Source organism: Haliotis cracherodii, unplaced genomic scaffold (genome assembly GCF_022045235.1).
Source record: "Haliotis cracherodii isolate W230 unplaced genomic scaffold, xgHalCrac1.p SCAF_9, whole genome shotgun sequence".
NCBI lineage: Eukaryota > Metazoa > Mollusca > Gastropoda > Lepetellida > Haliotidae > Haliotis > Haliotis cracherodii.
Window position 1 is genome coordinate 11,070,277 of NW_027266343.1, and position 222,974 is coordinate 11,293,250.

At 40.4% G+C, this 222,974-nt stretch overlaps 8 protein-coding genes and 1 pseudogene across 8 annotated transcripts; 4 read left to right on the plus strand and 5 right to left on the minus strand.

Moving 5' to 3' along the window:
- Window positions 1-15,402: 15,402 nt before the first annotated feature.
- On the minus strand, window positions 15,403-16,358 carry LOC139453242 (docking protein 1-like). The gene is made up of 2 exons (XM_071234867.1): window positions 15,875-16,358; window positions 15,403-15,719 (listed from the first exon to the last, which is right to left on the minus strand). Exons 1-2 carry the CDS (start codon window positions 16,221-16,223, stop codon window positions 15,418-15,420), a joined length of 651 nt encoding a protein of 216 aa, XP_071090968.1. The 5' UTR covers window positions 16,224-16,358; the 3' UTR covers window positions 15,403-15,417.
- A 17,438-nt stretch (window positions 16,359-33,796) lies between these two features.
- Window positions 33,797-35,664, minus strand: LOC139453186 (uncharacterized). The gene is made up of 2 exons (XM_071234819.1): window positions 35,034-35,664; window positions 33,797-34,473 (listed from the first exon to the last, which is right to left on the minus strand). Exons 1-2 carry the CDS (start codon window positions 35,380-35,382, stop codon window positions 34,124-34,126), a joined length of 699 nt encoding a protein of 232 aa, XP_071090920.1. The 5' UTR covers window positions 35,383-35,664; the 3' UTR covers window positions 33,797-34,123.
- A 2,131-nt stretch (window positions 35,665-37,795) lies between these two features.
- Window positions 37,796-47,658, minus strand: LOC139452452 (transmembrane protein 230-like). Its single transcript, XM_071233937.1, has 4 exons — window positions 47,589-47,658; window positions 44,849-45,018; window positions 43,567-43,689; window positions 37,796-42,834 (listed from the first exon to the last, which is right to left on the minus strand). Exons 2-4 carry the CDS (start codon window positions 44,939-44,941, stop codon window positions 42,697-42,699), a joined length of 354 nt encoding a protein of 117 aa, XP_071090038.1. The 5' UTR covers window positions 44,942-45,018; window positions 47,589-47,658; the 3' UTR covers window positions 37,796-42,696.
- A 302-nt stretch (window positions 47,659-47,960) lies between these two features.
- On the plus strand, window positions 47,961-65,091 carry LOC139452361 (N-acetyl-D-glucosamine kinase-like). The gene is made up of 10 exons (XM_071233816.1): window positions 47,961-48,084; window positions 53,706-53,790; window positions 55,458-55,556; window positions 56,326-56,467; window positions 57,155-57,265; window positions 58,449-58,561; window positions 59,542-59,629; window positions 60,164-60,264; window positions 61,913-61,991; window positions 63,479-65,091. The coding sequence occupies exons 1-10, from the start codon at window positions 48,044-48,046 to the stop codon at window positions 63,658-63,660; spliced, it is 1,041 nt and encodes a 346-aa protein (XP_071089917.1). The 5' UTR covers window positions 47,961-48,043; the 3' UTR covers window positions 63,661-65,091.
- Window positions 65,092-71,363: 6,272 nt separating this feature from the next.
- LOC139452081 (TNFAIP3-interacting protein 2-like) lies at window positions 71,364-94,590 on the minus strand. Its single transcript, XM_071233395.1, has 8 exons — window positions 94,500-94,590; window positions 91,509-92,008; window positions 89,259-89,600; window positions 88,750-88,821; window positions 86,091-86,297; window positions 84,792-85,016; window positions 77,295-77,387; window positions 71,364-75,943 (listed from the first exon to the last, which is right to left on the minus strand). Exons 2-8 carry the CDS (start codon window positions 91,974-91,976, stop codon window positions 75,596-75,598), a joined length of 1,755 nt encoding a protein of 584 aa, XP_071089496.1. The 5' UTR covers window positions 91,977-92,008; window positions 94,500-94,590; the 3' UTR covers window positions 71,364-75,595.
- Window positions 94,591-102,150: 7,560 nt separating this feature from the next.
- LOC139453323 (solute carrier family 23 member 2-like) lies at window positions 102,151-117,498 on the plus strand. Its single transcript, XM_071234990.1, has 11 exons — window positions 102,151-102,293; window positions 103,113-103,270; window positions 106,681-106,778; window positions 107,130-107,224; window positions 108,232-108,413; window positions 109,118-109,238; window positions 109,867-110,023; window positions 110,671-110,924; window positions 115,432-115,705; window positions 116,320-116,415; window positions 117,299-117,498. Exons 1-11 carry the CDS (start codon window positions 102,234-102,236, stop codon window positions 117,466-117,468), a joined length of 1,665 nt encoding a protein of 554 aa, XP_071091091.1. The 5' UTR covers window positions 102,151-102,233; the 3' UTR covers window positions 117,469-117,498.
- An 18,774-nt stretch (window positions 117,499-136,272) lies between these two features.
- LOC139453371 (solute carrier family 23 member 1-like) lies at window positions 136,273-153,594 on the plus strand. Its single transcript, XM_071235051.1, has 11 exons — window positions 136,273-136,476; window positions 138,387-138,544; window positions 139,403-139,500; window positions 140,723-140,817; window positions 141,628-141,809; window positions 142,215-142,335; window positions 143,239-143,395; window positions 149,290-149,543; window positions 150,329-150,602; window positions 152,778-152,873; window positions 153,410-153,594. The coding sequence occupies exons 1-11, from the start codon at window positions 136,273-136,275 to the stop codon at window positions 153,592-153,594; spliced, it is 1,824 nt and encodes a 607-aa protein (XP_071091152.1).
- Window positions 153,595-157,427: 3,833 nt separating this feature from the next.
- LOC139453386 (solute carrier family 23 member 1-like) lies at window positions 157,428-174,275 on the minus strand. Its single transcript, XM_071235067.1, has 11 exons — window positions 174,072-174,275; window positions 171,133-171,290; window positions 170,342-170,439; window positions 169,600-169,694; window positions 169,042-169,223; window positions 168,518-168,638; window positions 167,362-167,518; window positions 160,993-161,246; window positions 159,727-160,000; window positions 158,232-158,327; window positions 157,428-157,612 (listed from the first exon to the last, which is right to left on the minus strand). Exons 1-11 carry the CDS (start codon window positions 174,273-174,275, stop codon window positions 157,428-157,430), a joined length of 1,824 nt encoding a protein of 607 aa, XP_071091168.1.
- A 22,873-nt stretch (window positions 174,276-197,148) lies between these two features.
- Window positions 197,149-215,716, plus strand: LOC139453125 (solute carrier family 23 member 1-like; annotated as a pseudogene).
- The last annotated feature ends 7,258 nt before the right edge of the window (window positions 215,717-222,974 follow it).

The window sequence follows — 222,974 nt, forward strand, 5'->3', positions numbered from 1 at the left end:
CTACCGGAAAATTAAATTGTTTCATTATAAATGTAACACCTTGAAACGTAAATTCTCACCACCTAAGACACAGGGACGGGTCACCACCCATTGTATTTGTGACTTAAAATAGTTTCGTGTTTCCAAATGTTATAAAATATAAATAGTAACAAAAAATATTTAGGGTCTCGAAAATTCTGTTTCATACATATAGATACGATTGTATACAAAATCAACTTTAACAAAGGATATGCTTGAAAACGGCAAATCGGCGCCTCATTGGTCGTGATGATGAAATTAAATTGTGATATCTCAGTCAACGTAAACCTGGTGGAGCAGGTATGACAACTACTGTATGTACAGGCCCCTTACTGTATTTTTATAAGCACCATTTTGTTTTACATTATGCGTGTATAACACATGGCTTTCCCAATCACTGCATTTCTCCCATGTATGATTCATTCATGCTGCTTTCTCTACCAAAACAAAAGTATACAACATTTAACATTCAGTGAGTGAGTGAGTGAGTTGGGTTTAACGCCGCTTTTAACAGTATTACAGTTATATCGCGACGTGTCAGTTTAATGTGGGAGGAAAGCCCCAAGTGATGCAGATCTCAGACGTTTACCACTTCGGTGAAACCCACGAGCACTGGTATGGTGCTGACAAACCTAGAAAAATAATTGGGGCGAACCGGGATTTGAACCCCGAATCATAGGTTTCTGGCGTGCCCAAGAGACGCAACTCTGCACAGCAAATCGCGGCGCCTTAGACGACTGGGCCACCCGTGCCCCCACTTTGTTTTAAACACGCTAAACTAAGATAGCGGGGATGCTGTGGAAATGTCTTGAGATCCTTGCCCTTTTCATAGTTCGTGAACGTGTTCAGTTAAAACAAGCCAAGCCGTTGTTCCTTCAGGTCTTAATAATTCATAACCAGCAATAATAAGTGTAGAGCTAATTGTGCGCAGCTGTTGTTATATACCTGAACACATTTTGACAGAATATTATGTTGTAACATCTTGTGAACAAGATCCTCAATAATCAAGAAAACTGCAACACAAGGTGGAATAAGATAATGTGTGTTTTATAGTGTATACTAGATTTAGGGAAGCATTATAAGTTAATTTTATATTTGAAGACATGATGTACAAGCAATAGATTCCGTTCATGTATGTACATGCAAAATCAATGTAAGTGAAATAACTAATTACAATAATAAAATTAAATGGTTGGGTTTGCATATGCTGCATATTGTTTCTTACAACCGATAGGCCCATTGTCGCTTGATGTAGAGTGTGATACGTGGCTTCTTAAGCACACGTGTTGGGATTAATCAAGAATTTGATCAATCTGTTCCAAAATTGACTACGGGATGTATGTATCCTGATCGAAACAGGTGTTTCTGTAATAAGCGCATTCATGTCACACACAGAAAGAAAATATACACAGCACGTACGCAAATCGAAAAGTTTATAGGATTTTTAGTCAACAGTTAGTGAGAAGTTATACTTCACACTGCAAGTTTGAAGCTATTCACGTCTATTACAATATCAGCAAAGAATACAACTAACTTTCCTTTCTGGAAATATCATAGAATAGTGATATAAATACACTTTTTTCCAAAACGACACGGGGTGTGGTTAACCTGCACAAGTCTACTGAAATCTGCTTTGTAATTTTGATTTTAACCTCGCAGAAGCATTTTCCGATCTTTTGTCTTAAGTTTAGTTTCGATCATGAATACGAATATTAATATGACAAAGTCTCTGACACGTTGAAATAACATGTCAAACTTCACCTCTTTATGCTGTCAAAGTTAGCCCTACATACATTTAGACGCGCCAGAATCCTATAATCATTGGTTGAAACTCACCCTGGTTATGTATGCTTCTTGATTTGTCAGTTCCATACCCGTGCCTGTGGGTTCCTCCCCTATGGAGATGAGAGCTATGATAATGGCGTCTAGTCGTTAGACGTTTGCACTCTGTATCGCCATTACACGATGGTTGGTGTGATAAAAGCTTTATGATAGTATTGATCGGTGAACTGTTGGCATCTGCCAGTGAAATAGCGAATGGATTGTCAATGCCCAAGCTAACGCCTGTTACCATCTGACCACTGGCTGTCCTACATGAAATGTGTAGTTGTTCCCACTAAGGAACAAATAGGCCTCAAATAACATAACCATTATATTTAAGTGTATCTACATTAATTCTTTTCGCAAAGTCACATATCAAATAATGCGACAAATAAGGCCAGTATCTTAACTGGGGAAGACATCTGCCCAAACCATGAATTAGTACGGTCAACTTTTGGCTTGACTCTAAAACCTAAAACATGTCCATCCTCTTATGTACTGGATTCCAAAGCTCCGTAAAACCATAAAAGAGAGATATATTGCTTGGGCCAACAGATGTACCACCAAATCGCTCTCTAAAAATTAACCATAAGTTAAAGTTACCATACACGTAGACGAGACATTGGTCCAATTTCAGCACGGTTTGGCATTGCCTTTGATTGACGTGCGAAAGATCCAAGAGGTGTAGCGGGAAAGTTACATTATATTCACTTTGGTGACGTAGAGTACTGCAAGACGTCACAAATAAGCTCAGATATGATCGAGTAGATCGTCATTCGAGTCGGGGAACCTGAAAGAAATTTGAAGACTGAAAATCAACCGACATATTTCTTCAACTGTGTTTTCAATATGTAAGTTTCAATTCTGACATTGTGAAATTGTTTGTGTCCTGCAGAAAAGGACTTGAAAGTTAACGTTATATTGAGAACTGAAAAATAGTACCTTGACAATATGATTAGTTTTACAATGGGTGTGTACTGGACTTCCTTGTTCATTATTTGTTTTAACGTGTATGAAAATTTGTTCATTTACTCGACAAGAATAAACACTTTATTTCTCAATTCCTCTTGTCCTTTTAACAATGCTCAACTTGATACTCAAGTTCCATAACATCGTTGCAACTTTTGCAATACAATGTTGTATTTTTTTATACATTTCACTAGGCGGGGCTTGCAGCTGTAACGGCAGCCAACGGGGAGCAGGCATCGCTGAACATGGCACAGCTGTAACTAGTAGGAAAGCTCGGCGTAGATAAAAGGAACCACTCGCTCTCAGTGCTACAATCCAATACAATACAATCAAAGGACGGCTTTCTTTATATTCACAGAAAATATTTGAAACGAGTGGAATTAATACTATTTTTGCCACGTTTATCAACGATTGTTGATTTATTTGAAATCAAAAGACACGGGGGTGAGATTGTATTTATCATCCAACATCATTCTTCCAACTTTTTCAATTTGTAGACAGTAATTTGAAGGGTCTTCAGTGTAAAAAGTACTGGAAACAGCTTCAGTAGCAGAGCCATTAGTGATGTCATTTGATTGTGACGTCATGGTAGCCAGTGACGTCACAACGGTCTGCAAAGCATTGTGGTGTAATTTCATTGCAGCGATTTCTCCTGTGGGAGCCAGTTTTGGATGATAAAGATAGAGGTACATATCAATCTTCGGAGATTTAGTGTTATTTGCCAAAAATGAAAGCACATGTCATCTATAGGTAACTGGGAAAACAATATGATAACATCTATGTAAAATTTGGGGGTAAAACATTCAGCCAAAAAGTAGGTATCACCTTAATGGCTCCCTCTCTTGCGTTTCTTTACCCATATGAATTGGAACATCTGCTCCGATTGACAAAGTAAAAACAGGGTAATTGTGCCAAGAAGTTTAACTTAAGCTTCAGGTATATCGATGATCTGATATCGTTAAATAACAATAAAATATCCGATTCCATTCCTATGATTTACCCACCTGAATTAGAAATAAAAGAGACCAGTGAGACCGCATTATCTGCTTTCTTTACCTTTAAAATAATGTTGACATTCAGAGCAGTACGATTGTTCAGACAATTCTTTATATTCGTTTATGATTTTGGTTGATGTGTTTCTTGTTATTTATGAAGATGTAACTACTAATAGGTCGGCCAAATTACCATGGAATACTCTGATATCTGATAGCATGAGCAATGCCATGAAAGCTCGTGCATATCACCGTTTGAGTAGGAATTAGGCAAAATTTAGGTGTGAAATAAAGAAGTCATGGTCTAAGTCTATGTCATCGATTTATAAAAGTAAAATATGTTTTAGTAAATTGTTTTATTGATTTGTTTTGATAATTATATTGATAAACCAGCCATGCGTTTGAAATTTAAACGTAAATATGTATTCTGATCATATTTCATTTAGTTATATTTACTATGGTCGCAGCATTTCCTTTGAGTTAGAAATTTTAAAATAAATGCTGTATTTACGACATGTCAGCTATATATTTGTCATGACGCCAGATGTTATCAACCTTTATCATCCAAAACTGGCTCCCACAGGAGATATCGCTTGGATTAGATCAAGCGATATCTACACTGTAAATATCGCTGCAATGAAATGACATCACAATGCTTTGCAGACCATTGTGACGTCACTGTTACCATGACGTCACAATCAAATGACATCACTAATGGCTCTGCTACTGAAGCTGTTAGCAGTACTTTTTACACTGAAGACCCTTCTAATTACTGTCTACAAATTGAAAAAGTTGGAAGAATGATGTTGGATGATAAATAAAATCTGACCCTCGTGTCTTTTGATATCAAATATATCAACACTCGTTGATAAAAGTTGCAAAAATCCTCGGCAAGCCTCGGAATTTTTCCACTTTCATCAACTCGTGTTGATATATTTGATATCAAAAGACACTCGGGTGAGATTCTCTATATGTCGTAAACTGACATTGTAACCGTATGCTCTTGGGCCTTTTTTCACTGATGGCACAAATTTAAGTTGTCCTCCACATGTCTACCATGTGGCGTTTTGAAATGTTTACTAAGTGTTGAATGCTGTAATCTTGATCAAACAACAACTGAGCATGAGTTGTATGGCCCACTCTAAATTCTTGATAGAAAGACCACGCTAGATTGTACCTCACAAGATGTGAAATGTAGACACCAATGGCTGGAGCTGCTGGAATAAATGGAAAACCAAAAATTGGAAAGCTGAAGTCATCCCTGTTGTCATACAGTCTTGTGGGGAGCGTTGTTGTCACTTTGAATCTTATCGCATAGATCAATATATGAAACAGACAAAGGAATGGGGGTGAAGATTATCGATAGTGAGAAAAAAAAACATATAAGTAAAATACAAAACATCCTTTTTTGACCGTTGACCATCACATAAACAACATTATCTAGATTTACCGCAATTCGCTGAAACAGTTTCGGTCTCACAAATGCGCTGGCACGATTCCGGTCTGGTCGTATGGAATTTTGCACTTTTTGCCAATTACTCAGCCGCTTCAAAAGTTCAAATACAAACTATTCATTGTGTATGGACACTTTCTCTGGTTTGGTAACACATATTCTGGCCCTATTGCTCAGTTATAATCAGTTTAGGTTTTGTTGCAGGAAAAACTTATCAAGTGCTGGTCGTACTTACCACTTTGCTGAAACCCGACTGGTACAGGTAAGGAGGTGACAGACCAAGGAATTGGGGGAGGATCTGTAGGATTCGAACTCACGACCAGCGACTATTGAGGAGATCAAAACAGCCCTATTTCCCATATTATACGAATCCAGCTACCGTATCTTATAAACGTTTAACGTCTATATTTTATGGCACGGGTAAGAAATCTTTCTGGCTTTATGTCTTGTTGGTGTCAGAGCAACCATCAATATCGCATGCTGGAACACTCCCTCGTTTCGGTCAGCCCTGCCCTCGCCACACAGACCCTGCCATGTTTCCATGGCTTACTGGTCGACACCCCAGCATGTCGCATACCCAACCTGGATCTTTTCGATAGCTCTATTTCACAGTTTATTCGACGTCAAGGGAAGATTCCGTGTTCCGTGAAGTCGTCTATAACATACGAAAATGGCAAAGGTACAAATCATCGAGTCAACAGTGAAGGATTTCTTTGAAAGTGTTTTAACCAATGAAGATATCAACCAATCAGGCGAAACCAGTTCGATGTCAAGTTCTGGTACAGCAAGTTTGGAGATACCTTTACCGAAGATTTCAGATGAGTGTTTCAGAATCTATTGTATTATGTTACACAATAAAAGCCACGGGGAAACCACCATCCAACCACAAACTAGAACCATCAGGAGCAGTGTACCACATTCCATGCACTTACTTACTTACTTACTTTGGAGATTTAATGCGCGCTTTCCGACTGATGCGTATTTCGCACACGGGCCCGGCCAGGCCATTTAATGTGTTTCCGAAAGGGGCGAAAGTGGTGTGTGCAACCAAGGAGGGGGGTTTAGGGGTTGCTTATATAGAATTTGGGAATTTGAGATTTGGAATAGATGCCGATGGGGTTGGGGAAGAGAACTAAGGGAGCTGGGTATGGTGGATGTTTGTTTGTTTATGTGATTTTGATTTGGTAGGTTATTGTGTTTTTAGATGCGTTTTTTTAGTTCCGTTTTTATTAAGAATACGCCTAAGGCCTTGAAGTTTTCTAGTTTATTTTGTGGGTTCAGTATTGCTTCTAGAGTGAGAGCCTTGTTTAGATTGAAGGTGGTTTGTAATGCGGTTCGATGTGTTAGGTAGTGTGTGCAGTGGATGAGTGCGTGTTTTGGGGTTTCTGGTTGTTTGCAGTGTGGGCAGTTACCTGTAGTGTGTTTTTTGTATTTTTTTAGGTGGTTACTTAGGTTGGTGTGTCCTGTTTGGAGTTTAGTGATTACTCGGTCGATTTTTTTTTGATGGATGGAGAAATTTTGGTTTGGTTAGTGGTTTGCTGAGCACTTTTTTGATTTGGCTATTTGAGTTTAGATATAGGTTATGCCATTTTTGTGTTTTTTTGCTTGTTTACACTTTTAATTTCTGATTTTGAGATGGGTAAGTTTAAGCTTATTTCTGGGATTTTGAGGGATAGTTTAGCTGCTTTATCGGCGTTTTCATTACCGTATATTCCTACGTGGGCGAGTATCCACAAGAAGGTTATTTGTTTGCCTGCCTTATTTAGGTCGTTGGAGCTTTTAAGTATTTGATTTATTAATTTAGGTCGGTTTTTGGTATTTTTGTTTTGGAGGGCTTGCAGTCCACTTAGGGAGTCTGTAAGTATTAGGATTTTTTTTGTGGTTTTTGGATTCTTGATTATGGAGGGCTGAGGCCATGCCCATTAGTTCTGCCGTGAATATCGATTGGTTGTTTGGGAGTCGGGAAGGATTGTGTGGTTTTAGTTGGTTGTGTGGTATGGACTCCGAAACCTGTGTGTTTGGAGGTCGGATCTGAGGATCCGTCCGTGTAAATGTGACACCAATTTGGCCAATTTTCGTGTATATATGCTAGTGTGGTACTTTCCATGCAATTGTGGACAAGCTTACATAGGAGAAACATCTAGACCCCTCAAAACCCGAATTAAAGAACAACAAAGCTCAGTCTCCAAAGATGACTCTTAATCAGCTCTATCAGACCACATCCGTGACAACCAAAGCCACAGCATTCAGTGGGAGAAAGTCAAAGCCCTCACCACCAACCACAAATACTTCAAAATCAGAAAACTACAAGAAGCCATCAACATCAAAAGACTCCAACCGTCAGTCAACCATGACCAAGGCTATTACTTACCCCCGGCGCACCATCAACTCATCAAAGACCCCAATCAGCCATAATCCTATTGTTTATATTACTGGCTTCATCCTTTGTTTATGTCAATGACTTCACCGATGATTGTCATTACCACCTTTGTGTGTACATAACAGGCTTCTCCACTCTAGTATAACAATACTACACTACTGTATAAACATTGCCTCCTATTTGTATATATACTTGTCAACCACATTCTGTAGATCACTTGCTTGATAAAGGTGAAGGAACCCTCACCGAAACGTCGCTCTTAATTGTAATAAAGAAGTTGTTCACCCATAAATTATTATCCTTACTCTGAAGGACATAAAGTATTTCGATATTGAACAAGCTGGCATGACGGATCGAGGTTTTAGCCTGTTCAGTGAAGTACCACGTGACAGGTCATGTGACACTGCTGCCACCTTGCCTCTTTGGTGCACCTGTTTAGAAAGGGAATGTGCCCCTGTAACATCAGTTAATGTTACCAACGCTGCTACAAGTATCCTTAATCATATCAATGAAGAACTGTTTTGTAATGGTCATCTTTATGAAGTTTTTAAAGCAAGGAAATCAAAGAAGCATTTTTGATGGGCCCCGGCAAGAAGGTACTTCACTTTCAGTCAAAAGAGATAATTAAGGCTGTGTTGACATTTCAGTTGAGGTTCGTGATATCCCCAGTGGGATGGTTATTGACGGTCAACCTGGACGAAACAACTGGAAGATATTCCATAGAAGGTGACATCAGCCGAATCAATAGATATGGAGAGCAGCCAATATGTATAGACATTTTTTAGTTAAAAAATATTGTAACTTAAAGATTGCATCAAGATAATAAATAGTGTATTAATTACTTATACTGTCAGGGCTAAAGAGAGTGAATGTTGTTTTATACCACAGTCACGCATGTGTGAGGTGAGGTGAAATGGGGTTTAACGTCGCGTCCAAGATTATTGCACTTATATAGCGACGTGCATGCACGTGTGTGTGTTTGTGTGTCTGCTTGTACTAGTCCGGACTGATGCCGATTTATAGTGCTAGCTCACTGAGATACCATGCCGCAGTTTAACATGAATACCCCTCTCAGACACAGTATACTGACTCCGAGCCGACCAGTCCTTGTTTTAGCCCCTTAATGCCGGGCGCCAGACAGGGTAACAACAAGTACCATCTTTTAACGTCTTTTGGTATGACGCGGCCGGGGATCGAACTCCGGACCTTCCGCTCTCCGGGTGGACGCTCTACCACTAGACCACGACATGTTACAGCTCCATCACGATATCGTGTTATAATACAGCATGGATCCATTGGTATATGAACCATGTTCTACAATGTCAGGTAGGACCAGACAAACCAGTGGTAATTGAACATTGTTGTACCTTTCAGTCCCCGTTCCTTAGCCATGGCTTTGACTGTAATCCTCTCTGGTTTAGTATAGTTGAATAAAATACGTTATTGAAGTTTCTCTCACTCTGGAAAATCCTCTCAAACCATGGATATTTCCTTGACAGTAGGCATTATGTAATAATATGACTACTGTTTATCTAAATGGATATTTCCATTCATTCACATATAAAATTCACTTATTGCATGACACATGACGCTTATCAGTGTCTCACAACAGATATTACATATCACATGCAACATACCACAGATCATATATCACATGTGCATAAGACACAACACATATCACAAACCACATGTCACATACAACAAGACGTAAGGCATATAACGCATGACATGTGACATTTCTCACATCACACAACATATGATACAGATCACTTATCACCTATCACATCTCACATGACAATGACGCACGACACACATCACACATAACCACATGCATCACATCATAATCGCACATCACATACCACAGGGCACATATGACACAAACCTCAACATACATAACATCACAATCACAACACCACGCATTACATACCTTACGACACACATGTCATACAAAACATGACATACGACACATCACATATCTCATATCACACATCGCATATGCCATGTCACATATTGCATATGTCATATCATACACCACAAGACATATGTCACAAGTAAGATGACGTCATTTGACTGCAGTGTTTGGGTCCCCAAAGCGGAATGAACGTTTTTACGTTTTTCCGGAAGTTGCATGTTAAGTTCTGTTCTTTTATACTTTTTTTTATAAACGAGTTTATACGTGAAATGGAGATTCTTGGGTTAAGAGGCATGTTTGTGAAGGATAATTTTGATGGAATCATGTTATTATTATTTGCTGATGATGTCACTCTTATTGACGATTGTGTAATTGGACTGCAGATAAAACTGGATGCTTTAGACTCTTATTGTGACAAATGGGGCCTTAAAGTTAATTTATATAAGACAAAGGTTTTATTGAAGTTGTATCATATTTCAAATACCTTGGTCTACTATTCTCTTCAAGGCTTGTTTGGACATGTGATACACTAGCTATTCAAGCAAGGAAAGCGACTTTCCCTGCGTTAAATATGATAAAGAAATTCCCATCTCTCCCATTATCTACTGCTGCTAAAAATATTTGATTCAAAGATTGCTCCTGTCTTTATATATGGCTTAGAAATTTGGGGATTTGCCTATAGGAAAAGCATTGAAAAGGTTCAGAGTAATTTCTTTAAAAGTGTTAAGAACAAAACGGTAAAGGAACATCAACACATGTGGGAGAGCTGGGAACATCACTGTGTGTACACTATTACAAACGCTGTATTAAGTACTGGTGTCGACTACTTAGATTACATGAAACAAGATATCCGTATGCCTGTTACCATATGTTAAAAGCATATGACGAAAATGGTCAAACGAAATGGGTTTCTTATATAAGACAATTATTGTTTCAAACTGGGTTTTTATATGTGTGGTTGTCTCATGAAATGCCGGCGATATGAAATACTTCATTGTTATATTCAAACAACGATGTAAATATATAGAATTTCAAAACTCTTAGAGCTCATATGTAAATTCCCTTGTTTAAGCCATAATCTAAATGTACAGAAAACTCGATTTAATACAACCACAGAGTCATCGTTTAGTTTATGTATGAAATGTAACCGCTATGAAATAGAATATGAATACCATTTTTGTTAATTTGTCCTTTTTATAAAAGTAGTAGAGAAAAATTAATTAAAAAATGTTACCAGAAATCTATCTATCAGAAATGATTGTGTTATTAATAACCTGTCCATATATTTAAAAGACATTTACCTATGTCAATACAAATGTCAAAAAATGATGAACGTTTGTTGTAAGAAAATTTGTGCATGTGCATAGAAGATATTATTCCTGCAAATGAACTCTGGGCCATGTGACCTTCATAAGAAGAAAAACGTTCCACGCATGCGCAGTTCGTTATTTACGGTCGAAGCGAGAGGATTTCTAGGCCGCCATTTTTTCTACCGAACGCTGTCTGCAGTTCAGTATTTTCTTACACAGACAACACACGGGGGGTTCAAAGGGGATATGGCCCCCTTGTTGAAATATAAAAGTAAAAAACGGGGGATAAAGAGGGGTGTTACCCCCCTTTTTTCAAATAAATCGCACGACGGTAACTTCTTTCTGTTTCTAGAACAATATATTTTGTTGTTTGGACAACAAAGCGGGGTTAAAGGCAGGTACAACCCCACCTTTATGACAATTTTAAAGTAAAATACGGGGGTAAAAGGGGGGCGTGAACCCCCTCCTTTTAAATGAATCGCACTACGGTATCAGTTCATTCATGAACGCATGCGAATTTTCACAGGAAAATGATTATTGATAGATACCTACTCATTCAAACAAATAATTTGAGACGTAGAATTCGTCTTGACTGTCAAATAAGTCTGTGGATCCATCTAGACCTAGTTCATGTCCTTTTTCTACATCTTTTTCTAAACGATCATTTTGTTTCTAAGTTCTAATAAACGTAAACACGGCTGATGAACTAAGAAACTGAATAAAAATGATCAACTGAACAACTGAAATATGTCATACATTCCCGCATTCGTCCCCAGTCGACTCGTCCCAAGACGCTCCAAGTCGACTCTGTTATATTTGTACAAGTCCACAGTTTATCAATTTACAGTGATTGAGTGAGTTGGGTTTAACGCCGCTTTTAACAGTATTCCAGTTATATCACGGCGTGTCAGCTTAATGTGGGAGGAAAGATCGAAGTGATGGATGTCTCAGACGTTTACCACTTCGGTGAAACCCACGAGCACGGGTATGGTGCTGACAAACCTAGAAACGTAATAGGGGCGAACCGGGATTCGAACCCCGAATCATAGGTTTCTGGCGTGCCCAAGGGACGCAACTCTGCACAGCGAATCGCGGCGACTTAGACGACTGTGCCACCCGTGCCCCCTATCAATTTACAAGTTATGAGCGAAGTTATTTTCGCAGTAACGAGTCCATATAAGGAATTCACATGAGCAGACACGAGACGTCTTACGTCACATATGTCCCGCCCATAAACAACACGAAGAAAACACCATGATAAAATTGGCTTCACTTCCTATCTAGAACTCTCGGTCCCCATAGGGGCGGAGTTTAAGACGATACTTTTCACGTTCAGCTCATTTTTGGGGTCCTTTTTGCTCAAAAATGCCTCCTAACGGATTTCGGCACGAACGCTAGCGTCCGTACTGAAGCGGAAACCCCCGAAGTGAGCACCCAAATACTGCAGTTGACCCAAACGTTTCACATATCACACATCACAAGATACGCATAGCATATCACAAGACATATGACACACGTTACATGACACATTACACATGATACATATCTCCTGTCACATGTCATTTGTAAAATGTCACATATGTCATATCTCATATCACATATCACAGGACATAATCCATGACTTACATCACATATGCATAAGATATGACATATGACTCATATAACATGCCACGTGACATGAAGCACATAACATATCGCACATCTCACAAAACACATCACAACACATGAGACATATCACATATCACATATCTCATGACACATGACCAATGTCGCTTATCACATATCACTTATCAAACATAACATGACACATATATCTCAAAACGCATGTCATATATCGCTCATGACACATCACATACTACATATCGCATAACACTTACCACGTGACTCATGACTCAACACATGGCACATATCACTCGACACACATCACACACCTGATATCACGTGAGCATATCACACAACACACCACACATCCTACACCACACACCCCGCACGACACTCGACTCAGATCACAAATCACAGATTACATATCACATAACGCATGACACTTTGTCATGGAACTTGATATATATTACATACATATACAGTAAATATGGCACAAGCCATGACACATTTTACACGGGTGAGGTGAGGTGAAACTGGGTTCTAAGAGTATTGCGCTTATATAGCGACGTGCATGCACGTGTGTGTGTGTAGCCTATTGTACTCGTCACGACTGATGCCGATTGATAGTGCTAGCTCACTGAGATACCATGCCGCAGTTTAACATGAATACCCCACTCAGACACGGTATACTGACTCCGAGCGGACCAGTCCTTGTTTTAGCCCCTTAATGCCGAGCGCCAGACAGGGTAATAACAGTATATCATTTGGTATGACGCGGTCGGGGATCAAACTTGGACCTTCCGCTCTCCGGGCGGACGCTCTACCACTAGACCACGGAGGCGGTCACATATAACATGGTTTGTGACATACAACACTTTACACATGCGTGTTGATTCCCAGAGTGAAACGCTGAAGGTAACCCCGAAATCGGAACGTACAGAACTAAATTATGAAATCAGCAAAAAGCCACACAAGACCAATGGACAATCAACCACTTATATTCATATACACGCAATAAGGATTACATTCACAAAAAGCAATGGGTAAATATATGTGGCGGCAGCAATATACACGACAAATGATTTTTAGCACTTACCACCTACCACAGGGACATGAGACGTGGCACATAAAACATTTCACATTATATATGGCGTGCGACACGTAAGACACATCTCACATTAGATATCACATGACACATATCACATTACAGATGACACATGACATGTATCACATAGCACATGACATGACATGACACACATAATGTGTCATATTCATCACATATGGTCTCCACAGTAGGGGATATCCGAAAATAACACATAATATTACAGGTATCAAATGATGGTTATGTATGGATAAGGAAAACTAGGAACTAAAGTACTCACGGAATGGAAAAAAAAAAGTTTTTTTATCTCAGATTTTAAATAAATGCAGTTAATATGCAAAATATATAAATATTCAAACAGCTCAATTAGTACTAATTGGGCCTTGTCACAAATACAGAGTATCAAAGGTTTTTAATGTCTTTTTACACGTAAAATTGTGTAAAAATATGAACAAAACAGACTATTGTGAAACTGAGCATAACCAGGTATAAGTAGATCAAGGTGAATGTCCATGACCGATGACACCTTGACAGCAGGTGAAAACAGGTGAAAACAGGTGCTTGAAACCCACGTGCATGTGATTTGTCAGTGGTTAGTGATTTGTGAGTGGCATTGTGGGATAGTGAATCATCGTCAAAATATCAGAACGTAAAAGTAACATATTCCCTTCTCAAACAACAATGAGTGAGTATGGTTTTACGCTGCTTTTAGCAATATTCCAGCAATATCACGGCGGGGGACACTAGAAATGGGCTTCACACATTGTACCCATGTCGGGAATTGAACCCGGGTCTTCGGCGTGACGAGCGAACGCAATAACCACTAGGCTACCCGACGGCCCCTCTCAAACAACAACTTACATGTCATTATTATTATGTACAAAAACATAGTTGTTATTTTTATTGTTGTTTTGATCACTTTTTCCATGCTAATTTGCATAATGCCTTTAGCCTGTTTCTGCCATGTTATTTTTGAATGTTGAAAGTGCCTACAATTAAATTACCTCCTGTAAAGTACATTTTGTATTGAGCACTGAGATAAAACTAGCAAATCCAGACTAGTACTTTTCCAGTTGTTTTGTTATTTCCTATTTACATCTACGTAATGCTTTGTGCCGATTATCAAATCCAGCAAAACAGTTTATTTCATTCCCATGAGTACTTTAGGTGTGATGTGACAATCAACAGAACACGTTTACGGTGTAGCGTAAGAGTCGAATAACCAAGAAAGAAGACAGGGGACACGTAGTCAAAAATGAACGTTTGTGATGACTTAATCATCAATGGGTAATGCCACAATGGGTAATGAATCAATCTCAAACAACATGCACAATGTATTGAGTGTTTGGGGGCGTTAGGTCTCTTCTGACGACCGACCATAACATTTATATTTCATGAATCCCTACTTTTTGGAGAATATAGCATTAACTGAGTCTCGGCAATATTCCACCTGTATGATGGACCAGACAACCCAGTGATTGATATCACGAGCATCGATCCACGCAATTGGGATCGTTTACATGCATCAACCAAGTCAGCGAGCCTGACCACCTGATCCCGTCGCCTTTTACAGCAAGCATGGGTTGGTCTCAGACGTTAACCACTTTGGTGAACTCCACGAGCACTGGTATGGTGCTGACAAACCTAGAAAAATAATTGGGGCGAACCGGGATTTGAACCCCGAATCATAGGTTTCTGGCGTGCCCAAGAGACGCAACTCTGCACAGCGAATCGCGGCGCCTTAGACGACTGTGCCAACCGTGCCCCCTGTTTACTGACATAACTTCCCACAACGTTTGTCATATGGAAACATACCAGTGTTGTTTTATCAAGAGAACCATTCGCTATTTACCACAGTCTATGTGCTGTACGGTTCGCTGTAAATGTGGTCCATATCAGATAGGGATGAGATCACACCACGGGTGTCATCATTTGAAATTGCTCTTCGGTACTCCTGTTTCCCTGGAATTGCCGTTAAGTATGTCCCCGTGATGTCTGGTTCACTGTAAACACCGACAGCCTTATCCTCGTGAAGTCCCCCAAAGCCTCGTCCCTTTATCGCACTGCTGATGTTCACGTACGTGGGATCACTTTCGTCAGCTCCGACAGATTTCTGTTCCTTTATGCCCAGTTTCTCGTCAGTTGGAATGTGTGCACATCCTGTCAAAAACAAAAGTACATGGTTCACTGATTTAGATTACTTTGATGAAGCCCACTCTAAGTATTTTACTTCTTACAATGATTTAAATTATTTAAACAAATAGTGTCTTACGTATGCTTGTACTGTTTCAATACTTGGGGAAACAACAACTCACCGTCCAATTTGTCCCCTGACAATACAGCATGTTCTTTGGCTGAGTTCCATGTCGTTTTTTCTTTAGCGGCATGAAAAATTTGAATATATTGGTCTGTTTCCAAAGTGAAAACACCTTCACCAGATGTACATCTTCGTCCTGCTTCAAAATAGAATGCCTTCCTCTTTTTCCCAAATCTTCGGATGTAAACGTACGGCCATTCATAAAGAACGTGGTTGGATGTTATGTCACACAGGCACAAACTTGAGTCCTTCACCCCAAAGATGTACCTTCCCTTCAACTGGCATCTTCTTGATGCCTCCTCTTCTCCACTGATGTCAACTCTGAACATAAGACCCGGATCAGCCATAACATAAAATAATCGAGACTGTCACAAACAGAAGGATAAATTTAACCTTATGGTATTCTGAGTGTGAGCCTTCTCTCTGAACATTCACACACGTCTTTAGTACGCTGTTGTAAAGGAATCTGGCCCACGACAGTCAAGCTGGCAAGTGAACACTCAATAATATTAGCAGATAACCTTAAGTGTAACCCGTCTTATCTCAACGTCAATATTGACAAGGAAGTAAGTAAAACTGGATTAGGTCACCCTGTGGGTCATCGTAAATCAGTAGACGAAACCTAACCTGCTTCTCAACCTGCTTTGCCTACAGTATGATTGTTTTGTGAGCATGTTAGAAGAAAACAACCTCACAATCGGGGGTCGCTTGACTCAGAAATACTTTTAACGTGAATTTTCTAAATTCACGAGGAATATTATGATGTCGTTCACGTTCAATTTCTAAATTGTGAGAACTAAACCGAAAACGAGTCAATGTGGTTTTGTATTTATTAACAGGGCATACTACTCAAATAGTTCTCACATACAATGGATGTTTAACTGTGCATGATAAGCCAGTTTGGGGTTTTCAGATAAATCACTATGCCAAACCTGAAAAATGTTGTCTTTTGACCGTTGACGTAACATATTTAAAAATAAGGTTTTATCAACACATGTTTGAAAGAACCAGACATCACCAAATCCTAATCTAAAAATAACAGTTTTAAGTTTCGTTAACCTATTTACGTGGCCTTGTCCATCGTACAAGCGCAGCATATTGTATTGGGGGGGGGGGGGGGGGTAAACGGGATTCCCGCATATTTAAAAGAGACAGCCAATATTTGACCCATTCCAAAACAGCAAGCAACTGAATAGAGTTTCTTACATTCGACCACTCTCTAACACTCACAGCTTTCGGCTATGGGCGTCGTGCCAATTTACTGATATTTGCCTCAGTGACAAATAAAGGCGGTTACGATTGCACGTGCAATAACGTCATATTTCGTGCATGATCTATAACTTGTACTTTACTATGAAAGTGTAATTTCTTACATTCGATCACTTTCTAAAAGGCATCGTGGACTCACAGCTTTCGGCTATGGGCGTCGTGCCAATTATCACTTGTCAGAAGGATACACGAAGTACGTGTAATTGATCTAGACTACCGGTTGTCGGAATTCCACTTTTGTGGAAACCTCGGTGGCCCAGTGGGTTGGATCGCTGACTTTTTGTGGTGGCGATTAGGTGCCTGACTCTGAGAGTGTTGGTTCAAATCCTAGATAGAGCTGAAACCGAAAAGGTTCTGAAATGTGTACTTTACTAAGAAAGTGTAATACCAAATGAACCATGTGTTACATTTGATCACTGTCTAAAAGGAAGTATTCACTGTTTTGAATTGTTTCTAGGCTTAGGAAAGATTTCCAAGTTTGATGTTCATGAGTAGTGACAAGTTGGTGTCGGATCACAAGTTAGTTTTTGTGTGTGTGGCTGCAGAGGCCTTATAATACTTGGTGTCTGGTCACAAGTTAGTTTGTGTGTGGCTGTAGAGGCCTTATAATACTTGGTGTCTGGTCACAAGTTAGTTTGTGTGTGTCTGTAGAGGCCTTATAATACTTGGTGCCTGGTCACAAGTTAGTTTGTGTGTGGCTGTAGAGCTCTTATAATACTTGGTGTCTGGTCACAAGTTAGTTTGTGTGTGGCTGTAGAGGGCTTATAATACTTGGTGTCTGGTCAGAAGTTAGTTTGTGTGTGGCTGTAGAGGGCTTATAATACTTGGTGTCTGGTCACAAGTTAGTTTGTGTGTGACTGTAGAGGCCTTTTAATACTTGGTGCCTGGTCACAAGTTAGTTTGTGTGTGGCTGTAGAGCTCTTATAATAATTGGCGTCTGGTCACAAGTTAGTTTGTGTGTGGCTGTAGAGGCCTTATAATACTTGGTGTCTGGTCACAAGTTAGTTTGTGTGTGACTGTAGAGGCCTTTTAATACTTGGTGCCTGGTCACAAGTTAGTTTGTGTGTGGCTGTAGAGCTCTTATAATAATTGGCGTCTGGTCACAAGTTAGTTTGTGTGTGGCTGTAGAGGGCTTATAATACTTGGTGTCTGGTCACAAGTTAGTTTGTGTGTGGCTGTAGAGGCCTTATAATACTTGGTGTCTGGTCACAAGTTAGTTTGTGTGTAGCTGTCGAGCCCTTATAATACTTGGTGTCTGGTCACAAGTTAGTTTGTGTGTGGCTGTAGAGGGCTTATAATACTTGGTGTCTGGTCACAAGTTAGGTTGTGTGTGGCTGTAGAGGCCTTATAATACTTGGTGTCTGGTCACAAGTTAGTTTGTGTGTAGCTGTCGAGCCCTTATAATACTTGGTGTCTGGTCACAAGTTAGTTTGTGTGTGGCTGTAGAGGGCTTATAATACTTGGTCTCTGGTCACAAGTTAGGTTGTGTGTGGCTGTAGAGGCCTTATAATACTTGGTGTCTGGTCACAAGTTAGTTTGTGTGTAGCTGTCGAGCCCTTATAATACTTGGTGTCTGGTCACAAGTTAGTGTGTGTGTGGCTGTAGAGGGCTTATAATACTTGGTCTCTGGTCACAAGTTAGGTTGTGTGTGGCTGTAGAGGCCTTATAATACTTGGTCTCTGGTCACAAGTTAGTTTGTGTGTAGCTGTCGAGGCCTTATAATACTTGGTGTCTGGTCACAAGTTAGTTTGTGTGTAGCTGTCGAGCCCTTATAATACTTGGTGTCTGGTCACAAGTTAGTGTGTGTGTGGCTGTAGAGGGCTTATAATACTTGGTCTCTGGTCACAAGTTAGGTTGTGTGTGGCTGTAGAGGCCTTATAATACCTGGTGCCCATAGGGCTTCGACGAGACTTCATAAGTTTCTCGAAATGTGTAGACCCGTCAAAAATGAAACAGGTGAAAAACATATGCAATATCTTGAATGGACTGTTTAAGATGTGACGAATAGTCACATCACCCTGGCCTGTGGCAGAGGTACTAGGCTAACTCAAAGCTTGTGAATGTGATGGTGACACGTCGCCTGATATCACTGTAGACTGGTAGGGGTATAGTTTTTCTACCTTGCCGCTTCGTTTCCATTGACATACATTTTCACCGCTATTTTGCCTTTCACCTCCAATGGAAACAGTTTCTGGAGATATTCGAGACTAATTATTCTCTGGGTTGACGTTTTATGTTTTCATTTCACCATTTGTTGCTTCTATTTCACACAAGGGGTTGCAAAAGGTTTGTGGCCATGTGCATCATTTACTGACCATGTTCTGTCTAAGACGTAAAGACGTTGGTTTGAAATACGGCATGAAAAAACAGCTTATTCAACTTTCTTGTGTTCACATTCAACAAGAACCAGAAATATATAATTCTGTACAACTTGAAAATAATGTAAATTTAGATGTTTACCTCACAAATGGATTGATCAACAATAATGTCACAATGCATCTGACCCGTGAAGATCCGGGGTAGAATAGGTCTTCAGCAACCCATACTGGCCGTAACAGGCGACTATGCTTGTCATAAGAGGCAATAAACGGGATGGGGTGGTCAGGCTCACTGACTTGGTTGATGCATGTCATCGATCCTAATTGCGTAGATTGATGCTAATGATATCAATCACTGAATTGTCAGGACCCAACCCGATTATTTACAGACCGCCGTCACATAGCTGGAATATTGCTGAGCGCGGCGTTAAACAACAAACAAATAAACAAAATGCATGTTGTGGTAAATAATGGAACCTGTTGTAAATATCAGCTCTTGGACGATTAGTTACTGTATCGTTTGTGTGTCCTTTTTATATCGTTGTACTTAACGATTGTGTTCCATTATGAAGGAATTCGATTAATGTGTTTTTCCAGAGTGAAAAATATTTAAACGGTAGGAGTTAACTCCCCTTGGACAGGATTGTCCGGCTTTTAGTTTAGCGTACTTCTATATCCGGTGGCAGGCAAGTAAACAGTGGCAGCAAAATTTAATCATGGCAACCAGAGGTATGGGAAAATTTAATCATGGCAACGAATATACACATGTACATAAATCGCTGAGGGGAGCTGCGTGTGAGTGAGATCTACATACAGGCTGATACATGAATGTTAGGATGAGTGTACTCGACTTTGATAGTTCGGCTGCTGCCGCGAGAGAAGCCCAGACACCGCGTGCTTTCGATGTCAAACTGTTCATAGAAAGGCGACCGCCTACCGTGGTCTAGTGGTAGAGCGGAAGGTCCGGGGCTCCATCCCCAACCGCGTCATACAAAAAGACGTTAAAAGATGGTACTTGTTGTTACCCTGTCTGGCGCTCGGCATTAAGGGGCTAAAACGAGGACTGGTCGGCTCGGAGTCAGTATACTGTGTCTGCGTGGGGTATTCATGTTAAACTGCGGCATGGTATCACACACACACACACACACACACACACACACACACACACTCACACGCGCATGCACGTCGCTATGTAAGTGCAATAATCTTGGAAGCGACGTTAAACCCCATATCACCTCACCTCAAAGAAGAGGCAGGTTTACCAGCCGAAGTGGCTCATGTGTTAATTCAAGAAGGATTTGATACGAAGATCGCAGTCATGAACATGTAACAGGAAGATTTTGAACTATTAAAGCTAAAAAGGCGGCACATCAGGGAACTTCAAAGTTTACTGGCAGGGGCATCGTCTGCTCATGCTGCTTCCGGGGATAATAAAACGGCCAGCATCGTTTGGGCTTAGACTACCTGGAGATATTCTTGGCTTCCAATCAGATAGTAGCAGGAATTCGGTGCAACCAGCTAGAATAGATCTGGACCCGTCGACCTACCTGAAAAGAGGGAGATATGATGAGAAACCTCTATATATTGTTGATTTTTTACCTCCTGGCCCAAATAGTGTATATTCTGAAACAGAGGAGTTTGATATCGGGGGTGGAATTACACTCAAAATGAATGAAAAGAAGAAACAAAAACTTGAGACAGTTACACCATCCCAATGGATTGCTTCTAATGCTTTCATAATGGCAGAGTTGATTAGGGAGGATAAGTTGCAAGGGGACTAGATCATTGGCTATCTCGCATACACTGCTAAGGTTGGAGAATTAGCCTGCCGTTACACATGGGCTTCAGTACTATGGTATGACTTTGACTATAGAGATAAGCAGACCCAGGCGGGTTTCGTTGGGGATCAGATGGACAGCATTTAAGTACAATGTATCTGAAAGAAAGGATAATGGCTGCAGCTAGCTTATCAAAGAGAGACAATAGACCACTGAAACGTGATGGTCGATCCCCAGTGAAAGAAGTGTGTTGGCAGTCCAACAAGGGCAAGTGCAGCTATGGCTAGAGGTGCAAGTTTGACCATGTATGCAGTGTACGTGGAAGAGGACATCCGCAAGTTGAACATTGCGGGAAACCACCGGAAGGTTCGGAAAAAAGTCTATAGGATCCAAGTGTCACTCCTCTATCTATTGTTGGGACCCACTCCCCTTTCACTACTAAATATCTTATTATATCGTTGTACTTAGCGATTGTGTTCCATTACGAAGGAATTCGGTTAATATTGACTATATAACCTGTGTGTCTTTTCTGTGACGATTGAAATTCGAATGCTAGTACTGGGGACATGGGTGACCCAGTCATTTAAGGCGACGCAATTCTCTGTGCAGAGTTGTGTCCCTTTGTCACGCAAGGAACCTATAATCGTTGGTTCGTCGCAATTATGTTTCTTGGTTTGTCAGCACCATACCCATGCTCGTGGGTTTCACCAAAGTGGTGAACGTCTGAGACTGCACCAATTCGGTCTTTCCTCCCACAAAAAGCTGTGACGCCGTGATATAACTGGAATACTGTTCAAATCGGCGTTAAACCCAACTCACTCACTCATTCCTTATAGCTAATACTATATGTCGTGCGGCCTGATATTAAACGATTACACTTCTTTTGAGCTTAGATATATTTTATAATAACGTTTATAAATATATAATATGTGCGAACCCACTTCAGAGTGACGAACCATAGTCGAACCTGGCAATTGTGACCATTAGGGGTCATAACACAAATATCAGAAACCTCCGAAAACGACACACGACGTCACAGATGACGCCTAACTAGTTTTATTTATATTAAGGAAATTTTAGGATTGAGAACCTTAGTATCAGACAATTTGTAAACTGACGACAAAGCAAATTATCTTCCAGAACTTCAGATTAATGACACTGTTCCGTCTTGATTTCCAAGTTGAAACAATACGTTAATCCAGAAATCTGTACGTAAAAGAACTTAGTGTGAAACCAACAAACAACCAATAAATGACATACAACCAACAAATGTTTTACAAAATTCATAAGTTTATAAAACAGCACAAATCACTGCATATCAATTACACTTATATGTCGCTCAAACATGTATTCACCATACAGCTCAATGTAAACACGGCACAAAAAAACGCAAATTTAATGAAAATATGAATGCATTTAAATATACAAGAATCATGAATACAACGTAATTTAGTGATTTTGACATATTTCCATTCCATTTTTCAGTCGCCAAGACACCTGCAGATCATAAACTTGAAAATTCCCCCAAACGCACCCACGTCCAAATCAGGTGATCATGCCGGTGTGTTTCACTGTTGGTTTTTTCCTTTACCTGTCCTTCACAAGCCGCGACTAAATAAAGCAGAAAGAAAAAAGATCGATAGTGTTGGAAGCAGTAGGTAAATCAAGCAGAACTAGCATGGATATATCATTTTAAGATGGTGCACAACACAATTCAAAGCAGACACAGTGCTGTGAGCAGAACTGTATGCAGTGTTCAACTATTTGACTAAATCGCACTCTGCAAGATGTTGAAGCAGCTGCAAATTAATTACCTTTGCGGGCATCTGAAATGAAAGGTAGGATGGATACTGGTCTGAATATTTTTAAGAGTGGAGGATGCAATCATGGCTTTTTTTTATGAGTGATCTAACAGTGGCGATGTCATCATTCAAAACTTGTGGGAATGTTATAATTTGTGGGGAAAACACCTAAATAACGCGACAAAACCCGAGTCGATTACACGATTCCGACTATATCAAGAGCTTGTGTTTATGAATCACTATCAAATAGTAATGATACCTGGTGTTCGCAAAAAGGGGAGCGTATCCTGCCCCACCGGTGGCATCTGTCACAAACACATGCAAAGTCAAGTCAATTGTTCACTTGAAAAAAACACGGGGAACAGACTGCAATCTGGAGACTTGGAGCAGAACATCCACTGTAGAAAGTACGATCTTGGATGGAGTTTGAAGAGATGTCATCCTCTAACGTGAGATCCTCGCACACAAATCCCATACTATGAGACAGGGATAGTGATTTTATCTGTGAAATATCTGTGGAAGTCATTGGCTAGTTTGACCGTTCGGCGCTATGTAATCACCGTTCAGTTCCATGTATTCACCATTCAGTTCAATGTATTCACCGTTCTGTTCCATGTATTCACCGTTCTGTTCCGTGAATTCACCGTTCAGTTCCATGTATTCACCGTTCAGTTCCATGTATTCACCGTTCAGTTCCATGTATTCACAATAACCTTCCGTGAATTCACCGTTCAGTTGATGTATTCACCGTTCAGTTCCATGTATTCACCATCAGTTGATATATTCACCGTTCATTTTCATGTTTTCAACATAACCTTCCATATATTCACCGTTCAGTTCCATGTATTCACCATTCAGTTCCATGTATTCACCGTTCAGTTCCATGTACTCACCGTTCAGTTCCATGTATTCGAGGTTCAGTTCCATGTATTCGAGGTTCAGTTCCATGTACTCACCGTTCAGTTCCATGTATTCGAGGTTCAGTTCCGTGTATTCACCATCAGTTGATATACTCACCGTTCATTTTCATGTTTTCACCATAACCTTCCATATATACACCGTTCAGTTCCATGTATTCACCTTTCAGTTCCATGTATTCACCGTTCAGTACCATGTAGTCACCGTTCAGTTCCATGTATTCACCATTCAGTTCCATGTATTCACCGTTCAGTTCCATGTATTCACCGTCAGTTCCATGTATTCAACATAAGTTCCATGTATTCACCATACATTCCAATGTTTTCACTGTGCAGCCACAAGTTTTCATCGTTCAGTTAGTCAATGCATTTACCAGCTATATCTACAGATCATACAGATGTCTTTTCACATACTGATAAATATCTTCATATCCAGATACATACACCACTGCCCTACAGGTTCACGTATTCACCATCATCGTCTCGAGGATCTGTACTTGTATTCACACTGTAAGGGTTGGTGTAGTCAAGTGAGGCCTCTTCAGATCCATCTGGGAGAAGCGTTATTTTTGTAAAAAAAAAGTGAATATTGAAAGATTAGTACATTCAGCTGTGTGAAAACTGTCATCACATGAAGGGATTTCACCCCTTAGAATATAGCTGTGCGTGACATGTTAATTTACATACGATGTGTAGGTCAGAATACCTCGGGGAATGATTATTAAATATTCCCGGAAGGCGAGGTTGTTTGGGCATCATGACTTTGTGTTAGAGACGTGTTAAAAGTTAGTTCAGATATTATATATATATATACATTATGTCAGGTCAAACAAATAAACATGGTTATCAAATGTCAGTATTCACTAAGTTGTCTCGTACAGAGAAACAAGGCACAGAGTGATCTTAGAGCTACGATTGTGGTAAGTCTATGTTAAAGTATGGGAGTAACAATTGCACGTATCGCTAAGATCGCTTTAGTTATCAGTCATTAGCAGTACAAATAGCGCAGCAAGCCAACGTGAACCTGTTCCCACTCCCTCCCTCAATACAGACCACCCTCTACGGCAGGACAGGTAGTGTAGCAAACCAATGTCAACCTGTCCCCACTCCCTCCCTCAATACAGACCACCCTCTACGGCAGGACAGGTAGTGTAGCAAACCAATGTCAACCTGTCCCCACTCCCTCCCTCAATACAGATCACTCTCTACGGCAGGACAGGTAGTGTAGCAAACCAATGTCAACCTGTCCCCACTGCCTCCCTCAATACAGATCACCCTCTACGGCAGGACAGGTAGTGTAGCAAACCAATGTCAACCTGACCCCACTCCCTCCCTCAATACAGATCACTCTCTACGGCAGGACAAGTAGTGTAGCAAACCAATGTCAACCTGACCCCACTCCCTCCCTCAATACAGATCACCCTCTACGGCAGGACAGGTAGTGTAGCAAACCAATGTCAACCTGACCCCACTCCCTCCCTCAATACAGATCACTCTCTACGGCAGGACAGGTAGTGTAGCAAACCAATGTCAACCTGTCCCCAATCCCTCCCTCAATACAGACCACCCTCTACGGCAGGACAGGTAGTGTAGCAAACCAATGTCAACCTGTTCCCACTCCCTCCCTCAATACAGACCACCCTCTACGGCAGGACAGGTAGTGTAGCAAACCAATGTCAACCTGTCCCCACTCCCTCCCTCAATACAGATCACTCTCTACGGCAGGACAGGTAGTGTAGCAAACCAATGTCAACCTGTCCCCACTGCCTCCCTCAATACAGATCACCCTCTACGGCAGGACAGGTAGTGTAGCAAACCAATGTCAACCTGTCCCCACTCCCTCCCTCAATACAGATCACCCTCTACGGCAGGACAGGTAGTGTAGCAAACCAATGTCAACCTGTCCCCACTCCCTCCCTCAATACAGATCACTCTCTACAGCAGGACAGGTAGTGTAGCAAACCAATGTCAACCTGTCCCCACTGCCTCCCTCAATACAGACCACCCTCTACGGCAGGACAGGTAGTGTAGCAAACCAATGTCAACCTGTCCACATCCCCCCTCAATACAGACCACTCTCTACAGCAGGACAAGTAGTGCAGCAACCAACGTTAACCTGTTCCCGCTCCCTCCCTCAATACAGACCACCCTCTACGGCAGGACGGGTAGTGTAGCAAACCAATGTCAACCTGTCCCCACTCCCTCCCTCAATACAGACCACCCTCTACAGCAGGACAGGTAGTGTAGCAAACCAATGTCAACCTGTCCCCACTCCCTCCCTCAATACAGACCACCCTCTACGGCAGGACAGGTAGTGTAGCAAACCAATGTCAACCTGTCCCCACTCCCTCCCTCAATACAGATCACTCTCTACAGCAGGACGGGTAGTGTAGCAAACCAATGTCAACCTGTCCCCACTCCCTCCCTCAATACAGACAACTCTCTACAGCAGGACAGGTAATGTAGCAAACCAATGTCAACCTGTCCCACCTCCCTCCCTCAATACCGACCACCCTCTACGGCAGGACAGGTAATGTAGCAAACCAATGTCAACCTGTCCCCACTCCCTCCCTCAATACAGATCACTCTCTACAGCAGGACGGGTAGTGTAGCAAACCAATGTCAACCTGTCCCCACTCCCTCCCTCAATACAGATCACTCTCTACAGCAGGACAGGTAGTGTAGCAAACCAATGTCAACCTGTCCCCACTGCCTCCCTCAATACAGACCACCCTCTACGGCAGGACAGGTAGTGTAGCAAACCAATGTCAACCTGTCCACATCCCCCCTCAATACAGACCACTCTCTACAGCAGGACAAGTAGTGCAGCAACCAACGTTAACCTGTTCCCGCTCCCTCCCTCAATACAGACCACCCTCTACGGCAGGACAGGTAGTGTAGCAAACCAATGTCAACCTGTCCCCACTCCCTCCCTCAATACAGATCACTCTCTACAGAAGGACAAGTAATGTAGCAAACCAATGTCAACCTGTCCTCATTCCCTCCCTCAATACAGACCACTCTCTACAGCAGGACAAGTAATGTAGCAAACCAATGTCAACCTGTCCCCACTCCCTCCCTCAATACAGATCACTCTCTACAGCAGGACATCTAGTGTAGCAAACCAATGTCAACCTGTCCCCAATCCCTCCCTCAATACAGACCACTCTCTATAGCAGGACAAGTAGTGCAGCAACCGACGTGAACCTGTCCCCGCTCCCTCCCTCAATACAGACCACCCTCTATGGCAGGACAGGTAGTGCAGCAAACCAATGTCAACCTGTCCCCAATCCCTCCCTCAATACAGATCACTCTCTACAGCAGGACAGGTAGTGTAGCAAACCAATGTCAACCTGTCCCCACTGCCTCCCTCAATACAGACAACTCTCTACAGCAGGACAAGTAGTGTAGCAAACCAATGTCAACCTGTCCCACCTCCCTCCCTCAATACCGACCACCCTCTACGGCAGGACAGGTAATGTAGCAAACCAATGTCAACCTGTCCCCACTCCCTCCCTCAATACAGATCACTCTCTACAGCAGGACGGGTAGTGTAGCAAACCAATGTCAACCTGTCCCCACTCCCTCCCTCAATACAGACAACTCTCTACAGCAGGACAAGTAGTGTAGCAAACCAATGTCAACCTGTCCCACCTCCCTCCCTCAATACCGACCACCCTCTACGGCAGGACAGGTAATGTAGCAAACCAATGTCAACCTGTCCCCACTCCCTCCCTCAATACAGATCACTCTCTACAGCAGGACGGGTAGTGTAGCAAACCAATGTCAACCTGTCCCCACTCCCTCCCTCAATACAGACAACTCTCTACAGCAGGACAGGTAATGTAGCAAACCAATGTCAACCTGTCCCCACTCCCTCCCTCAATACAGATCACTCTCTACAGCAGGACGGGTAGTGTAGCAAACCAATGTCAACCTGTCCCCACTCCCTCCCTCAATACAGACCACCCTCTACAGCAGGACAGGTAGTGTAGCAAACCAATGTCAACCTGTCCCCACTCCCTCCCTCAATACAGACCACCCTCTACGGCAGGACAGGTAGTGTAGCAAACCAATGTCAACCTGTCCCCACTCCCTCCCTCAATACAGATCACTCTCTACAGCAGGACGGGTAGTGTAGCAAACCAATGTCAACCTGTCCCCACTCCCTCCCTCAATACAGACAACTCTCTACAGCAGGACAGGTAATGTAGCAAACCAATGTCAACCTGTCCCACCTCCCTCCCTCAATACCGACCACCCTCTACGGCAGGACAGGTAATGTAGCAAACCAATGTCAACCTGTCCCCACTCCCTCCCTCAATACAGATCACTCTCTACAGCAGGACGGGTAGTGTAGCAAACCAATGTCAACCTGTCCCCACTCCCTCCCTCAATACAGACCACCCTCTACAGCAGGACAGGTAGTGTAGCAAACCAATGTCAACCTGTCCCCACTCCCTCCCTCAATACAGACCACCCTCTACGGCAGGACAGGTAGTGTAGCAAACCAATGTCAACCTGTCCCCACATCCCCCCTCAATACAGACAACTCTCTACAGCAGGACAAGTAGTGCAGCAACCAACGTTAACCTGTTCCCGCTCCCTCCCTCAATACAGACCACCCTCTACGGCAGGACAGGTAGTGTAGCAAACCAATGTCAACCTGTCCCCACTCCCTCCCTCAATACAGACCGATTTCTACAGCAGTACACATAGTATAGCAAACGAACCTTAACCTATACCATTCTCGTCCTGCCATCCGTCACACACATTCACCACTTACCCTCTAAACGATGTGTACCTCCCTGTAATTCGGCATCCATGTTTTTCCTCATCTGTTGAACCTTCTCATCGACAACTTTGTGTATTTCAAACCCGTCTTTTGTCTTTATAGAAAATATGCCTTCTCCCGAACTTGAGGATCGACCAGCTTCAAAATTGAAAGCCTTGTCCGTATACCCGTAACATCTGACGTCTGAGTACAGCCATTCAAATATGACCTGACCCAACGTCACACTACACAGACACAAACTGGAGTCTTTGATGACAAGTAGGTAATCTCCCCTCAGGTGACATCTCTTGGCTGCCCCGTCCTTCCCCGTGATGTGAACTCGGAACATCCCCGCCTCAGTCACAACGTGTACAAATGATACGGGGTATTACAACAGGTCAACCCTATCTGGTATGAGTAATTCATAATATGAATTATGCTGTTGTGTGACAGACGCAAGGAGGTGTCAATTCAAGGCAACAAAGAATCCCATAGTGCATTGTGACATTACCTCACAGTGCATTGTGACATGTGAGCAATCGATCCCGTATGTCATTCGAGAGCCTTTCGGGGCAGTTACATTCCGTACATCGACCTAGGGCTAACTTGACTAAATTATCAAGGTCGTCGTGGTTCACAAAGGTGTGGTCCGTAAATAGATTACTATAAGTTGCAAAGGAGGTAACTGCTTGCTTGTAATGGATAGGGATCAGCGCAAACATGTTTACTTCAACACCACTCATAATAGATTGGGAACACTTGCAAGCCTATAGTGAGTGAGTGAGTTTGACTTAACGCCGCTTTAAGCAATATTCCAGCAATATCACGGGGGGTCTATAGTCTAAGGCGCCTGAATTCGATGTGCAGAGTTGTGCCCCTTATACGTGCCAGTAACCTATGACCGTGGGTTCGAATCCCGGATCGATTTGATGATGTTTCTAGGTTGTCAGTGCCAGATTCATGAATGGGGTTAATTTATTTTTTTTTTTTTTTGGGGGGGGGGTGCGTTCGCCCGGAAATATGTTCGCTGAACTATTTGATGAAAACAATTTAATGAAGTTTGAAATATATTTTAACTTTGATAAGGGTAATAAGAACGACAATGGTGTATTCTGACCCGAGAAGCAAAGCCGTTCTCTTACGCGCGGAATAAAGATACGAATAACGGGTGATCAGGCTCTCTGACTTGGTTGATGAATGTCATCGTATCCCGATTGCGTAGATCGATGCTCATGATGTCAATCACTGGATTGTATGGTCCAGACTCGATTAATTACAGACCGCCGTAACATAGCTTGAATACTGAGTGTGGTGTTAAACAACTTGCAGAATTTCATGACGGGGGACAAATTACAACAATACCGAATTTGGGCGTGTAATAATACTCACTGTAATATATCCGATAGACAGGCAGACAGACATTTTTATTCAGTATGAGGCCACTGAACCGAAATGCATTAGCATAGTCGAGATATAACCATCTGCACACTATAGTTATACATGGTACATACAGAAATAGATGTGTATTTATATCAAGAGTGGGTGAGTGAGTATGGTTTTACGCCGCTTTTAGAAATATTCCAGCAATATAACCGCGGGGGACACTAGAAATGGGCTTCACACATTGTACCCATGTCGGGAATCGAACCCGGGTCTTCGGCGTGACGAACGAACGCTTTAACCACTAGGCTACCCGACCGCCCCTATTTATATCAAGAATAATTTACGGAACAGTATGTCTTATTTGATTCACATGCCGTTGGGGCACGATGGCTAACAATCAAACAAGTCGCTGAACCTGACCAAGCTCGCTCCAAGATATATTATAGGGGTATGACCTACATATATATATATATTTATGTCATGTCTATTTATAAATGCTTTAGTTAAAATCATAAATAGCCATAAGCATATATCATCCTAAAGCACGTGTTTAAGACAGTCATTAATATTAAAGTTGTGTTAACTATAAAACATCAACACCAGAGAACAGGAAGTCTCGACCATCTGGCGAAACATATGCCATTGGGCTAAAGAGGTTGGCTGGTTGGTTTGTTGTTTAACGCCGCACTCTGCAATATTCCAGCTATATGACGGCGGTCTGTAAATAATCGAGTCTGGACCAGACAATCCAGTGATTGACATCATGAGCATCGATCTACGCAATTGAGATACGATGACATGCATCAGCCAAGTCAGCGAGCCTGACCACCCGATCCCGTTAGTCGCCTCTTACGACAAGCATAGTCGCCTTTTACAGCAAGAATGGGCTGCTGAAGACCTATTCTACATCGGATCTTCACGGGTCGGCTTAATAGGAAAAAATAGCGATGAAAGTTATATGAATGTTCGACATATTAATTTTGACCTCGTAATTAATGGTGTTTTGGTGTTTTTTAACTGTATACGACGTTAACTGTTGCCTCTCCCCAAACTTCTCGTGTTTTCTTTACGATTTAAACGATAATGTCTGTAATGACAGGCTTCATAAGTTTCTTAAAGTGTTTTGAAAAACATATTCAAGCTATTAATTTTAAAATCCACACGCTGCAGCATCGTGTTTTTAAGTTCAGCAGTTCGAAAGAGTGGGTGCGCGAGTATGGTTATACGCCGCTTTAAGCAGTATCAGTTAATATCACAGGGCACACCAGAAATTGGCTCCGCCAGTGTACCCTTGTCCGGATTCGAACCCGGGCCTTTGACTTGAAGAGCAAACGTTGTATCCACTAGGCTACCCAACCTTTCCCAGTTCGGAATGTTTTGTTGCAGATTTGATCAACTTCAACTCGATACCACAAACCGACCTTCAGAGTGTAGACAACGGACCAGACCATCTTTAACGTCAAAATGACGAAGCCATCAAAATTAATATCAACTTACTTAATTCAAATATGTAAATAAATTATTAATATACCATTGCTAAATTTAAACCCCTTCTGACAAGTATCACAAAAACAACATTCATTTTGCATTTCCACGGTTGATGCTTAATAAATACAAACGTAAAAAGTACATATTTGACAATATATACAAACAGCCACAACGAAACAATTAACGGCTCAAAGGAAAGTAAATAAAAAAAGAATTTATTCAAGCAGTAAACAGTCTTTATTAAACAATAAATAATATTTATGTTCATCATTATCCACCGGAGTAATCATTACATTGCTATTTAGATAGGTATAGTATAATAAAACAACATTAACAGTCAACACCTCTAGCAATAGAGTGTTCTATGATGTTTATTTGTAGAGGCATATATATTACTTATGAGACTGTCGCCATATATACCTCCCTGAATAAGCGCCTTATAATCTCCCCTGCAACTTTCCTTTACCCCGTTATAGCTTCCCTTACAACCTCCCTTTTAACCACTCTTTTAACCTCCCTAACAACCTCTTTGAAATCATTTGTAACTAGCAAGCAGCTTCCCTTGACACCCTTAAAAATAAAAGCGACAAAAGCCTTTTCATATTCATAACAAATCTCCGAAAAAGCAGCGACCATTGTAAGATTCCACCCATATCATGAGCATATGTTTATGAATCACTATCACATAGCAATGGTGTTCGCGAAAAGGTGAGCGTGCCCTGCCCCACCGGTGGCACCCGTCATAAACACATGCAAAGGCAAGTCAATTGTTCACCTGAAAAAATACACGGGAACATGTGGGTCAAATTAAAATCGGGAATGTCTTTACTAAAGGCCTTCATCGTGATCAAATAACTTTGAGCAAGAGTCGCATGACGCTTTTTGAAATCTTCGTTTAAATGCATTCTCGAATGTACCTCATAATTTGTGAAATGTACACAGAAAGACTGGAGGTGTTGGATTATTACCCGACATAACTTCTCTAACATCCCTCATAACCTCCCAAGGAACCTCTTTAAAATCTTTTGTAACTTAACAGCAACTTCCACTCCTTTATAACTTCTGTAACAACCTCCATTATAACTTTAGAAACAACCTCACTGTAGCCTTCTTTTCAATCTCCCCAGCATCCGCCGTGAAATTCTTTGTAACTTAACAGCAACTTCCATCAACTCCTTTATAACTTCTGTAACAACTTTAAAAACAACCTCACTTCTGTAAAGCCTACCTTTCAATCTCCCCAGCAACTGCCCTGAAATTCTTTGTAACTTGCCATCCCTTTCCTTTAACCCCTTTATTATTTCTATAACAACATCCCTTATAACCTCCCTTTTAACTTCCCTAGCAGTCGCCTTGAAAGCCTTTGTAACTTGCACACAACTTCCCTTTACCCCAGTATAACTTGATTTGATTTGAAATGATCATTTATGCACGGTAGGTACATGTCTGTGCTCATCGCCATTTACTATTTAAAGAAGGAAGTGGCTCTCACAATAGGTGGACAACTTTGTGTATTGCAAACCCGTCTTTTGTCTTTATAGAAAACATGCCTTCTCCAGGTGAACCGACCAACTGCATAATTGAAAGCCTTGTCCGTATACCCGTAACATCTTATCTTGGTGAACGGCCATTCAAATATGACCTAGTTCAACCTCACACCACACAGGCACAAACTGGAGTCTTTGATGACAAGTTGGTAATCTCTTCTCAGGTGACATCTCTTGGCTGCCCCGTCCTTCCCGGTGATATGGACTCGGAATAGTTCGTGTTGCATGGCGTCTCACAAGGTATTTACTCGAGGGATTACCAACTCTCCTCGGAACAATTCATGTTGCATGGCGTCTCTCAAGGTATTTACTCGAGGAATCTCTTGCTGCCCCTTCCATGATGTGCACTCGGTTAGCTGAGGTGAAAGGGGGTTTAACGTCGCGTCCAAGATTATTGCACTTATATAGCGACGTGCATGCACGTGTATGTGTGTGTGTGGCTGCTTGTACTAGTCCGGACTGATGCCGATTTATAGTGCTAGCACACTGAGATACCATGCCGCAGTTTAACATGAATACCCCTCTCAGACACAGTATACTGACTCCGAGCCAACAAGTCCTTGTTTTAGCCCCTTAATGCCGAGCGTCAGACAGGGCAACAACAAGTACCATCTTTTAACGTCTTTTGGTATGACGCGGCTGGGGATCGAAACCCGGACCTTCCACTCTCCGGGCGGACGCTCTACCATTAGACCACGGAGGCGGTCGATGTGCACTCGGAACATCACCCGCCTCAGTCACAACATGTACAACACAAATTACAATTGCTAAATATTTCTGGCTTCACAGTATGATAAACCTCACCACATTCAGACGCTTCTTTGGATTTCACAGATGGCACGTGAATATGAGTATATCTTTGAAAAAGCATCTCAGACGTCCTTTCTACCTTATAGCTCCCCTAATATTCTACGACGCACATAAGGACCTTTCCTTGACGCGGAAACTTTAAAAACAAACTGATACAGAAACTACAATAACTGTCCCTTAGCTGTACGTGTTAAACATTCACGAGTCGCCGGCTTCAAAGTTTCATAAACACCGCTGCTTTGCGGTTCTATGTATTCGCGGTTCAGTCTTGTGTATTCACTGCATCTTCCTGTAAGTTCATCGTACAGTTCCATATATTCATCATTGCCAGCAGCAGCACTTGATGGTGTCTCACACATCGATAAGTATTCATGGTACGCACTGATGCGTGTCCTGATACAAAAACTGTATGGTTCGCTGTACCCGAATTCACATTCGTGAGACCCAGTGTTTCTCTTCTTCGAACTCTTTCGCCGTCTTCGTACACGAACTGATGTCTGGGGCACCGACTCTGTGTGTGAGAAAAGTAAAACATGTTATAAGCATGTCAATACCGTGAAATATTCCTTCTTAAGAAAAGTTTACATAACACGCAATAGTTCGGTTCATGTACATTCATTTTTCACAGATTAGTACGTTTTAACTAAAATCCCTACCATTTGCGCTCCGGGACGCACAGAGGGATATCTATGCTACTAATAATACTAAAATCATACATCATGACTATGTATATGCATCCGTCCTAATATAGTTTGGGCAAATAAAAACCCCATCCAACCACAACTTTAATTACGAGAAAGAAGAAGCGTGCTTCCCAGACAATATAAATATTCTTAAAGCGGGGAACCGGAAATCTTCTGAACTTTTACACTGAGTATGAATATATTTGGAAAAAATGCTGGTATCCTAACATAGCTGTACTGTGTCCCCATCCCTACACCCTTCTGAAATATAGTGAAACATTTTGCCTGCAACAAAAATCAGATTGTCAGTCTGCCGTAATAGATAGTGTTGTAAATGTGTGTGGTGTCAATCGATTCATTTACTCTTTGATAGACATACACCACTAACCTGATCGATGTGTGGCCCTTCGACGACGTTTCAAATCTTTGTCTCTCTTCATCAGTTGAACTTTCTCATGGACAGCTTTGTGTATTGCACACCCATCTTTTGTCTTTATAGAAAACATGCCTTCTCCAGAACAGGTGAACCGACCAACTGCATAATTGAAAGCCTTGTCCGTATACCCGTAACATCTTATCTTGGTGAACGGCCATTCAAATATGACCTGGTTCGATCTCACACTACACAGACACAAACTGGAGTCTTTGACGACAAGTAGGTAATCTCCTTTCAGGTGACATCTCTTGGCTGCCCCGTCCTTCCCGGTGATGTGGACTTGGAACAGTTCGTGTTGCATGGCGTCTCACAGGGTATTGGCACGAGGGACAATATCACAATCCAGAACCTCGGAATAGTCGTTGTGTGCTTCGCGGTGGGATGAAATGTCTCAAAATTCAGACCAATGCTCTATTTCAGGAACTGAATAAAACCGTTCTGTCACAAGATGGAACTGGTACCAAGATGGTGTTCTTGATAACTAAACTACGAAAACACTACACGACATAGGACTCAAATTATATGATACAAAATAAAGGTCTTCTGTCTTCAGAATGGTAATGCGATGCTTCTCCAGATTCACAAAGTGATGAGATTAAGTGTCATAGACTACGTGGGACTCGGCTTCGTTGGATGCACACTGTATACAACTGTTTAACTGCGACGTGGGGTATTTATACTTCCCTATTCCGATGAATCACATACTTTCATGTTTCACCATATACGCTGAGTTCAGCTTTATGCATTCAAACTCATGAGACCATGCCGTGACTACTGCCAGGCCCCTCTGATATATTTTATGGTTAACAGAGATTTTTTGTAGCGATCGAAATAGACGTTTTATAATATATAATTATAAATAATAAATATACGTTTTTGTAGAACACTGTAATATATTTTGTTTGATATGTAAAAATATTTTGGTCTGTTCAGAAGGAACAAATGAGATAAATTACAAACCAAATAAACAAATATTTGTATGTATTTCTGTCAAAAGGGGGTGTTTCTTTCCTAATGTTTCATTGTGGGCCAGGGTTGTATCATCGTATTTGATCAGTAATTTTCTTAAAGTCAAAAGTTCTATATTATCATATTTTTGTACAAGCATCTTCATTTTTTTCTCTCCCATCGAAAAAAGGGTGGTTGGACAAACAGGGTTAGATTTAATTTCTTTTTGATCGATTTCGGAAACAGAAAATCTAACTGTTTCGCCTCGGTCAATGCCCGTATAGTCGATAATGACTATTCTATATCACCATGATGCATGTCATTATGAATAATCATATCCGCGATGATACAGGAAACAATATTAAAGGACACAAAGTCTATAACGTGACTGTTTTTGATAATTTGTATGTCTGATAAATCAAATATTATTAGGTCGTAACTTTATTTCGGTTTCACACCGGGATGGTCTATTCAGTTACTGCGGTGGATCCTTAGTGGTTCAATTAGTAACAACGTAATGTATGATTCATTAACATAATTTTCGCATTCCGCTATATTCATCACAAGCTGACAACTAATACAGACATTTTACGATTTGTCAATTCGAATTTTGATATTTTCCTAGAAAAGTTATGAGTCATATCAGTATCAAACAAGGCAACATCGATGAGTCCAGTTTGTTTTTACGGTGATTATATTTCTTTTGCATAAAATTGGGTAGATGTGTAATTCCTGCCTTTGTGAGTGAGTGAGTGAGTGAGTGAGTGAGTATGGTTTTACGCCGCTTTTAGCATTATTCCAGCAATATCACGGCGGGGGAGACCAGAAATGGGCTTCACACATTGTACCCACGTCGGGAATGGAACCCGGGTCTTCGGCGTGACGAGCGAACCCTGCCTTTGTGTCATAATCGCCCTGCAATAATATCAAGGGGGTTCGGTATGGGAGACAACCCGTGAGGGTCCGGGGTAGAATAGGTCTCAAGCAACCCATGCTTGCCGTAAAAGGTGACTATGCTTGTTATAAGAGTCGACTAACGGGATCGGGTGTTCAAACTCGCTGACTTGGTGGATGCATGTCATCGATCCCAATTGCGTGGATCGATGCTCACGATGTCAATAACTGGATTGTCTGGTCCAGACTTGATTATTTACTGACCGCCGTCAAACAAACAGACAGTAGTCAGTGTGTGTGTGTGGGGGGGGGGGGGGGGGGACTCGGTGAGGTCAGGTGAAATAGGGTTCAAGGTCGCATTCAAAGGTAATTTACCCTATTGCCGCCCGTCTGTAGATAGGGATGGGGTACTACTCCGGACTAATACCGTATTCATAGTGCCACCCCACTGAGATGCCTTGCTGCAGTTTAACATGTGTACCCAATTGAGACAGTTTATAGACCAGTCCTTGTTTTATCCCCTTAATGCCGAGCACCAGCTTTTCACGTCCTTTGGTATGACACGGACAGGGATGGAACCATCGACATTCGGCTCTCCGGGCAGACACTCTATCCACTACACCACGGAGGCTGTCGACTCGGAGCCTGGTCTGTCCCTGCACCCTGATGGTGTGGTGTGATGAGTGAGTTGGGTTTACTGAAACTTTGAACAATATATCAGTTAAACCACAATGTGACAGGAAAACCAAGAGACGCTGGTCGAAGACTTTATCACTTCAGGAATACACGCAAGAGCCAGTTCAAACTTGGATGTCAGCAAAACCATTCTGATAACAACAAAAAACTCAAAGCAAATTGATACATTTCCCACTTTTATTCATGATACAAACATTTACTGTCAAATTCGACAACCAATTACATAGTTGAGTTTATGTACAATCAATAAATACATCTATGGCTTCACATACCATGCTTATGGGAGGCACTAGTGGCCTAGTCGTCTATGGCTCTGGAATTCACCGTGCAGAGTTGCGTTCCTTAGGCACCCAGAAACCTCTGATCGTGGGTTCAAATCCCAGTCTGCCCCAAAGAATTATGTTTCTAGGTTTGTCAGCACCATACCCTGCTCGTGGGTTTCACCAAAGTGGTAAATGTCTGAGATCTGCATCACTTCAGGCTTTCCGCAGGTCTCAGAAGTTTACACTTTGATGAAACCCATGAGAGCGGGTATGGTTCTGACAAACCGAGAAACATAATCAAAGCAAAACAGGATTCAAACCCACAATCATAGGTTTCTGACCAAGGGATGCAACTCTTCACAGCAAACTGTGCACATTAGACAACTGGCCTACTGGTGACCCCTTGTTCAAGAGTGAAAGACGGAGAGGTCACTAACACTAACTGATATGAACCAATGATCAACCATCCTGGAAACATGAGTGGTAGGCAGACCGAGTTGTGGGAAAAAGCTGCGGCCAATAATGAACTACAATGTGTGTTAATACAATAAATGACCTCAGGTATGAGAGAAGCGAATAATGGAAGCATCAATATGTCGTCTGGGTAAGATGACACACCAGGACAGCCAGGACATAGATGAACTGATGGTCATCTAACAGTTATACCACCTTTACAGTAACATTCCTCTCAACTACTTCCCATAATTGCTTGACGTGTGTTCAAATCTCAGTCAGCAATATTTCAGCAATGGCTGGAATCGAAACAATAAAGTCTTGGCCACCCAACATGCCCAAACCAGTGGTGACGACATGAGCAACGATCCATTACACGAGGCCTGTTCCATTCAGTTGAGGCATGAACTCTGACAATCAGCCAGGTCCAACATCGTAGCCATCCATCCTCGGACCAGGATCCATTATAAAAGCGGTCTTAGCGCCACAATTGGTATAAGTCCATGTTAAAGTATGAAACTTATGGTCATCTTAGCGTTACGATTGGGGTAAGTCCATGTTAAAGTATGAAACTTACGGTCACCTTACGTTACAATTGGGGTAAGTCCATGTTAAAGTATGAAAGTTACAGTCATCTTAGCGTTATGATTGGGGTAAGTCCGTGTTAAAGTATGGAAGTTATGGTCATCTTAGCATTATGATTGGGGTAAGTCCATGCTAAAGTAAGGAAGTTATGGTCATCTCAGCGTTACGATTGGGTAAGTCCGTGTTAAATATGGAAGTTATGGTCATCTTAGGGCTATGCTTGGAGTAAGTCCGTGTTAAAGTATGGAAGTTATGGTCATCTTAGCGTTACGAATGGGTAAGTCCGTGTTAAAGTATGGAAGTTATGGTCATCTTAGCATTACGATTGGGGTAAGTCTGTGTTAAAGTATAGAAGTTATGGTCCTCTTAGTGTTACGAATGGGTAAGTCCGTGTTAAAGTATGGAAGTTACGGTCATCTTAGCATTACGATTGGGGTAAGTCTGTGTTAAAGTATAGAAGTTATGGTCCTCTTAGTGTTACGAATGGGTAAGTCCGTGTTAAAGTATGGAAGTTATGGTCATCTTAGTGTTACGAATGGGTAAGTCCGTGTTAAAGTATGGAAGTTACGGTCATCTTAGCATTACGATTGCGGTAAGTCTGTGTTAAAGTATGGAAGTTATGGTCCTCTTAGTGTTACGAATGGGTAAGTCCGTGTTAAAGTATGGAAGTTATGGTCATCTTAGTGTTACGAATGGTTAAGTCCGTGTTAAAGTATGGAAGTTATGGTCATCTTAGCATTACGATTGGGGTAAGTCTGTGTTAAAGTATGGAAGTTACAGTCTTCTGAGAGCGAAGATCACTTTATTGAACAGGGACCTGAGGCATTTTAAGGATTTAGAAAAGGGGGACATGTCAAAGTAACAAAATGAACGAAACTTTGTCTGACCAAACTGACCATGCTCCAGTGTCTGGTTCCTCATACAACAGGCAACCATTAAATGCTGGAGGCCGTTTTAACCATGGAACTGAAGGTTCCGCTTACCAATATGACAAATGATAATAACACTAGGAACTATACTGATCCAAAACATACATAACAAACAGCGATGGTAACAACTGAATACATTTCAAAGTGAATTCAACAATTCCCAGACAATTCAACATGGTACAGACTGAATACATTTAAAAGTGAATTCAACATTTCACAGAAAATTCAGCATGGTACAGATTGGATATATATTTAAAAGTGAATTCAACCTTTCACAGAAAATTCAGCATGGTACAGACTGGAAAAATATTTAAAAGTGAATTCAACATTTCAAAGATAGTTCAACATGGCAATCAATTAATGCTTTGTGATTGACCAATCTTTTTGCAGGAATTCATCCAAGAACTTGACAAACCACATGAACATTCACAACAAGAACAGATAAAACATGACACAAATTCTACCACATATTGCACAATTTATCTGGCATGGATTCCAGGATATGGAAGTGGTTGGTCAGATCTGGCCCCAGCTGAAGACTTGCACACATTTAAAAACAACTTAGTAGAGGATGTTAATTATGCAGTGTGTGTTGTTCCTGATATCAGTGTTCATTCCAGATAATGTAATATGACTAGAACCTATTATGCCAGTTCAAATGGTTATTTGGCACTGCAATAAATGTACATATTACTTAAGTACTTAAGACACTTACATCATATTATTTAATGAAATATAAATTTCAGTGTGAGTAATTAACACGAATGAGGAAAGGACAATGCTCAAGAGGTTGTTAGAACTTAGATATATACCCTGTTATTCAATCTCAGAGAACTAATCAGACAGTGACAAGAATGACTCAGTTTGATTTTCTTCCCTTATCGCATGCAGTTACTGGTATTTCCTTCCCTTATCCCATGCAGTTACTGGTATTTCCTTCCCTTATCCCATGCAGTTATTGGTATTTCCTTCCTTTATCCCATGCAGTTATTGGTATTTCCATCCTTTATCCCATGATGTTATTGGTATTTCCTTCCCTTATCCCATGCAGTTATTGGTATTTCCTTCCCTTATCCCATGCAGTTATTGGTATTTCCTTCCCTTATCCCATCCAGTTATTGGTATTTCCTTCCCATATCCCATGCAGTTATTGGTATTTACTTCCCTTATCCCATGCAGTTATTGGTATTTCCCCACACTGTAAGTACTTTTCATATCCAAGTTCAGAAGCTCACTTGACTACATGATCAGAAGACAAAGAAGATGAAGTTCATAGTGTTCTGAGTCAGTAAAGTCATCTAGCGTCGGGTTCACCTAGCTGCTGAGGCTGTCGTGTTAATTCCTAATACTGTTAATGTTGACATAAAATTGACGTGTTTGATTATCAATTAATGAAATAAAAACAAGTCTTTTGATCGTAACGCTAAAAAACATTTGCTTTGACCATGTTGATCACAAATCTTGTGTCACTTAAATTTTCAGCAGAAATTTAATTTTAAATTAAATATTAGTCCAGACTTGTGTGATCTGATTCAAAGACTGAATTTAATTGATTCTAACAAAGCATAACCTCCCATCATACTAATCCAAATACAGACTTAAGGAACTACTAATTTAATATTATTGGGGGGTGGGGATGGGGGTTGGGGGGCAGTGAGATCGGTCTTAGGGTTGTATATCTTGCCGATCGACCCAACGTGTCCCCCATTTTATGTAACATTTTTTCAAGGCCCCCAAATACAAAATAACAATTATTCATGACCCCTACTCCTCCAACCCTCCTTATAATAAATTTATCTGTTCCTAAATAATGCTTAAATATACTTTGGAAAAATGAAAATACCTGCAATAGATCTCCGATGACTTCATAATACATTCCGTTGTCATTTGACTATTGTTGCATTCTTGGAAACATACAGCAAGGCTGGCTTTAAGTCCTTACATGACACAGATATGTGATAACATTTGTTCCATAAGGCCTGGCCATGATGACAGTGAAAATATCTTCAGAATGATCATCTTCCCAAGGCAAGGGAGTTAACAGACTATTGCCTCGGTCCAGGTTCAGTTTCAACCCTTACCGAACTAGACGGGAATTATTTAGTTATATTTTGACTGTGCCTAGTCCAATAAAAATTTCAGGACAAAATCGACATTGGGTTCATAAACAATATGGCAATTGCCCTGCAAATTTTGCTTGATCGCAAGATTTTCAGAGTATGTGTATTCACAACTAGGCATCGACAGATGTTTTCAAAATGTTTTCAATCACGGTGCTCAAGTGATTTGATGTACTTTGTGAGGTAAGACCCATTTTATCAAACCAAAGATCTTGAATATCGATCAGATTGTCTGGACTGGGCTGCCAGTTTGTTTATAAAAACAAATGAAAGGAGAGGTTGAATCTGATTGGTGAATAGGAGGGACATAGAAGGGACATAACTTATAACTACCACTGGTAGCGTTACGATCCAGCCACAAATTCCAGCTTAGATAGGAAAGGGTGGAAACTGGACTTTTGTAGTCAGTTAACTCACTTGCCTCGGGAAGATGCATAATGGTTAACTCTGTATAGCTGTTCAATCAAAAATCATGTGGATGAAGTACTTCTAAGACGTCAGATTCTAGTTTCAAATGATCAATAAATTGTGACATAAAAAGGCCACAGAAAAGTTCAGGAAGAAATTCTCTCACATTCCAAGGATAAAAGCACATAAAACAAACACCTTACATGTTCATTTTGATCCTGTAGATGAATAATGTTTCGGTTTTCATTCAGATAGAAGAGGTGTTCAAAGGGAGGTAAGTGAAGAGTAGACCAGGCAACATTGAGGAGTTGTCCAAGTTTCACTCAAATTCTGGAATGTCTTCGTACGAGTATCCAGCATAGCCCTTGTATGCATAGTACGCAAGTCGGACGTGGTACGCACCAGGGATGAACATTAACGCCCCCAGAATCAGCACCGGCCATGTTCGATCAGAATACTGTAAAATCAATGTAACATAGGTGAAACATTTAGGAAGATTCAGTTACATTATTTAACTGTTGCAGTATTTAAACCATTCACACTACTATTGGTACAGTATTAAAACCATTCACAGTACTATTTTTAACAGTATTTGAACCATTCACACTACTATTGTTACTAAAAATGTCTGTCTGCCTGTCTATTGGATATATTACAGTGAGTATTATTACACATCCAAATTCGGTATTGCTGTAATTTGTCCCCCGTTGTGAAATTCCGCAAATTGTTTAACACCGCACTCAGTATTCCAGCTTTTTAACGGCAGATTGTAATTAATTGAGTCTGAACCAGACAATCCAGTGATTGACATCATGAGCATCCATCTGCGCAATCGGGATATGATGACATGCATCAACCAAGTGCGAGAGCCTGATCACCAGGACCTGTTAGTTGGGTTCCTGAACACCCCAGGCCTGCACGGGTCTGCACCCAATGTCCACAGTGGGTAAATTTCATGCCCCAATCATTAAATAATTGCGAGCATTCTGTTAGGCCAACCAGTCATTGTTACATACCCTTAATCCCAAATGCCAGACAGGGTAACAACAAGTACCATCTTTCAACCCTCCGATCTCTGGGAAGCGCTCTATCCCAGAGCACCACAAAAGCAGAACATACGTACATAACATGTAGTGCGAATAGTCTGGCTAACCGATGATGAGCGCCACCTGGTGACTGAGGAACCTACCTGCGGACTGATGTAGCCACTGAGAAGAAGAGCACCAACAACAATGAGAACACTCCCTGCTACAAACAAGCCTGTTGCCAGCAAGATAGCTTTGTAGGGAATCTTCGGAGGAGGGCGCTCGAACTGGAATGAGATCACACACACATGTATAAACATCAAAAGTGATGTGGGGGTCGTCTAAGACGCCACGATTCGCTGTACAGAGTTGCCAGAAACCTATGATTGTGGGTTCCAATACCGGTTCACCCCGACCACACCTGTGATCATCGGTTTCACGGAGGAGCTTCATCACTTCCAGCTTAAGTTGACACGCCGTGATATAAATGGAATACTGTTAAAAGTGGCGTTAAACCCAACTCATACACTTACTCACTCAAAAGTGATGAACACCATGAGCAGTAATCATGGTAATTCATCACGTTTATCATCATAAATAGCATAATACTACATGTTCTAACCTACTCCGCACTCGTCATTTATTCATGTTTTCAAACCAATGATAATACTTATAAAAATTATACTTTCTCTCTTTCCTGTCAGTGTGAGAAATAAATAGCATAATACACTGGTAAACTGAGAGTGCTGACTTTGGAAGTGTTTTAATCAAAATCTAAATATTTCCTTACTGGTATATTAAATAATTGCATTAAGATCATTTGCTCCAATACTATGGGTCTCTGCTTGAAAGTCTGAGGACGCCTTCATCAGGTGAACCCTTAGCAAACTTTGACCTACCCATCTAAATGAAGGATCCATGGATTCTTGAGCCAATCAGATTTCAGATTTCTATGATTCCGCTACATTTCTTTACCACGGTGGTTCACAGCAGGCAAAAGTAAACAGACTAAGAACACAAATATAACTTGACAGTACACTCTTTCACTGTAGATGCCGTATCAATCCCTAAAACAGGATGCATAAATATCCACAACAATATAATAGTGCTGCTTTATTAGTTTTCATTCAGAACTGCCTGGTTTAATTATATACTTCAGTACATAACACTTGATATTTCCCTGCAGGGAACATTAACACTTGGAAGGAACTATTACCGTCTGGTCATACAAAAGTTCCCTCCTCGCAAATTGTCTCCCTTAATCGTAAATGTCTAGCCCCTACTCAAACTGTTGACTTCCTTTTTACATTAGATCCACATTGACAAGGCAAAAAAATGACAGATGGTCATTTATGGAGTTAATGTCGCTTCTTGCCGTTTGTTATTCTCTTGAAAATGTTTGGTAATAAACATGTGTGTCTGTGTTATCAAGATTATGTTCCCTACCTGAAGGTCAATATATCCATCACCTCCCGTCCTCGTCAGCTTATGGTACTTGGCAGAGGAGGGCTGACCCACCACTGATCTTTTTGGCATCATGAATAAGTACAATCTACTTGAAATAGCAGCACACTACCCTGTGCCTCCAAACTGGCTTCTGGTCATATCCTGAATGCCTGTCAAACAACAAAGTCAAACATGGGGCTAATGCATTTCTATTCATACTATTAATGAAACAATGTCTCAGACTTTGACCATGTTTACTTTGTGAGTGAGAGGTTGTATGCTGCTTTTGGCAATATTCCTCAATATAAGAACCTCTTAACACTGAGTGGCTCACACTTCACTGATCTCATGTCTTCAGTCCACAGGGTTAGTTATGTTGGGACAAGGGCAAATTGTACCCATTTTGGATAAAACACAATCCAAAGTTCAAAAGGGCTTAAAAACATCACAATAGACTAATTATGATAGAATTATAGGCCAAAAAGTATGGAAATGTTCTTTGATTTTGTCTTCTTTTAATCCTATCATTATCGGTCACTTGGTGTGTTGTGTTAGGTTTGTTTACATAATGTGAGCACCAATGTGCACGCGCTACTACGTCATATGTCACATGCCCCAGCATCCTTAGTGATGTCATGACTATGTACCTGTGGTCAGTTACGAATAAATCATTGATCAGTTCAGACGTCTTGTTGTTTGATGTTCCTCCCAGTCTAGGTGCGGGTTGTACAAGTACCTGAGTATGATGTGCAGTCTTACAAATACACCACATGGTGATAAAATTAAACAGCAAAATGTTTGGAAATTGTTATCATAATAGAACAAATGGACAGATTGTTCAGTCAGTTTGTAAAATAACTGAATATACAGGTGTTTAATAAATTGCCTCAGTGAAAATGTTTGTCATTTTACACACTGACTGTAACATATACACATAATATGAAATAAGCAATGCTCAGCTGAAATCTTTAGTTTGTGCAGGGAGATTATACAAAGATGTTGCGCAGAAATTGTGCATGAGATCCAACGAAAATCACAGAGTGCCGACTCCCTCTGTAGACGCCTTGGTTTGTGTTACACATCCCAAAATAGTGTAATCGAAAATCGCACAATATCAGGTAAGTGACTGCCCCAAAAGATACTTACATTTCCTTATTAATTCCATATCAAGTACTAAGGAAGAGTTCCTTGCCTCCAGCCTAGTCAGCGTTAGAAACTAACAGTTTTCGTCCACTAGTCCTTATAATGATAACATATAGCAAAACCCTTATAAATGGCAACTTTCTGCTAGTCCTTATGATACCTTTATCATGGGGCAGTTTGGCAAGGACTATAGGACTAGTGCCAATTTCTAACCCTGCTAGTACTTCTGTCACATTGTCATATATCTTACACAGCCCATTCATGTGTTTTCATCTATTTCAGGTTTGACAAGTCTACACATTTAGACAACCATAATTTTCGTTGAGAAAATATCAAGAAAAAAACTATTTCTATTTGCGTTTTTATCCTGTAAGAGCTGTTTTTGAAACCCTAGGGAGATAGCGATCCATTTCATACGCAAAGTTCATGCATCTCACTGTCATAGATGTTGTAGTACGTCCAATAGTTACAATTATGCAAAACAATATATAAAGTGCACCGAAAGTCTTGCATTATAGGCCTGTCTGGGTTTGTTTTTTTCAGAATAAGTGCTACTGTTAACAAACAAGAGAAAGGTCTGATCACGTGATAAGCCTACGTGGTCATTGGAGCAGAACATTCTATAGAGGAATATGGCGAGCAGAGCTGAGGAAGCTCGGGATTATCGGTTATTGTTTCAAAACAAAACTTTAGAATGGTCGAAAGTCCTGTAGCTTTATGACTGCACGTGCACCCCTGGATCATTATAAATATCGTAAGATCATAGGTTTTCGGACATCATATGTTTTTGGACGGCAATGTTTGTTATGATAACTCACGCTAATCATGCTAATAGCATGTGGTGTGGTGTCACACAGACTTTGTAAATACTCAGATTATATTCAGTAAACAAATATTCAAAACTCTCCACAGCGCTTGGCGTATTCAATGACATTTCGTGTAGAGATGATACTTGATAGATCACTGGGAGGAGCTTATGCACACACGATAACCCCTCACGTCACAGGGCATTGTTGACTGGCAACAAAATACTACAAATTACGTCATTGGTTATTGTCACGCGTTTGAAAAGTTTGTGGTACTGGTAGGCCAGACTTTGTAATGTAAATACTCAGATTATCTCTTGTTTTCAAGATAAAGTCGTCTTTATTAAGTGAGTGAGATGTTTTACAATTGTTATTGTGATTATCGAGAAAACTACGAATGTTTCTTTAAGCGTCCGAAAACCCAGCACACGAGATTGATAAAAATTAAAATGCAAACGTGATAGCCTAAATATTTTTGCTGCGCTGAACATGGTGAAGTTACTTTGACAGATGTAGGCTTTTCAGCACCGAGAAACACTTAGGGTTCTTCAGTGTACATGTGTCATAATCGATATCCCTGTAACACAGAACGATCTCACTCTCATGTCCCTGTCCTGATTGACAGAAGACACTCAGTGCTCTCGTGATAAAACAGTTTGGAGGAAAAACAGCCAAGCACTCGCATTGTTGAAAGGTTAGCATCAATCTATATACCACGATCCGTGTGACACCGGTCACTAGATGGGCATCAGATGTTACGATATAGGCCTAGAAGCCAAACAGAAAAATACCTGGCACTGAGTGGTGGATCTGTTATTTGTTTGCGGAACTGTGTGGCGATTGAAACGGAAGTTTGCAGAATCAATCAGAGTTGCCTTTTCTTCATACTACTACTGTATTAACTATTGAGATCCCATTTTTAGATTTTAAAAACTTCTAAAATCATTTTATATCTAACATACGTTAAATTGCATAAATAAAACTAGTATTTATCTAGAATAAGATTTGCAAAAAATATCAAACAACTATTGACAATGTCCAGTTTAGTACGAGTAAATCACGTTAACAAAGATTTGTTGGTTTGAAAATACTATCCAACCAGGTACTCTTTGACAGCGCGTGCTACATCCCACAATATATATAATTAGAAGTAACGGCGTCGCTGTCTTGAGCTGGTCACCTGAACATCGTCTGCAAGTCTCCAACTCCAAGGCACACAGGACAGGTACAGGGGGGTGTTGCAAAAATGTCTGGAGACGAATTTGACTACTATGGAGGTATCGAAGGGTTTGTATCACCTTTTACAGTTGAACCCTTTTTAATTACGTTGTATTTCATAATTCATACCAATGCTTTCTATTAACTATTTATGACTGAGCTGACATGAAAATCAATAAACACATTTTACTAAAAATTTTATTTAGAGAGTGCATCAAACTTTTGAGGATCGTTATTAACATGACTAAAGACAGATTTATAGCTCCCTCACAAACACTAAATCTAGGTTAATAACAATGGGCGTATGCATGTCTGGATGTTTAGATAGTTATGGATAGTTCAGTGGATCTAGGTCAGTTATCAAAGAAAGTCCCTTTCAGCATGTTCAGAGAGACAAGTGGGATGTTGTTTGTTTAATGAATGAGTCTCTGTAAACTCCTAACGGTGGTGACCGTTTGCACGCAGACACATCCACATAATCAATGACGAAACTCCAGAAACTGTCTAGCTTTATGATCACTACAGAGCCTGTAACCGACTGTTTCACCACAAACAGGAATATGCAGTGTTTGAGATTATAGGGTGTACTATGGCATTTTAACTACTAAGGGACCCTCGTTATCTTTAGTTTTAAACATTTTTCTTTTAATGTTCATCAAAGAATGTTGACACTGAACTGCATCCTTAGTTTTAAACATTTCACTTTTGATGTTCATCAAAGAATGTTGACACTGAATTATTGCTTAGCTTCTGCTTTTGGAATGTCTTTGTAACCACATATGTTTAACAATATTCCAGCTATATGACTATTGTCTGTAATTAATTGAGCCTGGACCAGACAATCCATAAGTACAATAAGTGAACAATCCTGTGATTGACATAATGAGCATCGACCTACGCAATTGGGATATGATGATATCAATCAACCAAGTCAGCAAACCTGACCACCCGAACTCGTTAGTCATTGTAATTACAGTTACATGTTAATGTATTTCTGGCATAGAGACTGCTCAGTTTTATATTCCAATGTCAGTTGATTGACACTATCTGTGGTCTGTATGGAAACAATATGACAATAACTTATTAATGACACTGCAGTTAACTGCTGTTTTAAACAAAAGGGTATTAATTTCACAAGATTTTTGTCCTGGAAAAAGCAGTTTGACAGTTTGTTCTACTCTTCAGTCCAAAAAGGTTGTGTTTGATATTTTAAAATCTCTTTCAAAGTTGAAGCCTCTCCCACATGATGTATTTTTTTTATTTTGACTCTAAAGTAATTTCTATTCTCCTATGTAGAGGGCTGAAATATGGGTTTGGTTGGTTGGTTTGTTGTTTAACGCCGCACACAGCAATATTCCAGCTATATGACGGCGGTCTGTAAATAATCGAGTCTGGACCAGACAATCCAGTGATTAATATCATGAGCATCGATCCATGCAATTGGGATCGATGAAATGCATGAACCAAGTCAGCGAGTCTGACCACCCGTTCCCGATAGTCGCCTCTTACGACAAGCAGTCACCTTTTACGGCAAGCATGGGTTGCTGAAGACCTTTTCTATCCCAGAATCTTCACTGGTCTGAAATATGGGGATTAGATTGTAATTGTAATAGAAACTCTGAGATATAAAAAGTGCAGATGTTAGTGGGTAAATATTTCCTTGGTGCAATATTATACAACACCCAACCACATTGTCCTTGGTGAATGTGGAAGGTATCCCATATATGCATGGTTATAAACATTGTATTAGATACTGGTATAAGTTGTTGTGTATGCCAACTACGGCTGTTACAATTCACTCGCGTATTCGGTGAATCGAACTGTAACCATTCATGAATTGAATTCGTTATTCATGGCCACTAGAATCGAATATTTAAAAATATGCTCTCATGTATATTTACATACCCTGTACCTAAAAATATCCATAACAACATATTATATGCATAGATTTCTTTCAATGACAACACTCTAATAATATTTAATTTGATAGTATTGTTTTCACTGGTCATTGTCGCATTTGAGCAGATACTAGCACCTGGATAAGTGCAGTATATAAATGTATAATGTATTAATAATTAACAAACCATGTCAAATAAATTATGATGTTATTTTTTCACTGAATATAATAAAAAATACAGAAACTGCTGACTTGTTATTGTAATTGTGAATTAATATTTGTATTCGTTACCCTATATTCGTTATATGAATCGTAAACGCCTTATACTGTATTCATTGCAACCCTAATGCCAACCTCTCATTTTCCCAAAAATGTTATAATCTATTACTATTGTATGCTAGCCATGGAAAAATTAACTGGGTTTCAAAGTTGAAATTATCTATATATAAGTGGGATTTGGTTTTGTCTGGTAAAGTCAGTCTATTGGCAATATAAATTCTTTTGTTTCGGAGTTTATTGCAAGATCACAATATATATATAACAGGCTCTAAAACGCCCTCGTACTCCTTATTTATATCCATTATCCGTTGATATATATATTGGCTGTATCACTATAAATATGTTTCGTGTGGCTTTGGCAAGGTTAAAGTGTGGCTCACATCGTGTAAAAATAGAAACTGGTAGATAAGTGGGCATGCCAAGAAACCAAAAAATATGTGATATGTGTAGCTACGGATGTGTTGAAATTGAATATCATTTTATGTTGATATGCAGTGCTTATCAACACCTGCGGCAATAGACCAATCCAGTCTGTCAATCAAAACTAGCGCATGCAAGAGTTTGATCCAATCAGAAGGCTGGGCGCGATTTGTGTATTTGTCAGACTTACTTCCGGGGTCCAACAATGCCCGAGAAGCGACGTGCCTACTGTTTGTGCTATTTTCACATGCGATATCCATTACGCATCGCTGGGATTAGATGTATACCCTTACTCAAACCCACATGGTCGGGAGAAAAATGTTTGAGGCTGATCAAGGTGTGCGGTAGGCCTCACCATCATTTAAATGTCGTCACCATCTTCCACGGGACTTACATCTGCTCGAAGGTGAGAATTAGCACAAATTTCCGCACTTTTGCACATATGCATATTCAATACGAGTAAATGACAACACTTGCAAGTTAAGATTTTATGCATGTTATAAACAAGGATAATGCTTGTAACTACAAAATCATTTTTGAATTATGTATTTTGGCAACATCGGTCATTGAGTTAGCAGGTCATATTGTTGAAATGTGACACGTGAGATGGCAGTTACACACTGTATACAGTGATCTGATTTCAGTTAGTGCATATAGAAATCTACCATGTTCTACATTGAAGTACAATCTGGTAGAAATTGTTATCCTCTCCCTTAGATATTATGTATTGTGTTCTTGGATTCATGACAATTCTTTTGAATAAAAGATCATATATGAATTTTGATTTCTGTTATTTATTTTATCAATGCAAATAAATTTATTTTGCCACCACAGGTTATAGAACATGGTTCAGATTGTTTAGCCATAACCATGGCAATTACAGTCGCTCATCTTGGATCCTCTCAATGTTATTAACTGTTGTCACATACATGTACCTAAATACTGGCAGATCATTAAGTCCATTATTCTGGAAGTGTGACCAGAGATTTGTAGCTAAATTTAGAATTCCAAACGAAGTGACCTTGGCAAACAGATTGGGGAAAAAACTTATAACTTATAATTTCCTTAAATTCAGCGTTATTTTAGGATGGCATAGATATGTTAAAACTATTGACGAGGGAAATTTTACTGACGTCTGATGAAGATTTGGGGCTGAATATCAGCCTCTGAGCATGATCATGTTATGATTCATTTATTATATAGAAAAAAACAATGTAGCAGTGAGGGGGAATAATGTACTGCTTTGAATTTTATCAACTTTTCTTTTATTTTTATTCTTTAAAAAGACCCACTCACTCTATGCCTTTCAGGTTATATTGGTATTACTTAGAGCACCAGATATAAAACATGGGCAATGTAACTGGTGACAATCTATTTATAGATATCCACATGATTAGCAACTTGTGCTTGTGTTTCCACAGTTTCCAATACTTTCCATGATGGAAAGTATGAACAAAATTTAGTTACTCCCGCCTCGGATGAATGATATGTTATTGACATGCTATATATTGACAATATAATATACTCTACCTGACATGAGTGCTTCGAAGTAGTGCAAGCTTCTAACTTTCAGCCATGTGACTTCCTCATTGACTGATATACCATTACATCGGACATATGATTCATTTTCACTCCCCATATACAGTTTGACAACTAAAATATAACCCCAAACAGAATATTTATGACTGTCCTCTTTAGATATTTTTGACACACGACTGGTACCAAAATATTCTGAGCCAAATTCATCGCCTCCACAATCAAGTTTCGCCGGCTGTGACACCATAGCAAATAGCCAGTGGTTGCCCCCCCTGACGCCTAAAACAAGGATGGCAGCTTGTGGGCGGGGCTTAATGATCGGGACTGGATCGGTCTATTGTATGTCCCCAAAAAAAGTTTTATATATTTCCCAGTTCACACAAATTTAACATGTTTATGTCTGGGAACAATTCGAATATTTTACAAAATATAGGAATGTTTATTTTCTCTGCTAATAAGTTGAGAAAAGAAAGGTAAAAAATTGCATGTAGCACTGTTGCAGAATGTAATGGGCCAATGGGCTATACTTGATAGTATGATGAGATGAGACTTATTGTCAGAAGGGCTCAACTTAAACATTTTTGTAACATTGTCAGTAAAACAGAGTCTCAGTGAAACAGAGAATTTAGTGGCGCACGTCAATGAAAGAGGGTTTCTACTGGCAGTATTTGAAGTTAAGAATGAAGTAAGAGCTCCTGCTTTACCTTAATGTTGAATGTTTAGGATTTAGGTGTCTCCAGATTTAAATACTATTGCAGCACAGCACAAGGATCCTAGGGTCATTTTTGCATTTATGTATAACACAACTGGTATGTAGAATTCAAATATGGATGGATAATTGTTTGAAGATTTTGACCAAACATTTTCAGTACTATAGTTTGTACAGGGACCAAGTATCAATCAATCTTTATTCATGGTACTTATGAGGCCAAAGGCCTATAGTACATTGTCTGGGGCGTGTTACAAATTCATACATTTTCTTAGTTTCATAGCATGATAAATGAAAATTGATAAATTTCTAATAGTTTCTGTACAACCACAAGTCATTAATATACAAAATTTGTTACCGTTTGGGTTGCAGTAGAAATAGTTAATTAGATATTTTGCTCTTAAATCTTTATACACTGGACATACACATAAAAAGTGATACTCATCTTCAATGCAATCAGTTTTACAAATCCTACAAAGTCTATGTTGTCTTGCAATACCTTCATATCTGCCTGTTTTAATAAATAGATCATGTGAGCCACAAGCAAACGAGAAAGAGCTGTTCTAAACTTATGTAAATTTACACCTTATAGATAAGGTTCTAGTATGATAGTAGTCGTAAAAATTAAATGTAATGTAGTAATTTGCTTTTCTAGAGCTGGACAAAGAACCATGCAATGTTTGGATGTACATATCTTTTAAGGTCTGTGTCAAACCGGTGAAGAAATGCTGTGGCATATCTACATGTTGCTGTAACCAAATATAACCCCAATGGTTACATTTGGAACCAAGTAATTATTTGCTGTTGTGGTGTTTTGTAAATTTGAAATATTGCATTTCTTCGTTTCAGAGGTGCAACACATTCCAAAATGGTACTGATTCGGTCGGATGGAAAGGTTGCAGGCTGGAGTGAGGGTCCCTGTACAAATCAGTGGGTCAGAAAAAGCTTTCATCATCTTAACTCTAATGCTTTATTACCTTTAATACAAACTGTGTAACATGAAAGAAAACTGCAGTATTTACAGTTATTAATTTGTCTATTTGACCATTAATGTTTTCATCAGGTATGATTTTTCTTATATTGTTTTATATTGCTTATTCACAAAAAGTGTTAGGCCGTAGGCCTATTACACAGAACTATTTACAGAGAGAGGGAGAAAAAAGAATTACCACTATTTACATATATAGAGGTTATCACGCGAGTGTGTTTGGGGATGGTAAATATCCTGCATTAGGAATAAACATTGTATTTAGCGAGCCTTGGCGAGCTAAATACATAGTGTTTATTCCTAATACAGGATATTTACCATCCCCAAACACACAAGCGTGATAACCTCTTTATCATATAATGTCATTCTTTAATTCTGTGCTTCAAAATCACTTTCCCTCTTTCACAAACATTACCGAAACATTGCGAGTTTTCCTGGAATGCGCGCATTAATATTTATTACGTCACAGGGTAAGTGATGTGTCAGTCGGACAGTGACAGTAGCCAATATAGTTCCAACAGAAATCTGTTTCTTATGCAGTGGCGAAGCAACATATACGCAAAACAACTATTGTTTTTATTTGCCTTTCGCGGCAATCCATCGGTCTGTCCGCTAGAGTAACTGCCCTTTGTCAAAGGGAAGCTACTCTAACCCTAGTCTATGAGACGTCACGGCCACGGTCAGACGTTGTTGACCGTCGGTCTGTCATAACGTTGAGAAGTGTAGTCAGATGTACACACAGCGACAAAACAAAACAAGGTAACAATTCAAACATATTTGGTTCCAAATCAAACTATTTTAATTTGTGGAGAAGGTTTCAAGCCGCAGAGGTCTACAAGCACAGATATGGATACTGATCCCACTTGGCTAGGCCTCGTGCCCTCGCAAAATTGTTTCGAAATTTATATCACGAAAGTTGCCAAAACTTATGAAATGCCTTAGCTACGTCACACTTAGACACTGATTTTCAGTATATTAGACTGTTCTTTTGATAATGATAGCAATTATCCCTGTAGTTTATCCAGATTCCCAATGGTTATTTCTGACTCGATCGCCAAATGACGAGGGCGACGCCATGTTTGTTTATAAACAGTGAAAGTAGTCCCTACTTGACCTTTGATATTTGCATCTCTATCCGCATATGACCCCAACGGATATCGTTTTTATCCGTTGGCTTTATCCTGTCGAGAAACCTACCCATTATATGATAAATATCCATATCCATACACATTCATACACATGCATATATACAAATAAATATTTAGACTGTATGCAATGAACGAAGTCGAAAAGCTTTGTAAACGTAGACTGACAGATTTTGTATGATTTTAAAGTTAGTGGATGACATAAGAGCATTAAATTTATTTTTAATTGATTTTTCTCCTTGTATCTAACATGTATTAGTGAATTGGGCTTTTGTACCTTATTTTCTTTACAAAATAACTAACTGAGGAAGAATTAACTTAGCTGTCATAAATAGTGAAAACATAAGAAAGTTTACTAGACTCAGCCTTAGAATTAGTGGCAAAAGTTTAAGGCAATTTTGTGTAAGTAGACCCTATATTTTGGGAAGGTTACAGACTTGAACATGACATTATCTGTTTCTTTGACAGCTCATTGGCCTAGAAGAGTGCCTGAAGAGGATCAGTGCGATGACAGTTGATGTCAAACAGAAGGCAGGAGTGGAAGCATCTAAGCCACTGAAGGCTCTGGTCAGTGAGAGACGATGTCTTGAACGTACAATGTCCACTGTTTACAAACCCCATTAGAAAGAAAGCTAATCTACTTAGTCAAGCCTATATGTTTAGAAGTTACATACATCTAAAACATTATTTCATTTTTTTTAAATCTTGAAATGTTCACAGATTTTGGGAAAAACCCAATAGAGTGATGAATAGATGAGTGAAAAAATATTGGTTACCCAATGAAAAATGTAATAACCCAAATACAAAAGAAACCCTAGAGTTAAATCTCAATTGCTCAGAAAGTTATCTACAGCTCTGAAGATCAAAATGCATTTATGAATTATCATTTTTAATTTGCCATTTTCTTTTAATGTGTTTGATTTCTCTGTCAAGGATCTGATTTATATCATTACAAACTATTGGTATTCCTACAAAATGATTACATGGTAAAATGTACATGCAAAACTGTGATCTACTATTATCATGATTGTGGCCTTGTTAACATTTCATGTCATTAAGCTAAGGTAAGTATGATTTTTCGTCAAGGTCCTATTCCTTTGTCCAGATTAACAAATCAAGGGTACAGGGTAATGTTCTTTTGAATGTATAGAGATGTTCCCAACAAGATGGTCCGGAAGGTGGACTGGCAGGGTCCAGGCTAACAAGGTTGCACTATACAATAGATATCCAAATAATGTTAGGACGACATTTGTGATTCAGTAAGATGGCAATAAAAGTAACAACTGAGAGATTTAGTGGGTAATCAGAATTATCATGTTTATATTTTTCTCTCCAGGGAATGTCGTTGAGTGGGGGGGATGAGACCGAGAGCCAGCGTCAGCTAAAGGAGGGAATAAAGACTGGCTACGTTGATCTGACAAGCCACACATACGTTGCCGGTGACACCTTTGGAGCCCTTGCTACTGCGTTATCCAATGGTATGTTGTCCATTGCAGGAAGTGGGGTAGAGTGGTCTGACAAGCCACACATAGATTGCAGGTGACTCCTTTTGTGCTACTGTTTGTTTGTTTGTTTGTTTGTTTGTTTGTTTAGTCCTGCACTCAGCAATGTTCCAGCTATATGACGGCGGCCTGTAAATAATCAAGTCTGGACAATCCGGGGATTGACATCATGAACATTGATCCACGAGATTAGGATACAATGACATGCATCATTCAAGTCAGCAAGCCTGACCACCTGATCCAGTTAGTTGCCTCTTACGACAAGCATGGTTTGCTGAAGACTACCCCGGATATTCACGGGTGTACTGCGTTATCCAATGATATGTTGTCCACTGTAGGGAAGAGGGATAAAGTGGTCTGACAACACCATTAGAGTCTTTGCTGTGGTGTAATCTAATATACAAAACCCCTCATTCTGTACTTTTGACATGTGGGTTATGACAAGAACACCTTGACTCTCATACTTAATTCTGGACACTGTTATAGTATTGGGAAACTTGCAAGATACTATTTTGACTACATGTTTAACCAGTGATTAGATACAATAAGATCATAAAATTGTAGTTCAGAGTTATTTCCCTTGATATATTCACTGGCCTGTAGACTTTCCCTTGGCAGGATCCGTCATAGAAAATATAATTACAACATCTTCACCACTTCCAGGTGGAATTGTTCTCATTGCCGGCACTGGCTCCAACTGTCAGCTGATCAACCCAGACAACTCCGCATTTCGGTGCGGAGGATGGGGTCACCTCATCGGTGACGAGTCATCAGGTAATGTCACACGCTTTGGTCAAAGATATACTTAATGCAGCGGCAGATTGAGACATTTTAGCTGTATGTCTGCATTTGGTTTTGTCATGAGTTCAAAACATGCAAGTACTGAAAAGAGCAAAGTCCATTTGTCATTTATGTGAACACATCAAAATACTTCTACAACAATTTCAACACTGTTCAGAAATTTATCTTCAATTCTTAATTAAGCAGATGTTCCTTTGTGGAACATTGCATCATCTTTTAAGACCACTGGAATATTAATGAATATTTTTTCCATGATGCATAGCACTAAATCAACTTGTGCATGTGCCATTTTAATAGGAGACTATAATTCCTGTTGTTCATATCATAGTGTGAATGAATGTGGGTCGCCCACTGTCCTGAATGAAAGAAGCATGCACTGTCATAAAGGCAGTGTTCCCGCTGGCTTTTGAAACTGCCAGTCCTGGTGGACTGGCAACTCTAAACATTACCAGTCCCCACTAATTTTTGCCAGTCCCATCTTTCAACAACAACAAAAATGTATGAAAATTTCCTGGATTTAATTCTTTCAATATCATGTCCAATGCAATGACATCATCTCTGAAGTAACTTCGTTAGATCTACACGTCATTCACACAAACTTCAGTCACAAGTTTTTCTTCTTTTAAAAAAAATAAAATATTTCGTGACTAAGTTGCTACATATTAAACCTCGAAGCAAAACGAAATGTTATTTCCTCGCTCTACAAATGGACAAGGGGAAACCCTGATGGTAACAGACAAGCTGACTTCTTTGGCAAAATATACTTATATGAATATCGCCAATGTTTTGTTCAACAACAAAGATGTATAAGGTACTTTATTTCCCTGTCCACAGGGACTGGCAGTCACATGAATTACCGGTCCCTGCCTAATTTTACCGTTAAACGGGGACACTGAAATGTGCTCCTTTTTTAACGAGTCAAGCTTGATTTGAGGCTTTATATGTGTATCGTCTTATGTACACATATTTATGCCATGGTATTTCTTCACAATATTCTATAAACAATTCAAAATGCTGCCTCAAATCTCACTGTGGTAGAAGAATGTGTAACCTTCAAGTTTTGCATTGATCAGCACATATGGGAACTATTAAAGTAGATGGAATGTGCTTCATGATCAAAAACTTATATTTTAGGATCTTGCTCGTTTACTTTCAGCTTACTGGATTTCACATAAAGCTTTGAAGACGTATTTTGATAAGGAAGATAATTTGGTGGATTGTCCTTATGATACAGCAGCAGTGAAAGACATCATGTGTTCTTACTTTGAAGTAGGTCTTTACTAATGTGTTCTTTCTTTGAAGTAACTAGTAAGTCTTTACTAATGTGTTCTAATGTGTTCTTACTTTGAAGTAACTAGTAAGTCTTTACTAATGTGTTCTTACTTTGAAGTAAGTCTTTACTAATGTGTTCTTTCTTTGAAGTAAGTCTTTATTGATATGTTTGTATTTTGAAGGAAGTCTTTTCTAATGTATTTTTCCATTGAAGTAAGTTTTTGCTGATAGAGGCCAATTGTAGGTAAACCCCATCAAAGATGCAGCGTTAGAAATTGGCACTAGTCCTGTTGTCCTTGCCAAACTGTGCAATATATCTTAAGGACTAGTCAGAGCTCCAGATACCTTTCTGAGCAATTGAGTTTTTACTCAAAGGTTTCTATTTGAATTGGGTCATTACATTTTTCATTGGGTGACCAATATTATTTCACTCATCTATTCATCACTCTATTGGGTTTTTCCCCAAATGAGTAAGTATTTTGAGATTTAAAAAAAAATGAAATATTGTTTTAGATGTATATAATGGTTCTAAATATAGGCTTGACTCGGATAGTAAATTCAGCTAGTATTTATGTTTCAGAATTTAGCTCCATTGTACGCATGCTGTAAAAAAATTTTCTTTGGTATTTGCGTATGCTGTTGCATGCATTTCTGTACGCAAGTTTATTGAAAGTTGAAAGCAACTGAGTTTGGATTTCTTTTCTTTCTTTTTTTGGGGGGGGTATTTTATGCAAATACGCTGTTTATCTGTAGCTCTGACTAGTAGAAATTTGCCATTTTTAAGGGTTTAGCAGTACATTATCATTATAAGGACTAGTGGACTAAAAATGTTAGTTTCTATCGCTGAAGATATATGATCGTGTCAATGAAATCCTTTTTCTATTTTGAATGAGGATTTATTTGGAATAAGTTTGGATTGAAAATATGCTCGTTTATATTCATGTTCTGCATTCTGTTTCCTTGCTCTTTCTCCTCAGATAAAGGACAGACCAGAACTCCTCAATTTTTTATATGCTAAGTTTGAGAAGGCCAAGATAGCTGGAATGTGTAAAGAATTAGCAAAATGTGAGTATGGATGATTAAGCTATTGGAGTTTAGTTGTTGTTCAGGAAATCACTCTGAAAAAATTATGCTCATGTGATCTCTTTATTTTATTGTGCGAGAAAGAACTGCATATACATATACAATACTGGCTTCGGGATAACAAGGTACAATACTGGCTATGGGATAACAAGGTACAATACTGGCTATGGGATAACCCCATATAATTCTAGCTATAGGATAACCATGTACAGTACTGGCTAAGGGATAACCATATGCAACCCTGGCTATGTGATATCCACATACAATACTGGCTTTGGGATATCCACATACAATACTGGCTATGGGACATCATGGACAATGCTAACAATGTACAGTACAGGCTGTGGGATAACAATGTACAGTTCAGGCTATGGGATAACAATGTACAGTACTGGCTATGGGTCAACCAACAGGCTGCTAATGTGGGCACTGATTCAAGGTGTATAGGCCAGTGGTGTGGCTATTTGAACATGTTGAAGCCAGGAAAGTTTTAACTTTGAGCTACTGTGTTTGCAGGTGCCATGGAAACAAAGGATCCTCTGTGCCTGCATATATTTGAGGAGGCAGGGAAGCTTCTAGCTCGACACGTAATTGCCCTCGGACCAAAGATGGACAAGGTTAGCTTCAAATTTATTTTTGTTCCCCCGACCCAAGCTAATTGGTACATATACTGTAAATAAAAGGGACCTTACTTGTAAACTTACATTTATGCAGAAATTAAAAGGGTACTGATTTAAGAATGGTGTTTTGTCATAAAACCATGGGCCCAGTTTCACATTGTTATCTTGGTACTACAACTGTCCCAGAGTAACATTAAGGATGTAACGATATATCAATCTAGCAATGTATTTCAGTTGTGTGTGTCATGATTGTACCTTGTCGATAGGAATATGAAAACATCTGATGGAATTGTCCTTAGTGTGCTTAATATTTTGTTGAAGTTGTTACTGCTCAGCATTAAGACTTAATATTGGCGCATTTTGATAAGCTGTTGTTCTTAAAAACGTACTGGAGAGCTCAGTGACTATTTGTTGTTGTTCAACATGTCCATGTTGTATGTTCCAATATACCCATCATTTGTATTGAAACAAAACAAGAAATAAATACTTTATTAATTTTTGTTACATTGATGATTATACTTATCAAGCCTTAAAGTTGTTTTAAGACTATCTCAATACAGTTGCAATAGTGTGGGGTGCTATCACAATATTGAAAATAGCCCAAGTAGCAGCATTAGAAATTGGCACTAGTCCTGTAGTTCTTGCCAAAATGACCACTAGTTAACGTATCATAAGGACTTGCAGAAATTTTTAAAGGGTTTTGCTATATTTTATCATTATAAGGACAAGTGTACTAAAACTGTTAGTTTCTACCACTGCAAATAGTCACCCCTAATTAACATTGATACACTATAGTCATATGTAACATGACACCTACATAAGAATATAAGGTTAGCAAGGTCAGATTATTTCTTGACAAGTGATTTGGGTTTTTAATGTCGCTTTAAACATTATTCTAGTTATATCACAGCATGTCAGTTCAATGTTGGAGGAAAGACCGAAGTGAAACCACATTTTACCGCTTTGTTGAAACCCAGGGGTATGATGCTGACGAACCTGAAAAACATAATTGGGCTGAAGCAAGATTCAAACAATTTTTTAGAAAGAAGCCCAATCTTGCAGATACATCAGCGTTGTTAAGTTCTAGTGCAGGAATTCTGCACATGTGATGCACCTGTGTAAATAAACACCATCTTCACACCCTAAGCATGATCTTTAATAACACCGCTACAAGTTTCTCCGGCATAATCAGTATATGGATTTATAAGTGATGAGTACCGGTGTAAGCAAGGATTATATCCTACCTAAATATTATCCCGTCCAAGTTTTACTCTAGAGTATAGTATAGGATAGGATTAAACACACTGGTATGGGTTCAAATTCACTCGGGAGAATCATCGTGACACTAGAGAATTTCATCCCCGGGATAAAAAATAAGGTAGGATAATATTCACTCTTACAAAGGTACCTTATTTAATCAAAATTAGCAGTTTGAAGATAGAGTTTCTTGGAAGGTGGCTATGTAATGGTGATATTAGAACCTGCCAATCAGTGTGTTAAACATAGATGCACATATTCAAATATTCTATAATGAAACTTGTTTGTGATCAGATGAAGAATTCTTTCAGTTATTTCATTAGATAGCCAAAGGGGGTTATAAATGTGCCCACTTCGTCTATGATCGCATGTGACATTCACTCTGCAGAAAATCCTAGAAGGGGACGGAGGACTCCATGTTGTGTGTGTGGGGTCGGTGTGGAAGAGCTGGCCGCTGCTGGAGCCAGGTAAACACTTCATCCCTGAACCCAGTGTTGGGTGGCTGTGACACATGTCTTGAAAATGTTGGGACCATAATGATGGTCAGGTTTCTTTGGTACTTGAATGTAGTACAATAACTATGTCAGTGCTAAGAAACTACACTTACATTGTGCAGCTTGCTATAACCTTTCTTATAAAACATGGTTTCCACTGCCACTGGAAAACCTGGAAAACCTGGAAATGTGTTGGAAAAATTTCCAGTCAGGGAAATATCAGGGAATTCACTAAAAACTTCAAAATCAGATTTTTTGCTCTTGGAACTCATACTCTCTATTATTTAATGGTTGTGGCAGCCACTCAAATTTAAGCAATGGAGTTTATTCGTTTGAAAAAGAGGTATTTGTCAAATTTTACTATATCAAGGTCAAGGTCAATGTGGCTGATAGGGATTTGAGCTCCTTACCTCCAGATCTAACTAAATTCTAAATTTAAAATATTTTGAGTAAAATATTACATTGCCTTGGTATTAATTTACCATTTGAATTCAAGAACAAACAAAATAATGCAATTAGGATTCTATAAAGCTCTTTGTTAATGAAAAGTGTATCAGTGTGAGATAAATCATTGGAAAAACTTAGGGTGACTTCAGTTGTGGTTATAATTATCTATTCCCTGGTGACCTTTTGAAAGTGCAGATGTATATTTGAATGGTTAGTTTGTGAAATGCTGTGTATGAATGTTGCACTGAAAGTAGTGATGATATTTACTTTATTATAATGTTACTAATTAGTTCATGTTCATGTTTCTAAAGTTGTGAGATCCTAGTCCTGAAGTCCATTTTCAAAAATTGTAATATTTGTTTTCATTAGGCAATGATTGATGGAGTTAATTTGTACTTTGAACTCTTTAAATGGTGGCAGATGGATGGCCTTAAGGGGAGGATAATTACTTGGTGACTTAGTTTTCCTTAAACCAAACATAACACACTTTTGTACAGAAATATCTAATAAAAGACGTTTCCATTGGTCTATTTTAAAGCTGTTTATATAATAAAGTTAAAACACTACTCCCAGTTGTTATAATGGAGGCCGTGTAATGCAGTCTGGAAAAGTTCTAAGTTCTCTGGAATTATCTGGGAAATGTCAGGGAATTTTTCGGAAGAAAAAAAGTGGGAACCATGTAAAATACAAACATTTGAAGTTACTAGAAGATATACATTTGCATAGTATTCTATATTTTGTAGGGTATTTGTCAAGTAACAGTTATGGACATCTAGAGTAACAGTATGGACAAAAACCGTAATAGGGAATATGTCTAACAAACTTGTTGTTAAATCAGGCAATGTGTATAATTATTAGTATATAACTTTTAGAGATTATGTATATTCCCTGTGTGAATCTGACATTACATATATTCCCTGATTTGACATATTTGTCATATACATTATGACTTTCAAGTGAATGATTTGTATCTTGTCAAGGATGCAACCTGTTGGTTGTCATGTTACTTTCAGGTTTTGTTGCGGTGATGTCGGAGCGTGGCCCGAAGTTGGGCATCTCGGAGGTGACTTTGATGGAACTGCTGGTATCCGGCGCGGTGGGCGCAGCCTCCCTGGCTGCCAGAGACATCGACTTTGATCTGCCTATTGACTACAAAGCTAACGCCAAGATCTTCTTCAATAAGAAACTTGCATGATGACTGATATCTGCTGGAGACTGTGCTTCTCTTGCTTTGGGGATTGGCTAAATTTTTGAAGGCCTTATGTGAAGGGAGTAACAATATTTCATTCAGTGTGCTACAGAAGTTACTTAATTGTTTGCTTTTTAGGTAGAATTTTTTAAGCATGTGGGATGATATTGCAGGTGTATGACCTTGGTCCAGCAATAAAGAAATCATTTTTAGACTGATAGTGATGATTCATAAACTTCACAAACTTTATGTATATTTCCTGGTTTACTGGTTTCTAGTAGGGAAAATATGTTTAAAATTCACAAGAAAGCCAATAGAATATTGGAAAATTTCAATCACATTTCTCTTAATACTGAAGTACATTGCAACTGCCTACTTTTAACTGACCAATCATTGCCATAGTATAGTGCTCTATAGTCTCTTGTTACTTTGGTGGATGTGCCTTACTAAATTAGGAGGTGATCTATTTGTACTAGGACCAAATTAGTTGGTGATCTATGTACAAGGACCAAATTAGGAGGTGATCTAATTGTAAAGGGACCAAATTAGGAGGTGATCTATTTGTACAGGGACCAATTTAGGAGGTGATATATTTGCACAAGGACCAATTTAGGAGGCGATCTATTTGTACAAGGACCAAATTAGGAGGTGATCTATTTGTACAGGGACCAAACTAGGAGGTGATCTATTTGTGCAGGGACCAATTTAGGAGGTGATATATTTGCACAAGGACCAATTTAGGAGGTGATATATTTGTGCAAGGACCAATTTAGGAGGTGATCTATTTGTACAAGGACCAAATTAGCTCCTTTGGCCCATAGCCAACAGAAACAGGACAGGGACTGGTATTGTTGGAAGTTGGTTGGTAAAGTACTCAAGCACAGTTGGAAACACTGTGAACACATTTCAACACTTAACTTTTTACCTGATCAATTTTGTTTGTGTTTTTCATCAATGGTCACAGCTGCAGAAGATCAACAAGCACAGATGTTCTGCATATTGCCCCTGTGGCTCATGATTTTATTGGAAGCATGACATATTTTCTTACAACTGTCCCTTTGTGTCAATTATATATTATGAATGATAAGTGATATTTTTTGTATTAAACATGCTTCATTTCAGTTGAATTTCATGTGTTTTTCATATCAAGTGAATTTCAAATCAGAAATTTCATGTTGAAAGATCAATGTATAATTACATTAAATTTATATTTTTATTCTTAGGAGGGCTTCATTAATTCCATAATTAATTGCTTAGATTTGAGATTTACAAGGCAGCTAAATATTTGTCGTTGACAGTACCTGATGAACAAATGTCTGTATTGGTGAGTTTTTTTTGTAGTGTTGCATAAACAGGATATCTTTTATATATTGAGCTTGTAAAATCATGAGCATTTTTCTATATTTATGGTTGAAGGATGTATCAATTAAAGAAGAAATAAACAAGATAAAATCTTTTGTTTTTATTGCATCATTTTGTTAGTAACATTAGAATGGGGGATGAATAGTTCAATCAGAAAATGTTTCACAAAATCAACATCCATGACTGGTACACCTTCGAATGAAAGTGATTTATCGCTTCCTGTCCTTTCATCTTTTAAACACCCCCCCTCCCCCTTAACAATTGCCTATGTTTTTGTGTCAGGGATGAAATCGAGAATGTTTTCATTATCTGATTGACTAGGTATTCTTTGTGAAGCTATCATATGAGATAAGAACAGTGCTCTGGTCAGATATCGCATTTTCATTATAAGGGGCACTACTCGTGATCTACGAAGGTTGCGCCAGGGTCGAGCCAAGAAAAGTGGGCTTGATGTGGCAAGTTTAGAAACTAGGCTTTGATAAAGGCTAGTGGACATGCCTGCCTTGGGAAGGTGATGACCATTGTGATCCATTTGAAACCGATAATTCTGTTGACACTGGAATCTTATGTTTTAAGTCTGAATATTGAAAAAAAAATGAACTAACCATGACTATCCTCCATTGTCTCCATTTTATTATGATAAATATCTGGCCACCTTCCCCGCCATAGCTTGCCTTTGGAAGTGATGTCGCCATCTCCATCTTTATGATCATGTTATTATTAACTTTGCAAGGAATGTTTTAAGTTTATGAGCTTAAATGAAACCCAATCAAATGAAAAATGACTCTTCTGAATAAAACCCTTGCATAGATCTACATTTAAAATTGCGGTCTCCAGTGTGTAAGCCTTTTATAGATTTAGCGAATGACCAATTGATATTGTTTATGGGGGCTGGGATATTTCAACTGCATCTGCAAAATCAGATATGTTTTATTGAAAGTAAGCCAAATACGTAAGTATTCTTTTTAGAAAAACACACATCTTACAATGTATTTTTTTAGGCAGACAATTTGTTTTGGTCAGACCCTTAATCAAATCAGAACACTGTAATGATTGAATTTTAGCTGGAAAAGATGTTTTTCAGAGTATTAAGACAATGGGAGCGACGTCCTGCAGTTATCAAACATTCCTAGATGTGTTTGTAATTGCATACAGTGAGTGGAGCATTGGTGACACTGCCTCTTGTTTCAGTATTTACAGAAACAATTTCTGGGTGGATGGCTATTTGAAGTGTTGTCATTCGCACCTGGCTCAAACCGACTTCATCTATGGTGGCAAATTGATCCAGGGTATCCATCATGATAGAAAGGAGATATGATACACTGGATAATCGAGATTGAGTCTGAGAATGCCCCTCTGTATTAATGTACAATTGAAAATAATTTTTTAATTTGAAGTTTACACAATATACGGCTTTTCCATTGGACGAGTGGTCAGTCACATGACCGCGAAATTGACGTTCATACGTTTTTCACGAGATCGTGTTCTTGAAATGACGTAAACACTGACGGACGGAAACCCCAGGGAATTCCCAAACACGAAAACACACATAAGCGTTCTTTCTGATAATTTAGAAGCTTTATTCTTGGTCTCAGCGTTTCAGTATACATTGAGAAATGTCAGAGAGCATGACTGCATGATTGTTCACGAATATCCTCACTATCACTACCTTGAATACAGCTCATTATCCTTGAATACAGCTCATGATCCTTGAATACAGCTAACATCCTTGAATAAAGACCACTCTTCTTGAATAAAGAACACCCCATCCTTGAATGAATTTGAAGCCCATCATCCTTGAATACAGCTCATCATCTTTGAATAGAATTGCTATATTTATCATCATTTATACTTGGATCTGTCGTGGTCTCGTGGTCTTGTGGTAGAGTTCGATCCCGGGCCGCGTCATACAAAAAGACGTTAAAAGATTGTACTTGTTGTTACCCTGTCTGGCGCTCGGCATTAAGGGGCTAAAACAAGGACTGGTCGGCTCGGAGTCAGTATACTGTGTCTGAGTGGGGTATTCATGTTAAACTGCGGCATGGTATCTCAGTGAGCTAGCACTATAAATCGGCATCAGTCCAGACTAGTACAATCAGCCACACATACACATGCACGTGCACGTCGCTATATAAGTGCAATAATCTTGGACGCGACGTTAAACCCAATTTCACCTCACCTCACCTTGGATCTGTCGAACTGGATGTGTTTCATTCCCAGTTGTCTCAAACTCTTTTGGGAGTCCAAAGTATGCAGATTTAGTATAAAATTCCCCTGACTCACTGTTCAAAATACAAAATAGCATTCACACACCCACACCTGCAAGATGTTGAACTTTCATCTCACTTCACACACAGCTATCTGACCTCACTGCAATCATGGACAGGATACTTTATGACAACAAACCTAATTAACACACTCACCTTACATCAATGGTGCAAGCTGATTACTATATACACATCGGCAACAAGTTACTAAAGTGTTCTCAAGTGACTGCCGGTGATTTATCTCATAGTTATCTAGAGTAAACTGATAAATGTTTTAAGCAGAGTGAGAAAGTATATAACATGTATATATAAACTCATAAATAACAAGGGTGAGTTTATGAAGAGCAATATTGAATTTATTTAGAGATACATCATATGTTTATTAAGGGCTATACCAGATTTGTTCAGAGATACATCATGTTATTATCAAGGGCTATACCAGATTTGTTCAGAGATACATCATGTTATTATCAAGGGTTATACCAGATTTGATCCAAGATACATTGTGTGTTTATTAAGGGCTATACCAGATTTGTTCAGAGATACATCATGTTATCAAGGGCTATACCAGATTTGTTCAGAGATACATCATGTTTTTATCAAGGGCTATACCAGATTTGTTCAGAGATACATCATGTGCTTATCAAGGGCTATACCAGATTTGTTCAGAGATACATTATGTGTTTATTAAGGGCTACACAAGAATTGTTCAGTGATACATCATGTTTTTATCAAGGGCTATATCGGATTGATGTCAAGTGTGACAACATAAAACAACAATTACTATGCCTTGTGATAATGTTTTATTAATGGCAACTCCTAAACAATAATTCAAGAGATGCACTGCCCAATGAAAAGAGTCCTTGGACAAGGAGTGTCTTACTTTGTATCTTGCTTAATGCATGTTCAGTACTGATTGAAACTGCTTAGTTTTTCCAAAGCATGTTGGACGGTGATTATTATCCTGTTTCTAAATATGTGAACACTTAGTTACTTCCTCTAAAGATTATGACAATGGGATATGTTGAAATATTTCCCCAGACAATACAGATATTCTAAGTACAAAGGGAAATGTTATATCTACATTATTCAGAGCATGCTGTAAACGTCATCAGATCTCGTGGTGCTTGACCCAACTGTTGACATCGACACAGTGTGTTTGTCAGAATGTTCAGCAACATGTTTTCAATGACTGACAGCAAATAGGACCCAAAACATTATGCATCGCCCCCTACATATATTAGGTTGAATTGTCTGTTAGTTGTTTAACGCCGCATTCAGCAATATTCCAGCTATATGATGGCGGTCTGTAAATGATCGAGTCTGGACCAGACAATCCAGTGATTAATATCATGAGCATCAATCCACGCATTTGGGATCGAGGACATGTTTCAACAAAGTCAGCGAGTCTGACCACCCGATCTCATTAGTTGCCTTGAACATCAGGTATAGTCACCTTTTACGACCTATTTTACCCCGGATCTTCACGGGTTAATTAGGTTGAAAATAATCAAACATGTACATATTTTTTAAAATGTCAATCAAATATGAAATAATGATCAGCTAGCTTATAGAGGTGTGGATGCAAATACACATCACATCCTACATACTCACTGAAGCAGTATTTCATACTTACAACGTAAAGATTCAGAGTCAATGTAAAGATAACACCGATAAAATTATGGGTTGTGCTGAACTTTTGGACAAGTGTATGTGACCTTATAGGTTTTAAACAGGAAATGTTATAGGCATTTTTGTTCGCTATTTTTGTGCACAGTGAAGCTGACTGCATTGTGTATGTTGAAAGTCGGTTTCGGAGTCATGAACTTGATCCCAGTGATTTAGTGTTGTTTTCAATGGCTCTCACATACAAGGAAGTGACCTCTCCTTTTTACAGCCGACACGGGATATGAATACGTAACAGGAAGAACAACTGGGATTTTCCCTACGTGTACTCATATCTTTCCTTTCTGATAAAAGTAGCTTATTCTGGAAATCAGAGTAACTGGAATAAATAATGAAATTAGACGTTGAATTTTCTAATATTAGATGTGTATATTCAAAAAAAAATAATTCAAAGTATTTAGGGACTGTTATTTTATGATTGGGGAAGGGGTAAATCAGAGGAGGATCACCCAAAATATGAGTCTCTTGGGAGGGTTATATAAAAATAATACACATAACTTGTAAAGATTATGAACAAAGAACATTTTAATATAAATATAAAGTGTTTTTGCATCTCGTCTTTTGAGGGACAGTGTACAAGGACATGGGGAGGGTCATCCAAAAATATGACCCATTAGGGGAGGGTAACTGTCAGTACATTCAGTACCCCCCGTAATAAATGACTGGTCCCTTAAGTGTTCATAAGTCTCTTCATGTCCGCATTGATCACAGCTTTACATAATCAAGTCCCTGGTCTCAGGTGAGATGAAGAAAATGTGGTATCATTTGAACCAAGATGTATTGTGAAAGTCCAAAATCACCCACAGAAAAAGATTCCAGTCGTCCCCCAAACCGTAATGTTTCCAGTTGGGATGCTCACAGTGAGTGAGTGAGTATGGTTTTATGCTGCTTTTAGCGATATTCCAGCAATGGAGACACCAAAAACGGGCTTCACACACTGTACCCATGTCGGGAATCGAACCTGGGTCTTTGGCGTGACGTGCGAACGCTTTAACCACTAGGCTGCCCGACCGCCCCCTGGGACGCTCACAGTATCTGTGCCTGAACAATATTTCAGTGAATCAGGACATGTCAGCAAGATGTGGGAGGAAGTCAGGGATGATGCAAGTCTTAGACATTTAACACACTGGGACCATAAGGCTGTAACTTAGTTAGTACTTATGTCCGTCATTGAGTTACAAATGTTAACACGTTAATACATTGTGTTTGTTTGTTGTTTAACGCCGCACACTGCAATATTTCAGCTGTATCACGGCGGTCTAAGGAATTGAGTCTGGACCAGACAATCCGGTGATTGACAACATGAGCATCAATCCACGCAATTGGGATACAATGACATGCATCAACCAAGTCAGCGAGCCTGACCACCCGATCCCATAGTCGCCTTTTACGGCAAGCATGGGTTGCTGAAGACCTATTCTACCCTTGATCTTCACGGGTAGCATTAAACGTGAGTTGGGTAACACCATGCTGTGCTCGTCAGTTTCAACTAAAATACTGTTCAAAGCGATACGACTGTCTAAAGTTAAAGATAAAGTATGGGCTTAACTACTGTCTTTGCGCTAAGAATCGCTTTGTGGAACAGGTTCCAGAACAGTATTTGAGTGATGCAGGTCTCAGACATTTACCACTTTGGTGAAACCACAAGCACGTTGCGGTGCAGACAAACCTAGAAACATAATCAGGGTGAAGCAGGATTCAAACCCCCAAGCATATGTTCCCAAGGGATGCAACTCTGTACACTGAATTGTGGTGCTTAGATAAATAAACCAGCAATGCTGTGCTTTAAACGAAAAAAACCATGTCAAACATGTGGTAGTGGACGCGGTGAAGAAGCATAGAACGAGATCTTGAATGATAGTTTACTTTTATTTATTTACAAAATCGTGTTCCTATATTTTACATGAACATATTCACAAATTCGTTGTTTACATTCAATTAACTCCAAAACATGTTAAATGCACACGTGGATGTAAGCAAATAGTGAAAGCCTTGTTATAAAACATAAAATGCATGCAATGTAGCACCAGTGTGTAGAAAAAGACACATTTTCAGTTACGTCTGACTTAATACCTTTTGTACTTAATTATCATCAGATAAGCTGAATTGTAAATGAACATTTTTGTGTTGTCTGTTTTATTTGGTTCTAAAGCACAGTTGCATGTGTAAACTTCCTGATTAAGTCAAAATTAATGTCAATGTAAAAATGTTATTTTTGAATTTCATTTAGGAATTCCAAATTTGTACGAAAGTCGGACTACTGAGCTTGATACTTTTTTTTTATTAATTCATGTGAGATCATGTGGCAGACTGACATTTGTACTCAAATGAGACCAGCATTCTTTTCAGTGAGTGAGTAGGGTTTTACGTTGCTTTTAGCAATATTCCAGCAATATTCCAGCAATATCACGGCAGGGGACACCAGAAATGGGCTACACACATTGTACATGTCCGGAATCGAACCCGGGTCTTTGGCATGACGAGCGAACACATAAACCACTAGGCTACCTGACTGCCCCTCATTCTTTTCAAACTGATGAAGTTTGACACAACAGTTTCACTCATAATCACACATACCGTATTCGACGTAAGAAGCGCCCCACTTTAATAAGCGCCTATGGCGATATTTGCTAATATATAAGCTAGTAAACAATCCCAATTTGCACCCTTCCAATTGATCAATGTACACAAGACTTATTTATTCGTGTATAATATGCACTCGTGTGTTATGTGCACCCTTAATTATGGGCAATTAAATTCTGGAAAAATATATCTGTCGTGTACAATACACACAGATTTTTTCTGTGTATCATTTGATGCTGTCAGCATAAACCACAAAATTTACAATCTTTCAAATCTTGCATCAACATGATCAAAATTATATTCAAATAATTCTGAGAGCGCCCTGGGTGCTTATTATATTGAATACGGTATATTGAATATCCTGGAACCTTCTAGCCTCTGATAACTAACTTAATATTCATTTCACTGTCTACATAGACAGTGTCAGTAAGCTGGATGTAACACACTTGATCAGTATTCCAGTTATACGTTGAAACAGGAACTATATATATTGTGTGTAGTATGCTTCAAAAGATTAGTCACTGTCATGAGGAAATGCCATTTTTAGTATGTAATGTACATAAATATGCATGTATCACCATCATCATCATGAGCATAGCAGACCGCATCTCATGAGTATTGGTTGCCAACATTGCATGAAAAAAGTTCCCCTTTCAAATGTTGATAATTCTTGACAAAAATGTGCAATTTTACCTTCCCACAAGTTATAGATATCGATGGCTTTGTGTTTGACACAATTGAGTTAAGCTTAACACTGCTTTGAACTGTATTTCAGTTTTATCACAGTGTGTCAGCTTGATGTGAGAGGAGAGTGCTGCAATCAGGACTGTCACATTACTGTCTATTCCTTATAATGGCATTGTCTCAGGACTGTCACATTTCTGTCTATTCCTTATAATGGCATTGTCTCAGGACTGTCACATTTCTGTCTATTCCTTATAATGGCATTGTCTCAGGACTGTCACATTTCTGTCTATTCCTTATAATGGCATTGTCTCAGGACTGTCACATTTCTGTCTATTCTCTATGATGGCATTGTCTCAGGACTGTCACATTTCTGTCTATTCCTTATATTGGCATTGTCTCAGGACTGTCACATTAATGTCTATTCTCTATAATGGCATTGTCTCAGGACTGTCACATTGCTGTCTATTCTCTATAATGGCATTGTCTCAGGACTCACATTAATGTCTATTCTCTATAATGGCATTGTCTCAGGACTGTCACATTAATGTCTATTCTCTATAATGGCATTGTCTCAGGACTGTCACATTGCTGTCTATTCTCTATAATGGCATTGTCTCAGGACTGTCACATTAATGTCTATTCTCTATAATGGCATTGTCTCAGGACTGTCACATTAATGTCTATTCTCTATAATGGCATTGTCTCAGGACTGTCACATTAATGTCTATTCTCTATAATGGCATTGTCTCAGGACTGTAACATTAATGTCTATTCTCTATAATGGCATTGTCTCAGGACTGTCACATTTCTGTCTATTCTCTATAATGGCATTGTCTCAGGACTGTCACATTGCTGTCTATTCTCTATAATGGCATTGTCTCAGGACTGTCACATTGCTGTCTATTCTCTATAATGGCATTGTCTCAGGACTGTCACATTAATGTCTATTCTCTATAATGGCATTGTCTCAGGACTGTCACATTAATGTCTATTCTCTATAATGGCATTGTCTCAGGACTGTCACATTAATGTCTATTCTCTATAATGGCATTGTCTCAGGACTGTCACATTAACATGGAGGGATACAGCTTTTTGGAAAAGGGGGGGTGCACAATTAACATCTATTTATTGTCTTTGGTGGTAATTTATACAGAAATAAAGATTTTTTTCAAAATAAAAAGGGGGGGTGGGGGGTCCCCCCCCTCTGTATCCGCCCAGGCATTTATGTCTATTCTCTATAATGGCATTGTCTCAGGACTGTCACATTACTGTCTCTTCCTCATAATGGCATTGTCTCAGGACTGCATTTTCTCATGCCCCTTCCCCCTCTAACTTCCATTACCAGGCTAAAAGAAAATCTGGCACGACATGCACAACAAACAACAAAAAACTAGAAACTCTAACAGTAATAAATGAAAGGAGTTCTGGTGAAATAAAAGTATATTAAATTATGAGGCATAAATATCACAAAGAAAGGCCTTCAAATATACAAAATCGAAATCTGTTTACACGAGTACATGTTAGATTCTGATATAAAACATATGGACAGGTGAATATTACAAATTCTTATCACATTTCCAAACAAACAAGGAACAAATACAAAGCACTGAGATGTAGCTGTAACCATGGTGACATAGTGGAAATAATATAAATCAAATATTTACAATCAATCAAAGTTCACCACATTCCAATATTTTCATATTGTTTTACAACTTTTGTCGTCAAACATTGACCCGTCAAACAAATCATTCAGTCATTTGTATGTCCTCTGTATACTGTTTGACAGAAATCACTTCTAGCTTATACCATACAAGACCAGTCCAGTGAGTCAGTGAGTGAGTGAGTGAGTGAGTGAGTGAGTGAGTGAGTTGGGTTTAACGCCGCTTTGAACAGTACTCCAGTTATATCGCGGCGTGTCAGCTTAATGTGGGAGGAAAGCCCGAAATGATGCAGGTCTCAGACGTTTACCTCTTCGGTGAAACCCACGAGCACGGGTATGGTGCTGAGAAACCTAGAAACATAATCGGGGCGAACTGGGTTTCAAACCCACAATCATAGGTTTCTGGCGTGCCGAAGGGACGCAACTCTGCACAGCCAAATCGCGGCGCCTTAGACGACTGGGCCACCCGTGCCCCCCAAGACCAGTCCACTCCTTAAACATGGTGACACAAACCCTACACATAGTGGGCGTCAGAATGTTAGCACTGATCAGTGGTTAGGATCGGCTTCTTCCAACAAATCAAACATGGATTAGAATTGGTTAAATAATGTCTTCCCAATCATGTCCCTGCCTTTTTCATGATTTGAAATTTTCAAACTTGATTCTTAAAAGAAAATTATATAATATTCAATGTTAAATAATATTTTTTTCGACAACTGATTGTAGTCACTGTCGATCTTTGCATTTGTTTTGGGTAACCAATCAATCATCGATTAGTGACGATAATCGATCATCACAGCAGCAGCAGCTGTAGGTCAGGTTATTTACAGGTTCAAAGCCGCATGTCACAATGGTACACCACACATTATAGTACAGTTCTAACCCCTGGTCTGTATAAAGAGTCATGTGAGCTATTCACAGCCGAATATTCTCAGTGTAGCGGCTACAAAATTTCCGATTCCCTTGATGGGATTCGAACCACAGGCCTTCTGATCCAAGGCCAAGTGCCTTGTCCATGTGACCAAAGGAGTTAAAGGTAAGGATGTCATCTGTGGGATGACTTCACACTCAGCTACACTGACAAGGTAAGGATGTTATCTGTGGGATGACTCTACACCCTGCTACATTTGGTTTCACAACCTATACCCCCCTCCTACCCCCCTCCCAAGACGTGGTACATGCTCTTTGCAGTTTATGGTTGTAATAACCAGTATTGCTCCATTCCTAGAACTATCTGTCATACTCTACCCCTAGAACATCCAATTGGCTTCCGAAACCACCCCTCATGTAAGCCAATCTCATAGGAACACCCATCACTATGTGCATCGGTAGAATTATTCACAACATACCACTACACCCAAGACGCTCCAAAATTTTATCTTGATGTGTCTCAGCGAGTTACAACATTCAATCTCTCATACTCAACCTCAAAACATCGGATAGGCTTCCGAAAACACCCTTCACATAAGTCAATTCCAAAGGAACACTCGTCACCATGTGTCTCAGTACATATACTCACAACATATCACTATACCCAAGACATCCTAAGGTTTGATCTTGATGCATCTCAGTGAAGCTACAACACACAATCTCTCACACTCCACCTTAAAACATCGGATCGGCTTCCGAAAACACCCCTCAGGTAAGCCAATCCCAGTAGAACAATCCATCAGAATTTCAAAGTGTCTGAGTGAAGCTACTCACAACAAACCTCCATGTGTTCAAGTAACTTGTCCTGCTCTTCCTCTGAAAAGCCTTGCCCACATTTAGGACAACAGAGCGTGTCTTCCTCCTTCTTCCTCAAGGCTGGTTTAAACAGAGCGGGGTCCGACCTCATGACAGGGAGGCTCACTGGCCCGGAGGTCAAGAAACTAGGGGAGTGTTGTGGCACACTAGGGTTGGTGGGCGATCGCGATGTGATCAATCTCGGGCTGGTGCCAGGCGACTTTGTCCCCGGTAGGTTGCCATCAGTTTCTGTCATGTTGCCATCAGTCACAATTAATCCTCGCCGCTGCGGCCATCCTCGTGCTTGAAGCTGCGGAGGCTGACAACAGGAGCATCATCCATGTTACATCAGTGTATAATGGGACTTTCTGTGTCATAAGTCTTAAGAATGAAAAAGTTGATTCTCAAGCAAATTTTCGAAAAGGAGTGAGTGTGACCCTTTTTTATTTTTCAGTTTAGGTATTCAGCCAAAATCCACAAAAAGAACATCAAATCAAAATAGTTTCAATTTATCAATATCTGCCTGAACATTGTTGACCACTCCATGTTTTATGGATTAGAAAAATAAAAAGATACAGCTCCCCAAATCCCCACTCTAAAAATAGAGTAACTATTGACTTTTAAAAAACCATTTCATTAAGTGTATCGTAGGTAGTCTCTGGTCGTTGTAATAATCTAGTAAAAAACAAAGCCCTTTCAGAAGTAAACATGTATGCTTGTCACTGTCATCTGTCACTACTATACATGCTGCACTCCAAACAATATTAGATTTTTGTTCTGCATTGGGCTGCATTGTCATCCACGTCACACATAACAACCACCCAATCCCGGTAGTCTTCAGCAACCCATGCTTGCTGCAAAAAGCGACGATGCTTGTCGTAAAAGACCACTAACGGGATCGGGAGGTCAGGCTCGCTGACTTGGATGATGCATGTCATCGTATCCCAATTGCATGGATCAATGCTCATGATGTCAATCACTGGATTGTCTGGTCCAGACTCGATTATTGACAGACCGCCATCATATAGCTGGAATATTGCTGAGTGCGGCGTTAAACAACAAACAACAACAGTAGTCTGCTCTTACAATTCCCCTTATAGGAACACCGAGGAGGATTTCACAGCACTCAGCAATATTCTAGCTGTAAGATGTCATCCTATGAATAATGGATTCTGGACCAGACAATCTCATGATTGATGTAATGAGCAGCCATCCACAGCAATGGTGTACAATGACACGCAATCAAATAGTGTCACAGAGTTTGACCACCAGGGCCCCGTTTAACAAAGAGATTGTAGCATTATCGTAACACCTACATCTTAACATAGGCTTACGACAATCACAGCGTTATGATCGCTCTGTGAAACAAGCCCCAGATCCATCAAGTTTCCTCTTAAGGCCAGGCCGGGCGGTCGGGTAGCCTAGTGGTTAAAGCGTTCGCTCGCCACACCGAAGACCTGGGTTTGATTCCCGACATGGGTACAATGTGTGAAGCCCATTTCTAGTTTCCCCCGCCGTGATATTGCTGGAATATTGCTAAAAGTGGCGTAAAACCATACTCACTCACTCACTTAAGGCCAGGCTGCTGGGGACCTATTCTAACCTGGAGTCCCAATGGGTCACAGAAACAAAGGGTAGGTGGCAATTGGGTGTTTACTGAGCATACATACCTCCAGTGCAATGGATTGGTGCCTGCTGTAGACATGAGATTGCCGTGATAACAGGTTTTGATTTCCTGATGGTGAGCATCTCAACTGATTATTCTGAAACAAGAAAACCATGACGTAAAGTGTATTCCCTGAGGCAGTGGTAGGTTCCAGACTCATTGTCACCATGGTGACGGGATGGTGTTGGTAGAGTGAGGGTCATCTTCCAGAGGCAAGGCAGTTAACTGACTACAGAAGTCCAGTTTTCATCCTTGCCGAAAAAGGCTGGAATTATGGAGCTATATTTTGGCAGGACATGGATTTCAACATGCAAATTTCAGTCAATTGCAGGATTGGCAAAGCATGTGTACCACCAACTGGGCCAGAGCTCCAGATAAGCTTTTGGTGTTGTGGGTATTTTACCCATGCATTTTAAATTCATTGGGTATCAGTAATTCTACCTGCGTATTCAAATTTCTGTTACCCACTAGTTTGTACACATGTGGGTATTTAAGTTAAATATTTAAAAACACTATTCATCTAGTTCCTGCAAACTGGTGTCGTGCGGGTTCAAGAGCATTATAGGACTAAAAAATACCACGATACTTCCACAAGAAAGAATGATGGCAAATGATTATGATGTAACTGTCATCGTGGAGTTTGGCAAGGTTGACGGAATGCCCGTTTATAATTTCAAAATAAGTAGCTGATTTGCTAATCGAATACGCAGGGTTACTTCATAATATTCTGATGATACGCACAAGTTTTATTTTTGTAGCGTTTCTGTAATGTTCGTTGCGTATTTGATAGGCTTGGAATATATTTTACTGCGTATTTCTGCATTTCTGATGCGTATTTCACGCAGATACGCAGCTTATCTGGAGCTCTGTGGGCATCAACAGATATTTGCCAAATCTTTTCATGTTTTCAATTTAGGTGCTCAAGTGATATTATGCACTTCACAAGGAAAGACCCCTTTTTATTACTTAATAGATCTTGATTACAGATCAGACTGGGCACAACCATTTTGATTGAAGCAAATGCAAGTGATAGGAGAGGTGGAATCTTGGTCAGGAGGTGGAATATAGAAGGCACATAACTCAAAATAGCCACTGATGGCATTACAATAGAGCCACAAAATTCCAGTCAAGTTCGGCAAGGGTTAAAACTGGACTTCTATAGTCAGTTAACTCACTTGCCTTTGGAAATTTGGTGAGGGTATGGTGAAGGGATGGTAGGGGAACGGTGAAGGGATGGTAGGGGAACGGTGAAGGGAAGATGGGGGAATGGTGAAGGGACGGTGGGGGAATGGTGAAGGGACGGTAGGGGAACGGTGAAGGGATGGTAGGGGAACGGTGAAGGGAAGATGGGGGAATGGTGAAGGGATGGTCGGGGTATCGTGAAGGGACAGTGGGGGTATGGTGAAGGGACGGTAGGTAAATGGTGAAGGGACGGTAGGGGAATGGTGAAGGGACGGTAGGGGAATGGTGAAGGGACGGTAGGGGAATGGTGAAGGGGCGGTGGGGGAATGGTGAAGGGACGGTAGGGGAATGGTGAAGGGACGGTGGGGGAATGGTGAAGGGACGGTGGGGGAATGGTGAAGGGACGGTAGGGGAATGGTGAAGGGATGGTAGGGGAATGGTGAAGGGACGGTAGGGGAATGGTGAAGGGACGGTAGGGGAATGGTGAAGGGACGGTGGGGGAATGGTGAAGGGATGGTAGGGGAATGGTGAAGGGATGGTGGGGGAATGGTGAAGGGACGGTGGGGGAATGGTGAAGGGACGGTAGGGGAATGGTGAAGGGGCGATGGGGGAATGGTGAAGGGATGGTGGGGGAATGGTGAAGGGACGGTAGGGGAATGGTGAAGGGATGGTGGGGGAATGGTGAAGGGACGGTGGGGGAATGGTGAAGGGACGGTAGGGGAATGGTGAAGGGGCGGTGGGGGAATGGTGAAGGGACGGTGGGGGAATGGTGAAGGGACGGTGGGGGAATGGTGAAGGGATGGTAGGGGAATGGTGAAGGGATGGTAGGGGAATGGTGAAGGGATGGTAGGGGAATGGTGAAGGGATGGTAGGGGAATGTGAAGGGACGGTAGGGGAATGGTGAAGGGATGGTAGGGGAATGGTGAAGGGACGGTGGGGGAATGGTGAAGGGATGGTAGGGGAATGGTGAAGGATGGTAGGGGAACAGTGAAGGGACGGTAGGGGTATCATGAAGGGATGGTAGGGGAACGGTGAAGGGATGGTAGGGGGATGGTGAAGGATGGTAGGGGAATGGTGAAGGGACGGTAGGGGTATCATGAAGGGATGGTAGGGGAACGGTGAAGGGATGGTAGGGGGATGGTGAAGGATGGTAGGGGAATGGTGAAGGGACGGTGGGGGAATGGTGAAGGGACGGTAGGGGAATGATGAAGGGACGGTGGGGGAATGGTGAAGGGATGGTAGGGGAATGGTGAAGGATGGTAGGGGAACAGTGAAGGGATGGTAGGGGAATGGTGAAGGGATGGAAGGGGATTGGTGAAGGGATGGTAGGGGAATGGTAAAGGGATGGTAGGGGAATGGTGAAGGGATGGTAGGGGAATGGTGAAGGGATGGAAGGGGATTGGTAAAGGGATGGTAGGGGAATGGTGAAGGGACGGTAGGGGAATGGTGAAGGGACGGTAGGGGAATGGTGAAGGATGGTAGGGGAATGGTGAAGGGATGGTAGGGGAATGGTGAAGGGACGGTAGGGGAATGGTGAAGGGACGGTGGGGGAATGGTGAAGGGATGGTAGGGGAATGGTGAAGGATGGTAGGGGAATGGTGAAGGGACGGTAGGGGGATTGTGAAGGGATGGTAGGGGAATGGTGAAGGGATGGTAGGGGAATGGTGAGGGGACGGTAGGGGAATGGTGAAGGGATGGTAGGGGAACGGTGAAGGGAAGATGGGGGAATGGTGAAGGGATGGTCGGGGTATCGTGAAGGGACAGTGGGGGTATGGTGAAGGGACGGTAGGTAAATGGTGAAGGGACGGTAGGGGAATGGTGAAGGGACGGTAGGGGAATGGTGAAGGGACGGTAGGGGAATGGTGAAGGGGCGGTGGGGGAATGGTGAAGGGACGGTAGGGGAATGGTGAAGGGACGGTGGGGGAATGGTGAAGGGACGGTGGGGGAATGGTGAAGGGACGGTAGGGGAATGGTGAAGGGGCGGTGGGGGAATGGTGAAGGGACGGTGGGGGAATGGTGAAGGGACGGTAGGGGAATGGTGAAGGGATGGTAGGGGAATGGTGAAGGGACGGTAGGGGAATGGTGAAGGGATGGTAGGGGAATGGTGAAGGGACGGTAGGGGAATGGTGAAGGGACGGTAGGGGAATGGTGAAGGGATGGTAGGGGAATGGTGAAGGGACGGTAGGGGAATGGTGAAGGGATGGTAGGGGAATGGTGAAGGGACGGTGGGGGAATGGTGAAGGGACGGTAGGGGAATGGTGAAGGGATGGTAGGGGAATGGTGAAGGGACGGTAGGGGAATGGTGAAGGGATGGTAGGGGAATGGTGAAGGGACGGTAGGGGAATGGTGAAGGGACGGTGGGGGAATGGTGAAGGGATGGTGGGGGAATGGTGAAGGGACGGTAGGGGAATGGTGAAGGGATGGTGGGGGAATGGTGAAGGGACGGTGGGGGAATGGTGAAGGGACGGTAGGGGAATGGTGAAGGGGCGATGGGGGAATGGTGAAGGGATGGTGGGGGAATGGTGAAGGGACGGTAGGGGAATGGTGAAGGGACGGTGGGGGAATGGTGAAGGGACGGTAGGGGGATGGTGAAGGGGCGGTGGGGGAATGGTGAAGGGACGGTGGGGGAATGGTGAAGGGACGGTGGGGGAATGGTGAAGGGATGGTAGGGGAATGGTGAAGGGATGGTAGGGGAATGGTGAAGGGATGGTAGGGGAATGGTGAAGGGACGGTAGGGGAATGGTGAAGGGACGGTAGGGGAATGGTGAAGGGACGGTAGGGGAATGGTGAAGGGACGGTAGGGGAATGGTGAAGGGACGGTGGGGGAATGGTGAAGGGACGGTAGGGGAATGGTGAAGGGATGGTAGGGGAATGGTGAAGGGACGGTGGGGGAATGGTGAAGGGACGGTAGGGGAATGGTGAAGGGATGGTAGGGGAATGGTGAAGGGATGGTACGGGGATGGTGAAGGGATGGTAGGGGAATGGTGAAGGGATGGTAGGGGAATGGTGAAGGGATGGTAGGGGAATGGTGAAGGGACGGTAGGGGAATGGTGAAGGGACGGTAGGGGAATGGTGAAGGGACGGTGGGGGAATGGTGAAGGGACGGTAGGGGAATGGTGAAGGGATGGTAGGGGAATGGTGAAGGGACGGTGGGGGAATGGTGAAGGGACGGTAGGGGAATGGTGAAGGGATGGTAGGGGAATGGTGAAGGGACGGTAGGGGAATGGTGAAGGGACGGTAGGGGAATGGTGAAGGGACGGTGGGGGAATGGTGAAGGGATGGTGGGGGAATGGTGAAGGGACGGTAGGGGAATGGTGAAGGGATGGTGGGGGAATGGTGAAGGGACGGTGGGGGAATGGTGAAGGGACGGTAGGGGAATGGTGAAGGGGCGATGGGGGAATGGTGAAGGGATGGTGGGGGAATGGTGAAGGGACGGTAGGGGAATGGTGAAGGGACGGTGGGGGAATGGTGAAGGGACGGTAGGGGAATGGTGAAGGGGCGGTGGGGGAATGGTGAAGGGACGGTGGGGGAATGGTGAAGGGACGGTGGGGGAATGGTGAAGGGATGGTAGGGGAATGGTGAAGGGATGGTAGGGGAATGGTGAAGGGATGGTAGGGGAATGGTGAAGGGATGGTAGGGGAATGGTGAAGGGACGGTAGGGGAATGGTGAAGGGACGGTAGGGGAATGGTGAAGGGACGGTGGGGGAATGGTGAAGGGATGGTAGGGGAATGGTGAAGGATGGTAGGGGAACAGTGAAGGGACGGTAGGGGTATCATGAAGGGATGGTAGGGGAACGGTGAAGGGATGGTAGGGGGATGGTGAAGGATGGTAGGGGAATGGTGAAGGGACGGTAGGGGTATCATGAAGGGATGGTAGGGGAACGGTGAAGGGATGGTAGGGGGATGGTGAAGGATGGTAGGGGAATGGTGAAGGGACGGTGGGGGAATGGTGAAGGGACGGTAGGGGAATGGTGAAGGGATGGTAGGGGAATGGTGAAGGATGGTAGGGGAACGGTGAAGGGATGGTAGGGGAATGGTGAAGGGACGGTAGGGGAATGGTGAAGGGACGGTGGGGGAATGGTGAAGGGATGGTAGGGGAATGGTGAAGGATGGTAGGGGAACGGTGAAGGGATGGTAGGGGAATGGTGAAGGGACGGTAGGGGTATGGCGAAGGGATGGAAGGGGAATGGTGAAGGGACGGTAGGGGAATGATGAAGGGACGGTGGGGGAATGGTGAAGGGACGGTAGGGGAATGGTGAAGGGACGGTAGGGGAATGGTGAAGGGACGGTAGGGGAATGGTGAAGGATGGTAGGGGAATGGTGAAGGGACGGTAGGGGAATGATGAAGGGATGGTGGGGGAATGGTGAAGGATGGTAGGGGAACAGTGAAGGGATGGTAGGGGAATGGTGAAGGGATGGAAGGGGATTGGTGAAGGGATGGTAGGGGAATGGTAAAGGGATGGTAGGGGAATGGTGAAGGGATGGTAGGGGAATGGTGAAGGGATGGAAGGGGATTGGTAAAGGGATGGTAGGGGAATGGTGAAGGGACGGTAGGGGGATGGTGAAGGGACGGTAGGGGAATGGTGAAGGATGGTAGGGGAATGGTGAAGGGATGGTAGGGGAATGGTGAAGGGACGGTAGGGGAATGGTGAAGGGACGGTGGGGGAATGGTGAAGGGATGGTAGGGGAATGGTGAAGGATGGTAGGGGAACAGTGAAGGGATGGTAGGGGAATGGTGAAGGGATGGAAGGGGATTGGTGAAGGGATGGTAGGGGAATGGTAAAGGGATGGTAGGGGAATGGTGAAGGGACGGTAGGGGAATGGTGAAGGGATGGTAGGGGGATGGTGAAGGGACGGTAGGGGAATGGTGAAGGGACGGTGGGGGAATGGTGAAGGGATGGTAGGGGAACAGTGAAGGGATGGTAGGGGAATGGTGAAGGGATGGTAGGGGAATGGTGAAGGGATGGAAGGGGAATGGTGAAGGGACGGTAGGGGAATGGTGAAGGGACGGTAGGGGAATGGTGAAGGGACGGTGGGGGAATGGTGAAGGGATTGTAGGGGAATGGTGAAGGGATGGTAGGGGAATGGTGAAGGGACGGTAGGGGAATGGTGAAGGGACGGTAGGGGGATTGTGAAGGGATGGTAGGGGAATGGTGAAGGGATGGTAGGGGAATGGTGAGGGGACGGTAGGGGAATGGTGAAGGGACGGTAGGGGAATGGTGAAGGGACGGTAGGGGGATGGTGAAGGGATGGTAGGGGAATGGTGAAGGGACGGTAGGGGAATGGTGAAGGGATGGTAGGGGAATGGTAAAGGGATGGTAGGGGAATGGTGAAGGGACGATGGGGGAATGGTGAAGGGACGGTAGGGGAATGGTGAAGGGACGGTAGGGGAATGGTGAAGGGATGGTGGGGGAATGGTGAAGGGATGGTAGGGGAATGGTGAAGGGACGGTAGGGAAATGGTGAAGGGACGGTAGGGGAATGGTGAAGGGACAGTAGGGAAATGGTGAAGGGACGGTAGGGGAATGGTGAAGGGACGGTAGGGAAATGGTGAAGGGACGGTAGGGGAATGGTGAAGGGACGGTAGGGGAATGGTGAAGGGACGGTAGGGGTATGGTGAAGGGACAGTAGGGGTATGGTGAAGGGATGGTAGGGGAATGGTGAAGGGATGGTAGGGGAATGGTGAAGGGATGGTAGGGGAATGGTGAAGGGACTGTAGGGGAATGGTGAAGGGATGGTAGGGGAATGGTGAAGGGACGGTAGGGGAATGATGAAGGAACGGTAGGGGAATGGTGAAGGGACGGTAGGGGAATGGTGAAGGGACTGAAGGGGAATGGTGAAGGGATGGTAGGGGAATGGTGACGGTACGGTAGGGGAATGGTGACGGTACGGTATAGTCATAACATTGTAACAAAGATACTTGTTTGTAATGTGCCTGGAAGACACATGATCAGGAAGGGCAGATCGACCAGACTTGAGTTGGCGACCCTTAGTATTTTCTTTGTGTTACTTGTACAAGTACTTAGGCAGAGATAATTCATAATTTCTACATGTGTCCTTCTTTTTTAACCCTGCAATTACAATTTCAACAGTTCCGTCATAACAATACAAGGAATTTCCAAACATGTGTAGCAGGGCATAGGGTCATCCCACAGGCAATATCCTTGTCAGCTTGCTGATGGGATTAACCTCTCTGGTCATATGGACAAGGCGTCCGACCTCGGATCAGAAGGCTGTGGTTTGAATCCCATCACAGGACTCGAAAATTTTATGGCTGCTACACATACAACACAACAAGTGTTCCAGATGGCGCTACCTACCTCCACACGCAGGTTATTGACTTCTTCCTGCAACAGGTGAGCTCTAGCTTGAGCCTTGGCGCGGTCCTGTCTCTCTGTCTCGAAGTCCTCGGTGCAAACCTGTATCTGCGCCTTGAGTGCCGCAATTGTCTCTAAGTCCCCTCCTCCAGACATCAACCTCAGCTGCTGCATCTCTATCATCTGGCTGCCAACTGTGGCCTCCGATGCCTCCAACTTCTCCGCAAGCTGAAGTGAACAAGGGGATGTTGGAACAAACACACTTCAGGTTGTATGTGTCAGCAGTCCGTTACCATGGTTACAGCTAACACTGTCAATTGACCTCAACATTCCACATGAATCGGGTTGTGCTTTACTTCTTTTGAGAAGTATACATAGAGCATTTCTACTGATGTCATATTTTACAGGTCAATGAAAATAAAAAAATTCAGTTTAATTGATGTAAACCATACAAATGCATTTTGATTCATTTTTTCTCCTATTTTTTAACATATTTTTCAATTTGGCCAATTATGAACGACAGGTATCCTGTATAGTGTAATGTACCTAGCATCACTAATATTTAGAGAAATTCATCCTCAATGAACAATGATATAAAATAGCTACACGATAAATCACAAAGAACAATGAAGAACGAAGCATGGTTAATTTAATGATAAAAAACTGTTCTATCATGACGTCATTTCCGGAGATTAGAATATGCGCTCGCAATTTGATAACGCCACATATTGAATGATGTTATTTTTGAGAGGGAGATGTCTGGTAACTTGGTCGCCATAGATGTAGCTCGACTACGCAGATAAATGTATCTCAATGTGGGAGAGATTTGACAATCAGTTTTAGGAGAAAGGGTACAGATAAACAACGTGAGGATTGTGAGAATATGCTGAAAATACCAAACTTAACCTGCCTGTTCGTAGTCCAATATTTCCGAGGTCGAATTCTTTTCAGGGAGTCATCTTCATTAAAATTTGTGTAAATATTTTTAAATCTTGTACATCTTATCAACAGCCTTAAAGAGGTTGTACATAATGTTGATATCTCATACAGGAAATAAACCACCCATGGTCGTTGTTTATTTCTTAAATAAGCAATCTAATCCCAGAGCTCCAGGTTACTTCACAATATTTTGATGATACGCACAAGTTTTATTTTTGTAGCGAATCTGTAAAGTTCGTTGCGTATTTGACATGTTTGGTACGCTTAGATTTTATTTTACTGCGTATTTCAGCATTTTTTATGCATATTTTATGCAGATACGCAGCTTATCTGGAGCTCTGTAATCCTGATTAACAACTATACCTGTTTCTTGTCAACCTCCATCTTCTCCAGTTTCTCCTTGGCTGTGACAAGCAGATTGTTGAGCTGACGCTCCCTCTCCTCCGTGATCCGACTCTCCTGGCTGGTCTTATAGCGCTGCTGGAGCTCACGGTAGTTGCTGTGCAGCTCCTGGGTGTAGCGTTCACGGTCGCTGTTGTAATCCTGCCATCGCCGGTTCATCTCCTTCAACTGTGGGAAACACATTGTAAATAGCTATCAAGGTGCACTCTAGGACTGGGATAAGAGAAAATTTACTGTTGCTTGTTTGTTTGTTGTTTAATGCCGCACTCAGCGATATTCCAGCTACATGTATATGACGGCGGTCTGTAAATAATCGAATCTGGACCAGACAATCCAAAATGATTAATATCATGAGCATCGATCCACGCAATTGGGATTGATGACATCAACCAAGTTAGCGAGCCTGACCACCCGATCCCGTTAGTCGCCTTCTACGACAAGCATAGTCACCTTTTACAGCAAGCATGGGTTGGTGAAGACCTATTCTACCCCATAATCTTCAAGGGTCTAGAAAATTTACTACATGGGGACCCAACTCTTTCCGGGTACCCATTGTAGGTCTCAAGAGTTGGGTACAAAATGTCCAATTAGGAACTGTCTCAAGTGTCTTCCATGAAGGGCAGATTCCATTTGCCGGAACAGGAAATAGTCACTGGGGGCTAAGTCTGGGCTGTAGGGTGGGTGATTTAACTGTACAGCCCAGACTTAGCCCCCAGTGACTATTTCCTGTTCCGGCAAATGAAATCTGCCCTACGTGGAAGATGCTTCCAGGATGACGAGGACATAAAGGCTGCCACACAGGTGAGGGCCAATCTGTGGATTTCTATAAAAGTGGTATTAAAAGCTTGAAGGACAAATAGAATAAGTGTATTGAGGTGAATGAATATTATAGTGAAAAATAAAAGTGCAAAAGATATTCTGCGACTTGGTCTTATATTGAAGTTGCCCCTCGTATCACATGACTAATCACGTGTCCGGGTAGTCCTGTGGGTACCCGGGTCCTACTCAGTACCCACCCAACCTGTGAATGCCGGATTCCTCAATGTAGCTCAATGGGAAAGGAAAAAAAGTATGAAAAGGGCCCTCATCAGAGACGAGACAAGTCCACAACACAAGTGTAAACCCTTATGTTTACTATGTCAGCTTGGATAAAGACTTGATCATGTACAAAGATAAACAGATATTCTTCCTGGAATCCCCTAAAATCAGCAATCTCGCTACCTCTTAACAAAGATCTCTGGGCATCCCATTACGGGTCATGTCAGAACGGCTTTTCGCAAACCGACCAATGAAATAACTAACAAGAAGTTGACTTGAGCCAACCAGAAAGCAGGTTTCCTCAAGATTAACTAAGCTCTGAATTGAGTGAGATTGATTCCAGCATTACCTCTAAGTTTCAAAACAATGTCTAATTCTTATACAAATGAATGTAAAAGTTTCTGGTTGTCCAAACAGGGTCATTTTCTAGAATTGGGAAAACAAAACCTTCCAGATTTTCACTAGAGGCTCTGTTGTTTGTATCCTTGATCTGATTGTTTGTACTCTTGATCAGATTTGTTTATATCTTTGATCTGATTGTTTGTATCCTTGATCTGAATATTTATATCCTTGATCTGATTGTTTACATCCTTGATCTGATTGTTTGTATCCTTGATCGAATTGTTTGTATCCTTGATCTGATTTTTTCTATCCTTGATCTGATTGTATCCTTGATTTTATCTGATTGTTTGTATCCTTGATCTGATTGTTTGTATCCTTGATCTGATTATTTATATCCTTGATCTGATTGTTTACATCCTTGATCTGATTGTTTGTATCCTTGATCTGATTATTTATATCCTTGATCTGATTGTTTACATCCTTGATCTGATTGTTTGTATCCTTGATCTGAATGTTTGTATCCTTGATCTGATTGTTTATATCCTTGATCTGATTGTATCCTTGATTTGATCTGATTGTTTATATCCTTGATCTGATTGCTTACATCCTTGATCTGATTATTTGTATCCTTGAACTGATTGTTTGTATCCTTGAACTGATTGTTTGTATCCTTGATCAGATTTGTTTATATCTTTGATCTGATTGTTTGTACCCTTGATCTTATTGTTTATATCCTTGATCTGATTGTTTATATCCTTGATCTGATTGTTTGTATCCTTGATTTGATCTGATTGTTTGTATCCTTGATCTGATTGTTTGTATCCTTGATCTGATTTTTTCTATCCTTGATCTGATTGTATCCTTGATTTTATCTGATTGTTTGCATCCCTGAACTGATTGTTTATATCCTTGATCTAATTGTTTATATCCTTGATATGATTGTTTACATCCTTGATCTGATTGTTTGTATCCTTGATCTCATTGTTTACATCCTTGATCTAATTGTTTATATCCTTGATCTAATTGTTTATATCCTTGATCTGATTTTTGTATTCTTGATCTGATTGCTTATATCCTTGATCTGATTGCTTACATCCTTGATCTGATTGTCTGTATCCTTGATCTGATTGTATCCGTCCAGGTTTCCACTAGTTCTTCCCTATTCCTCACTATCTAGGAGCAAGTGTTGACTAAATCCTTGACACAATTATTTTTTCAAATAACAAAGATGAACACTTACAGTTTTTAATTCTTCTTTCAATCTTGTGGTTTCTTCTAAAATAATATTGCCATCTGGGGTATCCTCCGATTTCTGAAAACAATTGTCACTCATGTGTTACGATAATGACATTATGACTTAAATGTACATGCGTTTTCACAAGTGAGGAAGGTTATGAAATACAGGGCCAGCTGACCCACAGTGAGCAGAGTTTCAGGGCCAGTAACCGGTAGTTTGTTTCAAGAGTAAATGACCCTCACACCCTGGCAATGTGAAGCATTGAAATAGGGGGGAGGTCTCTGCCCAATCTATTTCATAATGGAATAGTCCCCCCCAATCTTCATGTAACTGTCAATTTTTTGTTTTCTGGAAATTGTCTTTGATAGAACTGGCCCTATCATTATTATTAATTCTAAGGACATTTTCATTACTTAATCTTTTGCACATTGATGATGAGTGTGTTTATAAATAATTATTTATCAAAGGAAATGGTTGAACATATGAACAAAAAATTGAGGCAGATTACTCACTTGATTATATTTGACCTCGGTGACCGGCACTTCCTGTTGGGTGAAGGTCACCTTGTTCTGCTCTGCATCCTCCAGCTTCATCTCCAGCTGCTGACACTGCAGTACAAAGTCCTTCAGCTTGTGTCGGAGACCAGACACCTCGCCCGACATGGACTGACACAGGACGTCCTGGGTCCGGGAGTTGGACTGAAGCTTGTCAATGCGTTCACGGAGTTGACAGATCAATTTGTCCTTGTCACTGTCCGAGGACTTTAACATGTTTTCAAGGTCAGTGACCTTCTGGAGCAAGTTGTCATTCTCGACCTGCAGATTGGAGCTGACCCCTTGCACTCTCTCGATTGTCTGAAATAGACGAGGAACAGCGAATGAGAATCCTCACAACAGGATCCACAGATTCATCTAGGATTTCAAACTAGGCACCTCTGGCAACCAAATTGGGAAAAAATGTCAGTTTATTCAAAATTGGGATATGTTTCAAGTTCTTGTCTTCAGAGGTATTTAACATTTGACATAATATTCAATACAACAAACTGAAATCAAGCCTCTTCTCTACTTTTATGAATACAAGTCACCTCAATCATGTCTATCAAGCCTAGAGTTATTAATTAAACATTGTTACACGAAAGGACATTTTTCTTACTGAAACTTGCTCCAAACTTGGAGCCAAATATTGGAGATAAATTCTGGTTACCACTTCACCATTTGTTGAGGTCACTACCATTATTTTAAACATGATTAAGTATTTCGGACCAAAGTAATCTTTTCACATTTTATTGCGTTCACACTTCCTAGACCACAGATATGTCTACGCATTTGGGGCACGATGTACGATCGATGTACAAAACAATTCTCAACATGCTACAAGACTTATCATTTTACTATAGACGCAATACACGCCGTCATTGTTTCAAATTATGGTTGTAACTGGGCACTTTAATATATTTCAGTATTACAAATATACTGTTTAGGACAACAGATTCAATGGATGGACTTTGTTGCCTAGAATGATGGTTCAGTCATTCAAGTTTCACAAGGAAGGTATTAAAGCCAAAAGTCTGTTTCATTTTGCAAAATATTACTGACATTTGAGGTACACTTGGGGCTGAATACTGGCCTCAGAGCAAGTCTAGATAAATCCCTGTAAGGTACGCTAAATGTTTCAGAGCTCAAGATAAGCTGCGTATCTGCGTAAAATACGCATCAGAAATGCAGAAATATGCAGTAAAATATAATCCAAGCGTATCAAATACGCAACGAACATTACAGATACACTACAAAAATAAAACTTGTGCGTATCATCAAAATATTGTGAATCCCTGCGTATCCCTGCGTATTCGATTAGCAAATCAGCAACTTATTTTGAAATTATAAAGGGGCATTCTGTCAACCTTGCCAAACTCCACGATGACACTTACATCATGACCATTTGCCATCACACTTTCTTGTGGAAGTATCGTGGTAGTTTTGATTCCTATAAAGCTCTCAAACTCACACTACACCAGTTTGCAGGGACTAGATGAATAGTGTTTTTAAATATTTAACTTAAATACCCGCATGTGTAAAAACTAGTGAGTAACAGAAATTTGAATACCCAGATAGAATTACTGATACACAATGATTTTAAAATGCATGGGTAAAATACCCACAACACCAAAAGCTTATCTGGAGCTCTGTTTTTACGCAAGGAGCAAGGCAGCTTGGACTAACATTAATCAAAGACAGACTCATTTCCTTAGCTGACTATAAAAACCTCTTCCACTACATCACAAAAATGGTCAAACATTTTGACAGATGAAGGGGGAGTATGGTGTACACAGGAGTGAAGTTTCAATGATGTGACATCAGAAACATCATCTACCATATTCGACGTAATAAGCGCCCCGCTCTAATAAGCGCCCACCGCTATATTTGCTAATACATTGGCTTGTGAACAATCCCAATTAGCACCCCCTCCGATTAATCAATGTACTGAAGACTTATTCATTCATGTATAATACGCACTCGTGTGTTATATGCACCCTTAATTATGGGCAATTAAATTCTGGAAAAATATATCTCTCGTTATAATACGCACAAACTTTTATTTTGTATCATTTCAGGCTGTCAGCCTAAATCACGAAATTTACGATCTTTCAACTGTTTTTTTTTCATCAAAATTTTATTCTAATAAGAGCCCCCTATTTCTAACTTTGAGAGCGCCCTGGGCGCTTATTACATCGAATACGGTATGCCTCAGCAACAAATTCATACCTCATGTAATTTGGACACGTCCTCAAATCCCCCGGACATGCCAAGTAGATTCCGCAACCTTGCATTTTCTTTGGCTAAATTGTCTAATATCTGTTTGGAAGTACCCGGAATAAAAAGTTCATTTTCTTCAAATGTCACACTGTTTGACAGTCCATGATTGGCCAGCCTGTTCTGCAGATTTCTCACAGCTGTCTCAAGTGCTCGTTTTTGATTTTCCAAAGTCGTTATTTGCTGCCGGGACTCCTTCAACAAGACGGACACAGTCTCAACCCCCTCCTTCCGTATCTTCTGAGACTGGAGACTGTGCTGCATCTCCCTGAACACCACCTTCATGTGCAGCAGCTTCTCCTTGTACCAGTCTCGCTCCTGCTCCACCGTCAACCGGGAACCACACTGCATTGTGGGATACTCGGGTTCCCCTTTGCTTGACATCATGCCGTGGTCGGTCATCTTCTGGCCAACGCCCATGGGATACCGTTATACTTCAATGGCTTTAGGAACTGCAAATATAATAATGATTATACTAGCCCTTATCCATAACTACATTGGAAGTGTTAGTCAATAGTGTTACAGAAAGATAACATGGCATGGATGTATGGATCTTAACATGTATGCATTTGTGTCTGGGATGCTTGCCTAGACAAAAGCTGTATTTCTAGGCTTTGTTTGTTTGTTTGTTGTTTAACGCCGCACTCAGCAATATTCCAGCTATATGACGGCGGTCTGTAAATAATCGGGTCTGGACCGGACAATCCAGTGATTGATGTCATGAGCATCGATCCACGCAAGTGGAATATGATGACATGCATCAACCAAGACAGCGAGTCTGACCACCCGATCCCGTAAGTCGCCTCTTACGACAAGGCCATAGAGGTGATCCAATATGGAAAATTAAGTCCAAATTCACTCAGGTATTGGTTGAGTGTGATACTTTGTGCCACTGTGTTGGTACCTTATGTGTAATGAGTGAGTTAAATTTATGTCAAATTCAGCAATATTGAGTTTAAACACTGTAGGAATTGGTATTGGAGGTTTTTAATGCAACACAATATTTTACAACGCACAAGGCTGTCTTGCAATTCATATCAGGAAATACCATATAATTCTAAATTTTGAATTCAGAACAAAGTGCCCCAGATGTTGTCGGAAGTGTATGAAAAGATGCGAATGCACATAACGGAGGTAACTGGGAATTATCTCTATCTTTCGTGAACTTGCATTTCGGAATTACAGCGATAGAAACTAATAGGTTTAATCCACTAGTGCTTATAACGATAACATATAGCACAACCCTTAAACAGGGCAAATGTCTACTAGTCCTTATTCTATCATAACTATTGGGCAATTTGGCAAAGACTTTAGGACTAGTTCCAATTTCTGATACTGAATTACAGATACATTTCAAAGGTATTGGCAATTGTATAACATTAAACACATGATAAAAAGTGTTATTTGAAATCTTCCGATATACCGAGCATTATACATATAATGGAAAGAAGAGACCCCAATTTACTGATATTCCTGTAATACCACACAACCATAATAAGTTGTGTATTTGCCTAATATACACAAAAGCACCTTAACCCAACTAATTTTAATTGCATGTGTATATATATGCATTATTATTTTTTCAAAAACAATAGTAAAATACTGTGCGTAATTACCCATTGAGCTCTTTTGTTGGTTGGTTTGTTGTTTAACGCCGCAATCAGCAATATTCCAGCTATATGACGGCGGTCTGTAAATAATAGATCCTTGACCAGACAATTCAGTGATTAATATCATGAGCATCGATCCACACAATTGGGATCGATGACATGCATCAATCAAGTCAGCGAGCCTGTCCACCTGATCCTGTTAGTCAACGCTTACGACAAGCCAAACTCTTTCGATTTACCCATGTCTTTACAGATCTTTATTTACTGATCAAACATTTGAAAGGCAGTGAATAATGCACAAAGGTGTTCCGTCTCACTTGTAACTCACTGAACTGTGAGCTTCTGTGACATGTGACACACCAGGATTTGGTTGGTTGGTTTGTTGTTTAACGCCGCAATCAGCAATATTCCAGCTATTTGACGGCGGTCTGTAAATAATCGAGTCTGGACCAGACAATCCAGTGATTAATATCATGAGCATCGATCCATGCAATTGGGATCGATGACATGTATCAACCAAGTCAGCGAACCTGTCCACCCGATGATGTTAGTCAACTCTTACGACAAGCCAAGCCCTTCCGATTTACTCATGTCTTTACAGATCTTTATTTACTGATCAAACATTTGAAAGGCAGTGAGTAATGCACAAAGGTGTTCCGTCTCGCTTGTTGTAACTCACTGAACTCTGAGCTTCTGTGACATGTGACACACCAGGAAGTCATCTGACACAGCATTGTAAGCAGAGTTATTTTTTCAAAAAGGTACATTCATTCTCTAAAAATACCCAATAGATTAGACCCAAAAGATTACAAAATATATTGAATGCACCAAAAAACCTATCAATGTGACAGACAACATGTGAGTAAATAGAAAATGCTCACTCTACCATGAATTTGGAATTTCGCGATTCTGAATGGTCAATCAGGCATCAGATCACAATAACCACCTAGGATTGAATTCATTCAGAATCAATTTAGGTAATTTGATGATAGCACCCAAAAATATTTGTTTACGAAAGTGAACATGAAAGATCATGTTCCGAAGGTGATTTTTTTAATGTCTACCTGAGTAAAAACACATACAAATTTTACCACTGAGACGTTTAGCTAGAGAACGTTATCAATGATTCAGTAACAAACCAAGCATCACTGTCTCGACTTATTTGAATATGTCCCAGAACAAGTCACCACGGACACAGTAAAACCAGTGACATAGTAAGAACATGTCGATAGTTTCACACACGAACGAAGACATATTTACCCACAAATGTAATCAGTGCGAGTTACTCATTCATTATGGATATATTGTATATAAAACAAATGTGCTGTATTACCTTTGTCTACGGTATTATATGATGAATGAAGCGAGATACGTCAAAACAGAAGCGAAAGCTGTCCAGATTTGGCTCTCTGACATACAACGCATTTCCGGGGAAATCCTACCACATGACTTATATCTGTACTCTGATTGGTTAATTTTCTCCAATGTCGGCCAGCCATTTCTAAAGGGGAATCCCCTATTTATGCACTCTCCTCGGAGTGTTATTAAATGACAGTTTTCGATATATTTTGTGGTTTATTTCTGTTTTATTGTTTTGTTTCATCGTTAAACAACATACCGCGATAAGTCAGAAACTGTTGTATTGAAAATATGTGTAAAGCTAAAAGTAGAGACCGCCTCTGTAAAACTGTACAAAGTCTAGAAAAAATCCCCGGATGTTTCCGTACGTTTACGAAATCGAAATTTTGACGCCCACTTCTTCTGTTTCCAGAACCTTCCTAATCCGGAAAACAAAACAAATCCTCCGAAAAAACAAGTTCTTGTCACAGGATCAGTATTCGTTGTTAAAAAAAACCGCATACACGTTCAAATTGTGTCGATTCAAGGTATTAAATTAGGCAATAACCACAATTTTTTAAAAATAATTATGACACGTTAATTTAGAATAATCATTTCAACTTTTTTTATGCGTCATAGAAACCTGACGGTTGCGATAATTTCGTAACCTTCAAAATGATTCTGGGGGTGACTCACCTCCCCTTTTTTTTAAACATCCGATGACATTTTGAATGCGCATTGCCTTCCATGACAACATGTTGGTTTGGTTGTAAAAGTGTGAGTGAGTGAGTTTGGTTTAACGCCGCTTTTACAGTATTACAGTTATATCGCGGCGTGTCAGCTTAATGTGGGAGGAAAGCCCGAAGTGATGCAGGTCTCAGACGTTTAACACTTCGGTCAAACCCACGAGCACGGGTATGGTGCAGACAAACCTAGAAACATAATCGGGGCGAACCGGGATTCGAACCAACAATCATGTTTCTGGCGTGCCCAAGGGACGCAACTCTGCTCAGTGAACCGCGGCGCCTTAGACGACGGGGACACCCGTGGCCCCTTGGTTGTAAAAATAATAAATCCATAAACATAAATATTATAGTGTTTGTGATTTTTGGGGAGGCTTGTGAATGGAGTATATTACACTGCCAAAACCTGCTTGGTAATAAATGTATTGCAACGCAGAAAGCTTATGTTATATGGGTAAAACATTTTTATCTGAATTTATCATTAATAGTTTTGTATCGTCTCTCATAACTTTATATGAGTCGCGCTGTATTGGGTTTTTTTATGTATAAACTCCTATTTTATGCATTTTCTATTATGTTTTCTTTGTTTGTGTGTTTGTTTGATTGTTTGTTTGTTGTTTAACGCCACACTCAACAATATTCCAGCTATCTGACGGCGGTGTGTAAATAATCGAGGGTGGACCAGACAGTCCAGTGATTGACATCATGAGCATCGATCAACGCAATTGGGATCGATGACATGCATCAACCAAGTCAGCAAGCCTGACCACCCGATCCCGTTAGTCGCCCCTTACGACAAGCATATATACTCGCCTTTTACGGCAAGCATGGGTTATTGAAGATCTATTCTACCCCGGATCTTCACGGGCCTGTTTTTTACCCCCAGATGAACAGGGGAGAGACGAAAATATATAAAAATATGTCTGTCTGTGATAGTGGTGATCATGAGGGCATCGTAAAACACATCTGTGACGTCATTCTATTGTTAAAACACCATTATTTTTCAGGAATGGACAGTTGTTTGCCAATCGTAGATTATCTCGAACCAAAATTTTAATTAATTACACTTGAAATAGACAGAACTATTTATCTATAATTTGACAAGTGAATGATTACAAATTTTGCCGGAAAACATGTGTCGCCAGCATCTAATTGTCGACCTCAGCTTTGGCGACACATGACGGAGCGGTGTGAAATTACCTATTAAATATTTTTTTTAAATTGCATAACCCTTAAAAGCTATAAAATATAATAATGTTGTGTTACAGATGGTTACCTTAATGACGTCGGGAAAACATAATATATCATTGTTCAGGGCGCTATATTATCCAAACTGCCCATCGGCGTGTATTAACAAGGTGCGAGCGATTAATAAATACCAGTTTAGAACCCCACGAAATTATGAAATGCCGTGTACCATGCATTGTAAATATCAGCTCGCGATGGAGCTTGATGCACGTGCAACAGCGGGGAAGAACGTATTCCTCGTGCATGACGCAAGGTGTGACCCACACAGTTTAAATATAGTCCACAAAGTGTTCTGGTTTATTTTTCAAATATTTTTCAAAAGGCAATGTTTTGTCAAAGTGTAAAATAGGGATGTATTTTAAGTAGGGGAATATCCTCGTAACTCTCTGTTCCTTAAAAATAATGGGCCTCGGCTTCCATAATTTTTAAGGAATGGAGAGTTACTCAGAAATTTCCCTGTACATTAACAAACAAAAATATGTTCGTAGTTCTTGCTGCGTATTTTCTCAGTAAAATATTAGATATATTGTAAGCTTCAATTTCTATCATATGATAAACAAACTGTGGTATAATACACGTCAGGTGAGGTGAGGTGAATTTGGGTTTAACGTCGCGTCCAAGATTATTGCACTTATATATAGCGACGTGCATGCATGTGTGTGTGTGTGTGTGTGTGTGTGTGGCTGCTTGTACTAGACCGGACTGATGCCGATTTATAGTGCTAGCCCACTGAGATAGCATGCCGCAGTTTAACATGAATACCCCACTCAGACACAGTATACTGACTCAGAGCCGACCAGTCCTTGTTTTAGCCCCTTAATGCCGAGCGCCAGACAGGGTAACAACCTTTAACGTCTATTGGTATGACGCGGCCGGGGATCGAACCCCGTACCTTCCGCTCTCCAGGCGGACGCTCTACCACTAGACCACGGAGGCGGTCTACACGTCTGATACTCAACAGAGATGGAAGTGTAAAATATTGCTCCACAGTGTGTAAAAACAACGGAACAGAAGTACAATGTATATGTGTATATTCGCGAGTGATATTTGACAAATATACGAAACATGAATATTATAAGGCAGAACTGGATGCTTTCGTCATGGAGAGAGATTACCTTTTAAATAACCCGTGAAGATTCGGGTTAGAATTTGTCTTCAGCACCCATTCTTGTCGTTAGATGCGACTAGCGGGATTTGGTGGTCAACATTGATACATGTCATCGTATCCAAATTGAGTAGATAGATGCTCATGATGTCAATCACTAGATTGTCAGGTCCAGACACGATTACGTAAGCCCGCTGTCACATATATAGATTATTGCTGAATGCGGCGTTAAACAACAAACAAACAAACCTTTTGATTACATGATGCACATTGTTATATGGCAGTGTACTTTATTGTTTTATTGTCACAATGATTGTAATTGTGTTACATTGTTTCTGTTGAGGATCGGTAGACGCTCATCGCATTGTGTTTGGGCAGTGAATCAGCCGCCAGGAAATTACTATAAGTGTAAACTTCCGGTGCTATATATCGCGGACGGTGTAAAATGTTATGTAAAGTTCTGTAATGTTCTAGAGCTGCTAGACTGGTGAGGGTACTGTATAAAAATTTACAGGAGCTGGTAAGACTATATAAGGAGACAAGAGCGTGTTAAGGCATCTCTTACACACATTTCATGAATATGGAACCAGCTTTCACGTGAGGATCGCTGGGTGAATAATACTGAATATATATTATTATCACTGACTTTTGCTGCCACCACTGTGTTTTTGTATTTGATATTGACTATCATTGCAAATACGTACATATTTCTGGGTTAACATATTGTTTCAATTTGGGAATCGACAAATACAGACAATACATCTAAAGGTCTGCGTGATTCGTGCCAAGCGGGAATCTACTGCACTTTAATTAGAAATGAGTGAGTGAGTGAGTGAGTTGGGTTTAACGCCGCTTTTAACAGTATTACAGTTATATCGCGGCGTGTCAGCTTAATGTGGGAGGAAAGCCCGAAGTGATGCAGGTCTCAGACGTTTACCACTTCGGTGAAACCCACGAGCACGGGTATGGTGCTGACAAACCTAGAAACATAATCGGGGTGAATCGGGATTCGAACCCACACTCATAGGTTTCTGGCGTGTCTAAGGGACGCAAGTCTGCACAGCGAATCTCGGCCCTATAGACGACTGGGCCACCCGTGCCCCCTAATTAGGAATGATGACACGTGACAGTACATTAACGGGATATAAATGTGTACATTTTCTGTGGTGTCTGGACAGACTCGCTGAGCTAAAATAGATTGATTCCACTCAAAATTTAAAGTTTATTTTTGATGATCACGCGCGCGTTCGTGCTAAAAGGGAGTTCAAATATGGGTAATGTATACAAATGTATACTCTCACTATATCATATTCTATATTCTCTTAATGTAGCTACAGGGATGTAAATAAGTAATTGAATCGTTGACAATTTTCTATTCACGTATAGTGGCCACGTGATATGATGTTGTAAGTTGCACGGCTCACCTCGTTGTGAGTCAGTAAAATATAACACCTACCCTAAAACCTACGTCTTAATCACTTCACAACGTCTCAGGGTTTGGATCGTGTAAGCTTACTACTTCCGTGTTGGACTACAGATTCAAATAAATAAAAGCGACAAAACCCTTTCCAGACAGAATATTAACATGTATAATAATGTTTTGTACAGGATACGAACAGTATTCTTCTTATGTTGTATACACACATGCATTTTTTGTTATATTGTGTCTCATAAGCATTATGGCTTGGCGTTACTTTAAATTATATGTCCATATGTTGTGTATACACAGCCGAGGTAACCGCGTGACACATAAATAATATCTCTTGTCTCCTTGAGTGGTCGAATTGACAACTAGCTGGGAATCAGTAACGAAATGTCACGTGGTATTGCAGGTTCGAATCCCATGATCGGAAAATATTTCAAGAAATGTTATTTCTGGTCTGGTAGTTACGTTCCATTGTACCCGCGGGAAACAGTTTGTTTGTTTGTTTCTTGCTTTGTTTGTTGTTTAACACCGCACTCAGCAATATTTCAGCTGTATGACGATGGTCTGTAAATAATCGAGTCTGAACCAGACAATCCAATGATTGACATCATGAACATCGATCCACGCAGTTGGGATAAAATGACATTACACTGTGTTCATAAATGTATTGTTGCGGTGTGACTAATAGTATTTCTATCATAATCAATTTGATTATGTCTTTGTAACCATCACTCATTCCTACAACAGTTTTTCAAAAGTAATCTGTGTTAGGGGAATTTTGTGTAAAGATAAATTGGTTTAATGAAGACAGGGGAATTTGCAACCTGCAATGCTTCAAATATAAATGTGAGCCGAAAAGAAAACATTTTTTTATTTTCAACGATAAGATGTCTAAGATACCCATCAGCATATCAATTTTTTATTTTTTAAATGTTTCAAATCAAATTATATCTAAAAAAATAAAACCATGTTGAAATATTCTGACAAAGAGCCAGAATAGTTCATTTTTCATATTTTACCACTAGCTTAATATATGTTCAGCATGTGAAACATCAACAGAGAGGTATAGTTTCATTTGTTCCTCAGTTTATTAGTAACTATTCTACCGTAACATTCATAATTTGTGAACATGCTCTTCATTAAAGTGAAAACCCGATAGTGCCTGGTATTCAAACACTAAATATTGAGAACGTGAACACCCACAATAAAGCTTTCCGTTTCAATATGACACACCAATTCTCTTGACAACAATAGTTCTACGAATAAATAACACATATTATTAATAGCTAAAGCAAACGACGAACTTATCAGGGGATCAAACGTGTAACAACTGTACCGAGCAGTACATAGTGCCTATATATATGACCTTCCCGACATGGGATTGTCAACCCATGGACATCTGCTTGTCCGATCAAATATTCATAACGATTCCAAGGTAAGTAATAATCTACGAGTTCGGTTACACGCAAATGTTAAGTGATATTAACTTACGTTTGGGGTATGCGTGTTGTACGAAATAAGCTCATCATATAGAAACCGACTCCTTCAGTTTGTTTGTCCGTCCTTCCGTCTGTCACTGCTCGTGGCCAGGGTTAAAAGTCCAGTGTATGTTTTACGCCCGCATGGTATATTAAATATACAGAAAACTACGTTTATAAAGAACACGCTTATAACGAACTGACGGATATAACGAACTTACTTTTTTGTCCCAACTATATGCTGTAGTTATGCTGTATATATGCATATAACGAACTACTACAATGAACTAAAATTAGTGGTCCCTTTGAGTTCGTTATAACCGTAGTTTACTGTATAGACATGTACAAAGTAATATCGTAAAGAATGTTTGCGCACGTGTCAACCATAAAAACAACGATTTTGTTTTGCTTTTTGTAATTCCAATACTATTTCTTGGACACAGTCTAAATATACTGCTCTATGCGAATGTTAATTACAATTAAATAAAGTGACAAAACCCTTTCCTTATTTTTAACAAATCTCTGCTAAAAGCAAGGTCGATTATACGACTTCGACTACACCAGGAGCAATTATTTATGAATTACTATCAAAAAGTGATCTTTCCCGGTGTTTCCGAAAAGGAGAGCGTATCCTGTCCCACTGGTGGTACCTACCACAAAGACATGCAAAGGCAAGTCAACTGTTCACCTTTAAAAGAAACATGTTAATTATGGAACAAGTCAAAATAGGCAATTGCATCGGGCATCATTTGTGTCATTGGTGAGTCAAATATGGACAGTCCTCCACATGGCTACTATGAAACGTTTTGAAAGCTTTTCTGAATGTCGAATGTTGCAACTTTGGTCAAACAACTTCTGAGCAAGAGTTGCACGACGCTCTTTGAAATCTTGGGAGAAGAGCAAGAAAATTGGCCCTCTTGGAGGTTATTGAACGATATCAGATCATCGATAGACCTGAAACTGAAATTAAATGAAGTTAAAGGCCAAATTACCTAGTTTTGATTTTGCCAGTCCGAGCAGAAATTCTGATTCATATACATAAAGAAACGGATCAGCATGAAGGGGAGAACAATTGGCGCCCATGGGCATGCCTACTTCTTGCCTAAATGTCTTACCCCAAGTTTCTGCAGCGAATATTCACTCCCTCTCTATTGAAGCTGCAGTATTTTGTGAAATGTTTGACATCTTAAACCAGTTGTCGATTGAATCAACGACACAACACAAATGTATGCAATTAATCTTGACATGTACATGTATATCTTGTGATAAAACTTGTGTAATGAATACACATATGCATATGTTAAAGTCGGAATCAAACAATGGACTTTGCTTTAAACTGAGGTTTTACGTTAGCTTTGTAAGTTGATGTCTGCTGACCCCGGTTCTAGCAGATCAAAGACGGTCCCACCCCAATACAACTGTTGCTGAAAAGGGATATATACAATAACGAGGCGACGTGAGTCACTTTGTAGCGGTACATGTGCCGATAAGTGGTGTTTACCTTTCTCATATGTTTTTATTCGTTACATGACAGATGCGTTAAATTCTGTAACTCATGTATTCACTAATTTCCAAGAGAAACATGGCGGACATTGAATTGTCTGGGGAAAACAACACAATGCTAGCAACACATCAAAATGACATGGATGGCCCTGACGCAGATCTGGCAACGGAGGATAATGAAAATACCAAACGAGTGGATTTACATGTAACGTCTGAGACACCAAAGATGATCTACAGTCTCAGTGATATCCCCCCGGCCCATGTCACCTTTGGCCTCGCCATGCAGGTAAATCGTAATCACTGAAATTCTAAAGTTACAACATATCAAACATTCAGTTATGAGCATGACGTTAAAATGGATTGAGGAAACGTAATTCTGACTCGGTTTCATTTTTTTTTTTAACTTTATTTCTGTTGCATTGTTACACATGGGCTATACAATGTAATACATAGGCAGTAAACAAAAGTTGAGGACAGAATTATTATGTGGGAAACAAAAGATGACAAGATGACCAAAATTTGTAGAATTTATCGATACTATTACTTATGAGAGCTGTGTATTTTGTAAGCATGTAATATTTGTAAATCTCTTTTTTAAGAAACTTGAAGTTCGGTACCTTTTTGGAATATCTATATTTAAAAATTACGAATTTGCAAAGTAAGATAATTACATTTTCATTTTTGCTGAACTGAAGTCCATTGGCTTGTGAAGAACCGGGTTAGAATAGGTCTTCAGCAACCCATGCTTGCCGTAAAAGGCGACTATGCTTGTCGTAAACGGCGACTAACGGGATCGGGTGGTCAGGCTCGCTGACTTGGTTGATGCATTTCATTGGTCCCAATTGCGTGGATCGATGCTCATGATGTCAATCACTGGATTGTCTGGTCCAGACTCGATTATTTACACACCGCCGTCATATAGCTGGAATATTGCTGAGTTAAACAACAAACCAACAGACCAACAAGAGATAAAAGCTAACCATTATTCCAAATTCCTTGTTCAACCCGTGCTCAAACGTTCGTTATTCATGGTTATATGTTTACTTATGTAAATTGTCCAAGTCGTTTAAGTCTTATCTCGATAATGTGGTTTTGTCCTTCTCAGCAAGTATTGGTCAGTATTTCAAGGTGTCTCTCCGTGACTCTCGTCTTCGCTGAATGCATGTGCGCCGGAGACAACGAGCTCCTTAAAACCAAGGTTCTGTCTTCTACAATGTTTGTGACTGGCCTGACAACATTCCTCATGTCGACCTTCGGTGTCAGGTTCGTTGTCATCAATTGTTCACAGCGCAACTATATCTACTATAAGTATTAGTTTCAGTGTAACGTTAACATCTACGATTTCTGATAAGTGTATTGAGGGTGTATTCGTGTCCACATATAATGAGGAGGCTTCAGATCTAAATTCCACTCAGATCTACATTGAATACAAACGACAAAACCCCTTCCATAGCCTAAAGAAATCGGGGGCACGGGTGGCCCAGTCGTCTAAGGCGCCGCGATTCGCTGTGCAGAGTTGCGTCCCTTGGGCACGCCAGAAACCTATGAGTGTGGGTTCGAATCCCGGTTCGCCCCGATTATGTTTCTAGGTTTGTCAGCACCATACCCATGCTTATGGGTTTCACCGAAGTGGTAAACGTCTGAGACCTGCATCACTTCGGGCTTTCATCCAACATTAACCTGACACGCCGCGATATAACTGGAATATTGTTAAAAGCGGCGCTAAACCCAACTCACTCACTCACTCACTCACTCACTCACTCACTCACTCACTCACTGGACTGGTCTTGTATTGTATAAGCTAGAAGTGTTTTATGTCAAACAGTATACAGAGGACAAAACCCAACTCACTCACTCCTAAAGAAATCTCTATTGTACGATGCCGACTGCATCATGAGCATTTGCTTATGAATCACTATCAAATAAGTGATGATACCATGTGTCCGCGAAATGGTGAGCGTATCCTGCTTCACCGAAACACTCGTGCAACACATGCAAATGCAAGTCAGCTGTTTACCTGAAAGATCCGGTGTAGAATAGATCTTCAGCAACCCATTTTTGCCATAAAATGCGACTGTTCTTGTCGTAAGAGGCGACTAACGGGATCGGGTGGTCAGGCTCGCTGACTTGGTTGATGCATGTCATCGTATCTCAATTTCGTGGATCGATGCTCATGATATTAATCACTGGATTGTCTTGTCCAGACTCGATTATTTACAGACCGTCGTCAAATAGCCTGAAAATAGCTGAGTGCGGCGTTGAACAAGAAAACAAACAAGAGAGGGACTTGTCACGCAATAGATGTGGATTAGAGGGATGTAGATTTCAAGCTGTCTGCTGTCCCTACAAATAACAAAACTATCTTTCTTTCTCTCCTGTAAAATATATTGCCACACATACTGTTATACACATGCTGCATCTGTGATTAAGTTGTCAAACCTTTTGTTTCAATCAGTTGTTGGTATTGTATTTTTAAACCTCTGATTGACAAATTAGAACAGAATCATTTCCAAACTTCATGGTTTAATGTAATTGAACGCCGTTGTATAAAATACTCTGCACCATCACGTCGATGTGTAAATAACCTAGTCTAGACCAGAAAAAAACTGTAAATAAAAAGATGGGCAACGATCCACGTGTTCGTTGTCAACAGCCAAATCATAGTATCTATATTGCAAAACTGGGGACCAAATCATAGTATCTATACTGCAAAAGTGGGGACCAAATCATAGTGTCTATACTGCAAAACTGGGGACCAAATCATGATATCTATACTGCAAAACTGGGGACCAAATCATAGTGTCTATACTGCAAAAGTGGGGACCAAATCATAGTGTCTATACTGCAAAACTGGGGACCAAATCATGGTATCTATGCTGCAAAAGTGGGGACCAAATCATAGTGTCTATACTGCAAAAGTGGGGACCAAATCATAGCGTCTATACTGCAAAGGTGGGGACCAAATCATAGTGTCTATACTGCAAAACTGGGGACCAAATCATAGTATCTATACTGCAAAACTGGGGACCAAATCATAGTATCTATACTTCAAAACTGGGGACCTATCTCCAGAACCCCCATGGGGTTATCGCAAAATAAAGCTTCAGATACAAACAAACACTTGAACACGACATAGCTGAGTGTAATTTGAAGTGAATTAACCATGCTGTTGAATTTCTAATTTAAACAAATACCGTGGATTCTCCATACCGCAATTTAAAAGACCACTTGCGTGAGAAATGGAAATGTGTCCCCCCATCTTTTGTACTTATGAGAGGAATGGACATATCCTCCTTCTTTTGTTCTTATGAGAGGAATGGAAATACCTTTCTTCATTTGTATTCATGAGAGGAATGGAAATATCCCCCTTCATTTGTACTCATGAGAGGAATGGAAATATCCCCCTTCATTTGTACTTATGAGAGGAATGGAAATATCCTCCTTCATTTGTACGTATGAGAGGAATGGAAATATCCTCCTTCATTTGTACGTATGAGAGGAATGGAAATATCCTCCTTCATTTGTACGTATCAGAAGAATGGAAATATCCTCCTTCATTTGTACTTATGAGAGGAATGGAAATATCCTCCTTCATTTGTACTTATCGGAGGAATGGAAATATCCTCCTTCATTTGTACGTATGAGAGGAATGGAAATATCTTCCCTCATTTGTACTTATGAAAGGAATGGAAATATCTTCCTTCATTTGTACTCATGAGAGGAATGGAAATATCCTCCTTCATTTGTACTCATGAGAGGAATGGAAATATCCTCCTTCATTTGTACGTATCAGAGGAATGGAAATATCCTCCTTCATTTGTACTCATGAGAGGAATGGAAATATCCTCCTTCATTTGTACGTATGAGAGGAATGGAAATATCCTCCTTCATTTGTACGTATGAGAGGAATGGAAATATCCTCCTTCATTTGTACTCATGAGAGGAATGGAAATATCTTCCTTCATTTGTACTTATGAGAGGAATGGAAATATCCTCCTTCATTTGTACGTATCAGAGGAATGGAAATATCCTCCTTCATTTGTACGTATGAGAGGAATGGAAATATCCTCCTTCATTTGTACTCATGAGAGGAATGGAAATATCCTCCTTCATTTGTACTTATGAGAGGAATGGAAATATCCTCCTTCATTTGTACGTATGAGAGGAATGGAAATATCCTCCTTCATTTGTACTCATGAGAGGAATGGAAATATCTTCCTTCATTTGTACTTATGAGAGGAATGGAAATATCTTCCCTCATTTGTACTTATGAAAGGAATGGAAATATCTTCCTTCATTTGTACGTATGAGAGGAATGGAAATATATTCCTTCATTTGTACTCATGAGAGGAATGGAAATATCTTCCTTCATTTGTACTTAAGAGAGGAATGGAAATATCTTCCTTTATTTGTACTTATGAGAGGAATGGAAATATCTTCCTTTATTTGTACTTATGAGAGGAATGGAAATATCTTCCTTTATTTGTACTTATGAGAGGAATGGAAATATCTTCCTTTATTTGTACTTATGAGAGGAATGGAAATATCCTCCTTCATTTGTACTTATGAAAGGAATGGAAATGTGTTCCCCTTCATATATACTTCTGATTTACAAGTTAACTGTCCTCTTCGTCGAACAAAACGTGATTCCATGACATACATGTATACTGCAGACTCCCAGTTTTCCAAGGCCCGGATACCTACTACCTGATACCGTTGCTTACCATGACATCCTTTGCAGAGTGGAAGTGTCCAACCCAGGAATCACTTGGTAGGCATAATCAACAGAGATAATGAGAAGTTTAATTTTGAGAAATACCTATATTTCAGTCTCTAAGAGTTCATGTAATGTATTCTGAATCCCTTCTTATTAGTCATAAATGACATTCCCAGCCACCAAATATTCTTTTACATTGAACGTGAAAGGTAACTTTTTTTCATATTTTATGGTGTCCTCTTGCTTTCTGTCCAGATAAGCATATTTTTGGCTTCATATAAATGAGAGTTCATGCCATTATGAACATTCACAGAATAATACGTGCTACGCAATTACTGAAATATATCTAATGTTCATATAAATATTTTTCCAATATCTGATTTACATTCCATTTCTGATTTCCAGCTGAGTTGTATGAAAACACAACAGTGAATGTGTCCCTCAACACTCGCGGGCTGCTGCCTGTGCCGGATGAGTTCATCGATAATAAAATACAACAGGTGATCAGTCGCTTTAAATGAATATCTAACAATAGTTGAAAAAATATGATGGTTACGAAAGAATAATTTTAAAAAGAATAGTATCCTGATCGCCATTTGTAAAATGAATATTTACATGTTCGATTTTACTGGCATTGAAATAAGAATGATATTGTATTAGTTATTGTAATAAGGTCGTCCGAGGATAAATAGTTATATTGTTCCACAATTTGTCAGCACTATAAAATATTTCCAATGTATTTCGAATATATTATGTTATGTTTCAAATAATTTATGGTTTTAATAGTTAAGCTTTATACAGCAAACAATAATAAAGAAAATATTTGTATTTCCTCTCTCATTTCAACATGTTTAATATTAATAAAAGCGACAAAAACCTTTCCATATTCATAAAAAAATCTCTGCTAAAGGCAGAGTCGACTACGATTCCGATTAATCACGATCACGTGTGTATTAATCACTATGAAATAGTGATGATACCAGGTTGTCGCGAAACTTTTAACAGGATTTTAAATATATCACGGTGTGTCAGCTTCATGTTGGTGAAAAGACCGAAGTGATGCTGGTGTCAGACGTTTACCGCTTGGCTAACATCCTCGGGCCGAACCGGGATTGTTACAACCAATCATAGGTTTCTGGTGTGCCCAAGGGACGCAACTCTTCGCAGCGAATTGCGGCGCGTCAGACGAATGGGGCACCCGTGCCGCCCCATAATGTAGTAGTGAATGTGCACTGATATGTCGCTGTTTGTTGTACATATAATGTAGCAGAGTGTTCAAAGATTTTTACTAATTACAATTATTAATATGCAGTTGAAAGCTGAGTTTTTATGTCATTTTAAAACATGATCATATTTCATTTTCAAAGTATAAACTGGACTGAAGTTTTCAGGTTTCCAGTTAAATCGAAACGTGGAATGGTAAATGTTACTCAAATTAGAAGTATATGTAATAAAGAAATATATATGTCTAGCTGAAAGGCTGAAGCTTTGACACACTCTTTTGCAGTTGATGGGAAGTCTTATGCTCGCTGGAGTCATACACACTTTGATAGGAGCTACAGGATTGGTTGGTTTATTACTACGTTTCATTGGTCCCGTGACCGTCGTTCCTGCAATATCATTGGCTGGGCTCTTCCTGTCAAAAGTCGCCTCGAAGTTCTCGGAAACTCACTGGGGAATTGCAGTTGTGTAAGTCAAGATACTTCAAACATGTTTCTTGTTTAACGCAGCGCTCAGAAGCATCCCAGCTATATGGCGGCGGTCTGTAAATAATCGAGTCTGGGCCAGACAATCCAGTGATTGACATCATGAGCATTGATCCACGCAACTGGGATATGACATGCATCAACCAAGTCAGAGAGCCTATTACCACCCGATTCCGTTAGTCGCCTCTTACGACCAGCATAGTCGCCTTTTACGACAAGCATAGTCGCCTTTTTCGACAAGCATAGTCGCCTCTTACGACAAGCATCCGACAAGCATTGTCGCCTTTTACGACAAGCATTGGTTGCTGAAGACCAATTTTCTCCCTGATCTTCATGGGTCAGTAGCCGTCAAAGTAAGGGCCTGACCATTACTTGTCAAGAGGGTTGGGATGTGAAGAAGTCATGCTGTAGAGGACTTTGTCCACAGATTTTAGATAAAACATTAATCGTTCACATGACATGCTGGATGTTCTGAAACGTAATGTTTTGTGGGTCACAAACACTTAGTTTTGTTCCGCCTGTTACAGAAAAAAGTAGTGAATTGAAACCCGTCGCCTTTTTATTGTTTCCGTGGTTGAAAACGTCTGCCTCTGAATATCCACGGAGATGATGAAAGTAAATTTTACACTGTTATGACAATTTGTGCTGTCAAGATTTGTGAAACATTATATGCTGATCTTCTTCCAGAACTGCAGCCATTGCCTTCATTCTGTCGACCAGCATGTCAAATATTTCCACTCCATTCCCGGCCTGGAGCCGACAGAAGGGCTTTCACTTGTCATGGACTGGCAATCACAAAACATTTGCAGTAAGGACATTCACATACCGTACAACCTGGTTATAATACCATTGTTTCTAGGACCAAAATTACCTTTTGATAATACCAATCTGGTTTTGATACCAACACACAAACACCTGCTCATGATATAGTCGGAATCGTGAAATCGACTATTTTTTGGCAGATATTTCTAATACATATGAAAATGGTTTTGTCGCTTTCATTATAATATCAATCAGGGACATCTTTCGCCTACATGGATATAATGGGCCCGGGAAGATCCGGGGTAGAATAGGTCTTCAGCAACTCATGCTTGCTGTAAAAGGTGACTATGCTTGTCGTAAGAGGCTACTAACGGGGTCGGGTGGTCAGGCTCGCTGACTTGGTTGAAGCATGTCATCGATCCCAATTGTGTGGATCGATGCTCATGATAACAATCACTGGATTGTCTGGTCCAGTCTCGATTATTTACAGACCGTCGTCATATAGCTCGAATATTGCTGAGTGCGGCGTAAAACAAACAAACCAACCTGGTTATAATGCCACATTTTCTAATGTAATAAGGTTGCATCACTGGTTGTACTGTATTCACATGATATGAATAATATTGACCCTTTATACAGCACACTGCTTGACATACCATTTCTTCGATGTGTAGGTGCTGATATCTATGGTTGTGGGTTGGGCTCTGTCAGCCATCTTGACTGTGACTGGTTCTCTGTCTCCGGACCCTAAGAACATCCAGTACTACGCCCGTACAGACTCACGGACACACGTCATCGGCGACAGCAGCTGGTTTTCCTTCCCTTACCCAGGCAAATATATTGAACAAAACAGTTGGGGTGGGATAATGACTATGTTGGGGAATATATTTTTGTATTGAAGTAAGAGCACCAAATTTCATAAAGATACCCCATTTCCCAAAAGATGAAAAACACACCAAAATAACATAAAAAAATGATCCATAACTCGTTGAGTCAGATTTATTTTTAATATCAAGAACAAATTGTGTTTTGAGCTTCTGATGACCAATTAACTATGATTATCAATTCTTTGATTCGAAGCGTAATTATTGATCGATCGATCTGTCGATGCATTGCGATTGTTCATGGCCCGATGCCAATACATCGCAGACAGACTGAAATAAAATTAGTTACCATCGATGTCAAACTACTCTAACGATAGTGTGAAATGGAAAAACAATATCACTCAACTTTTTCCATTCTTGTGAACAAATCTATGCGAGCCATTCAGAGCTCATATGCTCATAATTATTATTTTGAGCAATAATCTTCACGTTGAAGATGATCACGTGTTATGGCTTTGCAATAATTGCAATAACAATAGTTCACTGACTGTCTAAAACTCACCGTAAGAAAATTATATTTAACACCTGCACGTTGGCAGTCCATGTATGGATGTACACAGGGTATGCTTTATCAATCACATTATGTACATTCAGGCCAATTTGGAATGCCTCAATTCAACGCATTTGCATTCACAAGTTTCATGATGTCAACTTTCCTGTCGATTATTGACTCAATCGGCGACTACAGCGCATGCGCACGTACTGCCTACCTTCCACCACCGCCTGCCCACGCAGTCAACAGAGGCATCTCTGTGGAAGGTGCTATGGTGATCCTCGCAGGAGGTCTTGGAATAGGTCACGGCACATCTTCCTATGGCTACAACATTTCCATGATCGGACTGACAAAGGTATTTTACCCTTGTTTGAACAAATAGCACGCATTCCTTCTCAAGTGTGTTCAGGAGACATAATAAGTACTAGAGAACGGCTGACACGCAAATGTTACAATGCACTTATAAAACCTGACGAAGGACGCATAAAACTCCATGTACCCCGAGTGATCATGCTACAACGAATTTATCTTACCGACATGTTTTAATACGACATTGTTAAAGAATTACCACAATTCAAAATTAATGAAAAACAGCTGTTCGATTGAGCTGAGGTTAACTTGTGCTATGTCACGTGACTTCCTTTGTCTCGGAACAACCGTGAGGCTTTTTTCTTTGAAGTGGGGTATAAGGGATTTATTCTGCCTCTCAGAAATCCACGTGCAGACTGTATTGCTTGTGGCGGGGTATAAGAGATTTATTTCCCCGCTGAGAAATTTATTACATAGTATTTTATCAAGATCACGTGGACCAATCAGATCTCATCATTCTGACATGGTGGTATGATAATGCACTCTATAGCTATGACACACCGGTAATGTTACAATGCACTTTATAACTATGACACTCTGGTAATGTTACAATGCACTTTATAACTATGACACATCGGTAATGTTACAATGCACTCTATAGCTATGACACACCGGTAATGTTACAATGCACTTTATAACTATGACACACCGGTAATGTTACAATGAATTTTATAGCTGTGACACACCGATAATGTTACAATGCACTTTATAGTTGTGGCAAGCAACGCACAAAAAGAAAATAACGTTCAATAGGGTTGATTGCCTACTAAGAAATCATATCTAAACTCCAATCATCACTGTGTTCAGCTTATTATCCCCCGCCACGAAGTGGAAGGGGGATATAGGAATGGGTGCCGTCCGTCCGTCCTTCTGTCCGGCCGTCCGTTCGTCCGTCACATTTTGTTTCCGGAGCAGATCTTGAAAACCGTACCATATTTCTTCACCAAACGTGGCACATAGATAGATCTAGTGGTGAACTGGTGCCTTTTGATAGTTTGGGATTTTTAAAAAAGTTATTTTTTGAGTTTCCATGGCAACGACTTTGATTTAGACTGAAAATGGCAGTAGTCCTCGTTTCCGGAGCAGATCTTGAAAATCGTACCATATTTCTTCACCCAACTTGGCACATAGATATATCTAGTGGTGAACTGGTGTCTTTTGATAGTTTGGGATTTTTAAAAAAGTTATTTTTTTCGTTTCCATGGCAACGACTTTGATTTAGACTGAAAATGGCAGTAGTCCTCGTTTCCGGAGCAGATCTTGAAAATCGTACCATATTTCTTCACCCAACTTGGCACATAGATAGATCTAGTGGTGAACTGGTGTCTTTTGATAGTTTGGGATTTTTAAAAAAGTTATTTTTTTCGTTTCCATGGCAACGACTTTGATTTAGACTGAAAATGGCAGTAGTCCTCGTTTCCGGAGCAGATCTTGAAAATCGTACCATATTTCTTCACCCAACTTGGCACATAGATAGATCTAGTGGTGAACTGGTGTCTTTTGATAGTTTGGGATTTTTAAAAAAGTTATTTTTTTCGTTTCCATGGCAACGACTTTGATTTAGACTGAAAATGGCAGTAGTCCTCGTTTCCGGAGCAGATCTTGAAAATCGTACCATATTTCTTCACCCAACTTGGCACATAGATAGATCTAGTGGTGAACTGGTGCCTTTTGATAGTTTGGGATTTTAAAAAAAGTTATTTTTTTCGTTTCCATGGCAACGACTTTGATTTAGACTGAAAATGGCAGTAGTCCTCGTTTCCGGAGCAGATCTTGAAAATCGTACCATATTTCTTCACCCAACTTGGCACATAGATAGATCTAGTGGTGAACTGGTGCCTTTTGATAGTTTGGGATTTTTAAAAAGTTATTTTTTGAGTTTCCATGGTAACGACTTTGATTTAGACTGAAAATGGCAGTAGTCCTCGTTTCTGGAGCAGATCTTGAATACCGTACCATATTTCTTCACCAAACTTGGCACATAGATAGATCTAGTGGTGAACTGGTGCCTTTTGAAAGTTTGGGATTTTTAAAAAAGTTATTTTTTGAGTTTCCATGGCAACGGCTTTGATTTAGACTGAAAATGGCAGTAGTCCTCGTTTCCGGAGCAGATCTTGAAAACCGTACCATATTTCTTCACCATACTTTTGCACATAGATAGGTCTAGTGGTGAACTGGTGCCTTTTAATAGTTTGGGATTTAAATTTGTTTTATTTTTTGAGTTTCCATGGCAACGACTTTGATTTAGACTGAAAATGGCAGTAGTCCTCGTTTCCGGAGTAGATCTTGAAAACCGTACCCTTTTTCTTCGTCATACTTGGCACATAGATAGGTCTAGTGGTGAACTGGTGCCTTTTGATAGTTTGGCATGTTTAAAAACAATATTTTTTTAGTTTCCATGGCAACGACTTTGATTTAGACTGAAAATGGCAGTAGTCCTCGTTTCCGGAGCAGATCTTGAAAATCGTACCATATTTCTTCACCAAACTTGGCACATAGATAGATCTAGTGGTGAACTGGTGCCTTTTGATAGTTTGGGATTTTTAAAAAAGTTATTTTTTGTGTTTCCATGGCAACGACTTTGATTTAGACTGAAAATGGCAGTAGTCCTCGTTTCCGGAGCAGATCTTGAAAACCGTACCATATTTCTTAACCATATTTTGCACATTGATAGGTCTAGTTGTGAACTGATGCCTTTGGATAGTTTGAGATTTTTTTTAAAAGTTATTTTTTTCGTTTCCATGGCAACGACTTTGATTTAGACTGAAAATGGCAGTAGTCCTCGTTTCCGGAGCAGATCTTGAAAACCGTACCATATTTCTTTGTCATACTTGGCACATAGATAGATCTAGTGGTGAACTGGTGCCTTTTGATAGTTTGGGATTTTTAAAAAAGTTATTTTTTGTGTTTCCATGGCAACGACTTTGATTTAGACTGAAAATGGCAGTAGTCCTCGTTTCCGGAGCAGATCTTGAAAATCGTACCATATTTCTTCACCCAACTTGGCACATAGATAGATCTAGTGGTGAACTGGTGCCTTTTGATAGTTTGGGATTTTTAAAAAAGTTATTTTTTTCGTTTCCATGGCAACGACTTTGATTTAGACTGAAAATGGCAGTAGTCCTCGTTTCCGGAGCAGATCTTGAAAATCGTACCATATTTCTTCACCAAACTTGGCACATAGATATATCTAGTGGTGAACTGGTGCCTTTTGATAGTTTGGGATTTTTAAAAAAGTTATTTTTTTCGTTTCCATGGCAACGACTTTGATTTAGACTGAAAATGGCAGTAGTCCTCGTTTCCGGAGCAGATCTTGAAAATCGTACCATATTTCTTCACCAAACTTGGCACATAGATAGATCTAGTGGTGAACTGGTGCCTTTTGATAGTTTGGGATTTTTAAAAAAAAGTTATTTTTTGAGTTTCCATGGCAACGACTTTGATTTAGACTGAAAATGGCAGTAGTCCTCGTTTCTGGAGCAGATCTTGAAAACCGTACCATATTTCTTTGTCATACTTGGCACATAGATAGGTCTAGTGGTGAACTGGTGCCTTTTGATAGTTTGGCATGTTTAAAAACAATATTTTTTTAGTTCCATGGCAATGACTTTGATTTAGACTGAAAATGGCAGTAGTCCTCGTTTCCGGAGCAGATCTTGAAAACCGTACCATATTTCTTTGTCATACTTGGCACATAGATAGGTCTAGTGGTGAACTGGTGCCTTTTGATAGTTTGGCATGTTTAAAAACAATATTTTTTTAGTTCCATGGCAATGACTTTGATTTAGACTGAAAATGGCAGTAGTCCTCGTTTCCGGAGCAGATCTTGAAAACCGTACCATATTTCTTAACCATATTTTGCACATTGATAGGTCTAGGTGTGTACTGGTGCCTTTGGATAGTTTGAGATTTTTTTTTAAAGTTATTTTTCGAGTTTCCATGGCAACGACGTTGATTTTAACTGAAAATGGAGGTAGTCCTCGTTTCCGGAGCCGATCTTGAAAAACATACTATATTTCTTTACAAAAAGGCCCAGTGAACATAGTTCACAGGAGCTAATGCATAGCACACACCCGACATGTCATATTGGCGGGGGATGTGAGTATTTCATACTTGTTTAGTTTATCAAATGGAATGCAAACGCATCCACTGGAGGGGGTAGAAATAAAACCACATTTGAGCAGATACTAGTTCCTGGACAGATTCAGTATATAAATGTATGATACAATAATAATAATTTACAAGATATCAAAATAGAGTTTTTCTCTTATAACTTAAATTTGTCTTTTCGCGATATTATTTACTAGTATTAAGCCACTCAAACGTCATTAATCACGGCTGTTTTCGAAACAGTGCATACACGTTTTATCAATGGGAGTATTTTTGTATTGAGAAAATTTCAAGTAACTTATCATTGGGTGAATCACCAAATTTAGGCTTCAAGTCCGTTCAATACATGAAACTGTCTTAAAATTGTTGTTCTATCACCTTAGGTGTCCAGCCGTCGCGTTCTACAACTGACAGGAGTAATCTTCATTCTTCTGAGCATCTTCACCAAACTGGGGGCCGTCTTTGTCACCATTCCCTACTCTGTGCTGGGGGGCTCTATGCTCATTCTGTATGGGCCACTCGTGGGTTTCATTCTCTCCAACCTACAGGTTGTAGATCTGTCATCCACTCGGAACGTTGTCATCATTGGCACTTCTCTCTTTGTTGGGTTCATGATTCCCGACTGGGTTACCACCCGTCCAGATGCAATCAAAACAGGTACAGTTATAGTCCCATGAGCCAATAATCTCTTTTCATCTGGTACTGTACATTCCTTTGTTCGCAATACAGTTCATCTTTCAACACAAAGGCTAGTAGTATTAATACTACCATCAGTACAGTATGTATTCTTCAGAACGTCTTAACATTACCCGTGAAGATCCGGGTTAGAATTGGTCTTCAGCAACAGATGCTTGTCGTAAGAGGCAACTGTGGGATCAGGTGGTCAGGCTCGTTTGCTTTTAGCGTAGGTCGATGCGCTACATATCAATCACTGGATTGTCTGGTCAAGATTCGATTATTTACAGACCGCCGACATATAGCTGGAATATTGCTGAGTGCGGCGTTAAACAAGAACCAAGCTAACCCTGTGCTTGAGTCGACTGTTGATAAGAAGCAACTGAAAATGGGATAAATGTGATGAATGTCTTAATGTGAATCAGAGGTGAAGACAGCAATTACCCGTCTCCTGCTAGCAGTTGTCAGGTTATATTAGCGTGCCAATGAATGTACTCCAGCCTTGAGAACGGGTCACACATTACACAGCTGTTCTCTTGTTCGTCTGTTTAAGCGTTATTACACCATTGCAAGACTTGAGTTTGTTTGTGTTTCAGGTAATTCAGATGCTGACAGTTTCATCAAGATCCTTTTGTCCAACCCAATGCTGATCGGCGGAGTAATTGCCTGCGTCCTAGACAACGTCACGCCAGGTATAATAAAAGGCATGAGTTGATAGGTGGATGTAGTTTACGTTCCTGTTATGAACATAAAGTAACATGGAGGGTTCACCAACGTCGATACCGGTGCACGACATATATCTCCGTATGTCATTGGCTCATGATACAGGCAACATTTTCAGCAGCCAATGTGGCCGATCTGTACGTTATCATATTCAGTGTTCTATCTGGACCTGTTTATTGAAACGCAAAAGGATGACAGCATCTGTACCAATCTTTAGGATAAAATTCATGATTTTGATTTGTCCCTTCGGGTCGTGCAATATGCTATCAGCGCCAGAAAATTGCCTCTACACATCAAACTACAGGACATGTACATTTTAATCAAATTTCATGGAAAGACACATTTTGATTACAAGTAAGATTTTCATCAAAGGCCTGGTTAAGTCATTCCCAAGACAATATAGTATACATTCAGAGGAAGTTTGCAAAATGTGACACATTACATGTCAACATGATACATGTACACGATGTTATCATATTTATAATAATATTACCCTCATTTGGTGTCATCACCGAGTTTCAGGGATGTATTCACATAATTTTATCACTATTTAAAATTTAACGACTCTGAGAGTTTGTTTCGGCGAATATTCGAGACTAATATTCTCTGGGGTTGACTTTGATAATTTGCATCAGGCAATAGTATAGATTTTCGGTGATCTATTTTTATAATTTACATCACTAATTTGTCTTATATGTCACCATGGAATCTGTTTCGGTAGATATTCAAGACTGATTCTTCTCCGGTGTTGAAATGATGAATTTGCACAACATGATAAGATTTATACGTTAGTGGCTGGTTAAACGCATGTTTCTCGATAATTGTGTAAATGATAAGCTTCTGTTTCTACAGGAACACGACACGAGCGGGGGCTGGACTGGTGGGAGGATGACTACAGCACGTCTGCTGAGAACCCGTATGTAGAGGGGTCGGAGGTGTATGATCCCCTCTTTATACCACGGCGACTCAGAAGGTCAAAATGGGCCCGTTTCATCCCCGTAATACCACGTCACAAACAGTGATATTCTCTATGTATCTGAAAACAGGAGGTCATTTCTGATACTGCGAATGGTGGCAGTAAATCATGTGATGTCATGTATCATATTGCATATTGTTGGAGTAATCATGTGATGTCATATATCATATTGCATATGCTTGGAGTAATCATGTGATGTCAAGTATCATATTGCATATGCTTGGAGTAATACTGTGATGTCATGTATCATATTGCATATGCTTGGAGTAATACTGTGATGTCATGTATCATATTGCATATATTGGAGAAATCATGTGATGTCATGTATCATATGGCATATGCTTGGAGTAATCATGTGATGTCATGTATCATATTGCATATTGTTGGAGTGATCATTTGATGTCATGTATTATATTACATATTGTTGGAGTGATCATGTGATGTCATCTATCATATTGCGTATGATTGGAGTAATCAAATGATGCCATGTATCTTATTGCATATTGTTGGTCTAATCATATGATGTCATGTATCATATTGCATATGCTTGGAGTAATCATGTGATGTCATATATCATATTGCATATGCTTGGAGTAACCATGTGATGTCATGTATCGTATTGCATATGCTTTGAGTAATCATGTGATGTCATGTATGATATTGAATATACGTGGAGTAATCATGTGATATCATGTATGATATTGCATATTGCTGGAGTAACCATGTGATGTCACGTATCATGTGCATATTGTTGGAGTAATCATGTGATGTCATGTATCATATTGCATATTGTTGGAGTAATCATATGATGTCATGTATCAAATTGCATATTGTTTGAGTAATCATGTGATGTCATGTATCATATTGCATATTGTTGGAGTGATCATGTGATGTGATGTATCATATTGCATATTGTTGGAGTAATCATGTGATGTCAGGTATGATATTGCATTAGGTTGCAGTAAATATTAGCAGCAAATCATATTGCATATGCTTGGAGTAATCATGTGATGTCATGTATAATATTGTATTAGATTGCAGTAACATATATGATGTAATGTACCATTTTATAAAGTTGCAGTAAATATGCGATGATAATTGCATATTTGTAAAGTATTTGATAACACTGCATTTAAAAAAATAAATTGTCAGAATAACGCCAGAATAAACTCGATCATCCACCGAAACAGATTTCATCACTTGTAAAAGGCAAAATTGCGGTGAAAATTGTATGAATGGATCTCTATCATCCGGAAGTTGAATAATCTGGAAAAATAATACTCCAAGTCACGTAAACTATTAGAAGTCAATATTGTTGCAACTATTAGACAGACAGACAGACAGACAGACATAGCCCAATGAGACAAAACAATTCAATGAGCCATTCTCCTTATGGCAGTCCTTGGGATACCCAAAGTAGGGGCATGTGCAGAGCTCAGGGAACATCTAGGCGTGACAAATTCGTTTTGTTCAAACTGTCCTAAACCTGGACACTGGGCGTCTCAGTGTGTGAATCAATCCCCAGGGAGAGCAGCTCCGCAAAACACGCAGGGAACAGCCAACCCACCATCTCGGACTTAGGTCGAGATTTGGTGGATGACAATGTTACATTGAACTCTAAGTTAACAGACTCTAGGATTCAGCTGGAAAAAGAGAGGATTGCCGTAGAGGCGCAACCACAATATTCTCTCACAGCTGATTCACAGCGGGCTATTGCAATGATGAGACTTCAAGTGTTTGTGAGGTAAAAAGGGTACTCCATACAAGGTTTGAGGTCAAAGATGGCATTGACAGATTGTCATGCCAACTTGTAAGCATCGCCAAATCCTGACACATAATCATGATTCCCCTTTTGGAGGTCATTTGGGATGCATTAGCCAAGAGTATTATTATTGGATTGACATGAACAGAGGCATTAGACAACAATGTTCTAAATGTGACACGTGTTCTGCTCGGAAACGACCCTCTAAGTACAGAGCACCTATAAAGCAGTTTGTAACTGACTCACCTACGGGGTGACTTACTACTGACATTATGGGGCTGCTCGATCATACACAGACAGGTAACAAGTTCATTTCGGTGGTTTCCAATGCTTTTACAAAGTGGACTGACGCTTACGCCTTTTCAAATATTGAGGCAGAACAGTAGCCATTGCAAGAAGATAATGGAAGAGTGCGTTTGCGCTTTGGTACACATGCACTAATACACAGTGACCAGAGCAGACATAATGAGGCTACTCTTCCAAGAAGTTGCTTGGCATTGTGAAAACAAGGACAACAGCTCTTCAACCGTTGAGCGTTTTGACCATACCTTTGGTGCCATGCTCTGTTTATATGCCTTGTTTGTTGTTTGTGTTGTGTTTGTCAGTTGCTTAACGCCGCACTCAGCAATATTCGATCCACTCAATTGGGATACGATGACATGCATCAACCAAGTCAGCGAGCCTGACCACCCGATCCCGTGTTTGTATGCAGATTGGAAACCAAAATAATGGGACAAGCACCTTCCCTATGCCAGGCAGCTTACTTCTAGGCATGAGTCTACTGGTTACAAGAGACAAAGAAGGGACAATTTACTGTGAAGGTGACGTTTCGGTAAAGATCCTTGTACCGTTGACAAGTAAGGCTGAATTATGAACATGGTACAGAATAAATACAGTAGGTGGAGGATTAACAGTAACAACAATTGCATACATCAACGTGAGTAGGTTAAACAATGACAACAGAAGGTTGTTATACATATTTTACAACAGACAATAGAATTAATACTATAATGTCGTGATTTAGCAAAAAGTTCATATCTTCATACAACATACACACCCACAGACGTTAAGCTTCACTTCTTATACACAGTATATCAAAAAAAAATTCAATCATTTCTAAGGTCTTAATTTGGACATCAACTTCAAAGATATTCATAACAGATCCCAAAGAACAGTTTTTAGAGTCGTGGCACAATTATCTGTTTTCTTTAAATACGATTGCATATACTAATGGACACGGAGGTGACGCGGGTTTTATGACTTTCCTCCCCCGACTCGCTCACACTAACATAAAAGTTTTGTTGTCAGCAGGAATTGGATTAATTCTACTGCAGTTGTTTGTTTTTACTTCTCCATATATCTTCTACATGATCGATTAATTTCAAGTTCCTCTTTTTGAAAAATCCCCTTCCACTGAACATAATAATTTTTAACTGTTTATATGCCTGTGCACCTTGATAGCTTGAAGTCTGCGACGCTTTACAGCTTACCCATGGGGCAGATCATGTTGTGATGTGTTTAGCAACAGCTGATGCCATGACTGTTACAATACAGTTAATGACGATATAGGCTCTTGAATGTGTCGTTCCACTGTCGTATCAAAAATAAATAAATGAAAATTAAATATTAGGCTTAAAGGAGTCATGCCTTTGAGGCAACTATAACTACTGACTAAAATAACGTTTTAGTGATTTTCTATAGTAAACATAGTCCAATCTATACTGACACACTGCTAAATATATTGGTCTTTAAATATGAGATAGCGCTTCCGAATTCCATCATCAACAGATTTCATGTTGGAAATTAAATGTAGATTTCGGTTACACTTCGTTAATGGTAATTTGGTATGACAGGGAAAAACGGGTCCAGTTAGATCGCTTCCAGCGTTCTGGAATGAACAATAGCTCATACACATCACTTCCTTCCTCATACGGGTACTCTGTTGACGTCTCGTGTCCCGGATGGTGGGCGGTGTATTGCTCCCACCAATCCAAACCTCGCTCCTTTCGTGTGCCTGTTGTAAATGGTTACAATAATTGTATAAGCTACAATTAAAATTCTGGAGTAAGGGCATGCAAAATATCAACTCAAATTATCAAACATGGACAAATATCCTTTATGACCATTCACATATTTCACGTTGTTATTGATTACCGACATTCTATCCATATGAGACGATTGTCAGTTTTACACAGCATAATTCATCAGCTAAACATGATCGGACAGGAGGAGAATTTATGGATGTCATCTTCTTTATCATGAGGAACGCAACGTTTCGGAGTATGTACTCTCTCCTTCATCAGGTGAATGGTGACAGACAGGTTGCCTGGATTATCGATATGGAAAAGGATGAGATATAACAAACAGGTTGCCTGGATTATCGATATGGAAAAAGGTGAGATATACCTTTAAAAAAATACCAGCATACATGAAAAATGTTCATGATCCATAACTTTTTTTGCACGATGTTGTAACTCGTTGAGTCAGATTTCTTTTAAATATCAAGAACAAATTATGTTTTGTGCTTCTGACGAAAAATTATTTATCGATCTGTTGATGCATTGCGATTGTTCATGGCCCGATGCCAATACACCGCAGACAGACTGAAATAAAATTAGTTACCATCAATGTCAAACTACTCTAACGATAGTGTGAAATTTGAAAAACAATATCACCCAACTTTTTCCATTCCTGTGCACAAATCTATGCGAGCCATTCAGAATATGCTTATAATTATTATTTTGAACAATAATCAGAGGCTCCACCCTTAATGCCCAAACTGCTTCTATTTCACCTTGGAGATGACCACGTGTTGTGGCTTTGCAATAACACTACTATCACGCAATAAAATTATGATCAAATTATATTTAGCACCTACACGTTGGCAGTCCACAGTCCACGTTGGCAGTATGGATGTACACAGGGTATGCTTTATCAATCACATTTTGTACACGCGGGTCAATTTGGAATGCCTCAAGTCAACGCATTTGCATTCACAAGTGTCTTGGTGTCAACTTTCCTGTCGATTATTGACTCAATTGGCGACTACAGCACATGCGAGCGGACTGCCCACCTTCCACCATCGCCTGCCCACGCTGTCAACAGAGGCATCTCTGTGGAAGGTGCTATAGTGATCCTCGCAGGAGGTCTTGGAATAGGTCACGGCGCATCTTCCTATGGCTACAACATTTCCACGATCGGACTGACAAAGGTATTTTACCCGTGTTTGAACAAACAACACGCATTCCTTCTCAAGTGTGTTCAGGTGACATAATAAATACAAGAGAACGGCTGAGACACGTAAATGTTACAATACGCTTATAACACCTAACGAGGGACGCATGAAACCCCATATACCCCGAGTGATTATGCTTCAACGATTTATCTTACCGACAGACATGTTTTAATTTGACACTGTAAACGAATTACCACAATTCAAAATTGATAGAAAACAGCTGTTCGATTGAGTTGAGGTTAACTTGTGCTATGTCATGTGGCCTCCTTTGACTCGGAAAAAGTGTGAGCCTTTTTTTTTAAGTTGGGTATAAGGGATTTATTCTGCCTCTCAGATATCCACGTGCAGGGTGTATTGTTCGTGGCGGATATAAGAGATTTATTTCCCCTCTGAGAAATTTATTACCCGTCAAGGCGAGTTTCATAGTATTTTATCAAGATCACGTGGACCAATCAGATCTCATCATTCTGACATGGAGGTATGATATTGCACTCTATAGCTATGACACACCGGTGAGGTTACAATGCACTTTATAACTATGACACTCCGCTAATGTTACAATGAACTTTATAGCTGTGACACTCCGCTGATGTTACAATGAACTTGATAGCTGTCACAGACCGGTAATGTTACAATGCACTTCATAACTGTCACACACCGGTAAAGTTACAATGCACTTTATAGCTATGACACACCGGTAAAGTTACAATGCACAAAAGTTATACATAACATATCCATTAAAACAATACAAAACCTGTCAACGAAGGACAGTAAAATAACTAGAATATCACAGATTATTAGTTAAAACTATTTTGCAATCCTAAAAAGACTTCGCTATATGTAAGAAAACAATATAAAAACAAAGGCTACAGATCGTCAGCAACTGAAGGTAGATCACCATACTAGGGACCATGGTGACTTACAGTACTTTTGTTACCTGCATGGACCCAAACAGGATTTACGTCATCCCTTCAGGTTTAAAAGAACACATATTCTGCGATAAAAACTGTGGAAGTAATAGATATACTTTGAATGACATGGTCTTACGTACCATCTCCGAAGGACAATCGATATGGCGTTAAGACAAGAAATAGGCAAAACCTTGGGCACAATTTTTTGCAGATCTGATTCTGTAGGCATTTGAATCGGAATTTCTGCTTCTATAGGCTATCGAAGAATGATGATCTGGTATCGTTCGATCAATTCCCTACCACGGATTTACCAGCCCGAGTAAGGAATAAAGGAGACCAATGTCACGACCTCAGATGTTCCACAGTTAAAAATATGCATAAAGATTCAGAGTGACAAGAACATCTCTGCACAAGTCTGCATGATAAGAGGGATGGTATCCAATGGTCAACTTTCCCTTTAAAATATGTCGAGCAATACTATATCTTCTTACTGCTACTTAAAAAAGAAACTATTCCAGCAGCTCTTTACTTTGGTGTCCACATATGTACGTTTGAGGTGCAATCGAGCTTGCTCTTTCTGGAAAGATTTCAAAAAACGCCACATGCCAATTTCAATGACATTTTGAAATTTGACGCTTCAGTGACATCAATTATCTTCGATGCAATTCCTTAACTTGATTTGTACTTATGTTCCTGTGTTTATCGTTGCCTTGCCTTTGAATGTGTTTACGACTGGTGCCAGATAGATTACGCTTACCTTTTCGCAAGCACTTGGTACATGTGTTTCATCACTTTTTCATGGTTATTTATGAACACTAGATTATGATATAGACGGCATCTAAAATGGATTTTTCAGGATTGTTTTATTTACAGTGTTTGAACAAAAATATTTAGATTGGTAAATATTGTCCCGTGAATACAACCATGACGTGAACTAACATTATTATTATAATATTTATTATTATTATGATATAGACGGCATCTAAAATGGATTTTTCAGGATTGTTTTATTTACAGTGTTTGAACAAAAATATTTAGATTGGTAAATATTGTCCCGTGAATACAACCATGACGTGAACTAACATTATTATTATAATATTTATTATTATTATGATATAGACGGCATCTAAAATGGATTTTTCAGGATTGTTTTATTTACAGTGTTTGAACAAAAATATTTAGATTGGTAAATATTGTCCCGTGAATACAACCATGACGTGAACTAACATTATCATTATAATATTGGCATTAGTGGACACGGTCACACTATCATGGAACTGAGCCGTGCATAGAAATCGTTACTGAAAACTTAATTAATACTGCACATATTTGTTGTAGAGGATGACTGTTCATTCAAAACAGCATACGCGGTTCAACTATTGTGATATTATACCTGGGAGAACTGTAGCTCACCTTGCACGATATAAACCATATAATGTAGAGAAATCGTTTGTAGGTGAGTGGTTTGGATTTAATAATTTCATATAATTTATGTGTAATGCAAGTCTTTGACATGTACCACTCGGTGTAATCCTCGATCCTGCTCACACACCAAGAATCACAACCATGCCATACTATATGATAGGGTGTGTGTGGTGTGTGGGTGTGTGTGGTGTGTGTGATAAGTGTGGTGTGTGGTGTGTGGTGTGTGGCGCTTAGGGGTGCCAAAGGGCGTTGATGGCCAAATGGTGTATGACGACAGAGCCAACAACTTCAGGGCATTCGGGATATCTGTCTTCTCCTCTCACGTCACAAATGACCGTCACGTACACATGTATCTTTGTGGTATGTGGTATCCTGAGGAACATACATGTTTCGCATATATTTCTAAATTAGCAGTTAGTACTGACTTGAAACGACCATTGACCAGTTGATCCCAATCAAGGTCCCCTGCAAATATTCAATACACATTACAATTCAGGTGCGGTAAAGATTGAGTGATTAAGTTTGGTTTAACGCCGCTTTGAACAGTGAATCAAATCAACATTTGCCTTTTTTATTTCTGGTTGATCGCAACACAAAAACACAGCAATAAATAGTTGCCTCAACAGTTGCCTGGGCGGTCGGGTAGCCTAGTGTATAAAGCGTTCGCTCGTCACGCCGAAGACCCGGGTTCGATTCCCTACATGGGTACAATGTGTGAAGCCCATTTCCGGTGTCCCCCGCCGTGATATTGCTGGAATATTGCTAAAAGCGGCGTAAAACCATACACACTCGCTCACTCACTCAACAGTTGCCGTTGTTTACATTCATTGTTTACTTATGCGAATCATGCGAATAGAAAACTGCCAAGTATCAATTGCTAAACACAATAGATCAGTTTACTGAGTTTACTTAAATGTGCATGATCTATCGATGACATTGTTTAATTAATAGTTTCTGACCAGGTGCGCTAAGAAGCGGTGATTCAAGTATAATGTTCAATTATTATTAACAAGTATATAAGCCTCATCATTTACAGGTTTATATTGTTTTGTGGTCTTGTGCCTTCAGTGCTTGTAGTTTGTTGGAAGACACGACGTGAAGCAAGGTGAGTGAGTGAGTGAGTTTATCATTTACGTCACATCGGTAATATTTCAGCCATATCGTGACGAGAAGTTATACAGTATGTATACATATATTTAAACCAAATAAGAACCTGTCAGTGATAGACAGTAAACATACTAGGATATCACAGATTTAATGTTTAAAACTAGCATACAACAATAAAAAGATATCACTAAATAGTCATGAGGCTTTACAATATAAAAAAGGGTTATAGATCGCCAGCCTCTGAAGGTAGATCACCATGCTAGGGTCCATGGGGACTTACAGTACTTTTGCTACCTGCATGGACCCCAGCCGGATTTACATCATCCCCTCAGTTTTTGGCGATTATTGACAAATTTAGCCAAAATTTAAATGAACATATATACTGCGATTAAAAACGTGGCAGAAATATATATACTTTGAAAGACGTGGTCTTACATACCCTTTCAGGGGGACAATATTTTTACACTACTTTAACACCCTTCGAGGATATAGCCACTAACAATCTCAGTTATTGATTCATACTACGAATTATAAAATTTATTTATTTATGTACAAAATATAGCTATCAAAATTTATGAATTAATTCAATTTCCTTTAAAAAAGAAGAAGAATCAAATGAGAACTTACCCGTGTTAAAAGGTCCTTCATAGCTGAAACTTTGAAATATTTATCCCTTGTGATGGAAAAATCAATGCAGTCAAGCAGTACATGCTTGACCGTGATTCTTTCATCACAAGGCATGCAGAATGGAGGATCCTCACCTTTTAATATATATTCATGAGTATAACGAGAATGACCATTGCGACATCGTCTTAAAATTACCTCTTCAAATCTGGACTGACAGCCCAAGTAGGTATAACCGATATTTGCTTTTATTGCATGTAATTTATGTATACCCACTTGGTTGTCCTACTTTTTCTGCAATAGATATCTGACGAAACATCTAATGACAGGTTTATAATCACTGTATGGTATAAGAAGTGGCGAAACAGATTTGTTGAGTGCTGCTTTTGCAGCAGCAGCAGCCATTGCATTACCAACAATTCCAACATGGCTGGGTAACCAACAAAAGATGATGTGGTATTGGCCAGCAGCAAGTTTATTTTGTAATTCTATGATGTCCAGTAAAATTGGAGGCTGACACGAAGAATTTTTAACAGCCTGAAGACAGGGGAGAGAGAGTCTGAAATTCCTTATGTTTAGTCTGTTTATTAATATATTCTAAAGCAGTTAAAATAGTCTTTGATTCAGCTGTGAAAATGGATGAATTATCAGGTAATCGAGTTGATAAAGTTCTGGATCCAATGTTAGTGGCGCTGGCAACAGCATCACCATCCTTGGATCCATCAGTAAATATAGATTTGTAAGTATCATATTCACTTCTTAACTGATTATATTCTTGTTGATATTGTAGTTGATTAGTGTCAGATTTCTTAAGTTTAGGTAAGGTAAGATCCACCTGTGGCTTTAGCAACTGCCAAGGAGTAGGAGAAAGCAGGCGAAAAGGAGCTATATTTTCGAGATCAATATTTGCAGCAGTAATAAAAGGTTTAATTCTTATTCCGAGAGGCGGAATAAGAGATGACTTCTTACTGTACAGATCCTCACAAAGAGGATTAAATACACAATTGTATGCAGGGTTAGATGGATTAGAATATAACTTTGTGATATACTGCAAAGATAGTTTAATACGGCGTAGTTTAAGTGGCGGTTCATCGGCCTCAAAATATAGGCTGTTAATGGGAGAAGTTCTGAAAGATCCAAGACAAAGTTTTAGACCCTGGCGATGTATGGGATCGAGTAAGTTAAGGTTATTTTTACAAGCTCCACCATAGATGATGGAGCCATAATCGAACTTAGAACGGACAAGTGATCTATATAAGTGAAGGAGGGTCGTTTGATCTCCTCCCCACTTGGAGTTAGAAACAACCTTTAATAGATCTAGTGCCTTCAGACATTTAGATTTCAAATATTTAATATGTGGTAAAAACGTAAGGTGATGATAAAAAATTATTCCTAGTTAGCTTCTTTTACAACTTTAATTGGAGTTCCAGATAGATGTAAATCTGGGTCCTTATGTGGTTTTTATTTTCGACAGAAATGAATGCAATTTGTTTTAGACGTAGAAAACTTGAATCCGTTCTGCTCTGCCCAAACATTGATTTTATTATGACAAAGTTGCAACTGTCTCTCAATCGTGTGCATATTTTTTACCTCGACATGATACATTAAAATCATCAACGAACAAAGACCCGTTAACAAAGTCATTTAAAACCTTGGATAAACTATTTATTTTTATGGTAAAGAACGTTACTGATAATATGCTACCTTGTGGGACACCTTGATCTAGATCGTAAAAATCAGATATGGTTGATCCCACACGAACCTTGAAATTTCTATCTGTTAAAAACCGATCTTCAAAATAAGGCAAACGCCCTCTCAATCCCATGTCATAAAGATCTTTTAAAATTCCATGTTTCCAGGTGGTATCATACGCTTTTTCTAAATAAAAAAATATTGATACCGCATGTTGTTTATTGATTAAAGCATTTTTCACAAATGTTCCAGTCTAACCAAATGGTCAACTGTACTTCTATTTTTTTCTAAAACCACATTGAACATTAGTTAAAAGATTATTTGTTTCTAAATACCATATACGTCGGTTATTTACAATTCTTTCCATGGTCTTGCATACACAGCTAGTGGGCGATATCGGCCTATAATTAGAAGGATCAGTATGATCCCGGCCAGGTTTTGGTATTGGTATCACAACAGCATTTCGCCATGATGAAGGGAAATTCCCCGTTGTCCAGATATGGTCAAAAATATTTAATAATGTTTCTGATCATGACTCGGGTAAATGCTTGAGTAACTGATAATGAATATTTTCAGCACCCGTGGCTGTATCATGAGCTTGCCCTAGGGAGGTATGCAGCTCATGGATGGAAAAACATTCGTATAATCTTCACCATTATCAGAATTAAAATTAAAAAAATTGAAATTTTGGTGTATAATTGGATGAGGAGGAATGTTTAGCTAAAGTTTCTCCTAATTTGTTTGCTATATCACATTTATCAGTTAATAGTTTACACCTTCCTTAAGATGGTGAACACAAGATTTTGATCCTTTACCCTTTATCCATTGCACCATATTCCAAACCTTAGATATTGGTGTACGGGTATTTATTTTAGAGACATAGCTTTGCCATGATTGGCGTTTATTTTGTTTAAATGCTCGACGAGCTTTGCATTTCACATTTTAAATCTATTTAAATTGTGGACAGTTGGGTGGCGGCGAAAATATTTCTCTGCTTATTCCCTCGCTTTTCTCGCTTGTTTACATTCGGTGTTAAACCATGGTTTACGTATATGTGGAATTGTAGAGGATTTAGGAATGCATTCGTCAGCAATTCCATTTAAAATGTCAGAAAAATCCTGAATAGGATCGGTAACAACAATGAAACATTCGGGTTTAATTATATTTAAGCACATTGTTTGAAATAAAGACCAGTTTGCCTTTGTAAAATTCCATCTTGTAGAAGGTGGAACATCAGTCAGATTGACAGTTGATAGAATAGTTGGGAAATGGTCACTTCCACAAAGATCATTGTGGACTGACCAATCAAAATCATTGAGCAGATTAGAGTCAGTGAGTGACAAATCCAAAGAAGAGTAAGTGCTAGTTGCAGGATGCAGATAAGTGTGGGTGTCATGATTAAAGATACACAGATCATTATTTGATATAAAATCTTCAAGTACTTTACCTTTAGTATTTGTGCTTGTACCACCCCAGAGTGGATTGTGGCCATTCGAATCACCCATGATTATACATGGTTTAGGGAGTTTATCGTAAAGATTTTGAAGACCAGACTGCTGGAGAGCTGATGACGGTGGAACATAAAGAGAACACAATGTAAATACAACGTGCAAAGTAAGTCGCACTGCAACGGCTTGCAGATTAGTATTAAGTACAACAGGACTGTGGATAACATTCTGTCGCACAATGATTGAAGATCCTCCATTGGCCCTGTCACCTGGAGCAGAAAACGAATGATATGCACTGAATTGACGTAAATTAAAATTGTCTGTCTGCTTTAAATATGTCGCTTGTAAGCAAAATGCTGATGGATTAAAATCTTGGACTAATAGATGTAGTTCATTAAAATTAGTCTTTATCCCTCTACAATTCCACTGTACAATATTAGTTGAAAAAAATATCTTTTCGGAGGATTGACAGGAGATCTACCCCTCATCTTCCTTGAGGGCGACAAGCTATGTGCCCTTTGATGCCTGATTTCGGACACATCCATGTCCTCAAGTGATCCATACTTATTAAAAACTTGGATCTTATTTTCTGCCCCTTTTGAGGCTCTACCACTCTGATACCTTTTGGAAGATTCTGCTTTTGGTTTGGACTTAATTTGTTTGATACTTTTGTCTGAGTTAGATCGATGAGCTAATTTTGCTGATTACTGTTCCTGAGTTAATGTTGATTCCTTATCACAAGATGCCTTGGACTGAATGATTTCCTGTGACGTGTTGATTGTTTGAGAACTAGAGTTCTCCTGTGAAGGGCTCACCTGAACTGCTGCAGACAATAACGTAGGGCAAGATGTTTTAGTCCACGTGTAGTCGGTCTGGCTACCTGTGGAGCGACATGTTACACGTTTAGGCTTAGAGACGTGTAGAGAAGCGGAAAGAGCAGTAGAATAGGTTGGACCTGGATGTTCCTGATCAAGAACAATCTTTTTGGCATCGAAAAAAGAAATGTTGCTTTCGTGCTTGACTCTTGAAATGTTAGACTGGAGTTTCCAAGTTGGACATTCCTTGGATGAAGAGGGATGGTTTCCAGAGCAGTTCACACAGAGTTGAGGTTTATCACAGATGATATAACCCTATCACTGATATGTCCCATTATACTGGAGGTACTCGAATTTCATGAAATGACCTCTTGCTGAGCTGGAGGTTTTACTTCTTAAAAGTAAGACCCAATAGCAGGTCTTACTTTTGAAAGTAAGACTTATGACGGGGAAAGTAAGACCTCTTATCGTGTCTTACTGTTTAAAGTAAAACCTTGCCCTGATTTCGAAACAAACCAAGTTTTCAGTCAAAACCGGATTTACGACATTAGCAAATTTAGCCCACATGAACACTTCAGTGTGATATTTTGTACAAAGTTACAGTGTAGGTTGAAATCAGACTTTAGTGTTGGAAACATGTAGAGAAATTTAGTCAGAAAAAAATTTGAGTAAGAATTCTCAAGTTTGTTTCGAGAAATCGGAGCCCGTTTCAGATACCTGATTTTCATAATCCTTTAAAAAAATATAATAACAAACAAATTTTTCAACAATTCTTTATTTCAGTTGAAATTAATAGTTAACGAATGCTGCTTGTCTTTGCATTTTCCACACTTAACAGAAACTTTTGATTCTGGTTCAGAAGTTTGAGCAGTTGGTTCAGAATCAACTTTTCTCTTTCTGTCGGGGACAACGCATAACAGGTCGGAAACTGATGCCTTTCGGTCATCTGAAGACCTCTTGTACACCCGAACGGCCTCACTGCGGTGACCTGAAATTCAATTAAATAAAGTATTAAACTGAAGAACCAAATTCAATCTATTACAACAGATTCCAATCCTCTAAAATGAGAATGCATTTAAATAGTTAGTTATACTATACATGCTGCATAAATACATTCTCCAAACTGTACAGTTCAGTGTTTAGAGTGGTAATATAGACAGGCAATTTTAATCGTTAATTAATAAACTTGCAATACTTATCGTTGAAAGTTTAGAATACTTGTTACTTTTACTCAATGTTACAACATCGTAATGTGCAAATCAAGAGATGAGTAAATTACCAGTTTGTTCACAAATAAGTTGTTCCGAAACACCTGAACGGTAGAGGCGAGTTGCTGACGTAGCTCTTAGTGAGTGGTTTGTTTTCCGTCCCTGTATGCCTGCCGCTGCACACAACCTCTTGACAGTAGTTTTCAGCGTGTTGTGGCCAATGGGAACCCTGGAAAACCATTTTCGTGGTTTTGGTTTCTTCAGTGGTGTGAAGTAGAATGCATTAGTTTCCTCGCCTGCTGCCTTACTGCAGTAAAAGAAATAAACATCTTGGAACATTTTCGAATTTCCATCGACAGTTACAACATGACTTGATATACAACATAAGTACTAGGGTAACATATGGCTGCATTCATTCCTCTACGCTGATTAGTACATATATATAAACCATTTTACAAACGATTTATTGTTTACCATTTGTCAAAAGAAATCTTACCAAAGAAGCCTGTATTTTTGATAAAGGCGGACGTAACATCTCTCCGAGTTAGGACAATCATAAGCTCGGACCTCCTTTGGGACGACTTTCCTTTGTCCTAAACCACCAGTGTTACTCTTCGATACAGAAGATACTGCCTCCCGTTGTCATCAGTATGAGGTCCTGTTATCTGAGGATCCCTGAAGAGTCTCAGGCGTCTGTGTTCCTCACCTCCGCGCAAAGTGTAGCCCTGACGAAAGGATTAAAATATAATAAAATATTTCTATGGTACGTGCAAAAAACATGGTACGGCATTGTCCCATGGATTTTCAACAATAGCAGACGAATCATAACATCTGTAACATTCTTGTGTGTAAAAACTGATTATTTACTGAAATATTTTAGCCTCTCTAAATTCGTCGTCTTCAAACAAATTGTATTTTGAATACTGAGCTTTCAAATGCGATTGTAATGCCCCATACAAGCCATACAAGGTGTTGGATGGATAGTCGGTACGATCTTTCTTTGCCGCTTCAAATAGAAAATACTTCAAAGCGATGTTCAGATCAGCAGCACTCATTTCGCTCAGTTCAGTTTTTAAACACTCTCTTGGTATGTCCAAGTTATTATCAATACTCCTACTTCGCCTTTCTTCTTGCCATCTCTTGAACACTGACAGAGCCTAGTCAATCTTATACTTCATGTTTTTTGGGAATTCGCTTTTAAATTTTATCTTTCAGCTCTTTCTCGTTCAAAGGTTCCTTGAAACGAAACAAAAAGTCATCGTCACTCTCTGCTTCATCACTCTTTTCAACGGTTTTGGACTGGGGTATGAACAGTTCTCTGTTGCTGTCGCTGTCTCCGTGAAATGAATGTTCTTACAGGACACTTGATGCCGCGTAACGAAAATTCCGTGCGCGCTGTTAGACCATGCTCCTCGATATACCAGCTGGGTACCACCCAGCGCGGTATAAACAATGCAGCGTTAGGACCGGCAGTACTTGGATAAAGGATACTGTTTTATTTGATCATTAAAATGTAATCTTTTCATTTGACGGTTCATATGTAGGATAAAGTACTCGTCCTCGGTCATGATTGGAAAAGAGGACCTCAGTGCGAAGGAAGTGTAAAAGTAAGACTGAGGTCCTTACTTTTCCAATCATGACCTCGGCCTCTTACTTTATCCTACACGTACTGTTTTCACATGTTCCAGCACATCGATGGCATGCAGCTGTAACATGGCATGACTTCGATCCATGGCCATACTTTTGACAAGTGTAGCATCTCGAGGGATTTGGAATAAAAGTATCAACCCTTAAGTTGCAGTAACAAGCTTTGAGTGAGTCTGGACGCATTGGAAGACAGAATGTAGATAGATACGTATTGGTTTGGGTGACTCCATTATTTTTCTTTGCTGTGAAACGTTTGACAGCAGTAATTCCTTGGGAGTGCAACTCTGTCACAATCTCAGTTTCTGTCATGTCTGAAAGGCAACGTCCGATGTCACGGACGATGCCTTTACTGCTATTCAATGTTCTGTGAGGAGAAACCTGAACAGGAATATTAGCGAGTGATTTGATCGATAAGAGGATTTGAGATTGAATGGGTTTTCTGCATTCAATTAGAAGAGCACCAGATCATAGTTTTTTCACTTCCTTCACATCGCCTGGCAAACCTTCTATGCGCTTTGCTATGGCAAACGGATTGAGTTTTATTGGACCACCATCTGGAGCAGACATTACAACAAATCGAGACCAATACTCAGGATTTGTGAGACGTTTATGAGTATCCTCTTCCTCAGAAGAAAACGAATCATCAGATTCGTGTGAGCGTTTTTTTGTGTTGAGGTGCAATGGTAGTATGAAATATGATTCACCCTCCTAGCTCCCCACCCACCATGGAGTGTCAACGTGGACGATGCCACACGTCTGTGGATCTCCAACAGACGGCACCAAGGATACCAGGAGGGTGAACTCAAGCAGAATTACTCATCAAATATTCATAAATCCACCCGATTGGCCCATGAGCCACCGCCTTCTGGCACTGGCATCTAGGCAAATTTTGAATTTATCAAGTAGTGCAAAAATTATTTATTCATGTATATTCAAACATTTCTGTCATAAATTCAAACAGATTCAAACAGTAATTCAATTTCAGATATACATATCCAAGCCGAATAGCGAGAGCATTGAGCAAAAAGTAAGGTGCTCAGGGCTTGGCGCGACCAGCCGATTGATAGAACCGGGCCCATTCTACCGCCCATCTGGGCGAAGTAAGGGTCGAAGTGGTGTATTGGGCAAAGGAACGCTATTCCTGGAACCAGTGCCCTCAACCACCAGACTCCCGTCCACCGCTGACACAGGGGCGCAACCCACGGCAAACAGGTTGCCCAATTCGGTCGCCTTTTACGACCAGCAAATAGGTGCTGTGGACACATTCTGCCCCGATTCATCATGGGTGAAGAGCTATAAGCGTAACCCAGCACTCACCACGAGGAGGTTGCTCTTCACGAGTGCCACGTTGAGCAAGGTACCTATATAGAGTAGTATAGAGCGAGTTTGTCCTAGGATATAGAATCACTATAGGTGACCTGATCAACGAACTGGCACAATCTAGTGTGAAATTATTCCAGGATCAAATCATTACCCTCTGTACGCTGTAATATGTAAATTTACTTTGTTGATCCTCGTGGCATGGTGGCAACGTCCCTCTTGGTCTGCTCATGCTCAGTTTGGAAGGTGGCGGTCTGTGTGTTTTAGTGTTCACGTTTCCATGTTTTTGGCTGCCTGCTCTCAGGTTTATGATGCTGTTTCTTACTTCTTGGTTACGTTCCCATTGTTTCCTGTTCCCGATTCACTGTGCATTGTAGACATATGAGAGTTATTTGATTCAAAACTATCAGTTTAGGGCTGTTGAAGGGTGCACTGGGACAGCCTGGTGTCTAAAGCGTCCGCTCGTCAAGACATGTAGCAGGATTAAATCATTCCTCTCAATTTATATATATATATATATATATATATATATATATATACATATATATATATACGTGTGTGTGTGTGTGAGCAATATAACATTTTAATGAAGGTCTAATTAAGGCACATTTATTCAAATATCTCATTGAGTTCACGCAGCAAAATCATATAATTTAAAGCACGTGTCATTTCAATGTTTTCCGTTTCATACATGTAGGTATATTTGCTAAGAAGGAGAGAGAAAGAGAGGGGGGGGGGGGGAGGGGGGGCTGCTTATCGCCAATACAGTATTCAGAGTGTGTTACGTGGAGTGATTTTATCCAAGGGAGTGTTTTCAACCTGCAAAGGAGGATGGGTGTGATCCTAATGGGAGTGGCATGCTCCTCCTATACCGGGTTCGATTCCCAACTTGGGTACAATGTGTGAAGCCCATTTATAGTGTGAATATTGCTAAGAGCGGCGTAAAACAATTCTCACTCATGTTGACAAGCGACGTGTCATGTATAGTACATTCCTTTCAATGGGAACCATGAAATCTCTGAAATGACTTAACCTGGCCTTTGATGGCAAAACTTTTATTGACTTTGATATTTGAAAATACGTTCTCTAAAGTCATCGCAACGAAGAAAAAGACGACATAAGGGTCGACATCACGATTGAAAAATCAAAGTTTGTATTTGACGTCAATGAGTTTAGCGATTCACTACAACAATTGTGTGCCGATGTGTGCTTACTTACTCATGAAAAATTCCTCAAAAACACTAAAATGTACGAAATGTGAAACCTCCTAAACACCTTTTACAAATATGCATTTGCAACACTATTTTAAAATCAAATCATTGTGTGAAATTACAATGGTAAAACAAACCAAAGAGCTAGAAACTAGACGGTTCAAGTCCCCTAACGAAAAAGGCTTCTTTCCGTTAAAGAAAAGCATCATTTATGTCATTCAACTGTATAACTTCATGAAGATTTATGAATTTATTTCTTGGCGCAGTGTACGATATTAAGCAAACAATCGCTGCTCAACCATTCGACCTCTGGTTTAACTTTCCTAACTCGTACATGACATAGTCGAGATAATGTTGACAGCGTCGTAAAGCAGCATTCACTTCACTTCATACCTCAAACTTTTGGTGTTGTATCAGTTTTATATAAGACAGTCGACGCCGGAAGATGGACATTGAACAACAGGCTGTTGAAGGTAATGGTCTTCTTGGTATGAAGACGGTACAGGAGAGTACAGTGGGTTCTACAAAGAAGGTGCAAACTAGCACGGAGACGGAAATTGGCAAGATGAAAACACGGCACGCCAGAAGGATGATCTTCAGTGTCAGTGACGTTCCGCCCATCCCTGCTACGCTGACACTGGCCTTCCAGGTACGCTATTAATAAGTTATCGTTTGTTTGTTTGTTGTTTAACGCCGCACTCAGCAACTTCCGGACTTCACGGATATAATGTGTTATTGAAAAATGACAAAAAACAACTTTCAACGGATTCTAAAGGGCCAAAAACAGTTGAGATAGGATGGTATATCCAATTTAATGGAAGGTGTAATTCTTCTCGATTTTCCTACCAAAGACATAAAGATTTACTATCTATTGCTGCCAATTAAGCCCGTGGATGTTCCGGGTAAAAATAGATCCCCAACAAGTTTCCCTGGGCGTAAGAGGCGACAGGTGGTCAGGCTCGGTGACTCGGTTGATTGCGTGTCATCGTACCTCAACGGCGTGGATCGTTGCTGACAATATCGATCACTGGATTGTCTTGTCCAGACTCGATTTTTACAGACCGCTGTCATACAGCTGGAAAAGTGATGAGTGCGGCGTTAAAGAAACAACAACAACAAATCAATATTTCACAAGGTAGGTTCTTTCATCTGTTCCCAACATCGCCAAAAATCTCTCACGCTTCTTGGTGTCATTTATTTCTGAGTACATAACAATCATTTCCCATTCGTGTCGCATGAATCCGTTGATCATCTGTTGTGGGCCTCGTCGAGGGGAGTGTTCTGAGCCAAGACAGAGAGAGATAACTCTAGAATGTCTTAGGGAATTTGAGCCTGCTCCAGCGATGTTGCAGGCCCAACTCGATCCCAGCTCAAATCAATCTCGACTGACTTGGGCCTTGGCTGGGATCTCCACCTTCGTTGTCCAATAGAATTTACTACTTGTACTAGTTTCACTAGTTCACATCACATTTGCCACCACAATCAGTCGACAGTCGTGGCCTTTATATCAATGTTCCTCCATGACAAATTGAATACGTAATTTCTGTTAATCATAATAAAAAAAATATATGTTGCACGGACTATATGCCGAGAGATCGGTCGATATAAGGTTTTCATTGATATCATGCTGTTTGATATATTTAACGTAATATTTAACGTAATATTACGAATGGACCTGAAAGTCAAATGTACACAGGGACACATCAATTAGAGTACACTCGGATTATTCCCATACTTACTTAATAACCATGGTCTCGTGGTAGAGCGTCCGCCCGGAGAACGAAAGGTCGTGGGTTCGATCCCCGGTCGCGTTATACCAACAGACGTTAAAAGATGGTACTTGTTGTTACCCTGTCTGGCGCCCGACCTTAAAACAATAAATGGTCGGCTCGGAGTCAGGATGCTGTGTCTGAGTGGGGTATCCATGTTAAATTGTGGCATGGTATCTCAGTGGGGTAGCACTATAAAATCGGCATTAGTCTGGACTAGTACAAGTAGACACACACACACATACACACACGCATGTCCTCCCTGCGTACTGTTGTCCACCATGCCTCTCTCTACAGCATGCCCTCCCTGCGTACTGTTGTCCACCATGCCTCTCTCTACAGCATGTCCTCCCTGCGTACTGTTGTCCACCATGACTCTCTCTACAGCATGTCCTCCCTGCGTACTGTTGTCCACCATGACTCTCTCTACAGCATGTCCTCCCTGCGTACTGTTGTCCACCATGCCTCTCTCTACAGCATGTCCTCCCTGCGTACTGTTGTCCACCATGCCTCTCTCTACAGCATGTCCTCCCTGCGTACTGTTATCCACCATGTCTTTCTCTACAGCATGTCCTCCCTGCGTACTGTTGTCCACCATGTCTTTCTCTACAGCACGTCCTCCCTGCGTGCTGTTCTCTATCATGCCTCTCTCTACAGCATGTCCTCCCTGCGTACTGTTGTCCACCATGCCTATCTCTACAGCATGTCCTCCCTGTGTAGTTACCCACCATGTCTCTCTCTACAACATGTCCCCCCTGCGTACTGTTGTCCACCATGCCTCTCTCTACAGCATGTCCTCCAGTCCATGGCAAGCCTCTTATCGGGAGCCATTATATTCTCGGACCTCGTCTGTGCCTCAGATCACGAGGACATCAAGACGAAGATTCTCTCCACGACCATGTTATCGACAGGGATGGCTACATTCTTCGTGACGACAGTTGGTTGCAGGTGCTGCTAATTCGTAGACGGAGTAGCGTGGATGTGAGTGAGTGAGTGAATTTGGGCTGACGCCACTTTGAGCAATATTCCAGTTATATCACGGTGTGTCAGAGATGTGTCTGTTAAATTCAATATTTCGTTGTTGCAAACATTAAGGGAAAAATGTGATGAAACGTCATTCTCAAAGGGTTTGAGTGAGTTGGTCCTAACACCGCGTCTTTAAACAGTATTCCAGTTATATCACGGTTTGTCAGCTTAAAGTGGGAGGAAAGCCCCAAGTGATGCAGGTCTGGCGTTTACCACTTTGGTGAAACCCACGAGCACGGGTATGGTGCTGACAGACATAGAAACATAATCGGGGCAAATATGGATTCGTACCCACGATCATAGGTTTCTGGCGTACCCAAGGGGCGCAACCCTGCACAGCGATGTGCGGCGCATTAAACGGCTGGGCCACCCGTGCGCCAGAGTAGCGAGAGACCGGGCCTTTAATCATTACAAGTCTATGAGTAACTCATCTTTTACAGCATAGGTGTCGCAACATGTTTAACTTAACGAGCTCTGTAATAATTTGAGAGGTTTTTCTTTGGTTTGAACATATAAAATCTCATCCGAGTCTTTTGATATCAAATAAATAAATCAGCACGAGTCGATTAAGGAACAAAGCTCCGAGGAAGAAATGATTTATTTATATTTATTTATACGTTGACATCGTTAGTTTGCTTCAAGATGAAGGTGGTGGCGTACATCTAAATGCGGTGTCAAACAACTATTTCACAATAATGGTCGAACTCTATACAATAGATATATGTTTTAGTGGTGTAGTTCAGACGACTAACCTATTTTTCTTTTGTGTATACGAAAAAGGTTACCAATATTTCAAGGCCCATCCTTTACGTATATCATACCTTTGATCACCATGGCAACTATGTCTGACTGGAAGTGCCCAAGTCAAGAAGATCTTAGTGAGTATATAATGCTTTACTTGTATTCCGCGTTTAGCTTGATGACATTCTATGAAAAAATAATAATCTCATTCCAGATGTATGTGATAGTTATTTAAGGATGTGCGTTGCTTTGTCTTTCTTTGCAACTTGTAGCTAACACATATGTGTGGGATATATCGACCAGTCTTTAATCTGTGAGACTGTGTGCGAGAAATTCTAAACCTTAAAATAAAGCGCCAAAACCATACAGTGTCCATTCATACGATACTGGGCAAGTGTTTATTAATAAACATACGTCTTTGAAAAGCAAACTAACAACAATTATACGACAACAAGGTGAATGCATTGTGTATCTTAAATGCCTACACCCCTGAGTTAATAGCCCTCCTTAGTTAGGTCACCTAATCTGCCGGGCAAAAGAAGGAATACACGTGAAAGATAGATTTGAACAAACAAAATTCGCCGCAAGCCATTCGCCCCTCAGTGTGTATCAATATTATGAGCAGAAACTGCTTCTTAACGATCAGGAATGTCTGTATTCAAGTGGGCATCTACGCCAATACATAACTGCTTCTTAACGATCAGGTATGTCTGTATACAAGGGGACATCTACGCCAATAGATAACTGCTTCTTAACGATCAGGTATGTCTGTATTCAAGGGAGCATCTACGTCAATACATAACTGCTTCTTAACGATCAGGTATGTCTGTATACAAGGGAGCATCTACACCAATAGATAACTGCTTCTTAACGATCAGGTATGTCTGTATACAAGGGGACATCTACGCCAATAGATAACTGCTTCTTAACGATCAGGTATGTCTGTATACAAGGGAGCATCTACACCAATAGATAACTGCTTCTTAACGATCAGGTATGTCTGTATACAAGGGGACATCTACGCCAATACATAACTGCTTCTTAACGATCAGGTATGTCTGTATTCAAGGGGGCATCTACGCCAATAGATAACTGCTTCTTAACGATCAGGTATGTCTGTATACAAGGGGACATCTACGCCAATAGATAACTGCTTCTTAACGATCAGGTATGTCTGTATACAAGGGAGCATCTACACCAATAGATAACTGCTTCTTAACGATCAGGTATGTCTGTATACAAGGGGACATCTACGCCAATACATAACTGCTTCTTAACGATCAGGTATGTCTGTATTCAAGGGGGCATCTACGCCAATAGATAACTGCTTCTTAACGATCAGGTATGTCTGTATTCAAGGAGGCATCTACGCCAATACAACAACGAACTACACTCTCAACCATCGCGGGATGATCCCTGTTCCTGATGATGTCATCCTGTCCCGAATACACACGGTAATTGTAATGAAACTTGTGTGGGTGACGGGTGTTACCTGTACATATAAACATCAGAGTCAGAGAATAACTAGTCTTAATAATACTCTGATTTCTTTAGCGTAAAAGGCAAAATTACATGTTTGGATCACTGAAAATCCGCAAAGCAGGACAGGCTTAATTAACTTTTCCGCGAACACCGGGTGTTCTCAATCATTTTAGGTGATTCATTAATATAATTTGTATCATTATTTTGCCTTTTACCCCAGTGAAAACTATATCAGCAGGCATTCGAGATTTTATTATTTCTTGCGTTGATGTTTTGAATTGATGAAAGAAAACATTCAGGATAAAGCACCAGGTATATCAGGTTAATTCCTACAAATATACCAATCCGCGGGTCCGATCAAGGTAGTTAAAAGCAATACTTCCCCAAACCGGAAGTGACATGAATAAACCGGAAGTGCATATTGATCACTGCTGCAACTGGTTAATGGCATTGGTGAGTAGTTTAGCGAGAGTGAGTTCAACGCCGCTTTTAACTGTATTTCAGTTGTACTATGACATGAAGTGGTGCAGGTGTTAGACCATTTACCACTTCGCAGAAACACACAAGCACGGTGTCATACTTACAAACCCAGTAACATAATCAGGGGAATGTGGGATTCGAACCCACGAACCTAGTTCTGGCACGCCTGAGCCTGAGGGACACGCGGCGAATTGCAGCGCATTAGACGATGTTTGTCGTTATATATTATTGCTGGGAAAATCAGTAATGGGGTTGCTATTGTGTTTCGAATTTGCTACTTTTCTAGTTGCAATATGTTTCAGGTAATGGGCAGTCTGATGCTAGCTGAAGTTATTCACGCACTAATTGGAGCTACGGGATGCGCCGGTTTTCTGTTACGTTTCATAGGACCCGTGACAATTGTTCCCGCTATCTCACTGGCAGCGTTGTTTTTGTTTAAAGTGGCTCTGAAGTATTCACAAATGCATTGGGGAGTTGCATTTCTGTAAGTGTTTTTGATGATTTCAAATAAATTGCTAGTTATTATGTTATGATGTCCTTTGCCTGTGCCATTACACCCTTACAATTTATTTCTACAGGACAATGGTGTCTTATATACATATTGCTTATGTTGTTGATACCTGTTGTGATAAACATTGTTGACGATTATGATGTGTGGTTATCCTATAAAGCAACTATGTTATAAGCTATCTATTTATTGTTCCAGTGTTAATTTTCCATTTACGAATACCTGTTTTACTATAACCCGGTGGAGCAGGATACGCTCATCTTCCCGAGAACACCTGGTATCATCGCTATTTGATAGTGATTTATGAACACATGGTCATGATATAGTCGGAATCGTACTCTGCTTTTAGCAGACATTGTTTTTTCGCTTTTTGTTTCACAGAACTATGGCGATTGGCGTTACACTGTCTCTCTACCTCAGACATGTGACGATCCCATGTCCGTTTTGGACTCCAAACCGAGGCTTCCATATTATTAGGTCCAATTTCCATACTGTCTATGCTGTGAGTAAAAACAAATGTTGAATTTAAAAAGCATGCGAGTCCATATTGTCTGAGGCACATTTTGTCCGTGTGAAAAACATTATTATATATATAATTTTGACACGATTTGACGTTCGTACGTTTTTCACGAGCCGGTGTTCTTGAAATGACGTAAACACTGACGGACTACTTCCACATTCCTGGGGAAACCCCTGGGAATTCCCTAGCACGAATACATACAGAAGCGTTCTTGCTGATCATTTGGATCCTTTAATCTTGAACTCAGCGTTTCAGTATACAGAGAGTTTGACTGCACGATCGTTCACGAATATCCTCGCTACGACACATCTTAGTGAAAAAAAACCCCGAAGAAATGCACATCCAAACTATCGTAGTATCTACTCGATCCGTGTCTGGGCTGACAGTAACAGTCTACAGCAATCTATGAGTTCACCTTAGTGTCTATTTGACACATCTTTAATATCACCTTTCAATGATCGTCCAATTCATCAATGATGACTAACACATTCAAGCTCCGATGTTATACAGTTTGGCCCTCACTCTATGAAGGTTCATACTCCAATGAACACACACAAAGTGAAAGGCAATTCTTAACTGTACTCTACGCGAGAAAATGGCGTTGTCTCTACGTAAATATGTCTATCTTGGTTTAAGTAGAATTCAACTAGGCCTCACACCTGGACAATTTAACATCTCTTAATTGTTATGAACGACGTAGTTCATGTTCGCAAACACCTGGTGTTATCACTATTTGACAGTGATTCATAAACACATGCTAATTATATAGTCGGAATTGCACAACGGCCTCTGCTTTAATCAGAGGTTTCTTATGAATATGGAAAGAATTTGTCTCTTTTATTTATTTGAGATTTTATTGGACAATACAGGTATCTCCTTTCGTAGGTCCTTATATCCATCTTAATGGGATGGGGTATATCAGCCATCTTGACCTTGAGTGGTGCTTTGTCCTCGGAACCTGAAAGTCCCCAGTACTACGCCCGCACAGACTCACGGACATACGTCATCAGAGACAGTGGATGGTTTTATGTTCCTTATCCTGGTGAGTTCAGAACGATTCATTTCGATTATGAAAAAATGATCATTGGTCTGTAAGCGCCATGTCAGTCCTCGTGGGTTTCAAGTGGTAGCAATACAACAAGCGCCATGACAGTCCTCGTGGGTTCCAACTAGTAGAAAACGACTAGCGCCATGTCAGGCCTCGTTGGTTTCAACTAGTAACAAAACGACTAGCGCCATGTCACGCCTCGTTGGTTTCAAGTAGTAACAAAACGACCAGCGCCATGTCACGCCTCGTTGGTTTCAACTAGTAACAAAACGACCAGCGCCATGTCACGCCTCGTTGGTTTCAACTAGTAACAAAACGACCAGCGCCATGTCACGCCTCGTTGGTTCCAACTAGTAACAAAACGACCAGCGCCATGTCACGCCTCGTTGGTTCCAACTAGTAACAAAACGACCAGCGCCATGTCACGCCTCGTTGGTTTCACCTAGTAACAAAACGACCAGCGCCATGTCACGCCTCGTTGGTTTCAGGTGGTAGCAATACCACAACCTGCATGTTAAGCTCTCATCCGAAATTTTTAGTCATATAATTAATATGTTCAAAGCTTTGTGTAACCAACTTCATTCAGTACTGAAAGATAAAAAAAGTATCATATGTGGCACATCAGACAAATATCACTCTCCCGCACAAACCAGTAGTGAAGGAATTTTAGTGGTATGTAGTTCATGGCTGGAATGAGTGAGTGAATAATAGTTCAGGCAAAATAAGGTTTCACAAGGAACAAATTGCAACAGATTTTATTTCCCACAATGCATTTCTACAAAGTCCCAAGAACAACATACCAAAACGTCCCAAGCAATCCAAGGTTGAGAAATATTTCTAATTTCCATAATCCAATATGGCCACCAATTATCAGTATAATGTATCTTCCATGTTTCAGATGAGGTTCAATATATTCATGTTGTGTTGCGAAATGGCCATATTGTGTTTCAAAACAGGTATTCACAATCACTGAACGTTTTCGACTTTTGATAAATCTACCAAAAAATCTGTCTAAGCAATCAACGTTGCTGCTGGGCAGTGATGTGTGTGAGCATGTGCTCTTTTTACATACAATTCGTGGCTGTGACACCACTCCTCGACTGTTTGGCTTGGGAAAGGGTCTACGATTGAAGAATATTGCCTTGTTCTGTGATCAAGCTAAACTTTTTAGCCAAACAGAAGAAACTAGAGATAAAAAAGTCACCAAAGGACTGGATAGCTTATGATACAAGCGATTTTGGGAGAAGGTGACGAAGATCCTATTACACTTAGAGCCATCATCCTCTGCAGCCGCAAGATACCACAGACCCCATGTCTACTACCAGATAATGGAGTGTAAAGGGTTCAGTGTGGATCCATTGGAGTGGGGATGGCGCATGATAGATGGGTGGTGCTTACCAATACATTCAGATCAGCCTGAAGCACCTTTAGCACTCCAATCCTTCCTCCTTACACCCGCCACATAAATAATATTCGCCTGTTTTGCATGTACAGAACTGCACCCAGGTCTATCCAGTTTGTCACCAGGATGGGCAATAAAGTGATGTTTGTTTTTGCGTTGTTCAAGAATGCTTCCTTCTTCGATCGTATGACCATTTCCCCCGTGAGTAAACTGTCACACCTGCATAGTACAAGATCGATCTACAAGCACTGTTCATGTAGCTCTGTAGTCACCCACCGGCATTGTTTGAATCCTCCTCCCTAGCACTGCAGGTCAGTAAGACAACCCTTCCTGATGTTATCTGGAACACCATCCAAGTGAAAGAACGAGAACCTTGGAATGTCCAAAACATTCTTGATGGTAGTGCTCTACTTCACCGGCTACCCTCACCAAGAGGTTCTACGCTATATCACCTATGTTAACTATATACCATATATATGTTGTACATAGATATGCTAACATTGTCTTTAATGGCCACAATGATGATCCATCAACGGAAGATGCAACACAGAGGCCTGTTCTGGTGAGAAAGATTATTTCAAGTGGGAAATGGTTATTCCATCGTAGAAGAAAGAACTCTGGAACAAAGAAAAACACAAACAGAGCTTTATTTCCTGTCTGGGTGACACACTGGAGAGAGCCTGGTGCAGCACAGTAAATGCAAATCAAGACGCTGTCACACTGTCCTGGCGGTAGATGGCACAGACTTGCTCATCCTCCTTCATCATGTTAAAATGGAAGCATTTGACTTGTTCCTGGCACAAGAACCCAAGCCAGCTTCAAGATGGAACACGTTTTGATACTTGAAGCAATCAACGTTGCTGCTGGGCAGTGATGTATGTGAGCATGTGCTCTTTTTACATACAATTCTTAGCTGTGACACCACTCCTCGACTGTTTGGCTTGGGAAAGGGTCTACGATTGAAGAATAATGCCTTGTTCTGTGATTAGGCTAAAAGTTTCAGCCAAACAGAAGAAACTGGAGATGAAAAAGTCACACAAAGGACTGGATAGCTTATGATACAAGCGATTTTGGGAGAAGGTGACGAAGATCCTATTACACTTAGAGCCATCATCCTCTGCAGCCGCAAGATACCACAGACCCCATGTCTACTACCAGATAATGGAGTGTAAAGGGTTCAGTGTGGATCCATTGGAGTGGGGATGGCGCATGATAGATGGGTGGTGCGTACCAATACATTCAGATCAGCCTGAAGCACCTTTAGCACTCCAGGACATCATCTGCTGTAATTTCAAAAACCATTGTCACACACGATTGGTTGGTTTGGTTGGTTTGTTGTTTAACGCCGCACTCAGCAATATTCCAACTATATAACGGCGGTCTGTAAATAATCGAGTCTGGACCAGACAATCCAGTGATTAATATCATGAGCATCGATCCACGCAATTGGGATCGATGACATGCATCAACCAAGTCAGCGAGTCTGACCACCCGATCCCGTAAGTCGCCTTTTACGACAAGCATAATCACCTTTTACGGCAAGCATGGGTTGCTGAAGACCTACATGTATTTTACCCCGGAATCTTCACGGGTAACACATGATGATGCGCTTGCCGGAAATATGGTCTCACTATGGTGCTGTGTGCGGGGAATGTCATTGTACAAGCTGTACCAATATAATCAACATAATGAGCCTGCAACAACATTCACTTTGACAATTTGCCCGTGAAGATCTCGGGTCGAATAGTTCTTGATTAACCCGTGCTTGCCGTTAACGGCGACTTACGGGATCGGGTTGCCAAGCTCGCCGACTTGGTTGGTGCATGTCATTGTATGCCAATTGCATGGATCGATGTTCATGATGTCAATCACTTGATTGTCTGGTTCAGACTCGATTATTTACAGACCACCGAGATATAGCTGAAATAGTGCGGCTTCAAACAACAAATAAACGAACAATCAAATAATGGTATTTGATCGGTATGTTGGATTTCCGCAAATGAATACAAAGGAGGTAACTCATCGACAACTTGTGAAACAACTGGTTTGGATTAATTCTGAGGGGACCCAATTTTGACAAACGTTTTTCCAACTGGTGTTTAAATGAATGAAAACAAGTGTTTTATTAGTGTGTATTTGTGTTTATTGTCATGGTAATAAATATATACAGACAATAACAATCAACATAGATATTTAAGTTCGCCAAAACATGTCTTTTACGAGATAAATATTAATATTTGGTGGTTATATTGGATTTATGCAAATGAGTGAGTATTCTACATACATCCTGGGGTCTGTTTACCAATGTAGAAGTTCAAATTACTCAAATATGTCATCAGAGACCAACAGTGTATTGATATTTCAAGTCTATCCAGCAATCTCTTGAATGAAAACAAAACTTGTTACAGTGTTTATAGGCATGGTTGGTAATAAGTAGATACATACAATAACAATCAACATTGATAGTTAAACTTGCCAAAACATATCATTTACGAGATAAATATTGATATATTGTGGCAATACTGGATTTATTCAAATGATTGTATATTCTTCATGCATCCTCGGGTCTGTTTACCCCAATGTAGAAATATGTCATCAGAGACCAACAGTGTATTGATATTTCATGTCTAACCAGCAATCTCTTGGCGGTCATCTTGGAATTTTGGGCCACTAGGGGGCAATAGTGACGGAGTTTCTTATCTAAACGTGTAAACTATACTTCAGTTAGTGTTAGTAATATATATGCATATAAGTCCTATCACACTGTTTTAGAGCTAAAAGATTCCACAGTCTAAACTCATATTAAGGAAACTTGTCGGTCACCTTGAAATTTGCGGCTACCTTGATCTTATTTTAGATTTATCAAAAGTCGAAAACGTTCAGTGATTGTGAATATCTTTTTAGAAACACAGTATTGGCTATTTCACAACACAATACATGCCTTTTTTCATCAAAAGATGAATCATCTTCTGAAACATGGAGTGAGTGAGTGAGTACTGTTTTACGCCGCTTTTAGCAATATTCCAGCAATATCACGGCGGGGATACCAGAAATGGGCTTCACACATTGTACCCATGTCGGGAATCGAACCCGGGTTTTCGGCGTGACGAGCTAACGCTTTAACCACTAGGCTACCCGACCGCCCCTCTGAAACATGGAAGATATACTGATAATAAGCTACCATATTGGATTATGCAAATTAGACATATTACCTAATAGGATCGCTTGGGACTTTTGGAATGTTGTTCTTGAGACCTTGTTGATTTGTTTGTTGTTTAACGCGCCGCACGCAGCAATATCCCAGTTATATCACGGTGTTCTGTAAATAATCGAGTCTGGACCAGACAATCCTGAGATTGACACGTAGAAATGCATTATGGTGAAATAAATCTTATTGCAATTTGTTCAAAATTGAGTGAAAAAGTGGCCTAGGACTGTAATGCAATATGACACCTATTCAGGGTTTATAATCTTTTGAGGATAGATAATGAAAAAAATTCCTAGGGATCACGAATATTTTTAGGGATATTATTATGAAAATGTGTCTTCACTTTAAAAAAATATCACCAAATATATTCAGGCTCACTAGCATATTTTGTTCAGTATATAAAATTAATTGGCGATATCTGTATAATTTACTTTCTTTGTTTAAATGTTGTTTAACGCCGTACGCGTTATTGCAGCTATCTGGCGGTTTGTAAATATTCGACAGCAACCCATACTTGCCGTAAAAGGCGACTATGCTTGTCGTAAAAGGCAACTAACGGGATCGGGTGGTCAGACTCGCTGACTTGGTTGATACATGTCATCGATCCCAATTACGTGGATCGATGCTCATGTCAACCACTGGATTGTCTGGTCCAGACTCGATTCTTTTACAGACCGCCGTCATTTAGCTGGAATATTGCTGAGTGCGGCGTTAAACAAAAATATATATATATATATGATTATATTTGAGTTTGAACTAGACAATCCAGTGATTGACGTCTTGATGATCGATCTACGCAATTGGAATGCAATGACATATACCAACCAGTTAGCTGCCTACTAGTATAACGACAAGCATTGGTTGCTGAAGACCAGTCTTAACTCGGATCTTCTCGGATCCTGTATACACTGGTTAAGCATCAACCTAAACTACCTTCTGTCGATAAAGTCCTCTCCAGTTCCATCTTTATAACAAATAAACGTCACTGCAACGTCCAAGTGTCCCTGGTAGAGCATCCATCAATAACAAACACCAACGATGTCCAGTGGTTGTTCATGCATGATTTGTTTGCCGCCTGTAAGAAAACGAGAGTCCTTTGTCAAAGAAATAGTCACTAAAAACAGGTCAAATGTTTGATAAGTTAGAGGTATTAAAAAAACAAACCTGAAAAATATGTAAATATTTATTTTATTAAATACATTGTTCTGTTAACATGTGTCATATAACATCATGTCATAGAAGGTATTCATCATTGTGACTTTACAAATCTCATGACAGGTCAGTTCGGCATGTTCACATTCAACGCTGGTGTGTTTAGCAGCTTCTTAGTGTCTTCTCTCTTGTCAATCATTGACTCGATTGCTGACTACAGCGCATGCGCACGTATTTGTCACGTGCCTCCGCCTCCAGCGCACGCAGTCAACAGGGGCGTGGCTGTAGAGGGCGTCATGAGCATCATCACGGGTGGACTTGGCATCGGTCATGCGACTTCATCTTTTGGAGGCAATATTGGTACAATAGGCTTGACCAAAGTAAGTTCTTATTGTGGCTGGGAATGAATAATTTATGTTTAATCATTAACACGTCTTCATTTTCTTTGCAAAAACTAGTGACATTGAGTGACACTGCCAGACATGTGTAACAAGGCATGAAGGACCAAGCAATACTACATTCACATCGTAAAAAACGTAGGCGTGAAAAAAACATGATTCTATACGATTTTTAAAAAATGAAAGCTATCATTTTACAACTTTTTTGTCTCAAAATCAGATTTAAGTGCTCCCTACCGCTTCACAAAAAGCTGAGGCGACCCTATTTCAGGAAACTTCAGAACGACTGGCGACTTCCATCCCAGATTACGTTTTGAAAAATAGGGCGAGAGTGTATGGCAGTACTTCCAAGGGACTATGGAAAGTCTCTTCCATTTCAATTTTTTATTCATTTGAATTCACTTTTGCATAATTCCGACTGCCACTTTCCCGATCTGATCAGCGACGTTCTGATTGGTCGGATGAAAGGGCGTTCTGTCGTAACCCGTAATGGGATGTCCTCAGATCTTTGTTTGTCGGTAGTGAAAGTAACATCTGACTGAAATGCGATGGAGAGGAACCTGGGATCAAACCATGTACCCAATATTTCCGTTTATTTAATAAATGTGAAAGACGATATCCAATCCAAACAGAGTTTAACTTTTTTGTAACAGAAGTAATTAATTTCAATGAAGAGTTACCAAGGGTGACATATATATTTTTAGATATAAAATCAATATAATAAAGCTGTGTTTTGACTTAACTAAATCAAATTCCATTCTTTTCAGGTTGCTAGTCGTTGTGTTATGCAGGTTGCTGGCGTTCTGTTCATCGTATTTTCCGTTCTCCCCAAGATCGGAGCAGTTTTTGTGACCGTTCCGTACCCAGTAGTGGGTGGGACAATGGTCGTGCTGGATGGTCTATTGGTGGGCGTGGCACTGTCAAATCTACAACCGGTGGACTTGTCCTCTACCAGAAACCTTGCTATTATTGGAATGTCTCTATTTGTTGGGTTGATGATGCCGTACTGGACTGAGACAACCACGACTGGACTCAATACAGGTACTTCCCATACTGATCTACATTAAAATTATCTTCATTAAAAGAATTTATTAACAGAATGAAAATGGAGAGAAATCACATTTTTTTTATTTACATACAGGTATGTGAAAGATCCCTTTACCAATAACATGCAAACGACTTAATTTACATTTTCATAAAATCAACAGTGTTGTCTATAAATCTAATATATACTCGGTATCTCACTCCAAACTTTAAAGTTTCGTTGTGTTCACTGCATTCAGATTAGCTGAATTGGTCATTTCTTATTGCATTCATTTCCTAATGAATTTTAAAAAATTAAGCCACGCCCAACGAAACGGACCCCATTAATTACTGCAGAATGTCGGGAATCCCAATATTGCAGTCGACAGAATTACCTTTCTGCTCACGCTTATCGTAATGAACAGGACATTTATCGAAATTCATGCATATTCATTGTCCAAACTACCCTTTGAGGCCAAAGGCTGATAAGGAATGAAACAGCTAACGTACCAGCTTGCTTGCCTGGTTTGTTTTTGCTGGCCTGGGTTCCACAAATTCCATGTCTTTGGGTTTCATTTCTCACCCGCATTTTACAACTGTGTCTTCCCGTCCCCAGGGAACTAATATTTGAATCTGTCGGTAACTGATCATATCATTTGAAACAGCCGCCTTCTCCTGGACAAATTTGTTCCAGTTCGTTAAGGTCTGACTGTTGCAGTTCTTCTCGCCTCTTGCCTTGATTGACAGGTTCTGGGAACTTTTTTTATCCTATCCTCCTGGCTACTGACTTTGTGAAGTTATGTCCATAAATTAAACAATCATCTGGTTCATGTCACGCCTCGATGTGTGACTGCTTATGAAAGCGAACCTAAATACATATCCATTGGCACTATATATCAGCGGGCGGTTCACTCAAACATTGTATTCTTACGAGGTTTCTAAAGTTACTTTAGTGAAGGGACATACATCTTCCCAAGGCAAGAGAGTTAACTGACTTTAAAAGTCCAGTTTCCACCCTTGCCGAACTAGGCTGGAATAACTGGGCTCGATCGTAGCGCCACCAATGGCTAATACCAATTATGTCCCTTCTAAGCCTCTCCTAAGGACCAATCAGATTCCACCTCTCGTATCACTTGCGTTTGCTTCACACAAAATGGTTGCGCCCGGTCAGGACGATCTGATCGATAATCAATATCTATATTGTGGTAAAACGGGTCTTACATCGCGAAATGCATTAAATCACGTGAGCACCTTGATTAAAAACATGAGTAGATTTGGAAAATATCTGCTGACAGCGAGTTTGTGGTGCACATGCTTTGTAAATCCTGCAATCGACCGAAATCTGCACGACAGTTTACGAACCGGATTTCCTTTTCGGTGCGCGATTTTGATTGAGCTATTCATAGACTCGTTAGTCCAGCCAAAATGTAACTCAATAATACCAGCCTAGTTCGGCAAGGGTGGAAACTAGACTTTTATAGTCAGTTAACTCTCTTGCCTCGGGAAGATGAGGGACATATGTCTTAAACTTCCATTATTTTAAGATAAAGACATTTTACCCCCATGTGTTTTTGTATCCCCAACTACGTTATGAAAACACACTCAGCGAATAATCTCTATAACTGAAGTCTTTGATAAGAAGTTGGGAGAAATGATTGTTAACTTTGTACATTAATCCTATGTCTATGTCATTGCCTTTGTCATTATGTTTGTACTTTCGTCCCACCGTGTGTTGTGTAAACATCATGATATAGATATAGTACTCTATTCACTTACTAAGCATTCTCCTGACGAAGGAGCAGGAATTAGCTCTGAATCGCACAAAGAAAAAACAAGTTGCTATGCATGAAGAAATATTGGTATTTGGTGGCTAAATTTGACTTCTACAAATGAACTACAAGGAAATAAACCACCAACTACTTGTGAAACAACTGGTTTTTCGGTAAATTCTGAGTCCTCCTCATGTGGACATACTTGTTTCCAACATGAATGAAAACAAAACTTGTTTTGGTTTGGTTTGGTTTGTTGTTTAACGCCGCACTCAGCAATATTCCAGCTATATGACGGCGGTCTGAGAATAATCGAGTCTGTAACAGACACTCCAGTGATTGACATCATGAGCATCGATTCCTGCAACCATAAAGAAAGTGTAATGTATTCAATCTCTATTACTGCCTGGTGTTTATCTCTTAGGCAATACAAAAGCTGATTCACTACTGAAGGTCCTTGTGTCAAATCCAATGTTCATTGGCGGGGGTCTGGCATGCATTCTGGACAATACAGTTCGTGGTATGTCTCACCTTTTCCATATCAATAATTTAGGCAATCTGCCTGTCACCATTTTTTTCTCCCTTTTTTCGATCCAAGTCAGCGAGTCTGACCACCCGATCCCGTTAGTCGCCTCTTACGACAAATATAGTAGCCTTTTACGGCAAGCATTGATTACTGAAGACCTATTCTACCCTGTATCTTAACAGGTCGCCTGTCTCCATTCACCTGATGAAGGAGTAAGTACATACTCCGAATCGTTGTGTTCCTCATAATAAAGAAGTTGACATCTATAAATTCTCTTCCTATCTGATCATGTTTAACTGATGAATTATGTTGTGTAAAGCTAACAATCGTCACATGTGGATAGAATGTCGTCAATCAATAATCTTATCCAAACAACGTGTAATATTTGAATGGACATAAAGGAAATTATTTGTCCATTTTTGATAATTAGAGTTGATATTTTCATCAGTCGCGCATGGTCTTGGTCCAGAAATGGTGTTCATGTTTGTTAGATTGTAAATTATTTGTAGCTTATACAATTGTCACAACAGGCACACGAAAGGAGCGAGGTTTGGATTGGTGGGAGGAAGACACGGCCCACCATCCGGGTCACGAGACGTCAACAGAGTACCCGTATGAGGAAGGAAGTGATGTGTACGAGCCATTGTTCATCCCAGAAAGCTGGAAGCGATCAAAGTGGACCCGTTTTTTCCCTGTCATACCAAATTACCATTAACAAGGTGTAACCGAAATCTTCATTTCATTTCCAACATGAAATGTGTTGATGATGGAATTCGGAAGCGCTATCTCATATTTAGAGACCAATATATTAAGCGGTGTGTGAGTATAGATTGGAGTTTGTTTACTAAAGAACATCACTAAAACGTTATTTTATTCAGTAGCTATAGTTGCCTCAAAGGCATGACTCCTTTAAGCCTGATGTTTTATTTTTCATTTATTTATTTTTCATACGACAATGGAACGACACATTCAAGAGTCTATATCGTCATTAACTGCTTCGCAACAGTAGTGGCTGTTGCTAAACAGATCAACATGATCTGCCCCATGGGTAAGCTGTAACGCGTCGCTGACTTCAAGCTATCAAGGTGTACAGGCAAATAAATAATTTAAGAATTATTATGTTAAGTAGAAGGGGATATTTCAAAAGGAGGAACTTGAAATTAAACGTCCATGTAAAAACTCTCAAAACTGTTCTTTGGGATCTGTTATGAATATCTTTGAAGTTGATGTCCAATCATTATAAAGACTTTAGAAATGATTAAAAATGGATGGATGTACTGGGTATGGGAAGTGAAGCTTAACATCTGTGGGTGTGTATGTTGTATGAAGATATGATTGCTTTGCTAAATCGCTATATTACAGTATGAATTTTATTGTATATTGAGTTAATATTATGTATAAATCTTGAAAACATATCATGCAACTGGACCTGGTAGTTTTGAAAGTCAACAACTAACAACATATTTTGCGGATCCACAGAGTTCATCTGAAAGCTACTGTCCTCTTCATTTTTCCTCTGACATTATTGAGACTGTGTAAAACAATAGTATTGAGCCTCTTCCCTAACTGGGTTGGATGTCCTCGTGGAGTTGATCGTGCATTTGAATTAAGCATACTGATCATACCTGGAGATATTGCCATGCGCTGGTGTGTTATCGAAAAAAAGAAATTGTCCCAGAAAATTATTGAAAAAGATAGTAATGCTTAAAAAATGAAATTGCCTACCAAAAAACCTTTATTTTAGCAAGTTCCTTTTCTTTAATCAAATTCAAGATCATAGTCGAAAATACAAAAACATTGATTTTGTAGGTGCAACTGAAAAATATCTAATCTTGATACAAAACAGTTATTGGAACCATCAAATCAGAAGTAAATCAGCAATTGCACCAATCACAACATCAACTGGGAAAACGTCCAAACCCTCTCCAACAACCTCCATGTCTTCACCAGCAGAAGCAGTCCACATTCTCCGCCACAAGCTATCAATCAACAGAGAACAAAGCTGTTTCATTCCATCTGCCTACGATGAACTCATTAAGCAATAATCACCCCACCGATGTACACTGAATCCTGTTTAAATAGATTCGTCCTATTGGCTTCGTCATCTTGTATTTTCTGTCCATCATGTTGTTACAGTATTATCCTTCTGTTGTCATTGTTTAACCTTCTCACTTTGAGGTATGCAATTGTTGTTACTGTTAATCCTCCACCTACTGTATACATTCTGTACCATGTTCATTATGCAGCCTTGCTTGACAACGGTACAAGGATCTTTACCGAAACGTCACCTTCACAGTAAATAAAGAAGTTAGTATCTATGAATTGTCTCTTCTTTGTTTCCGGTAATTAGTTGGATCAGTGACCGCACTCCCCTACCCAGTGTAAGTTCATTTGTCGTAAAACCAGTAGATCCATGCCTAGAATATCTGCCTTGACATGGGGAAGGTGCTTGTCCCATGATTTTGGTTTTCCCATCTGCATATAAACACGGGATCGGGTGGTCTGATTCGCTGATTTGGTTGATGCCTGTCACCGTATCCCAATTGAGTGGGTCAATGTTCATGATATCAATTACTGGATTGCCTGGTCCAGACTCGATTATTTACAGACCGCCGTCATATAGCTGGAATATTGCTGAGTGCGGCGTTAAGCAACTGACAAACACACAAACAAACGAGGCATATAAACAGAGCATGGCACCCAAGGTATGGTTAAAACGCTCAACCTCGCCATTGGCTTGCGGTTGAAGAGCTGTTGTCCTTGTTTTCACAATGCCAAGCAACTTAGTAGCCCAATTATGTCTGCTCTGGTCACTGTGTATCAGTGCATGTGTACCAAAGCGCAAAATCACTCTTCCACTTTCTTCTTGGCTACTGTTCTTGCCTCGATATTTGAAATGGCGTAAGCGTCAGTCCACTTTGTAAAAGCATTGGAAACCACCGAAATGAACTTGTTACCAGTCTGTGTATGATCGAGCAGCCCCATAATGTCAGTAGTAAGTCACCCCATATGAGCCAGTTACATACTGCTTCATAGGTGCTCTCTATTTAAAGGGTCGTTCCCGAGCAGAAAACTAGTCACATTTAGAACATTGTTGTCTGATGCCTCTGTTAATATGCACCCAATAATAAGACTGTTGGAGTTTTTTTAGAGTCTTCCGCATCCCAAATGACCTGCCAAAGGGGAATCATGGTTATGGGTCAGGATTTGGCAATGCTAACAAGTTGGCATGACAATCTGTCAATGTCATCTTTGACCTCCCACCTTGTATGGAGTACCCTCTTTTACCTCACAAAACTTGAAGTCTCATCATTGCAATAACTCGCTGTGTAAGCGACACGAGTAGGGGCTGACTAGTGTGAGGATGACTACAACACGTATGTTGTTAAGTGTTGACTTTCAAAACTACCAGGTCCAGTTACATGATATGTTTTCAAGATTTATACATAATATTAACTCAAAAGACAATAGGATTCATACTATAATATAGTGATTTAGCCATGCAACCACATCTTCATACAACATACACACCCACAGATGTTAAGCTTCACCCCCCATACACAGTACATCCATCCTTTTTGAGACCCGTGAAGATTCCGGGGTAGAATAGGTCTTTAACAACCCATGCTTGCCGTAAAAGTGACTATGCTTGTCGTAAAAGGCGACTAACAGGATCTGGTGGTCAGGCTCGCTGACTTTGTTGATGCATGTCATCGATCCCAATAGCGTGGATCGATGCTCATGATATTAATCACTGGATTGTCTGGTCCAGACTCGATTATTTACAGACTGCCGTCATATAGCTGGAATATTGCTGATTGCTTCGTTAAACAACAAACCAACCAACCAACCAACCTTTTTTAATCATTTCTAAAGTCTTGATAATGATTGGATATCAACTTCAAAGATATTCATAACAGATCCCAAAGAACAGTTTTGAGAGTTTTTACATGGACGTTTAATTTCAAGTTCCTCCTTTTGAAATATCCCCTTCTACTTAACATAATAACTTTTTAATTGTTTATTTGCCTGTACACCTTGATAGCTTGAAGTCAGCGACGCGTTACAGCTTACCCATGGGGCAGATCATGTTGATCTGTTTAGCAACATCCATGACTGTTACAGTACAGTTAGGGGCGGTCGGGTAGCCTAGTGGTTAAAGCGTTAGCTCGTTACGCCGAGGACCCGGGTTCGATTCCCCACATGGGTACAATGTGTGAAGCCCATTTCTGGTGTCCCCCGCCGTGATATTGCTGGTATATTGCTAAAAGCTGCGTAAAACCATACTCACTCACTTACAATACAGTTAATGACGATATAGACTCTTGAATGTGTCGTTCCATTGTCGTATGAAAAATAAATAAATGATCAATAAAACTATAACTACTGACTAAATAACGTTTTATTGATGTTCTTTAGTAAACATACTCCAATCTATACTCACACACTGTTTAATATATTGGTTTCTAAATATGAGATAGCGCTTCCGAATTCCATCATCAACACATTTCATGTTGGAAATGAAATGAAGATTTCGGTTACACCTTGTTAATGGTAATTTGGTATGACAGGGAAAAAACGGGTCCACTTTGATCGCTTCCAGCTTTCTGGGATGAACAATGGCTCGTACACATCACTTCCTTCCTCATACGGGTACTCTGTTGACGTCTCGTGACCCGGATGGTGGGCCGTGTCTTCCTCCCACCAATCCAAACCTCGCTCCTTTCGTGTGCCTGTTGTGACAATTGTATAAGCTACAAATAATTTACAATCTAACAAACATGAAAACCATTTCTGGACCAAGACCATGCGCGACTAATGAAAATATCAACACAAATTTCAAAAATGGACAAATAATTTCCTTTATGTCCATTCACATATTTCACGTTGTTTGGATACGACTATTGATTGACGACATTCTATCCACATGTGACGATTGTCAGTTTTACACAACATAATTCATCAGCTAAAAATGATCAGATAGGAAGAGAATTTATGGATGTCAACTTCGTTATTATGAGGAACACAACAATTCGGAGTATGTACTTACTCCTTCATCAGGTGAATGGAGACAGGCGACCTGTTAAGATCACTATACTATACTGACTTGGTTGATACATGTCATCGATCCCAATTGCATGAATCGATGCTCATGATGTCAATTACTGAATTGTCTGGTCCAGACTCGATTATTTACAGACCGCCGTCATATAGCTGGAATATTGCTGAGTGCGGCATTAACACCTCCCCCCCCCCCCCCCCCCTTCTTCCCCCCCAAAAAAAAAGAAAGAAAAAAAGAATGGTGACAGGCAGGTTGCCTGGGTTATCGATATGGAAAAAGGTGAGACATACCTCGAACTGTATTGTCTAGAATGCATGCCAGACCCCCGCCAATGAACATCGGATTTGACACAAGGACCTTCAGTAGTGAATCAGCTTTTGTATTGCCTAAGAGATAAAGACCAGGCAGTAAGTGATTGAATTCATTACACTTTCTTTATGGTTGACTGGATCGATGCTCATGATGTCAATCACTGGATTGTCTGTTACAGACTCGATTATTTACAGACCGCCGTCATGTAGCTGGAATATTGCTGAGTGCGGCGTTAAACAACAAACAAACTTTCTTCATGCATTGTTTTATTCTTTGTACAATTCAGAGCGAATTCTTGCTCCTTCATCAGGAGAATGCTTAGTAAGTGAATAGAGTACTATATCTATATCATGATGTTTACACAACACACGGTGGGACGAAAGTACAAACATAATGACAAAGGCAATGACATAGACATAGGATTAATGTACAAAGTTAACAATCATTTCTCCCAACGTCTTATCAAAGACTTCAGTAATAGAGATTATTCACTGAGTGTGATTTCATATCGTAGTTGGGGATACAAAAACACATGGGGGTAAAATGTCTTTATCTTAAAATAATGGAAGTTTAAGACATATGTCCCTTCACTAAAGTAATTTTAGAAACCTCGTAAGAATACAATGTTTGAGTGAACCGCCCGCTGATATATAGTGCCAATGGATATGTATTTAGGTTTGCTTTCGTAAGCAGTCACACATTGAGGCGTGACATGAACCAGATGATTGTTTAATTTATCCACATAACTTCACAGTAGCCAAGTCAGTAGCCAATCAACGGAGGGGATGATCAAAACAAAGTTCCCAGACTCTGTCAATCAAGGCAAGAGGCGAGAAGAACTGCAACAGTCAGACTGTAACGAACTGGAACAAATTTGTCCAGGAGAAGGCGGTTGTTTCAAATGATATGGTCAGTTACCGACAGATTCAAACATTAGTTCCCTGGGGACGGGAAGACACAGGCAAGCAAGCTTGTACGTTAGCTGTTTCATTCCTTATCAGCCTTTGGCCTCAAAGGGTAGTTTGGATAATGAATATGCATGAATTTCACTAAATGTCCTGTTCATTACGATACACGTGAGCAGAAAGGTAATTCTCTCGACTGCAATATTGGGATTCCCGACATTCTGCAGTATTTAATGGGGTCCGCTTCGGTGGGCGTGGCTTAGTTTTTTTTAATTCATTGGGAAATGAATGCAATAACAAATGACCAATTCAGCTAATCAGAATGCAGGAATGCAATGAACACAGCGAAACTTTAATGTTTGGAGTGAGATACCGAGTATATATTAGATTTATAGATAACACTGTTGATTTTATGATAATGTAAATTAAGTCGTTTGCATGTGATTGGCTAAGGGATCTTTCAAATACCTGTATGAAATCACAATTTTTGTGATTTCTCTCCATTTTCATTCTGTTTATTAATTCTCTTCAAGAAGATAATTTTAATGTAGATCAGTATGGGAAGTACCTGTATTGAGTCCAGTCGTGGTTGTCTCAGCCCAGTACGGCATCATCAACCCAACAAATAGAGACATTCCAATAATAGCAAGGTTTCTGGTAGAGGACAAGTCCACCGGTTGTAGATTTGACAGTGCCACGCCCACCAATAGACCATCCAGCACGACCATTATCCCACCCACTACTGGGTACGGAACGGTCACAAAAACTGCTCCGATCTTGGGGAGAAAGGAAAATACGATGAACAGAACGCCAGCAACCTGCATAACACGACGACTAGCAACCTGAAAAGAATGGAATTTGATTTAGTTAAGTCAAAAAACAGCTTTATTATATTGATTTTATATCTAAAAATACATTCGTCACCCTTGGTAACTCCTCATTGAAATTAATTACAAAAAAGTTAAAGTCTGTTTTGATTGGATATCGTCTCTCACACTAATGAAATAAACGGAAATAGTGGGTACATTGTTTGATTCCAGGTTCTTCTCCGTCGCATTTCAGTCAGATCTTACTTTTCGCTACCGACAAACACAGATCTGAGGACATCCCACTACGGGTTACGACAGAACGACCTTTCATCCGACCAATCAGAACGTCGCTGATCAGATCGGGAAAGTGGCAGTCGGAATCATGCAAAAGTATTCCGAACGACTTCAAATGTATAAATATTTGAAATGGAAGAGACTTTCCATAGCCCCTTGGAATTACTGCCATACAATCTCGGTCTATGTTTCAAAACGTAATCTGGAATGGATGTGCCGGAGATGTCGTTGTGAGGTTTCCTGAAATGGGGTCTCCCCAGCTTTTTGTGAAGCGGTAGGGAGTGAGTGAATGAGTGAGTGAGTTGGGTTTAACGCCGTTTTTAACAGTATTCCAGTTATATCACGGCGTGTCAGCTTAATGTGGGAGGAAAGCCCGAAGTGATGCAGGTCTCAGACGTTTACCACTTCGGTGAAAACCACGAGCACGGGTATGGTGCTGACAAACCTAGAAACATAATCGGGGCTTTTTGTGAAGCGGTAGGGAGCACTGAGATCTGATTTTGAGGCAAAAAACTTGTAAATTGAAAGCTTTGATTTTAAAAATCGTGTAGAATCATGGTTTTTTCACGCCTATGTTTTTTTACGATGTGAATGTAGTATTGTATGGTCCTTCATGCCATGTTACACATGTCTGGCAGTGTCACTCAATGTCACTAGTTTTTGCAAAGAAAATGAAGACGTGTTAATGATTAAACATAAATTATTCATTCCCAGCCACAATAAGAACTTACTTTGGTCAAGCCTATAGTACCAATATTGCCTCCAAAAGATGAAGTCGCATGACCGATGCCAAGTCCACCCGTGATGATGCTCATGACGCCCTCTACAGCCACGCCCCTGTTGACTGCGTGCGCTGGAGGCGGAGGCACGTGACAAATACGTGCGCATGCGCTGTAGTCAGCAATCGAGTCAATGATTGACAAGAGAGAAGACACTAAGAAGCTGCTAAACACACCAGCGTTGAATGTGAACATGCCGAACTGACCTGTCATGAGATTTGTAAAGTCACAATAATGAATACCTTCTATGACATGATGTTATATGGTATGACACATGTTAACAGAACAATGTATTTAATAAAATAAATATTTACATATTTTCAAGTTTGTTTTTTGAATACCTCTAACTTATTACACATTTGATCTTTTTTTAGGGACTATTTCTTAACAAAGGACTCTCGTTTTCTTACAGGCGGCAACAAAATCATGCATAAACAACTACTGGACATTGTTGTTGTTTGTTATTGATGGATGCCCTACCGGGGCCACTTGGACGTTGCAGTGACGTTTATTTGTTATAAAGATGGAATTGGAGAGGAATTTATCGACAGAAGGTAGATTAGGTTGATGCTTGACCAGTGTAGACAGGATCCGTGAAGATCCGAGTTAAGATCCGAGTCTTCAGCAACCAATGCTTGTCGTTATAAGCAGCCCACTGGTTGATATATGTCATTGCATTCCAATCACTGGATTGTCTAGTCCAGACTCGAATGTTTACAAACCACCAGATAGTTGCAATAATGCGTACGGCGTTAAATTAAGTAATTAAGTAAATTGTACAGATATCGCCAATTAATTTTATATACTGAACAAAAAATGTTAGGGAGCCTGAATATATTTGGTGATATTTTTTATGGTGAAGACACATTTTCATAAAAATATCCAAAAGAATATTCGTGATCCCTAACATTTTTGTTCATTATATATCCTCCATAGATTCTATGGTGAGTTGAGGTGAGGTGAAATGGGGTTTAACGTCGCGTCCAAGATTACTGCACTTATATAGCGACGTGCATGTACGTGTGTGTGTTTGTGTGACTGCTATTCCGGACCGATGCCGATTTATAGTGCTAGCTCACGGAGATACCATGCCGCAGTTTAACATGAATACCCCACTCAGACACAATATACTGACTCCGAGCCGACCAGTCTTTGTTTTAGCCCCTTAATGCCGAGCGCCAGAGAGGGTAACAACAAGTACCATCTTTTAACGTCTTTTGGTATGACGCGGCCGGGGATCGAACTACGAGCGGACGCTCTACCACTAGACCACGGAAGCGGTCCCATAGATTATAAACTCTGAATAGGTGGCATCTTGCATTATAGTCCAGGCAATATATGCCATTTTTTATAGTTTTTTCGCTCAACTAGGAACAAATTGCAATTCAATTTATTTCACCACAATGCATTTCTACAAGGTCCCAAGAACAACATACCAATAGTCCCAAGCAATCTTTGTTTAGGAAATATATCTAATTTGCATAATCCAATGTGGTCGCTATTATGAATATATGTTCCATGTTTCAGATGAGGTTCATCTTTTGATGAAAACAGGCATGTGTTGTGTTGCGAAATAGCCATATTGTGTTTCTAAAAAGATATTCACAATCACTGTTTTCGTTTTCGACTTTCGATAAACCTAAACAAAAATGAAGATGGCGGACAAGTTTCCTAAATATGATTTCAGACTGTGGAATATTTAAACTATAAAACAGTGTGATAGGACTTATATGCATAATTATTACTTTGCACACTAACTCACTGAAGTATAGTTTACACTTTTAGATAAGAAACTCCGTCACTATTGCCCCCTGGTGGCCAAAAGTTCCAAGATGACCGCCAAGAGATTGTTGGATAGACATGAAATATCTATACACTGTTAGTCTCTGATGACATATTTGAGTAATTTGAACTTCTGCATTGGGGTAAACAGACCCCAGGATGCATTTAGAATACTCACTCATTTGCATAAATCCAATATAACCACCAAATATTAATATTCATCTCGTAAATGGCATGTTTTGGCGAGTTTAAATATCAATGTTGATTGTTATTTCCTGTATTTACTTAATACCATGACAATAAACACGAATAAACACTAATAAAACACTTGTTTTCATTCATATAAATACCAGTTGGAAAAATGTATGTCAAAATGAGGTCCTTTCAGAATTAATCCAAACCAGCTGTTTCACACGTTGTCGTTGAGTTGCCTCCCCTGTATTCATTTGCGGAAATCCAATATAACAATCAAATACCAAATTTGATTGTTCGTTTATTTGTTGTTTAAAGCTGCACTATTCCAGCTATATGACGGCTGTCTGTAATAGTAATAGAGTCTGAACCCGAAAATCCAGTGACTGACATCATGAACATCGATCCACGCAATTGGCATACAATGACATGTACCAACCAATTCGGCGAGCTTTGCCACCCGATCCCGTAAGTCGCCGTTAACAACAACCATGGGTTGGTGAATAACTTCTCTACCCATGATCTTCACGGGCATTTAAAAATAAATCTGAAAAAGCTCATTCAGTTACACGATGATGTGATTCATGATCATTATTAATACGTGATGAACAGTGGGAAAATTGTCAAAGTGAATGTTGTGGCTTGAGGTAGCAGGCTCATTATGTAGATGTATCTCGAAATCCTCAACATGTTTGTCATCCTCTGAGGAGTCTGGTAACTGTTTAATGGTACAGATTGTACCATGATATTCCCCGCACATAGCACTGCAAGTGAGACCATATTTCCGGTAAGTGCATCTTCGTGTGTTACCCGTGAAGATTCCGGGGTAAAATACATGTAGGTCTTCAGCAACCCATGCTTGCCGTAAAAGGTGACTATGCTTGTCGTAAAAGGCGGCTAAAGGGATCGGGTGGTCAGGCTCGCTGACTTGGTTGATGCATGTCATCGATCCCAATAGCGTGGATCGATGCTCATGATATTAATCACTGGATTGTCTGGTCCAGACTCGATTATTTACAGACCGCCGTTATATAGCTGGAATATTGCTGAGTGCGGCGTTAAACAACAAACCAACCAAACCAACCAATCGTGTGTTACAGTCGTTTTTGAAATTACAGCAGATGATGTCCTGGAGTGCTAAAGGTGCTGCAGGCTGATCTGAATGTATTGGTAAGCACCACCCATCTATCATGCGCCATCCCCGCTCCAATGGATCCACACTGAACCCTTTACACTCCATTATCTGGTAGTAGACACGGGGTCTGTGGTATCTTGCGGCTGCAGAGGATGATTGCTCTACGTGTGATAGGATCTTCGTCACCTTCTCCCAAAATCACTTGTATCATAAGCTATCCAGTCCTTTGGTGGCTTTTTCATCTCCAGTCTCTTCTGTTTGGCTGAAACTTTTAGCCTAATCACAGAACAAGGCATTATTCTTCAATCGTAGACCCTTTCCCAAGCCAAACAGTCGAGGAGTGGTGTCACAGCTAAGAATTGTATGTAAAAAGAGCACATGCTCACATACATCACTGCCCAGCTGCAACGTTGATTGCTTCATGCATCAAAACGTGTTCCATCTTGAAGCTGGCTTGAGTTCTGGTGCCAGGAACAAGTCAAATGCTTCCATTTTAACATGATGAAGGAGGATGAGCAAGTCTGTGTCATCTACCACCAGGACAGTGTGACAGCGTCTTGATTTGCATTTACTGTGCTGCACCAGGCTCTCTCCAGTTTGTCACCCAGACAGGAAATAAAGCTCTTTTTGTGTTTTTCTTTGTTCCAGAGTTCTTTCTTCTACGATGGAATAACCATTTCCCACTTGAAATAATCTTTCTCACCAGAACAGGCCTCTGTGTTGCATCTTCCGTTGATGGATGATCATTGTGGCCATTAAAGACAATGTTAGCATATCTATGTACAACATATATATGGTATATAGTTAACATAGGTGATATAGCGTAGAACCTCTTGGTGAGGGTAGCCGGTGAAGTAGAGCACTACCATCAAGAATGTTTTGGACATTCCAAGGTTCTCGTTCTTTCACTTGGATGGTGTTCCAGATAACATCAGGAAGGGTTGCCTTACTGACCTGCAGTGCTAGGGAGGAGGATTCAAACAATGCCGGTGGGTGACTACAGAGCTACATGAACAGTGCTTGTAGATCGATCTTGTACTATGCAGGTGTGACAGTTTAGTTCACGGGGGAAATGGTCATTCGATCGAAGAAGGAAGCATTCTTGAACAACGCAAAAAACAAACATCACTTTATTGCCCATCCTGGTGACAAACTGGATAGACCTGGGTGCAGTTCTGTACATGCAAAAGAGGCGAATATTATTTATGTGGCGGATGTAAGGAGGAAGGATTGGACATCTTAAGGTACACGTGATTTTGTTAGGTCAGGAAGAACCTGCCACATGCAGAGCCAAAACTCTGCAACCAATCTCTGTAGCCACAAGATACAACAGCCCCCGTGTCTACTATCGGATAATGGGGTGGAAAAGGTTCAGTATGAATCCATTGGAATAAGGATGGCACCAATACAGACTGATCACCCTTTAGCACTCCCGAACATCATCTGTTGTAATTACAAATGAGACTGTAAAACAAGAAGTAGAACTTGCCAGAAATATGGTCTCATTTAAGTGTGCAGCGAATGCCATGGTACAAGCTGATGATGACAAACATGTGGAGACTTTCGAGGTATAATGACCCTGCAACATCTAGCTGCAGCATTCACCGTGACAACTTTGCTACTATTCTTAAGGTAATAATGTTCATAAATCACAAAATCGTGTAACTAAATGCGAAGTGGATCAAACATTTTCATATTTATATTCAAATATTGGTATTTGGTGGCTAAATTTGACTTCTACAAATGAACTACAAGGAAATAAACCACCAACTACTTGTGAAACAACTGGTTTTTCGGTAAATTCTGAGTCCTCCTCATGTGGACATACTTGTTTCCAACATGAATGAAAACAAAACTTGTTTTGGTTTGGTTTGGTTTTTTGTTTTACGCCGCAATCAGCAATATTCCAGCAATATGACGGCGGTCTGTAAACAAAACTTGTCACAGTGTTTATTGTCATGGTTGGTAATAAGTAGATACCGACAATAACAATCAACATTGATATTTAGACACGCCAAAACATATCATTTACGAGATAAATATTAATATTTGGTAGTAATGTGGGATTTATGCAAATGATTGTGTATTCTTCATGCATCCTGGGGTCTGTTTACCCCAATGCAGAAGTTCAAATTACTCAAATATGTCATCAGAGACCAACAGTGTATTGATATTTCATGTCTATCCAGCAATCTCTTGGCGGTCATCTTGGACTTTTTGGCCACTAGGGGACAATGGTGACGGAGTTTCTTATCTAAAAGTGTAAACTATACCTCAGTGATAAGGGTGCCAAGTATAATTATGTATATAGGTCATATCACATTGTTTTAGAGTTAAAAGATTCCACAGTCTGAACTCATATTAAGGAAACTTGTCGGTCACCTTGATTTCTTGTAGATTTATCAAAAGTCGAAAACGTTCAGTAATTGTGAATATCTGTTAAGAAACACAATATGGCTATTTTGCAATACAACATCAAAAGATTGAACCTCATCTGAAACATGGAAGATACATTATACTGATAATTGGTGGCCATATTGGATTATGGAAATTAGAAATATTTCTCAACCTTGGATTGCTTGGGACTTTTTGGTATGTTGTTCTTGGGACTTTGTAGAAATGCGTTGTGGGAAATAAATTCTATTGCAATTTGTTCCTCGTGAAACCTTATTTTGCCTGAACTATTATTCACTCACACATTCCAGCCATGAACTACATACCACTAAAATTCCTTCACTACTGGTTTGTGCGGGAGGGTGATATTTGTCTGATGTGCCACATATAATACTTTTTCAGTTTTAACTTTCAGTACTGAATGAAGTTGGTTTCACAAAGCTTTGAACATATTAATTATATGACTAAAAATTTCAGATGAAAACTTAACATGCTGCTGGTGGTATTGCAACCAACGAGGACTAACATGGCGCTGGTCGTTTTGTTACTTCTTGAAACCAACGAGGACTAACATGGCGCTGGTTGCTTTGTTACTACTTGACACCCACGAGGACTAACATGGCGCTGGTCGTTTTGCTACTACTTGAAACCCACGTGGACCGACATGGCGCCGGTCGTTTTGTTACTAGTTGACACCCACGAGGACTATCATGGCGCTTGTTGTTTTGCTACCACTTGAAACCCACGAGGACTGACTTATGGCGCTGACAGACCAAGGATCCTTATTTCATAATCGAAATGAATCGTTCTGAACTCACCAGGATAAGGAACATAAAACCATCCACTGTCTCTGATGACATATGTCCGTGAGTCTGTGCGGGCGTAGTACTGGGGACTTTCAGGTTCCGAGGACAAAGCACCACTCAAGGTCAAGATGGCTGATATACCCCATCCCATTAAGATGGATATAAGGACCTACGAAAGGAGATACCTGTACTGTCCAATAACATCTCAAATAAATAAAAGAGACAAATTCTTTCCATATTCATAAGAAACCTCTGATTAAAGCAGAGGCCGTTGTGCAATTCCGACTATATAATTAGCATGTGTTTATGAATCACTGTCAAAAAGTGATAACACCAGGTGTTTGCGAACATGAACTACGTCGTTCATAACTATTAAGAGGTGTTAAATTGTCCAGGTGTGAGGCCTAGTTGAATTCTACTTAAACCAAGATAGACCTATTTACGTAGAGACAACGGCATTTTCTCGCGTAGAGTACAGTTAAGAATTGCCTTTCGCTTTGTATGAGTTCATTGGAGTATGAACCTTCAAAGAGTAAGGGTCAAACTGTATGAACATCGGAGCTTGAATGTTTTAGTCATCATTGATGACTTGGACGATCATTGAAAGGTGATTAAAGATGTCTCAAGTAGACAGTAAGGTGAACTCATAGATTGCTGTAGACTGTCACTGTCAGCATAGACACGGATCGAGTAGATACTATGATAGTTTGGATGTGCATTTCTTCGGGTTTTTTCACTAAGATGGGTCGTAGCGAGGATATTCGTGAACGATCGTGCAGTCAAATTCCCTGACGTTTCTCAATGTATAATGAAAACGCTGAGTTCAAGATTTAAGGATCCAAATGATCAGCAAGAACGCTTCTGTATGTATTCGTGCTAGGGAATTCCCAGGGGTGTCCCAAGGAATGTGGAAGTATTCCGTCAGTGTTTACGTCATTTCAAGAACACGGGCTCGTAAAAAACGTACTAACGTCAAATTGTGTCGTTCATGCAGTTATGAACGTTAATTTCGCTGCCAGGTGACTGACCTCTCGTCCATTTGAAAAGCCATATATCGTGTAAACTTCAAATTAAAAAATCATATAATAATGTTGTTCACATTGAAAAAATGTGCCTCAGACAATATGGACTCGCATGCTTTTTAAATTCAATGTTCGTTTTTACTCACAGCATAGACAGTGTGGAACTTGGACCTGATAATATGGAAGCCTCGGTTTGGAGTCCAAAACGGACATGGGATCGTCACATGCCTGAGGTAGAGAGACAGTGTAACGCCAATCGCCATAGTCCTGTGATAAAAGCAGAAAAAACAATTTCTTCTAAAAGCAGAGTACGATTCCGACTATATCATGACCATGTGTTCATAAATCACTATCAGATAGCGATGATACCAGGTGTTCTCCTGAAGATGAGCGTATCCTGCTCCACCGGGTTATAGTAAAACAGGTATTCGTAAATGGAAAATTAACACTGGAACAATAAATAGATAGCTTATAACATAGTTGCTTTATAGGATAACCACACATCATAATCGTCAACAATGTTTATCACAACAGGTATCAACAACATAAGCAATATGTATATAAGACAGCATTGTCCTGTAGATATAAATTGTAAGGAAGTAATGGCACGGGCAAAGGACATCATAACATGATAACTAGCAATTTTTGGGAAATCACCAAAATAACTTACAAAAATGCAACTCCCCAATGCATTTGTGAATACTTCAGAGACACTTTAAACAAAAACAACGCTGCCAATGAGATAGCGGGAACGATTGTCACGGGTCCTATGAAACGTAACAGAAAACCGGCACATCCCGTAGCTCCAATTAGTGCGTGAATAACTTCAGCTAGCATCAGACTGCCCATTACCTGAAACATATTGTAGGAATTAACCTGATATACCTGGTGCTTTATCCTGAATGGGTTTTTTTCCATCAATTCAAAACCTCAACGCAAGAAATAATAAAATCTCGAATGCCTGCTGATATAGTTTTCACTGGCGTAAAAGGCAAAACAATAATAAAAAATTCTGTAAATAAATCACCGAAAATGATTGAGGACACACGGTGTTCGCGGAAAAGCTAATTAAGCCTGTCCTGCTTTGCGGAATTTAAGTGATCCAAACATGTAATTTTGCCTTTTACGCTAAAGAAATCAGAGTATTATTAAGACTAGTTATTCTCTGACTCGGATGTTTATATTTACAGGTAACACCCGTCACCCACACAAGTTTCATTACAATTACCGTGTGTATTCGGGACAGGATGACGTCATCAGGAACAGGGATCATCCCGCGATGGTTGAGAGTGTAGTTCGTTGTTGTATTGGCATAGATGCCTCCTTGAATACAGACATACTTGATCGTTAAGGAGCAGTTATCTATTGGCGTAGATGCTCCATTGAATACAAACATACCTGATCGTTAAGAAGCAGTTATGTATTGGCGTAGATGTCCCCTTGTATACAGACATACCTGATCGTTAAGAAGCAGTTATGTATTGGCGTAGATGTCCCCTTGTATACAGACATACCTGATCGTTAAGAAGCAGTTTCTGCTCATAATATTGACACACACTGAGGGGCGAATGGCTTTCGGAGATTGTTTTCAGCCTAGTGCATTTGTTTGTTCAAATCTAACTTTCACGTGTATACTTTCTTTTGCCCGGCAGGTTAGGTGACCTAGCTAGTGAGGGCTATTAACTCAGGAGTGTGGGCATTTAAGATACACAATGCATTCACCTTGTTGTATAATTGTTGTTAGTTTACTTTTCAAAGACGTATGTTTATTAATAAACACTTGCTCAGTATCGTATGAATGGACACTGCATGGTTTTGCCGTTCATATGTCTTAGCTACAAGTTGCAAAGAAAGACAAAGCAACGCACATCCTTAAATAACTATGACATACATCTGGAATGAGAGTATTATTTTTTCATAGAATGTCATCAGGCTAAACGCGGAATACAAGTAAAGCATTATATACTCACTAAGATCTTCTTGACTTGGGCACTTCCACTCAGACATAGTTGCCATGGTGATCAAAGGTATGATATACGTAAAGGATGGACCTTGAAATATTGGTAACCTTTTTTGTATATACAAAAGAAAAAAAAGTTAGTCGTTTGCAACTACACCACTAAAACATATATCTATTGTATAGAGTTCGACCATTATTGTGAAATAGTTGTTTGACGCCGCATTTAGAGGTACGCCACCACCTTCATCTTGCAAACTAACGATGTCAACGTATGAAAATATAAATAAATCATTTCCTACTCGGAGCTTTGTTACTTAATCAACTCGTGCTGATTTATCTATTTGATATCAAAAGACTCGGATGAGATTCTATATGTTCAAACCAAAGAAAATACTCTCAAATGATTCCAGAGGTCGTTAAGTTAAACATGTTTCGACACCTATGCTGTAAAAGATGAGTTACTCATAGACTTGTAATGATTAAAGGCCCGGTCTCTCGCTACTCGGGCGCACGGTTGGCCCAGTCGTTTAATGCGCCGCACATCGCTGTGCAGGGTTGCACCCCTTGGGTACGCCAGAAACCTATGATCGTGGGTTCGAATCCATATTCGCCCCGATTATGTTTCTATGTCTGTCAGCACCATACCCGTGATCGTGGGTTTCACCGAACTGGTAAACGCAAGACCTGCATCACTTGGGGCTTTCGTCCCACTTTAAGCTGACAAACCGTGATATAACTGGAATACTGTTAAAAGCGGTGTTAGGCCCAACTCACGCTACCCCGTCTAAGAATTAGCAGCACCTGCAACCAACTGTCGTCACGAAGAATGTAGCCAGCCCTGTCGATAACATGGTTGAGGACAGAATCTTCGTCTTGATGTCCTCTTGATCTGAGGCACATACGAGGTCCGAGAATATAATGGCTCCCGATAACAGTTTTGCCATGGACTGAAGGACATGCTGTGGAGAGAGACATGGTGGACAACAGTACGCAGGGAGGACGTGCTGTAGAGAGAGGCATGGTGGACAACAGTACGCAGGGAGGACGTGCTGTAGAGAGAGGCATGGTGGACAACAGTACGCAGGGAGGACATGCTGTAGAGAGATACATGGTGGACAGCAGTACGCAGGGAGGACAATAGAGAGAGACATGGTGGACAGCAGTACGCAGGGAGGACATGCTGTAGAGAGAAGCATGGTGGACAACAGTACGCAGGGAGGACATGCGTGTGTGTATGTGTGTGTGTGTCTACTTGTACTAGTCCAGACTAATGCCGATTTTATAGTGCTACCCCACTGAGATACCATGCCACAATTTAACATGGATACCCCTCAGACACAGCATCCTGACTCCGAGCCGACCATTTATTTTTTTAATGTCGGGCGCCAGGCAGAGTAGCAACAAGTACCATCTTTCTACGTCTGTTGGTATAACGCGACCGGGGATCGAACCCACGACCTTTCGTTCTCCGGGTGGACGCTCTACCACGAGACCATGGGTCTCCGGGTTATTAAGTAAGTATGGGAATAATCCGAGTGTACTCTAATTGATGTGTCCCTGTGTACATTTGACTTTCAGGTCCATTCGTAATATTACGTGAAATATTACCTTGGACATCAGCTAAATAGTCAAACAGCATGATATCAATGAAAACCTTATATCGACCGATCTCTCGGCATATAGTCCGTGCAACATATAAAAAAATGATTATGATTAACAGAAATTACGTATTCAATTTGTCATGGAGGAACATTGAAATAAAGGCCACGACTGTCGACTGATTGTGGTGCCAAATGTGATGTGAACTAGTGAAACTAGTGTAATGGGAGAATTCTATTGGACAACGAAGGGCAGTCGAGATTGATTTGTTTGTTTGTTGTTTAACGCTGCACTCAGCAATATGGCGGTCTGTAAATAATCGAATCTGGACCAGCGATTAGGATCTATGACATGCATGAGCCAAGTCAGCGACCCTGACCACCCGATCCCGTTAGTCGCCTCTTACGACAAGCATAGTCGCCTTTTACGGCAAGCATGGGTTGCTGAAGACCTATTTTACACCGGACCTTCACGGGTCTTGATTTAAGCGCGAGAGGATTAACGACGTTGGGAACAGATGAGAGAACCTACCGTGTGAAATATTTGTTGATTTGTTGGGGTTTCTTTCTTTAACGCCGCGCTCATCACTATTCAAGCTGTATGGCAGCGATCTGTAAAAATCGAGTCTGGACAAGACAATACACTGATCGATATTGTCCAGCAACGATCTACGCCGTCACTGAGTCATCCAGTGATCGATATTGTCAGCAACGATCAACGCCATCAACCGAGTCACTGAGCCTGACCACCTGTCGCCTCTTACGACCAGAGAAACTTTTTGGGGTTCTATATTTACCTGGAATACCCTTGGGATTCTCAATTGGGAGTAGACGCCAATATCTTAGTTTATCATATAATGGGTAGGTTTCTCGGCAGGATAAAGCCAACGGATAAAAACGATATTTGTTGGGGTCATATGCGGATAGAGATGCACATATCAAAGGTCAAGTAGGACTACTTTCACTGTTTGTAAACAAACATGGCGTCGCCCTCGTCATTCGGCGATCGAGTCAGAATTAACCATCGGGAATCTGGATAAACTACAGGGATAATTGCTATCATTATCAAAAGAACAGTCTAATATACTGAGAATCAGTGTCTAACTGTGACGTAGCTAAGGCATTTTATAAGTTTTGGCAACTTTGGAGATATAAATTTTGAAACAATTTTGCGAGGGCACGAGGCCTAGCCAAGCGGGAACAGTGCTTGTAGACCTCTGCGGCTTAAAACCTTCTCCACATATTAAAAAAGTTGGATTGGGCCGAACTATGAATTGTTACCTTGTTTCGTTTTGTCGCTGTGTGTACATCTGACTACACTTCTTAACGTAATGACAGGACAGACCGACTGTCAACAACATCTGACCGTGGCCGTGACGTCTCATAGACTAGGGTTAGAGTAGCTTCCCTTTGACAAAGGGCAGTTACTCTAGCGGACAGACCGATGGATTGCCGCGAAAGGCAATTAAAACAACTGTTGTTTTGCGTATATGTTGCTTCGCCACTGAATAAGAAACAGATTTCAGTTGGAACTATATTGGCTACTGTCACTGTCCGACTGACACATCACTTACCCTGTGACGTAATAAATATTAATGTGCGCATTCCAGGAAAACTCGCAATGTTTCGGTAATGTTTGTGAGAGAGGGAAAGCGATTTTGAAGCACAGAATTAAAGAATGACATTATATGATAAAGAGGTTATCACGCTTGTGTGTTTGGGGATGGTATATATTCTGTATTAGGAATAAACACTATGTATTTAGCTCGCCAAGGCTCGCCAAGGCTCTATGTCTTTGATATTTCCTGAATCGGCATGTGAATCGAGAAGAACCTTCAATTGAATTGGACATACCATCCTATCTCAACTGTTTTTTTCGCCCTTGAGATACCGCCGGTTTTCCCCATTATTCAATAACACATTATACCCGTGAAGATCCGGGTTAGAATAGGTCTTCAGCACCCCGTGCTTGCCATTACAGTCGACTATGCTTGTAAGAGGCGACGAACGTGATCGGGTAGCCATGATCAAGCCAGCTGACTTCGCTGATGCACGCCTTCGTTCCCAATTGCGTAGATCGATGCTCATGATGTCTGGTCCAGACTTGATTATTTATAATATTATTAATAGGTAAAATCGTACCTGGAAGGCCAGTGTCAGCGTAGCAGGGATGGGCGGAACGTCACTGATACTGAAGATCATCCTTTTGGTGCGCCGTGTTTTCATCTTGCCAATGTCCGTCTCCATGCTAGTTGGCACCTTCTTTGTAGAACCCCCTGTACTCTCCCGTACCGTCTTCATACCAAGAAGACCATTACCTTCAACAGCCTGTTGTTCAATGTCCATCTTCCTGCGTGGACTGTCTTATATAAAACTGATACAACACCAAACGTTTGAGGAATGAAGAGAAGAGAATGCTGTTTGACGACGCTGTCAACATTATGTCGACTTTGTCATGTTCGCCTGTAAAAACACTGAGGTTTGGAAAGTTAAACCAGTGGTCGAATGGTTGAGCAGCAATTGTTTGGTTAATATCGTACACTGCGCCAAGACACAAAAATTCATAAATCTTCATGGATTATTAATTAACAACATGATGTTTTACGATATACAGATCACTGGGGTTCAAATGTGCCTTGGAATCCAAACGGTGCGATTGTAATGTTCACACAAAATCTCAGGTGATCTAGAGGTCAGTGACCTTTCTGCTGATGTGACAACATCAAACATGATAGATAAAGTCTGCTCTTATTCAGCTATAAGTATAGTTGGACATGATTTGTTTGTTTGTTGTTTATATGTCGGTGGTCTGTAAATAATCGAGTCTGGAGCAGACAATCCAGTGATTGATATCACGAGCGTCGATCTACGCAGTTGGGATACAATGACATGCATCAACCAGGTCGGCGAGCCTGACCACCCGATCCCGTTAGTCGCCTTTCACGGCAAGCATAGCCACCTTTCACGGCAAGCATAGTCACCTTTCACGACAAGCATAGTCGCCTTTCACGGCAAGCATAGTCACCTTTCACGACAAGCATAGTCGCCTTTCACGGCAAGCATAGTCACCTTTCACGACAAGCATAGTCACCTTTCATGACAAGCATAGTCACCTTTCACGACAAGCATAGTCGCCTTTCACGACAAGCATAGTCGCCTTTCACGACAAGCATAGTCACCTTTCACGACAAGCATAGTCACCTTTCACGACAAGCATAGTCGCCTTTCACGACAAGCGTAGTCACCTTTCACGGCAAGCATAGTCACCTTTCACGACAAGCATAGTCACCTTTCACGACAAGCATAGTCGCCTTTCACGACAAGCATAGTCGCCTTTCACGACAAGCATAGTCGCCTTTCACGACAAGCATAGTCACCTTTCACGACAAGCATAGTCGCCTTTCACAACAAGCATAGTCACCTTTCACGGCAAGCATAGTCGCCTTTTCACGGCAAGCATAGTCGCCTTTCACAACAAGCATAGTCGCCTTTCACGGCAAGCATAGTCGCCTTTCACGGCAAGCATAGTCACCTTTCACGGCAAGCATAGTCGCCTTTCACGACAAGCATAGTCGCCTTTCACGACAAGCATAGTCGCCTTTCACGACAAGCATAGTCGCCTTTCACGACAAGCATAGTCACCTTTCACGGCAAGCATAGTCGCCTTTTCACGGCAAGCATAGTCGCCTTTCACAACAAGCATAGTCGCCTTTCACGGCAAGCATAGTCGCCTTTCACGGCAAGCATAGTCGCCTTTCACGGCAAGCATAGTCACCTTTCACGGCAAGCATAGTCGCCTTTCACGACAAGCATAGTCGCCTTTCACGGCAAGCATAGTCGCCTTTCACGGCAAGCATAGTTGCCTTTCACGGCAAGCATAGTCGCCTTTCACGGCAAGCATAGTCGCCTTTCACGGCAAGCATGGGTTTTTAAGAGCATTAGGATGTTCTCGTGTGAGTTGGACATGACATTCCGCTGTGATGATGCGAACTGTGACAGGAACAACACCCATAACAAAACAGATGTTAATGTCATGTTAAACTTTGCCAGGTTCCTGAATTGTAATTTCACAGGAAGACAAAGCACCTGTTTATCTTCCTTAAGAAATAGCTTTCTGTAAAACGGTACTTGTAAACCTTTTTGTACTATGGCTCTGATGGCCTTCATGCAAATAAAACTGTCTGTCTGTCATCAACCAAGTCAGCAAGCTTGACCACCTGATCCCATTAGTCGCCTTTTACGGCTAGCATAGTCGCCTTTTCCGGCATGCATAGTCGCCTGTTACGGCAAGCATGGGTTGTTGAAGACCTGTTCTAACCCGATGTTCACGGGTGAGTTCGACATGACAAAACAAAACATTCGGAATCATCGTGAACAGTTGCTACAAGCCATTTGTAATCACCAGCCGAATGTTTGCTTTAAGAGCATTCGTACATATCTTGTTACGATGTACAGATTATAAGAATGATCAGTCGATTGACATAAATGATGCTTATCTTTAAAAGCCTTGTTAGTTTGGGGACTTGAAACGCCTCGTTGTTTGCAGGCTGGACCTTCTGGCGTTTGTTTTACAATAGCAATTTCACACAATGATTTGCTTTTTGAAAAGTGTTGCAAACTATTTTGAAATACATATTTGTAGAAGGTGTTTTGAAGGTTTGACACTTCGTACATTTTAGTGTTTTTTGAGGAATATTTCATGAGTAAGTAGGCACACATCGGCACACAATTGTTGTTTTGGTTTGGTTTGATTTGGTTTGTTGTTTAACGCCGCACTCAGCAATATTCCAGCTATATGACGGCGGTCTGTAAATAATCGATTGTGGGTTCGAATCTCGGTTCGCCCCGATTATGTTTCTAGGTTTGTCAGCACCATACCGTGCTCGTGGGTTTCACCGAAGTGGTAAACGTCTGAGACCTGCATCAATTCGGGCTTTCCTCCCACATTAAGCTGACACGCCGTGATATAACTTGAATACTGTTAAAAGCGGCGTTAAACCCAACTCACTCACTCAACTTCATCGTAGTCATAGCCGAAGCACATCAGCATATATGAATAAAGAGGTGAAATTCACTAGTGTTCTGTCGCACACATATGTAAAATAATCACTGAACTGCTTTCCTCTTGTTATCTGCAGGGATATTCACACAACATTCTATGTATGGATAAATAGTTATATGGCAGCAATAACAATAACATTACATATATGGTTATATGGCAGCATATACATAGATATCATTGATACGGGTTTGCAGAAAAATACTTGACTGATTACAACTTCACTGGAAAATGTTGTGACTTGAGGTATTTTTTCTCTTGGGAATTGCAATCATTCTGCATGGTTAGTCTGAAATTTTGCCTTCATGTAGTTCAGAATCAATACCATCCTCCTTTTCATAGCACGTTTACATACATCGTACCTATCTCCATACATACAATTGCATGATGGAATCGCTGACAATAGGTAAGCCTTCATTATTACTAAGTGATTATTTTTTATTAATCACATATAAAATAATCCTCTATATACGTACCTTGCTTAATGTCGTGTCTTCCAACAACCTACACACACTGATAGCGCAGGACCACACAACAATATAAACCTGAAAAAGATGAGGCCTTTATGCTTGTATGATAATGGAACATTACGCTTGAAGCATCACTTCTTTTTAGCGCACCTGGTCAGAAACTGTAAATTTAACAACGTATTCGATAGATCATGCACATTTAATTAAACTGGATTATTGTGTTTAGCAAATAATACTAGGCAGTTTTCTATTCGCATGATTCGCATAAAGTAAACAATGACTGTACTAAACAATGGCAACCGTTGAGGCGCAACTATTTCTGGCTGTGTTTTTGTGTTGCGCAAATGTTTATTTGATTCACTGTTCAAAGCGGCGATAAACCAAACACACTCACTCAATCTTTATCTAAATTGTAGTGTTTCTTACAAATATGCAACATGGTAAAAGGGGGCTTGATTGGGGTCAACTGGTCTATGGTCCTTCAAAGTCAGTACTAACATGTATGTGCATCAGGATACCACACACCACAACGATACGTGTGTAGTGAGTGAGTGAGTTGGGTTTGACGCCGCGTTTAACATTATTCCAGTTATATCACGGCGTGTCAGCTTAATGTGGGAGGAAAGCCCGAAGTGATGCAGCTCTCAGACGTTTACCACTTCGGTGAAACCCACGAGCCGGGTATGGTACTGACAAACCTAGAAACATGATTTGGGCGAACCGGGATTCCAACCCACAATCATAGGTTTCTGGCGTGCCCAAGGGACGCAACTCTGCACAGCGAATCGCAGCGCCTTGGACGACTGGGCCACCCGTGCCCCCCGTGTGTACGTGGCGGTCAGTTGTGACGTGAGAGGAGAAGACAGATATCCCGATTGCCCTGAAGTTGTTAGTTCTGGCGTCTTAAACCATTTGGCCACCAACGCCCTTTTGACATTTGAACCCCCACACACCACACGCTACCCAATCATATGGTATGGTGAGTGAGAGACATTATTCCAGGTATATCACGGCGTGACAGCTAAATGTGGGAGGAAAGCCCGAAGTGATGCAGGTCTCAGACGTTTACCACTTCGGTGAAACCCACGAGCACGGGTATGATTCCGGGCGAACCGGGGTTCGAACCCACAATTATAGATTTCTGCCGTGCCCACTCCGCACAGCGAATCGCGGCACCTTAACCGACTGGGCCACCCGTACCTCCTATATGGTATGGCTTGGTTGTGATTCTTAGTGTGAGAGCAGGATCGAGGATTACACCAAGTGGTACATGTCTTACACCTACATTACAAATACATTATATGAAATTATCAAACCCAAACCACTCACCTACAAAATGTACAAAAGATTTCTCTATGCTATAGGTTTATATTGTGCAAGGTGAGCTACAGTACTCCCAGGTATAATCGCACAATAGGTCAACTGCGTGTGCTGTTTTGAATGAACAGTCATCCTCTACAACACTTATGTGCAGTATCATTTAAGCTTTTAATGAAGATTTCTATTCACGGCTTAGTTCCACGATACTGTGACGGCGTCTACTATTACCATTATATGATATTAATAATGTATTTTTTTTGTTTTTTTGTTTTTTTACATCATTTATTCATGTTAATTGTCCACGATTTTACATGGCCCTGTACATTGCCACGTGGCCTGGCATACCAGGGTTTATATTTGGGTTTGTAATAACACTCATCTAATTATTCAGTACACATTTAATTTTTTCTGCAAGATTAACATTGTGATTCTGTCGTACTTTGTATTGTATTTCTAGTACTCTTTTTAATATTCTAAAAAGGCAGTCGGTTTCAGTTACTTTAAATCTGTACAGAATATACAGTAGCAGTAGTAAAATACAATTTTATTTTAATAATTCATCAAAGTACACTCCTCTGTGCCTCCTTCTATACCATACAATACAATATCTCTGTAATTATCATAATTCTGATTATGTACATTAACCTTCGCCCACTTAAAGAATTCTATCCAAAAGGGTAATACATTTGAACAGTAAAACATGTAATGTCTAACAGTATCTATACTACCGCAATGTTCACATACATTACTTTCTTTAATGTTAATTCTATTTAAATAATGAATACAAGGAATGATTGAGTGTAGAATTTTGAATTGCAGTTGCTTATACTTGTTTCCAATTCTCATGTCCTTTAAAATTTTCCATTTGAAAACATCTTCATTAGCAACTTGGAACACATTATAGATTGTATTATACCAAACTTTACTTTTACAAGATGTGTCGGCAAGACTGATTCCCTTAACTTCAGGATGTGGCTCAATTTCTATAGGACCCGTGTTTTGGAAACTAAACATGTCTTCCCTATTACCTTCCTAGTAACATTGATATACCTACTATATTTTCTTGGTGTTATGTCAATTCCATTTTTCCTAGCAATTGTTTCGCGTTGAAAGAAATGCCCATCCTTTTTAAGTAATTGCCTTATATAAATAATGCCCGCATCTTTCCATTTCGCATCAAATATGCTTTTTCGATTGATTAAGATATTTTTGTTATTTTAAATTATTTCATTATAGATGCCATCTTCTCTTTTTGCAAGAAAGGTCTTCCACAAGGATAAAATTTCTTTATAGAATAATGGGATTTTTAATTTTAGTTTGGACACTTGGAAGTTACAGTTAGGTAAGAATTTAAGCGAACCAATGCTTTTAAAATAATGTGCAATAGGAACTGTCCAGATCTTCTTAGAGAAATACTTGGCGAGCCAAACTAGTTTTAACGCTGCGTTAAAGGTACCAAAATCTAGAGCGTTAATGCCACCTTCTTCTTGTTTTTGGATTAACCGATTTCTTGATACTTTTTCTGACTTGCTGTTCCAAATAAACGTAAACAGTTCTCTGTTGATTATTTTGATTATTTTTGGTGAAAAGGAAACACAACTTGCTTGATGGACTAACCTAGAAATTCCTTCAGATTTGCTTAAAAGACAACGTCCATATATTGTTAAATGTCTACTTTTCCAGATTTTATAACGTCTTTTAATATTTTCTAAAGGTCTTTCAATATTTTCCTCGTGACACACCGTATCATTTACATCTATCATTACACCAAGAAATTTATATCTAGAAATTTTCTTTATGCCAAAAGGAGGAATAAAATTGTCTTTTCTAAGTGACAATACGACTGATTATCTAAATTCAGTTTTAAGCCGCTGTAGGCACCTTGATTTAAATAATATTCCAGGGTTTTCTTGACCGATTTTGTATCTCTCAGAATGGGAGCCGAATCATCTGCATAATATATTCCTTTTATTTCTTTTTCTCCAAATATTAGGCCATTAATGTTTTGATCTTTTCGAAACTTTGTATTTATTAACTCTGCACAGATTAAAAAGATATAAGGACTTAGGGGACATCCCTGTCTGGTACCCCTGAGGTTTCCAAACCAACCTGTTGTCTGACCACCATTTAATACACATGATGAAATATCAGTATAACACAAATTCACTAAATTAATAAGTTCATCTGGAAAACCAAATTTCTTTGGAGCTGCATCTATGAAATTAAATTCGACCGAATCAAAGGCTTTTTCAAAATCCAAAAAAAAGAACATAACCTTCTTCTTCATAAATTTCGATAATGTCAAGTAATAACCTTATGTTTGCATGAATACTTCAACGTTTAATAAAACCAGTTGAGATTCATGAATAATATCTTCTTTAATAGCTTTAAATCCATTCCGGGTTTTTCAATTAATGTAATAATGCCTCTTCTTTGTGATATGCTTAATTTATTTTCATTAATAGAACAATTTAGTGATGCTTCAAGTAATGTTTTCAATTCTGGCCAAAAACATTTGAAAATTCACTTGTTTAACCATCACATCCTGGAGTCTTGTTTGGTTTCATCTGTTTCAAGGCAGTAAAAATTCATCTTCATCAATATCTGCCATAGATCTATCCAAATCATCAATCTGAGGAACATTCTAATTATGATATGTCAAAATTTCTTCGACCGTCTTATAAGTCTTGTTTGATTATAATGTTGAATAAAAATTCTTAATTTCTGTAAGTATTTCTTTTTTATTTTCAATCCTTTGACTATTTGAATTAACTAATTCTTTAAATCTTTTTTGTTTTGTCTCTCTCTTTCCAAATTATAAAAAATATTTATTGCTTCTTTCTCCCTTTACTGCACATTTAGCACGTGATCTTATAAAGGCACACGCCGCTTTTCGTTCAAAAATACACTCTAATTCTTGCTTACAATTTTCATATTCTTGTAGGAGATTGTTATCATTAACATCTAGTAACTGATTATCTATTATTGCTATTTTTTTTATTATCTCTCTTTCTCTTTGGTTTTGACGATGTTGCTTATTCTTAGCATAATCAATAGTTAGTGTCATAATATTGAACTTGATCCAGTCCCACTGCATATTTTGTTCTACAGTTTCTGGTTTGACATTTTGCAAAAAGTCTTTTATTTTATCTATATATACCTTATCCTCTAGAAGTGAATTATTAAATTTCCAAAAATTACATTACAATTTTGTGGTCGCAGCGAATACTGGGACATATACTGCAGCTCTTAACTTTTTTCGACAGATGTTCCGAAATCAGCCAAAAATCTATCCTGGATTGTGTATGATTGTTACCTCTCCATGTGTAAGATTTTTTTGTCAAAGTGTATTCTCCTCCAAATATCTATAAGGTTATGGTTATTTATGACATTCTAGAGCATTATATTTGTGCGGCAAGAAATACCTAATCTATCAACAGAAGGTTGAATGACAGTATTAAAATCCCCACCAATATTTATATCATTTTGTACCGTGAGACTGTTGATATATTCATCGATTTCACTAAAGAAAACCTCTCTATCTCTAGAAATATTCGGAGCATAAATATTGAACAACTGCTGTTTATCCCCCTTAATATCTAATGTTGCATGTATGAACCTCCCATCATCATCAGTCTGCTTATCAAGTACAGTAATGCCTTTTCTGTTAATTAACATGGCTACCCCACGAGAATCACTACTGCCACGAGAAAAAATGATGTCATATCCCCACTGAGAAACCCAGTACTTCTCATCCTCTAGGATGCTATGTGTCTCTTGCAGCAAGATGATGTCTAATTTAAGATTTTTTAAGTAAAGAAATAATTCACGTCTTTTTGGTTGTTTCTTAAACCCCTCACATTATATGATGCCAGTTTCAAGGAATTCATTTGATATGTAAGAAATAACAAATAAATACTAAGGTCAAAAGCAAGTGACTAGCTGGTCACTGTGACTAGAAAAACTAGTAGATCAGTTGTTCTAGTACAAAACACATCACCAGTATTGCATTGTTAAATTTTGTCTCAACTTATACTAGGCCAATAAAATAACTTTGATCAGAAAAATCAACACAGCAACAATGTTTATGTGAAAAACATTATTTGCATGGTGATATTAATAATGTTATGTGGGTTTGTATCCACGGGACAATATTCATCAATATAACTCTTTCGTGTTCAAACACCGTAAATAAAGCAACCATAAGAAATCAATTGTAGATGCCGACTATATCACAATCTAGTGTTTATGAATAACCATGAAAAAGAGATGATACACGTGTGCCAGGTGCTCGCGAAAAGGTAAGCGTTATCTATCTTGCCTCACAGGTGGCACCCGTCGTAACACACTCAAAGCAGACCCGTGAAGATCCGGGGGAGAATAGGTCTTCAGCAACCCATGCTTGCCGTAAATGGCGACTATGCTTGTCGTAAAAGGCAATTACTTTACAGACCGCCGTCATACAGCTGGAATAATGATGAGTGTGGCGTTAAACAACAAACCAGCAGTCTGGACAAATATCTTTACATGCTGTCGTGGTGAATTTAATATCTTGTGCCGGGACTTGCATGAAAACACTTTGAAATGTGTTTCATTGCTAAATGGGGTTTTCAGACTCAGCGGTAATAAAAAAAACAACCTCTCATTTGAGAATTATATTTGTTTTTCTATGTGCATGATTTTGACGGTCGTTTGTCCGTAAACCAATAATATACACACCACGCTTGATAGCATTTGAATTGTACTCGAAACAATAATATGACAATAGGAGGAATAATTCATTACAAATTAAATATGTATGGTGATCACCTGCTGTGCCTTACAAAGTGGTAGAGCGAAACAATATTACCACTATACGAGGAATAATTCATCAGAAATTAAATATGTCTGGTTATCACCTGCTGTGCATAACATAATGGTAGGGCGAAAGCCGCATTTCTTTGTTATAATACATTCATCATGTTCTAATCCTTACGTTGTTGAAGTCCGGTCTGTTTGGACTATGAACTGTCGATGCTGTTTTGTTAATCGTGGCAATAGATGGATGTTACTAACATATTTTATATATGCTATTGCGTTAACTGATTGATTGGAGAGAGTAACTCTTATGTCTTTGGTATTCCCTAAATCGGCGGTCGGGTAGCCTAATGGTTAAAGCGTTCGTCACGCCGAAGACCCGACTTCGATTCCCGACATGGGTACAATGTGTGAAGCCCATTTCTGTTGTCCCCCGCCGTGATATTGCGGGAATATTGCTAAAAGAGGTGTTAAACCATACCCACTCACTCACCCCCTGAATCGGCATGTGAAAAATGACAATCGAGAAGAATAACACCTTCCGTTGAATTGGATATACCATCCTATCGCAACTGTTTTTGGCCCTTTAGATACCGTTACACCCGTGAAGATCCGGTGTTAATGAGGTCTTCAGCAACCCATTCTTGCCGTAAAAGGCGACTATGCTTGTCGTAAGAGGCGATTTACGGGATCGGGTGGTCCAGCTCACTGACTTGGCTGAAGCATGTCATCATATTCCAATTGCGTGGATCGATGCTCATAATGTCAATGACTAGTTGGTCTGGTCCAGGCTCAATTTATTTATAGATCGCCGTCATATAGCTGGAATATTGCTGAATGAGGCGTTAAACAAACAAATAAACAAATCCAATATCGATTGTGTCGTCACGTCACACATCTACAATGCCTGTCAAGTGTGACCAAATTGTCAGGCGAAATCACTAGAAATCGCAGACCAGTGAAAAGAATTCACTTACATAGCGTTCAGTTCAGTTTAAATCTGACACTAATTTCATATGACGAATTAGTGAGACGTGGCATCTGTAACCAGTCACACATTGCTGTTGAAATCAGCGCCGATATTTCTCACAGAATTCACCGTCAGTTGAGATTTGTCTGACGATCATCCACCTAGGAGACTCCAGACATCTCTTGTGAAGGTGTACACACCAACCAGTAGTTGGTTGGTGTGTTGTTTAACGTCACACTCAGCAATATTCCAGCTATATGACGGCGGTCTGTAAATAATCGAGTGTGGACCAGACAACCCAGTGATTGATATCATGAGCATCGATCCACCCAATTGGGATCGATGACATGCATCAACCAAGTCAGCGAGCCTGACCACCCGATCCCGTTAGTCGCTTTTAACGACAAGCATAGTCGCCTTTTACGGCAAGCATGGGTTGCTGAAGACCTATTCTACCCCGGATCTTCACGTATCCACCAACCAGTAAGTGTAAACAAAACCAACCAGTAAGTGTAAACAAAAGGGAAATATAAAAAAGTACTATTAAACTCATAACAATAGAATGATACACAAAAAGTAGATTTTTAAGATCCATGGAAAGAGAAATCTGGATGTCAATAAAAGCACTGTTATACACACTATGTTTGTATTTGACTTTTTATTGGGCGTCTTAAGTATACATTGGCCGTTTGAACTTGTTTTTGCCGTTATGTCTTTGCCATAGGACGTTTCGTTATTTGACCGTTATGTTTGTTTGTTGGATTATTGTTTAACGCCGCACTTAGCAATATTCCAGCTGTAAGAAGGCGGTCTGTAAATAATCGAGTCTGGACCAGACACTCCAGTGACTGACATTGGCCGTTATGGACGGTACACAATGTTTGAACGGTTGGTTGTTAACGCCGCACTCAGCAATATTCCAGCTATATGACGGCGGTCTGTAAATAATCGAGTCTGGACCAGACAATCCAGTGATTAATATCATATCGATCCACGCAATTGAGATCGATGACATGCATCAGCGAGACTAACAAAGAAGCCTACCCGGCAAACCTCTGAAAATTGTGTTATGTGCCAGATCTAGACTTCTGACCCAGAAGAGTCGACGCCTTGAACAACTGGCACCAACTGGCATTTTTGGACAAATCAGCACCAGCATCTCGAGGGCATTGCTTTCTGTTCTTGATGAAGAACATGGAATGAGGGAAGTATATAACAGGATTAATTATTTCGATATAATAAGATAGTTTTAGTTTTTAGCTTTGACTGAATACAATATTCAGTCAAGTATGTTGTATAAACTTAATAAACTTCACACTTCAGCTTTCCTAATGTCAAGGGGGCGGTCGGGTAGCCTAGTGGTTAAAGCGTTCGTTCGTCACGCCGAAGACCCGGGTTCGATTCCCGACATGGGTACAATGTGTGAAGCCCATTTCTGGTGTCCCCCGCCGCGATATTGCTGGAATCTTGAAAGCGGCGTAAAACCATACTCACTCCTAATGTCAAGCTTATCTATTATGTTTTCTATATATTTCTCATATATATTGTATATTGTATGTAGACATGACAGTAAATGTATCATGTCACTTTTATATGTGAGATAAAGTATGTATGTATTATAACATTAATTAAGTGTTGATGAAAATGCCAGCTTAGCAGTTTTTTAAATATTTTCTATACGGTTACGTTTAATGAAATATTTGATGTAATATTACTGTTAGCATATATTAATATTTTGTCTAATGAATGTTTCACAATTTTTCCAGGGTTTAATTTATCAGTTATAAACATGGCTATAATTGCGAATAACACCTGTCTCTTCTTCATGTTATGAACGCTGCCCCGGCAGCATGTTTTTATTAACTGACACCCGAGATATCTCTTCAACTTAAATCTGAGAAATGGTGTTTGTGTGTGTGTGTGTGTGTGTGTGTGTGTGTGTGTGTGTTGGGGGAGGGTGGTGGTGATTGTTAGATAGCTAAGGACAGAATAACGCTGTTAGCAGCAGCCAATATGTTGGGCACGGACAAATTGAATTTGCTTGCGAGTGATAAATCTCAGAACCTCGTTGTTTTAAGAATGTTCGAAGCATAAAAAAAAGCACAAAAAACGGATGACAGGTGAAATATTCACTGATTGGATTCGAGATCTATATAATTAAGAGCACGGCCAAACAAAAGCGAAAGATTGTTTAGTTTATTGACACCGGTACTGCGCACCAACCTGTGTCTAATTATAATCTCACGAACATCAAACTTGTGTTTCTGCCACCCAACACAACATCTAAGATCCAACCGATTGTCCAGGGCATTATCGCCTGTCTCAAACAACATTATATTACGAACGGCAGATGATGACAAGAATGCTATCCTGTTTTGACAAGAAAAAAGATCACGTGATTACCATACTGAATACCATCGGACCAGTGAAGATTCCGGGGTAGAATAGGTCTTCAGCAACCCATGCTTCCCCTAAAAGGCGACTGTGCTTGTCGTAAGAGGCGACTAACGGGATCGGGTGGTCAGGCTCGCTGACTTGGTTGATACATGTCATCGATCCCAGTTGCGCGGATCGATGCTCATTATGTCAATCACTGGATTGTCTGGTCCGTACTCGATTATTTACAGACCGCCGTCATATAGCTGGACTATTGCTGAGTGCGGCGTTAAACAACCAACCAACCAACCAAGTATCCCAATTGCGAGGATCAATGCTCATGATGTCAGTCACTGAATTGTCTGGTCCACACTATTTACAGGCTGCCGTCATATAGCGGTATTATTGCTGACAACAACAAAAAATCATATGACTGTAGTTATTTGGTCATTGTTGATGGGTTTCGATACCCAAAGCCTTCCAATTGTGGGCGTTCTTATACTGAGTTGTATACAAAATGCTACACTGAATGTCCATCTTCTTGTTTGCAGAAGCCCTATCATTCATATCAGCTGGGAGCCACATCAAAGACTGTTAGATAAAAACGTACCTTGTACCACAAGACTACACAGGTGCTGATAAATCACATTGTTTTCAGGATGTCCTTTTCAAGATCCGTATGCCAGCAACAGATATTATACGCCCGTTTCCTTATGTTAATGGAACGTATGTTCGAAACATATAAATGTTGATAAATGTTGTTTTCTTTTTTCGGTTCATAAGTTAGATAAAACACTTCCCCTCGGGTTGTTAGTGATATTTAAAACCCTTTCCCTCGGGATGCGGGTTTAATATCGACTAACGGGTTCGGGTGGACAGGCTCGCTGACTTGGTTGATGCATGTCATCGATCCCAGTTGTGCGGATCGATGCTCATGATGTCAATCACTGGATTGTCTGGTCCAGACTCGATTTTATACAGACCGCCGTCATATAGCTGGAATATTGCTGAGTACGGCGTTAAACAACAAACAAACCTAATTACACAGGAACTATTGAGTGGTAGGGTGTTCATGGAGGACACATGACAGTGCAGGCGTGCCTTCAATAAGCCGAGGGGTCCCGAGGCGCCAGCGAGTATTTCGTAATGAACGCACCGCCTGCTGTCCGTGCCCGCACGCGCCTCCGTGCATTCCGAGCAGTAGGCACGCTGAGGGGCAATCGTGGCGGACGTGGTCAAGTGAGCGGCATGCTAGCAATATTTTGTCGATGCTTCAGTGGTATCTACTTCTCTTTTTGTGTAATATTATCATTAATTAATTAGCGGTCTGGAGATTAAGTAAATACTTTTCACTTCACAGATTTGTTGCATGTTCTGGAGTAGCGTATACACACACACACACACACACACACACACACACACACACACACATATATATATATATATATATGCCATATATGAAACTAAGACAAACTGTTTGTTCATTATTTAAAATTAATCGGTCTAGAAACAATATTTCTTGCACCTACAGAAATGTCAGAAGTACTAAAACTTGCGTCCCTTGTGCACCCCAGAAACCTATGATTGTGGGTTCGAATCCCGGTAATTCTGTTGTTTTTTGTAGATAATCATGGAAAGGCTTTTGGAACTGCTCTCACCCCCAGAACAGCTTCAACTCCTCCGACATCAACCATCTCCTCACTACCACCACCAACACCTGCTTTGTCTTCGACAGCGGCATCTTCCTTGAGACAGGTATCTACTTCAAAACTGGCATTTACCTCATCGCCACCGGCATTTACCTCGAGACAGGCATCTACCTCATCAACACTGGCATCTACCTCGAGACAGGCATCTACCTCATCAACACTGGCATCTACCTCGAAACAGGCATCTACCTAATCAACACTGGCATCTACCTTATCAACACTGGCATCTACCTCGAGACAGGCATGTACCTAACCAACACTGGCATCTACCTCGAGACAGGCATCTTAATCATCGACACTGGCATCTACCTCGAGACAGGCATCTACCTAATCAACACTGGCATCTACCTCGAGACAGACATCTACCTAATCAACACTGGCATCTACCTCAAGACAGGCATCTACCTCGAGACAGACATCTACCTAATCAACACTGGCATCTACCTCGAGACAGGCATCAACACTGGCATCTACCTAATCAACACTGGCATCTACCTCGAGACAGGCATCGACCTCATCACATGTACCTCATCAACACTGGCATCTACCTCGAGACTGGCATCTACCTAATCAACACTGGTATCTACTTAATCAACACTGGCATCTACCTCGAGACAGACATCTACCTCATCAACACTCGCATCTACCTAATCAACACTGACATCTACCTCGAGACAGGCATCTACCTCAAGATAGGCATCTACCTCGAGACAGACATCTACCTAATCAACACTGGCATCTACAGAATCAACATTGACATGTACCTCGAGACAGACATCTACCTCGAGACAGTCATCTACCTAATCAACACTGGCATCTACCTCGAGACAGGCATCTACCTAATCAACACCGGCATCTACCTCATCAACACTGGCATCTACCTCAAGACAGGCATCTACCTCATCACATCTACCTCATCAACAATGGCATCTACTTAATGAACAGTGACATCTACCTCGAGACAGGCATCTACCTCGAGACAGACATCTACTTCATCAACACTGGCATCTACCTAATCAACACTGCCATCTACCTCGAGACAGGCATCTACCTAATCAACACTGGCATCTACCTCGAGACAGGCATCTTAATCATCGACACTGGCATCTACCTCGAGACAGGCATCTACCTAATCAACACTGGCATCTACCTCAAGACAGGCATCTACCTCGAGAAAGACATCTACCTAATCAACACTGGCATCTACATGTACCTCGAGACAGGCATCTACCTCATCACATCTACCTCATCAACACTGGCATCTACTTAATCAACACTGACATCTACCTCGAGACTGGCATCTACCTAATCAACACTGGTATCTACCTAATCAGCACTGGCATCTACCTCGAGACAGGCATCTACCTCATCACATCTACCTCATCAACACTGGCATCTACTTAATCAACACTGACATCTACCTCGAGACTGGCATTTACCTAATCAACACTGGTATCTACCTCATCAACACTGGCATCTACCTCAAGACAGGCATCTACCTCGAGACAGACATCTACCTAATCAACACTGGCATCTACTGAATCAACATTGACATGTACCTCGAGACAGACATCTACCTCGAGACAGACATCTACCTAATCAACACTGGCATCTACCTCGAGACAGGCATCTACCTAATCAACACCGGCATCTACCTCATCAACACTGGCATCTACCTCAAGACAGGCATCTACCTCATCACATCTACCTCATCAACAATGACATCTACTTAATGAACACTGACATCTACCTCGAGACAGGCATCTACCTCGAGACAGACATCTACCCCATCAACACTGGCATCTACCTAATCAACACTGGCATCTACCTCGAGACAGGCATGTACCTAATCAACACTGGCATCTACCTCGAGACAGGCATCTTAATCATCGACACTGGCATCTACCTCGAGACAGGCATCTACCTAATCAACACTGGCATCTACCTCAAGACAGGCATCTACCTCGAGACAGACATCTACCTAATCAACACTGGCATCTACCTCGAGACAGGCATCTACCTCATCACATCTACCTCATCAACACTGGCATCTACTTAATCAACACTGACATCTACCTCGAGACTGGCATCTACCTAATCAACACTGGTATCTACCTAATCAACACTGGCATCTACCTCGAGACAGGCATCTACCTCATCACATCTACCTCATCAACACTGGCATCTACTTAATGAACACTGACATCTACCTCGAGACTGGCATCTACCTAATCAACACTGGTATCTACCTAATCAACATTGACATCTACCTCGAGACTGGCATCTACCTAATCAACACTGGTATCTACCTAATCAACAATGGCATCTACCTCAAGACAGGCATCTACCTCATCAACACTGGTATCTACCTCAAGACAGGCATCCACCTCGAGACAGATATCTACCTAATCAACACTGGCATCTACCTGGAGACAGGCATCTACCTAATCAACACCGGCATCTACCTCATCAACACTGGAATCTACCTCAAGACAGGCATCTACCTCATCCATACTGGCATCTACCTCGAGACAGGCATCTACTTCATCAACACTGACATCTACCTCATCAACACTGGCATCTTAATCATCAACACTGGCATCTACCTTAAGACAGGAATCTACCTAATCAACACTGGCATCTACCTCATCAACACTGGCATCTACCTCATCAACACTGGCATCTACCTCGAGACAGGCATCTACATCACTGTCGCCTCGAAGTGAGGCCGGACAACCAATAAAGAAAGCCCCAATGATGCGCCAGAATGTTTTTTTGGAATTTGCCAGAAATCAGAATCAGCAACTTATGGAGATAAAAGAAACTCCAGAGGTAGGGCATCGAGGTTCCGAGAGAAAGAACTGCTGTCCTAAAAACTTCATAGAGACACTGCTTAAGAAATAAAATTTTATTGAGAGAAATACAAAAATAAACTAATTTGCACCTACTTGTTATGTTATCTTTACTCGCCCAGTGTAGACCCAATAAAGATCTTGACCATTTGATTTTCTGGAGGTGTTAGTGTGTGCTTGGATTTTTTTCAGAAAAAATACTCTTTCAAATGCTCTATGTATAGGATAAAACACTTCCCCTCGGGTTGTTATGATATTAAACCCGCATCCCGAGGGAAAGGGTTTTCAATATCACTAACAACCCGAGGGGAAGTGTTTTATCTAACTTATGAACCGAAAAAAGAAAACAACATTTATCAACATTTTTATGTTTCGAACATACGTTCCATTAACATTAGGAAACGGGCGTAAAATATCTGTTGATGGCATACGGATCTTGAAAAGGACATCCTGAAAACAATGTGATTTATCAGCACCCCTGTAGCCTTGTGGTACAAGGTACGTTTTTATCTAACAGTCTTTGATGTGGCTCCCAGCTGGTATGAATGATAGGACTTCTGCAAACAAGAAGATGGACATTCACTGTCGCATTATGTATACAACTCAGTAAAAGAACGCCCACAATTGGAAGGCTTTGGGTATCGAAACCCATCAACAATGACCAAATAACTATAGTCATATGAAATTATTTTGTTGTCAGCAATAATACAGCTATATGACGGCAGCCTGTAAATAGTGTGGACCAGACAATTCAGTGACTGACATCATGAGCATTGATCCTCGAAATTGGGATACTTGGTTGGTTGGTTTGTTGTTTGACGCCGCACTCAGCAATAGTCCAGCTAAATGACGGCGGTCTGTCAATAATCGAGTTTGGACCAGACAATCCAGTGATTGATATCATGAGAATCGATCTACGCAATTGGGATCGATGACATGCATCAACCAAGTCAGCGAACCTGACCACCCGATCCCGTTAGTCGCCTTTAAAGACAAGCATAGTCGCCTTTTACGGCAAGCATGGGTAGCTGAAGACCTATTTCACCCCGGATCTTCACGGGTCTCTCAAGTGAATGTTTTAGTGGTAACCAAACGTGATTACAAAGTAACAATTCAGGCGTGCGTGCGTGTGTCTGTGAGTGTGAATATGGTTTTGACATGCTTAATTGGCATATGAAAGCGACAAAATTCATTCAATAGTCATTTGAAATTTCTGCTGAAAGCAAACTCGATCGTACGATTCCGACTATACCACGATCGTGTGTTCATAAATCACTATCATGTGGTGATGCCAGGTGTCATACTAGACGTTCAGCACGCAAGGGTCAACGAAGATGAGAGTGAGTGAGTTGGTTTAACACCGCTTTTAACAGTATTCCAGTTATATCGCGGCGTGTCAGCTTAATGTTGGAGGAAAGCCCGAAGTGATGCAGATCTCAGACGTTTACCACTTCGGTGAAACCCACGAGCACGGGTATGGTGCTGACAAACCTAGAAACATAATCGGGGCGAACCGGGATTCGAACCCACAATCATAGGTTTCTGGCGAGCCCAAGGGACGCAACTCTGCACAGCGAATCTCGGCGCCTTAGACGACTGGGCCAGCCGTGCCCCCACGAAGATGAGAAACACAAACATGTAATAGAGACGCATTCAATCAACATTAAAAAATGAGTGAGTTATATTTATTCTATGCCACTTCGAACTTTGTTTCCGTTATATATCTCGGCCTGTCAGACTGATTTGGGAGGAACGCCCGAAGTGGAGCATTTACACATTCGGTGAAACCTTCAAGCACAAAATGTTACAATTGTCCATACAACGACTGTTTGTTTGTTGTTAAAAACGCCGCAACTAGCAATTTTCCAGTGATATCATGAGCATCGATCCACGAAATTGGGATACGATAACATGCATCAACCACTTCAGCGAGCCTGACCACCCGATACAACGAGAACGTTCGGAGACAATGGACGTTTTCAATCACGGACATTTATTTGACTATAAGCATTTTTATACTCCATGTACTCTCAGCGCAGGATCATTGTTTCAAAATGCAGTAACATGGTTAGAGTTTAACGGTGTAATGGAAACCAAGTATGGTAGTGCCATGGCATAAGACTTAAACATTACCTGTGTCATTCCAAAAAAGACACGTAAAGCATTGAAAGAAATGTATTCTAAAAGATAAAACTCTTCCTTTGTTAATCTTTAGATCCTTCAGGCCAAATCTCAAACAAACAAGGGCAAAAGTGAGCGTGGCTCACTTATATCCCCGACCCACCTAGTGTGTCAGTAGTTTCAAATTAAATGGCTAGGATAGGGTTAGGGTCTGAAAAGTTCATTAAAAAATGGAAAATTAATTTTTTTAAATAATTTTCTTTCGACTGCACCCTCCATATGACACAGATTATATGTACTAAGTTTGAGATGAATCTACTGAACAATTTAAGAGAAATCGCGCGGACAAAGTTTTCGGACGGACGGACGGAACCTTGGTAAAACTATATACCCCCGACCTTTTACGAACACACCTGTACCATGTGTTTCATATAAAGAATCTGGTTCAAGCGATGATATTCAATATTCAGATTTCTTCCCCAAGAAACAAGAACATAGAAAGGTTCAAATGACTTTATAAAAAGGTCAAAAATATTAAACTATATAGAAATTTGGTACTACATATATACTACAGGCTGATGACAAGTAGGAATTTATCATGACTTATCACTTGTCATATCCAACTTAAAGAACTGTATGGAATTTACCTTTTCTTCTCGACTTTTTTTAATACCAAACCATTACAAAACAGTAATTCCACACATGTACCGAAGTAGTACGAAAACATATTTGCGAAAAGCGTCGTGTCCCTACAGGACTGTACCACAGTAGGTAGTTGGTGGGTATATGTTGGTATTGAGCAGTACTGGAAACCCAGCATATTCAACTGAGACCACCGAAGATTACCAGTCAGTATATCCAAACACTTGCCTGACTCACATAGTTTCACACATTGTACCCATTCGGGAATCGAACCCGGGTCTTCGGCGTGACGAGCGAACACTTTAACCACTAGGCTACCCGACGATTAAGAACTTTATGGACCACATGACATGAATGAAATATGTTGACATAATCAATATTGAGGCATGAATGGAGGTCCCTGATTTCGCCGGACAATATTTTCATTGTAACAAAGCTACGAAATTAATGTACATAAGTACATGAGGTAATGATATGAGAGTAATTCCCAAACTTCGTGACTTCACACAACAAATCGTTCAAAATCAAAATTGTTTTTCAATATAATCTTTTTTTCACTTCAAAACATGTGCATCTGGTCCATTGATGCTCACTAATTTTTTATCGCTGGCATATGAAAGCCGTCATCACGCTCCCCACAAAATACCTTATTTATTATTTGATTCAGGGGATGACAGTTAAGGAGATTAATGGTATAGGGGTGGTAATCCAAAACCACAAAGTCCAGCCGCGTCCTTTACCACTTGTAACGTGTACACATGAACACTGTGCTGAACCAGTAGCACACTGGAACGGATATTTCCTGGACGCATTCACTGACTGTCTTCTCTCAATTGTTCTGGGGGAACAGCATTGATACTGACCTAGCTGTAGATAGTCACTTTCACAGACACTGAAAACGTAACTTTACACTTGACAATACCAGCAGCTTGTTCGATTCCCGACATGGGTACAATGTGTGAAGCTCATTTGTGGTGTCCCCCGCCGTGATATTGCTGGAATATTGCTAAAAGCGGCGTAAAAACCATACTCACTCACTCAGCTTGTACGTCTTTGGTTAGGTGAAACCAAATGTGTCCACTGTTTATGTCTGTATCAAAGAAATGGGACAAGGGGCGCGTTGCAAGCCCCGAATCGCTTAAGCAAAGTAATTGCTCACCCTGTCTGCAACAGTTCGAAGCGCTTGTGCACTCTTCCGAAATGGCGGCGCAACTACCGCTTGGTTGCCTTGCCCTAATGAAGAATGTAACAGAAGATGCATTTAACCGATGCATTTATGACTATTTGTAGATGTGGAGCAGACTGAGGATGGTGCGACGTTAGCTGCATGTGCTAATTTACCAGTTGATCTAGTCACGAATTTCTTATTCTGCTGTCAAACTCACCAGCCAATTTGGTTTGAGAGCGAAGCGACCTCAGCCAGCGATTGTTTGGCTTGCATGCGGCTGAAAGTTAGCGCAGCGTTGTAAGGCAAATCCCTGTACATCGCTTGCAAGCGATTGGCGCTTTGCAACGCGCCCAAGGTCTTATCCGGGGTTTCAATTTGCGTTAAACTGTATTGGGATTCTGCTGATAACTGAAGAAAACGTTTATGGATATAGTCAGCTTCTGAACTGGCGTCAACGGCCCGGGTTCCCTTCTTGTGTACAGTTGGCTCATCTGGAGTGTATAAGTTAAGACGGACCCTATTGACCTCAAACTGATCCCAATTACAGTGTTAGCGATTTGATTAATTGTAACACGTTGGTCAGCCATAACCATGTGGTGACACCTCCACTTGAGTTTCAAATATGGCATCGGGACGGCCAGACGATGATGAGGATGTTTGTAGTTGAACGCCGCACACAGCACCCGATCATCGAGGATGACCACCCTCTTACAACAAGCATAATCAATCTAGCTGATTTGGTTAATCCATGACAGCATATTCCAATTGCGTAGTTCGATGCTCTTGATGTCAATCACTGGATTGTCTGGTCTAGACTCGATTATTTACAGACCGCCGTCACATAGCTTGAATATAGCTTGAGTGCGGCGTTAAACAACCAACCAACCAACTATCTGTCCTTAGATGTTCTGGAACTAGCACTATATATAATGAATAAAATCTGTGTACGGGTTTTAATGGAGCCTTGACACCCGTGAAGATCCGGGGTGGAAAAGGTCTTCAGCAATCCATGCTTGCCGTAAAAGGCGACTATGCTTGCCGTAAAAGGCGACTATGCTTGTCGTAAAAGGCGACACAAACGGGATCGGGTAGTCAGGCTCGCTGACTTGGTTTATGCATGTCATCGATCCAAATTGCGTGGCTCGATGTTCATGATGTTAATTACTGGATTGTCTGGTCCAGACTCGGTAACTTACAGACCTCCGTCATATAGCTGGACTATTGCTGAGTGCGGCGTAAAACAAAAAACAAACTAATGGAGCCTTGGAATCCACTACAAATGAGGAATGATTATATCTTCATGTTTTGTGGCCAAGCAAAGCGTTGACAGTACTGATGTGACGTTTTAGGCACATACTGGCCTAGAATAAACCAGGGTCCCGTTGTTCAAAGCGATCTTAGCGCTGAGGTGATCATACCTTACTACGCCTCCCTGGTCTACGGGAAAACGATACCAATCTGCTCCAAAACTGAGTCCCCGTTGATAGTCCTTACAAGCTGACATCAAATTCCAACCACGTGAAGCACATTTAAATCGCTCCAGCCTTGAGCTGGGAACCTTGTTTCGGCATGCTCGCCTTGATATTTCGCGTTAGTTGTGCGCTTGCTGTATACAGGTCAGACGTTTGGATGTACGGTAAGGGTTCTCTTGGTTTTTTTAAACGTCTGGACAGTGCTTTGAGCTCATGAACAATCAATCCACGTAAAGGAATCGATTTATTTTCAAGGTTGATGTATGACAATACATCTAAACATGACGACCCACGTGGAAGACGATGTCGTAATGGAACTGGACGAGTTTAAAAGGCTGCATTACAGAGTGAATGAGAACCCACCAATATACCTTAGCCTTCTATTTGGTATTCAGGTAAGAAGCGAGCAGTTAAGTGGGGAGTAGGGTTGTTACTTTTGAGTAAGAACATATGATAGACTATTTCTTACTGATTTGATTTTTGTTAAAGCATCACGAAAGAAATGTTGACCTCAATGCTTGTATGGTGCATTAACTCATCAATGCAATGCTGTTCGCTCACCTCACCTCACCTCACCTTGATATATTGTTGAGTGAATCGTTAAGCAACAAACAAACCATACTTGCCGTAAAAGGCGACTATGCTTGACGTAAAAGGCGACTAACGGGATAGGGTGGTCAGGCTCGCTGACTAGGTTGATACATGTCAGCGATCCCAAATGAGTGGATCGATGCTCATGCTGTCAATCACTGGACTGTCTGGTCCAGACTCGGATTATTTTACAGACCACCGTCATATAGCTGTGTGCGGCGTAAAACAACCAACCAAACCAAACAAACAAACACTCACCTCACTCAATTTTTCCCCAGCAAAGTATGCTGTCCTTATCCAAGAGCTTGACCTCAATGCTTGTATGGTGCATTAACTCATCAATGCAATGCTGTTCGCTCACCTCACCTCACCTCACCTTGATATATTGTTGAGTGAATCGTTAAGCAACAAACAAACCATACTTGCCGTAAAAGGCGACTATGCTTGACGTAAAAGGCGACTAACGGGATAGGGTGGTCAGGCTCGCTGACTAGGTTGATACATGTCAGCGATCCCAAATGAGTGGATCGATGCTCATGCTGTCAATCACTGGACTGTCTGGTCCAGACTCGGATTATTTTACAGACCACCGTCATATAGCTGTGTGCGGCGTAAAACAACCAACCAAACCAAACAAACAAACACTCACCTCACTCAATTTTTCCCCAGCAAAGTATGCTGTCCTTATCCAAGAGCTTGACCTCAATGCTTGTATGGTGCATTAACTCATCAATGCAATGCTGTTCGCTCACCTCACCTCACCTCACCTTGATATATTGTTGAGTGAATCTTTAAGCAACAAACAAACCATACTTGCCGTAAAAGGCGACTATGCTTGACGTAAAAGGCGACTAACGGGATAGGGTGGTCAGGCTCGCTGACTTGGTTGATACATGTCATCGATCCCAAATGCGTGGATCGATGCTCATGCTGTCAATCACTGGACTGTCTGGTCCAGACTCGGATTATTTTACAGACCGCTGTCATATAGATAGCTGTGTGCGGCGTAAAACAACCAACCGAACCAAACAAACAAACACTCACCTCACTCAATTTTTCCCCAGCAAAGTATGCTGTCCTTATCCAAGAGCTTGACTGTGTGCATCCTTGTGGCCGAGTTAGTATGTTCAGACAAAGACGAACACATGAAAACAAAACTCTTCTCCTCAACCCTGTTGATGTCAGGGATCTGCACATTATTGCAAAGCACCATTGGCATACGGTAAGTTCGCTTCGTTCATATAATTTTCTCTGGTATACAATGATTCAAGAACAAGAAGAAAAGATAAATAAGATAAATGAATCATTGGTTCAGAGAGGGAAAGGCATGTAGGAACATAATTATATTAACCACAAATAACACAACGCTGTTGTGGAAAAAATATTATTTATTTTGAGTATTGGGCAATTACAGTTGATACATATGCATCGGGTAGGTCTATTTAAAAATAGTTTCTTGTTTAACGCCGCACTCAGCAGTATTCCAGCCATATGACGGCGTGAGTGCGGACCAGATAATCCAGTGATTGACACCATCGAACTACGCAATTGGAATATGATGTTATGCATCGACCAAATCGGCGAGCCTGACTACCCAATCCTGTTAGTCGCCTCTTACGGCAAGCATGGGGTTATTTAAAAAGTAGATCGAAGGAAATGGAAGCAATTTCTTTCACAAATGTAAACATTTTGAAATAGTATCAAAACTGCCAACAACATTGGCAGATGCACATACTCAATTAATAGATCACATTCTTTTTACACTTGGCATTTGGTTATAATAATGTAAATGAAAATACTAAGGGCTCCATATGGCAAAAAAGTCATACTAGATAAGGTCTTTTTGTCACAACCACAGATGCACATACTCAAAATATTATCACGTAGTTGGAGAACATTTCAATACCGGGACTAATCAATAACGGAGATTCATCGTCTCTTGTTTTACGTTTTTTGGTCAGTTTCTTTTTTGAATTTCTTTCTTTCAAAGAATAGTAATTGTGATCATGATGAGTTGAGTTACTTGGTCTGTTTCTATGTACTGTTTTGTATCCAGTGTCAGTAACTGTTGTGGAATGTGGTTTACTTGTAACAATTACTGGTTTGAGTTCATATGATGATTATCAGATTGATTGGTTTGTCGTTTAACGCCGCACTCAGCAATATTCCAGCTATATGACGGCGTTCAGTAAATAATCGAGTCTGGACCAGACAATCCAGTGATTAATTTCATGAGCATCGATCAACGCAATTGGGATCGATGCCATGCATCAACCAAAGCCTGACCACCCGATCCCGTTAGTCGCCTCTTACGACAAGCATAGTCGCCTGATATACTGTTAAGATGTAACATAACAATTCATCCATACTTCTTAACAGAAGTACAACTGCTTGTCCCTTCGGATCATTCCGCTGAGGAGAGTCAAATAATGCATACGAATCAAAAACCGTAAAAATTGCAATGGAGACATCATTAAAAGTTACAAAAAGTGACTGGGATATCAATATTGCTTGTTGAAATGATTCTATTAAAATTGTTTTCCCTGCTTCAATATTTGGAGCACCTGTGACGGGGCCATAAAACTGATTATGACCTAAATACCCCTCATAGCCTTCGGTGTTAGCTATGTGACTGTAGAGAGCTGTGCCTTCATCGAACAGATTAACGAGGTCAGTGGAACACGGTACAGACGCAAATAGATTTGAGCCATGGGACACAAAATATATGATAGCGACCAGAGCTACGGCTGTACATTGAATTCCATTTAAACGGTTGAAAAAAATTACAGCCTTGATGCAAATTCGCCGACACACTACTCCGATTATGCTTTGACTTAGCCACTGTGACACGTGAAACGTTTGGTAGCTATGTGCGGTGCAATTATTAAAATACACACACGGGGAACTAGCTTCATTCAAAATACGGAATATAACTATTCCAAATATTTCCAGTGAACATGAGCATCCAAGCAATCAAAAGTGTGGTATGTAGAATGTGGAATTCAGCCATATTACATTCATAACATATTTTATATTATTCTGTTATTAACGATCTCCGGAGTACAGTTTTTCTTTTGTATGCACCGTGAAAATCAGAAAATTAGTCCTTGAGGAAAAGTGGACATCGGATTACACATGAATGGTTTAATAATGTCAGCTAATGACCAGAAACTGTCAGATGCATCACTTAACTACATAGACACGATTTTGAAGTATCTCTTATTGCTGGAAAAGTATGGCATCAACATTCCACGCACATGATTTGTATGTTTTGTTTCCGTAAATGCGTTTCTTGAAATTTCAAATAAACCAACATGTCGACATACATGATACAAAATTAATGTTTCCCTTATACTTCCCGGGGAAGAATAATGGCCATATAAAATATGCAAGCGTTCTTATTCTAGGGGTTGATTTTAGGGAAAACGATCAAAGTGACCTCCTCAAACATGTGTAAGACTGCTTTAACCTTTAAAACTAAATACACAATAGATGGTAAGCTGACCAGAGAAACTACAGCAGAAAGACAAAAGAGACTTGCGCAGAGTGCACGCGCATGGGTTTGTTGTTTAACGCCGCGCACAGCAATATGCCAGCTATATGACGGCGGTCTGTGCATAATCAAATCTGGACCAGACAATCCAGTGATTAATAACTCTAAGGGTTTTTAGTGTACTGTATGTAAAGTTTAAAGGTGAAATGAAACATCTAAAATATCTAACTTATATGTACAAATACATAAAACTTGACCTGGCCACAATATCGAAATGCATTTACAACAGAAAGAAACTGAATAAGCATTGGTACTAGTCAAAGTGTTTTAGAAATATACCTGTAGAATAAGTATACTAAACCTTTGGTAGTAAATCACACCAATTGTTAATGTACAGCTAAAACATATGGAGAAGTGTAAATAACTACGATATCGAGAAAGAGCAAAACGAAATTGTTTAAATCCTTTGTTGTGTAGGCTACCAATCACAAATTAAGGCAATCCTAGTGAGTGAGTATGGTTTTTACGCCGTTCTTAGCAATATTCCAGCAATATCACGGCGGGGGACACCAGAAATGGGCTTCACACATTGTACCCATGTCGGGAATCGAACCCGGGTCTTCGGCGTGACGAGCGAACGCTTTAACAGGCTACCCGACCGCCACTAAGGCAATCCTAGCATAACGTGGAAGAAACATGCAGTATGTCAACTACCAATGCAGAGTTGAATTATACTGGAAAGGTATACATGGTATTATGTGATACTTGTTCACTTTTGAGTAAATTACTTAGCATTCCTACATTGTTATGTGATTCCTTTCTAGTTCTTGGTGTCATCTTTGAAGTCCTGATGCATATATGGAGATGACGAGGAACACAAAGGGCGTTGTATCATACTGTAATCGTCATCTGTGAATGCTTGTTTGTTTATTTGTTGTTTAACGCCGCACTCAGCAATATTCCAGCTACATAGCGGCTGTCTGTAAATCAATTAGTCTGGACCAGACAATCCAGTGATTGACTTCATGGGCATCGATCCATGCAATTGGGATACGATGACATTCATCAACCAAGTCAGCGAGCCTGACCACCCGATCCCGTTAGTCGCATCTTACGACAAGCATGGTCGCCTGTTACGACCTGGAATGCTATCATATGCTCACGATGGATCATGGAAATCATTGATAATACCAGCTGTTCACGAAAATGGTCATCACATCCTGCTCTATCAGTAGCATCTCATGTCACACAAGTTTCATCAAAAAGTGAGTGCCAGGTGTAAACATCATAGTATGTGACATCATGTTGACAAGCAACGCGTCATAAACAAATCCCTCTGCATGTGTACCGCGTAACAACACATTTTAAGTCTCCGCGGGATATGGACCTGCGACACCTTGATTTGTAGTCCTTCACTCGACCACCTGTGCCACGGAAACTCGTCATGAGTGTCAATTTTCGTGTCAAAAATAGGGTTCACGTTAGTTTAGTTTCATAGAATAGGTCGTCAGCAACCCATGCTTGTCGTAAAAGGCGACTAACGGGATCGGGTGGTCAGGCACGCTGACTTGGTTGATGCATGTCATCGATCCCAATTGCGTGGATCGATGTTCATGATGTAAATCACTGGATTGTCTGGTCCAGACTCGATCATTTACAGACCTCCGTCATATAGCTGGAATATTGCTGAGTGCGGCGTTAAACAACAAATCAACCAACCAACCAACCACATATCCTGATACATTTGCCATGAAGGCTGATATGACCTCATTAACCTTCAAACGATTAGGGTCTGGCTTAGCAAACCACAATAATGCATGGTGACACATTTCCATGAGGTCACCGGCTTAATCACTTCCATTCACCGGGTTGCCAGTTCCTGGACACTTGAATGGGAGTGTGGGAGACCAGGGTTCCAGATAGATTTTGAGCCATTGAGCGTTTACTCACATATTATCATTCACATTTGGTATTAATAGTTTGTTGTGGTATTCGGTGTATTATTACTCTCTTCCACTCTGTTAGGTTTTCTAAACCTTTCACCACGTTTATCATAAGCCCTGGTGGTATATGTGCTATGCAAGTACCTGGAATCTGATTTGCACGTCTAATATCAATATATATTATTGATCATATCTATATTTAACTTATTGCATAACGATAGCGCGCCCTAGCGCAAATGTCACTTGTCAGAACAGCCTACAAGTGACACTTGTCAGAACAGCCTACGACCCGTGAAGATCCGGGGTAGAATAGGTCTTCAGCAACCCATGCTTGCCATAAAAGGTGACTATGCTTGTCGTAAAAGGCAACTAACGGGATCGGGTGATCAGGCTCGCTGACTTGGTTGATACATGTTATCGATCCCAATTGTGTGGATCGATGCTCATGATATCAATCACTGGATTGTCTGGTCCAGACTCGATTATTTACAGACCGCCGTCATATAGCTGGAACATTGCTGAGTGCGGCGTTAAACAACAAACCAAAAAAACAAAAAAACATTCCAGAACAGCCTACATACCAGCTGTTCTCCTTCAGCTTGCCACTGTATCAAGGACCATCCGCGGCCTATGTGGTACCTCTCCTGGCACTGGCCCCACTGAAGGAATGGCGGTGCCCAGATTTGACCAACTTTGGTAAGTGGTTCTAACGGTCCAATGATGTTCAGTAATCACATTGTAAATTGTACAGATCAGAAGTAAATAATGTCATAACTAACAGGAGGGGGAGCAAGATCTAGAGTGGGCTTGGTTTAACGCTGTTTTTAACGGTATTACGGTTACATAGAGCTCAAGCTTAAGTTTGAAGGGAGTTGGGTGGATCGTATATCGTGACCACATTGAGTATTGCTGTGCACTTTACCGCCCACCTAGAGGTATAAGTTGCAGACCATTGTGACTTCATTGGTTACCATGACATCACTAAGGGCTCTGCTACTGAAGCTGTTAGCAGTACTTTTTACACTTAAGCCACTGCTAATTACTGTCTACAAACTGAAAAGGTTGGAAGAATGATGTTGGATGATAAACAAAATCTCACCCTCGTGTCTTTTGATATCAAATATATCAACACTCGTTGATAAAAGTGGAAAAACTCCTCGGCAAGCCTAGGAGTTTTCCCACTTTTATCAACTCGTGTTGATTTATTTGACACTCGGGTGAGATTCTCTATAGTACATAAACCCATTGCTAGTACATAAACCCATTGCTCAAAGTTGCGCGATAGATGCTATACCTCTCAGTTGATTTTATCATATGTTTGATTTTCTGTTTAAGATATATAAAAGTAGCGAAATCTTATCCATAAAGTGAACAGTACTGCCCCTTTGACACCGATCAAAGAATACGTTTACGTTTTTTTTATTTTCTAAACAGGTAATGTAATTTAAAACTTTGAAAGTAATACACAAATGCTGATGGGAATCTTAGATAGTTCAGCTCAGTAAATCAATAAATTTGCTCTTTTCGACACACATCAGAACAAACGTGGTAGGGGTCATGTCTTTGCTAATGCATTTCTTACCCCAGTCTTCATTGAATCAATTTATTTTTACACAAACCTACCCAGTCACAAACTAATGCAGGAACGAGTGCTCGTTAAATATTATACATAAGCAAGTTTAACAACAGTTTTTTTAAAGTTTCAATTACATTAAAAACAAATTCGGTATACTTTCTTTTACCCCTCAGACATTACTGGTCCCTACATTGGAGACTTACTTTAGTGCATATAACCCTCAATCATTTTCATTCAGGGCCGGCCAACTTCAGTTTGACCAACTCCAGCGACGTGGACGCTCTATACAGGGAACACGTCATCATCCCTAAAATCCAACTGGTACACCATAATCTTCTATTTCCATTTTGTATAACATTGAAGCACCGGATGAAATGCTATTCGCGACCAGCACTAGATACATGTAGTGTATGATACATGTATGATTAGTTATTTTCTTTCGTTTCTTTAAAAAAATGGATCAAAGTTATTCTGATATATCACGGGACCAAAAGCCGGAATTGAAACAAAGTAGCAAATACAGAAGGAAATGCATGCAATGACCGGATTTGCGTATGTTTCCCGATATGAACTTTCTTTGGGCGTTCATTTCGTATGAAGCTTAGCCTTGGAAACATATTATAATCGTATATTTCCGTATGCACAAGAACCATTGTCATGAATACTCTGACCGGATTTGCAGATATCTCCAAGCATGAATTCAAAAGTTGGGGGGCACGGGTGGCCCAGTTGTCTAAGGCGCCGCGATTCGCTGTGCAGAGTTGCGTCCCTTGGGCACGCCAGAAACCTATGATTGTGGGTTAGAATCCCGGTTCGCCCCGATTATGTTTCTAGGTTTGTCAGCACCACACCCGTGCTCGTGGGTTTCACCGAAGTAGTAAACCTGCATCACTTCGGGCTTTCCTCCCACATTAAGCTGACACGCCGTGATATAACTGGAATACTGTTAAAAGCGGCGTTAAACCCAACTCACTCACACTCACTCAAAAGTTGATACTTGAGTAAATACTTTATCATAGAGTATTTCCAATGCATTTCCAATGCATTTCTTTAATAGAGCTGAATGGGTACTCCATTTTAGAAGGGTTTGAAATGTGGGCATTTCCTATTACGGGGAACGATTTGTGAATTTGCACATTTTCAAATGTTTTCATGCCGTTGAAAGGTGTGTAGCATTCCTGAGATCAAGGATATGTAGTTGGTTATTTTTTTATATTCTCATATTACCGGTACTAAGATGATCAAATGTGTCAAACATTTGAAATATAGGGTTCACGTTACTTTATTTTCACATATCCTGATACCTTTGTCATCAAGGCTGATATGACCTCATTAACCTTATAACGATTAGGGTCTGGCTAAGCAAACCCCAATTATGCATGGTGACACATTTCCATCAGGTCACTAGCTTAATCACTTTCCTTCACAGGGTTGCCAGTTCCCTAAACACTTGAGTGGGAGTGTGGGAGACCAGGGCTCCAGATAAATTTAGAGCCATTGAGCGTTTACTCTCCTGTTATCATTCAAATTTGTAATGATAGTTTGTTGTGGTAATCAGTGTATTATTTCTTTCTTCCACTCTATTGGGTGGACTTTTCTGAAAATGATTTTACTTCTATGCTATATCAGGTATATATATATATATATATATATATATATATATATATATATACCCATTTTTTTCGAGAATAAATCAACAGAGAATATTTTTAAGCTGAAATTGTCCAACAGAAGTCCCAATACACTGTTATGGTGTTCCTCGATGTTTTAAAGGATATCATATACAAAATCAGATTATGTGCGAGTTCTCATCATAAAAACCGCATCACAGCGTGCTAATACATCAAGTAAGGCATTTTGTAATATACTGAACAGCATTCATGAAAATGGATGTATTTTTATCCGGGCTTATGTCCTATGATAATATATAATTGAATGAGTAATAAACGACGTTCTGGACGAAGCATGAACAAAAACAGCTCGTCAAAACACATTCCTAAAGTTTTTGTGAGCGACAACGCCAAAACGCAACAAATTGCGTGCGCATCATCGAAAACGTGTTTTGTTTCACGGGAAGCATGCAGAATAGGGCTATAAAAGACAGACTTTTAAAAGCCACATCACTTGTTGCTGCAGTCGTAAAGGGTACTGACACAAGAAATACCACGATTAACAGCAGAGGAACGTGAACGTGCCTTGGGCATGCTTCAAGTTGGTATGTCAAGTACAGTCGTTGCACAACGGTTTCAATGTCATCATTCAACAGTCCTCAGGCTACTGAGCAGATACCAGCAGACAGGAACCACCAGAGATCGACCACGTCCGGGTCAACGTCGTGTAACTACACCACGTCAGGATCGCCATATTGTTCGTCGGCATCTCCGTGATCGTACACTTCCGGCTACCAGGACTGCAGCAACCGTACAAGGCCGACGGAATTGATCAGTGCTGACACCGTACGTCGACGTCTCCGCTCAGCAGGGCTACGTGCTCGACGTCCATATGTTGGACCCATACTCACTGATCGACATCGAAATGAACGTCTGCGTTGGTCCAAAGGCATCGTCATTTGAGATTGCGGCATTGGCATGGTGTGCTGTTCTAATATGGCAATACCACTTGAAAGTCTACCAAAGTCGGAAATCTTTTCAGCTTCTTTGAACCAAAACTGGAAGCCTGGAAATATCAAACTTCTGGTACGCCGATAAAGTCAAAAGGATTTAAGTATTCGGTAAAATCCTGATTCAGGAGCTTCCAGAAATCTAATGTTCTACTCTCATATTTACAATCACCAACATTGTCTGTAGGATCCACATGAGGTGTCCCTAGCGGGCTGCTGTCCTACCCCACACCTTAAATCGAGAACTCTTGAGTGAGTGAGTGAGTGAGTGTCACAACTAGTACCGTATTCGACGTAATAAACGCCCAGGGCGCTCTCAAAATTAGAAAAAGGTGTCTCTTATATTTATTAGAATATTATTTTGCTTGAGTTGAAAGATAAATTTCGTGGTTTATGGTGACAGCCTGAAATGTTAATGTACGACAGATATATTTTTCCAGAACTTAATTGCCCATAAATAAGGATGCATATAACACACGAGTGTGTATTATACGCGAATAAATAAATCTTGTGAACATTGATCAATCGGAAGGGGTGCTAATTGGGATTGTTCACTAGCCAATATATCAGCAAATATCGCCGTGGGCGCTTATTCGAGTGGGGCGCTTATTACGTCAAGTACAATGTGTGAAGCCCATTTCTGGTGACCCCCGCCGTGATATTGCTGGAATATTGCTAAAAGCGGCGTAAAACCATACTCACTCACTCACTCATTATTACGTCAAATGCGGTATTCCTGTTTCCTGTAGCTGAAACACTAGCCAATATATCAGCAAATATCGCCGTGGGCGCTTATTTGAGTGGGGCGCTTATTACTTCAAATACGGTATTCCTGTTTCCTGTAGCTGAGTGGGAGTCTCCTTGTGGCTGGATGCATCCACACCATTGTTGGACTGACGGGGATGGTAGGGGCGGTACTCCGGTTTATTGGCCCTCTCACAGTGGTCCCCGCTATAACACTCATCGGCATCTTCATGGTCAAGTGAGTGAGTGAGTTTGGTTTAACGCCGCTTTTAACAGTATTCCAGTTATATCACGGCGTGTCAGCTTAATGTGGGAGGAAAGCCCGAAGTGATGCAGGTCTCAGACGTTTACCACTTCGGTGAAACCCACGAGCACGGGTATGGTGCTGACAAACCTAGAAACATAATCGGGGCGAACCGGGATTCGAACCCACAATCCTAGGTTTCTGGCGTGCCCAAGGGACGCAACTCTGCACAGCGAATCGCGGCGCCTTAGACGACTGGGCCACCCGTGCCCCCTCATGGTCAAGGCATTGGTGAAGTTCATATCCACACAATGGGGAGTTGGTCTATTGTGAGTATCCCTTGGTTTAATACGAGTCAGAATGATCTCAACGTAGGCATGTTAATAGAAAGAGCCGAGATAATGGAGAACGGATCTCCTTTGCCGATTGCGTTTCATTGTGTTCATGCTTTCAAGCATTGGATTGACTGTTCCAAAATCGAGTATTTAAAAACTACGTTTTAGTGTTATACTTACTGAAGTGTTGAGCAAAATATTTTCTTTCACTCTTCTGAAAATAGTAACTTCTGACAGTTGCGTTGAAAAACACGTTTTATTGGCAAATATACTTACTATATTATAGACGCGTGAATATCCGGGTTAGAATTGGCCTTCAGGGATCGGGTGGTCGCTGACTTGGTTGATACATGTCATCGATCCCAATTGCGTAGATCGATGCTCATGATCTCAATCACTGGATTGTCATGTCCAGACTCGATTATTTACAGACCGCCGTCATATAGCTGGAATATTGCCGTGTGAAGCTTTAAACAACCAACAAATAAACTTCTTGATGGGAGTATACAAATTAATAAGGATGTTTTCTGAGGTTATGAGATTTTTTTGACAAACAAAAATAACTATGTGATAAGTAAATATTTCTCCTCATCCCTATAGCAATTCTACAACTTTAATTCCAATACTACCCTAACAAGATATGAAAACATGATAACTGTTATTTGTCTGTTAAACTGTAGAAAAATTAACACTATCTGCGATCAAGCAATTTTCATATAATGTCTTCTGCATAGTATTACGCAACTAAACATTACTTCAAGTTCGATTTAAGTGTATGATATATGTATGTGTTTCGCAGGACGACGATAACTGCCGTCGTGCTGTCCCTGTACCTTGCTCCCTACAACACACCCATACCCTGTTGGGGAAGAAAACGAGGCTTCTTTATCAAGAAATACCCACTACACAAAGTCTTCTCGGTGAGATTGTTTAAAGGGATTAGTTTCAGCTACAACTGTTAACATTACACCGATAGAGTCCATTGTGCGTCATCATGTGTAAGACCCGTGAAGATCCGGGTAGAATAGGTCTTCAGCAACCCATGCTTGCTGTAAAAGGCGACTATGCTTCTCGTAAAAGGCGACTATGCTTCTCGTAAAAGGCGACTAACGGGATCGGGTGGGTGGTCAGGCTCGCTGACTTGGTTGATGCATGACATCGGTCCCAATTGCATGGATCGATGCTCATGATATTAATCACTGGGTTGTCTGGTCCAGACTCGATTATTTACAGACCGCCGTCATATAGCTGGAATATTGCTGAGTGCGGCGTAAAACAACAAACCTAGCCCAGACTTGATTATTTATATCCCTCCGTGATATAGTTGGAAAATTGATGACTGCGAAGTAGAAACAACATTCATATGCACAGCAATCTCATTGAAATCAGATCTTAGTTCTCGCTACTGCTAAACAAAGATCTGAGGACATCCCATTAAGGGTCACGTCAGACCGACCTTTCTTCCGACCAATCAGAGCGTCGCTTACCAGATCATGAAAGTGACAGTCGGAATGTGATTTCTTATCATGCAACCTCGGGGTATTCCGAACGATAGTTACGGACTTAACAACTGAATCCAATCAATCTAGACCATCTATTAGCAATTCCAGAATGTTATTTTGTTCAGGTGTCAAATTTTTTATTGAGAATTTGTCAAAGTCGCCAATTTGAAATTTGTGCCGTAAAGCACGAGAAAGCTGCCTTCTGATTGACAAATGTCGACTTCTTGTCAGTCGTTTCATTAGTCGGTCAACGTTCGTGCAAGGTTGGTCTGACGTGACCCGTAATGGAATGTCTTCAGATCTTTGTTTAGCGGTAGCGAGAACTTAGATCTGATTTTAATGAGATTGTATACACAGTAAACTACGCAAACACACGAGAATGTTTTTAACGAACTACGGTTATAACGAACTAGAATTAATGTTACCTTGTATATATATACATTAACTGAACGTGGTGTCCCCATGAAGATCCGGGTTAGAATTGATCTTCAACAGGCTTGTCGTATGAGGCGACTGACGGGATTGGGTGGTTAGGATCGCTGACTTTGATGATGCATGTTATCGTATCCCCAAGATCGATGCACAGGATGTGAAGCACTGGATTGTTTAGCACAGACTTGATTATTTACAGACCACCGTCATAGAGCTTGAGGGGGCCACGGGTGGCCCAGTCGTCTAAGGCGCCGCGATTCGCTGTGCAGAGTTGCGTTCCTTGGGCACGCCAGAAACCTATGATTGTGGGTTCGAATCCCGGTTCGCCCCGATTATGTTTCTAGGTTTGTCAGCACCATACCCGTGCTCGTGGGTTTCAACGAAGTGGTAAACGTCTGAGACCTGCATCACTTCGGGCTTTCCTCCCACATTAAGCTGACACGCCGTGATATAACTGGAATAGTGTTAAAAGAGGCGTTCAACCAAACTCACTCACTCACTCACTCATAGAGCTTGAATACTGCTGTGTGAACAACAAACAAGCAGGCAAACAAACAAACAAACTGAACGAATCGAAACTTGCTGGAACTGGCAATTTGCCCTAGGTTTTATTGAGAAAAAATGAAAACATACAATGTATCTATGACACTTTTTTCACAAACAGATATTGATCGCCATGATGGTTGGTTGGATTGTAAGCCTCATCTTGACGGAGATGGGCGTGTTCACATCAGATCCGAACAATCGCCAATACCTGGCCAGGACGGACGCCCAGACACACACCATCACTGAAATTGGATGGTTCTCTGTTCCGTATCCAGGTGATATAAACTAACTGACTAAACTGTGAACCCGTGAAGATCCAGATTAGAATTGGCCTTCAGCAACCCATGCTTGTGGTATGAGGCGACTAACGGGATCGGGTGGTCTGCTTTGCTGACTTGGTTGATGCATGTCATAGTATCTCAGATGCGTAGATTCATGTTTACGATGTCAGTCACTAGATAGTCTGATTTTATTATAATAAATATAATGTCCATTGAAGAGACCCGGTTGGCCCTGTCCCCTCTTTAGCCGAAATTCTCTGTGCAGAGTTGCGTCCCGTAGGCGTGTCAGAAACCTATGATCGTAGGTTCGAATACTTGTTCGATCTAATTATTATTGTAGGTTTGTCTGCACCTTACCCATGCTCGTGGGTTTCACCAAAGTGGTTAATTAACGTCTAACACCTGCATCATTTCGGCCTTTCCTACAACATAAAGCTGACACGCTGTTATAGCTGAAATAATGCCCTAAGCGGCGTTTAATTAAACTCGCCCACGTTCATAGCAGTAACAGAAAGTGGGATTATCATTTTTTGACAAATGAGGTTCATTGTAAATACATCAGTTATTATTATAGGTCAGTTTGGTCCTCCAAATATGAACGTTGGCGCCTTCGCCAGTTTCCTCATCGCAACGTTTCTCTCCATCATCGACTCTCTTGGGGATTATTACGCATGCGCTAAGGTGTGTCAAGAGCCCGCACCTCCCTCCCATGCAGTCAACCGTGGTATATGTATGGAAGGAGTCGCTTCTACCCTGTCAGGAGCAATGGGGATTGGCCACGCGACGTCAACTATTGGCGGAAACATCGGCGCAATAGGAGTCACCAGAGTGAGATTGATGTTTCTCTTTCACCATCACTTGGTTTGTCTAAAGTTCAAACGCTCACGCCACAGAATGAATGATTTTATATAATTGTATAATTGTTGCTTGTTCGTTTTCATTACAAGTACCCGCCTGTTTCGAAATTCGTTGTAAAGTAATTAGTTCCAAGCTATTGTCTGTAATTCCGTACCGACATTAAAGTGCGTCCTCAGACATCATCGTCCCTTAATACTCTGGTACAAGTGATCCAATCATAATTTTATCTAATTTTTGTCTTTTACAACTCGTTTTGGCAGATATTCTACACTGATTATTGTTTTTTTCTGGCATTGACGTTTTTAATAATTATTAAAATGTAAAATTATCATAATAATTAAAATTATGATGCAAGACCTTATTTCCTTTACACGGATCAATTCGAGGATCTTGTTACCGAGTAAGATCTAGATTGCTGAAACGTCTTTTATATCTTGTATCATATCTCGATATCATATTAAGTATGTACATGAAGCTCATCAACTTACACTTTTACAGTCGAGTGTACGTGTGTTGGGTGGGTTACCATGTATAGAGAGTTGAACTTGCATTGGGTAACCATGTATAGAGAGTTGAACTTCCATTGGGTAACCATGTACAGAGAGTTGAACTTCCATTGGGTTACCATGTATAGAGAGTTGAACTTCCATTGGGTAACCATGTATAGAGAGTTGAACTTGCATTGGGTAACCATGTATAGAGAGTTGAACTTCCATTTGGTAACCATGTATAGAGAGTTGAACTTCCATTGGGTAACCATGTATAGAGAGTTGAACTTGAATTGGGTAACCATGTATAGAGTGTTGAACTTCCATTGGGTAACCATGTATAGAGAGTTGAACTTGAATTGGGTAACCATGTATAGAGAGTTGAACTTCCTTTGGGTAACCATGTATAGAGAGTTGAACTTCCATTGGGTAACCATGTATAGAGAGTTGAACTTGAATTGGGTAACCATGTATAGAGAGTTGAACTTCCATTGGGAAACCATGTATAGAGAGTTGAACTTCCATTGGGTAACCATGTATAGAGAGTTGAACTTCCATTGGGTAACCATGTATAGAGAGTTGAACTTCCATTGGGTAACCATGTATAGAGTGTTGAACGTCCATGCACACCTTCGGTTAATTTTAAAATAACATTCGTAGGTTGCGAGCCGGCGCGTGTTTCAGGCGGTAGGCTTGATTTACATCGTGTTCGGCATTGTGGGGAAAATAGGAGCCTTCTTCATCTCCATCCCCTACTCGGTGCTCGGTGGAATTCAGATCGTCAACTTCGGTATCCTCTTTGGCGTCGTTCTAACCAACCTCTCCTTGGTCGACCTGAACTCTGTCCGCAATGTGTCCATCCTCGGCATCTCCTTGATGATGGGCCTGATGATTCCTCACTGGACACAACACAACCCAGACACAGCAGCCACAGGTAAGTCTGCCTACCTAGAGGTTGTCACTACAGGTAAGTCTGTCCACCTAGATGCTTTGAACACAGGTATGTCTGTCGACCAATATGCTGTCACTACTAGTAAATCTGTCGACCTGGATGCTGTGACTACAGGTCGGTCTGTCGACCTAGATGCTTTGAACACAGGTATGTCTGTCGACCGATATGCTATCACTACTAGTAAATCTGTCGACCTGGATACTGTAACAACAGGTAAGTCTGTCGACCTGGATGCTTTGACAACAGGTACGTCTGTCGACCAATATGCTGTCACTACTGGTACATCTGTCGACCTAGATGTTGTGACTAATAGTAAATATGCCGTCCCAGATACTGTGGCCACAAGTAAGTCTGTCGACCTAGATGCTTTGACTACAGGTACGTCTGTCGACCAATATGCTGTCACTACTGGTACATCTGTCGACCTAGATGTTGTGACTAATAGTAAATATGCCGTCCCAGATGCTGTGGCCACAAGTAAGTCTGTCGACCTAGATGCTTTGACTACAGGTCCGTCTGTCGACCTGGATGCTGTGATCGAGGATAAGTCTGTAAACATAGATACAGTGGCTACATGTAAATGTGACGACCTAGATGCTGCGGGCACAGGTAAATCTGTCGATCCTGATGCAGTAGCCACAAGGAAGTTTGTCAACCTAGACGAAGTGGCCAGATGTGAGTTTGTCAACCCTGACGCAGTGGCCACATGTGAGTTTGTCAAAATGTACGCAAGGGCCACTGGTGAGTTTGTCAACACAGAGGTATAGTGGCCACATGGAAGTCTGTCCTGGGTTCAGTTTGTCAATTCGAACTCGAACACTTTATGTAAGGGTCACTGCTATTTCCTAAACTGACATACTCAAATGTATTGTCTTGGGAATAAATGACATGACAGCAATTGGAAGAACTAGAATATTAGTGAACGTGTTCACATGATTGGCATCACCAAGACCTTGATGACAACTCCGAAACTGATGATAAGGACCTTTCATAAATATTCAAGTTAAAGCTCAATATCGGTATGACCTTCCTGAACATACCTTTCTAAACAATTAAAACGGAAATGAAAAGTTGAGTTGAGACTATCAATTTCTTCAGTAAAATGAAAATACTCATCAAAGAATGTCTCCATATCACAAGACAATATACTGATATTACAATAATAGATACATTGTTTAGCATAACCATGTATTTGTCTATTAGTCTACAATAATATCGTTTATTACTGTTGTAACGCTTGAAATCGAAATGTTAACGCATAAATTCAGAAGATGTCAGTCAATTCTTAGATTTCCGCTTACACTGGACTATTTCCTGTACGTATCACATGTTAACATCCCTGTTACAGGTAGTGAACAAGCTGACAGTGTAATTAGAAGTCTTCTCAGTAATCCTGCAATCATTGGAGGAGGCCTCGCCTGTTTCCTTGACAACACTTGCCCAGGTGTGTTTTAGGTGTGGCAATGATATCATTGAACGCAGTAATATGTAAATATATATTTGAAACCAAAAACATTGTTGTTGTATTAAATGCTTCTGGAGAAGGCATTTACGAAGTCAGTTAAATTAGTGCGGAGTTTTTTTATGTATTTGAAGCCCAAAACATTGTTGTTGTATTAAATGCTTTTAGAGAATACATTCACGAAGTCAGTTAAATTTGTGCGGAGTTATTTATGTATTTGAAGCCCAAAAAATTGTTGTTGTTAACATAAAATGCTTTTAGAGAATACATTCACGAAGTCAGTTAAATTATTGCGGAGTTATATAATTTTATGTATTAGTAGTTCTAGGATCTCGCACCCAGTAAGATCAAGATTGCGAAAAAGTCATCTCATATATATTATATGATATCTCGATATAACTTTTATTAACACTCTGTATGCCCAACATGGATTCAGCCAGTATCAATGTGATTATCCCAGGTTTCCAAAATACTGTATTGTTTTGGACAAGGACTTTAAGGAACGGGGACTCGTGGGCTGGCAGGTGGATATGATGGAAGATGCGGAAGCAACTGATGACGAAATGGCCTGAAATAAAGATGTCTTCAGCAATGAAGTTCAAAACAAGGGCGATAACATGACAGGGGAGGGCACGGTATACGACATCCCGTTTCTGCCGTTGTCCTGGAAGACATCACGCTGGTTTAAGAAAATCCCCATTTTACCCGGATACAAGCAGAGACGTGGGGGTGGAATTTTCAAAAAATGTCAGAAACATAACTGACAATGACGATATTCACTATGGGGGGCGAGTGGTGCGTGTTCAATGTGGTCAGACGGCTGTTTACTTGATCTTGCTTATGGGGATGATTTGGACCGTTTCCTGCCTTGATAGAGTTCCAGGGTTCGTTCCAGTGATCATCCATTCTAAGGGGGCAGCAGAGTTGCGTCCCTTTGGCGTGTCATAATCTTATGATCGTGGGTACTATCAGATTCGCCACGACCATGTTTTTTGGTTTGTCAGCACACTGAAGATTAAATACTGTTCAAGGAAGCATGAAACTAAACTCAGCCACTCACTCACCCACCTAATACATGATTAAGGCATAAACAGCGTGTGTTATCAAATTTCTGTGTTGTTTTGATGCCAGGAAATGGCATATTATTTATGCTTGGTCAGATTTATTAGGAAAACCACAGCCGATAGAGTGGATAGATCTTGTGAAATGTTCACTCTTAACAAAAAGTAGGGAGTCATGAATTTACATGTAAATACTAAGTATTGGAACAAAGATAAGTGTTGACGACAAACATTCTATGCAAGAACGTTTGTGACTGTAAAACTTACCAAAAACACATTCCATAGTTTGCACGTGCCTCATCATGCACGATTCGTCAATGTTTGTTTGTTTGTTGTTTAACGCCACACTCGGCAATATTCCAGCTATATGACGGCGGTCTGTAAATAATCGAGTCTGGACCAGACAATCCAGTGATTGACAGCATGAGCATCGATCCACGCAATTGGGATCGATGACATGCATCAACCAAGTCAGCGAGCCTGACCACCCGATCCCGTTAGTCGCGTTCTACGACAAGCATAGTCGCCTTTTACGGCAAGTATGGGTTGCTGAAGACCTATTCTACCCCGGAATCTTCACGGGTCCGATTCGTCAATGCTTACCCCCAGCAGCACGACATCCATTGAATGCCATGACCAGCAATGAGCCCATACATTTCCCCCATTGAACACGTCTGGGACATGACAGGGAGACGCGTGCGTCAACGTCATTGGCCGCCGACTACGTTGGCTGAACTTTGGGAGACTCCATTGGGAGACTCACAGGCAGTATGCCTCGTCGGATGAATTTTTATTTTTGTACATCCTGGCGATATTAGACCGCCTCCGTGGTCTAGTGGTAAATCCCCGGTAGATCCCCGGCCGCGTCATACCAAAAGACGTTAAAAGATGGTACTTGTTGTTACCCTGTCTGGCGCTCGGCACTAAGGGGTTAAAGCAAGGACTTGTCGGCTCGGAGTCAGTACACTGTGTCTGAGTTTGGTATTCATGTTAAACTGCGGCATGGTATCTCAGTGTGCTAGCATAATAAATCGGCATCAGTCCGGTCTAGTACAAGCAGCCACACACACACACACACACACACAGTCATGCACGTCGCTATATAAGTGCAATAATCTGGGACGCGACGTTAAACCCAATTTCACCTCACCTCCTGGCGATATTACTCACAACTGTTCCAAAACGTCCATGAAGATCTTTGGCTGTCATAACATCTACTATCATACTTCGCTATCGGTTTTAATGGTTCCCATTTCGTTCGTTATCATCATACAACTATTACTGGAAACTCGTATCGCTTACAATCCTGGCGATAACGTAAATTTTTTAACATTGTAAGGATCATAACAGTGCATATTGTGGCTGATGTTCCGTTTTGGTAAAATATAATATGTTACAATTGACAATTGCAGGGTTAGGAAATATATTCATATTGCAATTTTACTGGAATGATACATTTCATGTACCTTTATCCATGATCATGAGGTTTTAATGGAGAAAATATGTCGTGTTCATTAAGGTCATTCTAACCACAAGTGTATCGGACAAAAAAGAGTTGAACAAGATATTGGCCAAATTAACGCATTGTCCAAACCACATTACATATAGAACCTGTTTGTCTATCGATATTGTTCTTGTCACAGATGTAATCATGCTACCAAATGGTTTGCCAACTGTCACATTCCTACGTCCCATGAATACTGTTCCTGTGAAGTACTGCATTGGTTATAATGTAGTCTGGTCTGTTAGTGCCATATTCGACGTAATAAGCGATCCGCTCTAAAAAGCGCCCACGGCGATATTTGCTAATATATTAGCTTGTGAACGATACCAATTAGCACCCCTTCCGATTGATCAATGTACACAAGACTTATTTATTCGCGTATAAATCGCACTCGTGTGTTATATGCAACCTTAATTATGGGCAATTAAATTCTTATAAAATATATCTGTCGTACATGAACATTTCAGGCTGTCAGCATAAACCACGAAATTTATCTTTTATAGTTTTTTTCAGGAAAATAATATTCTAATAAGATCCCTCTATATTAAATTTTGAGGTCGCCCTGGACGCTTATTACGTCGAATACGGTAAATGAAATTGATAAATCGCAACGCTTGCGGACAGAAATGTGCCTCAGTTGGCACAGCAGGAATGGTTTCAGGTTGGATGAGATAGGGATGTGTGTGCAAAACTTTCTGGCGCCTTTTAGTAAATCAAGGGGGCGGTCAGGTAGCCTAGTGGTTAAAGCGTTCGCTCGTCACGCCGAAGACCCGGGTTCGATTCCCGACATGGGTACAATGTGTGAAGCCCATTTCTGGTGTCCCCCGCCGTGATATTGCTGGAATATTGCTAAAAGCGGCGTAAAACCTCACTCACTCACTCAGTAAATAAAGCTTGATAGGAAGTTGAGAAGGCAAATTACTCATTATTAGCATGTGGGGTGATAATGACCATGATACTATGCAAAAGGCAAACACACAATGTCCTCCAATACACCAATTAGCGTTGTGGCAATGTGGGGAAAAATGAAAATGGTGGGGAAAAAATGAAAATGGTTATGATTGATATACATTTTTGGCCACTGTAGAAAAATTGATTCTAAGTTGGATTATAAAACATATCAACAGTCTGTTACTTTTTACTCACAAATCGAAACCAACAACTTGCCTTTTACAGAAATACAGCATTAGAGATATACATGTACTTGAACCTGGCTCTCTCACTTCGAGACAAAGTTACATTGCAGTCTGGTAAAATGATATAATATCATTGTGTCTAATAAATGTTTATGCACATAATTTCTATATAGACACATGAAACCAATAACGACGCTCACATTGGCCATTGTGTAAATATATATTTGGTCCAATTTACTCTCTAGACTTGTATGTGATTTTATACACACAAAGATTATTTCAAAACCAAACAAGTGAATTGTGTGCAGAAAATCTATATTTAAGTACAGGTTATTACAACCCTTCTTTGTCATTAAATGATTTCCATTCTGGAAGCATGTTTGACCCAGAACGAATTTTATATTTTACTCATCACCTGTATTAAAAACATGACGAACTGTATCGTGTGGCTGGGCGACGATGATCACGGAAAGTATTTGGATGGGTGACCATTTTCGACAACTGACTGCTGAGAGTTTGTTTCTACAGCCTGTAGCACATACGCAGAAAATCTATATTTAAGTACAGGTTATTACAACCCTTCTTTGTCATTAAATGATTTCCATTCTGGAAGCATGTTTGACCCAGAACGATATTTATGTTTTACTCATCACCTGTAATAAAAACATGACGAACTGTATCGTGTGGCTGGGCGACGATGGTCACGGAAAGTATTTGGATGGGTGACCATTTTCGACAACTGACTGCTGAGAGTTTGTTTCTACAGCCTGTAGCACATACGATGTCCCCTTTCGGTATGTTCAAAATATGCCTATGTATGCCCTGTAGTGAATGGGTACCCGGTAGGAAGAGATGGTAATGTGACTTAACCTTCTAACGTCCCACAGGCAGCTTGGGGTGTATTGGCCCTAGATTGCTCAGAATATAAATCGAGTGCACGCTAATCAGGTGACTGGGGCAATATTAAGATCTATCATAGTCTAAGCGCAATTGAGCATCTACAAATGGGTAAGTGCGACATACAAGTTCATAGTTTGGTTGGTTTTGGTTGGTTTGTTGTTTAACGCCACACTCAGCAATATTCCATGTATGACGGCAGTCTGTAAATAATCGAGTCTGGGACAGACAATCCAGTGATTGATATCATGAGCATCGATCCACGCAATTGGGATCGATGACATGCATCAACTAAGTCAGCGAGCCTGACCACCCGATCCCGTTAGTCGCCTTTTACGACAAGCATATAAAATGCTTCATATACCACATGGGTATTATTACAAGGGAGACTAGCTACACAGGGCAGAATGATTGAGTACTTGTTATAATGTTGTACCTCGATGTATGTGTCGTCGTACACTACGCCGTGGGTTGTTCAGCAGTGATGGTAGCAAATGTGATTTCGATAAAGCTGTACCCGCGCTTGTGAAGTTACTTGCATCAGTTGCCTCTATACAAATCGAATGCCTAATTTAAACTTTGCACTAACGATCCTTTTATTGAACAAACTGGAAGATTGTTTGAAAGACATGATGACGCAATCACCAACCATACATCCACATATGCATCTTAGCGTTTCAGCCCACATGGCTCTGTGGTTTCTAAGGGTAAGTCTCTTCACCGCTCAGAATTGATTTTTACAAAGCGTTTTTGAATGGCATGACTAGTCTTATATCATCGCGTTGATACACATAATCTGATACTACATTTTATACACTTTGAAATATTGCAATTTAAACCAAAATTGATTGTAGCGCCATGAATACGTCTTGTTCCTATTATGGTGCAAGATTTCCTGCAAAGATTCCAGGCTCATCCTTTCAATCTGTTTGGAGAAGAAGTCGAACGTTAAAGGACAGACGAGCTTACACGCTCCAACTCTACAATATTGCTTGCATCACTCACTGGTATTTCAACTGCTACACTTTGGAGAATGATTGACGCGGTGCACCAATACGAACATATATGTACTGATATGTTTAGCATGAGTGAGTGAGTGAGTGAGTGAGTTGGGTTTAACGCCGCTTTTAACAGTATTCCAGTTATATCACGGCGTGTCAGCTTAATGTGGGAGGAAAGCTCGAAGTGATGCAGGTCCCAGCCGTTTACCACTTCGGTGAAACCTACGAGCACGGGTATGGTGCTGACAAACCTAGAAACATAATTGGGGCGAACCAGAATTCGAACACACAATCATAGGTTTCTGGCGTGCCCAAGAGACGCAACTCTGCACAGCGAATCGCGGCGCCTTAGACAACAAATAAACAAACAAGCATCCACAGATGACGATTACAGTATGATACAACGCCCTTTGTGTTCCTCGTCATCTCCATATATGCATCAGGACTTCAAAGATGACACCAAGAACTAGAAAGGAATCACATAACAATGTAGGAATGCTAAGTAATTTACTCAAAAGTGAACAAGTATCACATAATGCCATGCAAAGAGTACCCAGGCAATAATAACAGCATTTATACATGTTATTAACAAAGCATATTGTCGAACTTAAGGGACAACACTCAAAATCAAATCATAATAAGATTTATTCATACACAACATTATACTGACGTGTATGTGCTTTTTCACATAAATATACTTAAAGAACCGCTAAGAAACCACCACCTGTATCAAAAACATAAAATTCAAATAAATAAATTCAAGAAATCGGCTCAACTGAATATGATGCCAAAACCTGCAACATATGATTAATTAAGATTGTCATAAATATTTATATAATTAAAATTCAAACACAAACTCGGGAAAACAACCACAAAACAACACGAACATAGATATGTTTGTAGAAATAGTTAAATTTATATTAACACATCATGGTTTAAAATATTGCTTTCTAAATTTGAAACAATACCTACATAATCGCAAGATGGTGATTCATTTGAGTTCATATGTATAGGTGCAGTATTTAACTGAGGAATATACTGCAAGCGATTCTTTGATTCGCCAGACAAACGTAAGCGTAATAGACAAAATGCTTATGAAAATATATAAATCGACCAAAGTTGATGGATGGACAATGGACAATGGACGCTATACACTAGATTAACTCACTTGATCAAGCAATTGAACTAATACAGAAATAATATTTCACAAATATTTGTACACATAACTAGGCATAACACAGACTATAATATAACTATATGCACAATAAACAATGAAAATCGTGTACATTAGACTCTACATAATATGGCTGAAGTGTATAGGATCCACAGTTTCATAAGGAATGGGAAAACATAAAATATTTGAATACTGAATACTAAAATGAACAAACAGAATAATAATGTCCAACGTTTACATAAATTTATTGGAATGCATATTAACTAAAAACAACACACCACCTAAAAGTGATTGGTTTAAAAACAAGAATAAGAAATCAAATTATTAAATGATACCACAACTGTGCAGGTTGTATGATTGCTATGGCTAGTGAAGACAATTGACAGCGATCAATAGAGAACAGAACTGGACTCCATTATTATTTTTTATGGCAAAAATGCAAACTATAATAATTTAACTGAGCTTAGTTGAATACAAAACAAGGCACCACGATTATTTATATGTACAGATTAATATCAAACAAAATCCTTTCTTTGAGAGAATTGGGCCACCCAATCCTGTCAATGAGAGAAGAATTGATTGTACGACATATACAGTTTTAGTGCTTTTGTTATTATAATTTGAAACATGGAAAAAGAGAAAATAATCATCAGACTGCAGTCTTATAAATAAACGTGACAAAACCTTTATCATAAACAGGGGCGGTCGGGTAGCCTAGTGGTTAAAGCGTTCGCTCGTCACGCCATAGAGCCGGGTTCGATTCCCGACATGGGTACAATGTGTGAAGCCCATTTCTGGTGTCCCCCGCCGTGATATTGCTGGAATATTGCTAAAAGCGGCGTAAAACCATACTCACTCACTCACTTTACCATAAACATAACAAATATCTCTAATCAGAGTCTGTGTTCTTGCGAAAAGGTGCCCCACCGGTGGCAAGTCATGTGTTCATTTGTTCAAACATGGACACCTATGGTCACAAACACGAAGATAACGGTAAGACTTGACGAAACTTTTAATTAACTATCGAATGATATTGAGGTCGGGTGACTTATAGAAATCGTGAAAAACTTCAGAAAAGCATGAATGTTCCCACTCAATCCATGACCATCTACCAAAGGGTATTTCCGCGAATGACAGTATTCAATTTGCTAAAACAGATTTTAAGAATGACTTTTATGGAAAGGTGGTCTTGCGCGTATACCGGTTCCTGATTGAGTGTACATTTCTTAAAGATATGGGTTGTTGTGAC

What these genes read in the sequence shown, in the direction of transcription:
- LOC139453242 (XM_071234867.1), bottom strand. Translation starts at nt 16,223, where the DNA reads ATGGCTGATCCGGGTCTTATGTTCAGAGTTGACATCAGTGGAGAAGAG. An exon ending in GTCAGGGGACAAATTGGACG is followed by an intron (nt 15,720 to 15,874) that starts GTGAGTTGTTGT and finishes TGTTTTTGACAG; the next exon opens with GATGTGCACACATTCCAACT.
- LOC139453186 (XM_071234819.1), bottom strand. Translation starts at nt 35,382, where the DNA reads ATGCAACACGAACTGTTCCAAGTCCACATCACCGGGAAGGACGGGGCA. An exon ending in AAGGGCCACACATCGATCAG is followed by an intron (nt 34,474 to 35,033) that starts GTTAGTGGTGTA and finishes TCTCACACACAG; the next exon opens with AGTCGGTGCCCCAGACATCA.
- LOC139452452 (XM_071233937.1), bottom strand. Translation starts at nt 44,941, where the DNA reads ATGATGCCAAAAAGATCAGTGGTGGGTCAGCCCTCCTCTGCCAAGTAC. An exon ending in ATGGATATATTGACCTTCAG is followed by an intron (nt 43,690 to 44,848) that starts GTAGGGAACATA and finishes ATCTCATTCCAG; the next exon opens with TTCGAGCGCCCTCCTCCGAA. An exon ending in GTGGCTACATCAGTCCGCAG is followed by an intron (nt 42,835 to 43,566) that starts GTAGGTTCCTCA and finishes TTGATTTTACAG; the next exon opens with TATTCTGATCGAACATGGCC.
- LOC139452361 (XM_071233816.1), top strand. Translation starts at nt 48,044, where the DNA reads ATGTCTGGAGACGAATTTGACTACTATGGAGGTATCGAAGG. An exon ending in TACTATGGAGGTATCGAAGG is followed by an intron (nt 48,085 to 53,705) that starts GTTTGTATCACC and finishes TCTTCGTTTCAG; the next exon opens with AGGTGCAACACATTCCAAAA. An exon ending in CTGGCCGCTGCTGGAGCCAG is followed by an intron (nt 61,992 to 63,478) that starts GTAAACACTTCA and finishes TGTTACTTTCAG; the next exon opens with GTTTTGTTGCGGTGATGTCG.
- LOC139452081 (XM_071233395.1), bottom strand. Translation starts at nt 91,976, where the DNA reads ATGGGCGTTGGCCAGAAGATGACCGACCACGGCATGATGTCAAGCAAA. An exon ending in ACGTGTCCAAATTACATGAG is followed by an intron (nt 89,601 to 91,508) that starts GTATGAATTTGT and finishes CGTCTATTTCAG; the next exon opens with ACAATCGAGAGAGTGCAAGG. An exon ending in TGAAAGAAGAATTAAAAACT is followed by an intron (nt 86,298 to 88,749) that starts GTAAGTGTTCAT and finishes TGTTTCCCACAG; the next exon opens with TTGAAGGAGATGAACCGGCG.
- LOC139453323 (XM_071234990.1), top strand. Translation starts at nt 102,234, where the DNA reads ATGATCTACAGTCTCAGTGATATCCCCCCGGCCCATGTCACCTTTGGC. An exon ending in ATGTCGACCTTCGGTGTCAG is followed by an intron (nt 103,271 to 106,680) that starts GTTCGTTGTCAT and finishes TGTATACTGCAG; the next exon opens with ACTCCCAGTTTTCCAAGGCC. An exon ending in GCAATCACAAAACATTTGCA is followed by an intron (nt 109,239 to 109,866) that starts GTAAGGACATTC and finishes TTCGATGTGTAG; the next exon opens with GTGCTGATATCTATGGTTGT.
- LOC139453371 (XM_071235051.1), top strand. Translation starts at nt 136,273, where the DNA reads ATGGACATTGAACAACAGGCTGTTGAAGGTAATGGTCTTCTTGGTATG. An exon ending in GTGACGACAGTTGGTTGCAG is followed by an intron (nt 138,545 to 139,402) that starts GTGCTGCTAATT and finishes TATACGAAAAAG; the next exon opens with GTTACCAATATTTCAAGGCC. An exon ending in ATTTCCATACTGTCTATGCT is followed by an intron (nt 142,336 to 143,238) that starts GTGAGTAAAAAC and finishes CTCCTTTCGTAG; the next exon opens with GTCCTTATATCCATCTTAAT.
- LOC139453386 (XM_071235067.1), bottom strand. Translation starts at nt 174,275, where the DNA reads ATGGACATTGAACAACAGGCTGTTGAAGGTAATGGTCTTCTTGGTATG. An exon ending in CGCTGACACTGGCCTTCCAG is followed by an intron (nt 171,291 to 174,071) that starts GTACGATTTTAC and finishes CTCTCTCCACAG; the next exon opens with CATGTCCTTCAGTCCATGGC. An exon ending in AGTTCCACACTGTCTATGCT is followed by an intron (nt 167,519 to 168,517) that starts GTGAGTAAAAAC and finishes CTCCTTTCGTAG; the next exon opens with GTCCTTATATCCATCTTAAT.